Genomic DNA, 288,358 nt, shown 5'->3' with positions numbered 1-288,358 from the left:
TCGTCGTTGAAGTAACTCAGACAACGGTAACATGGACAGGTGGTGGCGTATCGCTTCTGCAGGACTGACCACAGTACAAATTAAAGAGAGGACAGATTCAAAGAAGGGGGAGCAGCTGGCTGCAGTAACAATGACTCCCTTAAGGTAGCCAAATGCCTCGTCATCCGGCGTGGTACATTTGCTAAATCGAGAGACTCGTGGTGGGAGTAACAGTGACGACGTTAACGTGGACATATAGTGGCACATCGGTTCCGTAGGACAGGCCATAGCAAGAATGAAAGAAACGCTTAGAAAAGTGGGAGCAGCAGGCAGGAGTACTATGACTCTCTTAAGGTAGCCGAATACCTCGTCACCATGTGAAATGTTTTTTGAAAACTCGAGGATATCTTCGTTAAGGTAGCTCAGACAACGTTAAGGTTTACATGTAATGGCATATTGCTCCGGCAGGACTGACCACAGTAATAATTAAAGAGTGGAAAGATGCAAAGTACGTCGAGCAGCTGGCACCAGTAACTACGACGCTCTTAAGGTAGCCAAATGCCTCGTGACTCGGCGAAATTTATTTGAAAACTCGAGGAAATCGTCGTTGAAGTAACTCAGACAACGGTAACATGGACAGGTGGTGGCGTATCGCTTCTGCAGGACTGACCACAGTACAAATTAAAGAGAGGACAGATTCAAAGAAGGGTTAGCAGCTGGCTGCAGTAAGTATGACTCCCTTAAGGTACCCAAATGCCTCGTCATCCGGCCAGGTATATTTGCTAACTCGAGAGACTCGTAGTGGGATTAACAGTGACGACGTTAACGTGGACATATAGTGGCACATCGGTTCCGTAGGACAGGCCATAGCAAGAATGATAGAAACGCTTAGAAAAGTGGGAGCAGCAGGCAGGGGTACTATGATTCTCTTAAGGTAGCCAAATGCCTCGTCACCATGTGAAATTTTTTTTGAGAACTCGAGGATATCTTCGTTAAGATACCTCAGACAACGTTAAGGGTTACATGTAATGGCATATTGCTCCTGCAGGACTGGCCACAGTAATAATTAAAGAGTGGAAAGATGCAAAAGTATGTCGCGCAGCTGGCAGCAGTAACTATGACTCTCTTAAGGTAGCCAAATGCCTCGTCACTCGGCGATATTAATTTGAAATCTCGAGGAATTCGTCATAGAAGTAACTCAGACAACGGTAACATGGACAGGTGGTGGCATATCGCTTCTGCAGGACTGACCACAGTACGAATTAAAGAGAGGAAAGATTCAAAGAAGGGGGAGCAGCTGGCTGCAGTAACAATGACTCCCTTAACGTAGTCAAATGCCTCGTCATCCGGCGAGGTACATTTGCTAACTCGAGAGACTCGTAGTGGGAGTAACAGTGACGACGTTAACGTGGACATATAGTGGCACATCGGTTCCGTAGGACAGGCCATAGCAAGAATGATAGAAACGCTTAGAAAAGTGGGAGCAGCAGGCAGGGGTACTATGACTCTCTTAAGGTAGCCAAATGCCTCGTCACCATGTGAAATGTTTTTTGAAAACTCGAGGATATCTTCGTTAAGGTAGCTCAGACAACGTTAAGCTTTACATGTAACGGCATATTGCTCCTGCAGGACTGACCACAGTAATAATTAAAGAGTGGAAAGATGCAAAGTACGTCGCGCAGCTGGCAGCAGTAACTATGACTCTCTTAAGGTAGCCAAATGCCTCGTCACTCGGCGATATTTATTTGAAATCTCGAGGAAATCGTCATTGAAGTAACTCAGACAACGGTAACATGGACAGGTGGTGGCATATCGCTTCTGCAGGACTGACCACAGTACGAATTAAAGAGAGGAAAGATTCAAAGAAGGGGGAGCAGCTGGCTGCAGTAACAATGACTCCCTTATGGTAGCCAAATGCCTCGTCATCCGGCGAGGTACATTTGCTAACTCGAGAGACTCGTAGTGGGAGTAACACAACGTTAAGGTTTACATGTAATGGCATATTGCTCCGGTAGGACTGACCACAGTAATAATTAAAGAGTGGAAAGATGCAAAGTAAGTCGAGCAGCTGTCAGCAGTAACTACGACTCTCTTAAGGTAGCCAAATGCCTCGTCACTCGGCGAAATTTATTTGAAAACTCGAGGAAATCGTCGTTGAAGTAACTCAGACAACGGTAACATGGACAGGTGGTGGCGTATGGCTTCTGCAGGACTGACCACAGTACAAATTAAAGAGAGGACAGATTCAAAGAAGGGGGAGCAGCTGGCTGCAGTAACAATGACTCCCTTAAGGTAGCCAAATGCCTCGTCATCCGGCGTGGTACATTTGCTAAATCGAGAGACTCGTAGTGGGAGTAACAGTGACGACGTTAACGTGGACATATAGTGGCACATCGGTTCCGTAGGACAGGCCATAGCAAGAATGATAGAAACGCTTAGAAAAGTGGGAGCAGCAGGCAGGAGTACTATGACTCTCTTAAGGTAGCCGAATACCTCGTCACCATGTGAAATGTTTTTTGAAAACTCGAGGATATCTTCGTTAAGGTAGCTCAGACAACGTTAAGGTTTACATGTAATGGCATATTGCTCCGGCAGGACTGACCACAGTAATAATTAAAGAGTGGAAAGATGCAAAGTACGTCGAGCAGCTGGCACCAGTAACTACGACGCTCTTAAGGTAGCCAAATGCCTCGTGACTCGGCGAAATTTATTTGAAAACTCGAGGAAATCGTCGTTGAAGTAACTCAGACAACGGTAACATGGACAGGTGGTGGCGTATCGCTTCTGCAGGACTGACCACAGTACGAATTAAAGAGAGGAAAGATTCAAAGAAGGGGGAGCAGCTGGCTGCAGTAACAATGACTCCCTTAACGTAGTCAAATGCCTCGTCATCCGGCGAGGTACATTTGCTAACTCGAGAGACTCGTAGTGGGAGTAACAGTGACGACGTTAACGTGGACATATAGTGGCACATCGGTTCCGTAGGACAGGCCATAGCAAGAATGATAGAAACGCTTAGAAAAGTGGGAGCAGCAGGCAGGGGTACTATGACTCTCTTAAGGTAGCCAAATGCCTCGTCACCATGTGAAATGTTTTTTGAAAACTCGAGGATATCTTCGTTAAGGTAGCTCAGACAACGTTAAGCTTTACATGTAATGGCATATTGCTCCTGCAGGACTGACCACAGTAATAATTAAAGAGTGGAAAGATGCAAAGTACGTCGCGCAGCTGGCAGCAGTAACTATGACTCTCTTAAGGTAGCCAAATGCCTCGTCACTCGGCGATATTTATTTGAAATCTCGAGGAAATCGTCATTGAAGTAACTCAGACAACGGTAACATGGACAGGTGGTGGCATATCGCTTCTGCAGGACTGACCACAGTACGAATTAAAGAGAGGAAAGATTCAAAGAAGGGGGAGCAGCTGGCTGCAGTAACAATGACTCCCTTATGGTAGCCAAATGCCTCGTCATCCGGCGAGGTACATTTGCTAACTCGAGAGACTCGTAGTGGGAGTAACACAACGTTAAGGTTTACATGTAATGGCATATTGCTCCGGTAGGACTGACCACAGTAATAATTAAAGAGTGGAAAGATGCAAAGTAAGTCGAGCAGCTGTCAGCAGTAACTACGACTCTCTTAAGGTAGCCAAATGCCTCGTCACTCGGCGAAATTTATTTGAAAACTCGAGGAAATCGTCGTTGAAGTAACTCAGACAACGGTAACATGGACAGGTGGTGGCGTATCGCTTCTGCAGGACTGACCACAGTACAAATTAAAGAGAGGACAGATTCAAAGAAGGGGGAGCAGCTGGCTGCAGTAACAATGACTCCCTTAAGGTAGCCAAATGCCTCGTCATCCGGCGTGGTACATTTGCTAAATCGAGAGACTCGTGGTGGGAGTAACAGTGACGACGTTAACGTGGACATATAGTGGCACATCGGTTCCGTAGGACAGGCCATAGCAAGAATGAAAGAAACGCTTAGAAAAGTGGGAGCAGCAGGCAGGAGTACTATGACTCTCTTAAGGTAGCCGAATACCTCGTCACCATGTGAAATGTTTTTTGAAAACTCGAGGATATCTTCGTTAAGGTAGCTCAGACAACGTTAAGGTTTACATGTAATGGCATATTGCTCCGGCAGGACTGACCACAGTAATAATTAAAGAGTGGAAAGATGCAAAGTACGTCGAGCAGCTGGCACCAGTAACTACGACGCTCTTAAGGTAGCCAAATGCCTCGTGACTCGGCGAAATTTATTTGAAAACTCGAGGAAATCGTCGTTGAAGTAACTCAGACAACGGTAACATGGACAGGTGGTGGCGTATCGCTTCTGCAGGACTGACCACAGTACAAATTAAAGAGAGGACAGATTCAAAGAAGGGTTAGCAGCTGGCTGCAGTAAGTATGACTCCCTTAAGGTACCCAAATGCCTCGTCATCCGGCCAGGTATATTTGCTAACTCGAGAGACTCGTAGTGGGAGTAACAGTGACGACGTTAACGTGGACATATAGTGGCACATCGGTTCCGTAGGACAGGCCATAGCAAGAATGATAGAAACGCTTAGAAAAGTGGGAGCAGCAGGCAGGGGTACTATGACTCTCTTAAGGTAGCCAAATGCCTCGTCACCATGTGAAATGTTTTTTGAAAACTCGAGGATATCTTCGTTAAGGTAGCTCAGACAACGTTAAGCTTTACATGTAACGGCATATTGCTCCTGCAGGACTGACCACAGTAATAATTAAAGAGTGGAAAGATGCAAAGTACGTCGCGCAGCTGGCAGCAGTAACTATGACTCTCTTAAGGTAGCCAAATGCCTCGTCACTCGGCGATATTTATTTGAAATCTCGAGGAAATCGTCATTGAAGTAACTCAGACAACGGTAACATGGACAGGTGGTGGCATATCGCTTCTGCAGGACTGACCACAGTACGAATTAAAGAGAGGAAAGATTCAAAGAAGGGGGAGCAGCTGGCTGCAGTAACAATGACTCCCTTATGGTAGCCAAATGCCTCGTCATCCGGCGAGGTACATTTGCTAACTCGAGAGACTCGTAGTGGGAGTAACACAACGTTAAGGTTTACATGTAATGGCATATTGCTCCGGTAGGACTGACCACAGTAATAATTAAAGAGTGGAAAGATGCAAAGTAAGTCGAGCAGCTGTCAGCAGTAACTACGACTCTCTTAAGGTAGCCAAATGCCTCGTCACTCGGCGAAATTTATTTGAAAACTCGAGGAAATCGTCGTTGAAGTAACTCAGACAACGGTAACATGGACAGGTGGTGGCGTATGGCTTCTGCAGGACTGACCACAGTACAAATTAAAGAGAGGACAGATTCAAAGAAGGGGGAGCAGCTGGCTGCAGTAACAATGACTCCCTTAAGGTAGCCAAATGCCTCGTCATCCGGCGTGGTACATTTGCTAAATCGAGAGACTCGTAGTGGGAGTAACAGTGACGACGTTAACGTGGACATATAGTGGCACATCGGTTCCGTAGGACAGGCCATAGCAAGAATGATAGAAACGCTTAGAAAAGTGGGAGCAGCAGGCAGGAGTACTATGACTCTCTTAAGGTAGCCGAATACCTCGTCACCATGTGAAATGTTTTTTGAAAACTCGAGGATATCTTCGTTAAGGTAGCTCAGACAACGTTAAGGTTTACATGTAATGGCATATTGCTCCGGCAGGACTGACCACAGTAATAATTAAAGAGTGGAAAGATGCAAAGTACGTCGAGCAGCTGGCACCAGTAACTACGACGCTCTTAAGGTAGCCAAATGCCTCGTGACTCGGCGAAATTTATTTGAAAACTCGAGGAAATCGTCGTTGAAGTAACTCAGACAACGGTAACATGGACAGGTGGTGGCGTATCGCTTCTGCAGGACTGACCACAGTACGAATTAAAGAGAGGAAAGATTCAAAGAAGGGGGAGCAGCTGGCTGCAGTAACAATGACTCCCTTAACGTAGTCAAATGCCTCGTCATCCGGCGAGGTACATTTGCTAACTCGAGAGACTCGTAGTGGGAGTAACAGTGACGACGTTAACGTGGACATATAGTGGCACATCGGTTCCGTAGGACAGGCCATAGCAAGAATGATAGAAACGCTTAGAAAAGTGGGAGCAGCAGGCAGGGGTACTATGACTCTCTTAAGGTAGCCAAATGCCTCGTCACCATGTGAAATGTTTTTTGAAAACTCGAGGATATCTTCGTTAAGGTAGCTCAGACAACGTTAAGCTTTACATGTAATGGCATATTGCTCCTGCAGGACTGACCACAGTAATAATTAAAGAGTGGAAAGATGCAAAGTACGTCGCGCAGCTGGCAGCAGTAACTATGACTCTCTTAAGGTAGCCAAATGCCTCGTCACTCGGCGATATTTATTTGAAATCTCGAGGAAATCGTCATTGAAGTAACTCAGACAACGGTAACATGGACAGGTGGTGGCATATCGCTTCTGCAGGACTGACCACAGTACGAATTAAAGAGAGGAAAGATTCAAAGAAGGGGGAGCAGCTGGCTGCAGTAACAATGACTCCCTTATGGTAGCCAAATGCCTCGTCATCCGGCGAGGTACATTTGCTAACTCGAGAGACTCGTAGTGGGAGTAACACAACGTTAAGGTTTACATGTAATGGCATATTGCTCCGGTAGGACTCACCACAGTAATAATTAAAGAGTGGAAAGATGCAAAGTAAGTCGAGCAGCTGTCAGCAGTAACTACGACTCTCTTAAGGTAGCCAAATGCCTCGTCACTCGGCGAAATTTATTTGAAAACTCGAGGAAATCGTCGTTGAAGTAACTCAGACAACGGTAACATGGACAGGTGGTGGCGTATCGCTTCTGCAGGACTGACCACAGTACAAATTAAAGAGAGGACAGATTCAAAGAAGGGTTAGCAGCTGGCTGCAGTAAGTATGACTCCCTTAAGGTACCCAAATGCCTCGTCATCCGGCCAGGTATATTTGCTAACTCGAGAGACTCGTAGTGGGAGTAACAGTGACGACGTTAACGTGGACATATAGTGGCACATCGGTTCCGTAGGACAGGCCATAGCAAGAATGATAGAAACGCTTAGAAAAGTGGGAGCAGCAGGCAGGGGTACTATGATTCTCTTAAGGTAGCCAAATGCCTCGTCACCATGTGAAATTTTTTTTGAGAACTCGAGGATATCTTCGTTAAGGTAGCTCAGACAACGTTAAGGTTTACATGTAATGGCATATTGCTCCGGCAGGACTGACCACAGTAATAATTAAAGAGTGGAAAGATGCAAAGTACGTCGAGCAGCTGGCACCAGTAACTACGACGCTCTTAAGGTAGCCAAATGCCTCGTGACTCGGCGAAATTTATTTGAAAACTCGAGGAAATCGTCGTTGAAGTAACTCAGACAACGGTAACATGGACAGGTGGTGGCGTATCGCTTCTGCAGGACTGACCACAGTACGAATTAAAGAGAGGAAAGATTCAAAGAAGGGGGAGCAGCTGGCTGCAGTAACAATGACTCCCTTAACGTAGTCAAATGCCTCGTCATCCGGCGAGGTACATTTGCTAACTCGAGAGACTCGTAGTGGGAGTAACAGTGACGACGTTAACGTGGACATATAGTGGCACATCGGTTCCGTAGGACAGGCCATAGCAAGAATGATAGAAACGCTTAGAAAAGTGGGAGCAGCAGGCAGGGGTACTATGACTCTCTTAAGGTAGCCAAATGCCTCGTCACCATGTGAAATGTTTTTTGAAAACTCGAGGATATCTTCGTTAAGGTAGCTCAGACAACGTTAAGCTTTACATGTAATATCATATTGCTCCTGCAGGACTGACCACAGTAATAATTAAAGAGTGGAAAGATGCAAAGTACGTCGCGCAGCTGGCAGCAGTAACTATGACTCTCTTAAGGTAGCCAAATGCCTCGTCACTCGGCGATATTTATTTGAAATCTCGAGGAAATCGTCATTGAAGTAACTCAGACAACGGTAACATGGACAGGTGGTGGCATATCGCTTCTGCAGGACTGACCACAGTACGAATTAAAGAGAGGAAAGATTCAAAGAAGGGGGAGCAGCTGGCTGCAGTAACAATGACTCCCTTATGGTAGCCAAATGCCTCGTCATCCGGCGAGGTACATTTGCTAACTCGAGAGACTCGTAGTGGGAGTAACACAACGTTAAGGTTTACATGTAATGGCATATTGCTCCGGTAGGACTCACCACAGTAATAATTAAAGAGTGGAAAGATGCAAAGTAAGTCGAGCAGCTGTCAGCAGTAACTACGACTCTCTTAAGGTAGCCAAATGCCTCGTCACTCGGCGAAATTTATTTGAAAACTCGAGGAAATCGTCGTTGAAGTAACTCAGACAACGGTAACATGGACAGGTGGTGGCGTATCGCTTCTGCAGGACTGACCACAGTACAAATTAAAGAGAGGACAGATTCAAAGAAGGGTTAGCAGCTGGCTGCAGTAAGTATGACTCCCTTAAGGTACCCAAATGCCTCGTCATCCGGCCAGGTATATTTGCTAACTCGAGAGACTCGTAGTGGGAGTAACAGTGACGACGTTAACGTGGACATATAGTGGCACATCGGTTCCGTAGGACAGGCCATAGCAAGAATGATAGAAACGCTTAGAAAAGTGGGAGCAGCAGGCAGGGGTACTATGATTCTCTTAAGGTAGCCAAATGCCTCGTCACCATGTGAAATTTTTTTTGAGAACTCGAGGATATCTTCGTTAAGGTAGCTCAGACAACGTTAAGCTTTACATGTAATGGCATATTGCTCCTGCAGGACTGACCACAGTAATAATTAAAGAGTGGAAAGATGCAAAGTACGTCGCGCAGCTGGCAGCAGTAACTATGACTCTCTTAAGGTAGCCAAATGCCTCGTCACTCGGCGATATTTATTTGAAATCTCGAGGAAATCGTCATTGAAGTAACTCAGACAACGGTAACATGGACAGGTGGTGGCATATCGCTTCTGCAGGACTGACCACAGTACGAATTAAAGAGAGGAAAGATTCAAAGAAGGGGGAGCAGCTGGCTGCAGTAACAATGACTCCCTTATGGTAGCCAAATGCCTCGTCATCCGGCGAGGTACATTTGCTAACTCGAGAGACTCGTAGTGGGAGTAACACAACGTTAAGGTTTACATGTAATGGCATATTGCTCCGGTAGGACTCACCACAGTAATAATTAAAGAGTGGGAAGATGCAAAGTAAGTCGAGCAGCTGTCAGCAGTAACTACGACTCTCTTAAGGTAGCCAAATGCCTCGTCACTCGGCGAAATTTATTTGAAAACTCGAGGAAATCGTCGTTGAAGTAACTCAGACAACGGTAACATGGACAGGTGGTGGCATATCGCTTCTGCAGGACTGACCACAGTACGAATTAAAGAGAGGAAAGATTCAAAGAAGGGGGAGCAGCTGGCTGCAGTAACAATGACTCCCTTAACGTAGTCAAATGCCTCGTCATCCGGCGAGGTACATTTGCTAACTCGAGAGACTCGTAGTGGGAGTAACAGTGACGACGTTAACGTGGACATATAGTGGCACATCGGTTCCGTAGGACAGGCCATAGCAAGAATGATAGAAACGCTTAGAAAAGTGGGAGCAGCAGGCAGGGGTACTATGACTCTCTTAAGGTAGCCAAATACCTCGTCACCATGTGAAATGTTTTTAGAAAACTCGAGGATATCTTCGTTAAGGTAGCTCAGACAACGTTAAGCTTTACATGTAATGGCATATTGCTCCTGCAGGACTGACCACAGTAATAATTAAAGAGTGGAAAGATGCAAAGTACGTCGCGCAGCTGGCAGCAGTAACTATGACTCTCTTAAGGTAGCCAAATGCCTCGTCACTCGGCGATATTTATTTGAAATCTCGAGGAAATCGTCATTGAAGTAACTCAGACAACGGTAACATGGACAGGTGGTGGCATATCGCTTCTGCAGGACTGACCACAGTACGAATTAAAGAGAGGAAAGATTCAAAGAAGGGGGAGCAGCTGGCTGCAGTAACAATGACTCCCTTATGGTGGCCAAATGCCTCGTCATCCGGCGAGGTACATTTGCTAACTCGAGAGACTCGTAGTGGGAGTAACACAACGTTAAGGTTTACATGTAATGGCATATTGCTCCGGTAGGACTGACCACAGTAATAATTAAAGAGTGGAAAGATGCAAAGTAAGTCGAGCAGCTGTCAGTAGTAACTACGACTCTTTTAAGGTAGCCAAATGCCTCGTCACTCGGCGAAATTTATTTGAAAACTCGAGGAAATCGTCGTTGAAGTAACTCAGACAACGGTAACATGGACAGGTGGTGGCGTATCGCTTCTGCAGGACTGACCACAGTACAAATTAAAGAGAGGACAGATTAAAAGAAGGGGGAGCAGCTGGCTGCAGTAACAATGACTCCCTTAAGGTAGCCAAATGCCTCGTCATCCGGCGTGGTACATTTGCTAACTCGAGAGACTCGTAGTGGGAGTAACAGTGACGACGTTAACGTGGACATATAGTGCCACATCGGTTCCGTAGGACAGGCCATAGCAAGAATGATAGAAACGCTTAGAAAAGTGGGAGCAGCAGGCAGGGGTACTATGACTCTCTTAAGGTAGCCAAATGCCTCGTCACCATGTGAAATGTTTTTTGAAAACTCGAGGATATCTTCGTTAAGGTAGCTCAGACAACGTTAAGCTTTACATGTAATGGCATATTGCTCCTGCAGGACTGACCACAGTAATAATTAAAGAGTGGAAAGATGCAAAGTACGTCGCGCAGCTGGCAGCAGTAACTATGACTCTCTTAAGGTAGCCAAATGCCTCGTGACTCGGCGAAATTTATTAGAAAACTCGTGGAAATCGTCGTTTAAGTAACTCAGACAACGGTAACATGGACAGGTGGTGGCGTATCGCTTCTGCAGGACTGACCACAGTACAAATTAAAGAGAGGACAGATTCAAAGAAGGGTTAGCAGCTGGCTGCAGTAAGTATGACTCCCTTAAGGTACCCAAATGCCTCGTCATCCGGCCAGGTATATTTGCTAACTCGAGAGACTCGTAGTGGGAGTAACAGTGACGACGTTAACGTGGACATATAGTGGCACATCGGTTCCGTAGGACAGGCCATAGCAAGAATGATAGAAACGCTTAGAAAAGTGGGAGCAGCAGGCAGGGGTACTATGATTCTCTTAAGGTAGCCAAATGCCTCGTCACCATGTGAAATTTTTTTTGAGAACTCGAGGATATCTTCGTTAAGATACCTCAGACAACGTTAAGGGTTACATGTAATGGCATATTGCTCCTGCAGGACTGACCACAGTAATAATTAAAGAGTGGAAAGATGCAAAAGTATGTCGCGCAGCTGGCAGCAGTAACTATGACTCTCTTAAGCTCACATGATGCGTCATATATGGATCCTCTCAATCCACTCCTCAGCATCCTAGCGATGTCGAGTGGATGATGGTTCGCTTAGCCTCTCAGTGGGAAATCCTAGCTCTGGCCTTCACGTGGCGGGAGTCGTGAGGGGGGCCGAGAGGGGGCACAGTGCTCTGTGTCTCCTCAGAGCTCTCCAACCGACAGAGCGGGGTGATCCTTCGGGGCTTGGGGGTTGCCTGCCCCCCTGCCCCTTGTTTCAGCTGGCCCCAACACAAGGAATATATCAGGTAGCGGTCCTCCCACTGGAGGCGCCGCGCCGGTTGTTGGGCCACCATCTGACGCCGCCAGTCCGGGTCGAGCAGCCTTGCCTGCGTTTCAGTGCCCTGAGTGCCAGCGGAGCTTCAGCACCAAGAGTGGTCTTGGTGTCCACCGCCGCAGGGCCCATCCTAGTGCAGCGAATGCAGAGGTCAACATCCAGAGGACGAAGGCCAGGTGGTCCAGTGAGGAACTGTTACGCCTGGCCCATGCAGAGGCAGTGCTGACACTCGAAGGCACCCGGTTCCTGAACCAAGAACTAGTGAAGTCCTTCCCGCACCGCTCGCTTGAATCCATCAAGTGCCAGCGACGTGCGGGAGCTTACAGGAACCAGGTTGCCGAGTTCGTCACTGCCCTCTCTACTTCTGCGGATCGTCCTCGCACCTCTGGTGCTGCTGCACCACCTGTTGTGACATCCCCAGTTTCCTTGACACCACCGTCGGTAGAGGACCCTGTCGACCAGGCTATCTGGTCGGTCTTAGCAGCCTTACCATCGTCGGGCTCAAGGTTTCGCTCAGTTGACGACATCTTGGCGCTGGGACACACTGCATCTCGGCATGTCATCATGGGCATGCTGCCACCTGCACTTGATGCTATTGGTAGCAAGGAGGCGCCCCAAAATCCCGTCGCCTCCAAGCAGATGTCCCAGCCACCTGAGCGAAAACGAGCTCGGCGTAGGTGGGAGTATTTTGTCTGCCAGCGTGCGTTCTCCAAAAACGCGGGGCGGTGCGTTAATGGCATTCTAGACGGTACACTGCTCCACCAACCACCTACTATTCCTGGTCTGGTGGAGTATTGGAAAGATCTCTTCACCCGGCGCCCATCAGGCCGGGTTGACCGTCTGGATTGTCAGTTGTTACCGTCCCGTGCTGAGGTGCCCTTTCAACAGCTGTGGGCGCCCATCACGTTGGAGGACATTGCTGCAGCTCTCCCACCCCGTCGCTCCGCCGCGGGACCAGACGGGCTCACACCTGCCCAGCTCCGTCGTCTTCCCCGTGAGGTCCTTCTGAAAGTGTTAAACATTTTCCTTTTGACCCGCCGTCTCCCATCCCGACTCCTCCAGGCCCGTACCTCCCTGCTGCCCAAGAAGGCCGCCCCAGCATCCCCCTCTGACTTCCGCCCGATCACAGTTTGCTCAGTCCTCGCCAGGGTCTTCCACAAGATCCTGGCGGGTCGGCTGATGCGGGCTTGTGTGTTGGACGGGCGTCAGCGGGCCTTCCTTCCTCAGGATGGGATGCTGCACAATTCATTCTTGTTGGACCTGGCGATGACTCAGGCCAGGGCGAACTGTAACTCCCTCTATGTTGCGTCCCTGGATGTGTCCAAGGCATTCGACTCTCTGGACCATGGTGCCCTGAGGCCTGCCCTGAGGGCTCATGGTCTGCCAGACGAGTTCATTGGATACATCCTGGGATGCTATGAGGATGGAGCGACGGTGATCTCTGGTTCGGGGAAGTCAATGGGTCCAGTGCGGCCTTCAAGGGGCGTTCGGCAGGGCGATCCTCTTTCCCCTATCCTGTTTAACCTTTCGCTGGACCTTATGCTTGCTCGCCTCCCAGATCATGTTGGTGCCAATGTAATGGGACGACGCCTGAATGCTGCCGCCTTCGCCGATGACCTCCTGCTGTTCGCTGAGACTAAGGGTGGTCTCCAGGACCTGATTGATACATCTATGTCAGTTCTTGGAGACCTGGGTCTCCAGGTCAATCCCGGGAAGTGCTTTACTCTCGCCCTCGCGGCCTCTGGTCGCGAGAAGAAAGTTAAGGTCGACAACACCACGACCTTCAAGGCTGGTTATACCACCCTTCCAGCCTTGGCAGTCGAGAGCACTTTCCGGTATCTTGGCCTGGAGTTCTCTACCAGCGGACGTAGCCTCTTCCATCCGAGGCGGGAGGTCGAGCGACAGCTAAGCGTCCTGTCCAAGGCACCACTGAAGCCCCAACAACGTCTTCACGCCCTGAGAACGGTGGTCCTGCCAGGGATCCACCATGGCCTGGCTCTGTCGAGGACCCGTCTTGGAGCTCTCTCCGCAGTGGACATCGCCATTCGCACAGCTTTGAGATCTTGGCTGTGCCTGCCAGCGGACACCCCTGTTGCGTACTTTCACGCCCCTGTCACATCTGGGGGCTTGGGAGTGCCATCAGCTCGCTGGCTTGGGCCTCTGCTGCGGCGGAATCGACTCGCCAACATCCGAGCTTTGGGAGTCCTATCAGACGGGTCGACAGATGACGTTCTCGGGCGTGAAATTGGGAGGTTGGAGCAGCAGCTACGGTGGCACGACGCGGACATACGGACAAGCAACCAGCTTGGCCGGATGTGGGCGGAGAGGCTGCACTCGTCGGTGGATGGCGCTGCCCTGAGGAAGTCTGCCCGAACACCAGGGCAACATAGCTGGGTGGATAACCCCCAGCACCCTATCAGTGGCCGCGACTTTATCTCCTGCCTGCGAACGCGTATAAATGCCCTTCCAACTCGGGCAAAGTTGCAGCGCGGTCGTTCAGGTGACACCAACTGTAGGGCAGGCTGCGTCGCACGAGAAACCGCCAACCACGTTATCCAGCACTGCTTTAGAAGCCATGACGCCCGCATTAAGCGACATAATGCCTTGGCAGCTTATGTTGCGCAAGGCCTTCGTCGCCGAGGCTTCGATATCCAACTGGAGCCTCACTTAAGAACAACTGAGGGCCTAAAGAAGCCGGACATCGTGGCGGTGCGGGGCGATGCAGCCCACGTCATCGATGCCCAAGTCGTTGGTGTCAATCTGGACGTCGATCTTTGCCACAAGGAGAAAGTCGCGGTCTACGACAGGGAAGCCGTTCATCAGGCCATAAAAAGACTTCACCCAGCAGTTCAGCGCATCACGACCACCTCGGCAACCATCTCGTGGAGGGGAGTGTGGTCACCGAATTCCGCACGAGATCTGCGAAGGCTGGGCTTTGTTAACCACCATTTTGCGGCTATGTCAACGCGGGTACTCGTCGGGACTGCGATGGCGGCAAGGCGTTTCGACTCTATGACTGCCACAAAAGGCACGATGCACCGGACTGGTGTTGGATGAGGGCCCAATCTGTGTCTCTCCGCGCTGCTGCCTGGCGCCTATCTCAGGCACAAACGCCATTTTATTCACGTGTAATTTTCCTGTCCTGTCTAGTGTTTGTTATGCCTCTGTGTCATTTGTAAACCCATTGTATGGGTAATTTGCTTTCTCTGTGTATTCACATGTGAATAAAGACGGCTATATATAGCCAAATGCCTCGTCACTCGGCGATATTAATTTGAAATCTCGAGGAATTCGTCATAGAAGTAACTCAGACAACGGTAACATGGACAGGTGGTGGCATATCGCTTCTGCAGGACTGACCACAGTACGAATTAAAGAGAGGAAAGATTCAAAGAAGGGGGAGCAGCTGGCTGCAGTAACAATGACTCCCTTATGGTGGCCAAATGCCTCGTCATCCGGCGAGGTACATTTGCTAACTCGAGAGACTCGTAGTGGGAGTAACACAACGTTAAGGTTTACATGTAATGGCATATTGCTCCGGTAGGACTGACCACAGTAATAATTAAAGAGTGGAAAGATGCAAAGTAAGTCGAGCAGCTGTCAGCAGTAACTACGACTCTCTTAAGGTAGCCAAATGCCTCGTCACTCGGCGAAATTTATTTGAAAACTCGAGGAAATCGTCGTTGAAGTAACTCAGACAACGGTAACATGGACAGGTGGTGGCGTATCGCTTCTGCAGGACTGACCACAGTACAAATTAAAGAGAGGACAGATTAAAAGAAGGGGGAGCAGCTGGCTGCAGTAACAATGACTCCCTTAAGGTAGCCAAATGCCTCGTCATCCGGCGTGGTACATTTGCTAACTCGAGAGACTCGTAGTGGGAGTAACAGTGACGACGTTAACGTGGACATATAGTGCCACATCGGTTCCGTAGGACAGGCCATAGCAAGAATGATAGAAACGCTTAGAAAAGTGGGAGCAGCAGGCAGGGGTACTATGACTCTCTTAAGGTAGCCAAATGCCTCGTCACCATGTGAAATGTTTTTTGAAAACTCGAGGATATCTTCGTTAAGGTAGCTCAGACAACGTTAAGCTTTACATGTAATGGCATATTGCTCCTGCAGGACTGACCACAGTAATAATTAAAGAGTGGAAAGATGCAAAGTACGTCGCGCAGCTGGCAGCAGTAACTATGACTCTCTTAAGGTAGCCAAATGCCTCGTCACTCGGCGATATTTATTTGAAATCTCGAGGAAATCGTCATTGAAGTAACTCAGACAACGGTAACATGGACAGGTGGTGGCATATCGCTTCTGCAGGACTGACCACAGTACGAATTAAAGAGAGGAAAGATTCAAAGAAGGGGGAGCAGCTGGCTGCAGTAACAATGACTCCCTTATGGTAGCCAAATGCCTCGTCATCCGGCGAGGTACATTTGCTAACTCGAGAGACTCGTAGTGGGAGTAACACAACGTTAAGGTTTACATGTAATGGCATATTGCTCCGGTAGGACTGACCACAGTAATAATTAAAGAGTGGAAAGATGCAAAGTAAGTCGAGCAGCTGTCAGCAGTAACTACGACTCTCTTAAGGTAGCCAAATGCCTCGTCACTCGGCGAAATTTATTTGAAAACTCGAGGAAATCGTCGTTGAAGTAACTCAGACAACGGTAACATGGACAGGTGGTGGCGTATGGCTTCTGCAGGACTGACCACAGTACAAATTAAAGAGAGGACAGATTCAAAGAAGGGGGAGCAGCTGGCTGCAGTAACAATGACTCCCTTAAGGTAGCCAAATGCCTCGTCATCCGGCGTGGTACATTTGCTAAATCGAGAGACTCGTAGTGGGAGTAACAGTGACGACGTTAACGTGGACATATAGTGGCACATCGGTTCCGTAGGACAGGCCATAGCAAGAATGATAGAAACGCTTAGAAAAGTGGGAGCAGCAGGCAGGAGTACTATGACTCTCTTAAGGTAGCCGAATACCTCGTCACCATGTGAAATGTTTTTTGAAAACTCGAGGATATCTTCGTTATGGTAGCTCAGACAACGTTAAGGTTTACATGTAATGGCATATTGCTCCGGCAGGACTGACCACAGTAATAATTAAAGAGTGGAAAGATGCAAAGTACGTCGAGCAGCTGGCACCAGTAACTACGACGCTCTTAAGGTAGCCAAATGCCTCGTGACTCGGCGAAATTTATTTGAAAACTCGAGGAAATCGTCGTTGAAGTAACTCAGACAACGGTAACATGGACAGGTGGTGGCGTATCGCTTCTGCAGGACTGACCACAGTACGAATTAAAGAGAGGAAAGATTCAAAGAAGGGGGAGCAGCTGGCTGCAGTAACAATGACTCCCTTAACGTAGTCAAATGCCTCGTCATCCGGCGAGGTACATTTGCTAACTCGAGAGACTCGTAGTGGGAGTAACAGTGACGACGTTAACGTGGACATATAGTGGCACATCGGTTCCGTAGGACAGGCCATAGCAAGAATGATAGAAACGCTTAGAAAAGTGGGAGCAGCAGGTAGGGGTACTATGACTCTCTTAAGGTAGCCAAATGCCTCGTCACCATGTGAAATGTTTTTTGAAAACTCGAGGATATCTTCGTTAAGGTAGCTCAGACAACGTTAAGCTTTACATGTAATGGCATATTGCTCCTGCAGGACTGACCACAGTAATAATTAAAGAGTGGAAAGATGCAAAGTACGTCGCGCAGCTGGCAGCAGTAACTATGACTCTCTTAAGGTAGCCAAATGCCTCGTCACTCGGCGATATTTATTTGAAATCTCGAGGAAATCGTCATTGAAGTAACTCAGACAACGGTAACATGGACAGGTGGTGGCATATCGCTTCTGCAGGACTGACCACAGTACGAATTAAAGAGAGGAAAGATTCAAAGAAGGGGGAGCAGCTGGCTGCAGTAACAATGACTCCCTTATGGTAGCCAAATGCCTCGTCATCCGGCGAGGTACATTTGCTAACTCGAGAGACTCGTAGTGGGAGTAACACAACGTTAAGGTTTACATGTAATGGCATATTGCTCCGGTAGGACTGACCACAGTAATAATTAAAGAGTGGAAAGATGCAAAGTAAGTCGAGCAGCTGTCAGCAGTAACTACGACTCTCTTAAGGTAGCCAAATGCCTCGTCACTCGGCGATATTTATTTGAAATCTCGAGGAAATCGTCATTGAAGTAACTCAGACAACGGTAACATGGACAGGTGGTGGCATATCGCTTCTGCAGGACTGACCACAGTACGAATTAAAGAGAGGAAAGATTCAAAGAAGGGGTAGCAGCTGGCTGCAGTAACAATGACTCCCTTATGGTAGCCAAATGCCTCGTCATCCGGCGAGGTACATTTGCTAACTCGAGAGACTCGTAGTGGGAGTAACAGTGACGACGTTAACGTGGACATATAGTGGCACATCGGTTCCGTAGGACAGGCCATAGCAAGAATGATAGAAACGCTTAGAAAAGTGGGAGCAGCAGGCAGGGGTACTATGACTCTCTTAAGGTAGCCAAATGCCTCGTCACCATGTGAAATGTTTTTTGAAAACTCGAGGATATCTTCGTTAAGGTAGCTCAGACAACGTTAAGCTTTACATGTAATGGCATATTGCTCCTGCAGGACTGACCACAGTAATAATTAAAGAGTGGAAAGATGCAAAGTACGTCGCGCAGCTGGCAGCAGTAACTATGACTCTCTTAAGGTAGCCAAATGCCTCGTCACTCGGCGATATTTATTTGAAATCTCGAGGAAATCGTCATTGAAGTAACTCGGACAACGGTAACATGGACAGGTGGTGGCATATCGCTTCTGCAGGACTGACCACAGTACGAATTAAAGAGAGGAAAGATTCAAAGAAGGGGGAGCATTTGGCTGCAGTAACAATGACTCCCTTATGGTAGCCAAATGCCTCGTCATCCGGCGAGGTACATTTGCTAACTCGAGAGACTCGTAGTGGGAGTAACACAACGTTAAGGTTTACATGTAATGGCATATTGCTCCGGTAGGACTGACCACAGTAATAATTAAAGAGTGGAAAGATGCAAAGTAAGTCGAGCAGCTGTCAGCAGTAACTACGACTCTCTTAAGGTAGCCAAATGCCTCGTCACTCGGCGAAATTTATTTGAAAACTCGAGGAAATCGTCGTTGAAGTAACTCAGACAACGGTAACATGGACAGGTGGTGGCGTATCGCTTCTGCAGGACTGACCACAGTACAAATTAAAGAGAGGACAGATTCAAAGAAGGGGGAGCAGCTGGCTGCAGTAACAATGACTCCCTTAAGGTAGCCAAATGCCTCGTCATCCGGCGTGGTACATTTGCTAAATCGAGAGACTCGTAGTGGGAGTAACAGTGACGACGTTAACGTGGACATATAGTGGCACATCGGTTCCGTAGGACAGGCCATAGCAAGAATGATAGAAACGCTTAGAAAAGTGGGAGCAGCAGGCAGGAGTACTATGACTCTCTTAAGGTAGCCGAATACCTCGTCACCATGTGAAATGTTTTTTGAAAACTCGAGGATATCTTCGTTAAGGTAGCTCAGACAACGTTAAGGTTTACATGTAATGGCATATTGCTCCGGCAGGACTGACCACAGTAATAATTAAAGAGTGGAAAGATGCAAAGTACGTCGAGCAGCTGGCACCAGTAACTACGACGCTCTTAAGGTAGCCAAATGCCTCGTGACTCGGCGAAATTTATTTGAAAACTCGAGGAAATCGTCGTTGAAGTAACTCAGACAACGGTAACATGGACAGGTGGTGGCGTATCGCTTCTGCAGGACTGACCACAGTACGAATTAAAGAGAGGAAAGATTCAAAGAAGGGGGAGCAGCTGGCTGCAGTAACAATGACTCCCTTAACGTAGTCAAATGCCTCGTCATCCGGCGAGGTACATTTGCTAACTCGAGAGACTCGTAGTGGGAGTAACAGTGACGACGTTAACGTGGACATATAGTGGCACATCGGTTCCGTAGGACAGGCCATAGCAAGAATGATAGAAACGCTTAGAAAAGTGGGAGCAGCAGGCAGGGGTACTATGACTCTCTTAAGGTAGCCAAATGCCTCGTCACCATGTGAAATGTTTTTTGAAAACTCGAGGATATCTTCGTTAAGGTAGCTCAGACAACGTTAAGCTTTACATGTAATGGCATATTGCTCCTGCAGGACTGACCACAGTAATAATTAAAGAGTGGAACGATGCAAAGTACGTCGCGCAGCTGGCAGCAGTAACTATGACTCTCTTAAGGTAGCCAAATGCCTCGTCACTCGGCGATATTTATTTGAAATCTCGAGGAAATCGTCATTGAAGTAACTCAGACAACGGTAACATGGACAGGTGGTGGCATATCGCTTCTGCAGGACTGACCACAGTACGAATTAAAGAGAGGAAAGATTCAAAGAAGGGGGAGCAGCTGGCTGCAGTAACAATGACTCCCTTATGGTAGCCAAATGCCTCGTCATCCGGCGAGGTACATTTGCTAACTCGAGAGACTCGTAGTGGGAGTAACACAACGTTAAGGTTTACATGTAATGGCATATTGCTCCGGTAGGACTGACCACAGTAATAATTAAAGAGTGGAAAGATGCAAAGTAAGTCGAGCAGCTGTCAGCAGTAACTACGACTCTCTTAAGGTAGCCAAATGCCTCGTCACTCGGCGAAATTTATTTGAAAACTCGAGGAAATCGTCGTTGAAGTAACTCAGACAACGGTAACATGGACAGGTGGTGGCGTATCGCTTCTGCAGGACTGACCACAGTACAAATTAAAGAGAGGACAGATTCAAAGAAGGGGGAGCAGCTGGCTGCAGTAACAATGACTCCCTTAAGGTAGCCAAATGCCTCGTCATCCGGCGTGGTACATTTGCTAAATCGAGAGACTCGTGGTGGGAGTAACAGTGACGACGTTAACGTGGACATATAGTGGCACATCGGTTCCGTAGGACAGGCCATAGCAAGAATGAAAGAAACGCTTAGAAAAGTGGGAGCAGCAGTCAGGAGTACTATGACTCTCTTAAGGTAGCCGAATACCTCGTCACCATGTGAAATGTTTTTTGAAAACTCGAGGATATCTTCGTTAAGGTAGCTCAGACAACGTTAAGGTTTACATGTAATGGCATATTGCTCCGGCAGGACTGACCACAGTAATAATTAAAGAGTGGAAAGATGCAAAGTACGTCGAGCAGCTGGCACCAGTAACTACGACGCTCTTAAGGTAGCCAAATGCCTCGTGACTCGGCGAAATTTATTTGAAAACTCGAGGAAATCGTCGTTGAAGTAACTCAGACAACGGTAACATGGACAGGTGGTGGCGTATCGCTTCTGCAGGACTGACCACAGTACAAATTAAAGAGAGGACAGATTCAAAGAAGGGTTAGCAGCTGGCTGCAGTAAGTATGACTCCCTTAAGGTACCCAAATGCCTCGTCATCCGGCCAGGTATATTTGCTAACTCGAGAGACTCGTAGTGGGATTAACAGTGACGACGTTAACGTGGACATATAGTGGCACATCGGTTCCGTAGGACAGGCCATAGCAAGAATGATAGAAACGCTTAGAAAAGTGGGAGCAGCAGGCAGGGGTACTATGATTCTCTTAAGGTAGCCAAATGCCTCGTCACCATGTGAAATTTTTTTTGAGAACTCGAGGATATCTTCGTTAAGATACCTCAGACAACGTTAAGGGTTACATGTAATGGCATATTGCTCCTGCAGGACTGACCACAGTAATAATTAAAGAGTGGAAAGATGCAAAAGTATGTCGCGCAGCTGGCAGCAGTAACTATGACTCTCTTAAGGTAGCCAAATGCCTCGTCACTCGGCGATATTAATTTGAAATCTCGAGGAATTCGTCATAGAAGTAACTCAGACAACGGTAACATGGACAGGTGGTGGCATATCGCTTCTGCAGGACTGACCACAGTACGAATTAAAGAGAGGAAAGATTCAAAGAAGGGGGAGCAGCTGGCTGCAGTAACAATGACTCCCTTAACGTAGTCAAATGCCTCGTCATCCGGCGAGGTACATTTGCTAACTCGAGAGACTCGTAGTGGGAGTAACAGTGACGACGTTAACGTGGACATATAGTGGCACATCGGTTCCGTAGGACAGGCCATAGCAAGAATGATAGAAACGCTTAGAAAAGTGGGAGCAGCAGGCAGGGGTACTATGACTCTCTTAAGGTAGCCAAATGCCTCGTCTCCATGTGAAATGTTTTTTGAAAACTCGAGGATATCTTCGTTAAGGTAGCTCAGACAACGTTAAGCTTTACATGTAACGGCATATTGCTCCTGCAGGACTGACCACAGTAATAATTAAAGAGTGGAAAGATGCAAAGTACGTCGCGCAGCTGGCAGCAGTAACTATGACTCTCTTAAGGTAGCCAAATGCCTCGTCACTCGGCGATATTTATTTGAAATCTCGAGGAAATCGTCATTGAAGTAACTCAGACAACGGTAACATGGACAGGTGGTGGCATATCGCTTCTGCAGGACTGACCACAGTACGAATTAAAGAGAGGAAAGATTCAAAGAAGGGGGAGCAGCTGGCTGCAGTAACAATGACTCCCTTATGGTAGCCAAATGCCTCGTCATCCGGCGAGGTACATTTGCTAACTCGAGAGACTCGTAGTGGGAGTAACACAACGTTAAAGTTTACATGTAATGGCATATTGCTCCGGTAGGACTGACCACAGTAATAATTAAAGAGTGGAAAGATGCAAAGTAAGTCGAGCAGCTGTCAGCAGTAACTACGACTCTCTTAAGGTAGCCAAATGCCTCGTCACTCGGCGAAATTTATTTGAAAACTCGAGGAAATCGTCGTTGAAGTAACTCAGACAACGGTAACATGGACAGGTGGTGGCGTATCGCTTCTGCAGGACTGACCACAGTACAAATTAAAGAGAGGACAGATTCAAAGAAGGGGGAGCAGCTGGCTGCAGTAACAATGACACCCTTAAGGTAGCCAAATGCCTCGTCATCCGGCGTGGTACATTTGCTAAATCGAGAGACTCGTAGTGGGAGTAACAGTGACGACGTTAACGTGGACATATAGTGGCACATCGGTTCCGTAGGACAGGCCATAGCAAGAATGATAGAAACGCTTAGAAAAGTGGGAGCAGCAGGCAGGAGTACTATGACTCTCTTAAGGTAGCCGAATACCTCGTCACCATGTGAAATGTTTTTTGAAAACTCGAGGATATCTTCGTTAAGGTAGCTCAGACAACGTTAAGGTTTACATGTAATGGCATATTGCTCCGGCAGGACTGACCACAGTAATAATTAAAGAGTGGAAAGATGCAAAGTACGTCGAGCAGCTGGCACCAGTAACTACGACGCTCTTAAGGTAGCCAAATGCCTCGTGACTCGGCGAAATTTATTTGAAAACTCGAGGAAATCGTCGTTGAAGTAACTCAGACAACGGTAACATGGACAGGTGGTGGCGTACCGCTTCTGCAGGACTGACCACAGTACGAATTAAAGAGAGGAAAGATTCAAAGAAGGGGGAGCAGCTGGCTGCAGTAACAATGACTCCCTTAACGTAGTCAAATGCCTCGTCATCCGGCGAGGTACATTTGCTAACTCGAGAGACTCGTAGTGGGAGTAACAGTGACGACGTTAACGTGGACATATAGTGGCACATCGGTTCCGTAGGACAGGCCATAGCAAGAATGATAGAAACGCTTAGAAAAGTGGGAGCAGCAGGCAGGGGTACTATGACTCTCTTAAGGTAGCCAAATGCCTCGTCACCATGTGAAATGTTTTTTGAAAACTCGAGGATATCTTCGTTAAGGTAGCTCAGACAACGTTAAGCTTTACATGTAACGGCATATTGCTCCTGCAGGACTGACCACAGTAATAATTAAAGAGTGGAAAGATGCAAAGTACGTCGCGCAGCTGGCAGCAGTAACTATGACTCTCTTAAGGTAGCCAAATGCCTCGTCACTCGGCGATATTTATTTGAAATCTCGTGGAAATCGTCATTGAAGTAACTCAGACAACGGTAACATGGACAGGTGGTGGCATATCGCTTCTGCAGGACTGACCACAGTACGAATTAAAGAGAGGAAAGATTCAAAGAAGGGGGAGCAGCTGGCTGCAGTAACAATGACTCCCTTATGGTAGCCAAATGCCTCGTCATCCGGCGAGGTACATTTGCTAACTCGAGAGACTCGTAGTGGGAGTAACACAACGTTAAAGTTTACATGTAATGGCATATTGCTCCGGTAGGACTGACCACAGTAATAATTAAAGAGTGGAAAGATGCAAAGTAAGTCGAGCAGCTGTCAGCAGTAACTACGACTCTCTTAAGGTAGCCAAATGCCTCGTCACTCGGCGAAATTTATTTGAAAACTCGAGGAAATCGTCGTTGAAGTAACTCAGACAACGGTAACATGGACAGGTGGTGGCGTATCGCTTCTGCAGGACTGACCACAGTACAAATTAAAGAGAGGACAGATTCAAAGAAGGGGGAGCAGCTGGCTGCAGTAACAATGACTCCCTTAAGGTAGCCAAATGCCTCGTCATCCGGCGTGGTACATTTGCTAAATCGAGAGACTCGTAGTGGGAGTAACAGTGACGACGTTAACGTGGACATATAGTGGCACATCGGTTCCGTAGGACAGGCCATAGCAAGAATGATAGAAACGCTTAGAAAAGTGGGAGCAGCAGGCAGGAGTACTATGACTCTCTTAAGGTAGCCGAATACCTCGTCACCATGTGAAATGTTTTTTGAAAACTCGAGGATATCTTCGTTAAGGTAGCTCAGACAACGTTAAGGTTTACATGTAATGGCATATTGCTCCGGCAGGACTGACCACAGTAATAATTAAAGAGTGGAAAGATGCAAAGTACGTCGAGCAGCTGGCACCAGTAACTACGACGCTCTTAAGGTAGCCAAATGCCTCGTGACTCGGCGAAATTTATTTGAAAACTCGAGGAAATCGTCGTTGAAGTAACTCAGACAACGGTAACATGGACAGGTGGTGGCGTACCGCTTCTGCAGGACTGACCACAGTACGAATTAAAGAGAGGAAAGATTCAAAGAAGGGGGAGCAGCTGGCTGCAGTAACAATGACTCCCTTAACGTAGTCAAATGCCTCGTCATCCGGCGAGGTACATTTGCTAACTCGAGAGACTCGTAGTGGGAGTAACAGTGACGACGTTAACGTGGACATATAGTGGCACATCGGTTCCGTAGGACAGGCCATAGCAAGAATGATAGAAACGCTTAGAAAAGTGGGAGCAGCAGGCAGGGGTACTATGACTCTCTTAAGGTAGCCAAATGCCTCGTCACCATGTGAAATGTTTTTTGAAAACTCGAGGATATCTTCGTTAAGGTAGCTCAGACAACGTTAAGCTTTACATGTAATGGCATATTGCTCCTGCAGGACTGACCACAGTAATAATTAAAGAGTGGAAGAATGCAAAGTACGTCGCGCAGCTGGCAGCAGTAACTATGACTCTCTTAAGGTAGCCAAATGCCTCGTCACTCGGCGATATTTATTTGAAATCTCGAGGAAATCGTCATTGAAGTAACTCAGACAACGGTAACATGGACAGGTGGTGGCATATCGCTTCTGCAGGACTGACCACAGTACGAATTAAAGAGAGGAAAGATTCAAAGAAGGGGGAGCAGCTGGCTGCAGTAACAATGACTCCCTTAAGGTAGCCAAATGCCTCGTCATCCGGCGTGGTACATTTGCTAAATCGAGAGACTCGTGGTGGGAGTAACAGTGACGACGTTAACGTGGACATATAGTGGCACATCGGTTCCGTAGGACAGGCCATAGCAAGAATGAAAGAAACGCTTAGAAAAGTGGGAGCAGCAGGCAGGAGTACTATGACTCTCTTAAGGTAGCCGAATACCTCGTCACCATGTGAAATGTTTTTTGAAAACTCGAGGATATCTTCGTTAAGGTAGCTCAGACAACGTTAAGGTTTACATGTAATGGCATATTGATCCGGCAGGACTGACCACAGTAATAATTAAAGAGTGGAAAGATGCAAAGTACGTCGAGCAGCTGGCACCAGTAACTACGACGCTCTTAAGGTAGCCAAATGCCTCGTGACTCGGCGAAATTTATTTGAAAACTCGAGGAAATCGTCGTTGAAGTAACTCAGACAACGGTAACATGGACAGGTGGTGGCGTATCGCTTCTGCAGGACTGACCACAGTACAAATTAAAGAGAGGACAGATTCAAAGAAGGGTTAGCAGCTGGCTGCAGTAAGTATGACTCCCTTAAGGTACCCAAATGCCTCGTCATCCGCCCAGGTATATTTGCTAACTCGAGAGACTCGTAGTGGGAGTAACAGTGACGACGTTAACGTGGACATATAGTGGCACATCGGTTCCGTAGGACAGGCCATAGCAAGAATGATAGAAACGCTTAGAAAAGTGGGAGCAGCAGGCAGGGGTACTATGATTCTCTTAAGGTAGCCAAATGCCTCGTCACCATGTGAAATTTTTTTTGAGAACTCGAGGATATCTTCGTTAAGATACCTCAGACAACGTTAAGGGTTACATGTAATGGCATATTGCTCCTGCAGGACTGACCACAGTAATAATTAAAGAGTGGAAAGATGCAAAAGTATGTCGCGCAGCTGGCAGCAGTAACTATGACTCTCTTAAGGTAGCCAAATGCCTCGTCACTCGGCGATATTAATTTGAAATCTCGAGGAATTCGTCATAGAAGTAACTCAGACAACGGTAACATGGACAGGTGGTGGCATATCGCTTCTGCAGGACTGACCACAGTACGAATTAAAGAGAGGAAAGATTCAAAGAAGGGGGAGCAGCTGGCTGCAGTAACAATGACTCCCTTAACGTAGTCAAATGCCTCGTCATCCGGCGAGGTACATTTGCTAACTCGAGAGACTCGTAGTGGGAGTAACAGTGACGACGTTAACGTGGACATATAGTGGCACATCGGTTCCGTAGGACAGGCCATAGCAAGAATGATAGAAACGCTTAGAAAAGTGGGAGCAGCAGGCAGGGGTACTATGACTCTCTTAAGGTAGCCAAATGCCTCGTCACCATGTGAAATGTTTTTTGAAAACTCGAGGATATCTTCGTTAAGGTAGCTCAGACAACGTTAAGCTTTACATGTAATGGCATATTGCTCCTGCAGGACTGACCACAGTAATAATTAAAGAGTGGAAAGATGCAAAGTACGTCGCGCAGCTGGCAGCAGTAACTATGACTCTCTTAAGGTAGCCAAATGCCTCGTCACTCGGCGATATTTATTTGAAATCTCGAGGAAATCGTCATTGAAGTAACTCAGACAACGGTAACATGGACAGGTGGTGGCATATCGCTTCTGCAGGACTGACCACAGTACGAATTAAAGAGAGGAAAGATTCAAAGAAGGGGGAGCAGCTGGCTGCAGTAACAATGACTCCCTTATGGTAGCCAAATGCCTCGTCATCCGGCGAGGTACATTTGCTAACTCGAGAGTCTCGTAGTGGGAGTAACACAACGTTAAGGTTTACATGTAATGGCATATTGCTCCGGTAGGACTGACCACAGTAATAATTAAAGAGTGGAAAGATGCAAAGTAAGTCGAGCAGCTGTCAGCAGTAACTACGACTCTCTTAAGGTAGCCAAATGCCTCGTCACTCGGCGAAATTTTTTTGAAAACTCGTGGAAATCGTCGTTGAAGTAACTCAGACAACGGTAACATGGACAGGTGGTGGCGTATCGCTTCTGCAGGACTGACCACAGTACAAATTAAAGAGAGGACAGATTCAAAGAAGGGGGAGCAGCTGGCTGCAGTAACAATGACTCCCTTAAGGTAGCCAAATGCCTCGTCATCCGGCGTGGTACATTTGCTAAATCGAGAGACTCGTAGTGGGAGTAACAGTGACGACGTTAACGTGGACATATAGTGGCACATCGGTTCCGTAGGACAGGCCATAGCAAGAATGATAGAAACGCTTAGAAAAGTGGGAGCAGCAGGCAGGAGTACTATGACTCTCTTAAGGTAGCCGAATACCTCGTCACCATGTGAAATGTTTTTTGAAAACTCGAGGATATCTTCGTTAAGGTAGCTCAGACAACGTTAAGGTTTACATGTAATGGCATATTGCTCCGGCAGGACTGACCACAGTAATAATTAAAGAGTGGAAAGATGCAAAGTACGTCGAGCAGCTGGCACCAGTAACTACGACGCTCTTAAGGTAGCCAAATGCCTCGTGAATCGGCGAAATTTATTTGAAAACTCGAGGAAATCGTCGTTGAAGTAACTCAGACAACGGTAACATGGACAGGTGGTGGCGTATCGCTTCTGCAGGACTGACCACAGTACGAATTAAAGAGAGGAAAGATTCAAAGAAGGGGGAGCAGCTGGCTGCAGTAACAATGACTCCCTTAACGTAGTCAAATGCCTCGTCATCCGGCGAGGTACATTTGCTAACTCGAGAGACTCGTAGTGGGAGTAACAGTGACGACGTTAACGTGGACATATAGTGGCACATCGGTTCCGTAGGACAGGCCATAGCAAGAATGATAGAAACGCTTAGAAAAGTGGGAGCAGCAGGCAGGGGTACTATGACTCTCTTAAGGTAGCCAAATGCCTCGTCACCATGTGAAATGTTTTTTGAAAACTCGAGGATATCTTCGTTAAGGTAGCTCAGACAACGTTGAGCTTTACATGTAATGGCATATTGCTCCTGCAGGACTGACCACAGTAATAATTAAAGAGTGGAAAGATGCAAAGTACGTCGCGCAGCTGGCAGCAGTAACTATGACTCTCTTAAGGTAGCCAAATGCCTCGTCACTCGGCGATATTTATTTGAAATCTCGAGGAAATCGTCATTGAAGTTACTCAGACAACGGTAACATGGACAGGTGGTGGCATATCGCTTCTGCAGGACTGACCACAGTACGAATCAAAGAGAGGAAAGATTCAAAGAAGGGGGAGCAGCTGGCTGCAGTAACAATGACTCCCTTATGGTAGCCAAATGCCTCGTCATCCGGCGAGGTACATTTGCTAACTCGAGAGACTCGTAGTGGGAGTAACACAACGTTAAGGTTTACATGTAATGGCATATTGCTCCGGTAGGACTGACCACAGTAATAATTAAAGAGTGGAAAGATGCAAAGTAAGTCGAGCAGCTGTCAGCAGTAACTACGACTCTCTTAAGGTAGCCAAATGCCTCGTCACTCGGCGAAATTTATTTGAAAACTCGAGGAAATCGTCGTTGAAGTAACTCAGACAACGGTAACATGGACAGGTGGTGGCGTATCGCTTCTGCAGGACTGACCACAGTACAAATTAAAGAGAGGACAGATTCAAAGAAGGGGGAGCAGCTGGCTGCAGTAACAATGACTCCCTTAAGGTAGCCAAATGCCTCGTCATCCGGCGTGGTACATTTGCTAAATCGAGAGACTCGTAGTGGGAGTAACAGTGACGACGTTAACGTGGACATATAGTGGCACATCGGTTCCGTAGGACAGGCCATAGCAAGAATGATAGAAACGCTTAGAAAAGTGGGAGCAGCAGGCAGGAGTACTATGACTCTCTTAAGGTAGCCGAATACCTCGTCACCATGTGAAATGTTTTTTGAAAACTCGAGGATATCTTCGTTAAGGTAGCTCAGACAACGTTAGGGTTTACATGTAATGGCATATTGCTCCGGCAGGACTGACCACAGTAATAATTAAAGAGTGGAAAGATGCAAAGTACGTCGAGCAGCTGGCACCAGTAACTACGACGCTCTTAAGGTAGCCAAATGCCTCGTGACTCGGCGAAATTTATTTGAAAACTCGAGGAAATCGTCGTTGAAGTAACTCAGACAACGGTAACATGGACAGGTGGTGGCGTATCGCTTCTGCAGGACTGACCACAGTACAAATTAAAGAGAGGACAGATTCAAAGAAGGGTTAGCAGCTGGCTGCAGTAAGTATGACTCCCTTAAGGTACCCAAATGCCTCGTCATCCGGCCAGGTATATTTGCTAACTCGAGAGACTCGTAGTGGGAGTAACAGTGACGACGTTAACGTGGACATATAGTGGCACATCGGTTCCGTAGGACAGGCCATAGCAAGAATGATAGAAACGCTTAGAAAAGTGGGAGCAGCAGGCAGGGGTACTATGATTCTCTTAAGGTAGCCAAATGCCTCGTCACCATGTGAAATTTTTTTTGAGAACTCGAGGATATCTTCGTTAAGATACCTCAGACAACGTTAAGGGTTACATGTAATGGCATATTGCTCCTGCAGGACTGACCACAGTAATAATTAAAGAGTGGAAAGATGCAAAAGTATGTCGCGCAGCTGGCAGCAGTAACTATGACTCTCTTAAGGTAGCCAAATGCCTCGTCACTCGGCGATATTAATTTGAAATCTCGAGGAATTCGTCATAGAAGTAACTCAGACAACGGTAACATGGACAGGTGGTGGCATATCGCTTCTGCAGGACTGACCACAGTACGAATTAAAGAGAGGAAAGATTCAAAGAAGGGGGAGCAGCTGGCTGCAGTAACAATGACTCCCTTAACGTAGTCAAATGCCTCGTCATCCGGCGAGGTACATTTGCTAACTCGAGAGACTCGTAGTGGGAGTAACAGTGACGACGTTAACGTGGACATATAGTGGCACATCGGTTCCGTAGGACAGGCCATAGCAAGAATGATAGAAACGCTTAGAAAAGTGGGAGCAGCAGGCAGGGGTACTATGACTCTCTTAAGGTAGCCAAATGCCTCGTCACCATGTGAAATGTTTTTTGAAAACTCGAGGATATCTTCGTTAAGGTAGCTCAGACAACGTTAAGCTTTACATGTAATGGCATATTGCTCCTGCAGGACTGACCACAGTAATAATTAAAGAGTGGAAAGATGCAAAGTACGTCGCGCAGCTGGCAGCAGTAACTATGACTCTCTTAAGGTAGCCAAATGCCTCGTCACTCGGCGATATTTATTTGAAATCTCGAGGAAATCGTCATTGAAGTAACTCAGACAACGGTAACATGGACAGGTGGTGGCATATCGCTTCTGCAGGACTGACCACAGTACGAATTAAAGAGAGGAAAGATTCAAAGAAGGGGGAGCAGCTGGCTGCAGTAACAATGACTCCCTTATGGTAGCCAAATGCCTCGTCATCCGGCGAGGTACATTTGCTAACTCGAGAGACTCGTGGTGGGAGTAACACAACGTTAAGGTTTACATGTAATGGCATATTGCTCCGGTAGGACTGACCACAGTAATAATTAAAGAGTGGAAAGATGCAAAGTAAGTCGAGCAGCTGTCAGCAGTAACTACGACTCTCTTAAGGTAGCCAAATGCCTCGTCACTCGGCGAAATTTATTTGAAAACTCGAGGAAATCGTCGTTGAAGTAACTCAGACAACGGTAACATGGACAGGTGGTGGCGTATCGCTTCTGCAGGACTGACCACAGTACAAATTAAAGAGAGGACAGATTCAAAGAAGGGGGAGCAGCTGGCTGCAGTAACAATGACTCCCTTAAGGTAGCCAAATGCCTCGTCATCCGGCGTGGTACATTTGCTAAATCGAGAGACTCGTAGTGGGAGTAACAGTGACGACGTTAACGTGGACATATAGTGGCACATCGGTTCCGTAGGACAGGCCATAGCAAGAATGATAGAAACGCTTAGAAAAGTGGGAGCAGCAGGCAGGAGTACTATGACTCTCTTAAGGTAGCCGAATACCTCGCCACCATGTGAAATGTTTTTTGAAAACTCGAGGATATCTTCGTTAAGGTAGCTCAGACAACGTTAAGGTTTACATGTAATGGCATATTGCTCCGGCAGGACTGACCACAGTAATAATTAAAGAGTGGAAAGATGCAAAGTACGTCGAGCAGCTGGCACCAGTAACTACGACGCTCTTAAGGTAGCCAAATGCCTCGTGACTCGGCGAAATTTATTTGAAAACTCGAGGAAATCGTCGTTGAAGTAACTCAGACAACGGTAACATGGACAGGTGGTGGCGTATCGCTTCTGCAGGACTGACCACAGTACAAATTAAAGAGAGGACAGATTCAAAGAAGGGTTAGCAGCTGGCTGCAGTAAGTATGACTCCCTTAAGGTACCCAAATGCCTCGTCATCCGGCCAGGTATATTTGCTAACTCGAGAGACTCGTAGTGGGAGTAACAGTGACGACGTTAACGTGGACATATAGTGGCACATCGGTTCCGTAGGACAGGCCATAGCAAGAATGATAGAAACGCTTAGAAAAGTGGGAGCAGCAGGCAGGGGTACTATGATTCTCTTAAGGTAGCCAAATGCCTCGTCACCATGTGAAATGTTTTTTGAGAACTCGAGGATATCTTCGTTAAGATACCTCAGACAACGTTAAGGGTTACATGTAATGGCATATTGATCCTGCAGGACTGACCACAGTAATAATTAAAGAGTGGAAAGATGCAAAAGTATGTCGCGCAGCTGGAAGCAGTAACTATGACTCTCTTAAGGTAGCCAAATGCCTCGTCACTCGGCGATATTAATTTGAAATCTCGAGGAATTCGTCATAGAAGTAACTCAGACAACGGTAACATGGACAGGTGGTGGCATATCGCTTCGGCAGGACTGACCACAGTACGAATTAAAGAGAGGAAAGATTCAAAGAAGGGGGAGCAGCTGGCTGCAGTAACAATGACTCCCTTAACGTAGGCAAATGCCTCGTCATCCGGCGAGGTACATTTGCTAACTCGAGAGACTCGTAGTGGGAGTAACAGTGACGACGTTAACGTGGACATATAGTGGCACATCGGTTCCGTAGGACAGGCCATAGCAAGAATGATAGAAACGCTTAGAAAAGTGGGAGCAGCAGGCAGGGGTACTATGACTCTCTTAAGGTAGCCAAATGCCTCGTCACCATGTGAAATGTTTTTTGAAAACTCGATGATATCTTCGTTAAGGTAGCTCAGACAACGTTAAGCTTTACATGTAATGGCATATTGCTCCGGCAGGACTGACCACAGTAATAATTAAAGAGTGGAAAGATGCAAAGTACGTCGAGCAGCTGGCAGCAGTAACTACGACTCTCTTAAGGTAGCCAAATGCCTCGTCACTCGGCGAAATTTATTTGAAAACTCGAGGAAATCGTCGTTGAAGTAACTCAGACAACGGTAACATGGACAGGTGGTGGCGTATCGCTTCTGCAGGACTGACCACAGTACAAATTAAAGAGAGGACAGATTCAAAGAAGGGGGAGCAGCTGGCTGCAGTAACAATGACTCCCTTATGGTAGCCAAATGCCTCGTCATCCGGCGAGGTACATTTGCTAACTCGAGAGACTCGTAGTGGGAGTAACACAACGTTAAGGTTTACATGTAATGGCATATTGCTCCGGTAGGACTGACCACAGTAATAATTAAAGAGTGGAAAGATGCAAAAGTATGTCGCGCAGCTGGCAGCAGTAACTATGACTCTCTTAAGGTAGCCAAATGCCTCGTCACTCGGCGATATTTATTTGAAATCTCGAGGAAATCGTCATTGAAGTAACTCAGACAACGGTAACATGGACAGGTGGTGGCATATCGCTTCTGCAGGACTGACCACAGTACGAATTAAAGAGAGGAAAGATTCAAAGAAGGGGGAGCAGCTGGCTGCAGTAACAATGACTCCCTTATGGTAGCCAAATGCCTCGTCATCCGGCGAGGTACATTTGCTAACTCGAGAGACTCGTAGTGGGAGTAACACAACGTTAAGGTTTACATGTAATGGCATATTGCTCCGGTAGGACTGACCACAGTAATAATTAAAGAGTGGAAAGATGCAAAGTAAGTCGAGCAGCTGTCAGCAGTAACTACGACTCTATTAAGGTAGCCAAATGCCTCGTCACTCGGCGAAATTTATTTGAAAACTCGAGGAAATCGTCGTTGAAGTAACTCAGACAACGGTAACATCGACAGGTGGTGGCGTATCGCTTCTGCAGGACTGACCACAGTACAAATTAAAGAGAGGACAGATTCAAAGAAGGGTTAGCAGCAGGCTGCAGTAAGTATGACTCCCTTAAGGTACCCAAATGCCTCGTCATCCGGCCAGGTATATTTGCTAACTCGAGAGACTCGTAGTGGGAGTAACAGTGACGACGTTAACGTGGACATATAGTGGCACATCGGTTCCGTAGGACAGGCCATAGCAAAAATGATAGAAACGCTTAGAAAAGTGGGAGCAGCAGGCAGGGGTACTATGATTCTCTTAAGGTAGCCAAATGCCTCGTCACCATGTGAAATTTTTTTTGAGAACTCGAGGATATCTTCGTTAAGGTACCTCAGACAACGTTAAGGGTTACATGTAATGGCATATTGCTCCTGCAGGACTGACCACAGTAATAATTAAAGAGTGGAAAGATGCAAAAGTATGTCGCGCAGCTGGCAGCAGTAACTATGACTCTCTTAAGGTAGCCAAATGCCTCGTCACTCGGCGATATTAATTTGAAATCTCGAGGAATTCGTCATAGAAGTAACTCAGACAACGGTAACATGGACAGGTGGTGGCATATCGCTTCTGCAGGACTGACCACAGTACGAATTAAAGAGAGGAAAGATTCAAAGAAGGGGGAGCAGCTGGCTGCAGTAACAATGACTCCCTTAACGTAGTCAAATGCCTCGTCATCCGGCGAGGTACATTTGCTAACTCGAGAGACTCGTAGTGGGAGTAACAGTGACGACGTTAACGTGGACATATAGTGGCACATCGGTTCCGTAGGACAGGCCATAGCAAGAATGATAGAAACGCTTAGAAAAGTGGGAGCAGCAGGCAGGGGTACTATGACTCTCTTAAGGTAGCCAAATGCCTCGTCACCATGTGAAATGTTTTTTGAATACTCGAGGATATCTCCGTTAAGGTAGCTCAGACAACGTTAAGCTTTACATGTAATGGCATATTGCTCCGGCAGGACTGACCACAGTAATAATTAAAGAGTGGAAAGATGCAAAGTACGTCGAGCAGCTGACAGCAGTAACTACGACTCTCTTAAGGTAGCCAAATGCCTCGTCACTCGGCGAAATTTATTTGAAAACTCGAGGAAATCGTCGTTGAAGTAACTCAGAAAACGGTAACATGGACAGGTGGTGGCGTATCGCTTCTGCAGGACTGACCACAGTACAAATTAAAGAGAGGACAGATTCAAAGGAGGGGGAGCAGCTGGCTGCAGTAACAATGACTCCCTTAAGGTAGCCAAATGCCTCGTCATCCGGCGTGGTACATTTGCTAAATCGAGAGACTCGTAGTGGGAGTAACAGTGACGACGTTAACGTGGACATATAGTGGCACATCGGTTCCGTAGGACAGGCCATAGCAAGAATGATAGAAACGCTTAGAAAAGTGGGAGCAGCAGGCAGGAGTACTATGACTCTCTTAAGGTAGCCGAATACCTCGTCACCATGTGAAATGTTTTTTGAAAACTCGAGGATATCTTCGTTAAGGTAGCTCAGACAACGTTAAGGTTTACATGTAATGGCATATTGCTCCGGCAGGACTGACCACAGTAATAATTAAAGAGTGGAAAGATGCAAAGTACGTCGAGCAGCTGGCACCAGTAACTACGACGCTCTTAAGGTAGCCAAATGCCTCGTGACTCGGCGAAATTTATTTGAAAACTCGAGGAAATCGTCGTTGAAGTAACTCAGACAACGGTAACATGGACAGGTGGTGTCGTATCGCTTCTGCAGGACTGACCACAGTACAAATGAAAGAGAGGACAGATTCAAAGAAGGGTTAGCAGCTGGCTGCAGTAAGTATGTCTCCCTTAAGGTACCCAAATGCCTCGTCATCCGGCCAGGTATATTTGCTAACTCGAGAGACTCGTAGTGGGAGTAACAGTGACGACGTTAACGTGGACATATAGTGGCACATCGGTTCCGTAGGACAGGCCATAGCAAGAATGATAGAAACGCTTAGAAAAGTGGGAGCAGCAGGCAGGGGTACTATGATTCTCTTAAGGTAGCCAAATGCCTCGTCACCATGTGAAATTTTTTTTGAGAACTCGAGGATATCTTCGTTAAGGTACCTCAGACAACGTTAAGGGTTACATGTAATGGCATATTGCTCCAGCAGGACTGACCACAGTAATAATTAAAGAGTGGAAAGATGCAAAAGTATGTCGCGCAGCTGGCAGCAGTAACTATGACTCTCTTAAGGTAGCCAAATGCCTCGTCACTCGGCGATATTAATTTGAAATCTCGAGGAATTCGTCATAGAAGTAACTCAGACAACGGTAACATGGACAGGTGGTGGCATATCGCTTCTGCAGGACTGACCACAGTACGAATTAAAGAGAGGAAAGATTCAAAGAAGGGGGAGCAGCTGGCTGCAGTAACAATGACTCCCTTAACATAGTCAAATGCCTCGTCATCCGGCGAGGTACATTTGCTAACTCGAGAGACTCGTAGTGGGAGTAACAGTGACGACGTTAACGTGGACATATAGTGGCACATCGGTTCCGTAGGACAGGCCATAGCAAGAATGATAGAAACGCTTAGAAAAGTGGGAGCAGCAGGCAGGGGTACTATGACTCTCTTAAGGTAGCCAAATGCCTCGTCACCATGTGAAATGTTTTTTGAAAACTCGAGGATATCTTCGTTAAGGTAGCTCAGACAACGTTAAGCTTTACATGTAATGGCATATTGCTCCGGCAGGACTGACCACAGTAATAATTAAAGAGTGGAAAGATGCAAAGTACGTCGAGCAGCTGGCAGCAGTAACTACGACTCTCTTAAGGTAGCCAAATGCCTCGTCACTCGGCGAAATTTATTTGAAAACTCGAGGAAATCGTCGTTGAAGTAACTCAGACAACGGTAACATGGACAGGTGGTGGCGTATCGCTTCTGCAGGACTGACCACAGTACAAATTAAAGAGAGGACAGATTCAAAGAAGGGGGAGCAGCTGGCTGCAGTAACTATGACTCCCTTAAGGTACCCAAATGCCTCGTCATCCGGCGAGGTACATTTGCTAACTCGAGAGACTCGTAGTGGGAGTAACAGTGACGACGTTAACGTGGACATATAGTGGCACATCGGTTCCGTAGGACAGGCCATAGCAAGAATGATAGAAACGCTTAGAAATGTGGGAGTAGCAGGCAGCGGTACTATGACTCTCTTAAGGTAGCCAAATGCCTCGTCACCATGTAAAATTTTTTTTGAGAACTCGAGGATATCTTCGTTAAGGTAGCTCAGACAACGTTAAGGGTTACATGTAATGGCATATTGCTCCTGCAGGACTGACCACAGTAATAATTAAAGAGTGGAAAGATGCAAAGTACGTCGCGCAGCTGGCAGCAGTAACTATGACTCTCTTAAGGTAGCCAAATGCCTCGTCACTCGGCGATATTAATTTGAAATCTCGAGGAATTCGTCATAGAAGTAACTCAGACAACGGTAACATGGACAGGTGGTGGCATATCGCTTCTGCAGGACTGACCACAGTACGAATTAAAGAGAGGAAAGATTCAAAGAAGGGGGAGCAGCTGGCTGCAGTAACAATGACTCCCTTAACGTAGTCAAATGCCTCGTCATCCGGCGAGGTACATTTGCTAACTCGAGAGACTCGTAGTGGGAGTAACAGTGACGACGTTAACGTGGACATATAGTGGCACATTGGTTCCGTAGGACAGGCCATAGCAAGAATGATAGAAACGCTTAGAAAAGTGGGAGCAGCAGGCAGGGGTACTATGATTCTCTTAAGGTAGCCAAATGCCTCGTCACCATGTGAAAATTTTTTTGAGAACTCGAGGATATCTTCGTTAAGGTACCTCAGACAACGTTAAGGGTTACATGTAATGGCATATTGCTCCTGCAGGACTGACCACAGTAATAATTAAAGAGTGGAAAGATGCAAAAGTATGTCGCGCAGCAGGCAGCAGTAACTATGACTCTCTTAAGGTAGCCAAGTGCCTCGTCACTCGGCGATATTAATTTGAAATCTCGAGGAATTCGTCATAGAAGTAACTCAGACAACGGTAACATGGACAGGTGGTGGCATATCGCTTCTGCAGGACTGACCACAGTACGAATTAAAGAGAGGAAAGATTCAAAGAAGGGGGAGCAGCTGGCTGCAGTAACAATGACTCCCTTAACGTAATCAAATGCCTCGTCATCCGGCGAGGTACATTTGCTAACTCGAGAGACTCGTAGTGGGAGTAACAGTGACGACGTTAACGTGGACATATAGTGGCACATCGGTTCCGTAGGACAGGCCATAGCAAGAATGATAGAAACGCTTAGAAAAATGGGAGCAGCAGGCAGGGGTACTATGACTCTCTTAAGGTAGCCAAATGCCTCGTCACCATGTGAAATGTTTTTTGAATACTCGAGGATATCTCCGTTAAGGTAGCTCAGACAACGTTAAGGGTTACATGTAATGGCATATTGCTCCTGCAGGACTGACCACAGTAATAATTAAAGAGTGGAAAGATGCAAAGTACGTCGCGCAGCTGGCAGCAGTAACTATGACTCTCTTAAGGTAGCCAAATGCCTCGTCACTCGGCGATATTAATTTGAAATCTCGAGGAATTCGTCATAGAAGTAACTCAGACAACGGTAACATGGACAGGTGGTGGCATATCGCTTCTGCAGGACTGACCACAGTACGAATTAAAGAGAGGAAAGATTCAAAGAAGGGGGAGCAGCTGGCTGCAGTAACAATGACTCCCTTAACGTAGTCAAATGCCTCGTCATCCGGCGAGGTACATTTGCTAACTCGAGAGACTCGTAGTGGGAGTAACAGTGACGACGTTAACGTGGACATATAGTGGCACATCGGTTCCGTAGGACAGGCCATAGCAAGAATGATAGAAACGCTTAGAAAAGTGGGAGCAGCAGGCAGGGGTACTATGATTCTCTTAAGGTAGCCAAATGCCTCGTCACCATGTGAAAATTTTTTTGAGAACTCGAGGATATCTTCGTTAAGGTACCTCTGACAACGTTAAGGGTTACATGTAATGGCATATTGCTCCTGCAGGACTGACCACAGTAATAATTAAAGAGTGGAAAGATGCAAAAGTATGTCGCGCAGCAGGCAGCAGTAACTATGACTCTCTTAAGGTAGCCAAGTGCCTCGTCACTCGGCGATATTAATTTGAAATCTCGAGGAATTCGTCATAGAAGTAACTCAGACAACGGTAACATGGACAGGTGGTGGCATATCGCTTCTGCAGGACTGACCACAGTACGAATTAAAGAGAGGAAAGATTCAAAGAAGGGGGAGCAGCTGGCTGCAGTAACAATGACTCCCTTAACGTAATCAAATGCCTCGTCATCCGGCGAGGTACATTTGCTAACTCGAGAGACTCGTAGTGGGAGTAACAGTGACGACGTTAACGTGGACATATAGTGGCACATCGGTTCCGTAGGACAGGCCATAGCAAGAATGATAGAAACGCTTAGAAAAATGGGAGCAGCAGGCAGGGGTACTATGACTCTCTTAAGGTAGCCAAATGCCTCGTCACCATGTGAAATGTTTTTTGAATACTCGAGGATATCTCCGTTAAGGTAGCTCAGACAACGTTAAGCTTTACATGTAATGGCATATTGCTCCGGCAGGACTGACCACAGTAATAATTAAAGAGTGGAAAGATGCAAAGTACGTCGAGCAGCTGTCAGCAGTAACTACGACTCTCTTAAGGTAGCCAAATGCCTCGTCACTCGGCGAAATTTATTTGAAAACTCGAGGAAATCGTCGTTGAAGTAACTCAGACAACGGTAACATGGACAGGTGGTGGCTTATCGCTTCTGCAGGACTGACCACAGTACAAATTAAAGAGAGGACAGATTCAAAGAAGGGGGAGCAGCTGGCTGCAGTAAGTATGACTCCCTTAAGGTACCCAAATGCCTCGTCATCCGGTGAGGTACATTTGCTAACTCGAGAGACTCGTAGTGGGAGTAACAGTGACGACGTTAACGTGGACATAGGGTGGCACATCGGTTCCGTAGGACAGGCCATAGCAAGAATGATAGAAACGCTTAGAAAAGTGGGAGTAGCAGGCAGGGGTACTATGACTCTCTTAAGGTAGCCAAATGCCTCGTCACCATGTAAAATTTTTTTTGAGAACTCGAGGATATCTTCGTTAAGGTAGCTCAGACAACGTTAAGGGTTACATGTAATGGCATATTGCTCCAGCAGGAATGACCACAGTAAAAATTAAAGACTGGAAAGATGCAAAGTACGTCGCGCAGGTGGCAGCAGTAACTATGACTCTCTTAAGGTAGCCAAATGCCTCGTCACTCGGCGAAATTAATTTGAAAACTCGAGGAAATCGTCGTTGAAGTAACTCAGACAACGGTAACATGGACAGGTGGTGGCGTATCGCTTCTGCAGGACTGACCACAGTACGAATTAAAGAGAGGAAAGATTCAAAGAAGGGGGAGCAGCTGGCTGCAGTAACAATGACTCCCTTATGGTAGTCAAATGCCTCGTCATCCGGCGAGGTACATTTGCTAACTCGAGAGACTCGTAGTGGGAGTAACAGTGACGACGTTAACGTGGACATATAGTGGCACATCGGTTCCGTAGGACAGGCCATAGCAAGAATGATAGAAACGCTTAGAAAAGTGGGAGCAGCAGGCAGGGGTACTATGATTCTCTTAAGGTAGCCAAATGCCTCGTCACCATGTGAAAATTTTTTTGAGAACTCGAGGATATCTTCGTTAAGGTACCTCAGACAACGTTAAGGGTTACATGTAATGGCATATTGCTCCTGCAGGACTGACCACAGTAATAATTAAAGAGTGGAAAGATGCAAAAGTATGTCGCGCAGCTGGCAGCAGTAACTATGACTCTGTTAAGGTAGCCAAATGCCTCGTCACTCGGCGATATTAATTTGAAATCTCGAGGAATTCGTCATAGAAGTAACTCAGACAACGGTAACATGGACAGGTGGTGGCATATCGCTTCTGCAGGACTGACCACAGTACGAATTAAAGAGAGGAAAGATTCAAAGAAGGGGGAGCAGCTGGCTGCAGTAACAATGACTCCCTTAATGTAGTCAAATGCCTCGTCATCCGGCGAGGTACATTTGCTAACTCGAGAGACTCGTAGTGGGAGTAACAGTGACGACGTTAACGTGGACATATAGTGGCACATCGGTTCCGTAGGACAGGCCATAGCAAGAATGATAGAAACGCTTAGAAAAATGGGAGCAGCAGGCAGGGGTACTATGACTCTCTTAAGGTAGCCAAATGCCTCGTCACCATGTGAAATGTTTTTTGAATACTCGAGGATATCTCCGTTAAGGTAGCTCAGACAACGTTAAGCTTTACATGTAATGGCATACTGCTCCGGCAGGACTGACCACAGTAATAATTAAAGAGTGGAAAGATGCAAAGTACGTCGAGCAGCTGTCAGCAGTAACTACGACTCTCTTAAGGTAGCCAAATGCCTCGTCACTCGGCGAAATTTATTTGAAAACTCGAGGAAATCGTCGTTGAAGTAACTCAGACAACGGTAACATGGACAGGTGGTGGCTTATCGCTTCTGCAGGACTGACCACAGTACAAATTAAAGAGAGGACAGATTCAAAGAAGGGGGAGCAGCTGGCTGCAGTAAGTATGACTCCCTTAAGGTACCCAAATGCCTCGTCATCCGGTGAGGTACATTTGCTAACTCGAGATACTCGTAGTGGGAGTAACAGTGACGACGTTAACGTGGACATAGGGTGGCACATCGGTTCCGTAGGACAGGCCACAGCAAGAATGATAGAAACGCTTAGAAAAGTGGGAGTAGCAGGCAGGGGTACTATGACTCTCTTAAGGTAGCCAAATGCCTCGTCACCATGTAAAATTTTTTTTGAGAACTCGAGGATATCTTCGTTAAGGTAGCTCAGACAACGTTAAGGGTTACATGTAATGGCATATTGCTCCAGCAGGAATGACCACAGTAAAAATTAAAGACTGGAAAGATGCAAAGTACGTCGCGCAGCTGGCAGCAGTAACTATGACTCTCTTAAGGTAGCCAAATGCCTCGTCACTCGGCGAAATTAATTCGAAAACTCGAGGAAATCGTCGTTGAAGTAACTCAGACAACGGTAACATGGACAGGTGGTGGCGTATCGCTTCTGCAGGACTGACCACAGTACAAATTAAAGAGAGGACAGATTCAAAGAAGGGGGAGCAGCTGGCTGCAGTAACTATGACTCCCTTAAGGTACCCAAAAGCCTCGTCATCCGGCGAGGCTCATTTGCTAACTCGAGAGACTCGTTGTGGTAGTAACAGTGACGACGTTAACGTGGACATATAGTGGCACATCAGTTCCGTAGGACAGGCCATAGCAAGAATGATAGAAACGCTTAGAGAAGTGGGAGCAGCAGGCAGGGGTACTATGACTCTCTTAAGGTAGCCAAATGCCTCGTCACCATGTGAAATGTTTTTTGAAAACTCGAGGATATCTTCGTTAAGGTAGCTCAGACAACGTTAAGCTTTACATGTAATGGCATATTGCTCCGGCAGGACTGACCTCAGTAATAATTAAAGAGTGGAAAGATGCAAAGTACGTCGAGCAGCTGGCAGCAGTAACTACGACTCTCTTAAGGTAGCCAAATGCCTCGTCACTCGGCGAAATTTATTTGAAAACTCGAGGAAATCGTCGTTGAAGTAACTCAGACAACGGTAACATGGACAGGTGGTGGCATATCGCTTCTGCAGAACTGACCACAGTACGAATTAAAGAGAGGAAAGATTCAAAGAAGGGGGAGCAGCTGGCTGCAGTAACAATGACTCCCTTAAGGTAGCCAAATGCCTCGTAAACGGGCGAGGTACATTTGCTAACTCGAGAGGCTCGTAGTGGGAGTAACAGTGACGACGTTAACGTGGACATATAGGGGCACATCGGTTCCGTAGGACAGGCCATAGCAAGAATGATAGAAACGCTTAGAAAAGTGGGAGCAGCAGGCAGGGGTACTATGACTCTCTTAAGGTAGCCAAATGCCTCGTCACCATGTGAAATGTTTTTTGAAAACTCGAGGATATCTTCGTTAAGGTAGCTCAGACAACGTTAACGTTTACATGTAATGGCATATTGCTCCGGCAGGTCTGACCACAGTAATAATTAAAGAGTGGAAAGATGCAAAGTACGTCGAGCAGCTGGCAGCAGTTACTACGACTCTCTTAAGGTACCCAAATGCCTCGTCATCCGGCGAGGTACATTTGCTAACTCGAGAGACTCGTAGTGGGAGTAACAGTGACGACGTTAACGTGGACATATAGTGGCACATCGGTTCCGTAGGACAGGCCATAGCAAGAATGATAGAAACGCTTAGAAAAGTGGGAGCAGCAGGCAGGGGTACTATGACTCTCTTAAGGTAGCCAAATGCCTCGTCACCATGTGAAATTTTTTTTGAGAACTCGAGGATATCTTCGTTAAGGTAGCTCAGACAACGTTAAGGGTTACATGTAATGGCATATTGCTCCTGCAGGACTGACCACAGTAATAATTAAAGAGTGGAAAGATGCAAAGTACGTCGCGCAGCTGGCAGCAGTAACTATGACTCTCTTAAGGTAGCCAAATGCCTCGTCACTCGGCGATATTTATTTGAAATCTCGAGGAAATCGTCATTGAAGTAACTCAGACAACGGTAACATGGACAGGTGGTGGCATATCGCTTCTGCAGGACTGACCACAGTACGAATTAAAGAGAGGAAAGATTCAGAGAAGGGGGAGCAGCTGGCTGCAGTAACAATGACTCCCTTAAGGTACCCAAATGCCTCGTCTTCCGGCGAGGTACATTTGCTAACTCGAGAGACTCGTAGTGGGAGTAACAGTGACGACGTTAACGTGGACATATAGTGGCACATCGGTTCCGTAGGACAGGGCATAGCAAGAATGATAGAAACGCTTAGAAAAGTGGGAGCAGCAGGCAGGGGTACTATGACTCTCTTAAGGTAGCCAAATGCCTCGTCACCATGTGAATTATTTTTTGAGAACTCGAGGATATCTTCGTTAAGGTAGCTCAGACAACGTTAAGGGTTACATGTAATGGCATATTGCTCCGGCAGGACTGACCACAGTAATAATTAAAGAGTGGAAAGATGCAAAGTACGTCGAGCAGCTGGCAGCAGTAACTACGACTCTCTTAAGGTAGCCAAATGCATCGTCACTCGGCGATATTAATTTGAAATCTCGAGGAATTCGTCATAGAAGTAACTCAGACAACGGTAACATGGACAGGTGGTGGCATATCGCTTCTGCAGGACTGACCACAGTACGAATTAAAGAGAGGAAAGATTCAAAGAAGGGGGAGCAGCTGGCTGCAGTAACAATGACTCCCTTAAGGTAGCCAAATGCCTCGTCATCCGGCGAGGTACATTAGCTAACTCGAGAGACTCGTAGTGGGAGTAACAGTGACGACGTTAACGTGGACATATAGTGGCACATCGGTTCCGTAGGACAGGCCATAGCAAGAATGATAGAAACGCTTAGAAAAGTGGGAGCAGCAGGCAGGGGTACTATGATTCTCTTAAGGTAGCCAAATGCCTCGTCACCATGTGAAATTTTTTTTGAGAACTCGAGGATATCTTCGTTAAGGTACCTCAGACAACGTTAAGGGTTACATGTAATGGCATATTGCTCCTGCAGGACTGACCACAGTAATAATTAAAGAGTGGAAAGATGCAAAAGTATGTCGCGCAGCTTGCAGCAGTAACTATGACATTCTTAAGGTAGCCAAATGCCTCGTCACTCGGCGATATTAATTTGAAATCTCGAGGAATTCGTCATAGAAGTAACTCAGACAACGGTAACATGGACAGGTGGTGGCATATCGCTTCTGCAGGACTGACCACAGTACGAATTAAAGAGAGGAAAGATTCAAAGAAGGGGGAGCAGCTGGCTGCAGTAGCAATGACTCCCTTAACGTAGTCAAATGCCTCGTCATCCGGCGAGGTACATTTGCTAACTCGAGAGACTCGTAGTGGGAGTAACAGTGACGACGTTAACGTGGACATATAGTGGCACATCGGTTCCGTAGGCCAGGCCATAGCAAGAATGATAGAAACGCTTAGAAAAATGGGAGCAGCAGGCAGGGGTACTATGACTCTCTTAAGGTAGCCAAATGCCTCGTCACCATGTGAAATGTTTTTTGAATACTCGAGGATATCTCCGTTAAGGTAGCTCAGACAACGTTAAGCTTTACATGTAATGGCATATTGCTCCGGCAGGACTGACCACAGTAATAATTAAAGAGTGGAAAGATGCAAAGTACGTCGAGCAGCTGGCAGCAGTAACTACGACTCTCTTAAGGTAGCCAAATGCCTCGTCACTCGGCGAAATTTATTTGAAAACTCGAGGAAATCGTCGTTGAAGTAACTCAGACAACGGTAACATGGACAGGTGGTGGCTTATCGCTTCTGCAGGACTGACCACAGTACAAATTAAAGAGAGGACAGCTTCAAAGAAGGGGGAGCAGCTGGCTGCAGTAAGTATGACTCCCTTAAGGTACCCAAATGCCTCGTCATCCGGTGAGGTACATTTGCTAACTCGAGAGACTCGTAGTGGGAGTAACAGTGACGACGTTAACGTGGACATAGGGTGGCACATCGGTTCCGTAGGACAGGCCATAGCAAGAATGATAGAAACGCTTAGAAAAGTGGGAGCAGCAGGCAGGGGTACTATGACTCTCTTAAGGTAGCCAAATGCCTCGTCACCATGTGAAATTTTTTTTGAGAACTCGAGGATATCTTCGTTAAGGTAGCTCAGACAACGTTAAGGGTTACATGTAATGGCATATTGCTCCAGCAGGAATGACCACAGTAAAAATTAAAGACTGGAAAGATGCAAAGTACGTCGCGCAGCTGGCAGCAGTAACTATGACTCTCTTAAGGTAGCCAAATGCCTCGTCACTCGGCGAAATTAATTTGAAAACTCGAGGAAATCGTCGTTGAAGTAACTCAGACAACGGTAACATGGACAGGTGGTGGCGTATCGCTTCTGCAGGACTGACCACAGTACAAATTAAAGAGAGGACAGATTCAAAGAAGGGGGAGCAGCTGGCTGCAGTAACTATGACTCCCTTAAGGTACCCAAAAGCCTCGTCATCCGGCGAGGTTCATTTGCTAACTCGAGAGACTCGTTGTGGTAGTAACAGTGACGACGTTAACGTGGACATATAGTGGCACATCAGTTCCGTAGGACAGGCCATAGCAAGAATGATAGAAACGCTTAGAAAAGTGGGAACAGCAGGCAGGGGTACTATGACTCTCTTAAGGTAGCCAAATGCCTCGTCACCATGTGAAATGTTTTTTGAAAACTCGAGGATATCTTCGTTAAGGTAGCTCAGACAACGTTAAGCTTTACATGTAATGGCTTATTGCTCTGGCAGGACTGACCTCAGTAATAATTAAAGAGTGGAAAGATGCAAAGTACGTCGAGCAGCTGGCAGCAGTAACTACGACTCTCTTAAGGTAGCCAAATGCCTCGTCACTCGGCGAAATTTATTTGAAAACTCGAGGAAATCGTCGTTGAAGTAACTCAGACAACGGTAACATGGACAGGTGGTGGCATATCGCTTCTGCAGAACTGACCACAGTACGAATTAAAGAGAGGAAAGATTCAAAGAAGGGGGAGCAGCTGGCTGCAGAAACAATGAATCCCTTAAGGTAGCCAAATGCCTCGTCAACGGGCGAGGTACATTTGCTAACTCGAGAGGCTCGTAGTGGGAGTAACAGTGACGACGTTAACGTGGACATATAGGGGCACATCGGTTCCGTAGGACAGGCCATAGCAAGAATGATAGAAACGCTTAGAAAAGTGGGAGCAGCAGGCAGGGGTACTATGACTCTCTTAAGGTAGCCAAATGCCTCGTCACCATGTGAAATGTTTTTTGAAAACTTGAGGATATCTTCGTTAAGGTAGCTCAGACAACGTTAACGTTTACATGTAATGGCATATTGCTCCGTCAGGACTGACCACAGTAATAATTAAAGAGTGGAAAGATGCAAAGTACGTCGAGCAGCTGGCAGCAGTTACTACGACTCTCTTAAGGTACCCAAATGCCTCGTCATCCGGCGAGGTACATTTGCTAACTCGAAAGACTCGTAGTGGGAGTAACAGTGACGACGTTAACGTGGACATATAGTGGCACATCGGTTCCGTAGGACAGGCCATAGCAAGAATGATAGAAACGCTTAGAAAAGTGGGAGCAGCAGGCAGAGGTACTATGACTCTCTTAAGGTAGCCAAATGCCTCGTCACCATGTGAAATTTTTTTTGAGAACTCGAGGATATCTTCGTTAAGGTAGCTCAGACAACGTTAAGGGTTACATGTAATGGCTTATTGATCCTGCAGGACTGACCACAGTAATAATTAAAGAGTGGAAAGATGCAAAGTACGTCGCGCAGCTGGCAGCAGTAACTATGACTCTCTTAAGGTAGCCAAATGCCTCGTCACTCGGCGATATTTATTTGAAATCTCGAGGAAATCGTCATTGAAGTAACTCAGACAACGGTAACATGGACAGGTGGTGGCATATCGCTTCTGCAGGACTGACCACAGTACGAATTAAAGAGAGGAAAGATTCAGAGAAGGGGGAGCAGCTGGCTGCAGTAACAATGACTCCCTTAAGGTACCCAAATGCCTCGTCATCCGGCGAGGTACATTTGCTAACTCGAGAGACTCGTAGTGGGAGTAACAGTGACGACGTTAACGTGGACATATAGTGGCACATCGGTTCCGTAGGACAGGCCATAGCAAGAATGATAGAAACGCTTAGAAAAGTGGGAGCAGCAGGCAGGGGTACTATGACTCTCTTAAGGTAGCCAAATGCCTCGTCACCATGTGAATTTTTTTTTGAGAACTCGAGGATATCTTCGTTAAGGTAGCTCAGACAACGTTAAGGGTTACATGTAATGGCATATTGCTCCTGCAGGACTGACCACAGTAATAATTAAAGAGTGGAAAGATGCAAAGTACGTCGCGCAGCTGGCAGCAGTAACTATGACTCTCTTAAGGTAGCCAAATGCCTCGTCACTCGGCGATATTTATTTGAAATCTCGAGGAAATCGTCATTGAAGTAACTCAGACAACGGTAACATGGACAGGTGGTGGCATATCGCTTCTGCAGGACTGACCACAGTACGAATTAAAGAGAGGACAGATTCAAAGAAGGGGGAGCAGCTGGCTGCAGTAACAACGACTCCCTTAAGGTAGCCAAATGCCTCGTCATCCGGCGAGGTACATTTGCTAACTCGAGAGACTCGTAGTGGGAGTAACAGTGACGACGTTAACGTGGACATATAGTGGCACATCGGTTCCGTAGGACAGGCCATAGCAAGAATGATAGAAACGCTTAGAAAAGTGGGAGCAGCAGGCAGGGGTACTATGACTCTCTTAAGGTAGCCAAATGCCTCGTCACCATGAGAAATGTTTTTTGAAAACTCGAGGATATCTTCGTTAAGCTAGCTCAGACAACGTTAAGGTTTACATGTAATGGCATATTGCTCCGGCGGGACTGACCACAGTAATAATTAAAGAGTGGAAAGATGCAAAGTACGTCGCGCAGCTGGCAGCAGTAACTATGACTCTCTTAAGGTAGCCAAATGCCTCGTCACTCGGCGATATTTATTTGAAATCTCGAGGAAATCGTCGTTGAAGTAACTCAGACAACGGTAACATGGACAGGTGGTGGCGTATCGCTTCTGCAGGACTGACCACAGTACAAATTAAAGAGAGGACAGATTCAAAGAAGGGGGAGCAGCTGGCTGCAGTAAGTATGACTCCCTTAAGGTACCCAAATGCCTCGTCATCCGGCATGGTACATTTGCTAACTCGAGAGACTCGTAGTGGGAGTAACAGTGACGACGTTAACGTGGACATATAGTGGCACATCGGTTCCGTAGGACAGGCCATAGCAAGAATGATAGAAACGCTTAGAAAAGTGGGAGCAGCAGGCAGGGGTACTATGACTCTCTTAAGGTAGCCAAATGCCTCGTCACCATGTAAAATTTTTTTTGAATACTCGAGGATATCTCCGTTAAGGTAGCTCAGACAACGTTAAGCTTTACATGTAATGGCATATTGCTCCGGCAGGACTGACCACAGTAATAATTAAAGAGTGGAAAGATGCAAAGTACGTCGAGCAGCTGGCAGCAGTAACTACGACTCTCTTAAGGTAGCCAAATGCCTCGTCACTCGTCGAAATTTATTTGAAAACTCGAGGAAATCGTCGTTGAAGTAACTCAGACAACGGTAACATGGACAGGTGGTGGCTTATCGCTTCTGCAGGACTGACCACAGTACAAATTAAAGAGAGGACAGATTCAAAGAAGGGGGAGCAGCTGGCTGCAGTAAGTATGACTCCCTTAAGGTACCCAAATGCCTCGTCATCCGGCGAGGTACATTTGCTAACTCGAGAGACTCGTAGTGGGAGTAACAGTGACGACGTTAACGTGGACATATAGTGGCACATCGGTTCCGTAGGACAGGCCATAGCAAGAATGATAGAAACGCTTAGAAAAGTGGGAGCAGCAGGCAGGGGTACTATGATTCTCTTAAGGTAGCCAAATGCCTCGTCACCATGTGAAATTTTTTTTGAGAACTCGAGGATATCTTCGTTAAGGTACCTCAGACAACGTTAAGGGTTACACGTAATGGCATATTGCTCCTGCAGGACTGACCACAGTAATAATTAAAGAGTGGAAAGATGCAAAAGTATGTCGCGCAGCTGGCAGCAGTAACTATGACTCTCTTAAGGTAGCCAAATGCCTCGTCACTCGGCGATATTAATTTGAAATCTCGTAGAATTCGTCATAGAAGTAACTCAGACAACGGTAACATGGACAGGTGGTGGCATATCGCTTCTGCAGGACTGACCACAGTACGAATTAAAGAGAGGAAAGATTCAAAGAAGGGGGAGCAGCTGGCTGCAGTAACAATGACTCCCTTAACGTAGTCAAATGCCTCGTCATCCGGCGAGGTACATTTGCTAACTCGAGAGACTCGTAGTGGGAGTAACAGTGACGACGTTAACGTGGACATATAGTGGCACATCGGTTCCGTAGGACAGGCCATAGCAAGAATGATAGAAACGCTTAGAAAAATGGGAGCAGCAGGCAGGGGTACTATGACTCTCTTAAGGTAGCCAAATGCCTCGTCACCATGTGAAATGTTTTTTGAATACTCGAGGATATCTCCGTTAAGGTAGCTCAGACAACGTTAAGCTTTACATGTAATGGCATATTGCTCCGGCAGGACTGACCACAGTAATAATTAAAGAGTGGAAAGATGCAAAGTACGTCGCGGAGCTGGCAGCAGTAACTATGACTCTCTTAAGGTAGCCAAATGCCTCGTCACTCGGCGATATTTATTTGAAATCTCGAGGAAATCGTCGTTGAAGTAACTCAGACAACGGTAACATGGACAGGTGGTGGCGTATCGCTTCTGCAGGACTGACCACAGTACAAATTAAAGAGAGGACAGATTCAAAGAAGGGGGAGCAGCTGGCTGCAGTAAGTATGACTCCCTTCAGGTACCCAAATGCCTCGTCATCCGGCAAGGTACATTTGCTAACTCGAGAGACTCGTAGTGGGAGTAACAGTGACGACGTTAACGTGGACATATAGTGGCACATCGGTTCGGTAGGACAGGCCATAGCAAGAATGATAGAAACGCTTAGAAAGGTGGGAGCAGCAGGCAGGGGTACTATGACTCTCTTAAGGTAGCCAAATGCCTCGTCACCATGTGAAATGTTTTTTGAAAACTCGAGGATATCTTCGTTAAGGTACCTCAGACAACGTTAAGGGTTACATGTAATGGCATATTGCTCCTGCAGGACTGACCACAGTAATAATTAAAGAGTGGAAAGGTGCAAAGTACGTCGCGCAGCTGGCAGCAGTAACTATGACTCTCTTAAGGTAGCCAAATGACTCGTCACTCGGCGATATTTATTTGAAATCTCGAGGAAATCGTCATTGAAGTACCTCAGACAACGGTAACATGGACAGGTGGTGGCATATCGCTTCTGCAGGACTGACCACAGTACGAATTAAAGAGAGGAAAGATTCAAAGAAAGGGGAGCAGCTGGCTGCAGTAACAATGACTCCCTCATGGTAGCCAAATGCCTCGTCATCCGGCGAGGTACATTTGCTAACTCGAGAGACTCGTAGTGGGAGTAACAGTGACGACGTTAACGTGGACATATAGTGGCACATCGGTTCCGTAGGACAGGCCATAGCAAGAATGATAGAAACGCTTAGAAAAGTGGGAGCAGCAGGCAGGGGTACTACGACTCTCTTAAGGTAGCCAAATGCCTCGTCACCATGTGAAATTTTTTTTGAGAACTCGAGGATATCTTCGTTAAGGTAGCTCAGACAACGTTAAGCTTTACATGTAATGGCATATTGCTCCGGCAGGACTGACCACAGTAATAATTAAAGAGTGGAAAGATGCAAAGTACGTCGAGCAGCTGGCAGCAGTAACTACGACTCTCTTAAGGTAGCGAAATGCATCGTCACTCGGCGATATTAATTTGAAATCTCGAGGAATTCGTCATAGAAGTAACTCAGACAACGGTAACATGGACAGGTGGTGGCATATCGCTTCTGCAGGACTGACCACAGTACGAATTAAAGAGAGGAAAGATTCAAAGAAGGGGGAGCAGCTGGCTGCAGTAACAATGACTCCCTTAACGTAGTCAAATGCCTCGTCATCCGGCGAGGTACATTTGCTAACTCGAGAGACTCGTAGTGGGAGTAACAGTGACGACGTTAACGTGGACATATAGTGGCACATCGGTTCCGTGGGACAGGCCATAGCAAGAATGATAGAAACGCTTAGAAAAATGGGAGCAGCAGGCAGGGGTACTATGACTCTCTTAAGGTAGCCAAATGCCTCGTCACCATGTGAAATGTTTTTTGAAAACTCGAGGATATCTTCGTTAAGGTAGCTCAGACAACGTTAAGCTTTACATGTAATGGCTTATTGCTCTGGCAGGACTGACCTCAGTAATAATTAAAGAGTGGAAAGATGCAAAGTACGTCGAGCAGCTGGCAGCAGTAACTACGACTCTCTTAAGGTAGCCAAATGCCTCGTCACTCGGCGAAATTTATTTGAAAACTCGAGGAAATCGTCGTTGAAGTAACTCAGACAACGGTAACATGGACAGGTGGTGGCATATCGCTTCTGCAGAACTGACCACAGTACGAATTAAAGAGAGGAAAGATTCAAAGAAGGGGGAGCAGCTGGCTGCAGTAACAATGACTCACTTAAGGTAGCCAAATGCCTCGTCAACGGGCGAGGTACATTTGCTAACTCGAGAGGCTCGTAGTGGGAGTAACAGTGACGACGTTAACGTGGACATATAGGGGCACATCGGTTCCGTAGGACAGGCCATAGCAAGAATGATAGAAACGCTTAGAAAAGTGGGAGCAGCAGGCAGGGGTACTATGACTCTCTTAAGGTAGCCAAATGCCTCGTCACCATGTGAAATGTTTTTTGAAAACTCGAGGATATCTTCGTTAAGGTAGCTCAGACAACGTTAACGTTTACATGTAATGGCATATTGCTCCGGCAGGACTGACCACAGTAATAATTAAAGAGTGGAAAGATGCAAAGTACGTCGAGCAGCTGGCAGCAGTTACTACGACTCTCTTAAGGTACCCAAATGCCTCGTCATCCGGCGAGGTACATTTGCTAACTCGAAAGACTCGTAGTGGGAGTAACAGTGACGACGTTAACGTGGACATATAGTGGCACATCGGTTCCGTAGGACAGGCCATAGCAAGAATGATAGAAACGCTTAGAAAAGTGGGAGCAGCAGGCAGGGGTACTATGACTCTCTTAAGGTAGCCAAATGCCTCGTCACCATGTGAAATTTTTTTTGAGAACTCGAGGATATCTTCGTTAAGGTAGCTCAGACAACGTTAAGGGTTACATGTAATGGCATATTGATCCTGCAGGACTGACCACAGTAATAATTAAAGAGTGGAAAGATGCAAAGTACGTCGCGCAGCTGGCAGCAGTAACTATTACTCTCTTAAGGTAGCCAAATGCCTCGTCACTCGGCGATATTTATTTGAAATCTCGAGGAAATCGTCATTGAAGTAACTCAGACAACGGTAACATGGACAGGTGGTGGCATATCGCTTCTGCAGGACTGACCACAGTACGAATTAAAGAGAGGAAAGATTCAGAGAAGGGGGAGCAGCTGGCTGCAGTAACAATGACTCCCTTAAGGTACCCAAATGCCTCGTCATCCGGCGAGGTACATTTGCTAACTCGAGAGACTCGTAGTGGGAGTAACAGTGACGACGTTAACGTGGACATATAGTGGCACATCGGTTCCGTAGGACAGGGCATAGCAAGAATGATAGAAACGCTTAGAAAAGTGGGAGCAGCAGGCAGGGGTACTATGACTCTCTTAAGGTAGCCAAATGCCTCGTCACCATGTGAATTTTTTTTTGAGAACTCGAGGATATCTTCGTTAAGGTAGCTCAGACAACGTTAAGGGTTACATGTAATGGCATATTGCTCCTGCAGGACTGACCACAGTAATAATTAAAGAGTGGAAAGATGCAAAGTACGTCGCGCAGCTGGCAGCAGTAACTATGACTCTCTTAAGGTAGCCAAATGCCTCGTCACTCGGCGATATTTATTTGAAATCTCGAGGAAATCGTCATTGAAGTAACTCAGACAACGGTAACATGGACAGGTGGTGGCATATCGCTTCTGCAGGACTGACCACAGTACGAATTAAAGAGAGGACAGATTCAAAGAAGGGGGAGCAGCTGGCTGCAGTAACAACGACTCCCTTAAGGTAGCCAAATGCCTCGTCATCCGGCGAGGTACATTTGCTAACTCGAGAGACTCGTAGTGGGAGTAACAGTGACGACGTTAACGTGGACATATAGTGGCACATCGGTTCCGTAGGACAGGCCATAGCAAGAATGATAGAAACGCTTAGAAAAGTGGGAGCAGCAGGCAGGGGTACTATGACTCTCTTAAGGTAGCCAAATGCCTCGTCACCATGAGAAATGTTTTTTGAAAACTCGAGGATATCTTCGTTAAGCTAGCTCAGACAACGTTAAGGTTTACATGTAATGGCATATTGCTCCGGCGGGACTGACCACAGTAATAATTAAAGAGTGGAAAGATGCAAAGTACGTCGCGCAGCTGGCAGCAGTAACTATGACTCTCTTAAGGTAGCCAAATGCCTCGTCACTCGGCGATATTTATTTGAAATCTCGAGGAAATCGTCGTTGAAGTAACTCAGACAACGGTAACATGGACAGGTGGTGGCGTATCGCTTCTGCAGGACTGACCACAGTACAAATTAAAGAGAGGACAGATTCAAAGAAGGGGGAGCAGCTGGCTGCAGTAAGTATGACTCCCTTAAGGTACCCAAATGCCTCGTCATCCGGCAAGGTACATTTGCTAACTCGAGAGACTCGTAGTGGGAGTAACAGTGACGACGTTAACGTGGACATATAGTGGCACATCGGTTCCGTAGGACAGGCCATAGCAAGAATGATAGAAACGCTTAGAAAGGTGGGAGCAGCAGGCAGGGGTACTATGACTCTCTTAAGGTAGCCAAATGCCTCGTCACCATGTGAAATGTTTTTTGAAAACTCGAGGATATCTTCGTTAAGGTACCTCAGACAACGTTAAGGGTTACATGTAATGGCATATTGCTCCTGCAGGACTGACCACAGTAATAACTAAAGAGTGGAAAGATGCAAAGTACGTCGAGCAGCTGGCAGCAGTAACTACGACTCTCTTAAGGTAGCCAAATGCCTCGTCACTCGTCGAAATTTATTTGAAAACTCGAGGAAATCGTCGTTGAAGTAACTCAGACAACGGTAACATGGACAGGTGGTGGCTTATCGCTTCTGCAGGACTGACCACAGTACAAATTAAAGAGAGGACAGATTCAAAGAAGGGGGAGCAGCTGGCTGCAGTAAGTATGACTCCCTTAAGGTACCCAAATGCCTCGTCATCCGGCAAGGTACATTTGCTAACTCGAGAGACTCGTAGTGGGAGTAACAGTGACGACGTTAACGTGGACATATAGTGGCACATCGGTTCCGTAGGACAGGCCATAGCAAGAATGATAGAAACGCTTAGAAAAGTGGGAGCAGCAGGCAGGGGTACTATGACTCTCTTAAGGTAGCCAAATGCCTCGTCACCATGTGAAATTTTTTTTGAGAACTCGAGGATATCTTCGTTAAGGTAGCTCAGACAACGTTAAGCTTTACATGTAATGGCATATTGCTCCGGCAGGACTGACCACAGTAATAATTAAAGAGTGGAAAGATGCAAAGTACGTCGAGCAGCTGGCAGCAGTAACTACGACTCTCTTAAGGTAGCGAAATGCATCGTCACTCGGCGATATTAATTTGAAATCTCGAGGAATTCGTCATAGAAGTAACTCAGACAACGGTAACATGGACAGGTGGTGGCATATCGCTTCTGCAGGACTGACCACAGTACGAATTAAAGAGAGGAAAGATTCAAAGAAGGGGGAGCAGCTGGCTGCAGTAACAATGACTCCCTTAACGTAGTCAAATGCCTCGTCATCCGGCGAGGTACATTTGCTAACTCGAGAGACTCGTAGTGGGAGTAACAGTGACGACGTTAACGTGGACATATAGTGGCACATCGGTTCCGTAGGACAGGCCATAGCAAGAATGATAGAAACGCTTAGAAAAATGGGAGCAGCAGGCAGGGGTACTATGACTCTCTTAAGGTAGCCAAATGCCTCGTCACCATGTGAAATGTTTTTTGAATACTCGAGGATATCTCCGTTAAGGTAGCTCAGACAACGTTAAGCTTTACATGTAATGGCATATTGCTCCGGCAGGACTGACCACAGTAATAATTAAAGAGTGGAAAGATGCAAAGTACGTCGCGCAGCTGGCAGCAGTAACTATGACTCTCTTAAGGTAGCCAAATGCCTCGTCACTCGGCGATATTTATTTGAAATCTCGAGGAAATCGTCGTTGAAGTAACTCAGACAACGGTAACATGGACAGGTGGTGGCTTATCGCTTCTGCAGGACTGACCACAGTACAAATTAAAGAGAGGACAGATTCAAAGAAGGGGGAGCAGCTGGCTGCAGTAAGTATGACTCCCTTCAGGTACCCAAATGCCTCGTCATCCGGCAAGGTACATTTGCTAACTCGAGAGACTCGTAGTGGGAGTAACAGTGACGACGTTAACGTGGACATATAGTGGCACATCGGTTCCGTAGGACAGGCCATAGCAAGAATGATAGAAATGCTTAGAAAAGTGGGAGCAGCAGGCAGGGGTACTATGACTCTCTTAAGGTAGCCAAATGCCTCGTCACCATGTGAAATTTTTTTTGAGAACTCGAGGATATCTTCGTTAAGGTACCTCAGACAACGTTAAGGGTTACATGTAATGGCATATTGCTCCTGCAGGACTGACCACAGTAATAATTAAAGAGTGGAAAGGTGCAAAGTACGTCGCGCAGCTGGCAGCAGTAACTATGACTCTCTTAAGGTAGCCAAATGACTCGTCACTCGGCGATATTTATTTGAAATCTCGAGGAAATCGTCATTGAAGTACCTCAGACAACGGTAACATGGACAGGTGGTGGCATATCGCTTCTGCAGGACTGACCACAGTACGAATTAAAGAGAGGAAAGATTCAAAGAAAGGGGAGCAGCTGGCTGCAGTAACAATGACTCCCTCATGGTAGCCAAATGCCTCGTCATCCGGCGAGGTACATTTGCTAACTCGAGAGACTCGTAGTGGGAGTAACAGTGACGACGTTAACGTGGACATATAGTGGCACATCGGTTCCGTAGGACAGGCCATAGCAAGAATGATAGAAACGCTTAGAAAAGTGGGAGCAGCAGGCAGGGGTACTACGACTCTCTTAAGGTAGCCAAATGCCTCGTCACCATGTGAAATTTTTTTTGAGAACTCGAGGATATCTTCGTTAAGGTAGCTCAGACAACGTTAAGCTTTACATGTAATGGCATATTGCTCCGGCAGGACTGACCACAGTAATAATTAAAGAGTGGAAAGATGCAAAGTACGTCGAGCAGCTGGCAGCAGTAACTACGACTCTCTTAAGGTAGCGAAATGCATCGTCACTCGGCGATATTAATTTGAAATCTCGAGGAATTCGTCATAGAAGTAACTCAGACAACGGTAACATGGACAGGTGGTGGCATATCGCTTCTGCAGGACTGACCACAGTACGAATTAAAGAGAGGAAAGATTCAAAGAAGGGGGAGCAGCTGGCTGCAGTAACAATGACTCCCTTAACGTAGTCAAATGCCTCGTCATCCGGCGAGGTACATTTGCTAACTCGAGAGACTCGTAGTGGGAGTAACAGTGACGACGTTAACGTGGACATATAGTGGCACATCGGTTCCGTAGGACAGGCCATAGCAAGAATGATAGAAACGCTTAGAAAAATGGGAGCAGCAGGCAGGGGTACTATGACTCTCTTAAGGTAGCCAAATGCCTCGTCACCATGTGAAATGTTTTTTGAAAACTCGAGGATATCTTCGTTAAGGTAGCTCAGACAACGTTAAGCTTTACATGTAATGGCTTATTGCTCTGGCAGGACTGACCTCAGTAATAATTAAAGAGTGGAAAGATGCAAAGTACGTCGAGCAGCTGGCAGCAGTAACTACGACTCTCTTAAGGTAGCCAAATGCCTCGTCACTCGGCGAAATTTATTTGAAAACTCGAGGAAATCGTCGTTGAAGTAACTCAGACAACGGTAACATGGACAGGTGGTGGCATATCGCTTCTGCAGAACTGACCACAGTACGAATTAAAGAGAGGAAAGATTCAAAGAAGGGGGAGCAGCTGGCTGCAGTAACAATGACTCCCTTAAGGTAGCCAAATGCCTCGTCAACGGGCGAGGTACATTTGCTAACTCGAGAGGCTCGTAGTGGGAGTAACAGTGACGACGTTAACGTGGACATATAGGGGCACATCGGTTCCGTAGGACAGGCCATAGCAAGAATGATAGAAACGCTTAGAAAAGTGGGAGCAGCAGGCAGGGGTACTATGACTCTCTTAAGGTAGCCAAATGCCTCGTCACCATGTGAAATGTTTTTTGAAAACTCGAGGATATCTTCGTTAAGGTAGCTCAGACAACGTTAACGTTTACATGTAATGGCATATTGCTCCGGCAGGACTGACCACAGTAATAATTAAAGAGTGGAAAGATGCAAAGTACGTCGAGCAGCTGGCAGCAGTTACTACGACTCTCTTAAGGTACCCAAATGCCTCGTCATCCGGCGAGGTACATTTGCTAACTCGAAAGACTCGTAGTGGGAGTAACAGTGACGACGTTAACGTGGACATATAGTGGCACATCGGTTCCGTAGGACAGGCCATAGCAAGAATGATAGAAACGCTTAGAAAAGTGGGAGCAGCAGGCAGGGGTACTATGACTCTCTTAAGGTAGCCAAATGCCTCGTCACCATGTGAAATTTTTTTTGAGAACTCGAGGATATCTTCGTTAAGGTAGCTCAGACAACGTTAAGGGTTACATGTAATGGCATATTGATCCTGCAGGACTGACCACAGTAATAATTAAAGAGTGGAAAGATGCAAAGTACGTCGCGCAGCTGGCAGCAGTAACTATTACTCTCTTAAGGTAGCCAAATGCCTCGTCACTCGGCGATATTTATTTGAAATCTCGAGGAAATCGTCATTGAAGTAACTCAGACAACGGTAACATGGACAGGTGGTGGCATATCGCTTCTGCAGGACTGACCACAGTACAAATTAAAGAGAGGACAGATTCAAAGAAGGGGGAGCAGCTGGCTGCAGTAAGTATGACTCCCTTAAGGTACCCAAATGCCTCGTCATCCGGCAAGGTACATTTGCTAACTCGAGAGACTCGTAGTGGGAGTAACAGTGACGACGTTAACGTGGACATATAGTGGCACATCGGTTCCGTAGGACAGGCCATAGCAAGAATGATAGAAACGCTTAGAAAAGTGGGAGCAGCAGGCAGGGGTACTATGACTCTCTTAAGGTAGCCAAATGCCTCGTCACCATGTGAAATTTTTTTTGAGAACTCGAGGATATCTTCGTTAAGGTACCTCAGACAACGTTAAGCTTTACATGTAATGGCATATTGCTCCGGCAGGACTGACCACAGTAATAATTAAAGAGTGGAAAGATGCAAAGTACGTCGAGCAGCTGGCAGCAGTAACTACGACTCTCTTAAGGTAGCGAAATGCATCGTCACTCGGCGATATTAATTTGAAATCTCGAGGAATTCGTCATAGAAGTAACTCAGACAACGGTAACATGGACAGGTGGTGGCATATCGCTTCTGCAGGACTGACCACAGTACGAATTAAAGAGAGGACAGATTCAAAGAAGGGGGAGCAGCTGGCTGCAGTAAGTATGACTCCCTTAAGGTACCCAAATGCCTCGTCATCCGGCAAGGTACATTTGCTAACTCGAGAGACTCGTAGTGGGAGTAACAGTGACGACGTTAACGTGGACATATAGTGGCACATCGGTTCCGTAGGACAGGCCATAGCAAGAATGATAGAAACGCTTAGAAAGGTGGGAGCAGCAGGCAGGGGTACTATGACTCTCTTAAGGTAGCCAAATGCCTCGTCACCATGTGAAATGTTTTTTGAAAACTCGAGGATATCTTCGTTAAGGTACCTCAGACAACGTTAAGGGTTACATGTAATGGCATATTGCTCCTGCAGGACTGACCACAGTGATAACTAAAGAGTGGAAAGATGCAAAGTACGTCGAGCAGCTGGCAGCAGTAACTACGACTCTCTTAAGGTAGCCAAATGCCTCGTCACTCGGCGATATTTATTTGAAATCTCGAGGAAATCGTCGTTGAAGTAACTCAGACAACGGTAACATGGACAGGTGGTGGCTTATCGCTTCTGCAGGACTGACCACAGTACAAATTAAAGAGAGGACAGATTCAAAGAAGGGGGAGCAGCTGGCTGCAGTAAGTATGACTCCCTTCAGGTACCCAAATGCCTCGTCATCCGGCAAGGTACATTTGCTAACTCGAGAGACTCGTAGTGGGAGTAACAGTGACGACGTTAACGTGGACATATAGTGGCACATCGGTTCCGTAGGACAGGCCATAGCAAGAATGATAGAAACGCTTAGAAAGGTGGGAGCAGCAGGCAGGGGTACTATGACTCTCTTAAGGTAGCCAAATGCCTCGTCACCATGTGAAATGTTTTTTGAAAACTCGAGGATATCTTCGTTAAGGTACCTCAGACAACGTTAAGGGTTACATGTAATGGCATATTGATCCTGCAGGACTGACCACAGTAATAATTAAAGAGTGGAAAGATGCAAAGTACGTCGCGCAGCTGGCAGCAGTAACTATTACTCTCTTAAGGTAGCCAAATGCCTCGTCACTCGGCGATATTTATTTGAAATCTCGAGGAATTCGTCATAGAAGTAACTCAGACAACGGTAACATGGACAGGTGGTGGCATATCGCTTCTGCAGGACTGACCACAGTACGAATTAAAGAGAGGACAGATTCAAAGAAGGGGGAGCAGCTGGCTGCAGTAAGTATGACTCCCTTAAGGTACCCAAATGCCTCGTCATCCGGCAAGGTACATTTGCTAACTCGAGAGACTCGTAGTGGGAGTAACAGTGACGACGTTAACGTGGACATATAGTGGCACATCGGTTCCGTAGGACAGGCCATAGCAAGAATGATAGAAACGCTTAGAAAGGTGGGAGCAGCAGGCAGGGGTACTATGACTCTCTTAAGGTAGCCAAATGCCTCGTCACCATGTGAAATGTTTTTTGAAAACTCGAGGATATCTTCGTTAAGGTACCTCAGACAACGTTAAGGGTTACATGTAATGGCATATTGCTCCGGCAGGACTGACCACAGTAATAATTAAAGAGTGGAAAGATGCAAAGTACGTCGCGCAGCTGGCAGCAGTAACTATGACTCTCTTAAGGTAGCCAAATGCCTCGTCACTCGGCGATATTTATTTGAAATCTCGAGGAAATCGTCGTTGAAGTAACTCAGACAACGGTAACATGGACAGGTGGTGGCTTATCGCTTCTGCAGGACTGACCACAGTACAAATTAAAGAGAGGACAGATTCAAAGAAGGGGGAGCAGCTGGCTGCAGTAAGTATGACTCCCTTCAGGTACCCAAATGCCTCGTCATCCGGCAAGGTACATTTGCTAACTCGAGAGACTCGTAGTGGGAGTAACAGTGACGACGTTAACGTGGACATATAGTGGCACATCGGTTCCGTAGGACAGGCCATAGCAAGAATGATAGAAATGCTTAGAAAAGTGGGAGCAGCAGGCAGGGGTACTATGATTCTCTTAAGGTAGCCAAATGCCTCGTCACCATGTGAAATTTTTTTTGAGAACTCGAGGATATCTTCGTTAAGGTACCTCAGACAACGTTAAGGGTTACATGTAATGGCATATTGCTCCTGCAGGACTGACCACAGTAATAATTAAAGAGTGGAAAGATGCAAAAGTATGTCGCGCAGCTGGCAGCAGTAACTATGACTCTCTTAAGGTAGCCAAATGCCTCGTCACTCGGCGATATTAATTTGAAATCTCGAGGAATTCGTCATAGAAGTAACTCAGACAACGGTAACATGGACAGGTGGTGGCGTATCGCTTCTGCAGGACTGACCACAGTACAAATTAAAGAGAGGACAGATTCAAAGAAGGGGGAGCAGCTGGCTGCAGTAAGTATGACTCCCTTCAGGTACCCAAATGCCTCGTCATCCGGCAAGGTACATTTGCTAACTCGAGAGACTCGTAGTGGGAGTAACAGTGACGACGTTAACGTGGACATATAGTGGCACATCGGTTCCGTAGGACAGGCCATAGCAAGAATGATAGAAACGCTTAGAAAGGTGGGAGCAGCAGGCAGGGGTACTATGACTCTCTTAAGGTAGCCAAATGCCTCGTCACCATGTGAAATGTTTTTTGAAAACTCGAGGATATCTTCGTTAAGGTACCTCAGACAACGTTAAGGGTTACATGTAATGGCATATTGCTCCTGCAGGACTTACCACAGTAATAATTAAAGAGTGGAAAGGTGCAAAGTACGTCGCGCAGCTGGCAGCAGTAACTATGACTCTCTTAAGGTAGCCAAATGACTCGTCACTCGGCGATATTTATTTGAAATCTCGAGGAAATCGTCATTGAAGTACCTCAGACAACGGTAACATGGACAGGTGGTGGCATATCGCTTCTGCAGGACTGACCACAGTACGAATTAAAGAGAGGAAAGATTCAAAGAAAGAGGAGCAGCTGGCTGCAGTAACAATGACTCCCTCATGGTAGCCAAATGCCTCGTCATCCGGCGAGGTACATTTGCTAACTCGAGAGACTCGTAGTGGGAGTAACAGTGACGACGTTAACGTGGACATATAGTGGCACATCGGTTCCGTAGGACAGGCCATAGCAAGAATGATAGAAACGCTTAGAAAAGTGGGAGCAGCAGGCAGGGGTACTATGACTCTCTTAAGGTAGCCAAATGCCTCGTCACCATGTGAAATTTTTTTTGAGAACTCGAGGATATCTTCGTTAAGGTAGCTCAGACAACGTTAAGCTTTACATGTAATGGCATATTGCTCCGGCAGGACTGACCACAGTAATAATTAAAGAGTGGAAAGATGCAAAGTACGTCGAGCAGCTGGCAGCAGTAACTACGACTCTCTTAAGGTAGCGAAATGCATCGTCACTCGGCGATATTAATTTGAAATCTCGAGGAATTCGTCATAGAAGTAACTCAGACAACGGTAACATGGACAGGTGGTGGCATATCGCTTCTGCAGGACTGACCACAGTACGAATTAAAGAGAGGAAAGATTCAAAGAAGGGGGAGCAGCTGGCTGCAGTAACAATGACTCCCTTAACGTAGTCAAATGCCTCGTCATCCGGCGAGGTACATTTGCTAACTCGAGAGACTCGTAGTGGGAGTAACAGTGACGACGTTAACGTGGACATATAGTGGCACATCGGTTCCGTAGGACAGGCCATAGCAAGAATGATAGAAACGCTTAGAAAAATGGGAGCAGCAGGCAGGGGTACTATGACTCTCTTAAGGTAGCCAAATGCCTCGTCACCATGTGAAATGTTTTTTGAATACTCGAGGATATCTCCGTTAAGGTAGCTCAGACAACGTTAAGCTTTACATGTAATGGCATATTGCTCCGGCAGGACTGACCACAGTAATAATTAAAGAGTGGAAAGATGCAAAGTACGTCGCGCAGCTGGCAGCAGTAACTATGACTCTCTTAAGGTAGCCAAATGCCTCGTCACTCGGCGATATTTATTTGAAATCTCGAGGAAATCGTCGTTGAAGTAACTCAGACAACGGTAACATGGACAGGTGGTGGCTTATCGCTTCTGCAGGACTGACCACAGTACAAATTAAAGAGAGGACAGATTCAAAGAAGGGGGAGCAGCTGGCTGCAGTAAGTATGACTCCCTTCAGGTACCCAAATGCCTCGTCATCCGGCAAGGTACATTTGCTAACTCGAGAGACTCGTAGTGGGAGTAACAGTGACGACGTTAACGTGGACATATAGTGGCACATCGGTTCCGTAGGACAGGCCATAGCAAGAATGATAGAAATGCTTAGAAAAGTGGGAGCAGCAGGCAGGGGTACTATGATTCTCTTAAGGTAGCCAAATGCCTCGTCACCATGTGAAATTTTTTTTGAGAACTCGAGTATATCTTCGTTAAGGTACCTCAGACAACGTTAAGGGTTACATGTAATGGCATATTGCTCCTGCAGGACTGACCACAGTAATAATTAAAGAGTGGAAAGATGCAAAAGTATGTCGCGCAGCTGGCAGCAGTAACTATGACTCTCTTAAGGTAGCCAAATGCCTCGTCACTCGGCGATATTAATTTGAAATCTCGAGGAATTCGTCATAGAAGTAACTCAGACAACGGTAACATGGACAGGTGGTGGCATATCGCTTCTGCAGGACTGACCACAGTACGAATTAAAGAGAGGAAAGATTCAAAGAAGGGGGAGCAGCTGGCTGCAGTAACAATGACTCCCTTAACGTAGTCAAATGCCTCGTCATCCGGCGAGGTACATTTGCTAACTCGAGAGACTCGTAGTGGGAGTAACAGTGACGACGTTAACGTGGACATATAGTGGCACATCGGTTCCGTAGGACAGGCCATAGCAAGAATGATAGAAACGCTTAGAAAAATGGGAGCAGCAGGCAGGGGTACTATGACTCTCTTAAGGTAGCCAAATGCCTCGTCACCATGTGAAATGTTTTTTGAATACTCGAGGATATCTCCGTTAAGGTAGCTCAGACAACGTTAAGCTTTACATGTAATGGCATATTGCTCCGGCAGGACTGACCACAGTAATAATTAAAGAGTGGAAAGATGCAAAGTACGTCGCGCAGCTGGCAGCAGTAACTATGACTCTCTTAAGGTAGCCAAATGCCTCGTCACTCGGCGATATTTATTTGAAATCTCGAGGAAATCGTCGTTGAAGTAACTCAGACAACGGTAACATGGACAGGTGGTGGCGTATCGCTTCTGCAGGACTGACCACAGTACAAATTAAAGAGAGGACAGATTCAAAGAAGGGGGAGCAGCTGGCTGCAGTAAGTATGACTCCCTTCAGGTACCCAAATGCCTCGTCATCCGGCAAGGTACATTTGCTAACTCGAGAGACTCGTAGTGGGAGTAACAGTGACGACGTTAACGTGGACATATAGTGGCACATCGGTTCCGTAGGACAGGCCATAGCAAGAATGATAGAAACGCTTAGAAAAGTGGGAGCAGCTGGCAGGGGTACTACGACTCTCTTAAGGTAGCTAAATGCCTCGTCACCATGTGAAATTTTTTTTGAGAACTCGAGGATATCTTCGTTAAGGTAGCTCAGACAACGTTAAGCTTTACATGTAATGGCATATTGCTCCGGCAGGACTGACCACAGTAATAATTAAAGAGTGGAAAGATGCAAAGTACGTCGAGCAGCTGGCAGCAGTAACTACGACTCTCTTAAGGTAGCGAAATGCATCGTCACTCGGCGATATTAATTTGAAATCTCGAGGAATTCGTCATAGAAGTAACTCAGACAACGGTAACATGGACAGGTGGTGGCATATCGCTTCTGCAGGACTGACCACAGTACGAATTAAAGAGAGGAAAGATTCAAAGAAGGGGGAGCAGCTGGCTGCAGTAACAATGACTCCCTTAAGGTAGCCAAATGCCTCGTCATCCAGCGAGGTACATTTGCTAACTCGAGAGACTCGTAGTGGGAGTAACAGTGACGACGTTAACGTGGACATATAGTGGCACATCGGTTCCGTAGGACAGGCCATAGCAAGAATGATAGAAACGCTTAGATAAGTGGGAGCAGCAGGCAGGGGTACTATGATTCTCTTAAGGTAGCCAAATGCCTCGTCACCATGTGAAATTTTTTTTGAGAACTCGAGGATATCTTCGTTAAGGTACCTCAGACAACGTTAAGGGTTACATGTAATGGCATATTGCTCCTGCAGGACTGACCACAGTAATAATTAAAGAGTGGAAAGATGCAAAAGTATGTCGCGCAGCTGGCAGCAGTAACTATGACTCTCTTAAGGTAGCCAAATGCCTCGTCACTCGGCGATATTAATTTGAAATCTCGAGGAATTCGTCATAGAAGTAACTCAGACAACGGTAACATGGACAGGTGGTGGCATATCGCTTCTGCAGGACTGACCACAGTACGAATTAAAGAGAGGAAAGATTCAAAGAGGGGGGAGCAGCTGGCTGCAGTAACAATGACTCCCTTAACGTAGTCAAATGCCTCGTCATCCGGCGAGGTACATTTGCTAACTCGAGAGACTCGTAGTGGGAGTAACAGTGACGACGTTAACGTGGACATATAGTGGCACATCGGTTCCGTAGGACAGGCCATAGCAAGAATGATAGAAACGCTTAGAAAAGTGGGAGCAGCAGGCAGGGGTACTATGACTCTCTTAAGGTAGCCAAATGCCTCGTCACCATGTGAAATTTTTTTTGAGAACTCGAGGATATCTTCGTTAATGTAGCTCAGACAACGTTAAGCTTTACATGTAATGGCATATTGCTCCGGCAGGACTGACCACAGTAATAATTAAAGAGTGGAAAGATGCAAAGTACGTCGAGCAGCTGGCAGCAGTAACTACGACTCTCTTAAGGTAGCCAAATGCATCGTCACTCGGCGATATTAATTTGAAATCTCGAGGAATTCGTCATAGAAGTAACTCAGACAACGGTAACATGGACAGGTGGTGGCATATCGCTTCTGCAGGACTGACCACAGTACGAATTAAAGAGAGGAAAGATTCAAAGAAGGGGGAGCAGCTGGCTGCAGTAACAATGACTCCCTTAAGGTAGCCAAATGCCTCGTCATCCGGCGAGGTACATTTGCTAACTCGAGAGACTCGTAGTGGGAGTAACAGTGACGACGTTAACGTGGACATATAGTGGCACATCGGTTCCGTAGGACAGGCCATAGCAAGAATGATAGAAACGCTTAGAAAAGTGGGAGCAGCAGGCAGGGGTACTATGATTCTCTTAAGGTAGCCAAATGCCTCGTCACCATGTGAAATTTTTTTTGAGAACTCGAGGATATCTTCGTTAAGGTACCTCAGACAACGTTAAGGGTTACATGTAATGGCATAATGCTCCTGCAGGACTGACCACAGTAATAATTAAAGAGTGGAAAGATGCAAAAGTATGTCGCGCAGCTGGCAGCAGTAACTATGACTCTCTTAAGGTAGCCAAATGCCTCGTCACTCGGCGATATTAATTTGAAATCTCGAGGAATTCGTCATAGAAGTAACTCAGACAACGGTAACATGGACAGGTGGTGGCATATCGCTTCTGCAGGACTGACCACAGTACGAATTAAAGAGAGGAAAGATTCAAAGAAGGGGGAGCAGCTGGCTGCAGTAACAATGACTCCCTTAACGTAGTCAAATGCCTCGTCATCCGGCGAGGTACATTTGCTAACTCGGGAGACTCGTAGTGGGAGTAACAGTGACGACGTTAACGTGGACATATAGTGGCACATCGGTTCCGTAGGACAGGCCATAGCAAGAATGATAGAAACGCTTAGAAAAATGGGAGCAGCAGGCAGGGGTACTATGACTCTCTTAAGGTAGCCAAGTGCCTCGTCACCATGTGAAATGTTTTTTGAATACTCGAGGATATCTCCGTTAAGGTAGCTCAGACAACGTTAAGCTTTACATGTAATGGCATATTGCTCCGGCAGGACTGACCACAGTAATAATTAAAGAGTGGAAAGATGCAAAGTACGTCGCGCAGCTGGCAGCAGTAACTATGACTCTCTTAAGGTAGCCAAATGCCTCGTCACTCGGCGATATTTATTTGAAATCTATAGGAAATCGTCGTTGAAGTAACTCAGACAACGGTAACATGGACAGGTGGTGGCGTATCGCTTCTGCAGGACTGACCACAGTACAAATTAAAGAGAGGACAGATTCAAAGAAGGGGGAGCAGCTGGCTGCAGTAAGTATGACTCCCTTAAGGTACCCAAATGCCTCGTCATCCGGCAAGGTACATTTGCTAACTCGAGAGACTCGTAGTGGGAGTAACAGTGACGACGTTAACGTGGACATATAGTGGCACATCGGTTCCGTAGGACAGGCCATAGCAAGATTGATAGAAACGCTTAGAAAGGTGGGAGCAGCAGGCAGGGGTACTATGACTCTCTTAAGGTAGCCAAATGCCTCGTCACCATGTGAAATGTTTTTTGAAAACTCGAGGATATCTTCGTTAAGGTACCTCAGACAACGTTAAGGGTTACATGTAATGGCATATTGCTCCTGCAATACTGACCACAGTAATAATTAAAGAGTGGAAAGGTGCAAAGTACGTCGCGCAGCTGGCAGCAGTAACTATGACTCTCTTAAGGTAGCCAAATGACTCGTCACTCGGCGATATTTATTTGAAATCTCGAGGAAATCGTCATTGAAGTACCTCAGACAACGGTAACATGGACAGGTGGCGGCATATCGCTTCTGCAGGACTGACCACAGTACGAATTAAAGAGAGGAAAGATTCAAAGAAAGGGGAGCAGCTGGCTGCAGTAACAATGACTCCCTCATGGTAGCCAAATGCCTCGTCATCCGGCGAGGTACATTTGCTAACTCGAGAGACTCGTAGTGGGAGTAACAGTGACGACGTTAACGTGGACATATAGTGGCACATCGGTTCCGTAGGACAGGCCATAGCAAGAATGATAGAAACGCTTAGAAAAGTGGGAGCAGCAGGCAGGGGTACTATGATTCTCTTAAGGTACCCAAATGCCTCGTCACCATGTGAAATTTTTTTTGAGAACTCGAGGATATCTTCGTTAAGGTACCTCAGACAACGTTAAGGGTTACATGTAATGGCATATTGCTCCTGCAGGACTGACCACAGTAATAATTAAAGAGTGGAAAGATGCAAAAGTATGTCGCGCAGCTGGCAGCAGTAACTATGACTCTCTTAAGGTAGCCAAATGCCTCGTCACTCGGCGATATTAATTTGAAATCTCGAGGAATTCGTCATAGAAGTAACTCAGACAACGGTAACATGGACAGGTGGTGGCATATCGCTTCTGCAGGACTGACCACAGTACGAATTAAAGAGAGGAAAGATTCAAAGAAGGGGGAGCAGCTGGCTGCAGTAACAATGACTCCCTTAACGTAGTCAAATGCCTAGTCATCCGGCGAGGTACATTTGCTAACTCGAGAGACTCGTAGTGGGAGTAACAGTGACGACGTTAACGTGGACATATAGTGGCACATCGGTTCCGTAGGACAGGCCATAGCAGAATGATAGAAACGCTTAGAAAAATTGGAGCAGCAGGCAGGGGTACTATGACTCTCTTAAGGTAGCCAAATGCCTCGTCACCATGTGAAATGTTTTTTGAATACTCGAGGATATCTCCGTTAAGGTAGCTCAGACAACGTTAAGCTTTACATGTAATGGCATATTGCTCCGGCAGGACTGACCACAGTAATAATTAAAGAGTGGAAAGATGCAAAGTACGTCGAGCAGCTGGCAGCAGTAACTACGACTCTCTTAAGGTAGCCAAATGCCTCGTCACTCGGCGAAATTTATTTGAAAACTCGAGGAAATCGTCGTTGAAGTAACTCAGACAACGGTAACATGGACAGGTGGTGGCTTATCGCTTCTGCAGGACTGACCACAGTACAAATTAAAGAGAGGACAGATTCAAAGAAGGGGGAGCAGCTGGCTGCAGTAAGTATGACTCCCTTAAGGTACCCAAATGCCTCGTCATCCGGTGAGGTACATTTGCTAACTCGAGAGACTCGTAGTGGGAGTAACAGTGACGACGTTAACGTGGACATATAGTGGCACATCGGTTCCGTAGGACAGGCCGTAGCAAGAATGATAGAAACGCTTAGAAAAGTGGGAGCAGCAGGCAGGGGTACTATGACTCTCTTAAGGTAGCCAAATGCCTCGTCACCATGTGAAATTTTTTTTGAGAACTCGAGGATATCTTCGTTAAGGTAGCTCAGACAACGTTAAGGGTTACATGTAATGGCATATTGCTCCAGCAGGAATGACCACAGTAAAAATTAAAGACTGGAAAGATGCAAAGTACGTCGCGCAGCTGGCAGCAGTAACTATGACTCTCTTAAGGTAGCCAAATGCCTCGTCACTCGGCGAAATTAATTTGAAAACTCGAGGAAATCGTCGTTGAAGTAACTCAGACAACGGTAACATGGACAGGTGGTGGCTTATCGCTTCTGCAGGACTGACCACAGTACAAATTAAAGAGAGGACAGATTCAAAGAAGGGGGAGCAGCTGGCTGCAGTAACTATGACTCCCTTAAGGTACCCAAATGCCTCGTCATCCGGCGAGGTTCATTTGCTAACTCGAGAGACTCGTTGTGATAGTAACAGTGACGACGTTAACGTGGACATATAGTGGCACATCGGTTCCGTAGGACAGGCCATAGCAAGAATGATAGAAACGCTTAGAAAAGTGGGAGCAGCAGGCAGGGGTACTATGACTCTCTTAAGGTAGCCAAATGCCTCGTCACCATGTGAAATGTTTTTTGAAAACTCGAGGATATCTTCGTTAAGGTAGCTCAGACAATGTTAAGCTTTACATGTAATGGCATATTGCTCCGGCAGGACTGACCTCAGTAATAATTAAAGAGTGGAAAGATGCAAAGTACGTCGAGCAGCTGGCAGCAGTAACTACGACTCTCTTAAGGTAGCCAAATGCCTCGTCACTCGGCGAAATTTATTTGAAAACTCGAGGAAATCGTCGTTGAAGTAACTCAGACAACGGTAACATGGACAGGTGGTGGCATATCGCTTCTGCAGAACTGACCACAGTACGAATTAAAGAGAGGAAAGATTCAAAGAAGGGGGAGCAGCTGGCTGCAGTAACAATGACTCCCTTAAGGTAGCCAAATGCCTCGTCAACGGGCGAGGTACATTTGCTAACTCGAGAGGCTCGTAGTGGGAGTAACAATGACGACGTTAACGTGGACATATAGGGGCACATCGGTTCCGTAGGACAGGCCATAGCAAGAATGATAGAAACGCCTAGAAAAGTGGGAGCAGCAGGCAGGGGTACTATCACTCTCTTAAGGTAGCCAAAGGCCTCGTCAACATGTGAAATGTTTTTTGGAAACTCGAGGATATCTTCGTTAAGGTAGCTCAGACAACGTTAAGCTTTACATGTAATGGCATATTGCTCCGGCAGGACTGACCTCAGTAATAATTAAAGAGTGGAAAGATGCAAAGTACGTCGAGCAGCTGGCAGCAGTAACTACGACTCTCTTAAGGTAGCCAAATGCCTCGTCACTCGGCGAAATTTATTTGAAAACTCGAGGAAATCGTCGTTGAAGTAACTCAGACAACGGTAACATGGACAGGTGGTGGCATATCGCTTCTGCAGGACTGACCACAGTACGAATTAAAGAGAGGAAAGATTCAAAGAAGGGGGAGCAGCTGGCTGCAGTAACAATGACTCCCTTAACGTAGTCAAATGCCTCGTCATCCGGCGAGGTACATTTGCTAACTCGAGAGACTCGTAGTGGGAGTAACAGTGACGACGTTAACGTGGACATATAGTGGCACATCGGTTCCGTAGGACAGGCCATAGCAGAATGATAGAAACGCTTAGAAAAATTGGAGCAGCAGGCAGGGGTACTATGACTCTCTTAAGGTAGCCAAATGCCTCGTCACCATGTGAAATGTTTTTTGAATACTCGAGGATATCTCCGTTAAGGTAGCTCAGACAACGTTAAGCTTTACATGTAATGGCGTATTGCTCCGGCAGGACTGACCACAGTAATAATTAAAGAGTGGAAAGATGCAAAGTACGTCGAGCAGCTGGCAGCAGTAACTACGACTCTCTTAAGGTAGCCAAATGCCTCGTCACTCGGCGAAATTTATTTGAAAACTCGAGGAAATCGTCGTTGAAGTAACTCAGACAACGGTAACATGGACAGGTGGTGGCTTATCGCTTCTGCAGGACTGACCACAGTACAAATTAAAGAGAGGACAGATTCAAAGAAGGGGGAGCAGCTGGCTGCAGTAAGTATGACTCCCTTAAGGTACCCAAATGCCTCGTCATCCGGTGAGGTACATTTGCTAACTCGAGAGACTCGTAGTGGGAGTAACAGTGACGACGTTAACGTGGACATATAGTGGCACATCGGTTCCGTAGGACAGGCCATAGCAAGAATGATAGAAACGCTTAGAAAAGTGGGAGCAGCAGGCAGGGGTACTATGACTCTCTTAAGGTAGCCAAATGCCTCGTCACCATGTGAAATTTTTTTTGAGAACTCGAGGATATCTTCGTTAAGGTAGCTCAGACAACGTTAAGGGTTACATGTAATGGCATATTGCTCCAGCAGGAATGACCACAGTAAAAATTAAAGACTGGAAAGATGCAAAGTACGTCGCGCAGCTGGCAGCAGTAACTATGACTCTCTTACGGTAGCCAAATGCCTCGTCACTCGGCGAAATTAATTTGAAAACTCGAGGAAATCGTCGTTGAAGTAACTCAGACAACGGTAACATGGACAGGTGGTGGCTTATCGCTTCTGCAGGACTGACCACAGTACAAATTAAAGAGAGGACAGATTCAAAGAGGGGGGAGCAGCTGGCTGCAGTAACTATGACTCCCTTAAGGTACCCAAATGCCTCGTCATCCGGAGAGGTTCATTTGCTAACTCGAGAGACTCGTTGTGATAGTAACAGTGACGACGTTAACGTGGACATATAGTGGCACATCGGTTCCGTAGGACAGGCCATAGCAAGAATGATAGAAACGCTTAGAAAAGTGGGAGCAGCAGGCAGGGGTACTATGACTCTCTTAAGGTAGCCAAATGCCTCGTCACCATGTGAAATGTTTTTTGAAAACTCGAGGATATCTTCGTTAAGGTAGCTCAGACAATGTTAAGCTTTACATGTAATGGCATATTGCTCCGGCAGGACTGACCTCAGTAATAATTAAAGAGTGGAAAGATGCAAAGTACGTCGAGCAGCTGGCAGCAGTAACTACGACTCTCTTAAGGTAGCCAAATGCCTCGTCACTCGGCGAAATTTATTTGAAAACTCGAGGAAATCGTCGTTGAAGTAACTCAGACAACGGTAACATGGACAGGTGGTGGCATATCGCTTCTGCAGAACTGACCACAGTACGAATTAAAGAGAGGAAAGATTCAAAGAAGGGGGAGCAGCTGGCTGCAGTAACAATGACTCCCTTAACGTAGTCAAATGCCTCGTCATCCGGCGAGGTACATTTGCTAACTCGAGAGACTCGTAGTGGGAGTAACAGTGACGACGTTAACGTGGACATATAGTGGCACATCGGTTCCGTAGGACAGGCCATAGCAGAATGATAGAAACGCTTAGAAAAATTGGAGCAGCAGGCAGGGGTACTATGACTCTCTTAAGGTAGCCAAATGCCTCGTCACCATGTGAAATGTTTTTTGAATACTCGAGGATATCTCCGTTAAGGTAGCTCAGACAACGTTAAGCTTTACATGTAATGGCGTATTGCTCCGGCAGGACTGACCACAGTAATAATTAAAGAGTGGAAAGATGCAAAGTACGTCGAGCAGCTGGCAGCAGTAACTACGACTCTCTTAAGGTAGCCAAATGCCTCGTCACTCGGCGAAATTTATTTGAAAACTCGAGGAAATCGTCGTTGAAGTAACTCAGACAACGGTAACATGGACAGGTGGTGGCTTATCGCTTCTGCAGGACTGACCACAGTACAAATTAAAGAGAGGACAGATTCAAAGAAGGGGGAGCAGCTGGCTGCAGTAAGTATGACTCCCTTAAGGTACCCAAATGCCTCGTCATCCGGTGAGGTACATTTGCTAACTCGAGAGACTCGTAGTGGGAGTAACAGTGACGACGTTAACGTGGACATATAGTGGCACATCGGTTCCGTAGGACAGGCCATAGCAAGAATGATAGAAACGCTTAGAAAAGTGGGAGCAGCAGGCAGGGGTACTATGACTCTCTTAAGGTAGCCAAATGCCTCGTCACCATGTGAAATTTTTTTTGAGAACTCGAGGATATCTTCGTTAAGGTAGCTCAGACAACGTTAAGGGTTACATGTAATGGCATATTGCTCCAGCAGGAATGACCACAGTAAAAATTAAAGACTGGAAAGATGCAAAGTACGTCGCGCAGCTGGCAGCAGTAACTATGACTCTCTTAAGGTAGCCAAATGCCTCGTCACTCGGCGAAATTAATTTGAAAACTCGAGGAAACCGTCGTTGAAGTAACTCAGACAACGGTAACATGGACAGGTGGTGGCGTATCGCTTCTGCAGGACTGACCACAGTACGAATTAAAGAGAGGACAGATTCAAAGAAGGGGAAGCAGCTGGCTGCAGTAACTATGACTCCCTTAAGGTACCCAAATGCCTCGTCATCCGGCGAGGTTCATTTGCTAACTCGAGAGACTCGTTGTGATAGTAACAGTGACGACGTTAACGTGGACATATAGTGGCACATCGGTTCCGTAGGACAGGCCATAGCAAGAATGATAGAAACGCTTAGAAAAGTGGGAGCAGCAGGCAGGGGTACTATGACTCTCTTAAGGTAGCCAAATGCCTCGTCACCATGTGAAATGTTTTTTGAAAACTCGAGGATATCTTCGTTAAGGTAGCTCAGACAATGTTAAGCTTTACATGTAATGGCATATTGCTCCGGCAGGACTGACCTCAGTAATAATTAAAGAGTGGAAAGATGCAAAGTACGTCGAGCAGCTGGCAGCAGTAACTACGACTCTCTTAAGGTAGCCAAATGCCTCGTCACTCGGCGAAATTTATTTGAAAACTCGAGGAAATCGTCGTTGAAGTAACTCAGACAACGGTAACATGGACAGGTGGTGGCATATCGCTTCTGCAGAACTGACCACAGTACGAATTAAAGAGAGGAAAGATTCAAAGAAGGGGGAGCAGCTGGCTGCAGTAACAATGACTCCCTTAAGGTAGCCAAATGCCTCGTCAACGGGCGAGGTACATTTGCTAACTCGAGAGGCTCGTAGTGGGAGTAACAGTGACGACGTTAACGTGGACATATAGGGGCACATCGGTTCCGTAGGACAGGCCATAGCAAGAATGCTAGAAACGCCTAGAAAAGTGGGAGCAACAGGCAGGGGTACTATCACTCTCTTAAGGTAGCCAAAGGCCTCGTCAACATGTGAAATGTTTTTTGGAAACTCGAGGATATCTTCGTTAAGGTAGCTCAGACAACGTTAAGCTTTACATGTAATGGCATATTGCTCCGGCAGGACTGACCTCAGTAATAATTAAAGAGTGGAAAGATGCAAAGTACGTCGAGCAGCTGGCAGCAGTAACTACGACTCTCTTAAGGTAGCCAAATGCCTCGTCACTCGGCGAAATTTATTTGAAAACTCGAGGAAATCGTCGTTGAAGTAACTCAGACAACGGTAACATGGACAGGTGGTGGCATATCGCTTCTGCAGAACTGACCACAGTACGAATTAAAGAGAGGAAAGATTCAAAGAAGGGGGAGCAGCTGGCTGCAGTAACAATGACTCCCTTAAGGTAGCCAAATGCCTCGTCAACGGGCGAGGTACATTTGCTAACTCGAGAGGCTCGTAGTGGGAGTAACAGTGACGACGTTAACGTGGACATATAGGGGCACATCGGTTCCGTAGGACAGGCCATAGCAAGAATGATAGAAACGCTTAGAAAAGTGGGAGCAGCAGGCAGGGGTACTATGACTCTCTTAAGGTAGCCAAATGCCTCGTCACCATGTGAAATGTTTTTTGAAAACTCGAGGATATCTTCGTTAAGGTAGCTCAGACAACGTTAACGTTTACATGTAATGGCATATTGCTCCGGCAGGACTGACCACAGTAATAATTAAAGAGTGGAAAGATGCAAAGTACGTCGAGCAGCTGGCAGCAGTTACTACGACTCTCTTAAGATACCCAAATGCCTCGTCATCCGGCGATATTTATTTGAAATCTCGAGGAAATCGTCATTGAAGTAACTCAGACAACGGTAACATGGACAGGTGGTGGCATATCGCTTCTGCAGGACTGACCACAGTACGAATTAAAGAGAGGAAAGATTCAAAGAAGGGGGAGCAGCTGGCTGCAGTAACAATGACTCCCTTAAGGTACCCAAATGCCTCGTCATCCGGCGAGGTACATTTGCTAACTCGAGAGACTCGTAGTGGGAGTAACAGTGACGACGTTAACGTGGACATATAGTGGCACATCGGTTCCGTAGGACAGGCCATAGCAGAATGATAGAAACGCTTAGAAAAATTGGAGCAGCAGGCAGGGGTACTATGACTCTCTTAAGGTAGCCAAATGCCTCGTCACCATGTGAAATGTTTTTTGAATACTCGAGGATATCTCCGTTAAGGTAGCTCAGACAACGTTAAGCTTTACATGTAATGGCGTATTGCTCCGGCAGGACTGACCACAGTAATAATTAAAGAGTGGAAAGATGCAAAGTACGTCGAGCAGCTGGCAGCAGTAACTACGACTCTCTTAAGGTAGCCAAATGCCTCGTCACTCGGCGAAATTTATTTGAAAACTCGAGGAAATCGTCGTTGAAGTAACTCAGACAACGGTAACATGGACAGGTGGTGGCTTATCGCTTCTGCAGGACTGACCACAGTACAAATTAAAGAGAGGACAGATTCAAAGAAGGGGGAGCAGCTGGCTGCAGTAAGTATGACTCCCTTAAGGTACCCAAATGCCTCGTCATCCGGTGAGGTACATTTGCTAACTCGAGAGACTCGTAGTGGGAGTAACAGTGACGACGTTAACGTGGACATATAGTGGCACATCGGTTCCGTAGGACAGGCCATAGCAAGAATGATAGAAACGCTTAGAAAAGTGGGAGCAGCAGGCAGGGGTACTATGACTCTCTTAAGGTAGCCAAATGCCTCGTCACCATGTGAAATTTTTTTTGAGAACTCGAGGATATCTTCGTTAAGGTAGCTCAGACAACGTTAAGGGTTACATGTAATGGCATATTGCTCCAGCAGGAATGACCACAGTAAAAATTAAAGACTGGAAAGATGCAAAGTACGTCGCGCAGCTGGCAGCAGTAACTATGACTCTCTTACGGTAGCCAAATGCCTCGTCACTCGGCGAAATTAATTTGAAAACTCGAGGAAATCGTCGTTGAAGTAACTCAGACAACGGTAACATGGACAGGTGGTGGCTTATCGCTTCTGCAGGACTGACCACAGTACAAATTAAAGAGAGGACAGATTCAAAGAAGGGGGAGCAGCTGGCTGCAGTAAGTATGACTCCCTTAAGGTACCCAAATGCCTCGTCATCCGGTGAGGTACATTTGCTAACTCGAGAGACTCGTAGTGGGAGTAACAGTGACGACGTTAACGTGGACATATAGTGGCACATCGGTTCCGTAGGACAGGCCATAGCAAGAATGATAGAAACGCTTAGAAAAGTGGGAGCAGCAGGCAGGGGTACTATGACTCTCTTAAGGTAGCCAAATGCCTCGTCACCATGTGAAATTTTTTTTGAGAACTCGAGGATATCTTCGTTAAGGTAGCTCAGACAACGTTAAGGGTTACATGTAATGGCATATTGCTCCAGCAGGAATGACCACAGTAAAAATTAAAGACTGGAAAGATGCAAAGTACGTCGCGCAGCTGGCAGCAGTAACTATGACTCTCTTAAGGTAGCCAAATGCCTCGTCACTCGGCGAAATTAATTTGAAAACTCGAGGAAACCGTCGTTGAAGTAACTCAGACAACGGTAACATGGACAGGTGGTGGCGTATCGCTTCTGCAGGACTGACCACAGTACGAATTAAAGAGAGGACAGATTCAAAGAAGGGGAAGCAGCTGGCTGCAGTAACTATGACTCCCTTAAGGTACCCAAATGCCTCGTCATCCGGCGAGGTTCATTTGCTAACTCGAGAGACTCGTTGTGATAGTAACAGTGACGACGTTAACGTGGACATATAGTGGCACATCGGTTCCGTAGGACAGGCCATAGCAAGAATGATAGAAACGCTTAGAAAAGTGGGAGCAGCAGGCAGGGGTACTATGACTCTCTTAAGGTAGCCAAATGCCTCGTCACCATGTGAAATGTTTTTTGAAAACTCGAGGATATCTTCGTTAAGGTAGCTCAGACAATGTTAAGCTTTACATGTAATGGCATATTGCTCCGGCAGGACTGACCTCAGTAATAATTAAAGAGTGGAAAGATGCAAAGTACGTCGAGCAGCTGGCAGCAGTAACTACGACTCTCTTAAGGTAGCCAAATGCCTCGTCACTCGGCGAAATTTATTTGAAAACTCGAGGAAATCGTCGTTGAAGTAACTCAGACAACGGTAACATGGACAGGTGGTGGCATATCGCTTCTGCAGAACTGACCACAGTACGAATTAAAGAGAGGAAAGATTCAAAGAAGGGGGAGCAGCTGGCTGCAGTAACAATGACTCCCTTAAGGTAGCCAAATGCCTCGTCAACGGGCGAGGTACATTTGCTAACTCGAGAGGCTCGTAGTGGGAGTAACAGTGACGACGTTAACGTGGACATATAGGGGCACATCGGTTCCGTAGGACAGGCCATAGCAAGAATGCTAGAAACGCCTAGAAAAGTGGGAGCAACAGGCAGGGGTACTATCACTCTCTTAAGGTAGCCAAAGGCCTCGTCAACATGTGAAATGTTTTTTGGAAACTCGAGGATATCTTCGTTAAGGTAGCTCAGACAACGTTAAGCTTTACATGTAATGGCATATTGCTCCGGCAGGACTGACCTCAGTAATAATTAAAGAGTGGAAAGATGCAAAGTACGTCGAGCAGCTGGCAGCAGTAACTACGACTCTCTTAAGGTAGCCAAATGCCTCGTCACTCGGCGAAATTTATTTGAAAACTCGAGGAAATCGTCGTTGAAGTAACTCAGACAACGGTAACATGGACAGGTGGTGGCATATCGCTTCTGCAGAACTGACCACAGTACGAATTAAAGAGAGGAAAGATTCAAAGAAGGGGGAGCAGCTGGCTGCAGTAACAATGACTCCCTTAAGGTAGCCAAATGCCTCGTCAACGGGCGAGGTACATTTGCTAACTCGAGAGGCTCGTAGTGGGAGTAACAGTGACGACGTTAACGTGGACATATAGGGGCACATCGGTTCCGTAGGACAGGCCATAGCAAGAATGATAGAAACGCTTAGAAAAGTGGGAGCAGCAGGCAGGGGTACTATGACTCTCTTAAGGTAGCCAAATGCCTCGTCACCATGTGAAATGTTTTTTGAAAACTCGAGGATATCTTCGTTAAGGTAGCTCAGACAACGTTAACGTTTACATGTAATGGCATATTGCTCCGGCAGGACTGACCACAGTAATAATTAAAGAGTGGAAAGATGCAAAGTACGTCGAGCAGCTGGCAGCAGTTACTACGACTCTCTTAAGATACCCAAATGCCTCGTCATCCGGCGATATTTATTTGAAATCTCGAGGAAATCGTCATTGAAGTAACTCAGACAACGGTAACATGGACAGGTGGTGGCATATCGCTTCTGCAGGACTGACCACAGTACGAATTAAAGAGAGGAAAGATTCAAAGAAGGGGGAGCAGCTGGCTGCAGTAACAATGACTCCCTTAAGGTACCCAAATGCCTCGTCATCCGGCGAGGTACATTTGCTAACTCGAGAGACTCGTAGTGGGAGTAACAGTGACGACGTTAACGTGGACATATAGTGGCACATCGGTTCCGTAGGACAGGCCATAGCAAGAATGATAGAAACGCTTAGAAAAGTTTGAGCAGCAGGCAGGGGTACTATGACTCTCTTAAGGTAGCCAAATGCCTCGTCACCATGTGAAATTTTTTTTGAGAACTCGAGGATATCTTCGTTAAGGTAGCTCAGACAACGTTAAGGGTTACATGTAATGGCATATTGCTCCTGCAGGACTGACCACAGTAATAATTAAAGAGTGGAAAGATGCAAAGTACGTTGCGCAGCTGGCAGCAGTAACTATGACTCTCTTAAGGTAGCCAAATGCCTCGTCACTCGGCGATATTTATTTGAAATCTCGAGGAAATCGTCATTGAAGTAACTCAGACAACGGTAACATGGACAGGTGGTGGCATATCGCTTCTGCAGGACTGACCACAGCACGAATTAAAGAGAGGAAAGATTCAGAGAAGGGGGAGCAGCTGGCTGCAGTAACAATGACTCCCTTAAGGTACCCAAATGCCTCGTCATCCGGCGAGGTACATTTGCTAACTCGAGAGACTCGTAGTGGGAGTAACAGTGACGACGTTAACGTGGACATATAGTGGCACATCGGTTCCGTAGGACAGGGCATAGCAAGAATGATAGAAACGCTTAGAAAAGTGGGAGCAGCAGGCAGGGGTACTATGACTCTCTTAAGGTAGCCAAATGCCTCGTCACCATGTGAATTTTTTTTTCAGAACTCGAGGATATCTTTGTTAAGGTAGCTCAGACAACGTTAAGGGTTACATGTGATGGCATATTGCTCCTGCAGGACTGACCACAGTAATAATTAAAGAGTGGAAAGATGCAAAGTACGTCGCGCAGCTGGCAGCAGTAACTATGACTCTCTTAAGGTAGCCAAATGCCTCGTCACTCGGCGATATTTATTTGAAATCTCGAGGAAATCGTCATTGAAGTAACTCAGACAACGGTAACATGGACAGGTGGTGGCATATCGCTTCTGCAGGACTGACCACAGTACAAATTAAAGAGAGGACAGATTCAGAGAAGGGGGAGCAGCTGGCTGCAGTAAGTATGACTCCCTTAAGGTACCCAAATGCCTCGTCATCCGGCGAGGTACATTTGCTAACTCGAGAGACTCGTAGTGGGAGTAACAGTGACGACGTTATCGTGGACATATAGTGGCACATCGGTTCCGTAGGACAGGCCATAGCAAGATTGATAGAAACGCTTAGAAAAGTGGGAGCAGCAGGCAAGGGGTACTATGACTCTCTTAAGGTAGCCAAATGCCTCGTCACCATGTGAAATTTTTTTTTGAGAACTCGAGGATATCTTCGTTAAGGTAGCTCAGACAACGTTAAGGGTTACATGTAATGGCATATTGCTCCTGCAGGACTGACCACAGTAATAATTAAAGAGTGAAGAGATGTAAAGTACGTCGCGCAGCTGGCAGCAGTAACTATGACTCTCTTAAGGTAGCCAAATGCCTCGTCACTCGGCGATATTTATTTGAAATCTCGAGGAAATCGTCATTGAAGTAACTCAGACAACGGTAACATGGACAGGTGGTGGCATATCGCTTCTGCAGGACTGACCACAGTACGAATTAAAGAGAGGAAAGATTCAAAGAAGGGGGAGCAGCTGGCTGCAGTAACAATGACTCCCTTAAGGTACCCAAATGCCTCGTCATCCGGCGAGGTACATTTGCTAACTCGAGAGACTCGTAGTGGGAGTAACAGTGACGACGTTAACGTGGACATATAGTGGCACATCGGTTCCGTAGGACAGGCCATAGCAAGAATGATAGAAACGCTTAGAAAAGTGGGAGCAGCAGGCAGGGGTACTATGACTCTCTTAAGGTAGCCAAATGCCTCGTCACCATGTGAAATTTTTTTTGAGAACTCGAGGATATTTTCGTTAAGGTAGCTCAGACAACGTTAAGGGTTACATGTAATGGCATATTGCTCCGGCAGGACTGACCACAGTAATAATTAAAGAGTGGAAAGATGCAAAGTACGTCGAGCAGCTGGCAGCAGTAACTACGACTCTCTTAAGGTAGCCAAATGCATCGTCACTCGGCGATATTAATTTGAAATCTCGAGGAATTCGTCATAGAAGTAACTCAGACAACGGTAACATGGACAGGTGGTGGCATATCGCTTCTGCAGGACTGACCACCGTACGAATTAAAGAGAGGAAAGATTCAAAGAAGGGGGAGCAGCTGGCTGCAGTAACAATGACTCCCTTAAGGTAGCCAAATGCCTCGTCATCCGGCGAGGTACATTTGCTAACTCGAGAGACTCGTAGTGGGAGTAACAGTGACGACGTTAACGTGGACATATAGTGGCACATCGGTTCCGTAGGACAGGGCATAGCAAGAATGATAGAAACGCTTAGAAAAGTGGGAGCAGCAGGCAGGGGTACTATGACTCTCTTAAGGTAGCCAAATGCCTCGTCACCATGTGAATTTTTTTTTCAGAACTCGAGGATATCTTTGTTAAGGTAGCTCAGACAACGTTAAGGGTTACATGTGATGGCATATTGCTCCTGCAGGACTGACCACAGTAATAATTAAAGAGTGGAAAGATGCAAAGTACGTCGCGCAGCTGGCAGCAGTAACTATGACTCTCTTAAGGTAGCCAAATGCCTCGTCACTCGGCGATATTTATTTGAAATCTCGAGGAAATCGTCATTGAAGTAACTCAGACAACGGTAACATGGACAGGTGGTGGCATATCGCTTCTGCAGGACTGACCACAGTACAAATTAAAGAGAGGACAGATTCAGAGAAGGGGGAGCAGCTGGCTGCAGTAAGTATGACTCCCTTAAGGTACCCAAATGCCTCGTCATCCGGCGAGGTACATTTGCTAACTCGAGAGACTCGTAGTGGGAGTAACAGTGACGACGTTATCGTGGACATATAGTGGCACATCGGTTCCGTAGGACAGGCCATAGCAAGATTGATAGAAACGCTTAGAAAAGTGGGAGCAGCAGGCAAGGGGTACTATGACTCTCTTAAGGTAGCCAAATGCCTCGTCACCATGTGAAATTTTTTTTTGAGAACTCGAGGATATCTTCGTTAAGGTAGCTCAGACAACGTTAAGGGTTACATGTAATGGCATATTGCTCCTGCAGGACTGACCACAGTAATAATTAAAGAGTGAAGAGATGTAAAGTACGTCGCGCAGCTGGCAGCAGTAACTATGACTCTCTTAAGGTAGCCAAATGCCTCGTCACTCGGCGATATTTATTTGAAATCTCGAGGAAATCGTCATTGAAGTAACTCAGACAACGGTAACATGGACAGGTGGTGGCATATCGCTTCTGCAGGACTGACCACAGTACGAATTAAAGAGAGGAAAGATTCAAAGAAGGGGGAGCAGCTGGCTGCAGTAACAATGACTCCCTTAAGGTACCCAAATGCCTCGTCATCCGGCGAGGTACATTTGCTAACTCGAGAGACTCGTAGTGGGAGTAACAGTGACGACGTTAACGTGGACATATAGTGGCACATCGGTTCCGTAGGACAGGCCATAGCAAGAATGATAGAAACGCTTAGAAAAGTGGGAGCAGCAGGCAGGGGTACTATGACTCTCTTAAGGTAGCCAAATACCTCGTCACCATGTGAAATTTTTTTTGAGAACTCGAGGATATTTTCGTTAAGGTAGCTCAGACAACGTTAAGGGTTACATGTAATGGCATATTGCTCCGGCAGGACTGACCACAGTAATAATTAAAGAGTGGAAAGATGCAAAGTACGTCGAGCAGCTGGCAGCAGTAACTACGACTCTCTTAAGGTAGCCAAATGCATCGTCACTCGGCGATATTAATTTGAAATCTCGAGGAATTCGTCATAGAAGTAACTCAGACAACGGTAACATGGACAGGTGGTGGCATATCGCTTCTGCAGGACTGACCACCGTACGAATTAAAGAGAGGAAAGATTCAAAGAAGGGGGAGCAGCTGGCTGCAGTAACAATGACTCCCTTAAGGTAGCCAAATGCCTCGTCATCCGGCGAGGTACATTTGCTAACTCGAGAGACTCGTAGTGGGAGTAACAGTGACGACGTTAACGTGGACATATAGTGGCACATCGGTTCCGTAGGACAGGCCATAGCAAGAATGATAGAAATGCTTAGAAAAGTGGGAGCAGCAGGCAGGGGTACTATGATTCTCTTAAGGTAGCCAAATGCCTCGTCACCATGTGAAATTTTTTTTGAGAACTCGAGGATATCTTCGTTAAGGTACCTCAGACAACGTTAAGGGTTACATGTAATGGCATATTGCTCCTGCAGGACTGACCACAGTAATAATTAAAGAGTGGAAAGATGCAAAAGTATGTCGCGCAGCTGGCAGCAGTAACTATGACTCTCTTAAGGTAGCCAAATGCCTCGTCACTCGGCGATATTAATTTGAAATCTCGAGGAATTCGTCATAGAAGTAACTCAGACAACGGTAACATGGACAGGTGGTGGCATATCGCTTCTGCAGGACTGACCACAGTACGAATTAAAGAGAGGAAAGATTCAAAGAAGGGGGAGCAGCTGGCTGCAGTAACAATGACCCCCTTAACGTAGTCAAATGCCTCGTCATCCGGCGAGGTACATTTGCTAACTCGAGAGACTCGTAGTGGGAGTAACAGTGACGACGTTAACGTGGACATATAGTGGCACATCGGTTCCGTAGGACAGGCCATAGCAGAATGATAGAAACGCTTAGAAAAATTGGAGCAGCAGGCAGGGGTACTATGACTCTCTTAAGGTAGCCAAATGCCTCGTCACCATGTGAAATGTTTTTTGAATACTCGAGGATATCTCCGTTAAGGTAGCTCAGACAACGTTAAGCTTTACATGTAATGGCATATTGCTCCGGCAGGACTGACCACAGTAATAATTAAAGAGTGGAAAGATGCAAAGTACGTCGAGCAGCTGGCAGCAGTAACTACGACTCTCTTAAGGTAGCCAAATGCCTCGTCACTCGGCGAAATTTATTTGAAAACTCGAGGAAATCGTCGTTGAAGTAACTCAGACAACGGTAACATGGACAGGTGGTGGCTTATCGCTTCTGCAGGACTGACCACAGTACAAATTAAAGAGAGGACAGATTCAAAGAAGGGGGAGCAGCTGGCTGCAGTAAGTATGACTCCCTTAAGGTACCCAAATGCCTCGTCATCCGGTGAGGTACATTTGCTAACTCGAGAGACTCGTAGTGGGAGTAACAGTGACGACGTTAACGTGGACATATAGTGGCACATCGGTTCCGTAGGACAGGCCATAGCAAGAATGACAGAAACGCTTAGAAAAGTGGGAGCAGCAGGCAGGGGTACTATGACTCTCTTAAGGTAGCCAAATGCCTCGTCACCATGTGAAATTTTTTTTGAGAACTCGAGGATATCTTCGTTAAGGTAGCTCAGACAACGTTAAGGGTTACATGTAATGGCATATTGCTCCAGCAGGAATGACCACAGTAAAAATTAAAGACTGGAAAGATGCAAAGTACGTCGCGCAGCTGGCAGCAGTAACTATGACTCTCTTAAGGTAGCCAAATGCCTCGTCACTCGGCGAAATTAATTTGAAAACTCGAGGAAATCGTCGTTGAAGTAACTCAGACAACGGTAACATGGACAGGTGGTGGCTTATCGCTTCTGCAGGACTGACCACAGTACAAATTAAAGAGAGGACAGATTCAAAGAAGGGGGAGCAGCTGGCTGCAGTAACTATGACTCCCTTAAGGTACCCAAATGCCTCGTCATCCGGCGAGGTTCATTTGCTAACTCGAGAGACTCGTTGTGATAGTAACAGTGACGACGTTAACGTGGACATATAGTGGCACATCGGTTCCGTAGGACAGGCCATAGCAAGAATGATAGAAACGCTTAGAAAAGTGGGAGCAGCAGGCAGGGGTACTATGACTCTCTTAAGGTAGCCAAATGCCTCGTCACCATGTGAAATGTTTTTTGAAAACTCGAGGATATCTTCGTTAAGGTAGCTCAGACAATGTTAAGCTTTACATGTAATGGCATATTGCTCCGGCAGGACTGACCTCAGTAATAATTAAAGAGTGGAAAGATGCAAAGTACGTCGAGCAGCTGGCAGCAGTAACTACGACTCTCTTAAGGTAGCCAAATGCCTCGTCACTCGGCGAAATTTATTTGAAAACTCGAGGAAATCGTCGTTGAAGTAACTCAGACAACGGTAACATGGACAGGTGGTGGCATATCGCTTCTGCAGAACTGACCACAGTACGAATTAAAGAGAGGAAAGATTCAAAGAAGGGGGAGCAGCTGGCTGCAGTAACAATGACTCCCTTAAGGTAGCCAAATGCCTCGTCAACGGGCGAGGTACATTTGCTAACTCGAGAGGCTCGTAGTGGGAGTAACAGTGACGACGTTAACGTGGACATATAGGGGCACATCGGTTCCGTAGGACAGGCCATAGCAAGAATGATAGAAACGCCTAGAAAAGTGGGAGCAGCAGGCAGGGGTACTATGACTCTCTTAAGGTAGCCAAATGCCTCGTCACCATGTGAAATTTTTTTTGAGAACTCGAGGATATCTTCGTTAAGGTAGCTCAGACAACGTTAAGGGTTACATGTAATGGCATATTGCTCCTGCAGGACTGACCACAGTAATAATTAAAGAGTGGAAAGATGCAAAGTACGTTGCGCAGCTGGCAGCAGTAACTATGACTCTCTTAAGGTAGCCAAATGCCTCGTCACTCGGCGATATTTATTTGAAATCTCGAGGAAATCGTCATTGAAGTAACTCAGACAACGGTAACATGGACAGGTGGTGGCATATCGCTTCTGCAGGACTGACCACAGTACGAATTAAAGAGAGGAAAGATTCAGAGAAGGGGGAGCAGCTGGCTGCAGTAACAATGACTCCCTTAAGGTACCCAAATGCCTCGTCATCCGGCGAGGTACATTTGCTAACTCGAGAGACTCGTAGTGGGAGTAACAGTGACGACGTTAACGTGGACATATAGTGGCACATCGGTTCCGTAGGACAGGGCATAGCAAGAATGATAGAAACGCTTAGAAAAGTGGGAGCAGCAGGCAGGGGTACTATGACTCTCTTAAGGTAGCCAAATGCCTCGTCACCATGTGAATTTTTTTTTGAGAACTCGAGGATATCTTTGTTAAGGTAGCTCAGACAACGTTAAGGGTTACATGTGATGGCATATTGCTCCTGCAGGACTGACCACAGTAATAATTAAAGAGTGGAAAGATGCAAAGTACGTCGCGCAGCTGGCAGCAGTAACTATGACTCTCTTAAGGTAGACAAATGCCTCGTCACTCGGCGATATTTATTTGAAATCTCGAGGAAATCGTCATTGAAGTAACTCAGACAACGGTAACATGGACAGGTGGTGGCATATCGCTTCTGCAGGACTGACCACAGTACGAATTAAAGAGAGGAAAGATTCAAAGAAGGGGGAGCAGCTGGCTGCAGTAACAATGACTCCCTTAAGGTACCCAATTGCCTCGTCATCCGGAGAGGTACATTTGCTAACTCGAGAGACTCGTAGTGGGAGTAACAGTGACGACGTTAACGTGGAAATATAGTGGCACATCGGTTCCGTAGGACAGGCCATAGCAAGAATGATAGAAACGCTTAGAAAAGTGGGAGCAGCAGGCAGGGGTACTATGACTCTCTTAAGGTAGCCAAATGCCTCGTCACCATGTGAAATTTTTTTTGAGAACTCGAGGATATCTTCGTTAAGGTAGCTCAGACAACGTTAAGGGTTACATGTAATGGCATATTGCTCCTGCAGGACTGACCACAGTAATAAGTAAAGAGTGGAAAGATGCAAAGTACGTCGCGCAGCTGGCAGCAGTAACTATGACTCTCTTAAGGTAGCCAAATGCCTCGTCACTCGGCGATATTTATTTGAAATCTCGAGGAAATCGTCATTGAAGTAACTCAGACAACGGTAACATGGACAGGTGGTGGCATATCGCTTCTGCAGGACTGACCACAGTACAAATTAAAGAGAGGACAGATTCAGAGAAGGGGGAGCAGCTGGCTGCAGTAAGTATGACTCCCTTAAGGTACCCAAATGCCTCGTCATCCGGCGAGGTACATTTGCTAACTCGAGAGACTCGTAGTGGGAGTAACAGTGACGACGTTATCGTGGACATATAGTGGCACATCGGTTCCGTAGGACAGGCCATAGCAAGATTGATTGAAACGCTTAGAAAAGTGGGAGCAGCAGGCAAGGGGTACTATGACTCTCTTAAGGTAGCCAAATGCCTCGTCACCATGTGAAATTTTTTTTTGAGAACTCGAGGATATCTTCGTTAAGGTAGCTCAGACAACGTTAAGGGTTACATGTAATGGCATATTGCTCCTGCAGGGCTGACCACAGTAATAATTAAAGAGTGAAGAGATGTAAAGTACGTCGCGCAGCTGGCAGCAGTAACTATGACTCTCTTAAGGTAGCCAAATGCCTCGTCACTCGGCGATATTTATTTGAAATCTCGAGGAAATCGTCATTGAAGTAACTCAGACAACGGTAACATGGACAGGTGGTGGCATATCGCTTCTGCAGGACTGACCACAGTACGAATTAAAGAGAGGAAAGATTCAAAGAAGGGGGAGCAGCTGGCTGCAGTAACAATGACTCCCTTAAGGTACCCAAATGCCTCGTCATCCGGCGAGGTACAATAGCTAACTCGAGAGACTCGTAGTGGGAGTAACAGTGACGACGTTAACGTGGACATATAGTGGCACATCGGTTCCGTAGGACAGGCCATAGCAAGAATGATAGAAACGCTTAGAAAAGTGGGAGCAGCAGGCAGGGGTACTATGACTCTCTTAAGGTAGCCAAATGCCTCGTCACCATGTGAAATGTTTTTTGAAAACTCGAGGATATCTTCGTTAAGGTAGCTCAGACAACGTTAACGTTTACATGTAATGGCATATTGCTCCGGCAGGACTGACCACAGTAATAATTAAAGAGTGGAAGGATGCAAAGTACGTCGAGCAGCTGGCAGCAGTTACTACGACTCTCTTAAGGTACCCAAATGCCTCGTCATCCGGCGAGGTACATTTGCTAACTCGAGAGACTCGTAGTGGGAGTAACAGTGACGACGTTAACGTGGACATATAGTGGCACATCGGTTCCGTAGGACAGGCCATAGCAAGAATGATAGAAACGCTTAGAAAAGTGGGAGCAGCAGGCAGGGGTACTATGACTCTCTTAAGGTAGCCAAATGCCTCGTCACCATGTGAAATTTTTTTTGAGAACTCGAGGATATCTTCGTTAAGGTAGCTCAGACAACGTTAAGGGTTACATGTAATGGCATATTGCTCCTGCAGGACTGACCACAGTAATAATTAAAGAGTGGAAAGATGCAAAGTACGTCGCGCAGCTGGCAGCAGTAACTATTACTCTCTTAAGGTAGCCAAATGCCTCGTCACTCGGCGATATTTATTTGAAATCTCGAGGAAAACGTCATTGAAGTAACTCAGACAACGGTAACATGGACAGGTGGTGGCATATCGCTTCTGCAGGACTGACCACAGTACGAATTAAAGAGAGGAAAGATTCAAAGAAGGGGGAGCAGCTGGCTGCAGTAACAATGACTCCCTTAAGGTACCCAAATGCCTCGTCATCCGGCGAGGTACATTTGCTAACTCGAGAGACTCGTAGTGGGAGTAACAGTGACGACGTTAACGTCGACATATAGGGGCACATCGGTTCCGTAGGACAGGCCATAGCAAGAATGATAGAAACGCTTAGAAAAGTGGGAGCAGCAGGCAGGGGTACTATCACTCTCTTAAGGTAGCCAAATGCCTCGTCAACATGTGAAATGTTTTTTGGAAACTCGAGGATATCTTCGTTAAGGTAGCTCAGACAACGTTAAGGTTTACATGTAATTTCATATTGCTCCGGCAGGACTGACCACAGTAATAATTAAAGAGTGGAAAGATGCAAAGTACGTCGCGCAGCTGGCAGCAGTAACTATGACTCTCTTAAGGTAGCCAAATGCCTCGTCACTCGGCGATATTTATTTGAAATCTCGAGGAAATCGTCATTGAAGTAACTCAGACAACGGTAACATGGACAGGTGGTGGCATATCGCTTCTGCAGAACTGACCACAGTACGAATTAAAGAGAGGAAAGATTCAAAGAAGGGGGAGCAGCTGGCTGCAGTAACAATGACTCCCTTAAGGTAGCCAAATGCCTCGTCAACGGGCGAGGTACATTTGCTAAATCGAGAGGCTCGTAGTGTTAGTAACAGTGACGACGTTAACGTGGACATATAGGGGCACATCGGTTCCGTAGGACAGGCCATAGCAAGAATGATAGAAACGCTTAGAAAAGTGGGAGCAGCAGGCAGGGGTACTATGACTCTCTTAAGGTAGCCAAATGCCTCGTCACCATGTGAAATGTTTTTTGAAAACTCGAGGATATCTTCGTTAAGGTAGCTCAGACAACGTTAACGTTTACATGTAATGGCATATTGCTCCGGCAGGACTGACTACAGTAATAATTAAAGAGTGGAAAGATGCAAAGTACGTCGAGCAGCTGGCAGCAGTTACTACGACTCTCTTAAGGTACCCAAATGCCTCGTCATCCGGCGAGGTACATTTGCTAACTCGAGAGACTCGTAGTGGGAGTAACAGTGACGACGTTAACGTGGACATATAGTGGCACATCGGTTCCGTAGGACAGGCCATAGCAAGAATGATAGAAACGCTTAGAAAAGTGGGAGCAGCAGGCAGGGGTACTATGACTCTCTTACGGTAGCCAAATGCCTCGTCACCATGTGAAATTTTTTTTGAGAACTCGAGGATATCTTCGTTAAGGTAGCTCAGACAACGTTAAGGGTTACATGTAATGGCATATTGCTCCTGCAGGACTGACCACAGTAATAATTAAAGAGTGAAGAGATGTAAAGTACGTCGCGCAGCTGGCAGCAGTAACTATGACTCTCTTAAGGTAGCCAAATGCCTCGTCACTCGGCGATATTTATTTGAAATCTCGAGGAAATCGTCATTGAAGTAACTCAGACAACGGTAACATGGACAGGTGGTGGCATATCGCTTCTGCAGGACTGACCACAGTACAAATTAAAGAGAGGACAGATTCAGAGAAGGGGGAGCAGCTGGCTGCAGTAAGTATGACTCCCTTAAGGTACCCAAATGCCTCGTCATCCGGCGAGGTACATTTGCTAACTCGAGAGACTCGTAGTGGGAGTAACAGTGACGACGTTATCGTGGACATATAGTGGCACATCGGTTCCGTAGGACAGGCCATAGCAAGATTGATTGAAACGCTTAGAAAAGTGGGAGCAGCAGGCAAGGGGTACTATGACTCTCTTAAGGTAGCCAAATGCCTCGTCACCATGTGAAATTTTTTTTTGAGAACTCGAGGATATCTTCGTTAAGGTAGCTCAGACAACGTTAAGGGTTACATGTAATGGCATATTGCTCCTGCAGGACTGACCACAGTAATAATTAAAGAGCGAAGAGATGTAAAGTACGTCGCGCAGCTGGCAGCAGTAACTATGACTCTCTTAAGGTAGCCAAATGCCTCGTCACTCGGCGATATTTATTTGAAATCTCGAGGAAATCGTCATTGAAGTAACTCAGACAACGGTAACATGGACAGGTGGTGGCATATCGCTTCTGCAGGACTGACCACAGTACGAATTAAAGAGAGGAAAGATTCAAAGAAGGGGGAGCAGCTGGCTGCAGTAACAATGACTCCCTTAAGGTACCCAAATGCCTCGTCATCCGGCGAGGTACAATTGCTAACTCGAGAGACTCGTAGTGGGAGTAACAGTGACGACGTTAACGTGGACATATAGTGGCACATCGGTTCCGTAGGACAGGCCATAGCAAGAATGATAGAAACGCTTAGAAAAGTGGGAGCAGCAGGCAGGGGTACTATGACTCTCTTAAGGTAGCCAAATGCCTCGTCACCATGTGAAATGTTTTTTGAAAACTCGAGGATATCTTCGTTAAGGTAGCTCAGACAACGTTAACGTTTACATGTAATGGCATATTGCTCCGGCAGGACTGACCACAGTAATAATTAAAGAGTGGAAAGATGCAAAGTACGTCGAGCAGCTGGCAGCAGTTACTACGACTCTCTTAAGGTACCCAAATGCCTCGTCATCCGGCGTGGTACATTTGCTAACTCGAGAGACTCGTAGTGGGAGTAACAGTGACGACGTTAACGTGGACATATAGTGGCACATCGGTTCCGTAGGACAGGCCATAGCAAGAATGATAGAAACGCTTAGAAAAGTGGGAGCAGCAGGCAGGGGTACTATGACTCTCTTAAGGTAGCCAAATGCCTCGTCACCATGTGAAATTTTTTTTGAGAACTCGAGGATATCTTCGTTAAGGTAGCTCAGACAACGTTAAGGGTTACATGTAATGGCATATTGCTCCTGCAGGACTGACCACAGTAATAATTAAAGAGTGGAAAGATGCAAAGTACGTCGCGCAGCTGGCAGCAGTAACTATTACTCTCTTAAGGTAGCCAAATGCCTCGTCACTCGGCGATATTTATTTGAAATCTCGAGGAAAACGTCATTGAAGTAACTCAGACAACGGTAACATGGACAGGTGGTGGCATATCGCTTCTGCAGGACTGACCACAGTACGAATTAAAGAGAGGAAAGATTCAAAGAAGGGGGAGCAGCTGGCTGCAGTAACAATGACTCCCTTAAGGTACCCAAATGCCTCGTCATCCGGCGAGGTACATTTGCTAACTCGAGAGACTCGTAGTGGGAGTAACAGTGACGACGTTAACGTCGACATATAGGGGCACATCGGTTCCGTAGGACAGGCCATAGCAAGAATGATAGAAACGCTTAGAAAAGTGGGAGCAGCAGGCAGGGGTACTATGACTCTCTTAAGGTAGCCAAATGCCTCGTCACCATGTGAAATGTTTTTTGAAAACTCGAGGATATCTTCGTTAAGGTAGCTCAGACAACGTTAACGTTTACATGTAATGGCATATTGCTCCGGCAGGACTGACCACAGTAATAATTAAAGAGTGGAAAGATGCAAAGTACGTCGAGCAGCTGGCAGCAGTTACTACGACTCTCTTAAGGTACCCAAATGCCTCGTCATCCGGCGAGGTACATTTGCTAACTCGAGAGACTCGTAGTGGGAGTAACAGTGACGACGTTAACGTGGACATATAGTGGCACATCGGTTCCGTAGGACAGGCCATAGCAAGAATGATAGAAACGCTTAGAAAAGTGGGAGCAGCAGGCAGGGGTACTATGACTCTCTTAAGGTAGCCAAATGCCTCGTCACCATGTGAAATTTTTTTTTGAGAACTCGAGGATATCTTCGTTAAGGTAGCTCAGACAACGTTAAGGGTTACATGTAATGGCATATTGCTCCTGCAGGGCTGACCACAGTAATAATTAAAGAGTGAAGAGATGTAAAGTACGTCGCGCAGCTGGCAGCAGTAACTATGACTCTCTTAAGGTAGCCAAATGCCTCGTCACTCGGCGATATTTATTTGAAATCTCGAGGAAATCGTCATTGAAGTAACTCAGACAACGGTAACATGGACAGGTGGTGGCATATCGCTTCTGCAGGACTGACCACAGTACGAATTAAAGAGAGGAAAGATTCAAAGAAGGGGGAGCAGCTGGCTGCAGTAACAATGACTCCCTTAAGGTACCCAAATGCCTCGTCATCCGGCGAGGTACAATAGCTAACTCGAGAGACTCGTAGTGGGAGTAACAGTGACGACGTTAACGTGGACATATAGTGGCACATCGGTTCCGTAGGACAGGCCATAGCAAGAATGATAGAAACGCTTAGAAAAGTGGGAGCAGCAGGCAGGGGTACTATGACTCTCTTAAGGTAGCCAAATGCCTCGTCACCATGTGAAATGTTTTTTGAAAACTCGAGGATATCTTCGTTAAGGTAGCTCAGACAACGTTAACGTTTACATGTAATGGCATATTGCTCCGGCAGGACTGACCACAGTAATAATTAAAGAGTGGAAGGATGCAAAGTACGTCGAGCAGCTGGCAGCAGTTACTACGACTCTCTTAAGGTACCCAAATGCCTCGTCATCCGGCGAGGTACATTTGCTAACTCGAGAGACTCGTAGTGGGAGTAACAGTGACGACGTTAACGTGGACATATAGTGGCACATCGGTTCCGTAGGACAGGCCATAGCAAGAATGATAGAAACGCTTAGAAAAGTGGGAGCAGCAGGCAGGGGTACTATGACTCTCTTAAGGTAGCCAAATGCCTCGTCACCATGTGAAATTTTTTTTGAGAACTCGAGGATATCTTCGTTAAGGTAGCTCAGACAACGTTAAGGGTTACATGTAATGGCATATTGCTCCTGCAGGACTGACCACAGTAATAATTAAAGAGTGGAAAGATGCAAAGTACGTCGCGCAGCTGGCAGCAGTAACTATTACTCTCTTAAGGTAGCCAAATGCCTCGTCACTCGGCGATATTTATTTGAAATCTCGAGGAAAACGTCATTGAAGTAACTCAGACAACGGTAACATGGACAGGTGGTGGCATATCGCTTCTGCAGGACTGACCACAGTACGAATTAAAGAGAGGAAAGATTCAAAGAAGGGGGAGCAGCTGGCTGCAGTAACAATGACTCCCTTAAGGTACCCAAATGCCTCGTCATCCGGCGAGGTACATTTGCTAACTCGAGAGACTCGTAGTGGGAGTAACAGTGACGACGTTAACGTCGACATATAGGGGCACATCGGTTCCGTAGGAGAGGCCATAGCAAGAATGATAGAAACGCTTAGAAAAGTGGGAGCAGCAGGCAGGGGTACTATCACTCTCTTAAGGTAGCCAAATGCCTCGTCAACATGTGAAATGTTTTTTGGAAACTCGAGGATATCTTCGTTAAGGTAGCTCAGACAACGTTAAGGTTTACATGTAATTTCATATTGCTCCGGCAGGACTGACCACAGTAATAATTAAAGAGTGGAAAGATGCAAAGTACGTCGCGCAGCTGGCAGCAGTAACTATGACTCTCTTAAGGTAGCCAAATGCCTCGTCACTCGGCGATATTTATTTGAAATCTCGAGGAAATCGTCATTGAAGTAACTCAGACAACGGTAACATGGACAGGTGGTGGCATATCGCTTCTGCAGAACTGACCACAGTACGAATTAAAGAGAGGAAAGATTCAAAGAAGGGGGAGCAGCTGGCTGCAGTAACAATGACTCCCTTAAGGTAGCCAAATGCCTCGTCAACGGGCGAGGTACATTTGCTAAATCGAGAGGCTCGTAGTGTTAGTAACAGTGACGACGTTAACGTGGACATATAGGGGCACATCGGTTCCGTAGGACAGGCCATAGCAAGAATGATAGAAACGCTTAGAAAAGTGGGAGCAGCAGGCAGGGGTACTATGACTCTCTTAAGGTAGCCAAATGCCTCGTCACCATGTGAAATGTTTTTTGAAAACTCGAGGATATCTTCGTTAAGGTAGCTCAGACAACGTTAACGTTTACATGTAATGGCATATTGCTCCGGCAGGACTGACTACAGTAATAATTAAAGAGTGGAAAGATGCAAAGTACGTCGAGCAGCTGGCAGCAGTTACTACGACTCTCTTAAGGTACCCAAATGCCTCGTCATCCGGCGAGGTACATTTGCTAACTCGAGAGACTCGTAGTGGGAGTAACAGTGACGACGTTAACGTGGACATATAGTGGCACATCGGTTCCGTAGGACAGGCCATAGCAAGAATGATAGAAACGCTTAGAAAAGTGGGAGCAGCAGGCAGGGGTACTATGACTCTCTTACGGTAGCCAAATGCCTCGTCACCATGTGAAATTTTTTTTGAGAACTCGAGGATATCTTCGTTAAGGTAGCTCAGACAACGTTAAGGGTTACATGTAATGGCATATTGCTCCTGCAGGACTGACCACAGTAATAATTAAAGAGTGAAGAGATGTAAAGTACGTCGCGCAGCTGGCAGCAGTAACTATGACTCTCTTAAGGTAGCCAAATGCCTCGTCACTCGGCGATATTTATTTGAAATCTCGAGGAAATCGTCATTGAAGTAACTCAGACAACGGTAACATGGACAGGTGGTGGCATATCGCTTCTGCAGGACTGACCACAGTACAAATTAAAGAGAGGACAGATTCAGAGAAGGGGGAGCAGCTGGCTGCAGTAAGTATGACTCCCTTAAGGTACCCAAATGCCTCGTCATCCGGCGAGGTACATTTGCTAACTCGAGAGACTCGTAGTGGGAGTAACAGTGACGACGTTATCGTGGACATATAGTGGCACATCGGTTCCGTAGGACAGGCCATAGCAAGATTGATTGAAACGCTTAGAAAAGTGGGAGCAGCAGGCAAGGGGTACTATGACTCTCTTAAGGTAGCCAAATGCCTCGTCACCATGTGAAATTTTTTTTTGAGAACTCGAGGATATCTTCGTTAAGGTAGCTCAGACAACGTTAAGGGTTACATGTAATGGCATATTGCTCCTGCAGGACTGACCACAGTAATAATTAAAGAGCGAAGAGATGTAAAGTACGTCGCGCAGCTGGCAGCAGTAACTATGACTCTCTTAAGGTAGCCAAATGCCTCGTCACTCGGCGATATTTATTTGAAATCTCGAGGAAATCGTCATTGAAGTAACTCAGACAACGGTAACATGGACAGGTGGTGGCATATCGCTTCTGCAGGACTGACCACAGTACGAATTAAAGAGAGGAAAGATTCAAAGAAGGGGGAGCAGCTGGCTGCAGTAACAATGACTCCCTTAAGGTACCCAAATGCCTCGTCATCCGGCGAGGTACAATTGCTAACTCGAGAGACTCGTAGTGGGAGTAACAGTGACGACGTTAACGTGGACATATAGTGGCACATCGGTTCCGTAGGACAGGCCATAGCAAGAATGATAGAAACGCTTAGAAAAGTGGGAGCAGCAGGCAGGGGTACTATGACTCTCTTAAGGTAGCCAAATGCCTCGTCACCATGTGAAATGTTTTTTGAAAACTCGAGGATATCTTCGTTAAGGTAGCTCAGACAACGTTAACGTTTACATGTAATGGCATATTGCTCCGGCAGGACTGACCACAGTAATAATTAAAGAGTGGAAAGATGCAAAGTACGTCGAGCAGCTGGCAGCAGTTACTACGACTCTCTTAAGGTACCCAAATGCCTCGTCATCCGGCGTGGTACATTTGCTAACTCGAGAGACTCGTAGTGGGAGTAACAGTGACGACGTTAACGTGGACATATAGTGGCACATCGGTTCCGTAGGACAGGCCATAGCAAGAATGATAGAAACGCTTAGAAAAGTGGGAGCAGCAGGCAGGGGTACTATGACTCTCTTAAGGTAGCCAAATGCCTCGTCACCATGTGAAATTTTTTTTGAGAACTCGAGGATATCTTCGTTAAGGTAGCTCAGACAACGTTAAGGGTTACATGTAATGGCATATTGCTCCTGCAGGACTGACCACAGTAATAATTAAAGAGTGGAAAGATGCAAAGTACGTCGCGCAGCTGGCAGCAGTAACTATTACTCTCTTAAGGTAGCCAAATGCCTCGTCACTCGGCGATATTTATTTGAAATCTCGAGGAAAACGTCATTGAAGTAACTCAGACAACGGTAACATGGACAGGTGGTGGCATATCGCTTCTGCAGGACTGACCACAGTACGAATTAAAGAGAGGAAAGATTCAAAGAAGGGGGAGCAGCTGGCTGCAGTAACAATGACTCCCTTAAGGTACCCAAATGCCTCGTCATCCGGCGAGGTACATTTGCTAACTCGAGAGACTCGTAGTGGGAGTAACAGTGACGACGTTAACGTCGACATATAGGGGCACATCGGTTCCGTAGGACAGGCCATAGCAAGAATGATAGAAACGCTTAGAAAAGTGGGAGCAGCAGGCAGGGGTACTATGACTCTCTTAAGGTAGCCAAATGCCTCGTCACCATGTGAAATGTTTTTTGAAAACTCGAGGATATCTTCGTTAAGGTAGCTCAGACAACGTTAACGTTTACATGTAATGGCATATTGCTCCGGCAGGACTGACCACAGTAATAATTAAAGAGTGGAAAGATGCAAAGTACGTCGAGCAGCTGGCAGCAGTTACTACGACTCTCTTAAGGTACCCAAATGCCTCGTCATCCGGCGAGGTACATTTGCTAACTCGAGAGACTCGTAGTGGGAGTAACAGTGACGACGTTAACGTGGACATATAGTGGCACATCGGTTCCGTAGGACAGGCCATAGCAAGAATGATAGAAACGCTTAGAAAAGTGGGAGCAGCAGGCAGGGGTACTATGACTCTCTTACGGTAGCCAAATGCCTCGTCACCATGCGAAATTTTTTTTGAGAACTCGAGGATATCTTCGTTAAGGTAGCTCAGACAACGTTAAGGGTTACATGTAATGGCATATTGCTCCTGCAGGACTGACCACAGTAATAATTAAAGAGTGGAAAGATGCAAAGTACGTCGCGCAGCTGGCAGCAGTAACTATGACTCTCTTAAGGTAGCCAAATGCCTCGTCACTCGGCGATATTTATTTGAAATCTCGAGGAAATCGTCATTGAAGTAACTCAGACAACGGTAACATGGACAGGTGGTGGCATATCGCTTCTGCAGGACTGACCACAGTACGAATTAAGGAGAGGAAAGATTCAAAGAAGGGGGAGCAGCTGGCTTCAGTAACAATGACTCCCTTAAGGTACCCAAATGCCTCGTCATCCGGCGAGGTACATTTGCTAACTCGAGAGACTCGTAGTGGGAGTAACAGTGACGACGTTAACGTGGACATATAGTGGCACATCGTTTCCGTAGGACAGGGCATAGCAAGAATGATAGAAACGCTCAGAAAAGTGGGAGCAGCAGGCAGGGGTACTATGACTCTCTTAAGGTAGCCAAATGCCTCGTCACCATGTGAATTTTTTTTTGAGAACTCGAGGATATCTTTGTTAAGGTAGCTCAGACAACGTTAAGGGTTACATGTGATGGCATATTGCTCCTGCAGGACTGACCACAGTAATAATTAAAAAGTGGAAAGATGCAAAGTACGTCGCGCAGCTGGCAGCAGTAACTATGACTCTCTTAAGGTAGCCAAATGCTTCGTCACTCGGCGATATTTATTTGAAATCTCGAGGAAATCGTCATTGAAGTAACTCAGACAACGGTAACATGGACAGGTGGTGGCATATCGCTTCTGCAGGACTGACCACAGTACGAATTAAAGAGAGGAAAGATTCAAAGAAAGGGGAGCAGCTGGCTGCAGTAACAACGACTCCCTTAAGGTAGCCAAATGCCTCGTCATCCGGCGAGGTACATTTGCTAACTCGAGAGACTCGTAGTGGGAGTAACAGTGACGACGTTAACGTGGACATATAGTGGCACATCGGTTCCGTAGGACAGGCCATAGCAAGAATGATGGAAACGCTTAGAAAAGTGGGAGCAGCAGGCAGGGGTACTATGACTCTCTTAAGGTAGCCAAATGCCTCGTCACCATGTGAAATGTTTTTTGAAAACTCGAGGATATCTTCGTTAAGGTAGCTCAGACAACGTTAACGTTTACATGTAATGGCATATTGCTCCGGCAGGACTGACCACAGTAATAATTAAAGAGTGGAAAGATGCAAAGTACGTCGAGCAGCTGGCAGCAGTTACTACGACTCTCTTAAGGTACCCAAATGCCTCGTCATCCGGCGAGGTACATTTGCTAACTCGAGAGACTCGTAGTGGGAGTAACAGTGACGACGTTAACGTGGACATATAGTGGCACATCGGTTCCGTAGGACAGGCCATAGCAAGAATGATAGAAACGCTTAGAAAAGTGGGAGCAGCAGGCAGGGGTACTATGACTCTCTTACGGTAGCCAAATGCCTCGTCACCATGTGAAATTTTTTTTGAGAACTCGAGGATATCTTCGTTAAGGTAGCTCAGAGAACGTTAAGGGTTACATGTAATGGCATATTGCTCCTGCAGGACTGACCACAGTAATAATTAAAGAGTGGAAAGATGCAAAGTACGTCGCGCAGCTGGCAGCAGTAACTATGACTCTCTTAAGGTAGCCAAATGCCTCGTCACTCGGCGATATTTATTTGAAATCTCGAGGAAATCGTCATTGAAGTAACTCAGACAACGGTAACATGGACAGGTGGTGGCATATCGCTTCTGCAGGACTGACCACAGTACGAATTAAGGAGAGGAAAGATTCAAAGAAGGGGGAGCAGCTGGCTGCAGTAACAATGACTCCCTTAAGGTACCCAAATGCCTCGTCATCCGGCGAGGTACATTTGCTAACTCGAGAGACTCGTAGTGGGAGTAACAGTGACGACGTTAACGTGGACATATAGTGGCACATCGTTTCCGTAGGACTGGCCATAGCAAGAATGATAGAAACGCTTAGAAAAGTGGGAGCAGCAGGCAGGGGTACTATGACTCTCTTACGGTAGCCAAATGCCTCGTCACCATGTGAAATTTTTTTTGAGAACTCGAGGATATCTTCGTTAAGGTAGCTCAGACAACGTTAAGGGTTACATGTAATGGCATATTGCTCCTGCAGGACTGACCACAGTAATAATTAAAGAGTGGTAAGATGCAAAGTACGTCGCGCAGCTGGCAGCAGTAACTATGACTCTCTTAAGGTAGCCAAATGCCTCGTCACTCGGCGATATTTATTTGAAATCTCGAGGAAATCGTCATTGAAGTAACTCAGACAACGGTAACATGGACAGGTGGTGGCATATCGCTTCTGCAGGACTGACCACAGTACGAATTAAGGAGAGGAAAGATTCAAAGAAGGGGGAGCAGCTGGCTGCAGTAACAATGACTCCCTTAAGGTACCCAAATGCCTCGTCATCCGGCGAGGTACATTTGCTAACTCGAGAGACTCGTAGTGAGAGTAACAGTGACGAAGTTAACGTGGACATATAGTGGCACATCGTTTCCGTAGGACAGGGCATAGCAAGAATGATAGAAACGCTTAGAAAAGTGGGAGCAGCAGCCAGGGGTACTATGACTCTCTTAAGGTAGCCAAATGCCTCGTCACCATGTGAATTTTTTTTTGAGAACTCGAGGATATCTTTGTTAAGGTAGCTCAGACAACGTTAAGGGTTACATGTGATGGCATATTGCTCCTGCAGGACTGACCACAGTAATAATTAAAGAGTGGAAAGATGCAAAGTACGTCGCGCAGCTGGCAGCAGTAACTATGACTCTCTTAAGGTAGCCAAATGCCTCGTCACTCGGCGATATTTATTTGAAATCTCGAGGAAATCGTCATTGAAGTAACTCAGACAACGGTAACATGGACAGGTGGTGGCATATCGCTTCTGCAGGACTGACCACAGTACGAATTAAAGAGAGGAAAGATTCAAAGAAAGGGGAGCAGCTGGCTGCAGTAACAACGACTCCGTTAAGGTAGCCAAATGCCTCGTCATCCGGCGAGGTACATTTGCTAACTCGAGAGACTCGTAGTGGGAGTAACAGTGACGACGTTAACGTGGACATATAGTGGCACATCGGTTCCGTAGGACAGGCCATAGCAAGAATGATAGAAACGCTTAGAAAAGTGGGAGCAGCAGGCAGGGGTACTATGACTCTCTTACGGTAGCCAAATGCCTCGTCACCATGTGAAATTTTTTTTGAGAACTCGAGGATATCTTCGTTAAGGTAGCTCAGACAACGTTAAGGGTTACATGTAATGGCATATTGCTCCTGCAGGACTGACCACAGTAATAATTAAAGAGTGGAAAGATGCAAAGTAAGTCGCGCAGCTGGCAGCAGTAACTATGTCTCTCTTAAGGTAGCCAAATGCCTCGTCACTCGGCGATATTTATTTGAAATCTCGAGGAAATCGTCATTGAAGTAACTCAGACAACGGTAACATGGACAGGTGGTGGCATATCGCTTCTGCAGGACTGACCACAGTACGAATTAAGGAGAGGAAAGATTCAAAGAAGGGGGAGCAGCTGGCTGCAGTAACAATGACTCCCTTAAGGTACCCAAATGCCTCGTCATCCGGCGAGGTACATTTGCTAACTCGAGAGACTCGTAGTGGGAGTAACAGTGACGACGTTAACGTGGACATATAGTGGCACATCGTTTCCGTAGGACAGGGCATAGCAAGAATGATAGAAACGCTTAGAAAAGTGGGAGCAGCAGGCAGGGGTACTATGACTCTCTTAAGGTAGCCAAATGCCTCGTCACCATGTGAATTTTTTTTTGAGAACTCGAGGATATCTTTGTTAAGGTAGCTCAGACAACGTTAAGGGTTACATGTGATGGCATATTGCTCCTGCAGGACTGACCACAGTAATAATTAAAGAGTGGAAAGATGCAAAGTACGTCGCGCAGCTGGCAGCAGTAACTATGACTCTCTTAAGGTAGCCAAATGCCTCGTCACTCGGCGATATTTATTTGAAATCTCGAGGAAATCGTCATTGAAGTAACTCAGACAACGGTAACATGGACAGGTGGTGGCATATCGCTTCTGCAGGACTGACCACAGTACGAATTAAAGAGAGGAAAGATTCAAAGAAGGGGGAGCAGCTGGCTGCAGTAACAATGACTCCCTTAAGGTACCCAAATGCCTCGTCATCCGGCGAGGTACATTTGCTAACTCGAGAGACTCGTAGTGGGAGTAACAGTGACGACGTTAACGTGGACATATAGTGGCACATCGGTTCCGTAGGACAGGCCATAGCAAGAATGATAGAAACGCTTAGAAAAGTGGGAGCAGCAGGCAGGGGTACTATGACTCTCTTAAGGTAGCCAAATGCCTCGTCACCATGTGAAATGTTTTTTGAAAACTCGAGGATATCTTCGTTAAGGTAGCTCAGACAACGTTAACGTTTACATGTAATGGCATATTGCTCCGGCAGGACTGACCACAGTAATAATTAAAGAGTGGAAAGATGCAAAGTACGTCGAGCAGCTGGCAGCAGTTACTACGACTCTCTTAAGGTACCCAAATGCCTCGTCATCCGGCGAGGTACATTTGCTAACTCGAGAGACTCGTAGTGGGAGTAACAGTGACGACGTTAACGTGGACATATAGTGGCACATCGGTTCCGTAGGACAGGCCATAGCAAGATTGATAGAAACGCTTAGAAAAGTGGGAGCAGCAGGCAAGGGGTACTATGACTCTCTTAAGGTAGCCAAATGCCTCGTCACCATGTGAAATTTTTTTTTGAGAACTCGAGGATATCTTCGTTAAGGTAGCTCAGACAACGTTAAGGGTTACATGTAATGGCATATTGCTCCGGCGGGACTGACCACAGTAATAATTAAAGAGTGGAAAGATGCAAAGTACGTCGAGCAGCTGGCAGCAGTAACTATTACTCTCTTATGGTAGCCAAATGCATATTCACTCGGCGATATTTATTTTAAAACTCGAGGAAATCGTCATTGAAATAACTCAGACAACGGTAACATAGACAGGTGGTGGCATATAGCTTCTGCAGGACTGACCACAGTACAAATTAAAGAGAGGACAGATTCAGAGAAGGGGGAGCAGCTGGCTGCAGTAAGTATGACTCCCTTAAGGTACCCAAATGCCTCGTCATCCGGCGAGGTACATTTGCAAACTCGAGAGACTCGTAGTGGGAGTAACAGTGACGACGTTATCGTGGACATATAGTGGCACATCGGTTCCGTAGGACAGGCCATAGCAAGATTGATAGAAACGCTTAGAAAAGTGGGAGCAGCAGGCAAGGGGTACTATGACTCTCTTAAGGTAGCCAAATGCCTCGTCACCATGTGAAATTTTTTTTTGAGAACTCGAGGATATCTTCGTTAAGGTAGCTCAGACAACGTTAAGGGTTACATGTAATGGCATATTGCTCCTGCAGGACTGACCACAGTAATAATTAAAGAGTGGAAAGATGCAAAGTACGTCGCGCAGCTGGCAGCAGTAACTATGACTCTCTTAAGGTAGCCAAATGCCTCGTCACTCGGCGATATTTATTTGAAATCTCGAGGAAATCGTCATTGAAGTAACTCAGACAACGGTAACATGGACAGGTGGTGGCATCGCTTCTGCAGGACTGACCACAGTACAAATTAAAGAGAGGAAAGATTCAGAGAAGGGGGAGCAGCTGGCTGCAGTAACAATGACTCCCTTAAGGTACCCAAATGCCTCGTCATCCGGCGAGGTACATTTGCTAACTCGAGAGACTCGTAGTGGGAGTAACAGTGACGACGTTAACGTGGACATATAGTGGCACATCGGTTCCGTAGGACAGGGCATAGCAAGAATGATAGAAACGCTTAGAAAAGTGGGAGCAGCAGGCAGGGGTACTATGACTCTCTTAAGGTAGCCAAATGCCTCGTCACCATGTGAATTTTTTTTTGAGAACTCGAGGATATCTTCGTTAAGGTAGCTCAGACAACGTTAAGGGTTACATGTAATGGCATATTGCTCCTGCAGGACTGACCACAGTAATAATTAAAGAGTGGAAAGATGCAAAGTACGTCGCGCAGCTGGCAGCAGTAACTATGACTCTCTTAAGGTAGCCAAATGCCTCGTCACTCGGCGATATTTATTTGAAATCTCGAGGAAATCGTCATTGAAGTAACTCAGACAACGGTAACATGGACAGGTGGTGGCATATCGCTTCTGCAGGACTGACCACAGTACGAATTAAAGAGAGGAAAGATTCAAAGAAGGGGGAGCAGCTGGCTGCAGTAACAATGACTCCCTTAAGGTACCCAAATGCCTAGTCATCCGGCGAGGTACATTTGCAAACTCGAGAGACTCGTAGTGGGAGTAACAGTGACGACGTTATCGTGGACATATAGTGGCACATCGGTTCCGTAGGACAGGCCATAGCAAGATTGATAGAAACGCTTAGAAAAGTGGGAGCAGCAGGCAAGGGGTACTATGACTCTCTTAAGGTAGCCAAATGCCTCGTCACCATGTGAAATTTTTTTTTGAGAACTCGAGGATATCTTCGTTAAGGTAGCTCAGACAACGTTAAGGGTTACATGTAATGGCATATTGCTCCTGCAGGACTGACCACAGTAATAATTAAAGAGTGGAAAGATGCAAAGTACGTCGCGCAGCTGGCAGCAGTAACTATGACTCTCTTAAGGTAGCCAAATGCCTCGTCACTCGGCGATATTTATTTGAAATCTCGAGGAAATCGTCATTGAAGTAACTCAGACAACGGTAACATGGACAGGTGGTGACATATCGCTTCTGCAGGACTGACCACAGTACGAATTAAAGAGAGGAAAGATTCAAAGAAGGGGGAGCAGCTGGCTGCAGTAACAATGACTCCCTTAAGGTACCCAAATGCCTCGTCATCCGGCGAGGTACATTTGCTAACTCGAGAGACTCGTAGTGGGAGTAACAGTGACGACGTTAACGTGGACATATAGTGGCACATCGGTTCCGTAGGACAGGCCATAGCAAGAATGATAGAAACGCTTAGAAAAGTGGGAGCAGCAGGCAGGGGTACTATGACTCTCTTAAGGTAGCCAAATGCCTCGTCACCATGTGAAATGTTTTTTGAAAACTCGAGGATATCTTCGTTAAGGTAGCTCAGACAACGTTAACGTTTACATGTAATGGCATATTGCTCCGGCAGGACTGACCACAGTAATAATTAAAGAGTGGAAAGATGCAAAGTACGTCGAGCAGCTGGCAGCAGTTACTACGACTCTCTTAAGGTACCCAAATGCCTCGTCATCCGGCGAGGTACATTTGCTAACTCGAGAGACTCGTAGTGGGAGTAACAGTGACGACGTTAACGTGGACATATAGTGGCACATCGGTTCCGTAGGACAGGCCATAGCAAGAATGATAGAAACGCTTAGAAAAGTGGGAGCAGCAGGCAGGGGTACTATGACTCTCTTACGGTAGCCAAATGCCTCGTCACCATGTGAAATTTTTTTTGAGAACTCGAGGATATCTTCGTTAAGGTAGCTCAGACAACGTTAAGGGTTACATGTAATGGCATATTGCTCCTGCAGGACTGACCACAGTAATAATTAAAGAGTGGAAAGATGCAAAGTACGTCGCGCAGCTGGCAGCAGTAACTATGACTCTCTTAAGGTAGCCAAATGCCTCGTCACTCGGCGATATTTATTTGAAATCTCGAGGAAATCGTCATTGAAGTAACTCAGACAACGGTAACATGGACAGGTGGTGGCATATCGCTTCTGCAGGACTGACCACAGTACGAATTAAAGAGAGGAAAGATTCAAAGAAAGGGGAGCAGCTGGCTGCAGTAACAACGACTACCTTAAGGTAGCCAAATACCTCGTCATCCGGCGAGGTACATTTGCTAACTCGTGAGACTCGTAGTGGGAGTAACAGTGACGACGTTAACGTGGACATATAGTGGCACATCGGTTCCGTAGGACAGGCCATAGCAAGAATGATAGAAACGCTTAGAAAAGTGGGAGCAGCAGGCAGGAGTACTATGACTCTCTTAAGGTAGCCAAATGCCTCGTCACCATGAGAAATGTTTTTTGAAAACTCGAGGATATCTTCGTTAAGCTAGCTCAGACAACGTTAAGGTTTACATGTAATGGCATATTGCTCCGGCGGGACTGACCACAGTAATAATTAAAGAGTGGAAAGATGCAAAGTACGTCGAGCAGCTGGCAGCAGTAACTATTACTCTCTTATGGTAGCCAAATGCATATTCACTCGGCGATATTTATTTTAAAACTCGAGGAAATCGTCATTGAAGTAACTCAGACAACGGTAACATAGACAGGTGGTGGCATATAGCTTCTGCAGGACTGACCACAGTACAAATTAAAGAGAGGACAGATTCAGAGAAGGGGGAGCAGCTGGCTGCAGTAAGTATGACTCCCTTAAGGTACCCAAATGCCTCGTCATCCGGCGAGGTACATTTGCAAACTCGAGAGACTCGTAGTGGGAGTAACAGTGACGACGTTATCGTGGACATATAGTGGCACATCGGTTCCGTAGGACAGGCCATAGCAAGATTGATAGAAACGCTTAGAAAAGTGGGAGCAGCAGGCAAGGGGTACTATGACTCTCTTAAGGTAGCCAAATGCCTCGTCACCATGTGAAATTTTTTTTTGAGAACTCGAGGATATCTTCGTTAAGGTAGCTCAGACAACGTTAAGGGTTACATGTAATGGCATATTGCTCCTGCAGGACTGACCACAGTAATAATTAAAGAGTGGAAAGATGCAAAGTACGTCGCGCAGCTGGCAGCAGTAACTATGACTCTCTTAAGGTAGCCAAATGCCTCGTCACTCGGCGATATTTATTTGAAATCTCGAGGAAATCGTCATTGAAGTAACTCAGACAACGGTAACATGGACAGGTGGTGGCACATCGCTTCTGCAGGACTGACCACAGTACAAATTAAAGAGAGGAAAGATTCAGAGAAGGGGGAGCAGCTGGCTGCAGTAACAATGACTCCCTTAAGGTACCAAAATGCCTCGTCATCCGGCGAGGTACATTTGCTAACTCGAAAGACTCGTAGTGGGAGTAACAGTGACGACGTTAACGTGGACATATAGTGGCACATCGGTTCCGTAGGACAGGGCATAGCAAGAATGATAGAAACGCTTAGAAAAGTGGGAGCAGCAGGCAGGGGTACTATGACTCTCTTAAGGTAGCCAAATGCCTCGTCACCATGTGAATTTTTTTTTGAGAACTCGAGGATATCTTCGTTAAGGTAGCTCAGACAACGTTAAGGGTTACATGTAATGGCATATTGCTCCTGCAGGACTGACCACAGTAATAATTAAAGAGTGGAAAGATGCAAAGTACGTCGCGCAGCTGGCAGCAGTAACTATGACTCTCTTAAGGTAGCCAAATGCCTCGTCACTCGGCGATATTTATTTGAAATCTCGAGGAAATCGTCATTGAAGTAACTCAGACAACGGTAACATGGACAGGTGGTGGCATATCGCTTCTGCAGGACTGACCACAGTACGAATTAAAGAGAGGAAAGATTCAAAGAAGGGGGAGCAGCTGGCTGCAGTAACAATGACTCCCTTAAGGTACCCAAATGCCTAGTCATCCGGCGAGGTACATTTGCAAACTCGAGAGACTCGTAGTGGGAGTAACAGTGACGACGTTATCGTGGACATATAGTGGCACATCGGTTCCGTAGGACAGGCCATAGCAAGATTGATAGAAACGCTTAGAAAAGTGGGAGCAGCAGGCAAGGGGTACTATGACTCTCTTAAGGTAGCCAAATGCCTCGTCACCATGTGAAATTTTTTTTTGAGAACTCGAGGATATCTTCGTTAAGGTAGCTCAGACAACGTTAAGGGTTACATGTAATGGCATATTGCTCCTGCAGGACTGACCACAGTAATAATTAAAGAGTGGAAAGATGCAAAGTACGTCGCGCAGCTGGCAGCAGTAACTATGACTCTCTTAAGGTAGCCAAATGCCTCGTCACTCGGCGATATTTATTTGAAATCTCGAGGAAATCGTCATTGAAGTAACTCAGACAACGGTAACATGGACAGGTGGTGACATATCGCTTCTGCAGGACTGACCACAGTACGAATTAAAGAGAGGAAAGATTCAAAGAAGGGGGAGCAGCTGGCTGCAGTAACAATGACTCCCTTAAGGTACCCAAATGCCTCGTCATCCGGCGAGGTACATTTGCTAACTCGAGAGACTCGTAGTGGGAGTAACAGTGACGACGTTAACGTGGACATATAGTGGCACATCGGTTCCGTAGGACAGGCCATAGCAAGAATGATAGAAACGCTTAGAAAAGTGGGAGCAGCAGGCAGGGGTACTATGACTCTCTTAAGGTAGCCAAATGCCTCGTCACCATGTGAAATGTTTTTTGAAAACTCGAGGATATCTTCGTTAAGGTAGCTCAGACAACGTTAACGTTTACATGTAATGGCATATTGCTCCTTCAGGACTGACCACAGTAATAATTAAAGAGTGGAAAGATGCAAAGTACGTCGAGCAGCTGGCAGCAGTTACTACGACCCTCTTAAGGTACCCAAATGCCTCGTCATCCGGCGAGGTACATTTGCTAACTCGAGAGACTCGTAGTGGGAGTAACAGTGACGACGTTAACGTGGACATATAGTGGCACATCGGTTCCGTAGGACAGGCCATAGCAAGAATGATAGAAACGCTTAGAAAAGTGGGAGCAGCAGGCAGGGGTACTATGACTCTCTTACGGTAGCCAAATGCCTCGTCACCATGTGAAATTTTTTTTGAGAACTCGAGGATATCTTCGTTAAGGTAGCTCAGACAACGTTAAGGGTTACATGTAATGGCATATTGCTCCTGCAGGACTGACCACAGTAATAATTAAAGAGTGGAAAGATGCAAAGTACGTCGCGCAGCTGGCAGCAGTAACTATGACTCTCTTAAGGTAGCCAAATGCCTCGTCACTCGGCGATATTTATTTGAAATCTCGAGGAAATCGTCATTGAAGTAACTCAGACAACGGTAACATGGACAGGTGGTGGCATATCGCTTCTGCAGGACTGACCACAGTACGAATTAAAGAGAGGAAAGATTCAAAGAAAGGGGAGCATCTGGCTGCGGTAACAACGACTACCTTAAGGTAGCCAAATACCTCGTCATCCGGCGAGGTACATTTGCTAACTCGTGAGACTCGTAGTGGGAGCAACAGTGACGACGTTAACGTGGACATATAGTGGCACATCGGTTCCGTAGGACAGGCCATAGCAAGAATGATAGAAACGCTTAGAAAAGTGGGAGCAGCAGGCAGGAGTACTATGACTCTCTTAAGGTAGCCAAATGCCTCGTCACCATGAGAAATGTTTTTTGAAAACTCGAGGATATCTTCGTTAAGCTAGCTCAGACAACGTTAAGGTTTACATGTAATGGCATATTGCTCCGGCGGGACTGACCACAGTAATAATTAAAGAGTGGAAAGATGCAAAGTACGTCGAGCAGCTGGCAGCAGTAACTATTACTCTCTTATGGTAGCCAAATGCATATTCACTCGGCGATATTTATTTTGAAACTCGAGGAAATCGTCATTGAAGTAACTCAGACAACGGTAACATAGACAGGTGGTGGCATATAGCTTCTGCAGGACTGACCACAGTACAAATTAAAGAGAGGACAGATTCAGAGAAGGGGGAGCAGCTGGCTGCAGTAAGTATGACTCCCTTAAGGTACCCAAATGCCTCGTCATCCGGCGAGGTACATTTGCAAACTCGAGAGACTCGTAGTGGGAGTAACAGTGACGACGTTATCGTGGACATATAGTGGCACATCGGTTCCGTAGGACAGGCCATAGCAAGATTGATAGAAACGCTTAGAAAAGTGGGAGCAGCAGGCAAGGGGTACTATGACTCTCTTAAGGTAGCCAAATGCCTCGTCACCATGTGAAATTTTTTTTTGAGAACTCGAGGATATCTTCGTTAAGGTAGCTCAGACAACGTTAAGGGTTACATGTAATGGCATATTGCTCCTGCAGGACTGACCACAGTAATAATTAAAGAGTGGAAAGATGCAAAGTACGTCGCGCAGCTGGCAGCAGTAACTATGACTCTCTTAAGGCAGCCAAATGCCTCGTCACTCGGCGATATTTATTTGAAATCTCGAGGAAATCGTCATTGAAGTAACTCAGACAACGGTAACATGGACAGGTGGTGGCATATCGCTTCTGCAGGACTGACCACAGTACAAATTAAAGAGAGGAAAGATTCAGAGAAGGGGGAGCAGCTGGCTGCAGTAACAATGACTCCCTTAAGGTACCCAAATGCCTCGTCATCCGGCGAGGTACATTTGCTAACTCGAAAGACTCGTAGTGGGAGTAACAGTGACGACGTTAACGTGGACATATAGTGGCACATCGGTTCCGTAGGACAGGGCATAGCAAGAATGATAGAAACGCTTAGAAAAGTGGGAGCAGCAGGCAGGGGTACTATGACTCTCTTAAGGTAGCTAAATGCCTCGTCACCATGTGAATTTTTTTTTGAGAACTCGAGGATATCTTCGTTAAGGGAGCTCAGACAACGTTAAGGGTTACATGTAATGGCATATTGCTCCTGCAGGACTGACCACAGTAATAATTAAAGTGTGGAAAGATGCAAAGTACGTCGCGCAGCTGGCAGCAGTAACTATGACTCTCTTAAGGTAGCCAAATGCCTCGTCACTCGGCGATATTTATTTGAAATCTCGAGGAAATCGTCATTGAAGTAACTCAGACAACGGTAACATGGACAGGTGGTGGCATATCGCTTCTGCAGGACTGTCCACAGTACGAATTAAAGAGAGGAAAGATTCAAAGAAGGGGGAGCAGCTGGCTGCAGTAACAATGACTCCCTTAAGGTACCCAAATGCCTCGTCATCCGGCGAGGTACATTTGCTAACTCGAGAGACTCGTAGTGGGAGTAACAGTGACGACGTTAACGTGGACATATAGTGGCACATCGGTTCCGTAGGACAGGCCATAGCAAGAATGATAGAAACGCTTAGAAAAGTGGGAGCAGCAGGCAGGGGTACTATGACTCTCTTAAGGTAGCCAAATGCCTCGTCACCATGTGAAATGTTTTTTGAAAACTCGAGGATATCTTCGTTAAGGTAGCTCAGACAACGTTAACGTTTACATGTAATGGCATATTGCTCCGGCAGGACTGACCACAGTAATAATTAAAGAGTGGAAAGATGCATAGTACGTCGAGCAGCTGGCAGCAGTTACTACGACTCTCTTAAGGTACCCAAATGCCTCGTCATCCGGCGAGGTACATTTGCTAACTCGAGAGACTCGTAGTGGGAGTAACAGTGACGACGTTAACGTGGACATATAGTGGCACATCGGTTCCGTAGGACAGGCCATAGCAAGAATGATAGAAACGCTTAGAAAAGTGGGAGCAGCAGGCAGGGGTACTATGACTCTCTTACGGTAGCCAAATGCCTCGTCACCATGTGAAATTTTTTTTGAGAACTCGAGGATATCTTCGTTAAGGTAGCTCAGACAACGTTAAGGGTTACATGTAATGGCATATTGCTCCTGCAGGACTGACCACAGTAATAATTAAAGAGTGGAAAGATGCAAAGTACGTCGCGCAGCTGGCAGCAGTAACTATGACTCTCTTAAGGTAGCCAAATGCCTCGTCACTCGGCGATATTTATTTGAAATCTCGAGGAAATCGTCATTGAAGTAACTCAGACAACGGTAACATGGACAGGTGGTGACATATCGCTTCTGCAGGACTGACCACAGTACGAATTAAAGAGAGGAAAGATTCAAAGAAGGGGGAGCAGCTGGCTGCAGTAACAATGACTCCCTTAAGGTACCCAAATGCCTCGTCATCCGGCGAGGTACATTTGCTAACTCGAGAGACTCGTAGTGGGAGTAACAGTGACGACGTTAACGTGGACATATAGTGGCACATCGGTTCCGTAGGACAGGCCATAGCAAGAATGATAGAAACGCTTAGAAAAGTGGGAGCAGCAGGCAGGGGTACTATGACTCTCTTAAGGAAGCCAAATGCCTCGTCACCATGTGAAATGTTTTTTGAAAACTCGAGGATATCTTCGTTAAGGTAGCTCAGACAACGTTAACGTTTACATGTAATGGCATATTGCTCCGGCAGGACTGACCACAGTAATAATTAAAGAGTGGAAAGATGCAAAGTACGTCGAGCAGCTGGCAGCAGTTACTACGTCTCTCTTAAGGTACCCAAATGCCTCGTCATCCGGCGAGGTACATTTGCTAACTCGAGAGACTCGTAGTGGGAGTAACAGTGACGACGTTAACGTGGACATATAGTGGCACATCGGTTCCGTAGGACAGGCCATAGCAAGAATGATAGAAACGCTTAGAAAAGTGGGAGCAGCAGGCAGGGGTACTATGACTCTCTTACGGTAGCCAAATGCCTCGTCACCATGTGAAATTTTTTTTGAGAACTCGAGGATATCTTCGTTAAGGTAGCTCAGACAACGTTAAGGGTTACATGTAATGGCATATTGCTCCTGCAGGACTGACCACAGTAATAATTAAAGAGTGGAAAGATGCAAAGTACGTCGCGCAGCTGGCAGCAGTAACTATGACTCTCTTAAGGTAGCCAAATTCCTCGTCACTCGGCGATATTTATTTGAAATCTCGAGGAAATCGTCATTGAAGTAACTCAGACAACGGTAACATGGACAGGTGGTGGCATATCGCTTCTGCAGGACTGACCACAGTACGAATTAAAGAGAGGAAAGATTCAAAGAAAGGGGAGCAGCTGGCTGCAGTAACAACGACTCCCTTAATTTAGCCAAATGCCTCGTCATCCGGCGAGGTACATTTGCTAACTCGTGAGACTCGTAGTGGGAGTAACAGTGACGACGTTAACGTGGACATATAGTGGCACATCGGTTCCGTAGGACAGGCCATAGCAAGAATGATAGAAACGCTTAGAAAAGTGGGAGCAGCAGGCAGGAGTACTATGACTCTCTTAAGGTAGCCAAATGCCTCGTCACCATGAGAAATGTTTTTTGAAAACTCGAGGATATCTTCGTTAAGCTAGCTCAGACAACGTTAAGGTTTACATGTAATGGCATATTGCTCCGGCGGGACTGACCACAGTAATAATTAAAGAGTGGAAAGATGCAAAGTACGTCGAGCAGCTGGCAGCAGTAACTATTACTCTCTTATGGTAGCCAAATGCATATTCACTCGGCGATATTTATTTTAAAACTCGAGGAAATCGTCATTGAAGTAACTCAGACAACGGTAACATAGACAGGTGGTGGCATATAGCTTCTGCAGGACTGACCACAGTACAAATTAAAGAGAGGACAGATTCAGAGAAGGGGGAGCAGCTGGCTGCAGTAAGTATGACTCCCTTAAGGTACCCAAATGCCTCGTCATCCGGCGAGGTACATTTGCAAACTCGAGAGACTCGTAGTGGGAGTAACAGTGACGACGTTATCGTGGACATATAGTGGCACATCGGTTCCGTAGGACAGGCCATAGCAAGATTGATAGAAACGCTTAGAAAAGTGGGAGCAGCAGGCAAGGGGTACTATGACTCTCTTAAGGTAGCCAAATGCCTCGTCACCATGTGAAATTTTTTTTTGAGAACTCGAGGATATCTTCGTTAAGGTAGCTCAGACAACGTTAAGGGTTACATGTAATGGCATATTGCTCCTGCAGGACTGACCACAGTAATAATTAAAGAGTGGAAAGATGCAAAGTACGTCGCGCAGCTGGCAGCAGTAACTATGACTCTCTTAAGGTAGCCAAATGCCTCGTCACTCGGCGATATTTATTTGAAATCTCGAGGAAATCGTCATTGAAGTAACTCAGACAACGGTAACATGGACAGGTGGTGGCATATCGCTTCTGCAGGACTGACCACAGTACAAATTAAAGAGAGGAAAGATTCAGAGAAGGGGGAGCAGCTGGCTGCAGTAACAATGACTCCCTTAAGGTACCCAAATGCCTCGTCATCCGGCGAGGTACATTTGCTAACTCGAAAGACTCGTAGTGGGAGTAACAGTGACGACGTTAACGTGGACATATAGTGGCACATCGGTTCCGTAGGACAGGGCATAGCAAGAATGATAGAAACGCTTAGAAAAGTGGGAGCAGCAGGCAGGGGTACTATGACTCTCTTAAGGTAGCTAAATGCCTCGTCACCATGTGAATTTTTTTTTGAGAACTCGAGGATATCTTCGTTAAGGGAGCTCAGACAACGTTAAGGGTTACATGTAATGGCATATTGCTCCTGCAGGACTGACTACAGTAATAATTAAAGAGTGGAAAGATGCAAAGTACGTCGCGCAGCTGGCAGCAGTAACTATGACTCTCTTAAGGTAGCCAAATGTCTCGTCACTCGGCGATATTTATTTGAAATCTCGAGGAAATCGTCATTGAAGTAACTCAGACAACGGTAACATGGACAGGTGGTGGCATATCGCTTCTGCAGGACTGACCACAGTACGAATTAAAGAGAGGAAAGATTCAAAGAAGGGGGAGCAGCTGGCTGCAGTAACAATGACTCCCTTAAGGTACCCAAATGCCTCGTCATCCGGCGAGGTACATTTGCTAACTCGAGAGACTCGTAGTGGGAGTAACAGTGACGACGTTAACGTGGACATATAGTGGCACATCGGTTCCGTAGGACAGGCCATAGCAAGAATGATAGAAACGCTTAGAAAAGTGGGAGCAGCAGGCAGGGGTACTATGACTCTCTTAAGGTAGCCAAATGCCTCGTCACCATGTGAAATGTTTTTTGAAAACTCGAGGATATCTTCGTTAAGGTAGCTCAGACAACGTTAACGTTTACATGTAATGGCATATTGCTCCGGCAGGACTGACCACAGTAATAATTAAAGAGTGGAAAGATGCATAGTACGTCGAGCAGCTGGCAGCAGTTACTACGACTCTCTTAAGGTACCCAAATGCCTCGTCATCCGGCGAGGTACATTTGCTAACTCGAGAGACTCGTAGTGGGAGTAACAGTGACGACGTTAACGTGGACATATAGTGGCACATCGGTTCCGTAGGACAGGCCATAGCAAGAATGATAGAAACGCTTAGAAAAGTGGGAGCAGCAGGCAGGGGTACTATGACTCTCTTACGGTAGCCAAATGCCTCGTCACCATGTGAAATTTTTTTTGAGAACTCGAGGATATCTTCGTTAAGGTAGCTCAGACAACGTTAAGGGTTACATGTAATGGCATATTGCTCCTGCAGGACTGACCACAGTAATAATTAAAGAGTGGAAAGATGCAAAGTACGTCGCGCAGCTGGCAGCAGTAACTATGACTCTCTTAAGGTAGCCAAATGCCTCGTCACTCGGCGATATTTATTTGAAATCTCGAGGAAATCGTCATTGAAGTAACTCAGACAACGGTAACATGGACAGGTGGTGGCATATCGCTTCTGCAGGACTGACCACAGTACGAATTAAGGAGAGGAAAGATTCAAAGAAGGGGGAGCAGCTGGCTGCAGTAACAATGACTCCCTTAAGGTACCCAAATGCCTCGTCATCCGGCGAGGTACATTTGCTAACTCGAGAGACTCGTAGTGGGAGTAACAGTGACGACGTTAACGTGGACATATAGTGGCACATCGTTTCCGTAGGACAGGGCATAGCAAGAATGATAGAAACGCTTAGAAAAGTGGGAGCAGCAGGCAGGGGTACTATGACTCTCTTAAGGTAGCCAAATGCCTCGTCACCATGTGAATTTTTTTTTGAGAACTCGAGGATATCTTTGTTAAGGTAGCTCAGACAACGTTAAGGGTTACATGTGATGGCATATTGCTCCTGCAGGACTGACCACAGTAATAATTAAAGAGTGGAAAGATGCAAAGTACGTCGCGCAGCTGGCAGCAGTAACTATGACTCTCTTAAGGTAGCCAAATGCCTCGTCACTCGGCGATATTTATTTGAAATCTCGAGGAAATCGTCATTGAAGTAACTCAGTCAACGGTAACATGGACAGGTGGTGGCATATCGCTTCTGCAGGACTGACCACAGTACAAATTAAAGAGAGGAAAGATTCAAAGAAAGGGGAGCAGCTGGCTGCAGTAACAACGACTCCCTTAAGGTAGTCAAATGCCTCGTCATCCGGCGAGGTACATTTGCTAACTCGAGAGACTCGTAGTGGGAGTAACAGTGACGACGTTAACGTGGACATATAGTGGCACATCGGTTCCGTAGGACAGGCCATAGCAAGAATGATAGAAACGCTTAGAAAAGTGGGAGCAGCAGGCAGGGGTACTATGACTCTCTTAAGGTAGCCAAATGACTCGTCACCATGAGAAATGTTTTTTGAAAACTCGAGGATATCTTCGTTAAGCTAGCTCAGACAACGTTAAGGTTTACATGTAATGGCATATTGCTCCGGCGGGACTGACCACAGTAATAATTAAAGAGTGGAAAGATGCAAAGTACGTCGAGCAGCTGGCAGCAGTAACTATTACTCTCTTATGGTAGCCAAATGCATATTCACTCGGCGATATTTATTTTAAAACTCGAGGAAATCGTCATTGAAGTAACTCAGACAACGGTAACATAGACAGGTGGTGGCATATAGCTTCTGCAGGACTGACCACAGTACAAATTAAAGAGAGGACAGATTCAGAGAAAGGGGAGCAGCTGGCTGCAGTAAGTATGACTCCCTTAAGGTACCCAAATGCCTCGTCATCCGGCGAGGTACATTTGCAAACTCAAGAGACTCGTAGTGGGAGTAACAGTGACGACGTTATCGTGGACATATAGTGGCACATCGGTTCCGTAGGACAGGCCATAGCAAGATTGATAGAAACGCTTAGAAAAGTGGGAGCAGCAGGCAAGGGGTACTATGACTCTCTTAAGGTAGCCAAATGCCTCGTCACCATGTGAAATTTTTTTTTGAGAACTCGAGGATATCTTCGTTAAGGTAGCTCAGACAACGTTAAGGGTTACATGTAATGGCATATTGCTCCTGCAGGACTGACCACAGTAATAATTAAAGAGTGGAAAGATGCAAAGTACGTCGCGCAGCTGGCAGCAGTAACTATGACTCTCTTAAGGTAGCCAAATGCCTCGTCACTCGGCGATATTTATTTGAAATCTCGAGGAAATCGTCATTGAAGTAACTCAGACAACGGTAACATGGACAGGTGGTGGCATATCGCTTCTGCAGGACTGACCACAGTACAAATTAAAGAGAGGAAAGATTCAGAGAAGGGGGAGCAGCTGGCTGCAGTAACAATGACTCCCTTAAGGTACCCAAATGCCTCGTCATCCGGCGAGGTACATTTGCTAACTCGAGAGACTCGTAGTGGGAGTAACAGTGACGACGTTAACGTGGACATATAGTGGCACATCGGTTCCGTAGGACAGGGCATAGCAAGAATGATAGAAACGCTTAGAATAGTGGGAGCAGCAGGCAGGGGTACTATGACTCTCTTAAGGTAGCCAAATGCCTCGTCACCATGTGAATTTTTTTTTGAGAACTCGAGGATATCTTCGTTAAGGGAGCTCAGACAACGTTAAGGGTTACATGTAATGGCATATTGCTCCTGCAGGACTGACCACAGTAATAATTAAAGAGTGGAAAGATGCAAAGTACGTCGCGCAGCTGGCAGCAGTAACTATGACTCTCTTAAGGTAGCCAAATGCCTCGTCACTCGGCGATATTTATTTGAAATCTCGAGGAAATCGTCATTGAAGTAACTCAGACAACGGTAACATGGACAGGTGGTGGCATATCGCTTCTGCAGGACTGACCACAGAACGAATTAAAGAGAGGAAAGATTCAAAGAAGGGGGAGCAGCTGGCTGCAGTAACAATGACTCCCTTAAGGTACCCAAATGCCTCGTCATCCGGCGAGGTACATTTGCTAACTCGAGAGACTCGTAGTGGGAGTAACAGTGACGACGTTAACGTGGACATATAGTGGCACATCGTTTCCGTAGGACAGGGCATAGCAAGAATGATAGAAACGCTTAGAAAAGTGGGAGCAGCAGGCAGGGGTACTATGACTCTCTTAAGGTAGCCAAATGCCTCGTCACCATGTGAATTTTTTTTTGAGAACTCGAGGATATCTTTGTTAAGGTAGCTCAGACAACGTTAAGGGTTACATGTGATGGCATATTGCTCCTGCAGGACTGACCACAGTAATAATTAAAGAGTGGAAAGATGCAAAGTACGTCGCGCAGCTGGCAGCAGTAACTATGACTCTCTTAAGGTAGCCAAATGCCTCGTCACTCGGCGATATTTATTTGAAATCTCGAGGAAATCGTCATTGAAGTAACTCAGACAACGGTAACATGGACAGGTGGTGGCATATCGCTTCTGCAGGACTGACCACAGTACGAATTAAAGAGAGGAAAGATTCAAAGAAAGGGGAGCAGCTGGCTGCAGTAACAACGACTCCCTTAAGGTAGCCAAATGCCTCGTCATCCGGCGAGGTACATTTGCTAACTCGAGAGACTCGTAGTGGGAGTAACAGTGACGACGTTAACGTGGACATATTGTGGCACATCGGTTCCGTAGGACAGGCCATAGCAAGAATGATAGAAACGCTTAGAAAAGTGGGAGCAGCAGGCAGGGGTACTATGACTCTCTTAAGGTAGCCAAATGCCTCGTCACCATGAGAAATGTTTTTTGAAAACTCGAGGATATCTTCGTTAAGCTAGCTCAGACAACGTTAAGGTTTACATGTAATGGCATATTGCTCCGGCGGGACTGACCACAGTAATAATTAAAGAGTGGAAAGATGCAAAGTACGTCGAGCAGCTGGCAGCAGTAACTATTACTCTCTTATGGTAGCCAAATGCATATTCACTCGGCGATATTTATTTTAAAACTCGAGGAAATCGTCATTGAAGTAACTCAGACAACGGTAACATAGACAGGTGGTGGCATATAGCTTCTGCAGGACTGACCACAGTACAAATTAAAGAGAGGACAGATTCAGAGAAGGGGGAGCAGCTGGCTGCAGTAAGTATGACTCCCTTAAGGTACCCAAATGCCTCGTCATCCGGCGAGGTACATTTGCAAACTCGAGAGACTCGTAGTGGGAGTAACAGTGACGACGTTATCGTGGACATATAGTGGCACATCGGTTCCGTAGGACAGGCCATAGCAAGATTGATAAAAACGCTTAGAAAAGTGGAAGCAGCAGGCAAGGGGTACTATGACTCTCTTAAGGTAGCCAAATGCCTCGTCACCATGTGAAATTTTTTTTTGAGAACTCGAGGATATCTTCGTTAAGGTAGCTCAGACAACGTTAAGGGTTACATGTAATGGCATATTGCTCCTGCAGGACTCACCACAGTAATAATTAAAGAGTGGAAAGATGCAAAGTACGTCGCGCAGCTGGCAGCAGTAACTATGACTCTCTTAAGGTAGCCAAATGCCTCGTCACTCGGCGATATTTATTTGAAATCTCGAGGAAATCGTCATTGAAGTAACTCAGACAACGGTAACATGGACAGGTGGTGGCATATCGCTTCTGCAGGACTGACCACAGTACGAATTAAAGAGAGGAAAGATTCAAAGAAAGGGGAGCAGCTGGCTGCAGTAACAACGACTCCCTTAAGGTAGCCAAATGCCTCGTCATCCGGCGAGGTACATTTGCTAACTCGTGAGACTCGTAGTGGGAGTAACAGTGACGACGTTAACGTGGACATATAGTGGCACATCGGTTCCGTAGGACAGGCCATAGCAAGAATGATAGAAACGCTTAGAAAAGTGGGAGCAGCAGGCAGGGGTACTATGACTCTCTTAAGGTAGCCAAATGCCTCGTCACCATGAGAAATGTTTTTTGAAAACTCGAGGATATCTTCGTTAAGCTAGCTCAGACAACGTTAAGGTTTACATGTAATGGCATATTGCTCCGGCGGGACTGACCACAGTAATAATTAAAGAGTGGAAAGATGCAAAGTACGTCGAGCAGCTGGCAGCAGTAACTAATACTCTCTTATGGTAGCCAAATGCATATTCACTCGGCGATATTTATTTTAAAACTCGAGCAAATCGTCATTGAAGTAACTCAGACAACGGTAACATAGACAGGTGGTGGCATATAGCTTCTGCAGGACTGACCACAGTACAAATTAAAGAGAGGACAGATTCAGAGAAGGGGGAGCAGCTGGCTGCAGTAAGTATGACTCCCTTAAGGTACCCAAATGCCTCGTCATCCGGCGAGGTACATTTGCAAACTCGAGAGACTCGTAGTGGGAGTAACAGTGACGACGTTATCGTGGACATATAGTGGCACATCGGTTCCGTAGGACAGGCCATAGCAAGATTGATAAAAACGCTTAGAAAAGTGGAAGCAGCAGGCAAGGGGTACTATGACTCTCTTAAGGTAGCCAAATGCCTCGTCACCATGTGAAATTTTTTTTTGAGAACTCGAGGATATCTTCGTTAAGGTAGCTCAGACAACGTTAAGGGTTACATGTAATGGCATATTGCTCCTGCAGGACTCACCACAGTAATAATTAAAGAGTGGAAAGATGCAAAGTACGTCGCGCAGCTGGCAGCAGTAACTATGACTCTCTTAAGGTAGCCAAATGCCTCGTCACTCGGCGATATTTATTTGAAATCTCGAGGAAATCGTCATTGAAGTAACTCAGACAACGGTAACATGGACAGGTGGTGGCATATCGCTTCTGCAGGACTGACCACAGTACGAATTAAAGAGAGGAAAGATTCAAAGAAAGGGGAGCAGCTGGCTGCAGTAACAACGACTCCCTTAAGGTAGCCAAATGCCTCGTCATCCGGCGAGGTACATTTGCTAACTCGTGAGACTCGTAGTGGGAGTAACAGTGACGACGTTAACGTGGACATATAGTGGCACATCGGTTCCGTAGGACAGGCCATAGCAAGAATGATAGAAACGCTTAGAAAAGTGGGAGCAGCAGGCAGGGGTACTATGACTCTCTTAAGGTAGCCAAATGCCTCGTCACCATGAGAAATGTTTTTTGAAAACTCGAGGATATCTTCGTTAAGCTAGCTCAGACAACGTTAAGGTTTACATGTAATGGCATATTGCTCCGGCGGGACTGACCACAGTAATAATTAAAGAGTGGAAAGATGCAAAGTACGTCGAGCAGCTGGCAGCAGTAACTAATACTCTCTTATGGTAGCCAAATGCATATTCACTCGGCGATATTTATTTTAAAACTCGAGCAAATCGTCATTGAAGTAACTCAGACAACGGTAACATAGACAGGTGGTGGCATATAGCTTCTGCAGGACTGACCACAGTACAAATTAAAGAGAGGACAGATTCAGAGAAGGGGGAGCAGCTGGCTGCAGTAAGTATGACTCCCTTAAGGTACCCAAATGCCTCGTCATCCGGCGAGGTACATTTGCAAACTCGAGAGACTCGTAGTGGGAGTAACAGTGACGACGTTATCGTGGACATATAGTGGCACATCGGTTCCGTAGGACAGGCCATAGCAAGATTGATAGAAACGCTTAGAAAAGTGGGAGCAGCAGGCAAGGGGTACTATGACTCTCTTAAGGTAGCCAAATGCCTCGTCACCATGTGAAATTTTTTTTTGAGAACTCGAGGATATCTTCGTTAAGGTAGCTCAGACAACGTTAAGGGTTACATGTAATGGCATATTGCTCCTGCAGGACTGACCACAGTAATAATTAAAGAGTGGAAAGATGCAAAGTACGTCGCGCAGCTGGCAGCAGTAACTATGACTCTCTTAAGGTAGCCAAATGCCTCGTCACTCGGCGATATTTATTTGAAATCTCGAGGAAATCGTCATTGAAGTAACTCAGACAACGGTAACATGGACAGGTGGTGGCATATCGCTTCTGCAGGACTGACCACAGTACAAATTAAAGAGAGGAAAGATTCAGAGAAGGGGGAGCAGCTGGCTGCAGTAACAATGACTCCCTTAAGGTACCCAAATGCCTCGTCATCCGGCGAGGTACATTTGCTAACTCGAGAGACTCGTAGTGGGAGTAACAGTGACGACGTTAACATGGACATATAGTGGCACATCGGTTCCGTAGGACAGGGCATAGCAAGAATGATAGAAACGCTTAGAAAAGTGGGAGCAGCAGGCAGGGGTACTATGACTCTCTTAAGGTAGCCAAATGCCTCGTCACCATGTGAATTTTTTTTTGAGAACTCGAGGATATCTTCGTTAAGGGAGCTCAGACAACGTTAAGGGTTACATGTAATGGCATATTGCTCCTGCAGGACTGACCACAGTAATAATTAAAGAGTGGAAAGATGCAAAGTACGTCGCGCAGCTGGCAGCAGTAACTATGACTCTCTTAAGGTAGCCAAATGCCTCGTCACTCGGCGATATTTATTTGAAATCTCGAGGAAATCGTCATTGAAGTAACTCAGACAACGGTAACATGGACAGGTGGTGGCATATCGCTTCTGCAGGACTGACCACAGTACGAATTAAAGAGAGGAAAGATTCAAAGAAAGGGGAGCAGCTGGCTGCAGTAACAACGACTCCCTTAAGGTAGCCAAATGCCTCGTCATCCGGCGAGGTACATTTGCTAACTCGTGAGACTCGTAGTGGGAGTAACAGTGACGACGTTAACGTGGACATATAGTGGCACATCGGTTCCGTAGGACAGGCCATAGCAAGAATGATAGAAACGCTTAGAAAAGTGGGAGCAGCAGGCAGGGGTACTATGACTCTCTTAAGGTAGCCAAATGCCTCGTCACCATGAGAAATGTTTTTTGAAAACTCGAGGATATCTTCGTTAAGCTAGCTCAGACAACGTTAAGGTTTACATGTAATGGCATATTGCTCCGGCGGGACTGACCACAGTAATAATTAAAGAGTGGAAAGATGCAAAGTACGTCGAGCAGCTGGCAGCAGTAACTAATACTCTCTTATGGTAGCCAAATGCATATTCACTCGGCGATATTTATTTTAAAACTCGAGCAAATCGTCATTGAAGTAACTCAGACAACGGTAACATAGACAGGTGGTGGCATATAGCTTCTGCAGGACTGACCACAGTACAAATTAAAGAGAGGACAGATTCAGAGAAGGGGGAGCAGCTGGCTGCAGTAAGTATGACTCCCTTAAGGTACCCAAATGCCTCGTCATCCGGCGAGGTACATTTGCAAACTCGAGAGACTCGTAGTGGGAGTAACAGTGACGACGTTATCGTGGACATATAGTGGCACATCGGTTCCGTAGGACAGGCCATAGCAAGATTGATAAAAACGCTTAGAAAAGTGGAAGCAGCAGGCAAGGGGTACTATGACTCTCTTAAGGTAGCCAAATGCCTCGTCACCATGTGAAATTTTTTTTTGAGAACTCGAGGATATCTTCGTTAAGGTAGCTCAGACAACGTTAAGGGTTACATGTAATGGCATATTGCTCCTGCAGGACTCACCACAGTAATAATTAAAGAGTGGAAAGATGCAAAGTACGTCGCGCAGCTGGCAGCAGTAACTATGACTCTCTTAAGGTAGCCAAATGCCTCGTCACTCGGCGATATTTATTTGAAATCTCGAGGAAATCGTCATTGAAGTAACTCAGACAACGGTAACATGGACAGGTGGTGGCATATCGCTTCTGCAGGACTGACCACAGTACGAATTAAAGAGAGGAAAGATTCAAAGAAAGGGGAGCAGCTGGCTGCAGTAACAACGACTCCCTTAAGGTAGCCAAATGCCTCGTCATCCGGCGAGGTACATTTGCTAACTCGTGAGACTCGTAGTGGGAGTAACAGTGACGACGTTAACGTGGACATATAGTGGCACATCGGTTCCGTAGGACAGGCCATAGCAAGAATGATAGAAACGCTTAGAAAAGTGGGAGCAGCAGGCAGGGGTACTATGACTCTCTTAAGGTAGCCAAATGCCTCGTCACCATGAGAAATGTTTTTTGAAAACTCGAGGATATCTTCGTTAAGCTAGCTCAGACAACGTTAAGGTTTACATGTAATGGCATATTGCTCCGGCGGGACTGACCACAGTAATAATTAAAGAGTGGAAAGATGCAAAGTACGTCGAGCAGCTGGCAGCAGTAACTAATACTCTCTTATGGTAGCCAAATGCATATTCACTCGGCGATATTTATTTTAAAACTCGAGCAAATCGTCATTGAAGTAACTCAGACAACGGTAACATAGACAGGTGGTGGCATATAGCTTCTGCAGGACTGACCACAGTACAAATTAAAGAGAGGACAGATTCAGAGAAGGGGGAGCAGCTGGCTGCAGTAAGTATGACTCCCTTAAGGTACCCAAATGCCTCGTCATCCGGCGAGGTACATTTGCAAACTCGAGAGACTCGTAGTGGGAGTAACAGTGACGACGTTATCGTGGACATATAGTGGCACATCGGTTCCGTAGGACAGGCCATAGCAAGATTGATAGAAACGCTTAGAAAAGTGTTAGCAGCAGGCAAGGGGTACTATGACTCTCTTAAGGTAGCCAAATGCCTCGTCACCATGTGAAATTTTTTTTTGAGAACTCGAGGATATCTTCGTTAAGGTAGCTCAGACAACGTTAAGGGTTACATGTAATGGCATATTGCTCCTGCAGGACTGACCACAGTAATAATTAAAGAGTGGAAAGATGCAAAGTACGTCGCGCAGCTGGCAGCAGTAACTATGACTCTCTTAAGGTAGCCAAATGCCTCGTCACTCGGCGATATTTATTTGAAATCTCGAGGAAATCGTCATTGAAGTAACTCAGACAACGGTAACATGGACAGGTGGTGGCATATCGCTTCTGCAGGACTGACGACAGTACAAATTAAAGAGAGGAAAGATTCAGAGAAGGGGGAGCAGCTGGCTGCAGTAACAATGACTCCCTTAAGGTACCCAAATGCCTCGTCATCCGGCGAGGTACATTTGCTAACTCGAGAGACTCGTAGTGGGAGTAACAGTGACGACGTTAACATGGACATATAGTGGCACATCGGTTCCGTAGGACAGGGCATAGCAAGAATGATAGAAACGCTTAGAAAAGTGGGAGCAGCAGGCAGGGGTACTATGACTCTCTTAAGGTAGCCAAATGCCTCGTCACCATGTGAATTTTTTTTTGAGAACTCGAGGATATCTTCGTTAAGGGAGCTCAGACAACGTTAAGGGTTACATGTAATGGCATATTGCTCCTGCAGGACTGACCACAGTAATAATTAAAGAGTGGAAAGATGCAAAGTACGTCGCGCAGCTGGCAGCAGTAACTATGACTCTCTTAAGGTAGCCAAATGCCTCGTCACTCGGCGATATTTATTTGAAATCTCGAGGAAATCGTCATTGAAGTAACTCAGACAACGGTAACATGGACAGGTGGTGGCATATCGCTTCTGCAGGACTGACCACAGTACGAATTAAAGAGAGGAAAGATTCAAAGAAGGGGGAGCAGCTGGCTGCAGTAACAATGACTCCCTTAAGGTACCCAAATGCCTCGTCATCCGGCGAGGTACATTTGCTAACTCGAGAGACTCGTAGTGGGAGTAACAGTGACGACGTTAACGTGGACATATAGTGGCACATCGGTTCCGTAGGACAGGCCATAGCAAGAATGATAGAAACGCTTAGAAAAGTGGGAGCAGCAGGCAGGGGTACTATGACTCTCTTAAGGTAGCCAAATGCCTCGTCACCATGTGAAATGTTTTTTGAAAACTCGAGGATATCTTCGTTAAGGTAGCTCAGACAACGTTAACGTTTACATGTAATAGCATATTGCTCCGGCAGGACTGACCACAGTAATAATTAAAGAGTGGAAAGATGCAAAGTACGTCGAGCAGCTGGCAGCAGTAACTATTACTCTCTTATGGTAGCCAAATGCATATTCACTCGGCGATATTTATTTTAAAACTCGAGGAAATCGTCATTGAAGTAACTCAGACAACGGTAACATAGACAGGTGGTGGCATATAGCTTCTGCAGGACTGACCACAGTACAAATTAAAGAGAGGACAGATTCAGAGAAGGGGGAGCAGCTGGCTGCAGTAAGTATGACTCCCTTAAGGTACCCAAATGCCTCGTCATCCGGCGAGGTACATTTGCAAACTCGAGAGACTCGTAGTGGGAGTAACAGTGACGACGTTATCGTGGACATATAGTGGCACATCGGTTCCGTAGGACAGGCCATAGCAAGATTGATAAAAACGCTTAGAAAAGTGGAAGCAGCAGGCAAGGGGTACTATGACTCTCTTAAGGTAGCCAAATGCCTCGTCACCATGTGAAATTTTTTTTTGAGAACTCGAGGATATCTTCGTTAAGGTAGCTCAGACAACGTTAAGGGTTACATGTAATGGCATATTGCTCCTGCAGGACTCACCACAGTAATAATTAAAGAGTGGAAAGATGCAAAGTACGTCGCGCAGCTGGCAGCAGTAACTATGACTCTCTTAAGGTAGCCAAATGCCTCGTCACTCGGCGATATTTATTTGAAATCTCGAGGAAATCGTCATTGAAGTAACTGAGACAACGGTAACATGGACAGGTGGTGGCATATCGCTTCTGCAGGACTGACCACAGTACGAATTAAAGAGAGGAAAGATTCAAAGAAAGGGGAGCAGCTGGCTGCAGTAACAACGACTCCCTTAAGGTAGCCAAATGCCTCGTCATCCGGCGAGGTACATTTGCTAACTCGTGAGACTCGTAGTGGGAGTAACAGTGACGACGTTAACGTGGACATATAGTGGCACATCGGTTCCGTAGGACAGGCCATAGCAAGAATGATAGAAACGCTTAGAAAAGTGGGAGCAGCAGGCAGGGGTACTATGACTCTCTTAAGGTAGCCAAATGCCTCGTCACCATGAGAAATGTTTTTTGAAAACTCGAGGATATCTTCGTTAAGCTAGCTCAGACAACGTTAAGGTTTACATGTAATGGCATATTGCTCCGGCGGGACTGACCACAGTAATAATTAAAGAGTGGAAAGATGCAAAGTACGTCGAGCAGCTGGCAGCAGTAACTAATACTCTCTTATGGTAGCCAAATGCATATTCACTCGGCGATATTTATTTTAAAACTCGAGCAAATCGTCATTGAAGTAACTCAGACAACGGTAACATAGACAGGTGGTGGCATATAGCTTCTGCAGGACTGACCACAGTACAAATTAAAGAGAGGACAGATTCAGAGAAGGGGGAGCAGCTGGCTGCAGTAAGTATGACTCCCTTAAGGTACCCAAATGCCTCGTCATCCGGCGAGGTACATTTGCAAACTCGAGAGACTCGTAGTGGGAGTAACAGTGACGACGTTAACGTGGACATATAGTGGCACATCGTTTCCGTAGGACAGGGCATAGCAAGAATGATAGAAACGCTTAGAAAAGTGGGAGCAGCAGGCAGGGGTACTATGACTCTCTTAAGGTAGCCAAATGCCTCGTCACCATGTGAATTTTTTTTTGAGAACTCGAGGATATCTTTGTTAAGGTAGCTCAGACAACGTTAAGGGTTACATGTGATGGCATATTGCTCCTGCAGGACTGACCACAATAATAATTAAAGAGTGGAAAGATGCAAAGTACGTCGCGCAGCTGGCAGCAGTAACTATGACTCTCTTAAGGTAGCCAAATGCCTCGTCACTCGGCGATATTTATTTGAAATCTCGAGGAAATCGTCATTGAAGTAACTCAGACAACGGTAACATGGACAGGTGGTGGCATATCGCTTCTGCAGGACTGACCACAGTACGAATTAAAGAGAGGAAAGATTCAAAGAAAGGGGAGCAGCTGGCTGCAGTAACAACGACTCCCTTAAGGTAGCCAAATGCCTCGTCATCCGGCGAGGTACATTTGCTAACTTTAGAGACTCGTAGTGGGAGTAACAGTGACGACGTTAACGTGGACATATAGTGGCACATCGGTTCCGTAGGACAGGCCATAGCAAGAATGATAGAAACGCTTAGAAAAGTGGGAGCAGCAGGCAGGGGTACTATGACTCTCTTAAGGTAGCCAAATGCCTCGTCACCATGAGAAATGTTTTTTGAAAACTCGAGGATATCTTCGTTAAGCTAGCTCAGACAACGTTAAGGTTTACATGTAATGGCATATTGCTCCGGCGGGACTGACCACAGTAATAATTAAAGAGTGGAAAGATGCAAAGTACGTCGAGCAGCTGGCAGCAGTAACTATTACTCTCTTATGGTAGCCAAATGCATATTCACTCGGCGATATTTATTTTAAAACTCGAGGAAATCGTCATTGAAGTAACTCAGACAACGGTAACATAGACAGGTGGTGGCATATAGCTTCTGCAGGACTGACCACAGTACAAATTAAAGAGAGGACAGATTCAGAGAAGGGGGAGCAGCTGGCTGCAGTAAGTATGACTCCCTTAAGGTACCCAAATGCCTCGTCATCCAACGAGGTACATTTGCAAACTCGAGAGACTCGTAGTGGGAGTAACAGTGACGACGTTATCGTGGACATATAGTGGCACATCGGTTCCGTAGGACAGGCCATAGCAAGATTGATAAAAACGCTTAGAAAAGTGGAAGCAGCAGGCAAGGGGTACTATGACTCTCTTAAGGTAGCCAAATGCCTCGTCACCATGTGAAATTTTTTTTTGAGAACTCGAGGATATCTTCGTTAAGGTAGCTCAGACAACGTTAAGGGTTACATGTAATGGCATATTGCTCCTGCAGGACTCACCACAGTAATAATTAAAGAGTGGAAAGATGCAAAGTACGTCGCGCAGCTGGCAGCAGTAACTATGACTCTCTTAAGGTAGCCAAATGCCTCGTCACTCGGCGATATTTATTTGAAATCTCGAGGAAATCGTCATTGAAGTAACTCAGACAACGGTAACATGGACAGGTGGTGGCATATCGCTTCTGCAGGACTGACCACAGTACGAATTAAAGAGAGGAAAGATTCAAAGAAAGGGGAGCAGCTGGCTGCAGTAACAACGACTCCCTTAAGGTAGCCAAATGCCTCGTCATCCGGCGAGGTACATTTGCTAACTCGTGAGACTCGTAGTGGGAGTAACAGTGACGACGTTAACGTGGACATATAGTGGCACATCGGTTCCGTAGGACAGGCCATAGCAAGAATGATAGAAACGCTTAGAAAAGTGGGAGCAGCAGGCAGGGGTACTATGACTCTCTTAAGGTAGCCAAATGCCTCGTCACCATGAGAAATGTTTTTTGAAAACTCGAGGATATCTTCGTTAAGCTAGCTCAGACAACGTTAAGGTTTACATGTAATGGCATATTGCTCCGGCGGGACTGACCACAGTAATAATTAAAGAGTGGAAAGATGCAAAGTACGTCGAGCAGCTGGCAGCAGTAACTAATACTCTCTTATGGTAGCCAAATGCATATTCACTCGGCGATATTTATTTTAAAACTCGAGCAAATCGTCATTGAAGTAACTCAGACAACGGTAACATAGACAGGTGGTGGCATATAGCTTCTGCAGGACTGACCACAGTACAAATTAAAGAGAGGACAGATTCAGAGAAGGGGGAGCAGCTGGCTGCAGTAAGTATGACTCCCTTAAGGTACCCAAATGCCTCGTCATCCGGCGAGGTACATTTGCAAACTCGAGAGACTCGTAGTGGGAGTAACAGTGACGACGTTATCGTGGACATATAGTGGCACATCGGTTCCGTAGGACAGGCCATAGCAAGATTGATAGAAACGCTTAGAAAAGTGGGAGCAGCAGGCAAGGGGTACTATGACTCTCTTAAGGTAGCCAAATGCCTCGTCACCATGTGAAATTTTTTTTTGAGAACTCGAGGATATCTTCGTTAAGGTAGCTCAGACAACGTTAAGGGTTACATGTAATGGCATATTGCTCCTGCAGGACTGACCACAGTAATAATTAAAGAGTGGAAAGATGCAAAGTACGTCGCGCAGCTGGCAGCAGTAACTATGACTCTCTTAAGGTAGCCAAATGCCTCGTCACTCGGCGATATTTATTTGAAATCTCGAGGAAATCGTCATTGAAGTAACTCAGACAACGGTAACATGGACAGGTGGTGGCATATCGCTTCTGCAGGACTGACCACAGTACAAATTAAAGAGAGGAAAGATTCAGAGAAGGGGGAGCAGCTGGCTGCAGTAACAATGACTCCCTTAAGGTACCCAAATGCCTCGTCATCCGGCGAGGTACATTTGCTAACTCGAGAGACTCGTAGTGGGAGTAACAGTGACGACGTTAACATGGACATATAGTGGCACATCGGTTCCGTAGGACAGGGCATAGCAAGAATGATAGAAACGCTTAGAAAAGTGGGAGCAGCAGGCAGGGGTACTATGACTCTCTTAAGGTAGCCAAATGCCTCGTCACCATGTGAATTTTTTTTTGAGAACTCGAGGATATCTTCGTTAAGGGAGCTCAGACAACGTTAAGGGTTACATGTAATGGCATATTGCTCCTGCAGGACTGACCACAGTAATAATTAAAGAGTGGAAAGATGCAAAGTACGTCGCGCAGCTGGCAGCAGTAACTATGACTCTCTTAAGGTAGCCAAATGCCTCGTCACTCGGCGATATTTATTTGAAATCTCGAGGAAATCGTCATTGAAGTAACTCAGACAACGGTAACATGGACAGGTGGTGGCATATCGCTTCTGCAGGACTGACCACAGTACGAATTAAAGAGAGGAAAGATTCAAAGAAGGGGGAGCAGCTGGCTGCAGTAACAATGACTCCCTTAAGGTACCCAAATGCCTCGTCATCCGGCGAGGTACATTTGCTAACTCGAGAGACTCGTAGTGGGAGTAACAGTGACGACGTTAACGTGGACATATAGTGGCACATCGGTTCCGTAGGACAGGCCATAGCAAGAATGATAGAAACGCTTAGAAAAGTGGGAGCAGCAGGCAGGGGTACTATGACTCTCTTAAGGTAGCCAAATGCCTCGTCACCATGTGAAATGTTTTTTGAAAACTCGAGGATATCTTCGTTAAGGTAGCTCAGACAACGTTAACGTTTACATGTAATGGCATATTGCTCCGGCAGGACTGACCACAGTAATAATTAAAGAGTGGAAAGATGCAAAGTACGTCGAGCAGCTGGCAGCAGTAACTATTACTCTCTTATGGTAGCCAAATGCATATTCACTCGGCGATATTTATTTTAAAACTCGAGGAAATCGTCATTGAAGTAACTCAGACAACGGTAACATAGACAGGTGGTGGCATATAGCTTCTGCAGGACTGACCACAGTACAAATTAAAGAGAGGACAGATTCAGAGAAGGGGGAGCAGCTGGCTGCAGTAAGTATGACTCCCTTAAGGTACCCAAATGCCTCGTCATCCGGCGAGGTACATTTGCAAACTCGAGAGACTCGTAGTGGGAGTAACAGTGACGACGTTATCGTGGACATATAGTGGCACATCGGTTCCGTAGGACAGGCCATAGCAAGATTGATAGAAACGCTTAGAAAAGTGGGAGCAGCAGGCAAGGGGTACTATGACTCTCTTAAGGTAGCCAAATGCCTCGTCACCATGTGAAATTTTTTTTTGAGAACTCGAGGATATCTTCGTTAAGGTAGCTCAGACAACGTTAAGGGTTACATGTAATGGCATATTGCTCCTGCAGGACTGACCACAGTAATAATTAAAGAGTGGAAAGATGCAAAGTACGTCGCGCAGCTGGCAGCAGTAACTATGACTCTCTTAAGGTAGCCAAATGCCTCGTCACTCGGCGATATTTATTTGAAATCTCGAGGAAATCGTCATTGAAGTAACTCAGACAACGGTAACATGGACAGGTGGTGGCATATCGCTTCTGCAGGACTGACCACAGTACAAATTAAAGAGAGGAAAGATTCAGAGAAGGGGGAGCAGCTGGCTGCAGTAACAATGACTCCCTTAAGGTACCCAAATGCCTCGTCATCCGGCGAGGTACATTTGCTAACTCGAGAGACTCGTAGTGGGAGTAACAGTGACGACGTTAACATGGACATATAGTGGCACATCGGTTCCGTAGGACAGGGCATAGCAAGAATGATAGAAACGCTTAGAAAAGTGGGAGCAGCAGGCAGGGGTACTATGACTCTCTTAAGGTAGCCAAATGCCTCGTCACCATGTGAATTTTTTTTTGAGAACTCGAGGATATCTTCGTTAAGGGAGCTCAGACAACGTTAAGGGTTACATGTAATGGCATATTGCTCCTGCAGGACTGACCACAGTAATAATTAAAGAGTGGAAAGATGCAAAGTACGTCGCGCAGCTGGCAGCAGTAACTATGACTCTCTTAAGGTAGCCAAATGCCTCGTCACTCGGCGATATTTATTTGAAATCTCGAGGAAATCGTCATTGAAGTAACTCAGACAACGGTAACATGGACAGGTGGTGGCATATCGCTTCTGCAGGACTGACCACAGTACGAATTAAAGAGAGGAAAGATTCAAAGAAGGGGGAGCAGCTGGCTGCAGTAACAATGACTCCCTTAAGGTACCCAAATGCCTCGTCATCCGGCGAGGTACATTTGCTAACTCGAGAGACTCGTAGTGGGAGTAACAGTGACGACGTTAACGTGGACATATAGTGGCACATCGGTTCCGTAGGACAGGCCATAGCAAGAATGATAGAAACGCTTAGAAAAGTGGGAGCAGCAGGCAGGGGTACTATGACTCTCTTAAGGTAGCCAAATGCCTCGTCACCATGTGAAATGTTTTTTGAAAACTCGAGGATATCTTCGTTAAGGTAGCTCAGACAACGTTAACGTTTACATGTAATGGCATATTGCTCCGGCAGGACTGACCACAGTAATAATTAAAGAGTGGAAAGATGCAAAGTACGTCGAGCAGCTGGCAGCAGTAACTATTACTCTCTTATGGTAGCCAAATGCATATTCACTCGGCGATATTTATTTTAAAACTCGAGGAAATCGTCATTGAAGTAACTCAGACAACGGTAACATAGACAGGTGGTGGTATATAGCTTCTGCAGGACTGACCACAGTACAAATTAAAGAGAGGACAGATTCAGAGAAGGGGGAGCAGCTGGCTGCAGTAAGTATGACTCCCTTAAGGTACCCAAATGCCTCGTCATCCGGCGAGGTACATTTGCAAACTCGAGAGACTCGTAGTGGGAGTAACAGTGACGACGTTATCGTGGACATATAGTGGCACATCGGTTCCGTAGGACAGGCCATAGCAAGATTGATAAAAACGCTTAGAAAAGTGGAAGCAGCAGGCAAGGGGTACTATGACTCTCTTAAGGTAGCCAAATGCCTCGTCACCATGTGAAATTTTTTTTTGAGAACTCGAGGATATCTTCGTTAAGGTAGCTCAGACAACGTTAAGGGTTACATGTAATGGCATATTGCTCCTGCAGGACTCACCACAGTAATAATTAAAGAGTGGAAAGATGCAAAGTACGTCGCGCAGCTGGCAGCAGTAACTATGACTCTCTTAAGGTAGCCAAATGCCTCGTCACTCGGCGATATTTATTTGAAATCTCGAGGAAATCGTCATTGAAGTAACTCAGACAACGGTAACATGGACAGGTGGTGGCATATCGCTTCTGCAGGACTGACCACAGTACGAATTAAAGAGAGGAAAGATTCAAAGAAAGGGGAGCAGCTGGCTGCAGTAACAACGACTCCCTTAAGGTAGCCAAATGCCTCGTCATCCGGCGAGGTACATTTGCTAACTCGTGAGACTCGTAGTTAGAGTAACAGTGACGACGTTAACGTGGACATATAGTGGCACATCGGTTCCGTAGGACAGGCCATAGCAAGAATGATAGAAACGCTTAGAAAAGTGGGAGCAGCAGGCAGGGGTACTATGACTCTCTTAAGGTAGCCAAATGCCTCGTCACCATGAGAAATGTTTTTTGAAAACTCGAGGATATCTTCGTTAAGCTAGCTCAGACAACGTTAAGGTTTACATGTAATGGCATATTGCTCCGGCGGGACTGACCACAGTAATAATTAAAGAGTGGAAAGATGCAAAGTACGTCGAGCAGCTGGCAGCAGTAACTATTACTCTCTTATGGTAGCCAAATGCATATTCACTCGGCGATATTTATTTTAAAACTCGAGCAAATCGTCATTGAAGTAACTCAGACAACGGTAACATAGACAGGTGGTGGCATATAGCTTCTGCAGGACTGACCACAGTACAAATTAAAGAGAGGACAGATTCAGAGAAGGGGGAGCAGCTGGCTGCAGTAAGTATGACTCCCTTAAGGTACCCAAATGCCTCGTCATCCGGCGAGGTACATTTGCAAACTCGAGAGACTCGTAGTGGGAGTAACAGTGACGACGTTATCGTGGACATATAGTGGCACATCGGTTCCGTAGGACAGGCCATAGCAAGATTGATAGAAACGCTTAGAAAAGTGGGAGCAGCAGGCAAGGGGTATTATGACTCTCTTAAGGTAGCCAAATGCCTCGTCACCATGTGAAATTTTTTTTTGAGAACTCGAGGATATCTTCGTTAAGGTAGCTCAGACAACGTTAAGGGTTACATGTAATGGCATATTGCTCCTGCAGGACTGACCACAGTAATAATTAAAGAGTGGAAAGATGCAAAGTACGTCGCGCAGCTGGCAGCAGTAACTATGACTCTCTTAAGGTAGCCAAATGCCTCGTCACTCGGCGATATTTATTTGAAATCTCGAGGAAATCGTCATTGAAGTAACTCAGACAACGGTAACATGGACAGGTGGTGGCATATCGCTTCTGCAGGACTGACCACAGTACGAATTAAGGAGAGGAAAGATTCAAAGAAGGGGTAGCAGCTGGCTGCAGTAACAATGACTCCCTTAAGGTACCCAAATGCCTCGTCATCCGGCGAGGTACATTTGCTAACTCGAGAGACTCGTAGTGGGAGTAACAGTGACGACGTTAACGTGGACATATAGTGGCACATCGTTTCCGTAGGACAGGGCATAGCAAGAATGATAGAAACGCTTAGAAAAGTGGGAGCAGCAGGCAGGGGTACTATGACTCTCTTAAGGTAGCCAAATGCCTCGTCACCATGTGAATTTTTTTTTGAGAACTCGAGGATATCTTTGTTAAGGTAGCTCAGACAACGTTAAGGGTTACATGTGATGGCATATTGCTCCTGCAGGACTGACCACAGTAATAATTAAAGAGTGGAAAGATGCAAAGTACGTCGCGCAGCTGGCAGCAGTAACTATGACTCTCTTAAGGTAGCCAAATGCCTCGTCACTCGGCGATATTTATTTGAAATCTCGAGGAAATCGTCATTGAAGTAACTCAGACAACGGTAACATGGACAGGTGGTGGCATATCGCTTCTGCAGGACTGACCACGGTACAAATTAAAGAGAGGAAAGATTCAGAGAAGGGGGAGCAGCTGGCTGCAGTAACAATGACTCCCTTAAGGTACCCAAATGCCTCGTCATCCGGCGAGGTACATTTGCTAACTCGAGAGACTCGTAGTGGGAGTAACAGTGACGACGTTAACATGGACATATAGTGGCACATCGGTTCCGTAGGACAGGGCATAGCAAGAATGATAGAAACGCTTAGAAAAGTGGGAGCAGCAGGCAGGGGTACTATGACTCTCTTAAGGTAGTCAAATGCCTCGTCACCATGTGAATTTTTTTTTGAGAACTCGAGGATATCTTCGTTAAGGGAGCTCAGACAACGTTAAGGGTTACATGTAATGGCATATTGCTCCTGCAGGACTGACCACAGTAATAATTAAAGAGTGGAAAGATGCAAAGTACGTCGCGCAGCTGGCAGCAGTAACTATGACTCTCTTAAGGTAGCCAAATGCCTCGTCACTCGGCGATATTTATTTGAAATCTCGAGGAAATCGTCATTGAAGTAACTCAGACAACGGTAACATGGACAGGTGGTGGCATATCGCTTCTGCAGGACTGACCACAGTACGAATTAAAGAGAGGAAAGATTCAAAGAAGGGGGAGCAGCTGGCTGCAGTAACAATGACTCCCTTAAGGTACCCAAATGCCTCGTCATCCGGCGAGGTACATTTGCTAACTCGAGAGACTCGTAGTGGGAGTAACAGTGACGACGTTAACGTGGACATATAGTGGCACATCGGTTCCGTAGGACAGGCCATAGCAAGAATGATAGAAACGCTTAGAAAAGTGGGAGCAGCAGGCAGGGGTACTATGACTCTCTTAAGGTAGCCAAATGCCTCGTCACCATGTGAAATGTTTTTTGAAAACTCGAGGATATCTTCGTTAAGGTAGCTCAGACAACGTTAACGTTTACATGTAATGGCATATTGCTCCGGCAGGACTGACCACAGTAATAATTAAAGAGTGGAAAGATGCAAAGTACGTCGAGCAGCTGGCAGCAGTAACTATTACTCTCTTATGGTAGCCAAATGCATATTCACTCGGCGATATTTATTTTAAAACTCGAGGAAATCGTCATTGAAGTAACTCAGACAACGGTAACATAGACAGGTGGTGGCATATAGCTTCTGCAGGACTGACCACAGTACAAATTAAAGAGAGGACAGATTCAGAGAAGGGGGAGCAGCTGGCTGCAGTAAGTATGACTCCCTTAAGGTACCCAAATGCCTCGTCATCCGGCGAGGTACATTTGCAAACTCGAGAGACTCGTAGTGGGAGTAACAGTGACGACGTTATCGTGGACATATAGTGGCACATCGGTTCCGTAGGACAGGCCATAGCAAGATTGATAAAAACGCTTAGAAAAGTGGAAGCAGCAGGCAAGGGGTACTATGACTCTCTTAAGGTAGCCAAATGCCTCGTCACCATGTGAAATTTTTTTTTGAGAACTCGAGGATATCTTCGTTAAGGTAGCTCAGACAACGTTAAGGGTTACATGTAATGGCATATTGCTCCTGCAGGACTCACCACAGTAATAATTAAAGAGTGGAAAGATGCAAAGTACGTCGCGCAGCTGGCAGCAGTAACTATGACTCTCTTAAGGTAGCCAAATGCCTCGTCACTCGGCGATATTTATTTGAAATCTCGAGGAAATCGTCATTGAAGTAACTCAGACAACGGTAACATGGACAGGTGGTGGCATATCGCTTCTGCAGGACTGACCACAGTACGAATTAAAGAGAGGAAAGATTCAAAGAAAGGGGAGCAGCTGGCTGCAGTAACAACGACTCCCTTAAGGTAGCCAAATGCCTCGTCATCCGGCGAGGTACATTTGCTAACTCGTGAGACTCGTAGTGGGAGTAACAGTGACGACGTTAACGTGGACATATAGTGGCACATCGGTTCCGTAGGACAGGCCATAGCAAGAATGATAGAAACGCTTAGAAAAGTGGGAGCAGCAGGCAGGGGTACTATGACTCTCTTAAGGTAGCCAAATGCCTCGTCACCATGAGAAATGTTTTTTGAAAACTCGAGGATATCTTCGTTAAGCTAGCTCAGACAACGTTAAGGTTTACATGTAATGGCATATTGCTCCGGCGGGACTGACCACAGTAATAATTAAAGAGTGGAAAGATGCAAAGTACGTCGAGCAGCTGGCAGCAGTAACTATTACTCTCTTATGGTAGCCAAATGCATATTCACTCGGCGATATTTATTTTAAAACTCGAGCAAATCGTCATTGAAGTAACTCAGACAACGGTAACATAGACAGGTGGTGGCATATAGCTTCTGCAGGACTGACCACAGTACAAATTAAAGAGAGGACAGATTCAGAGAAGGGGGAGCAGCTGGCTGCAGTAAGTATGACTCCCTTAAGGTACCCAAATGCCTCGTCATCCGGCGAGGTACATTTGCAAACTCGAGAGACTCGTAGTGGGAGTAACAGTGACGACGTTATCGTGGACATATAGTGGCACATCGGTTCCGTAGGACAGGCCATAGCAAGATTGATAGAAACGCTTAGAAAAGTGGGAGCAGCAGGCAAGGGGTACTATGACTCTCTTAAGGTAGCCAAATGCCTCGTCACCATGTGAAATTTTTTTTTGAGAACTCGAGGATATCTTCGTTAAGGTAGCTCAGACAACGTTAAGGGTTACATGTAATGGCATATTGCTCCTGCAGGACTGACCACAGTAATAATTAAAGAGTGGAAAGATGCAAAGTACGTCGCGCAGCTGGCAGCAGTAACTATGACTCTCTTAAGGTAGCCAAATGCCTCGTCACTCGGCGATATTTATTTGAAATCTCGAGGAAATCGTCATTGAAGTAACTCAGACAACGGTAACATGGACAGGTGGTGGCATATCGCTTCTGCAGGACTGACCACAGTACAAATTAAAGAGAGGAAAGATTCAGAGAAGGGGGAGCAGCTGGCTGCAGTAACAATGACTCCCTTAAGGTACCCAAATGCCTCGTCATCCGGCGAGGTACATTTGCTAACTCGAGAGACTCGTAGTGGGAGTAACAGTGACGACGTTAACATGGACATATAGTGGCACATCGGTTCCGTAGGACAGGGCATAGCAAGAATGATAGAAACGCTTAGAAAAGTGGGAGCAGCAGGCAGGGGTACTATGACTCTCTTAAGGTAGCCAAATGCCTCGTCACCATGTGAATTTTTTTTTGAGAACTCGAGGATATCTTCGTTAAGGGAGCTCAGACAACGTTAAGGGTTACATGTAATGGCATATTGCTCCTGCAGGACTGACCACAGTAATAATTAAAGAGTGGAAAGATGCAAAGTACGTCGCGCAGCTGGCAGCAGTAACTATGACTCTCTTAAGGTAGCCAAATGCCTCGTCACTCGGCGATATTTATTTGAAATCTCGAGGAAATCGTCATTGAAGTAACTCAGACAACGGTAACATGGACAGGTGGTGGCATATCGCTTCTGCAGGACTGACCACAGTACGAATTAAAGAGAGGAAAGATTCAAAGAAGGGGGAGCAGCTGGCTGCAGTAACAATGACTCCCTTAAGGTACCCAAATGCCTCGTCATCCGGCGAGGTACATTTGCTAACTCGAGAGACTCGTAGTGGGAGTAACAGTGACGACGTTAACGTGGACATATAGTGGCACATCGGTTCCGTAGGACAGGCCATAGCAAGAATGATAGAAACGCTTAGAAAAGTGGGAGCAGCAGGCAGGGGTACTATGACTCTCTTAAGGTAGCCAAATGCCTCGTCACCATGTGAAATGTTTTTTGAAAACTCGAGGATATCTTCGTTAAGGTAGCTCAGACAACGTTAACGTTTACATGTAATGGCATATTGCTCCGGCAGGACTGACCACAGTAATAATTAAAGAGTGGAAAGATGCAAAGTACGTCGAGCAGCTGGCAGCAGTTACTACGACTCTCTTAAGGTACCCAAATGCCTCGTCATCCGGCGAGGTACATTTGCTAACTCGAGAGACTCGTAGTGGGAGTAACAGTGACGACGTTAACGTGGACATATAGTGGCACGTCGGTTCCGTAGGACAGGCCATAGCAAGAATGATAGAAACGCTTAGAAAAGTGGGAGCAGCAGGCAGGGGTACTATGACTCTCTTACGGTAGCCAAATGCCTCGTCACCATGTGAAATTTTTTTTGAGAACTCGAGGATATCTTCGTTAAGGTAGCTCGGACAACGTTAAGGGTTACATGTAATGGCATATTGCTCCTGCAGGACTGACCACAGTAATAATTAAAGAGTGGAAAGATGCAAAGTACGTCGCGCAGCTGGCAGCAGTAACTATGACTCTCTTAAGGTAGCCAAATGCCTCGTCACTCGGCGATATTTATTTGAAATCTCGAGGAAATCGTCATTGAAGTAACTCAGACAACGGTAACATGGACAGGTGGTGGCATATCGCTTCTGCAGGACTGACCACAGTACGAATTAAGGAGAGGAAAGATTCAAAGAAGGGGGAGCAGCTGGCTGCAGTAACAATGACTCCCTTAAGGTACCCAAATGCGTCGTCATCCGGCGAGGTACATTTGCTAACTCGAGAGACTCGTAGTGGGAGTAACAGTGACGACGTTAACGTGGACATATAGTGGCACATCGTTTCCGTAGGACAGGGCATAGCAAGAATGATAGAAACGCTTAGAAAAGTGGGAGCAGCAGGCAGGGGTACTATGACTCTCTTAAGGTAGCCAAATGCCTCGTCACCATGTGAATTTTTTTTTGAGAACTCGAGGATATCTTTGTTTAGGTAGCTCAGACAACGTTAAGGGTTACATGTGATGGCATATTGCTCCTGCAGGACTGACCACAGTAATAATTAAAGAGTGGAAAGATGCAAAGTACGTAGCGCAGCTGGCAGCAGTAACTATGACTCTCTTAAGGTAGCCAAATGCCTCGTCACTCGGCGATATTTATTTGAAATCTCGAGGAAATCGTCATTGAAGTAACTCAGACAACGGTAACATGGACAGGTGGTGGCATATCGCTTCTGCAGGACTGACCACAGTACGAATTAAAGAGAGGAAAGATTCAAAGAAAGGGGAGCAGCTGGCTGCAGTAACAACGACTCCCTTAAGGTAGCCAAATGCCTCGTCATCCGGCGAGGTACATTTGCTAACTCGAGAGACTCGTAGTGGGAGTAACAGTGACGACGTTAACGTGGACATATAGTGGCACATCGGTTCCGTAGGACAGGCCATAGCAAGAATGATAGAAACGCTTAGAAAAGTGGGAGCAGCAGGCAGGGGTACTATGACTCTCTTAAGGTAGCCAAATGCCTCGTCACCATGAGAAATGTTTTTTGAAAACTCGAGGATATCTTCGTTAAGCTAGCTCAGACAACGTTAAGGTTTACATGTAATGGCATATTGCTCCGGCGGGACTGACCACAGTAATAATTAAAGAGTGGAAAGATGCAAAGTACGTCGAGCAGCTGGCAGCAGTAACTATTACTCTCTTATGGTAGCCAAATGCATATTCACTCGGCGATATTTATTTTAAAACTCGAGGAAATCGTCATTGAAGTAACTCAGACAACGGTAACATAGACAGGTGGTGGCATATAGCTTCTGCAGGACTGACCACAGTACAAATTAAAGAGAGTACAGATTCAGAGAAGGGGGAGCAGCTGGCTGCAGTAAGTATGACTCCCTTAAGGTACCCAAATGCCTCGTCATCCGGCGAGGTACATTTGCAAACTCGAGAGACTCGTAGTGGGAGTAACAGTGACGACGTTATCGTGGACATATAGTGGCACATCGGTTCCGTAGGACAGGCCATAGCAAGATTGATAGAAACGCTTAGAAAAGTGGGAGCAGCAGGCAAGAGGTACTATGACTCTCTTAAGGTAGCCAAATGCCTCGTCACCATGTGAAATTTTTTTTTGAGAACTCGAGGATATCTTCGTTAAGGTAGCTCAGACAACGTTAAGGGTTACATGTAATGGCATATTGCTCCTGCAGGACTCACCACAGTAATAATTAAAGAGTGGAAAGATGCAAAGTACGTCGCGCAGCTGGCAGCAGTAACTATGACTCTCTTAAGGTAGCCAAATGCCTCGTCACTCGGCGATATTTATTTGAAATCTCGAGGAAATCGTCATTGAAGTAACTCAGACAACGGTAACATGGACAGGTGGTGGCATATCGCTTCTGCAGGACTGACCACAGTACGAATTAAAGAGAGGAAAGATTCAAAGAAGGGGGAGCAGCTGGCTGCAGTAACAATGACTCCCTTAAGGCACCCAAATGCCTCGTCATCCGGCGAGGTACATTTGCTAACTCGAGAGACTCGTAGTGGGAGTAACAGTGACGACGTTAACGTGGACATATAGTGGCACATCGGTTCCGTAGGACAGGCCATAGCAAGAATGATAGAAACGCTTAGAAAAGTGGGAGCAGCAGGCAGGGGTACTATGACTCTCTTAAGGTAGCCAAATGCCTCGTCACCATGTGAAATGTTTTTTGAAAACTCGAGGATATCTTCGTTAAGGTAGCTCAGACAACGTTAACGTTTACATGTAATGGCATATTGCTCCGGCAGGACTGACCACAGTAATAATTAAAGAGTGGAAAGATGCAAAGTACGTCGAGCAGCTGGCAGCAGTTACTACGACTCTCTTAAGGTACCCAAATGCCTCGTCATCCGGCGAGGTACCTTTGCTAACTCGAGAGACTCGTAGTGGGAGTAACAGTGACGACGTTAACGTGGACATATAGTGGCACATCGGTTCCGTAGGACAGGCCATAGAAAGAATGATAGAAACGCTTAGAAACGTGGGAGCAGCAGGCAGGGGTACTATGACTCTCTTACGGTAGCCAAATGCCTCGTCACCATGTGAAATTTTTTTTGAGAACTCGAGGATATCTTCGTTAAGGTAGCTCAGACAACGTTAAGGGTTACATGTAATGGCATATTGCTCCTGCAGGACTGACCACAGTAATAATTAAAGAGTGGAAAGATGCAAAGTACGTCGCGCAGCTGGCAGCAGTAACTATGACTCTCTTAAGGTAGCCAAATGCCTCGTCACTCGGCGATATTTATTTGAAATCTCGAGGAAATCGTCATTGAAGTAACTCAGACAACGGTAACATGGACAGGTGGTGGCATATCGCTTCTGCAGGACTGACCACAGTACGAATTAAGGAGAGGAAAGATTCAAAGAAGGGGGAGCAGCTGGCTGCAGTAACAATGACTCCCTTAAGGTACCCAAATGCCTCGTCATCCGGCGAGGTACATTTGCTAACTCGAGAGACTCGTAGTGGGAGTAACAGTGACGACGTTAACGTGGACATATAGTGGCACATCGTTTCCGTAGGACAGGGCATAGCAAGAATGATAGAAACGCTTAGAAAAGTGGGAGCAGCAGGCAGGGGTACTATGACTCTCTTAAGGTAGCCAAATGCCTCGTCACAATGTGAATTTTTTTTTGAGAACTCGAGGATATCTTTGTTAAGGTAGCTCAGACAACGTTAAGGGTTACATGTGATGGCATATTGCTCCTGCAGGACTGACCACAGTAATAATTAAAGAGTGGAAAGATGCAAAGTACGTCGCGCAGCTGGCAGCAGTAACTATGACTCTCTTAAGGTAGCCAAATGCCTCGTCACTCGGCGATATTTATTTGAAATCTCGAGGAAATCGTCATTGAAGTAACTCAGACAACGGTAACATGGACAGGTGGTGGCATATCGCTTCTGCAGGACTGACCACAGTACGAATTAAAGAGAGGAAAGATTCAAAGAAAGGGGAGCAGCTGGCTGCAGTAACAACGACTCCCTTAAGGTAGCCAAATGCCTCGTCATCCGGCGAGGTACATTTGCTAACTCGAGAGACTCGTAGTGGGAGTAACAGTGACGACGTTAACGTGGACATATAGTGGCACATCGGTTCCGTAGGACAGGCCATAGTAAGAATGACAGAAACGCTTAGAAAAGTGGGAGCAGCAGGCAGGGGTACTATGACTCTCTTAAGGTAGCCAAATGCCTCGTCACCATGAGAAATGTTTTTTGAAAACTCGAGGATATCTTCGTTAAGCTAGCTCAGACAACGTTAAGGTTTACATGTAATGGCATATTGCTCCGGCGGGACTGACCACAGTAATAATTAAAGAGTGGAAAGATGCAAAGTACGTCGAGCAGCTGGCAGCAGTAACTATTACTCTCTTATGGTAGCCAAATGCATATTCACTCGGCGATATTTATTTTAAAACTCGAGGAAATCGTCATTGAAGTAACTCAGACAACGGTAACATAGACAGGTGGTGGCATATAGCTTCTGCAGGACTGACCACAGTACAAATTAAAGAGAGGACAGATTCAGAGAAGGGGGAGCAGCTGGCTGCAGTAAGTATGACTCCCTTAAGGTACCCAAATGCCTCGTCATCCGGCGAGGTACATTTGCAAACTCGAGAGACTCGTAGTGGGAGTAACAGTGACGACGTTATCGTGGACATATAGTGGCACATCGGTTCCGTAGGACAGGCCATAGCAAGATTGATAAAAACGCTTAGAAAAGTGGAAGCAGCAGGCAAGGGGTACTATGACTCTCTTAAGGTAGCCAAATGCCTCGTCACCATGTGAAATTTTTTTTTGAGAACTCGAGGATATCTTCGTTAAGGTAGCTCAGACAACGTTAAGGGTTACATGTAATGGCATATTGCTCCTGCAGGACTCACCACAGTAATAATTAAAGAGTGGAAAGATGCAAAGTACGTCGCGCAGCTGGCAGCAGTAACTATGACTCTCTTAAGGTAGCCAAATGCCTCGTCACTCGGCGATATTTATTTGAAATCTCGAGGAAATCGTCATTGAAGTAACTCAGACAACGGTAACATGGACAGGTGGTGGCATATCGCTTCTGCAGGACTGACCACAGTACGAATTAAAGAGAGGAAAGATTCAAAGAAAGGGGAGCAGCTGGCTGCAGTAACAACGACTCCCTTAAGGTAGCCAAATGCCTCGTCATCCGGCGAGGTACATTTGCTAACTCGTGAGACTCGTAGTGGGAGTAACAGTGACGACGTTAACGTGGACATATAGTGGCACATCGGTTCCGTAGGACAGGCCATAGCAAGAATGATAGAAACGCTTAGAAAAGTGGGAGCAGCAGGCAGGGGTACTATGACTCTCTTAAGGTAGCCAAATGCCTCGTCACCATGAGAAATGTTTTTTGAAAACTCGAGGATATCTTCGTTAAGCTAGCTCAGACAACGTTAAGGTTTACATGTAATGGCATATTGCTCCGGCGGGACTGACCACAGTAATAATTAAAGAGTGGAAAGATGCAAAGTACGTCGAGCAGCTGGCAGCAGTAACTATTACTCTCTTATGGTAGCCAAATGCATATTCACTCGGCGATATTTATTTTAAAACTCGAGCAAATCGTCATTGAAGTAACTCAGACAACGGTAACATAGACAGGTGGTGGCATATAGCTTCTGCAGGACTGACCACAGTACAAATTAAAGAGAGGACAGATTCAGAGAAGGGGGAGCAGCTGGCTGCAGTAAGTATGACTCCCTTAAGGTACCCAAATGCCTCGTCATCCGGCGAGGTACATTTGCAAACTCGAGAGACTCGTAGTGGGAGTAACAGTGACGACGTTATCGTGGACATATAGTGGCACATCGGTTCCGTAGGACAGGCCATAGCAAGATTGATAGAAACGCTTAGAAAAGTGGGAGCAGCAGGCAAGGGGTACTATGACTCTCTTAAGGTAGCCAAATGCCTCGTTACCATGTGAAATTTTTTTTTGAGAACTCGAGGATATCTTCGTTAAGGTAGCTCAGACAACGTTAAGGGTTACATGTAATGGCATATTGCTCCTGCAGGACTGACCACAGTAATAATTAAAGAGTGGAAAGATGCAAAGTACGTCGCGCAGCTGGCAGCAGTAACTATGACTCTCTTAAGGTAGCCAAATGCCTCGTCACTCGGCGATATTTATTTGAAATCTCGAGGAAATCGTCATTGAAGTAACTCAGACAACGGTAACATGGACAGGTGGTGGCATATCGCTTCTGCAGGACTGACCACAGTACAAATTAAAGAGAGGAAAGATTCAGAGAAGGGGGAGCAGCTGGCTGCAGTAACAATGACTCCCTTAAGGTACCCAAATGCCTCGTCATCCGGCGAGGTACATTTGCTAACTCGAGAGACTCGTAGTGGGAGTAACAGTGACGACGTTAACATGGACATATAGTGGCACATCGGTTCCGTAGGACAGGGCATAGCAAGAATGATAGAAACGCTTAGAAAAGTGGGAGCAGCAGGCAGGGGTACTATGACTCTCTTAAGGTAGCCAAATGCCTCGTCACCATGTGAATTTTTTTTTGAGAACTCGAGGATATCTTCGTTAAGGGAGCTCAGACAACGTTAAGGGTTACATGTAATGGCATATTGCTCCTGCAGGACTGATCACAGTAATAATTAAAGAGTGGAAAGATGCAAAGTACGTCGCGCAGCTGGCAGCAGTAACTATGACTCTCTTAAGGTAGCCAAATGCCTCGTCACTCGGCGATATTTATTTGAAATCTCGAGGAAATCGTCATTGAAGTAACTCAGACAACGGTAACATGGACAGGTGGTGGCATATCGCTTCTGCAGGACTGACCACAGTACGAATTAAAGAGAGGAAAGATTCAAAGAAGGGGGAGCAGCTGGCTGCAGTAACAATGACTCCCTTAAGGTACCCAAATGCCTCGTCATCCGGCGAGGTACATTTGCTAACTCGAGAGACTCGTAGTGGGAGTAACAGTGACGACGTTAACGTGGACATATAGTGGCACATCGGTTCCGTAGGACAGGCCATAGCAAGAATGATAGAAACGCTTAGAAAAGTGGGAGCAGCAGGCAGGGGTACTATGACTCTCTTAAGGTAGCCAAATGCCTCGTCACCATGTGAAATGTTTTTTGAAAACTCGAGGATATCTTCGTTAAGGTAGCTCAGACAACGTTAACGTTTACATGTAATGGCATATTGCTCCGGCAGGACTGACCACAGTAATAATTAAAGAGTGGAAAGATGCAAAGTACGTCGAGCAGCTGGCAGCAGTTACTACGACTCTCTTAAGGTACCCAAATGCCTCGTCATCCGGCGAGGTACATTTGCTAACTCGAGAGACTCGTAGTGGGAGTAACAGTGACGACGTTAACGTGGACATATAGTGGCACGTCGGTTCCGTAGGACAGGCCATAGCAAGAATGATAGAAACGCTTAGAAAAGTGGGAGCAGCAGGCAGGGGTACTATGACTCTCTTACGGTAGCCAAATGCCTCGTCACCATGTGAAATTTTTTTTGAGAACTCGAGGATATCTTCGTTAAGGTAGCTCAGACAACGTTAAGGGTTACATGTAATGGCATATTGCTCCTGCAGGACTGACCACAGTAATAATTAAAGAGTGGAAAGATGCAAAGTACGTCGCGCAGCTGGCAGCAGTAACTATGACTCTCTTAAGGTAGCCAAATGCCTCGTCACTCGGCGATATTTATTTGAAATCTCGAGGAAATCGTCATTGAAGTAACTCAGACAACGGTAACATGGACAGGTGGTGGCATATCGCTTCTGCAGGACTGACCACAGTACGAATTAAGGAGAGGAAAGATTCAAAGAAGGGGGAGCAGCTGGCTGCAGTAACAATGACTCCCTTAAGGTACCCAAATGCGTCGTCATCCGGCGAGGTACATTTGCTAACTCGAGAGACTCGTAGTGGGAGTAACAGTGACGACGTTAACGTGGACATATAGTGGCACATCGTTTCCGTAGGACAGGGCATAGCAAGAATGATAGAAACGCTTAGAAAAGTGGGAGCAGCAGGCAGGGGTACTATGACTCTCTTAAGGTAGCCAAATGCCTCGTCACCATGTGAATTTTTTTTTGAGAACTCGAGGATATCTTTGTTTAGGTAGCTCAGACAACGTTAAGGGTTACATGTGATGGCATATTGCTCCTGCAGGACTGACCACAGTAATAATTAAAGAGTGGAAAGATGCAAAGTACGTAGCGCAGCTGGCAGCAGTAACTATGACTCTCTTAAGGTAGCCAAATGCCTCGTCACTCGGCGATATTTATTTGAAATCTCGAGGAAATCGTCATTGAAGTAACTCAGACAACGGTAACATGGACAGGTGGTGGCATATCGCTTCTGCAGGACTGACCACAGTACGAATTAAAGAGAGGAAAGATTCAAAGAAAGGGGAGCAGCTGGCTGCAGTAACAACGACTCCCTTAAGGTAGCCAAATGCCTCGTCATCCGGCGAGGTACATTTGCTAACTCGAGAGACTCGTAGTGGGAGTAACAGTGACGACGTTAACGTGGACATATAGTGGCACATCGGTTCCGTAGGACAGGCCATAGCAAGAATGATAGAAACGCTTAGAAAAGTGGGAGCAGCAGGCAGGGGTACTATGACTCTCTTAAGGTAGCCAAATGCCTCGTCACCATGAGAAATGTTTTTTGAAAACTCGAGGATATCTTCGTTAAGCTAGCTCAGACAACGTTAAGGTTTACATGTAATGGCATATTGCTCCGGCGGGACTGACCACAGTAATAATTAAAGAGTGGAAAGATGCAAAGTACGTCGAGCAGCTGGCAGCAGTAACTATTACTCTCTTATGGTAGCCAAATGCATATTCACTCGGCGATATTTATTTTAAAACTCGAGGAAATCGTCATTGAAGTAACTCAGACAACGGTAACATAGACAGGTGGTGGCATATAGCTTCTGCAGGACTGACCACAGTACAAATTAAAGAGAGTACAGATTCAGAGAAGGGGGAGCAGCTGGCTGCAGTAAGTATGACTCCCTTAAGGTACCCAAATGCCTCGTCATCCGGCGAGGTACATTTGCAAACTCGAGAGACTCGTAGTGGGAGTAACAGTGACGACGTTATCGTGGACATGTAGTGGCACATCGGTTCCGTAGGACAGGCCATAGCAAGATTGATAGAAACGCTTAGAAAAGTGGGAGCAGCAGGCAAGAGGTACTATGACTCTCTTAAGGTAGCCAAATGCCTCGTCACCATGTGAAATTTTTTTTTGAGAACTCGAGGATATCTTCGTTAAGGTAGCTCAGACAACGTTAAGGGTTACATGTAATGGCATATTGCTCCTGCAGGACTCACCACAGTAATAATTAAAGAGTGGAAAGATGCAAAGTACGTCGCGCAGCTGGCAGCAGTAACTATGACTCTCTTAAGGTAGCCAAATGCCTCGTCACTCGGCGATATTTATTTGAAATCTCGAGGAAATCGTCATTGAAGTAACTCAGACAACGGTAACATGGACAGGTGGTGGCATATCGCTTCTGCAGGACTGACCACAGTACGAATTAAAGAGAGGAAAGATTCAAAGAAGGGGGAGCAGCTGGCTGCAGTAACAATGACTCCCTTAAGGCACCCAAATGCCTCGTCATCCGGCGAGGTACATTTGCTAACTCGAGAGACTCGTAGTGGGAGTAACAGTGACGACGTTAACGTGGACATATAGTGGCACATCGGTTCCGTAGGACAGGCCATAGCAAGAATGATAGAAACGCTTAGAAAAGTGGGAGCAGCAGGCAGGGGTACTATGACTCTCTTAAGGTAGCCAAATGCCTCGTCACCATGTGAAATGTTTTTTGAAAACTCGAGGATATCTTCGTTAAGGTAGCTCAGACAACGTTAACGTTTACATGTAATGGCATATTGCTCCGGCAGGACTGACCACAGTAATAATTAAAGAGTGGAAAGATGCAAAGTACGTCGAGCAGCTGGCAGCAGTTACTACGACTCTCTTAAGGTACCCAAATGCCTCGTCATCCGGCGAGGTACCTTTGCTAACTCGAGAGACTCGTAGTGGGAGTAACAGTGACGACGTTAACGTGGACATATAGTGGCACATCGGTTCCGTAGGACAGGCCATAGCAAGAATGATAGAAACGCTTAGAAACGTGGGAGCAGCAGGCAGGGGTACTATGACTCTCTTACGGTAGCCAAATGCCTCGTCACCATGTGAAATTTTTTTTGAGAACTCGAGGATATCTTCGTTAAGGTAGCTCAGACAACGTTAAGGGTTACATGTAATGGCATATTGCTCCTGCAGGACTGACCACAGTAATAATTAAAGAGTGGAAAGATGCAAAGTACGTCGCGCAGCTGGCAGCAGTAACTATGACTCTCTTAAGGTAGCCAAATGCCTCGTCACTCGGCGATATTTATTTGAAATCTCGAGGAAATCGTCATTGAAGTAACTCAGACAACGGTAACATGGACAGGTGGTGGCATATCGCTTCTGCAGGACTGACCACAGTACGAATTAAGGAGAGGAAAGATTCAAAGAAGGGGGAGCAGCTGGCTGCAGTAACAATGACTCCCTTAAGGTACCCAAATGCCTCGTCATCCGGCGAGGTACATTTGCTAACTCGAGAGACTCGTAGTGGGAGTAACAGTGACGACGTTAACGTGGACATATAGTGGCACATCGTTTCCGTAGGACAGGGCATAGCAAGAATGATAGAAACGCTTAGAAAAGTGGGAGCAGCAGGCAGGGGTACTATGACTCTCTTAAGGTAGCCAAATGCCTCGTCACAATGTGAATTTTTTTTTGAGAACTCGAGGATATCTTTGTTAAGGTAGCTCAGACAACGTTAAGGGTTACATGTGATGGCATATTGCTCCTGCAGGACTGACCACAGTAATAATTAAAGAGTGGAAAGATGCAAAGTACGTCGCGCAGCTGGCAGCAGTAACTATGACTCTCTTAAGGTAGCCAAATGCCTCGTCACTCGGCGATATTTATTTGAAATCTCGAGGAAATCGTCATTGAAGTAACTCAGACAACGGTAACATGGACAGGTGGTGGCATATCGCTTCTGCAGGACTGACCACAGTACGAATTAAAGAGAGGAAAGATTCAAAGAAAGGGGAGCAGCTGGCTGCAGTAACAACGACTCCCTTAAGGTAGCCAAATGCCTCGTCATCCGGCGAGGTACATTTGCTAACTCGAGAGACTCGTAGTGGGAGTAACAGTGACGACGTTAACGTGGACATATAGTGGCACATCGGTTCCGTAGGACAGGCCATAGTAAGAATGATAGAAACGCTTAGAAAAGTGGGAGCAGCAGGCAGGGGTACTATGACTCTCTTAAGGTAGCCAAATGCCTCGTCACCATGAGAAATGTTTTTTGAAAACTCGAGGATATCTTCGTTAAGCTAGCTCAGACAACGTTAAGGTTTACATGTAATGGCATATTGCTCCGGCGGGACTGACCACAGTAATAATTAAAGAGTGGAAAGATGCAAAGTACGTCGAGCAGCTGGCAGCAGTAACTATTACTCTCTTATGGTAGCCAAATGCATATTCACTCGGCGATATTTATTTTAAAACTCGAGGAAATCGTCATTGAAGTAACTCAGACAACGGTAACATAGACAGGTGGTGGCATATAGCTTCTGCAGGACTGACCACAGTACAAATTAAAGAGAGGACAGATTCAGAGAAGGGGGAGCAGCTGGCTGCAGTAAGTATGACTCCCTTAAGGTACCCAAATGCCTCGTCATCCGGCGAGGTACATTTGCAAACTCGAGAGACTCGTAGTGGGAGTAACAGTGACGACGTTATCGTGGACATATAGTGGCACATCGGTTCCGTAGGACAGGCCATAGCAAGATTGATAGAAACGCTTAGAAAAGTGGGAGCAGCAGGCAGGGGTACTATGACTCTCTTAAGGTAGCCAAATGCCTCGTCACCATGTGAAATTTTTTTTTGAGAACTCGAGGATATCTTCGTTAAGGTAGCTCAGACAACGTTAAGGGTTACATGTAATGGCATATTGCTCCTGCAGGACTGACCACAGTAATAATTAAAGAGTGGAAAGATGCAAAGTACGTCGCGCAGCTGGCAGCAGTAACTATGACTCTCTTAAGGTAGCCAAATGCCTCGTCACTCGGCGATATTTATTTGAAATCTCGAGGAAATCGTCATTGAAGTAACTCAGACAACGGCAACATGGACAGGTGGTGGCATATCGCTTCTGCAGGACTGACCACAGTACAAATTAAAGAGAGGAAAGATTCAGAGAAGGGGGAGCAGCTGGCTGCAGTAACAATGACTCCCTTAAGGTACCCAAATGCCTCGTCATCCGGCGAGGTACATTTGCTAACTCGAGAGACTCGTAGTGGGAGTAACAGTGACGACGTTAACGTGGACATATAGTGGCACATCGGTTCCGTAGGACAGGGCATAGCAAGAATGATAGAAACGCTTAGAAAAGTGGGAGCAGCAGGCAGGGGTACTATGACTCTCTTAAGGTAGCCAAATGCCTCGTCACCATGTGAATTTTTTTTGAGAACTCGAGGATATCTTCGTTAAGGTAGCTCAGACAACGTTAAGGGTTACATGTAATGGCATATTGCTCCTGCAGGACTGACCACAGTAATAATTAAAGAGTGGAAAGATGCAAAGTACGTCGCGCAGCTGGCAGCAGTAACTATGACTCTCTTACGGTAGCCAAATGCCTCGTCACTCGGCGATATTTATTTGAAATCTCGAGGAAATCGTCATTGAAGTAACTCAGACAACGGTAACATGGACAGGTGGTGGCATATCGCTTCTGCAGGACTGACCACAGTACGAATTAAAGAGAGGAAAGATTCAAAGAAGGGGGAGCAGCTGGCTGCAGTAACAATGACTCCCTTAAGGTACCCAAATGCCTCGTCATCCGGCGAGGTACATTTGCAAACTCGAGAGACTCGTAGTGGGAGTAACAGTGACGACGTTATCGTGGACATATAGTGGCACATCGGTTCCGTAGGACAGGCCATAGCAAGATTGATAGAAACGCTTAGAAAAGTGGGAGCAGCAGGCAAGGGGTACTATGACTCTCTTAAGGTAGCCAAATGCCTCGTCACCATGAGAAATGTTTTTTGAAAACTCGAGGATATCTTCGTTAAGCTAGCTCAGACAACGTTAAGGTTTACATGTAATGGCATATTGCTCCGGCGGGACTGACCACAGTAATAATTAAAGAGTGGAAAGATGCAAAGTACGTCGAGCAGCTGGCAGCAGTAACTATTACTCTCTTATGGTAGCCAAATGCATATTCACTCGGCGATATTTATTTTAAAACTCGAGGAAATCGTCATTGAAGTAACTCAGACAACGGTAACATAGACAGGTGGTGGCATATAGCTTCTGCAGGACTGACCACAGTACAAATTAAAGAGAGGACAGATTCAGAGAAGGGGGAGCAGCTGGCTGCAGTAAGTATGACTCCCTTAAGGTACCCAAATGCCTCGTCATCCGGCGAGGTACATTTGCTAACTCGAGAGACTCGTAGTGGGAGTAACAGTGACGACGTTAACGTGGACATATAGTGGCACATCGGTTCCGTAGGACAGGCCATAGCAAGAATGATAGAAACGCTTAGAAAAGTGGGAGCAGCAGGCAGGGGTACTATGACTCTCTTAAGGTAGCCAAATGCCTCGTCACCATGTGAAATGTTTTTTGAAAACTCGAGGATATCTTCGTTAAGGTAGCTCAGACAACGTTAACGTTTACATGTAATGGCATATTGCTCCGGCAGGACTGACCACAGTAATAATTAAAGAATGGAAAGATGCAAAGTACGTCGCGCAGCTGGCAGCAGTAACTATGACTCTCTTAAGGTAGCCAAATGCCTCGTCACTCGGCGATATTTATTTGAAATCTCGAGGAAATCGTCATTGAAGTAACTCAGACAACGGTAACATGGACAGGTGGTGGCATATCGCTTCTGCAGGACTGACCACAGTACGAATTAAGGAGAGGAAAGATTCAAAGAAGGGGGAGCAGCTGGCTGCAGTAACAATGACTCCCTTAAGGTACCCAAATGCCTCGTCATCCGGCGAGGTACATTTGCTAACTCGAGAGACTCGTAGTGGGAGTAACAGTGACGACGTTAACGTGGACATATAGTGGCACATCGTTTCCGTAGGACAGGGCATAGCAAGAATGATAGAAACGCTTAGAAAAGTGGGAGCAGCAGGCAGGGGTACTATGACTCTCTTAAGGTAGCCAAATGCCTCGTCACCATGTGAATTTTTTTTTGAGAACTCGAGGATATCTTTGTTAAGGTAGCTCAGACAACGTTAAGGGTTACATGTGATGGCATATTGCTCCTGCAGGACTGACCACAGTAATAATTAAAGAGTGGAAAGATGCAAAGTACGTCGCGCAGCTGGCAGCAGTTACTATGACTCTCTTAAGGTAGCCAAATGCCTCGTCACTCGGCGATATTTATTTGAAATCTCGAGGAAATCGTCATTGAAGTAACTCAGACAACGGTAACATGGACAGGTGGTGGCATATCGCTTCTGCAGGACTGACCACAGTACGAATTAAAGAGAGGAAAGATTCAAAGAAAGGGGAGCAGCTGGCTGCAGTAACAACGACTCCCTTAAGGTAGCCAAATGCCTCGTCATCCGGCGAGGTACATTTGCTAACTCGAGAGACTCGTAGTGGGAGTAACAGTGACGACGTTAACGTGGACATATAGTGGCACATCGGTTCCGTAGGACAGGCCATAGCAAGAATGATAGAAACGCTTAGAAAAGTGGGAGCAGCAGGCAGGGGTACTATGACTCTCTTAAGGTAGCCAAATGCCTCGTCACCATGAGAAATGTTTTTTGAAAACTCGAGGATATCTTCGTTAAGCTAGCTCAGACAACGTTAAGGTTTACATGTAATGGCATATTGCTCCGGCGGGACTGACCACAGTAATAATTAAAGAGTGGAAAGATGCAAAGTACGTCGAGCAGCTGGCAGCAGTAACTATTACCCTCTTATGGTAGCCAAATGCATATTCACTCGGCGATATTTATTTTAAAACTCGAGGAAATCGTCATTGAAGTAACTCAGACAACGGTAACATAGACAGGTGGTGGCATATAGCTTCTGCAGGACTGACCACAGTACAAATTAAAGAGAGGACAGATTCAGAGAAGGGGGAGCAGCTGGCTGCAGTAAGTATGACTCCCTTAAGGTACCCAAATGCCTCGTCATCCGGCGAGGTACATTTGCAAACTCGAGAGACTCGTAGTGGGAGTAACAGTGACGACGTTATCGTGGACATATAGTGGCACATCGGTTCCGTAGGACAGGCCATAGCAAGATTGATAGAAACGCTTAGAAAAGTGGGAGCAGCAGGCAAGGGGTACTATGACTCTCTTAAGGTAGCCAAATGCCTCGTCACCATGTGAAATTTTTTTTTGAGAACTCGAGTATATCTTCGTTAAGGTAGCTCAGACAACGTTAAGGGTTACATGTAATGGCATATTGCTCCTGCAGGACTGACCACAGTAATAATTAAAGAGTGGAAAGATGCAAAGTACGTCGCGCAGCTGGCAGCAGTAACTATGACTCTCTTAAGGTAGCCAAATGCCTCGTCACTCGGCGGTATTTATTTGAAATCTCGAGGAAATCGTCATTGAAGTAACTCAGACAACGGTAACATGGACAGGTGGTGGCATATCGCTTCTGCAGGACTGACCACAGTACGAATTAAAGAGAGGAAAGATTCAAAGAAGGGGGAGCAGCTGGCTGCAGTAACAATGACTCCCTTAAGGTACCCAAATGCCTCGTCATCCGGCGAGGTACATTTGCTAACTCGAGAGACTCGTAGTGGGAGTAACAGTGACGACGTTAACGTGGACATATAGTGGCACATCGGTTCCGTAGGACAGGCCATAGCAAGAATGATAGAAACGCTTAGAAAAGTGGGAGCAGCAGGCAGGGGTACTATGACTCTCTTAAGGTAGCCCAATGCCTCGTCACCATGTGAAATGTTTTTTGAAAACTCGAGGATATCTTCGTTAAGGTAGCTCAGACAACGTTAACGTTTACATGTAATGGCATATTGCTCCGGCAGGACTGACCACAGTAATAATTAAAGAGTGGAAAGATGCAAAGTACGTCGAGCAGCTGGCAGCAGTTACTACGACTCTCTTAAGGTACCCAAATGCCTCGTCATCCGGCGAGGTACCTTTGCTAACTCGAGAGACTCGTAGTGGGAGTAACAGTGACGACGTTAACGTGGACATATAGTGGCACATCGGTTCCGTAGGACAGGCCATAGCAAGAATGATAGAAACGCTTAGAAACGTGGGAGCAGCAGGCAGGGGTACTATGACTCTCTTACGGTAGCCAAATGCCTCGCCACCATGTGAAATTTTTTTTGAGAACTCGAGGATATCTTCGTTAAGGTAGCTCAGACAACGTTAAGGGTTACATGTGATGGCATATTGCTCGTGCAGGACTGACCACAGTAATAATTAAAGAGTGGAAAGATGCAAAGTACGTCGCGCAGCTGGCAGCAGTAACTATGACTCTCTTAAGGTAGCCAAATGCCTCGTCACTCGGCGATATTTATTTGAAATCTCGAGGAAATCGTCATTGAAGTAACTCAGACAACGGTAACATGGACAGGTGGTGGCATATCGCTTCTGCAGGACTGACCACAGTACGAATTAAAGAGAGGAAAGATTCAAAGAAGGGGGAGCAGCTGGCTGCAGTAACAATGACTCCCTTAAGGTACCCAAATGCCTCGTCATCCGGCGAGGTACATTTGCTAACTCGAGAGACTCGTAGTGGGAGTAACAGTGACGACGTTAACGTGGACATATAGTGGCACATCGGTTCCGTAGGACAGGCCATAGCAAGAATGATAGAAACGCTTAGAAAAGTGGGAGCAGCAGGCAGGGGTACTATGACTCTCTTAAGGTAGCCCAATGCCTCGTCACCATGTGAAATGTTTTTTGAAAACTCGAGGATATCTTCGTTAAGGTAGCTCAGACAACGTTAACGTTTACATGTAATGGCATATTGCTCCGGCAGGACTGACCACAGTAATAATTAAAGAGTGGAAAGATGCAAAGTACGTCGAGCAGCTGGCAGCAGTTACTACGACTCTCTTAAGGTACCCAAATGCCTCGTCATCCGGCGAGGTACCTTTGCTAACTCGAGAGACTCGTAGTGGGAGTAACAGTGACGACGTTAACGTGGACATATAGTGGCACATCGGTTCCGTAGGACAGGCCATAGCAAGAATGATAGAAACGCTTAGAAACGTGGGAGCAGCAGGCAGGGGTACTATGACTCTCTTACGGTAGCCAAATGCCTCGTCACCATGTGAAATTTTTTTTGAGAACTCGAGGATATCTTCGTTAAGGTAGCTCAGACAACGTTAAGGGTTACATGTGATGGCATATTGCTCGTGCAGGACTGACCACAGTAATAATTAAAGAGTGGAAAGATGCAAAGTACGTCGCGCAGCTGGCAGCAGTAACTATGACTCTCTTAAGGTAGCCAAATGCCTCGTCACTCGGCGATATTTATTTGAAATCTCGAGGAAATCGTCATTGAAGTAACTCAGACAACGGTAACATGGACAGGTGGTGGCATATCGCTTCTGCAGGACTGACCACAGTACGAATTAAAGAGAGGAAAGATTCAAAGAAAGGGGAGCAGCTGGCTGCTGTAACAACGACTCCCTTAAGGTAGCCAAATGCCTCGTCATCCGGCGAGGTACATTTGCTAACTCTAGAGACTCGTAGTGGGAGTAACAGTGACGACGTTAACGTGGACATATAGTGGCACATCGGTTCCGTAGGACAGGCCATAGCAAGAATGATAGAAACGCTTAGAAAAGTGGGAGCAGCAGGCAGGGGTACTATGACTCTCTTAAGGTAGCCAAATGCCTCGTCACCATGAGAAATGTTTTTTGAAAACTCGAGGATATCTTCGTTAAGCTAGCTCAGACAACGTTAAGGTTTACATGTAATGGCATATTGCTCCGGCGGGACTGACCACAGTAATAATTAAAGAGTGGAAAGATGCAAAGTACGTCGAGCAGCTGGCAGCAGTAACTATTACTCTCTTATGGTAGCCAAATGCATATTCACTCGGCGATATTTATTTTAAAACTCGAGGAAATCGTCATTGAAGTAACTCAGACAACGGTAACATAGACAGGTGGTGGCATATAGCTTCTGCAGGACTGACCACAGTACAAATTAAAGAGAGGACAGATTCAGAGAAGGGGGAGCAGCTGGCTGCAGTAAGCATGACTCCCTTAAGGTACCCAAATGCCTCGTCATCCGGCGAGGTACATTTGCTAACTCGAGAGACTCGTAGTGGGAGTAACAGTGACGACGTTATCGTGGACATATAGTGGCACATCGGTTCCGTAGGACAGGCCATAGCAAGATTGATAAAAACGCTTAGAAAAGTGGAAGCAGCAGGCAAGGGGTACTATGACTCTCTTAAGGTAGCCAAATGCCTCGTCACCATGTGAAATTTTTTTTTGAGAACTCGAGGATATCTTCGTTAAGGTAGCTCAGACAACGTTAAGGGTTACATGTAATGGCATATTGGTCCTGCAGGACTCACCACAGTAATAATTAAAGAGTGGAAAGATGCAAAGTACGTCGCGCAGCTGGCAGCAGTAACTATGACTCTCTTAAGGTAGCCAAATGCCTCGTCACTCGGCGATATTTATTTGAAATCTCGAGGAAATCGTCATTGAAGTAACTCAGACAACGGTAACATGGACAGGTGGTGGCATATCGCTTCTGCAGGACTGACCACAGTACGAATTAAAGAGAGGAAAGATTCAAAGAAGGGGGAGCAGCTGGCTGCAGTAACAATGACTCCCTTAAGGCACCCAAATGCCTCGTCATCCGGCGAGGTACATTTGCTAACTCGAGAGACTCGTAGTGGGAGTAACAGTGACGACGTTAACGTGGACATATAGTGGCACATCGGTTCCGTAGGACAGGCCATAGCAAGAATGATAGAAACGCTTAGAAAAGTGGGAGCAGCAGGCAGGGGTACTATGACTCTCTTAAGGTAGCCAAATGCCTCGTCACCATGTGAAATGTTTTTTGAAAACTCGAGGATATCTTCGTTAAGGTAGCTCAGACAACGTTAACGTTTACATGTAATGGCATATTGCTCCGGCAGGACTGACCACAGTAATAATTAAAGAGTGGAAAGATGCAAAGTACGTCGAGCAGCTGGCAGGAGATACTACGACTCTCTTAAGGTACCCAAATGCCTCGTCATCCGGCGAGGTACCTTTGCTAACTCGAGAGACTCGTAGTGGGAGTAACAGTGACGACGTTAACGTGGACATATAGTGGCACATCGGTTCCGTAGGACAGGCCATAGCAAGAATGATAGAAACGCTTAGAAACGTGGGAGCAGCAGGCAGGGGTACTATGACTCTCTTAAGGTAGCCAAATGCCTCGTCACCATGTGAAATGTTTTTTGAAAACTCGAGGATATCTTCGTTAAGGTAGCTCAGACAACGTTAACGTTTACATGTAATGGCATATTGCTCCGGCAGGACTGACCACAGTAATAAATAAAGAGTGGAAAGATGCAAAGTACGTCGAGCAGCTGGCAGCAGTTACTACGACTCTCTTAAGGTACCCAAATGCCTCGTCATCCGGCGAGGTACCTTTGCTAACTCGAGAGACTCGTAGTGGGAGTAACAGTGACGACGTTAACGTGGACATATAGTGGCACATCGGTTCCGTAGGACAGGCCATAGCAAGAATGATAGAAACGCTTAGGAACGTGGGAGCAGCAGGCAGGGGTACTATGACTCTCTTACGGTAGCCAAATGCCTCGTCACCATGTGAAATTTTTTTTGAGAACTCGAGGATATCTTCGTTAAGGTAGCTCAGACAACGTTAAGGGTTACATGTGATGGCATATTGCTCCTGCAGGACTGACCACAGTAATAATTAAAGAGTGGAAAGATGCAAAGTACGTCGCGCAGCTGGCAGCAGTAACTATGACTCTCTTAAGGTAGCCAAATGCCTCGTCACTCGGCGATATTTATTTGAAATCTCGAGGAAATCGTCATTGAAGTAACTCAGACAGCGGTAACATGGACAGGTGGTGGCATATCGCTTCTGCAGGACTGACCACAGTACGAATTAAAGAGAGGAAAGATTCAAAGAAAGGGGAGCAGCTGGCTGCTGTAACAACGACTCCCTTAAGGTAGCCAAATGCCTCGTCATCCGGCTAGGTACATTTGCTAACTCTAGAGACTCGTAGTGGGAGTAACAGTGACGACGTTAACGTGGACATATAGTGGCACATCGGTTCCGTAGGACAGGCCATAGCAAGAATGATAGAAACGCTTAGAAAAGTGGGAGCAGCAGGCAGGGGTACTATGACTCTCTTAAGGTAGCCAAATGCCTCGTCACAATGAGAAATGTTTTTTGAAAACTCGAGGATATCTTCGTTAAGCTAGCTCAGACAACGTTAAGGTTTACATGTAATGGCATATTGCTCCGGCGGGACTGACCACAGTAATAATTAAAGAGTGGAAAGATGCAAAGTACGTCGCGCAGCTGGCAGCAGTAACTATTACTCTCTTATGGTAGCCAAATGCATATTCACTCGGCGATATTTATTTTAAAACTCGAGGAAATCGTCATTGAAGTAACTCAGACAACGGTAACATAGACAGGTGGTGGCATATAGCTTCTGCAGGACTGACCACAGTACAAATTAAAGAGAGGACAGATTCAGAGAAGGGGGAGCAGCTGGCTGCAGTAAGTATGACTCCCTTAAGGTACCCAAATGCCTCGTCATCCGGCGAGGTACATTTGCAAACTCGAGAGACGCGTAGTGGGAGTAACAGTGACGACGTTATCGTGGACATATAGTGGCACATCGGTTCCGTAGGACAGGCCATAGCAAGATTGATAGAAACGCTTAGAAAAGTGGGAGCAGCAGGCAAGGGGTACTATGACTCTCTTAAGGTAGCCAAATGCCTCTTCACCATGTGAAATTTTCTTTTGAGAACTCGAGGATATCTTCGTTAAGGTAGCTCAGACAACGTTAAGGGTTACATGTAATGGCATATTCCTCCTGCAGGACTCACCACAGTAATAATTAAAGAGTGGAAAGATGCAAAGTACGTCGCGCAGCTGGCAGCAGTAACTATGACTCTCTTAAGGTAGCCAAATGCCTCGTCACTCAGCGATATTTATTTGAAATCTCGAGGAAATCGTCATTGAAGTAACTCAGACAACGGTAACATGGACAGGTGGTGGCATATCGCTTCTGCAGGACTGACCACAGTACGAATTAAAGAGAGGAAAGATTCAAAGAAGGGGGAGCAGCTGGCTGCAGTAACAATGACTCCCTTAAGGCACCCAAATGCCTCGTCATCCGGCGAGGTACATTTGCTAACTCGAGAGACTCGTAGTGGGAGTAACAGTAACGACGTTAACGTGGACATATAGTGGCACATCGGTTCCGTAGGACAGGCCATAGCAAGAATGATAGAAACGCTTAGAAAAGTGGGAGCAGCAGGCAGGGGTACTATGACTCTCTTAAGGTCGCCAAATGCCTCGTCACTATGTGAAATGTTTTTTGAAAACTCGAGGATATCTTCGTTAAGGTAGCTCAGACAACGTTAACGTTTACATGTAATGGCATATTGCTCCGGCAGGACTGACCACAGTAATAATTAAAGAGTGGAAAGATGCAAAGTACGTCGAGCAGCTGGCAGCAGTTACTACGACTCTCTTAAGGTACCCAAATGCCTCGTCATCCGGCGAGGTACCTTTGCTAACTCGAGAGACTCGTAGTGGGAGTAACAGTGACGACGTTAACGTGGACATATAGTGGCACATCGGTTCCGTAGGACAGGCCATAGCAAGAATGATAGAAACGCTTAGAAACGTGGGAGCAGCAGGCAGGGGTACTATGACTCTCTTACGGTAGCCAAATGCCTCGTCACCATGGGAAATTTTTTTTGAGAACTCGAGGATATCTTCGTTAAGGTAGCTCAGACAACGTTAAGGGTTACATGTAATGGCATATTGCTCCTGCAGGACTGACCACAGTAATAATTAAAGAGTGGAAAGATGCAAAGTACGTCGCGCAGCTGGCAGCAGTAACTATGACTCTCTTAAGGTAGCCAAATGCCTCGTCACTCGGCGATATTTATTTGAAATCTCGAGGAAATCGTCATTGAAGTAACTCAGACAACGGTAACATAGACAGGTGGTGGCATATAGCTTCTGCAGGACTGACCACAGTACAAATTAAAGAGAGGACAGACTCAGAGAAGGGGGAGCAGCTGGCTGCAGTAAGTATGACTCCCTTAAGGTACCCAAATGCCTCGTCATCCGGCGAGGTACATTTGCTAACTCGAGAGACTCGTAGTGGGAGTAACAGTGACGACGTTAACGTGGACACATAGTGGCACATCGGTTCCGTAGGACAGGCCATAGCAAGAATGATAGAAACGCTTAGAAAAGTGGGAGCAGCAGGCAGGGGTACTATGACTCTCTTAAGGTAGCCAAATGCCTCGTCACCATGTGAAATGTTTTTTGAAAACTCGAGGATATCTTCGTTAAGGTAGCTCAGACAACGTTAACGTTTACATGTAATGGCATATTGCTCCGGCAGGACTGACCACAGTAATAATTAAAGAGTGGAAAGATGCAAAGTACGTCGAGCAGCTGGCAGCAGTTACTACGACTCTCTTAAGGTACCCAAATGCCTCGTCATCCGGCGAGGTACATTTGCTAACTCGAGAGACTCGTAGTGGGAGTAACAGTGACGACGTTAACGTGGACATATAGTGGCACATCGGTTCCGTAGGACAGGCCATAGCAAGAATGATAGAAACGCTTAGAAAAGTGGGAGCAGCAGGCAGGGGTACTATGACTCTCTTACGGTAGTTAAATGCCTCGTCACCATGTGAAATTTTTTTTGAGAACTCGAGGATATCTTCGTTAAGGTAGCTCAGACAACGTTAAGGGTTACATGTAATGGCATATTGCTCCTGCAGGACTCACCACAGTAATAATTAAAGAGTGGAAAGATGCAAAGTACGTCGCGCAGCTGGCAGCAGTAACTATGACTCTCTTAAGGTAGCCAAATGCCTCGTCACTCGGCGATATTTATTTGAAATCTCGAGGAAATCGTCATTGAAGTAACTCAGACAACGGTAACATGGACAGGTGGTGGCATATCGCTTCTGCAGGACTGACCACAGTACGAATTAAGGAGAGGAAAGATTCAAAGAAGGGGGAGCAGCTGGCTGCAGTAACAATGACTCCCTTAAGGTAGCCAAATGCCTCACCATCTGGCGAGGTACATTTGCTAACTCGAGAGACTCGTAGTGGGAGTAACAGTGACGACGTTAACGTGGACATATAGTGGCACATCGGTTCCGTAGGACAGGCCATAGCAAGAATGATAGAAACGCTTAGAAAAGTGGGAGCAGCAGGCAGGGGTACTATGACTCTCTTAAGGTAGCCAAATGCCTCGTCACCATGAGAAATGTTTTTTGAAAACTCGAGGATATCTTCGTTAAGCTAGCTCAGACAACGTTAAGGTTTACATGTAATGGCATATTGCTCCGGCGGGACTGACCACAGTAATAATTAAAGAGTGGAAAGATGCAAAGTACGTCGAGCAGCTGGCAGCAGTAACTATTACTCTCTTATGGTAGCCAAATGCATATTCACTCGGCGATATTTATTTTAAAACTCGAGGAAATCGTCATTGAAGTAACTCAGACAACGGTAACATAGACAGGTGGTGGCATATAGCTTCTGCAGGACTGACCACAGTACAAATTAAAGAGAGGACAGACTCAGAGAAGGGGGAGCAGCTGGCTGCAGTAAGTATGACTCCCTTAAGGTACCCAAATGCCTCGTCATCCGGCGAGGTACATTTGCTAACTCGAGAGACTCGTAGTGGGAGTAACAGTGACGACGTTAACGTGGACATATAGTGGCACATCGGTTCCGTAGGACAGGCCATAGCAAGAATGATAGAAACGCTTAGAAAAGTGGGAGCAGCAGGCAGGGGTACTATGACTCTCTTAAGGTAGCCAAATGCCTCGTCACCATGTGAAATGTTTTTTGAAAACTCGAGGATATCTTCGTTAAGGTAGCTCAGACAACGTTAACGTTTACATGTAATGGCATATTGCTCCGGCAGGACTGACCACAGTAATAATTAAAGAGTGGAAAGATGCAAAGTACGTCGAGCAGCTGGCAGCAGTTACTACGACTCTCTTAAGGTACCCAAATGCCTCGTCATCCGGCGAGGTACATTTGCTAACTCGAGAGACTCGTAGTGGGAGTAACAGTGACGACGTTAACGTGGACATATAGTGGCACATCGGTTCCGTAGGACAGGCCATAGCAAGAATGATAGAAACGCTTAGAAAAGTGGGAGCAGCAGGCAGGGGTACTATGACTCTCTTACGGTAGTTAAATGCCTCGTCACCATGTGAAATTTTTTTTGAGAACTCGAGGATATCTTCGTTAAGGTAGCTCAGACAACGTTAAGGGTTACATGTAATGGCATATTGCTCCTGCAGGACTCACCACAGTAATAATTAAAGAGTGGAAAGATGCAAAGTACGTCGCGCAGCTGGCAGCAGTAACTATGACTCTCTTAAGGTAGCCAAATGCCTCGTCACTCGGCGATATTTATTTGAAATCTCGAGGAAATCGTCATTGAAGTAACTCAGACAACGGTAACATGGACAGGTGGTGGCATATCGCTTCTGCAGGACTGACCACAGTACAAATTAAAGAGAGGACAGATTCAGAGAAGGGGGAGCAGCTGGCTGCAGTAAGTATGACTCCCTTAAGGTACCCAAATGCCTCGTCATCCGGCGAGGTTCATTTGCAAACTCGAGAGACTCGTAGTGGGAGTAACAGTGACGACGTTATCGTGGACATATAGTGGCACATCGGTTCCGTAGGACAGGCCATAGCAAGATTGATAGAAACGCTTAGAAAAGTGGGAGCAGCAGGCAAGGGGTACTATGACTCTCTTAAGGTAGCCAAATGCCTCGTCACCATGTGAAATTTTTTTTTGAGAACTCGAGGATATCTTCGTTAAGGTAGCTCAGACAACGTTAAGGGTTACATGTAATGGCATATTGCTCCTGCAGGACTGACCACAGTAATAATTAAAGAGTGGAAAGATGCAAAGTACGTCGCGCAGCTGGCAGCAGTAACTATGACTCTCTTAAGGTAGCCAAATGCCTCGTCACTCGGCGATATTTATTTGAAATCTCGAGGAAATCGTCATTGAAGTAACTCAGACAACGGTAACATGGACAGGTGGTGGCATATCGCTTCTGCAGGACTGACCACAGTACGAATTAAAGAGAGGAAAGATTCAAAGAAGGGGGAGCAGCTGGCTGCAGTAACAATGACTCCCTTAAGGTACCCAAATGCCTCGTCATCCGGCGAGGTACATTTGCTAACTCGAGAGACTCGTAGTGGGAGTAACAGTGACGACGTTAACGTGGACATATAGTGGCACATCGGTTCCGTAGGACAGGCCATAGCAAGAATGATAGAAACGCTTAGAAAAGTGGGAGCAGCAGGCAGGGGTACTATGACTCTCTTAAGGTAGCCAAATGCCTCGTCACCATGTGAAATGTTTTTTGAAAACTCGAGGATATCTTCGTTAAGGTAGCTCAGACAACGTTAACGTTTACATGTAATGGCATATTGCTCCGGTAGGACTGACCACAGTAATAATTAAAGAGTGGAAAGATGCAAAGTACGTCGAGCAGCTGGCAGCAGTTACTACGACTCTCTTAAGGTACCCAAATGCCTCGTCATCCGGCGAGGTACCTTTGCTAACTCGAGAGACTCGTAGTGGGAGTAACAGTGACGACGTTAACGTGGACATATAGTGGCACATCGGTTCCGTAGGACAGGCCATAGCAAGAATGATAGAAACGCTTAGAAACGTGGGAGCAGCAGGCAGGGGTACTATGACTCTCTTACGGTAGCCAAATGCCTCGTCACCATGTGAAATTTTTTTTGAGAACTCGAGGATATCTTCGTTAAGGTAGCTCAGACAACGTTAAGGGTTACATGTGATGGCATATTGCTCCTGCAGGACTGACCACAGTAATAATTAAAGAGTGGAAAGATGCAAAGTACGTCGCGCAGCTGGTAGCAGTAACTATGACTCTCTTAAGGTAGCCAAATGCCTCGTCACTCGGCGATATTTATTTGAAATCTCGAGGAAATCGTCATTGAAGTAACTCAGACAACGGTAACATGGACAGGTGGTGGCATATCGCTTCTGCAGGACTGACCACAGTACGAATTAAAGAGAGGAAAGATTCAAAGAAAGGGGAGCAGCTGGCTGCAGTAACAACGACTCCCTTAAGGTAGCCAAATGCCTCGTCATCCGGCGAGGTACATTTGCTAACTCGAGAGACTCGTAGTGGGAGTAACAGTGACGACGTTAACGTGGACATATAGTGGCACATCGGTTCCGTAGGTCAGGCCATAGCAAGAATGATAGAAACGCTTAGAAAAGTGGGAGCAGCAGGCAGGGGTACTATGACTCTCTTAAGGTAGCCAAATGCCTCGTCACCATGAGAAATGTTTTTTGAAAACTCGAGGATATCTTCGTTAAGCTAGCTCAGACAACGTTAAGGTTTACATGTAATGGCATATTGCTCCGGCGGGACTGACCACAGTAATAATTAAAGAGTGGAAAGATGCAAAGTACGTCGAGCAGCTGGCAGCAGTAACTATTACTCTCTTATGGTAGCCAAATGCATATTCACTCGGCGATATTTATTTTAAAACTCGAGGAAATCGTCATTGAAGTAACTCAGACAACGGTAACATAGACAGGGTGTGGCATATAGCTTCTGCAGGACTGACCACAGTACAAATTAAAGAGAGGACAGATTCAGAGAAGGGGGAGCAGCTGGCTGCAGTAAGTATGACTCCCTTAAGGTACCCAAATGCCTCGTCATCCGGCGAGGTACATTTGCAAACTCGAGAGACTCGTAGTGGGAGTAACAGTGACGACGTTATCGTGGACATATAGTGGCACATCGGTTCCGTAGGACAGGCCATAGCAAGATTGATAGAAACGCTTAGAAAAGTGGGAGCAGCAGGCAAGGGGTACTATGACTCTCTTAAGGTAGCCAAATGCCTCGTCACCATGTGAAATTTTTTTTTGAGAACTCGAGGATATCTTCGTTAAGGTAGCTCAGACAACGTTAAGGGTTATATGTAATGGCATATTGCTCCTGCAGGACTGACCACAGTAATAATTAAAGAGTGGAAAGATGCAAAGTACGTCGCGCAGCTGGCAGCAGTAACTATGACTCTCTTAAGGTAGACAAAGGCCTCGTCACTGCGCGATATTTATTTGAAATCTCGAGGAAATCGTCATTGAAGTAACTCAGACAACGGTAACATGGACAGGTGGTGGCATATCGCTTCTGCAGGACTGACCACAGTACGAATTAAAGAGAGGAAAGATTCAAAGAAGGGGGAGCAGCTGGCTGCAGTAACAATGACTCCCTTAAGGTACCCAAATGCCTCGTCATCCGGCGAGGTACATTTGCTAACTCGAGAGACTCGTAGTGGGAGTAACAGTGACGATGTTAACGTGGACATATAGTGGCACATCGTTTCCGTAGGACAGGGCATAGCAAGAATGATAGAAACGCTTAGAAAAGTGGGAGCAGCAGGCAGGGGTACTATGACTCTCTTAAGGTAGCCAAATGCCTCGTCACCATGTGAATTTTTTTTTGAGAACTCGAGGATATCTTTGTTAAGGTAGCTCAGACAACGTTAAGGGTTACATGTGATGGCATGTTGCTCCTGCAGGACTGACCACAGTAATAATTAAAGAGTGGAAAGATGCAAAGTACGTCGCGCAGCTGGCAGCAGTAACTATGACTCTCTTAAGGTAGCCAAATGCCTCGTCACTCGGCGATATTTATTTGAAATCTCGAGGAAATCGTCATTGAAGTAACTCAGACAACGGTAACATGGACAGGTGGTGGCATATCGCTTCTGCAGGACTGACCACAGTACGAATTAAAGAGAGGAAAGATTCAAAGAAAGGGGAGCAGCTGGCTGCAGTAACAACGACTCCCTTAAGGTACCAAATGCCTCGTCATCCGGCGAGGTACATTTGCAAACTCGAGAGACTCGTAGTGGGAGTAACAGTGACGACGTTATCGTGGACATATAGTGGCACATCGGTTCCGTAGGACAGGCCATAGCAAGATTGATAGAAACGCTTAGAAAAGTGGGAGCAGCAGGCAAGGGGTACTATGACTCTCTTAAGGTAGCCAAATGCCTCGTCACCATGTGAAATTTTTTTTTGAGAACTCGAGGATATCTTCGTTAAGGTAGCTCAGACAACGTTAAGGGTTACATGTAATGGCATATTGCTCCTGCAGGACTCACCACAGTAATAATTAAAGAGTGGAAAGATGCAAAGTACGTCGCGCAGCTGGCAGCAGTAACTATGACTCTCTTAAGGTAGCCAAATGCCTCGTCACTCGGCGATATTTATTTGAAATCTCGAGGAAATCGTCATTGAAGTAACTCAGACAACGGTAACATGGACAGGTGGTGGCATATCGCTTCTGCAGGACTGACCACAGTACGAATTAAAGAGAGGAAAGATTCAAAGAAGGGGGAGCAGCTGGCTGCAGTAACAATGACTCCCTTAAGGTACCCAAATGCCTCGTCATCCGGCGAGGTACATTTGCTAACTCGAGAGACTCGTAGTGGGAGTAACAGTGACGACGTTAACGTGGACATATAGTGGCACATCGGTTCCGTAGGACAGGCCATAGCAAGAATGATAGAAACGCTTAGAAAAGTGGGAGCAGCAGGCAGGGGTACTATGACTCTCTTAAGGTAGCCAAATGCCTCGTCACCATGTGAAATGTTTTTTGAAAACTCGAGGATATCTTCGTTAAGGTAGCTCAGACAACGTTAACGTTTACATGTAATGGCATATTGCTCCGGCAGGACTGACCACAGTAATAATTAAAGAGTGGAAAGATGCAAAGTACGTCGAGCAGCTGGCAGCAGTTACTACGACTCTCTTAAGGTACCCAAATGCCTCGTCATCCGGCGAGGTACCTTTGCTAACTCGAGAGACTCGTAGTGGGAGTAACAGTGACGACGTTAACGTGGACATATAGTGGCACATCGGTTCCGTAGGACAGGCCATAGCAAGAAGATAGAAACGCTTAGAAACGTGGGAGCAGCAGGCAGGGGTACTATGACTCTCTTACGGTAGCCAAATGCCTCGTCACCATGTGAAATTTTTTTTGAGAACTCGAGGATATCTTCGTTAAGGTAGCTCAGACAACGTTAAGGGTTACATGTGATGGCATATTGCTCCTGCAGGACTGACCACAGTAATAATTAAAGAGTGGAAAGATGCAAAGTACGTCGCGCAGCTGGTAGCAGTAACTATGACTCTCTTAAGGTAGCCAAATGCCTCGTCACTCGGCGATATTTATTTGAAATCTCGAGGAAATCGTCATTGAAGTAACTCAGACAACGGTAACATGGACAGGTGGTGGCATATCGCTTCTGCAGGACTGACCACAGTACGAATTAAAGAGAGGAAAGATTCAAAGAAAGGGGAGCAGCTGGCTGCAGTAACAACGACTCCCTTAAGGTAGCCAAATGCCTCGTCATCCGGCGAGGTACATTTGCTAACTCGAGAGACTCGTAGTGGGAGTAACAGTGACGACGTTAACGTGGACATATAGTGGCACATCGGTTCCGTAGGACAGGCCATAGCAAGAATGATAGAAACGCTTAGAAAAGTGGGAGCAGCAGGCAGGGGTACTATGACTCTCTTAAGGTAGCCAAATGCCTCGTCACCATGAGAAATGTTTTTTGAAAACTCGAGGATATCTTCGTTAAGCTAGCTCAGACAACGTTAAGGTTTACATGTAATGGCATATTGCTCCGGCGGGACTGACCACAGTAATAATTAAAGAGTGGAAAGATGCAAAGTACGTCGAGCAGCTGGCAGCAGTAACTATTACTCTCTTATGGTAGCCAAATGCATATTCACTCGGCGATATTTATTTTAAAACTCGAGGAAATCGTCATTGAAGTAACTCAGACAACGGTAACATAGACAGGTGGTGGCATATAGCTTCTGCAGGACTGACCACAGTACAAATTAAAGAGAGGACAGATTCAGAGAAGGGGGAGCAGCTGGCTGCAGTAAGTATGACTCCCTTAAGGTACCCAAATGCCTCGTCATCCGGCGAGGTACATTTGCAAACTCGAGAGACTCGTAGTGGGAGTAACAGTGACGACGTTATCGTGGACATATAGTGGCACATCGGTTCCGTAGGACAGGCCATAGCAAGATTGATAGAAACGCTTAGAAAAGTGGGAGCAGCAGGCAAGGGGTACTATGACTCTCTTAAGGTAGCCAAATGCCTCGTCACCATGTGAAATTTTTTTTTGAGAACTCGAGGATATCTTCGTTAAGGTAGCTCAGACAACGTTAAGGGTTACATGTAATGGCATATTGCTCCTGCAGGACTGACCACAGTAATAATTAAAGAGTGGAAAGATGCAAAGTACGTCGCGCAGCTGGCAGCAGTAACTATGACTCTCTTAAGGTAGCCAAATGCCTCGTCACTCGGCGATATTTATTTGAAATCTCGAGGAAATCGTCATTGAAGTAACTCAGACAACGGTAACATGGACAGGTGGTGGCATATCGCTTCTGCAGGACTGACCACAGTACGAATTAAAGAGAGGAAAGATTCAAAGAAGGGGGAGCAGCTGGCTGCAGTAACAATGACTCCCTTAAGGTACCCAAATGCCTCGTCATCCGGCGAGGTACATTTGCAAACTCGAGAGACTCGTAGTGGGAGTAACAGTGACGACGTTATCGTGGACATATAGTGGCACATCGGTTCCGTAGGACAGGCCATAGCAAGATTGATAGAAACGCTTAGAAAAGTGGGAGCAGCAGGCAAGGGGTACTATGACTCTCTTAAGGTAGCCAAATGCCTCGTCACCATGAGAAATGTTTTTTGAAAACTCGAGGATATCTTCGTTAAGCTAGCTCAGACAACGTTAAGGTTTACATGTAATGGCATATTGCTCCGGCGGGACTGACCACAGTAATAATTAAAGAGTGGAAAGATGCAAAGTACGTCGAGCAGCTGGCAGCAGTAACTATTACTCTCTTATGGTAGCCAAATGCATATTCACTCGGCGATATTTATTTTAAAACTCGAGGAAATCGTCATTGAAGTAACTCAGACAACGGTAACATAGACAGGTGGTGGCATATAGCTTCTGCAGGACTGACCACAGTACAAATTAAAGAGAGGACAGATTCAGAGAATGGGGAGCAGCTGGCTGCAGTAAGTATGACTCCCTTAAGGTACCCAAATGCCTCGTCATCCGGCGAGGTACATTTGCTAACTCGAGAGACTCGTAGTGGGAGTAACAGTGACGACGTTAACGTGGACATATAGTGGCACATCGGTTCCGTAGGACAGGCCATAGCAAGAATGATAGAAACGCTTAGAAAAGTGGGAGCAGCAGGCAGGGGTACTATGACTCTCTTAAGGTAGCCAAATGCCTCGTCACCATGTGAATTTTTTTTTGAGAACTCGAGGATATCTTTGTTAAGGTAGCTCAGACAACGTTAAGGGTTACATGTGATGGCATATTGCTCCGGCGGGACTGACCACAGTAATAATTAAAGAGTGGAAAGATGCAAAGTACGTCGAGCAGCTGGCAGCAGTAACTATTACTCTCTTATGGTAGCCAAATGCATATTCACTCGGCGATATTTATTTTAAAACTCGAGGAAATCGTCATTGAAGTAACTCAGACAACGGTAACATAGACAGGTGGTGGCATATAGCTTCTGCAGGACTGACCACAGTACAAATTAAAGAGAGGACAGATTCAGAGAAGGGGGAGCAGCTGGCTGCAGTAAGTATGACTCCCTTAAGGTACCCAAATGCCTCGTCATCCGGCGAGGTACATTTGCAAACTCGAGAGACTCGTAGTGGGAGTAACAGTGACGACGTTATCGTGGACATTCAGTGGCACATCGGGTCCGTAGGACAGGCCATAGCAAGATTGATAGAAACGCTTAGAGAAGTGGGAGCAGCAGGCAAGGGGTACTATGACTCTCTTAAGGTAGCCAAATGCCTCGTCACCATGTGAAATTTTTTTTTGAGAACTCGAGGATATCTTCGTTAAGGTAGCTCAGACAACGTTAAGGGTTACATGTAATGGCATATTGCTCCTGCAGGACTGACCACAGTAATAATTAAAGAGTGGAAAGATGCAAAGTACGTCGCGCAGCTGGCAGCAGTAACTATGACTCTCTTAAGGTAGCCAAATGCCTCGTCACTCAGCGATATTTATTTGAAATCTCGAGGAAATCGTCATTGAAGTAACTCAGACAACAGTAACATGGACAGGTGGTGGCATATCGCTTCTGCAGGACTGACCACAGTACGAATTAAGGAGAGGAAAGATTCAAAGAAGGGGGAGCAGCTGGCTGCAGTAACAATGACTCCCTTAAGGTACCCAAATGCCTCGTCATCCGGCGAGGTACATTTGCTAACTCGAGAGACTCGTAGTGGGAGTAACAGTGACGACGTTAACGTGGACATATAGTGGCACATCGGTTCCGTAGGACAGGCCATAGCAAGAATGATAGAAACGCTTAGAAACGTGGGAGCAGCAGGCAGGGGTACTATGACTCTCTTAAGGTAGCCAAATGCCTCGTCACCATGTGAAATTTTTTTTGAGAACTCGAGGATATCTTCGTTAAGGTAGCTCAGACAACGTTAAGGGTTACATGTGATGGCATATTGCTCCTGCAGGACTGACCACAGTAATAATTAAAGAGTGGAAAGATGCAAAGTACGTCGCGCAGCTGGCAGCAGTAACTATGACTCTCTTAAGGTAGCCAAATGCCTCGTCACTCGGCGATATTTATTTGAAATCTCGAGGAAATCGTCATTGAAGTAACTCAGACAACGGTAACATGGACAGGTGGTGGCATATCGCTTCTGCAGGACTGACCACAGTACGAATTAAAGAGAGGAAAGATTCAAAGAAAGGGGAGCAGCTGGCTGCAGTAACAACGACTCCCTTAAGGTAGCCAAATGCCTCGTCATCCGGCGAGGTACATTTGCTAACTCGAGAGACTCGTAGTGGGAGTAACAGTGACGACGTTAACGTGGACATATAGTGGCACATCGGTTCCGTAGGACAGGCCATAGCAAGAATGATAGAAATGCTTAGAAAAGTGGGAGCAGCAGGCAGGGGTACTATGACTCTCTTGAGGTAGCCAAATGCCTCGTCACCATGAGAAATGTTTTTTGAAAACTCGAGGATATCTTCGTTAAGCTAGCTCAGACAACGTTAAGGTTTACATGTAATGGCATATTGCTCCGGCGGGACTGACCACAGTAATAATTAAAGAGTGGAAAGATGCAAAGTACGTCGAGCAGCTGGCAGCAGTAACTATTACTCTCTTATGGTAGCCAAATGCATATTCACTCGGCGATATTTATTTTAAAACTCGAGGAAATCGTCATTGAAGTAACTCAGACAACGGTAACATAGACAGGTGGTGGCATATAGCTTCTGCAGGACTGACCACAGTACAAATTAAAGAGAGGACAGATTCAGAGAAGGGGGAGCAGCTGGCTGCAGTAAGTATGACTCCCTTAAGGTACCCAAATGCCTCGTCATCCGGCGAGGTACATTTGCAAACTCGAGAGACTCGTAGTGGGAGTACCAGTGACGATGTTATCGTGGACATATAGTGGCACATCGGTTCCGTAGGACAGGCCGTAGCAAGATTGATAGAAACGCTTAGAAAAGTGGGAGCAGCAGGCAAGGGGTACTATGACTCTCTTAAGGTAGCCAAATGCCTCGTCACCATGTGAAATTTTTTTTTGAGAACTCGAGGATATCTTCGTTAAGGTAGCTCAGACAACGTTAAGGGTTACATGTAATGGCATATTGCTCCTGCAGGACTGACCACAGTAATAATTAAAGAGTGGAAAGATGCAAAGTACGTCGCGCAGCTGGCAGCAGTAACTATGACTCTCTTAAGGTAGCCAAATGCCTCGTCACTCGGCGATATTTATTTGAAACATCGAGGAAATCGTCATTGAAGTAACTCAGACAACGGTAACATGGGCAGGTGGTGGCATATCGCTTCTGCAGACTGACCACAGTACGAATTAAAGAGAGGAAAGATTCAAAGAAGGGGGAGCAGCTGGCTGCAGTAACAATGACTCCCTTAAGGTACCCAAATGCCTCGTCATCCGGCGAGGTACATTTGCTAACTCGAGAGACTCGTAGTGGGAGTAACAGTGACGACGTTAACGTGGACATATAGTGGCACATCGGTTCCGTAGGACAGGCCATAGCAAGAATGATAGAAACGCTTAGAAAAGTGGGAGCAGCAGGCAGGGGTACTATGACTCTCTTAAGGTAGCCAAATGCCTCGTCACCATGTGAAATGTTTTTTGAAAACTCGAGGATATCTTCGTTAAGGTAGCTCAGACAACGTTAACGTTTACATGTAATGGCATATTGCTCCGGCAGGACTGACCACAGTAATAATTAAAGAGTGGAAAGATGCAAAGTACGTCGAGCAGCTGGCAGCAGTTACTACGACTCTCTTAAGGTACCCAAATGCCTCGTCATCCGGCGAGGTACCTTTGCTAACTCGAGAGACTCGTAGTGGGAGTAACAGTGACGACGTTAACGTGGACATATAGTGGCACATCGGTTCCGTAGGACAGGCCATAGCAAGAATGATAGAAACGCTTAGAAACGTGGGAGCAGCAGGCAGGGGTACTATGACTCTCTTACGGTAGCCAAATGCCTCGTCACCATGTGAAATTTTTTTTGAGAACTCGAGGATATCTTCGTTAAGGTAGCTCAGACAACGTTAAGGGTTACATGTGATGGCATATTGCTCCTGCAGGACTGACCACAGTAATAATTAAAGAGTGGAAAGATGCAAAGTACGTCGCGCAGCTGGCAGCAGTAACTATGACTCTCTTAAGGTAGCCAAATGCCTCGTCACTCGGCGATATTTATTTGAAATCTCGAGGAAATCGTCATTGAAGTAACTCAGACAACGGTAACATGGACAGGTGGTGGCATATCGCTTCTGCAGGACTGACCACAGTACGAATTAAAGAGAGGAAAGATTCAAAGAAAGGGGAGCAGCTGGCTGCAGTAACAACGACTCCCTTAAGGTACCCAAATGCCTCGTCATCCGGCGAGGTACATTTGCTAACTCGAGAGACTCGTAGTGGGAGTAACAGTGACGACGTTAACGTGGACATATAGTGGCACATCGGTTCCGTAGGACAGGCCATAGCAAGAATGATAGAAATGCTTAGAAAAGTGGGAGCAGCAGGCAGGGGTACTATGACTCTCTTAAGGTAGCCAAATGCCTCGTCACCATGAGAAATGTTTTTTGAAAACTCGAGGATATCTTCGTTAAGCTAGCTCAGACAACGTTAAGGTTTACATGTAATGGCATATTGCTCCGGCGGGACTGACCACAGTAATAATTAAAGAGTGGAAAGATGCAAAGTACGTCGAGCAGCTGGCAGCAGTAACTATTACTCTCTTATGGTAGCCAAATGCATATTCACTCGGCGATATTTATTTTAAAACTCGAGGAAATCGTCATTGAAGTAACTCAGACAACGGTAACATAGACAGGTGGTGGCATATAGCTTCTGCAGGACTGACCACAGTACGAATTAAAGAGAGGAAAGATTCAAAGAAGGGGGAGCAGCTGGCTGCAGTAACAATGACTCCCTTAAGGTACCCAAATGCCTCGTCATCCGGCGAGGTACATTTGCTAACTCGAGAGACTCGTAGTGGGAGTAACAGTGACGACGTTAACGTGGACATATAGTGGCACATCGGTTTCGTAGGACAGGCCATAGCAAGAATGATAGAAACGCTTAGAAAAGTGGGAGCAGCAGGCAGGGGTACTATGACTCTCTTAAGGTAGCCAAATGCCTCGTCACCATGTGAAATGTTTTTTGAAAACTCGAGGATATCTTCGTTAAGGTAGCTCAGACAACGTTAACGTTTACATGTAATGGCATATTGCTCCGGCAGGACTGACCACAGTAATAATTAAAGAGTGGAAAGATGCAAAGTACGTCGAGCAGCTGGCAGCAGTTACTACGACTCTCTTAAGGTACCCAAATGCCTCGTCATCCGGTGAGGTACCTTTGCTAACTCGAGAGACTCGTAGTGGGAGTAACAGTGACGACGTTAACGTGGACATATAGTGGCACATCGGTTCCGTAGGACAGGCCATAGCAAGAATGATAGAAACGCTTAGAAACGTGGGAGCAGCAGGCAGGGGTACTATGACTCTCTTACGGTAGCCAAATGCCTCGTCACCATGTGAAATTTTTTTTGAGAACTCGAGGATATCTTCGTTAAGGTAGCTCAGACAACGTTAAGGGTTACATGTAATGGCATATTGCTCCTGCAGGACTGACCACAGTAATAATTAAAGAGTGGAAAGATGCAAAGTACGTCGCGCAGCTGGCAGCAGTAACTATGACTCTCTTAAGGTAGCCAAATGCCTCGTCACTCGGCGATATTTATTTGAAATCTCGAGGAAATCGTCATTGAAGTAACTCAGACAACGGTAACATGGACAGGTGGTGGCATATCGCTTCTGCAGGACTGACCACAGTACGAATTAAAGAGAGGAAAGATTCAAAGAAAGGGGAGCAGCTGGCTGCAGTAACAACGACTCCCTTAAGGTAGCCAAATGCCTCGTCATCCGGCGAGGTACATTTGCTAACTCGAGAGACTCGTAGTGGGAGTAACAGTGACGACGTTAACGTGGACATATAGTGGCACATCGGTTCCGTAGGACAGGCCATAGCAAGAATGATAGAAATGCTTAGAAAAGTGGGAGCAGCAGGCAGGGGTACTATGACTCTCTTAAGGTAGCCAAATGCCTCGTCACCATGAGAAATGTTTTTTGAAAACTCGAGGATATCTTCGTTAAGCTAGCTCAGACAACGTTAAGGTTTACATGTAATGGCATATTGCTCCGGCGGGACTGACCACAGTAATAATTAAAGAGTGGAAAGATGCAAAGTACGTCGAGCAGCTGGCAGCAGTAACTATTACTCTCTTATGGTAGCCAAATGCATATTCACTCGGCGATATTTATTTTAAAACTCGAGGAAATCGTCATTGAAGTAACTCAGACAACGGTAACATAGACAGGTTGTGGCATATAGCTTCTGCAGGACTGACCACAGTACAAATTAAAGAGAGGACAGATTCAGAGAAGGGGGAGCAGCTGGCTGCAGTAAGTATGACTCCCTTAAGGTACCCAAATGCCTCGTCATCCGGCGAGGTACATTTGCAAACTCGAGAGACTCGTAGTGGGAGTACCAGTGACGACGTTATCGTGGACATATAGTGGCACATCGGTTCCGTAGGACAGGCCGTAGCAAGATTGATAGAAACGCTTAGAAAAGTGGGAGCAGCAGGCAAGGGGTACTATGACTCTCTTAAGGTAGCCAAATGCCTCGTCACCATGTGAAATTTTTTTTTGAGAACTCGAGGATATCTTCGTTAAGGTAGCTCAGACAACGTTAAGGGTTACATGTAATGGCATATTGCTCCTGCAGGACTGACCACAGTAATAATTAAAGAGTGGAAAGATGCAAAGTACGTCGCGCAGCTGGCAGCAGTAACTATGACTCTCTTAAGGTAGCCAAATGCCTCGTCACTCGGCGATATTTATTTGAAACATCGAGGAAATCGTCATTGAAGTAACTCAGACAACGGTAACATGGGCAGGTGGTGGCATATCGCTTCTGCAGACTGACCACAGTACGAATTAAAGAGAGGAAAGATTCAAAGAAGGGGGAGCAGCTGGCTGCAGTAACAATGACTCCCTTAAGGTACCCAAATGCCTCGTCATCCGGCGAGGTACATTTGCTAACTCGAGAGACTCGTAGTGGGAGTAACAGTGACGACGTTAACGTGGACATATAGTGGCACATCGGTTCCGTAGGACAGGCCATAGCAAGAATGATAGAAACGCTTAGAAAAGTGGGAGCAGCAGGCAGGGGTACTATGACTCTCTTAAGGTAGCCAAATGCCTCGTCACCATGTGAAATGTTTTTTGAAAACTCGAGGATATCTTCGTTAAGGTAGCTCAGACAACGTTAACGTTTACATGTAATGGCATATTGCTCCGGCAGGACTGACCACAGTAATAATTAAAGAGTGGAAAGATGCAAAGTACGTCGAGCAGCTGGCAGCAGTTACTACGACTCTCTTAAGGTACCCAAATGCCTCGTCATCCGGCGAGGTACCTTTGCTAACTCGAGAGACTCGTAGTGGGAGTAACAGTGACGACGTTAACGTGGACATATAGTGGCACATCGGTTCCGTAGGACAGGCCATAGCAAGAATGATAGAAACGCTTAGAAACGTGGGAGCAGCAGGCAGGGGTACTATGACTCTCTTACGGTAGCCAAATGCCTCGTCACCATGTGAAATTTTTTTTGAGAACTCGAGGATATCTTCGTTAAGGTAGCTCAGACAACGTTAAGGGTTACATGTGATGGCATATTGCTCCTGCAGGACTGACCACAGTAATAATTAAAGAGTGGAAAGATGCAAAGTACGTCGCGCAGCTGGCAGCAGTAACTATGACTCTCTTAAGGTAGCCAAATGCCTCGTCACTCGGCGATATTTATTTGAAATCTCGAGGAAATCGTCATTGAAGTAACTCAGACAACGGTAACATGGACAGGTGGTGGCATATCGCTTCTGCAGGACTGACCACAGTACGAATTAAAGAGAGGAAAGATTCAAAGAAAGGGGAGCAGCTGGCTGCAGTAACAACGACTCCCTTAAGGTACCCAAATGCCTCGTCATCCGGCGAGGTACATTTGCTAACTCGAGAGACTCGTAGTGGGAGTAACAGTGACGACGTTAACGTGGACATATAGTGGCACATCGGTTCCGTAGGACAGGCCATAGCAAGAATGATAGAAATGCTTAGAAAAGTGGGAGCAGCAGGCAGGGGTACTATGACTCTCTTAAGGTAGCCAAATGCCTCGTCACCATGAGAAATGTTTTTTGAAAACTCGAGGATATCTTCGTTAAGCTAGCTCAGACAACGTTAAGGTTTACATGTAATGGCATATTGCTCCGGCGGGACTGACCACAGTAATAATTAAAGAGTGGAAAGATGCAAAGTACGTCGAGCAGCTGGCAGCAGTAACTATTACTCTCTTATGGTAGCCAAATGCATATTCACTCGGCGATATTTATTTTAAAACTCGAGGAAATCGTCATTGAAGTAACTCAGACAACGGTAACATAGACAGGTGGTGGCATATAGCTTCTGCAGGACTGACCACAGTACGAATTAAAGAGAGGAAAGATTCAAAGAAGGGGGAGCAGCTGGCTGCAGTAACAATGACTCCCTTAAGGTACCCAAATGCCTCGTCATCCGGCGAGGTACATTTGCTAACTCGAGAGACTCGTAGTGGGAGTAACAGTGACGACGTTAACGTGGACATATAGTGGCACATCGGTTCCGTAGGACAGGCCATAGCAAGAATGATAGAAACGCTTAGAAAAGTGGGAGCAGCAGGCAGGGGTACTATGACTCTCTTAAGGTAGCCAAATGCCTCGTCACCATGTGAAATGTTTTTTGAAAACTCGAGGATATCTTCGTTAAGGTAGCTCAGACAACGTTAACGTTTACATGTAATGGCATATTGCTCCGGCAGGACTGACCACAGTAATAATTAAAGAGTGGAAAGATGCAAAGTACGTCGAGCAGCTGGCAGCAGTTACTACGACTCTCTTAAGGTACCCAAATGCCTCGTCATCCGGTGAGGTACCTTTGCTAACTCGAGAGACTCGTAGTGGGAGTAACAGTGACGACGTTAACGTGGACATATAGTGGCACATCGGTTCCGTAGGACAGGCCATAGCAAGAATGATAGAAACGCTTAGAAACGTGGGAGCAGCAGGCAGGGGTACTATGACTCTCTTACGGTAGCCAAATGCCTCGTCACCATGTGAAATTTTTTTTGAGAACTCGAGGATATCTTCGTTAAGGTAGCTCAGACAACGTTAAGGGTTACATGTAATGGCATATTGCTCCTGCAGGACTGACCACAGTAATAATTAAAGAGTGGAAAGATGCAAAGTACGTCGCGCAGCTGGCAGCAGTAACTATGACTCTCTTAAGGTAGCCAAATGCCTCGTCACTCGGCGATATTTATTTGAAATCTCGAGGAAATCGTCATTGAAGTAACTCAGACAACGGTAACATGGACAGGTGGTGGCATATCGCTTCTGCAGGACTGACCACAGTACGAATTAAGGAGAGGAAAGTTTCAAAGAAGGGGGAGCAGCTGGCTGCAGTAACAATGACTCCCTTAAGGTACCCAAATGCCTCGTCATCCGGCGAGGTACATTTGCTAACTCGAGAGACTCGTAGTGGGAGTAACAGTGACGACGTTAACGTGGACATATAGTGGCACATCGGTTCCGTAGGACAGGCCATAGCAAGAATGATAGAAATGCTTAGAAAAGTGGGAGCAGCAGGCAGGGGTACTATGACTCTCTTAAGGTAGCCAAATGCCTCGTCACCATGAGAAATGTTTTTTGAAAACTCGAGGATATCTTCGTTAAGCTAGCTCAGACAACGTTAAGGTTTACATGTAATGGCATATTGCTCCGGCGGGACTGACCACAGTAATAATTAAAGAGTGGAAAGATGCAAAGTACGTCGAGCAGCTGGCAGCAGTAACTATTACTCTCTTATGGTAGCCAAATGCATATTCACTCGGCGATATTTATTTTAAAACTCGAGGAAATCGTCATTGAAGTAACTCAGACAACGGTAACATAGACAGGTGGTGGCATATAGCTTCTGCAGGACTGACCACAGTACAAATTAAAGAGAGGACAGATTCAGAGAAGGGGGAGCAGCTGGCTGCAGTAAGTATGACTCCCTTAAGGTACCCAAATGCCTCGTCATCCGGCGAGGTACATTTGCAAACTCGAGAGACTCGTAGTGGGAGCACCAGTGACGACGTTATCGTGGACATATAGTGGCACATCGGTTCCGTAGGACAGGCCGTAGCAAGATTGATAGAAACGCTTAGAAAAGTGGGAGCAGCAGGCAAGGGGTACTATGACTCTCTTAAGGTAGCCAAATGCCTCGTCACCATGTGAAATTTTTTTTTGAGAACTCGAGGATATCTTCGTTAAGGTAGCTCAGACAACGTTAAGGGTTACATGTAATGGCATATTGCTCCTGCAGGACTGACCACAGTAATAATTAAAGAGTGGAAAGATGCAAAGTACGTCGCGCAGCTGGCAGCAGTAACTATGACTCTCTTAAGGTAGCCAAATGCCTCGTCACTCGGCGATATTTATTTGAAACATCGAGGAAATCGTCATTGAAGTAACTCAGACAACGGTAACATGGGCAGGTGGTGGCATATCGCTTCTGCAGACTGACCACAGTACGAATTAAAGAGAGGAAAGATTCAAAGAAGGGGGAGCAGCTGGCTGCAGTAACAATGACTCCCTTAAGGTACCCAAATGCCTCGTCATCCGGCGAGGTACATTTGCTAACTCGAGAGACTCGTAGTGGGAGTAACAGTGACGACGTTAACGTGGACATATAGTGGCACATCGGTTCCGTAGGACAGGCCATAGCAAGAATGATAGAAACGCTTAGAAAAGTGGGAGCAGCAGGCAGGGGTACTATGACTCTCTTAAGGTAGCCAAATGCCTCGTCACCATGTGAAATGTTTTTTGAAAACTCGAGGATATCTTCGTTAAGGTAGCTCAGACAACGTTAACGTTTACATGTAATGGCATATTGCTCCGGCAGGACTGACCACAGTAATAATTAAAGAGTGGAAAGATGCAAAGTACGTCGAGCAGCTGGCAGCAGTTACTACGACTCTCTTAAGGTACCCAAATGCCTCGTCATCCGGCGAGGTACCTTTGCTAACTCGAGAGACTCGTAGTGGGAGTAACAGTGACGACGTTAACGTGGACATATAGTGGCACATCGGTTCCGTAGGACAGGCCATAGCAAGAATGATAGAAACGCTTAGAAACGTGGGAGCAGCAGGCAGGGGTACTATGACTCTCTTACGGTAGCCAAATGCCTCGTCACCATGTGAAATTTTTTTTGAGAACTCGAGGATATCTTCGTTAAGGTAGCTCAGACAACGTTAAGGGTTACATGTGATGGCATATTGCTCCTGCAGGACTGACCACAGTAATAATTAAAGAGTGGAAAGATGCAAAGTACGTCGCGCAGCTGGCAGCAGTAACTATGACTCTCTTAAGGTAGCCAAATGCCTCGTCACTCGGCGATATTTATTTGAAATCTCGAGGAAATCGTCATTGAAGTAACTCAGACAACGGTAACATGGACAGGTGGTGGCATATCGCTTCTGCAGGACTGACCACAGTACGAATTAAGGAGAGGAAAGTTTCAAAGAAGGGGGAGCAGCTGGCTGCAGTAACAATGACTCCCTTAAGGTACCCAAATGCCTCGTCATCCGGCGAGGTACATTTGCTAACTCGAGAGACTCGTAGTGGGAGTAACAGTGACGACGTTAACGTGGACATATAGTGACACATCGTTTCCGTAGGACAGGGCATAGCAAGAATGATAGAAACGCTTAGAAAAGTGGGAGCAGCAGGCAGGGGTACTATGACTCTCTTAAGGTAGCCAAATGCCTCGTCACCATGTGAATTTTTTTTTGAGAACTCGAGGATATCTTTGTTAAGGTAGCTCAGACAACGTTAAGGGTTACATGTGATGGCATATTGCTCCTGCAGGACTGACCACAGTAATAATTAAAGAGTGGAAAGATGCAAAGTACGTCGCGCAGCTGGCAGCAGTAACTATGACTCTCTTAAGGTAGCCAAATGCCTCGTCACTCGGCGATATTTATTTGAAATCTCGAGGAAATCGTCATTGAAGTAACTCAGACAACGGTAACATGGACAGGTGGTGGCATATCGCTTCTGCAGGACTGACCACAGTACGAATTAAAGAGAGGAAAGATTCAAAGAAAGGGGAGCAGCTGGCTGCAGTAACAACGACTCCCTTAAGGTAGCCAAATGCCTCGTCATCCGGCGAGGTACATTTGCTAACTCGAGAGACTCGTAGTGGGAGTAACAGTGACGACGTTAACGTGGACATATAGTGGCACATCGGTTCCGTAGGACAGGCCATAGCAAGAATGATAGAAACGCTTAGAAAAGTGGGAGCAGCACGCAGGGGTACTATGACTCTCTTAAGGTAGCCAAATGCCTCGTCACCATGAGAAATGTTTTTTGAAAACTCGAGGATATATTCGTTAAGCTAGCTCAGACAACGTTAAGGTTTACATGTAATGGCATATTGCTCCGGCGGGACTGATCACAGTAATAATTAAAGAGTGGAAAGATGCAAAGTACGTCGAGCAGCTGGCAGCAGTAACTATTACTCTCTTATGGTAGCCAAATGCATATTCACTCGGCGATATTTATTTTAAAACTCGAGGAAATCGTCATTGAAGTAACTCAGACAACGGTAACATAGACAGGTGGTGGCATATAGCTTCTGCAGGACTGACCACAGTACAAATTAAAGAGAGGACAGATTCAGAGAAGGGGGAGCAGCTGGCTGCAGTAAGTATGACTCCCTTAAGGTACCCAAATGCCTCGTCATCCGGCGAGGTACATTTGCAAACTCGAGAGACTCGTAGTGGGAGTAACAGTGACGACGTTATCGTGGACATATAGTGGCACATCGGTTCCGTAGGACAGGCCATAGCAAGATTGATAGAAACGCTTAGAAAAGTGGGAGCAGCAGGCAAGGGGTACTATGACTCTCTTAAGGTAGCCAAATGCCTCGTCACCATGTGAAATTTTTTTTTGAGAACTCGAGGATATCTTCGTTAAGGTAGCTCAGACAACGTTAAGGGTTACATGTAATGGCATATTGCTCCTGCAGGACTGACCACAGTAATAATTAAAGAGTGGAAAGATGCAAAGTACGTCGCGCAGCTGGCAGCAGTAACTATGACTCTCTTAAGGTAGCCAAATGCCTCGTCACTCGGCGATATTTATTTGAAATCTCGAGGAAATCGTCATTGAAGTAACTCAGACAACGGTAACATGGACAGGTGGTGGCATATCGCTTCTGCAGGACTGACCACAGTACGAATTAAAGAGAGGAAAGATTCAAAGAAGGGGGAGCAGCTGGCTGCAGTAACAATGACTCCCTTAAGGTACCCAAATGCCTCGTCATCCGGCGAGGTACATTTGCTAACTCGAGAGACTCGTAGTGGAAGTAACAGTGACGACGTTAACGTGGACATATAGTGGCACATCGGTTCCGTAGGACAGGCCATAGCAAGAATGATAGAAACGCTTAGAAAAGTGGGAGCAGCAGGCAGGGGTACTATGACTCTCTTAAGGTAGCCAAATGCCTCGTCACCATGTGAAATGTTTTTTGAAAACTCGAGGATATCTTCGTTAAGGTAGCTCAGACAACGTTAACGTTTACATGTAATGGCATATTGCTCCGGCAGGACTGACCACAGTAATAATTAAAGAGTGGAAAGATGCAAAGTACGTCGAGCAGCTGGCAGCAGTTACTACGACTCTCTTAAGGTACCCAAATGCCTCGTCATCCGGCGAGGTACATTTGCTAACTCGAGAGACTCGTAGTGGGAGTAACAGTGACGACGTTAACGTGGACATATAGTGGCACATCGGTTCCGTAGGACAGGCCATAGCAAGAATGATAGAAACGCTTAGAAACGTGGGAGCAGCAGGCAGGGGTACTATGACTCTCTTACGGTAGCCAAATGCCTCGTCACCATGTGAAATTTTTTTTGAGAACTCGAGGATATCTTCGTTAAGGTAGCTCAGACAACGTTAAGGGTTACATGTAATGGCATATTGCTCCTGCAGGACTGACCACAGTAATAATTAAAGAGTGGAAAGATGCAAAGTACGTCGCGCAGCTGGCAGCGGTAACTATAACTCTCTTAAGGTAGCCAAATGCCTCGTCACTCGGCGATATTTATTTGAAATCTCGAGGAAATCGTCATTGAAGTAACTCAGACAACGGTAACATGGACAGGTGGTGGCATATCGCTTCTGCAGGACTGACCACAGTACGAATTAAGGAGAGGAAAGATTCAAAGAAGGGGGAGCAGCTGGCTGCAGTAACAATGACTCCCTTAAGGTACCCAAATGCCTCGTCATCCGGCGAGGTACATTTGCTAACTCGAGAGACTCGTAGTGGGAGTAACAGTGACGACGTTAACGTGGACATATAGTGGCACATCGTTTCCGTAGGACAGGGCATAGCAAGAATGATAGAAACGCTTAGAAAAGTGGGAGCAGCAGGCAGGGGTACTATGACTCTCTTAAGGTAGCCAAATGCCTCGTCATCATGTGAATTTTTTTTTGAGAACTCGAGGATATCTTTGTTAAGGTAGCTCAGACAACGTTAAGGGTTACATGTGATGGCATATTGCTCCTGCAGGACTGACCACAGTAATAATTAAAGAGTGGAAAGATGCAAAGTACGTCGCGCAGCTGGCAGCAGTAACTATGACTCTCTTAAGGTAGCCAAATGCCTCGTCACTCGGCGATATTTATTTGAAATCTCGAGGAAATCGTCATTGAAGTAACTCAGACAACGGTAACATGGACAGGTGGTGGCATTTCGCTTCTGCAGGACTGACCACAGTACGAATTAAGGAGAGGAAAGATACAAAGAAGGGGGAGCAGCTGGCTGCAGTAACAATGACTCCCTTAAGGTACCCAAATGCCTCGTCATCCGGCGAGGTACATTTGCTAACTCGAGAGACTCGTAGTGGGAGTAACAGTGACGACGTTAACGTGGACATATAGTGGCACATCGGTTCCGTAGGACAGGCCATAGCAAGAATGATAGAAACGCTTAGAAAAGTGGGAGCAGCAGGCAGGGGTACTATGACTCTCTTAAGGTAGCCAAATGCCTCGTCACCATGAGAAATGTTTTTTGAAAACTCGAGGATATATTCGTTAAGCTAGCTCAGACAACGTTAAGGTTTACATGTAATGGCATATTGCTCCGGCGGGACTGACCACAGTAATAATTAAAGAGTGGAAAGATGCAAAGTACGTCGAGCAGCTGGCAGCAGTAACTATTACTCTCTTATGGTAGCCAAATGCATATTCACTCGGCGATATTTATTTTAAAACTCGAGGAAATCGTCATTGAAGTAACTCAGACAACGGTAACATAGACAGGTGGTGGCATATAGCTTCTGCAGGACTGACCACAGTACAAATTAAAGAGAGGACAGATTCAGAGAAGGGGGAGCAGCTGGCTGCAGTAAGTATGACTCCCTTAAGGTACCCAAATGCCTCGTCATCCGGCGAGGTACATTTGCAAACTCGAGAGACTCGTAGTGGGAGTACCAGTGACGACGTTATCGTGGACATATAGTGGCACATCGGTTCCGTAGGACAGGCCATAGCAAGATTGATAGAAACGCTTAGAAAAGTGGGAGCAGCAGGCAAGGGGTACTATGACTCTCTTAAGGTAGCCAAATGCCTCGTCACCATGTGAAATTTTTTTTTGAGAACTCGAGGATATCTTCGTTAAGGTAGCTCAGACAACGTTAAGGGTTACATGTAATGGCATATTGCTCCTGCAGGACTGACCACAGTAATAATTAAAGAGTGGAAAGATGCAAAGTACGTCGCGCAGCTGGCAGCAGTAACTATGACTCTCTTAAGGTAGCCAAATGCCTCGTCACTCGGCGATATTTATTTGAAACATCGAGGAAATCGTCATTGAAGTAACTCAGACAACGGTAACATGGGCAGGTGGTGGCATATCGCTTCTGCAGACTGACCACAGTACGAATTAAAGAGAGGAAAGATTCAAAGAAGGGGGAGCAGCTGGCTGCAGTAACAATGACTCCCTTAAGGTACCCAAATGCCTCGTCATCCGGCGAGGTACATTTGCTAACTCGAGAGACTCGTAGTGGGAGTAACAGTGACGACGTTAACGTGGACATATAGTGGCACATCGGTTCCGTAGGACAGGCCATAGCAAGAATGATAGAAACGCTTAGAAAAGTGGGAGCAGCAGGCAGGGGTACTATGACTCTCTTAAGGTAGCCAAATGCCTCGTCACCATGTGAAATGTTTTTTGAAAACTCGAGGATATCTTCGTTAAGGTAGCTCAGACAACGTTAACGTTTACATGTAATGGCATATTGCTCCGGCAGGACTGACCACAGTAATAATTAAAGAGTGGAAAGATGCAAAGTACGTCGAGCAGCTGGCAGCAGTTACTACGACTCTCTTAAGGTACCCAAATGCCTCGTCATCCGGCGAGGTACCTTTGCTAACTCGAGAGACTCGTAGTGGGAGTAACAGTGACGACGTTAACGTGGACATATAGTGGCACATCGGTTCCGTAGGACAGGCCATAGCAAGAATGATAGAAACGCTTAGAAACGTGGGAGCAGCAGGCAGGGGTACTATGACTCTCTTACGGTAGCCAAATGCCTCGTCACCATGTGAAATTTTTTTTGAGAACTCGAGGATATCTTCGTTAAGGTAGCTCAGACAACGTTAAGGGTTACATGTGATGGCATATTGCTCCTGCAGGACTGACCACAGTAATAATTAAAGAGTGGAAAGATGCAAAGTACGTCGCGCAGCTGGCAGCAGTAACTATGACTCTCTTAAGGTAGCCAAATGCCTCGTCACTCGGCGATATTTATTTGAAATCTCGAGGAAATCGTCATTGAAGTAACTCAGACAACGGTAACATGGACAGGTGGTGGCATATCGCTTCTGCAGGACTGACCACAGTACGAATTAAAGAGAGGAAAGATTCAAAGAAAGGGGAGCAGCTGGCTGCAGTAACAACGACTCCCTTAAGGTAGCCAAATGCCTCGTCATCCGGCGAGGTACATTTGCTAACTCGAGAGACTCGTGGTGGGAGTAACAGTGACGACGTTAACGTGGACATATAGTGGCACATCGGTTCCGTAGGACAGGCCATAGCAAGAATGATAGAAATGCTTAGAAAAGTGGGAGCAGCAGGCAGGGGTATTATGACTCTCTTAAGGTAGCCAAATGCCTCGTCACCATGAGAAATGTTTTTTGAAAACTCGAGGATATCTTCGTTAAGCTAGCTCAGACAACGTTAAGGTTTACATGTAATGGCATATTGCTCCGGCGGGACTGACCACAGTAATAATTAAAGAGTGGAAAGATGCAAAGTACGTCGAGCAGCTGGCAGCAGTAACTATTACTCTCTTATGGTAGCCAAATGCATATTCACTCGGCGATATTTATTTTAAAACTCGAGGAAATCGTCATTGAAGTAACTCAGACAACGGTAACATAGACAGGTGGTGGCATATAGCTTCTGCAGGACTGACCACAGTACGAATTAAAGAGAGGAAAGATTCAAAGAAGGGGGAGCAGCTGGCTGCAGTAACAATGACTCCCTTAAGGTACCCAAATGCCTCGTCATCCGGCGAGGTACATTTGCTAACTCGAGAGACTCGTAGTGGGAGTAACAGTGACGACGTTAACGTGGACATATAGTGGCACATCGGTTCCGTAGGACAGGCCATAGCAAGAATGATAGAAACGCTTAGAAAAGTGGGAGCAGCAGGCAGGGGTACTATGACTCTCTTAAGGTAGCCAAATGCCTCGTCACCATGTGAAATGTTTTTTGAAAACTCGAGGATATCTTCGTTAAGGTAGCTCAGACAACGTTAACGTTTACATGTAATGGCATATTGCTCCGGCAGGACTGACCACAGTAATAATTAAAGAGTGGAAAGATGCAAAGTACGTCGAGCAGCTGGCAGCAGTTACTACGACTCTCTTAAGGTACCCAAATGCCTCGTCATCCGGTGAGGTACCTTTGCTAACTCGAGAGACTCGTAGTGGGAGTAACAGTGACGACGTTAACGTGGACATATAGTGGCACATCGGTTCCGTAGGACAGGCCATAGCAAGAATGATAGAAACGCTTAGAAACGTGGGAGCAGCAGGCAGGGGTACTATGACTCTCTTACGGTAGCCAAATGCCTCGTCACCATGTGAAATTTTTTTTGAGAACTCGAGGATATCTTCGTTAAGGTAGCTCAGACAACGTTAAGGGTTACATGTAATGGCATATTGCTCCTGCAGGACTGACCACAGTAATAATTAAAGAGTGGAAAGATGCAAAGTACGTCGCGCAGCTGGCAGCAGTAACTATGACTCTCTTAAGGTAGCCAAATGCCTCGTCACTCGGCGATATTTATTTGAAATCTCGAGGAAATCGTCATTGAAGTAACTCAGACAACGGTAACATGGACAGGTGGTGGCATATCGCTTCTGCAGGACTGACCACAGTACGAATTAAGGAGAGGAAAGTTTCAAAGAAGGGGGAGCAGCTGGCTGCAGTAACAATGACTCCCTTAAGGTACCCAAATGCCTCGTCATCCGGCGAGGTACATTTGCTAACTCGAGAGACTCGTAGTGGGAGTAACAGTGACGACGTTAACGTGGACATATAGTGGCACATCGTTTCCGTAGGACAGGGCATAGCAAGAATGATAGAAACGCTTAGGAAAGTGGGAGCAGCAGGCAGGGGTACTATGACTCTCTTAAGGTAGCCAAATGCCTCGTCACCATGTGAATTTTTTTTTGAGAACTTGAGGATATCTTTGTTAAGGTAGCTCAGACAACGTTAAGGGTTACATGTGATGGCATATTGCTCCTGCAGGACTGACCACAGTAATAATTAAAGAGTGGAAAGATGCAAAGTACGTCGCGCAGCTGGCAGCAGTAACTATGACTCTCTTAAGGTAGCCAAATGCCTCGTCACTCGGCGATATTTATTTGAAATCTCGAGGAAATCGTCATTGAAGTAACTCAGACAACGGTAACATGGACAGGTGGTGGCATATCGCTTCTGCAGGACTGACCACAGTACGAATTAAAGAGAGGAAAGATTCAAAGAAAGGGGAGCAGCTGGCTGCAGTAACAACGACTCCCTTAAGGTAGCCAAATGCCTCGTCATCCGGCGAGGTACATTTGCTAACTCGAGAGACTCGTAGTGGGAGTAACAGTGACGACGTTAACGTGGACATATAGTGGCACATCGGTTCCGTAGGACAGGCCATAGCAAGAATGATAGAAACGCTTAGAAAAGTGGGAGCAGCACGCAGGGGTACTATGACTCTCTTAAGGTAGCCAAATGCCTCGTCACCATGAGAAATGTTTTTTGAAAACTCGAGGATATATTCGTTAAGCTAGCTCAGACAACGTTAAGGTTTACATGTAATGGCATATTGCTCCGGCGGGACTGACCACAGTAATAATTAAAGAGTGGAAAGATGCAAAGTACGTCGAGCAGCTGGCAGCAGTATCTATTACTCTCTTATGGTAGCCAAATGCATATTCACTCGGCGATATTTATTTTAAAACTCGAGGAAATCGTCATTGAAGTAACTCAGACAACGGTAACATAGACAGGTGGTGGCATATAGCTTCTGCAGTACTGACCACAGTACAAATTAAAGAGAGGACAGATTCAGAGAAGGGGGAGCAGCTGGCTGCAGTAAGTATGACTCCCTTAAGGTACCCAAATGCCTCGTCATCCGGCGAGGTACATTTGCAAACTCGAGAGACTCGTAGTGGGAGTAACAGTGACGACGTTATCGTGGACATATAGTGGCACATCGGTTCCGTAGGACAGGCCATAGCAAGATTGATAGAAACGCTTAGAAAAGTGTTAGCAGCAGGCAAGGGGTACTATGACTCTCTTAAGGTAGCCAAATGCCTCGTCACCATGTGAAATTTTTTTTTGAGAACTCGAGGATATCTTCGTTAAGGTAGCTCAGACAACGTTAAGGGTTACATGTAATGGCATATTGCTCCTGCAGGACTGACCACAGTAATAATTAAAGAGTGGAAAGATGCAAAGTACGTCGCGCAGCTGGCAGCAGTAACTATGACTCTCTTAAGGTAGCCAAATGCCTCGTCACTCGGCGATATTTATTTGAAATCTCGAGGAAATCGTCATTGAAGTAACTCAGACAACGGTAACATGGACAGGTGGTGGCATATCGCTTCTGCAGGACTGACCACAGTACGAATTAAAGAGAGGAAAGATTCAAAGAAGGGGGAGCAGCTGGCTGCAGTAACAATGACTCCCTTAAGGTACCCAAATGCCTCGTCATCCGGCGAGGTACATTTGCTAACTCGAGAGACTCGTAGTGGGAGTAACAGTGACGACGTTAACGTGGACATATAGTGGCACATCGGTTCCGTAGGACAGGCCATAGCAAGAATGATAGAAACGCTTAGAAAAGTGGGAGCAGCAGGCAGGGGTACTATGACTCTCTTAAGGTAGCCAAATGCCTCGTCACCATGTGAAATGTTTTTTGAAAACTCGAGGATATCTTCGTTAAGGTAGCTCAGACAACGTTAACGTTTACATGTAATGGCATATTGCTCCGGCAGGACTGACCACAGTAATAATTAAAGAGTGGAAAGATGCAAAGTACGTCGAGCAGCTGGCAGCAGTTACTACGACTCTCTTAAGGTACCCAAATGCCTCGTCATCCGGCGAGGTACATTTGCTAACTCGAGAGACTCGTAGTGGGAGTAACAGTGACGACGTTAACGTGGACATATAGTGGCACATCGGTTCCGTAGGACAGGCCATAGCAAGAATGATAGAAACGCTTAGAAACGTGGGAGCAGCAGGCAGGGGTACTATGACTCTCTTACGGTAGCCAAATGCCTCGTCACCATGTGAAATTTTTTTTGAGAACTCGAGGATATCTTCGTTAAGGTAGCTCAGACAACGTTAAGGGTTACATGTAATGGCATATTGCTCCTGCAGGACTGACCACAGTAATAATTAAAGAGTGGAAAGATGCAAAGTACGTCGCGCAGCTGGCAGCGGTAACTATGACTCTCTTAAGGTAGCCAAATGCCTCGTCACTCGGCGATATTTATTTGAAATCTCGAGGAAATCGTCATTGAAGTAACTCAGACAACGGTAACATGGACAGGTGGTGGCATATCGCTTCTGCAGGACTGACCACAGTACGAATTAAGGAGAGGAAAGATTCAAAGAAGGGGGAGCAGCTGGCTGCAGTAACAATGACTCCCTTAAGGTACCCAAATGCCTCGTCATCCGGCGAGGTACATTTGCTAACTCGAGAGACTCGTAGTGAGAGTAACAGTGACGACGTTAACGTGGACATATAGTGGCACATCGTTTCCGTAGGACAGGGCATAGCAAGAATGATAGAAACGCTTAGAAAAGTGGGAGCAGCAGGCAGGGGTACTATGACTCTCTTAAGGTAGCCAAATGCCTCGTCATCATGTGAATTTTTTTTTGAGAACTCGAGGATATCTTTGTTAAGGTAGCTCAGACAACGTTAAGGGTTACATGTGATGGCATATTGCTCCTGCAGGACTGACCACAGTAATAATTAAAGAGTGGAAAGATGCAAAGTACGTCGCGCAGCTGGCAGCAGTAACTATGACTCTCTTAAGGTAGCCAAATGCCTCGTCACTCGGCGATATTTATTTGAAATCTCGAGGAAATCGTCATTGAAGTAACTCAGACAACGGTAACATGGACAGGTGGTGGCATTTCGCTTCTGCAGGACTGACCACAGTACGAATTAAGGAGAGGAAAGATTCAAAGAAGGGGGAGCAGCTGGCTGCAGTAACAATGACTCCCTTAAGGTACCCAAATGCCTCGTCATCCGGCGAGGTACATTTGCTAACTCGAGAGACTCGTAGTGGGAGTAACAGTGACGACGTTAAAGTGGACATATAGTGGCACATCGGTTCCGTAGGACAGGCCATAGCAAGAATGATAGAAACGCTTAGAAAAGTGGGAGCAGCACGCAGGGGTACTATGACTCTCTTAAGGTAGCCAAATGCCTCGTCACCATGAGAAATGTTTTTTGAAAACTCGAGGATATATTCGTTAAGCTAGCTCAGACAACGTTAAGGTTTACATGTAATGGCATATTGCTCCGGCGGGACTGACCACAGTAATAATTAAAGAGTGGAAAGATGCAAAGTACGTCGAGCAGCTGGCAGCAGTAACTATTACTCTCTTATGGTAGCCAAATGCATATTCACTCGGCGATATTTATTTTAAAACTCGAGGAAATCGTCATTGAAGTAACTCAGACAACGGTAACATAGACAGGTGGTGGCATATAGCTTCTGCAGGACTGACCACAGTACAAATTAAAGAGAGGACAGATTCAGAGAAGGGGGAGCAGCTGGCTGCAGTAAGTATGACTCCCTTAAGGTACCCAAATGCCTCGTCATCCGGCGAGGTACATTTGCAAACTCGAGAGACTCGTAGTGGGAGTAACAGTGACGACATTATCGTGGACATATAGTGGCACATCGGTTCCGTAGGACAGGCCATAGCAAGATTGATAGAAACGCTTAGAAAAGTGGGAGCAGCAGGCAAGGGGTACTGTGACTCTCTTAAGGTAGCCAAATGCCTCGTCACCATGTGAAATTTTTTTTTGAGAACTCGAGGATATCTTCGTTAAGGTAGCTCAGACAACGTTAAGGGTTACATGTAATGGCATATTGCTCCTGCAGGACTGACCACAGTAATAATTAAAGAGTGGAAAGATGCAAAGTACGTCGCGCAGCTGGCAGCAGTAACTATGACTCTCTTAAGGTAGCCAAATGCCTCGTCACTCGGCGATATTTATTTGAAATCTCGAGGAAATCGTCATTGAAGTAACTCAGACAACGGTAACATGGACAGGTGGTGGCATATCGCTTCTGCAGGACTGACCACAGTACGAATTAAAGAGAGGAAAGATTCAAAGAAGGGGGAGCAGCTGGCTGCAGTAACAATGACTCCCTTAAGGTACCCAAATGCCTCGTCATCCGGCGAGGTACATTTGCTAACTCGAGAGACTCGTAGTGGGAGTAACAGTGACGACGTTAACGTGGACATATAGTGGCACATCGGTTCCGTAGGACAGGCCATAGCAAGAATGATAGAAACGCTTAGAAAAGTGGGAGCAGCAGGCAGGGGTACTATGACTCTCTTAAGGTAGCCAAATGCCTCGTCACCATGTGAAATGTTTTTTGAAAACTCGAGGATATCTTCGTTAAGGTAGCTCAGACAACGTTAACGTTTACATGTAATGGCATATTGCTCCGGCAGGACTGACCACAGTAATAATTAAAGAGTGAAAAGATGCAAAGTACGTCGAGCAGCTGGCAGCAGTTACTACGACTCTCTTAAGGTACCCAAATGCCTCGTCATCCGGCGAGGTACATTTGCTAACTCGAGAGACTCGTAGTGGGAGTAACAGTGACGACGTTAACGTGGACATATAGTGGCACATCGTTTCCGTAGGACAGGGCATAGCAAGAATGATAGAAACGCTTAGAAAAGTGGGAGCAGCAGGCAGGGGTACTATGACTCTCTTACGGTAGCCAAATGCGTCGTCACCATGTGAAATTTTTTTTGAGAACTCGAGGATATCTTTGTTAAGGTAGCTCAGACAACGTTAAGGGTTACATGTGATGGCATATTGCTCCTGCAGGACTGACCACAGTAATAATTAAAGAGTGGAAAGATGCAAAGTACGTCGCGCAGCTGGCAGCAGTAACTATGACTCTCTTAAGGTAGCCAAATGCCTCGTCACTCGGCGATATTTATTTGAAATCTCGAGGAAATCGTCATTGAAGTAACTCAGACAACGGTAACATGGACAGGTGGTGGCATATCGCTTCTGCAGGACTGACCACAGTACAAATTAAAGAGAGGACAGATTCAGAGAAGGGGGAGCAGCTGGCTGCAGTAAGTATGACTCCCTTAAGGTACCCAAATGCCTCGTCATCCGGCGAGGTACATTTGCTAACTCGAGAGACTCGTAGTGGGAGTAACAGTGACGACGTTAACGTGGACATATAGTGGCACATCGGTTCCGTAGGACAGGCCATAGCAAGAATGATAGAAACGCTTAGAAAAGTGGGAGCAGCACGCAGGGGTACTATGACTCTCTTAAGGTAGCCAAATGCCTCGTCACCATGAGAAATGTTTTTTGAAAACTCGAGGATATATTCGTTAAGCTAGCTCAGACAACGTTAAGGTTTACATGTAATGGCATATTGCTCCGGCGGGACTGACCACAGTAATAATTAAAGAGTGGAAAGATGCAAAGTACGTCGAGCAGCTGGCAGCAGTAACTATTACTCTCTTATGGTAGCCAAATGCATATTCACTCGGCGATATTTATTTTAAAACTCGAGGAAATCGTCATTGAAGTAACTCAGACAACGGTAACATAGACAGGTGGTGGCATATAGCTTCTGCAGGACTGACCACAGTACAAATTAAAGAGAGGACAGATTCAGAGAAGGGGGAGCAGCTGGCTGCAGTAAGTATGACTCCCTTAAGGTACCCAAATGCCTCGTCATCCGGCGAGGTACATTTGCAAACTCGAGAGACTCGTAGTGGGAGTAACAGTGACGACATTATCGTGGACATATAGTGGCACATCGGTTCCGTAGGACAGGCCATAGCAAGATTGATAGAAACGCTTAGAAAAGTGGGAGCAGCAGGCAAGGGGTACTGTGACTCTCTTAAGGTAGCCAAATGCCTCGTCACCATGTGAAATTTTTTTTTGAGAACTCGAGGATATCTTCGTTAAGGTAGCTCAGACAACGTTAAGGGTTACATGTAATGGCATATTGCTCCTGCAGGACTGACCACAGTAATAATTAAAGAGTGGAAAGATGCAAAGTACGTCGCGCAGCTGGCAGCAGTAACTATGACTCTCTTAAGGTAGCCAAATGCCTCGTCACTCGGCGATATTTATTTGAAATCTCGAGGAAATCGTCATTGAAGTAACTCAGACAACGGTAACATGGACAGGTGGTGGCATATCGCTTCTGCAGGACTGACCACAGTACGAATTAAAGAGAGGAAAGATTCAAAGAAGGGGGAGCAGCTGGCTGCAGTAACAATGACTCCCTTAAGGTACCCAAATGCCTCGTCATCCGGCGAGGTACATTTGCTAACTCGAGAGACTCGTAGTGGGAGTAACAGTGACGACGTTAACGTGGACATATAGTGGCACATCGGTTCCGTAGGACAGGCCATAGCAAGAATGATAGAAACGCTTAGAAAAGTGGGAGCAGCAGGCAGGGGTAGTATGACTCTCTTAAGGTAGCCAAATGCCTCGTCACCATGTGAAATGTTTTTTGAAAACTCGAGGATATCTTCGTTAAGGTAGCTCAGACAACGTTAACGTTTACATGTAATGGCATATTGCTCCGGCAGGACTGACCACAGTAATAATTAAAGAGTGAAAAGATGCAAAGTACGTCGAGCAGCTGGCAGCAGTTACTACGACTCTCTTAAGGTACCCAAATGCCTCGTCATCCGGCGAGGTACATTTGCTAACTCGAGAGACTCGTAGTGGGAGTAACAGTGACGACGTTAACGTGGACATATAGTGGCACATCGGTTCCGTAGGACAGGGCATAGCAAGAATGATAGAAACGCTTAGAAAAGTGGGAGCAGCAGGCAGGGGTACTATGACTCTCTTAAGGTAGCCAAATGCCTCGTCACCATGTGAATTTTTTTTTGAGAACTCGAGGATATCTTCGTTAAGGTAGCTCAGACAACGTTAAGGGTTACATGTAATGGCATATTGCTCCTGCAGGACTGACCACAGTAATAATTAAAGAGTGGAAAGATGCAAAGTACGTCGCGCAGCTGGCAGCAGTAACTATGACTCTCTTAAGGTAGCCAAATGCCTCGTCACTCGGCGATATTTATTTGAAATCTCGAGGAAATCGTCATTGAAGTAACTCAGACAACGGTAACATGGACAGGTGGTGGCATATCGCTTCTGCAGGACTGACCACAGTACAAATTAAAGAGAGGACAGATTCAGAGAAGGGGGAGCAGCTGGCAGCAGTAAGTATGACTCCCTTAAGGTACCCAAATGCCTCGTCATCAGGCGAGGTACATTTGCTAACTCGAGAGACTCGTAGTGGGAGTAAGAGTGACGACGTTATCGTGGACATATAGTGGCACATCGGTTCCGTAGGACAGGCCATAGCAAGATTGATAGAAACGCTTAGAAAAGTGGGAACAGCAGGCAAGGGGTACTATGACTCTCTTAAGGTAGCCAAATGCCTCGTCACCATGTGAAATTTTTTTTTGAGAACTCGAGGATATCTTCGTTAAGGTAGCTCAGACAACGTTAACTGTTACATGTAATGGCATATTGCTCCTGCAGGACTGACCACAGTAATAATTAAAGAGTGGAAAGATGTAAAGTACGTCGCGCAGCTGGCAGCAGTAACTATGACTCTCTTAAGGTAGCCAAATGCCTCGTCACTCGGCGATATTTATTTGAAATCTCGAGGAAATCGTCATTGAAGTAACTCAGACAACGGTAACATGGACAGGTGGTGGCATATCGCTTCTGCAGAACTGACCACAGTACGAATTAAAGAGAGGAAAGATTCAAAGAAGGGGGAGCAGCTGGCTGCAGTAACAATGACTCCCTTAAGGTAGCCAAATGCCTCGTCAACGGGCGAGGTACATTTGCTAAATCGAGAGGCTCGTAGTGTTAGTAACAGTGACGACGTTAACGTGGACATATAGGGGCACATCGGTTCCGTAGGACAGGCCATAGCAAGAATGATAGAAACGCTTAGAAAAGTGGGAGCAGCAGGCAGGGGTACTATGACTCTCTTAAGGTAGCCAAATGCCTCGTCACCATGTGAAATGTTTTTTGAAAACTCGAGGATATCTTCGTTAAGGTAGCTCAGACAACGTTAACGTTTACATGTAATGGCATATTGCTCCGGCAGGACTGACCACAGTAATAATTAAAGAGTGGAAAGATGCAAAGTACGTCGAGCAGCTGGCAGCAGTTACTACGACTCTCTTAAGGTACCCAAATGCCTCGTCATCCGGCGAGGTACATTTGCTAACTCGAGAGACTCGTAGTGGGAGTAACAGTGACGACGTTAACGTGGACATATAGTGGCACATCGGTTCCGTAGGACAGGCCATAGCAAGAATGATAGAAACGCTTAGAAAAGTGGGAGCAGCAGGCAGGGGTACTATGACTCTCTTACGGTAGCCAAATGCCTCGTCACCATGTGAAATTTTTTTTGAGAACTCGAGGATATCTTCGTTAAGGTAGCTCAGACAACGTTAAGGGTTACATGTAATGGCATATTGCTCCTGCAGGACTGACCACAGTAATAATTAAAGAGTGGAAAGATGCAAAGTACGTCACGCAGCTGGCAGCAGTAACTATGACTCTCTTAAGGTAGCCAAATGCCTCGTCACTCGGCGATATTTATTTGAAATCTCGAGGAAATCGTCATTGAAGTAACTCAGACAACGGTAACATGGACAGGTGGTGGCATATCGCTTCTGCAGGACTGACCACAGTACGAATTAAGGAGAGGAAAGATTCAAAGAAGGGGGAGCAGCTGGCTGCAGTAACAATGACTCCCTTAAGGTACCCAAATGCCTCGTCATCCGGCGAGGTACATTTGCTAACTCGAGAGACTCGTAGTGGGAGTAACAGTGACGACGTTAACGTGGACATATAGTGGCACATCGTTTCCGTAGGACAGGGCATAGCAAGAATGATAGAAACGCTTAGAAAAGTGGGAGCAGCAGGCAGGGGTACTATGACTCTCTTAAGGTAGCCTAATGCCTCGTCACCATGTGAATTTTTTTTTGAGAACTCGAGGATATCTTTGTTAAGGTAGCTCAGACAACGTTAAGGGTTACATGTGATGGCATATTGCTCCTGCAGGACTGACCACAGTAATAATTAAAGAGTGGAAAGATGCAAAGTACGTCGCGCAGCTGGCAGCAGTAACTATGACTCTCTTAAGGTAGCCAAATGCCTCGTCACTCGGCGATATTTATTTGAAATCTCGAGGAAATCGTCATTGAAGTAACTCAGACAACGGTAACATGGACAGGTGGTGGCATATCGCTTCTGCAGGACTGACCACAGTACGAATTAAGGAGAGGAAAGATTCAAAGAAGGGGGAGCAGCTGGCTGCAGTAACAATGACTCCCTTAAGGTACCCAAATGCCTCGTCATCCGGCGAGGTACATTTGCTAACTCGAGAGACTCGTAGTGGGAGTAACAGTGACGACGTTAACGTGGACATATAGTGGCACATCGTTTCCGTAGGACAGGGCATAGCAAGAATGATAGAAACGCTTAGAAAAGTGGGAGCAGCAGGCAGGGGTACTATGACTCTCTTAAGGTAGCCTAATGCCTCGTCACCATGTGAATTTTTTTTTGAGAACTCGAGGATATCTTTGTTAAGGTAGCTCAGACAACGTTAAGGGTTACATGTGATGGCATATTGCTCCTGCAGGACTGACCACAGTAATAATTAAAGAGTGGAAAGATGCAAAGTACGTCGCGCAGCTGGCAGCAGTAACTATGACTCTCTTAAGGTAGCCAAATGCCTCGTCACTCGGCGATATTTATTTGAAATCTCGAGGAAATCGTCATTGAAGTAACTCAGACAACGGTAACATGGACAGGTGGTGGCATATCGCTTCTGCAGGACTGACCACAGTACGAATTAAAGAGAGGAAAGATTCAAAGAAAGGGGAGCAGCTGGCTGCAGTAACGACGACTCCCTTAAGGTAGCCAAATGCCTCGTCATCCGGCGAGGTACATTTGCTAACTCGAGAGACTCGTAGTGGGAGTAACAGTGACGACGTTAACGTGGACATATAGTGGCACATCGGTTCCGTAGGACAGGCCATAGCAAGAATGATAGAAACGCTTAGAAAAGTGGGAGCAGCAGGCAGGGGTACTATGACTCTCTTACGGTAGCCAAATGCCTCGTCACCATGTGAAATTTTTTTTGAGAACTCGAGGATATCTTCGTTAAGGTAGCTCAGACAACGTTAAGGGTTACATGTAATGGCATATTGCTCCTGCAGGACTGACCACAGTAATAATTAAAGAGTGGAAAGATGCAAAGTACGTCGCGCAGCTGGCAGCAGTAATTATGACTCTCTTAAGGTAGCCAAATGCCTCGTCACTCGGCGATATTTATTTGAAATCTCGAGGAAATCGTCATTGAAGTAACTCAGACAACGGTAACATGGACAGGTGGTGGCATATCGCTTCTGCAGGACTGACCACAGTACGAATTAAGGAGAGGAAGGATTCAAAGAAGGGGGAGCAGCTGGCTGCAGTAACAATGACTCCCTTAAGGTACCCAAATGCCTCGTCATCCGGCGAGGTACATTTGCTAACTCGAGAGACTCGTAGTGGGAGTAACAGTGACGACGTTAACGTGGACATATAGTGGCACATCGGTTCCGTAGGACAGGCCATAGCAAGAATGATAGAAACGCTTAGAAAAGTGGGAGCAGCAGGCAGGGGTACTATGACTCTCTTAAGGTAGCCAAATGCCTCGTCACCATGTGAATTTTTTTTTGAGAACTCGAGGATATCTTTGTTAAGGTAGCTCAGACAACGTTAAGGGTTACATGTGATGGCATATTTCTCCTGCAGGACTGACCACAGTAATAATTAAAGAGTGGAAAGATGCAAAGTACGTCGCGCAGCTGGCAGCAGTAACTATGACTCTCTTAAGGTAGCCAAATGCCTCGTCACTCGGCGATATTTATTTGAAATCTCGAGGAAATCGTCATTGAAGTAACTCAGACAACGGTAACATGGACAGGTGGTGGCATATCGCTTCTGCAGGACTGACCACAGTACGAATTAAGGAGAGGAAAGATTCAAAGAAGGGGGAGCAGCTGGCTGCAGTAACAATGACTCCCTTAAGGTACCCAAATGCCTCGTCATCCGGCGAGGTACATTTGCTAACTCGAGAGACTCGTAGTGGGAGTAACAGTGACGACGTTAACGTGGACATATAGTGGCACATCGTTTCCGTAGGACAGGGCATAGCAAGAATGATAGAAACGCTTAGAAAAGTGGGAGCAGCAGGCAGGGGTACTATGACTCTCTTAAGGTAGCCATATGCCTCGTCACCATGTGAATTTTTTTTTGAGAACTCGAGGATATCTTTGTTAAGGTAGCTCAGACAACGTTAAGGGTTACATGTGATGGCATATTGCTCCTGCAGGACTGACCACAGTAATAATTAAAGAGTGGAAAGATGCAAAGTACGTCGCGCAGCTGGCAGCAGTAACTATGACTCTCTTAAGGTAGCCAAATGCCTCGTCACTCGGCGATATTTATTTGAAATCTCGAGGAAATCGTCATTGAAGTAACTCAGACAACGGTAACATGGACAGGTGGTGGCATATCGCTTCTGCAGGACTGACCACAGTACGAATTAAAGAGAGGAAAGATTCAAAGAAGGGGGAGCAGCTGGCTGCAGTAACAATGACTCCCTTAAGGTACCCAAATGCCTCGTCATCCGGCGAGGTACATTTGCTAACTCGAGAGACTCGTAGTGGGAGTAACAGTAACGACGTTAACGTGGACATATAGTGGCACATCGGTTCCGTAGGACAGGCCATAGCAAGAATGATAGGAACGCTTAGAAAAGTGGGAGCAGCAGGCAGGGGTACTATGACTCTCTTAAGGTAGCCAAATGCCTCGTCACCATGTGAAATGTTTTTTGAAAACTCGAGGATATCTTCGTTAAGGTAGCTCAGACAACGTTAACGTTTACATGTAATGGCATATTGCTCCGGCAGGAGTGACCACAGTAATAATTAAAGAGTGGAAAGATGCAAAGTACGTCGAGCAGCTGGCAGCAGTTACTACGACTCTCTTAAGGTACCCAAATGCCTCGTCATCCGGCGAGGTACATTTGCTAACTCGAGAGACTCGTAGTGGGAGTAACAGTGACGACGTTAACGTGGACATATAGTGGCACATCGGTTCCGTAGGACAGGCCATAGCAAGAATGATAGAAACGCTTAGAAAAGTGGGAGCAGCAGGCAGGGGTACTATGACTCTCTTACGGTAGCCAAATGCCTCGTCACCATGTGAATTTTTTTTTGAGAACTCGAGGATATCTTCGTTAAGGTAGCTCAGACAACGTTAAGGGTTACATGTAATGGCATATTGCTCCTGCAGGACTGACCACAGTAATAATTAAAGAGTGGAAAGATGCAAAGTACGTCGCGCAGCTGGCAGCAGTAACTATGACTCTCTTAAGGTAGCCAAATGCCTCGTCACTCGGCGATATTTATTTGAAATCTCGAGGAAATTGTCATTGAAGTAACTCAGACAACGGTAACATGGACAGGTGGTGGCATATCGCTTCTGCAGGACTGACCACAGTACGAATTAAGGAGAGGAAAGATTCAAAGAAGGGGGAGCAGCTGGCTGCAGTAACAATGACTCCCTTAAGGTACCCAAATGCCTCGTCATCCGGCGAGGTACATTTGCTAACTCGAGAGACTCGTAGTGGGAGTAACAGTGACGACGTTAACGTGGACATATAGTGGCACATCGTTTCCGTAGGACAGGGCATAGCAAGAATGATAGAAACGCTTAGAAAAGTGGGAGCAGCAGGCAGGGGTACTATGACTCTCTTAAGGTAGCCAAATGCCTCGTCACCATGTGAATTTTTTTTTGAGAACTCGAGGATATCTTTGTTAAGGTAGCTCAGACAACGTTAAGGGTTACATGTGATGGCATATTGCTCCTGCAGGACTGACCACAGTAATAATTAAAGAGTGGAAAGATGCAAAGTACGTCGCGCAGCTGGCAGCAGTAACTATGACTCTCTTAAGGTAGCCAAATGCCTCGTCACTCGGCGATATTTATTTGAAATCTCGAGGAAATCGTCATTGAAGTAACTCAGACAACGGTAACATGGACAGGTGGTGGCATATCGCTTCTGCAGGACTGACCACAGTACGAAATAAAGAGAGGAAAGATTCAAAGAAGGGGGAGCAGCTGGCTGCAGTAACAATGACTCCCTTAAGGTACCCAAATGCCTCGTCATCCGGCCACGTACATTTGCTAACTCGAGAGACTCGTAGTGGGAGTAACAGTGACGACGTTAACGTGGACATATAGTGGCACATCGTTTCCGTAGGACAGGGCATAGCAAGAATGATAGAAACGCTTAGAAAAGTGGGAGCAGCATGCAGGGGTACTATGACTCTCTTAAGGTAGCCAAATGCCTCGTCACCATGTGAATTTTTTTTTGAGAACTCGAGGATATCTTTGAAAAGGTAGCTCAGACAACGTTAAGGGTTACATGTGATGGCATATTGCTCCTGCAGGACTGACCACAGTAATAATTAAAGAGTGGAAAGATGCAAAGTACGTCGCGCAGCTGGCAGCAGTAACTATGACTCTCTTAAGGTAGCCAAATGCCTCGTCACTCGGCGATATTTATTTGAAATCTCGAGGAAATCGTCATTGAAGTAACTCAGACAACGGTAACATGGACAGGTGGTGGCATATCGCTTCTGCAGGACTGACCACAGTACGAATTAAAGAGAGGAAAGATTCAAAGAAGGGGGAGCAGCTGGCTGCAGTAACAATGACTCCCTTAAGGTACCCAAATGCCTCGTCATCCGGCGAGGTACATTTGCTAACTCGAGAGACTCGTAGTGGGAGTAACAGTGACGACGTTAACGTGGACATATAGTGGCACATCGGTTCCGTAGGACAGGCCATAGCAAGAATGATAGAAACGCTTAGAAAAGTGGGAGCAGCAGGCAGGGGTACTATGACTCTCTTAAGGTAGCCAAATGCCTCGTCACCATGTGAAATGTTTTTTGAAAACTCGAGGATATCTTCGTTAAGGTAGCTCAGACAACGTTAACGTTTACATGTGATGGCATATTGCTCCGGCAGGACTGACCACAGTAATAATTAAAGAGTGGAAAGATGCAAAGTACGTCGAGCAGCTGGCAGCAGTTACTACGACTCTCTTAAGGTACCCAAATGCCTCGTCATCCGGCGAGGTACATTTGCTAACTCGAGAGACTCGTAGTGGGAGTAACAGTGACGACGTTAACGTGGACATATAGTGGCACATCGGTTCCGTAGGACAGGCCATAGCAAGAATGATAGAAACGCTTAGAAAAGTGGGAGCAGCAGGCAGGGGTACTATGACTCTCTTATGGTAGCCAAATGCCTCGTCACCATGTGAAATTTTTTTTGAGAACTCGAGGATATCTTCGTTAAGGTAGCTCAGACAACGTTAAGGGTTACATGTAATGGCATATTGCTCCTGCAGGACTGACCACAGTAATAATTAAAGAGTGGAAAGATGCAAAGTACGTCGCGCAGCTGGCAGCAGTAACTATGACTCTCTTAAGGTAGCCAAATGCCTCGTCACTCGGCGATATTTATTTGAAATCTCGAGGAAATCGTCATTGAAGTAACTCAGACAACGGTAACATGGACAGGTGGTGGCATATCGCTTCTGCAGGACTGAAAACAGTACGAATTAAGGAGAGGAAAGATTCAAAGAAGGGGGAGCAGCTGGCTGCAGTAACAATGACTCCCTTAAGGTACCCAAATGCCTCGTCATCCGGCGAGGTACATTTGCTAACTCGAGAGACTCGTAGTGGGAGTAACAGTGACGACGTTAACGTGGACATATAGTGGCACATCGTTTCCGTAGGACAGGGCATAGCAAGAATGATAGAAACGCTTAGAAAAGTGGGAGCAGCAGGCAGGGGTACTATGACTCTCTTAAGGTAGCCAAATGCCTCGTCACCATGTGAATTTTTTTTTGAGAGCTCGAGGATATCTTTGTTAAGGTAGCTCAGACAACGTTAAGGGTTACATGTGATGGCATATTGCTTCTGCAGGACTGACCACAGTAATAATTAAAGAGTGGAAAGATGCAAAGTACGTCGCGCAGCTGGCAGCAGTAACTATGACTCTCTTAAGGTAGCCAAATGCCTCGTCACTCGGCGATATTTATTTGAAATCTCGAGGAAATCGTCATTGAAGTAACTCAGACAACGGTAACATGGACAGGTGGTGGCATATCGCTTCTGCAGGACTGACCACAGTACGAATTAAAGAGAGGAAAGATTCAAAGAAAGGGGAGCAGCTGGCTGCTGTAACAACGACTCCCTTAAGGTAGCCAAATGCCTCGTCATCCGGCGAGGTACATTTGCTAACTCGAGAGACTCGTAGTGGGAGTAACAGTGACGACGTTAACGTGGACATATAGTGGCACATCGGTTCCGTAGGACAGGCCATAGCAAGAATGATAGAAACGCTTAGAAAAGTGGGAGCAGCAGGCAGGAGTACTATGACTCTCTTAAGGTAGCCAAATGCCTCGTCACCATGAGAAATGTTTTTTGAAAACTCGAGGATATCTTCGTTAAGCTAGCTCAGACAACGTTAAGGTTTACATGTAATGGCATATTGCTCCGGCGGGACTGATCACAGTAATAATTAAAGAGTGGAAAGATGCAAAGTACGTCGAGCAGCTGGCAGCAGTAACTATTACTCTCTTATGGTAGCCAAATGCATATTCACTCGGCGATATTTATTTTAAAACTCGAGGAAATCGTCATTGAAGTAACTCAGACAACGGTAACATAGACAGGTGGTGGCATATAGCTTCTGCAGGACTGACCACAGTACAAATTAAAGAGAGGACAGATTCAGAGAAGGGGGAGCAGCTGGCTGCAGTAAGTATGACTCCCTTAAGGTACCCAAATGCCTCGTCATCCGGCGAGGTACATTTGCAAACTCGAGAGACTCGTAGTGGGAGTAACAGTGACGACGTTATCGTGGACATATAGTGGCACATCGGTTCCGTAGGACAGGCCATAGCAAGATTGATAGAAACGCTTAGAAAAGTGGGAGCAGCAGGCAAGGGGTACTATGACTCTCTTAAGGTAGCCAAATGCCTCGTCACCATGTGAAATTTTTTTTTGAGAACTCGAGGATATCTTCGTTAAGGTAGCTCAGACAACGTTAAGGGTTATATGTAATGGCATATTGCTCCTGCAGGACTGACCACAGTAATAATTAAAGTGTGGAAAGATGCAAAGTACGTCGCGCAGCTGGCAGCAGTAACTATGACTCTCTTAAGGTAGCCAAATGCCTCGTCACTCGGCGATATTTATTTGAAATCTCGAGGAAATCGTCATTGAAGTAACTCAGACAACGGTAACATGGACAGGTGGTGGCATATCGCTTCTGCAGGACTGACCACAGTACGAATTAAAGAGAGGAAAGATTCAAAGAAGGGGGAGCAGCTGGCTGCAGTAACAATGACTCCCTTAAGGTACCCAAATGCCTCGTCATCCGGCGAGGTACATTTGCTAACTCGAGAGACTCGTAGTGGGAGTAACAGTGACGACGTTAACGTGGACATATAGTGGCACATCGGTTCCGTAGGACAGGCCATAGCAAGAATGATAGAAACGCTTAGAAAAGTGGGAGCAGCAGGCAGGGGTACTATAACTCTCTTAAGGTAGCCAAATGCCTCGTCACCATGTGAAATGTTTTTTGAAAACTCGAGGATATCTTCGTTAAGGTAGCTCAGACAACGTTAACGTTTACATGTGATGGCATATTGATCCGGCAGGACTGACCACAGTAATAATTAAAGAGTGGAAAGATGCAAAGTACGTCGAGCAGCTGGCAGCAGTTACTACGACTCTCTTAAGGTACCCAAATGCCTCGTCATCCGGCGAGGTACATTTGCTAACTCGAGAGACTCGTAGTGGGAGTAACAGTGACGACGTTAACGTGGACATATAGTGGCACATCGGTTCCGTAGGACAGGCCATAGCAAGAATGATAGAAACGCTTAGAAAAGTGGGAGCAGCAGGCAGGGGTACTATGACTCTCTTACGGTAGCCAAATGCCTCGTCACCATGTGAAATTTTTTTTGAGAACTCGAGGATATCTTCGTTAAGGTAGCTCAGACAACGTTAAGGGTTACATGTAATGGCATATTGCTCCTGCAGGACTGACCACAGTAATAATTAAAGAGTGGAAAGATGCAAAGTACGTCGTGCAGCTGGCAGCAGTAACTATGACTCTCTTAAGGTAGCCAAATGCTTCGTCACTCGGCGATATTTATTTGAAATCTCGAGGAAATCGTCATTGAAGTAACTCAGACAACGGTAACATGGACAGGTGGTGGCATATCGCTTCTGCAGGACTGACCACAGTACGAATTAAGGAGAGGAAAGATTCAAAGAAGGGGGAGCAGCTGGCTGCAGTAACAATGACTCCCTTAAGGTACCCAAATGCCTCGTCATCCGGCGAGGTACATTTGCTAACTCGAGAGACTCGTAGTGGGAGTAACAGTGACGACGTTAACGTGGACATATAGTGGCACATCGTTTCCGTAGGACAGGGCATAGCAAGAATGATAGAAACGCTTAGAAAAGTGGGAGCAGCAGGCAGGGGTACTATGACTCTCTTAAGGTAGCCAAATGCCTCGTCACCATGTGAATTTTTTTTTGAGAACTCGAGGATATCTTTGTTAAGGTAGCTCAGACAACGTTAAGGGTTACATGTGATGGCATATTGCTCCTGCAGGACTGACCACAGTAATAATTAAAGAGTGGAAAGATGCAAAGTACGTCGCGCAGCTGGCAGCAGTAACTATGACTCTCTTAAGGTAGCCAAATGCCTCGTCACTCGGCGATATTTATTTGAAATCTCGAGGAAATCGTCATTGAAGTAACTCAGACAACGGTAACATGTACAGGTGGTGGCATATCGCTTCTGCAGGACTGACCACAGTACGAATTAAAGAGAGGAAAGATTCAAAGAAGGGGGAGCAGCTGGCTGCAGTAACAATGACTCCCTTAAGGTACCCAAATGCCTCGTCATCCGGCGAGGTACATTTGCTAACTCGAGAGACTCGTAGTGGGAGTAACAGTGACGACGTTAACGTGGACATATAGTGGCACATCGGTTCCGTAGGACAGGCCATAGCAAGAATGATAGAAACGCTTAGAAAAGTGGGAGCAGCAGGCAGGGGTACTATGACTCTCTTACGGTAGCCAAATGCCTCGTCACCATGTGAAATTTTTTTTGAGAACTCGAGGATATCTCCGTTAAGGTAGCTCAGACAACGTTAAGGTTTACATGTAATGGCATATTGCTCCGGCGGGACTGATCACAGTAGTAATTAAAGAGTGGAAAGATGCAAAGTACGTCGAGCAGCTGGCAGCAGTAACTATTACTCTCTTATGGTAGCCAAATGCATATTCACTCGGCGATATTTATTTTAAAACTCGAGGAAATCGTCATTGAAGTAACTCAGACAACGGTAACATAGACAGGTGGTGGCATATAGCTTCTGCAGGACTGACCACAGTACAAATTAAAGAGAGGACAGATTCAGAGAAGGGGGAGCAGCTGGCTGCAGTAAGTATGACTCCCTTAAGGTACCCAAATGCCTCGTCATCCGGCGAGGTACATTTGCAAACTCGAGAGACTCGTAGTGGGAGTAACAGTGACGACGTTATCGTGGACATATAGTGGCACATCGGTTCCGTAGGACAGGCCATAGCAAGATTGATAGAAACGCTTAGAAAAGTGGGAGCAGCAGGCAAGGGGTACTATGACTCTCTTAAGGTAGCCAAATGCCTCGTCACCATGTGAAATTTTTTTTTGAGAACTCGAGGATATCTTCGTTAAGGTAGCTCAGACAACGTTAAGGGTTACATGTAATGGCATATTGCTCCTGCAGGACTGACCACAGTAATAATTAAAGAGTGGAAAGATGCAAAGTACGTCGCGCAGCTGGCAGCAGTAACTATGACTCTCTTAAGGTAGCCAAATGCCTCGTCACTCGGCGATATTTATTTGAAATCTCGAGGAAATCGTCATTGAAGTAACTCAGACAACGGTAACATGGACAGGTGGTGGCATATCGCTTCTGCAGGACTGACCACAGTACGAATTAAAGAGAAGAAAGATTCAAAGAAGGGGGAGCAGCTGGCTGCAGTAACAATGACTCCCTTAAGGTACCCAAATGCCTCGTCATCCGGCGAGGTACATTTGCTAACTCGAGAGACTCGTAGTGGGAGTAACAGTGACGACGTTAACGTGGACATATAGTGGCACATCGGTTCCGTAGGACAGGCCATAGCAAGAATGATAGAAACGCTTAGAAAAGTGGGAGCAGCAGGCAGGGGTACTATGACTCTCTTAAGGTAGCCAAATGCCTCGTCACCATGTGAAATGTTTTTTGAAAACTCGAGGATATCTTCGTTAAGGTAGCTCAGACAACGTTAAGGGTTACATGTGATGGCATATTGCTCCTGCAGGACTGACCACAGTAATAATTAAAGAGTGGAAAGATGCAAAGTACGACGCGCAGCTGGCAGCAGTAACTATGACTCTCTTAAGGTAGCCAAATGCCTCGTCACTCGGCGATATTTATTTGAAATCTCGAGGAAATCGTCATTGAAGTAACTCAGACAACGGTAACATGGACAGGTGGTGGCATATCGCTTCTGCAGGACTGACCACAGTACGAATTAAAGAGAGGAAAGATTCAAAGAAGGGGGAGCAGCTGGCTGCAGTAACAATGACTCCCTTAAGGTACCCAAATGCCTCGTCATCCGGCGAGGTACATTTGCTAACTCGAGAGACTCGTAGTGGGAGTAACAGTGACGACGTTAACGTGGACATATAGTGGCACATCGGTTCCGTAGGACAGGCCATAGCAAGAATGATAGAAACGCTTAGAAAAGTGGGAGCAGCAGGCAGGGGTACTATGACTCTCTTAAGGTAGCCAAATGCCTCGTCACCATGTGAAATGTTTTTTGAAAACTCGAGGATATCTTCGTTAAGGTAGCTCAGACAACGTTAACGTTTACATGTGATGGCATATTGCTCCGGCAGGACTGACCACAGTAATAATTAAAGAGTGGAAAGATGCAAAGTACGTCGAGCAGCTGGCAGCAGTTACTACGACTCTCTTAAGGTACCCAAATGCCTCGTCATCCGGCGAGGTACATTTGCTAACTCGAGAGACTCGTAGTGGGAGTAACAGTGACGACGTTAACGTGGACATATAGTGGCACATCGGTTCCGTAGGACAGGCCATAGCAAGAATGATAGAAACGCTTAGAAAAGTGGGAGCAGCAGGCAGGGGTACTATGACTCTCTTACGGTAGCCAAATGCCTCGTCACCATGTGAAATTTTTTTTGAGAACTCGAGGATATCTCCGTTAAGGTAGCTCAGACAACGTTAAGGTTTACATGTAATGGCATATTGCTCCGGCGGGACTGATCACAGTAGTAATTAAAGAGTGGAAAGATGCAAAGTACGTCGAGCAGCTGGCAGCAGTAACTATTACTCTCTTATGGTAGCCAAATGCATATTCACTCGGCGATATTTATTTTAAAACTCGAGGAAATCGTCATTGAAGTAACTCAGACAACGGTAACATAGACAGGTGGTGGCATATAGCTTCTGCAGGACTGACCACAGTACAAATTAAAGAGAGGACAGATTCAGAGAAGGGGGAGCAGCTGGCTGCAGTAAGTATGACTCCCTTAAGGTACCCAAATGCCTCGTCATCCGGCGAGGTACATTTGCAAACTCGAGAGACTCGTAGTGGGAGTAACAGTGACGACGTTATCGTGGACATATAGTGGCACATCGGTTCCGTAGGACAGGCCATAGCAAGATTGATAGAAACGCTTAGAAAAGTGGGAGCAGCAGGCAAGGGGTACTATGACTCTCTTAAGGTAGCCAAATGCCTCGTCACCATGTGAAATTTTTTTTTGAGAACTCGAGGATATCTTCGTTAAGGTAGCTCAGACAACGTTAAGGGTTACATGTAATGGCATATTGCTCCTGCAGGACTGACCACAGTAATAATTAAAGAGTGGAAAGATGCAAAGTACGTCGCGCAGCTGGCAGCAGTAACTATGACTCTCTTAAGGTAGCCAAATGCCTCGTCACTCGGCGATATTTATTTGAAATCTCGAGGAAATCGTCATTGAAGTAACTCAGACAACGGTAACATGGACAGGTGGTGGCATATCGCTTCTGCAGGACTGACCACAGTACGAATTAAAGAGAGGAAAGATTCAAAGAAGGGGGAGCAGCTGGCTGCAGTAACAATGACTCCCTTAAGGTACCCAAATGCCTCGTCATCCGGCGAGGTACATTTGCTAACTCGAGAGACTCGTAGTGGGAGTAACAGTGACGACGTTAACGTGGACATATAGTGGCACATCGGTTCCGTAGGACAGGCCATAGCAAGAATGATAGAAACGCTTAGAAAAGTGGGAGCAGCAGGCAGGGGTACTATGACTCTCTTAAGGTAGCCAAATGCCTCGTCACCATGTGAAATGTTTTTTGAAAACTCGAGGATATCTTCGTTAAGGTAGCTCAGACAACGTTAAGGGTTACATGTGATGGCATATTGCTCCTGCAGGACTGACCACAGTAATAATTAAAGAGTGGAAAGATGCAAAGTACGTCGCGCAGCTGGCAGCAGTAACTATGACTCTCTTAAGGTAGCCAAATGCCTCGTCACTCGGCGATATTTATTAGAAATCTCGAGGAAATCGTCATTGAAGTAACTCAGACAACGGTAACATGGACAGGTGGTGGCATATCGCTTCTGCAGGACTGACCACAGTACGAATTAAATAGAGGAAAGATTCAAAGAAGGGGGAGCAGCTGGCTGCAGTAACAATGACTAACTTAAGGTACCCAAATGCCTCGTCATCCGGCGAGGTACATTTGCTAACTCGAGAGACTCGTAGTGGGAGTAACAGTGACGACGTTAACGTGGACATATAGTGGCACATCGGTTCCGTAGGACAGGCCATAGCAAGAATGATAGAAACGCTTAGAAAAGTGTGAGCAGCAGGCAGGGGTACAATGACTCTCTTAAGGTAGCCAAATGCCTCGTCACCATGTGAAATGTGTTTTGAAAACTCGAGGATATCTTCGTTAAGGTAGCTCAGACAACGTTAACGTTTACATGTAATGGCATATTGCTCCGGCAGGACTGACCACAGTAATAATTAAAGAGTGGAAAGATGCAAAGTACGTCGAGCAGCTGGCAGCAGTTACTACGACTCTCTTATTGTACCCAAATGCCTCGTCATCCGGCGAGGTACATTTGCTAACTCGAGAGACTCGTAGTGGGAGTAACAGTGACGACGTTAACGTGGACATATAGTGGCACATCGGTTCCGTAGGACAGGCCATAGCAAGAATGATAGAAACGCTTAGAAAAGTGGGAGCAGCAGGCAGGGGTACTATGACTCTCTTACGGTAGCCAAATGCCTCGTCACCATGTGAAATTTTTTTTGAGAACTCGAGGATATCTTCGTTAAGGTAGCTCAGACAACGTTAAGGGTTACATGTAATGGCATATTGCTCCTGCAGGACTGACCACAGTAATAATTAAAGAGTGGAAAGATGCAAAGTACGTCGCGCAGCTGGCAGCAGTAACTATGACTCTCTTAAGGTAGCCAAATGCCTCGTCACTCGGCGATATTTATTTGAAATCTCGAGGAAATCGTCATTGAAGTAACTCAGACAACGGTAACATGGACAGGTGGTGGCATATCGCTTCTGCAGGACTGACCACAGTACGAATTAAGGAGAGGAAAGATTCAAAGAAGGGGGAGCAGCTGGCTGCAGTAACAATGACTCCCTTAAGGTACCCAAATGCCTCGTCATCCGGCGAGGTACATTTGCTAACTCGAGAGACTCGTAGTGGGAGTAACAGTGACGACGTTAACGTGGACATATAGTGGCACATCGTTTCCGTAGGACAGGGCATAGCAAGAATGATAGAAACGCTTAGAAAAGTGGGAGCAGCAGGCAGGGGTACTATGACTCTCTTAAGGTAGCCAAATGCCTCGTCACCATGTGAATTTTTTTTTGAGAACTCGAGGATATCTTTGTTAAGGTAGCTCAGACAACGTTAAGGGTTACATGTGATGGCATATTGCTCCTGCAGGACTGACCACAGTAATAATTAAAGAGTGGAAAGATGCAAAGTACGTCGCGCAGCTGGCAGCAGTAACTATGACTCTCTTAAGGTAGCCAAATGCCTCGTCACTCGGCGATATTTATTTGAAATCTCGAGGAAATCGTCATTGAAGTAACTCAGACAACGGTAACATGGACAGGTGGTGGCATATCGCTTCTGCAGGACTGACCACAGTACGAATTAAAGAGAGGAATGATTCAAAGAAGGGGGAGCAGCTGGCTGCAGTAACAATGACTCCCTTAAGGTACCCAAATGCCTCGTCATCCGGCGAGGTACATTTGCTAACTCGAGAGACTCGTAGTGGGAGTAACAGTGACGACGTTAACGTGGACATATAGTGGCACATCGGTTCCGTAGGGCAGGCCATAGCAAAAATGATAGAAACGCTTAGAAAAGTGGGAGCAGCAGGCAGGGGTACTATGACTCTCTTAAGGTAGCCAAATGCCTCGTCACCATGTGAAATGTTTTTTGAAAACTCGAGGATATCTTCGTTAAGGTAGCTCAGACAACGTTAACGTTTACATGTGATGGCATATTGCTCCGGCAGGACTGACCACAGTAATAATTAAAGAGTGGAAAGATGCAAAGTACGTCGAGCAGCTGGCAGCAGTTACTACGACTCTCTTAAGGTACCCAAATGCCTCGTCATCCGGCGAGGTACATTTGCTAACTCGAGAGACTCGTAGTGGGAGTAACAGTGACGACGTTAACGTGGACATATAGTGGCACATCGGTTCCGTAGGACAGGCCATAGCAAGAATGATAGAAACGCTTAGAAAAGTGGGAGCAGCAGGCAGGGGTACTATGACTCTCTTACGGTAGCCAAATGTATCGTCACCATGTGAAATTTTTTTTGAGAACTCGAGGATATCTTCGTTAAGGTAGCTCAGACAACGTTAAGGGTTACATGTAATGGCATATTGCTCCTGCAGGACTGACCACAGTAATAATTAAAGAGTGGAAAGATGCAAAGTACGTCGCGCAGCTGGCAGCAGTAACTATGACTCTCTTAAGGTAGCCAAATGCCTCGTCACTCGGCGATATTTATTTGAAATCTCGAGGAAATCGTCATTGAAGTAACTCAGACAACGGTAACATGGACAGGTGGTGGCATATCGCTTCTGCAGGACTGACCACAGTACGAATTAAGGAGAGGAAAGATTCAAAGAAGGGGGAGCAGCTGGCTGCAGTAACTATGACTCCCTTAAGGTACCCAAATTCCTCGTCATCCGGCGAGGTACATTTGCTAACTCGAGAGACTCGTAGTGGGAGTAACAGTGACGACGTTAACGTGGACATATAGTGGCACATCGTTTCCGTAGGACAGGGCATAGCAAGAATGATAGAAACGCTTAGAAAAGTGGGAGCAGCAGGCAGGGGTACTATGACTCTCTTAAGGTAGCCAAATGCCTCGTCACCATGTGAATTTTTTTTTGAGAACTCGAGGATATCTTTGTTAAGGTAGCTCAGACAACGTTAAGGGTTACATGTGATGGCATATTGCTCCTGCAGGACTGACCACAGTAATAATTAAAGAGTGGAAAGATGCAAAGTACGTCGCGCAGCTGGCAGCAGTAACTATGACTCTCTTAAGGTAGCCAAATGCCTCGTCACTCGGCGATATTTATTTGAAATCTCGAGGAAATCGTCATTGAAGTAACTCAGACAACGGTAACATGGACAGGTGGTGGCATATCGCTTCTGCAGGACTGACCACAGTACGAATTAAAGAGAGGAAAGATTCAAAGAAAGGGGAGCAGCTGGCTGCTGTAACAACGACTCCCTTAAGGTTGCCAAATGCCTCGTCATCCGGCGAGGTACATTTGCTAACTCGAGAGACTCGTAGTGGGAGTAACAGTGACGACGTTAACGTGGACATATAGTGGCACATCGGTTCCGTAGGACAGGCCATAGCAAGAATGATAGAAACGCTTAGAAAAGTGGGAGCAGCAGGCAGGGGTACTATGACTCTCTTAAGGTAGCCAAATGCCTCGTCACCATGAGAAATGTTTTTTGAAAACTCGAGGATATCTTCGTTAAGCTAGCTCAGACAACGTTAAGGTTTACATGTAATGGCATATTGCTCCGGCGGGACTGATCACAGTAATAATTAAAGAGTGGAAAGATGCAAAGTACGTCGAGCAGCTGGCAGCAGTAACTATTACTCTCTTATGGTAGCCAAATGCATATTCACTCGGCGACATTTATTTTAAAACTCGAGGAAATCGTCATTGAAGTAACTCAGACAACGGTAACATAGACAGGTGGTGGCATATAGCTTCTGCAGGACTGACCACAGTACAAATTAAAGAGAGGACAGATTCAGAGAAGGGGGAGCAGCTGGCTGCAGTAAGTATGACTCCCTTAAGGTACCCAAATGCCTCGTCTTCCGGCGAGGTACATTTGCTAACTCGAGAGACTCGTAGTGGGAGTAACAGTGACGACGTTAACGTGGACATATAGTGGCACATCGGTTCCGTAGGACAGGCCATAGCAAGAATGATAGAAACGCTTAGAAAAGTGGGAGCAGCAGGCAGGGGTACTATGACTCTCTTAAGGTAGCCAAATGCCTCGTCACCATGTGAAATGTTTTTTGAAAACTCGAGGATATCTTCGTTAAGGTAGCTCAGACAACGTTAACGTTTACATGTGATGGCATATTGCTCCGGCAGGACTGACCACAGTAATAATTAAAGAGTGGAAAGATGCAAAGTACGTCGAGCAGCTGGCAGCAGTTACTACGACTCTCTTAAGGTACCCAAATGCCTCGTCATCCGGCGAGGTACATTTGCTAACTCGAGAGACTCGTAGTGGGAGTAACAGTGACGACGTTAACGTGGATTTATAGTGGCACATCGGTTCCGTAGGACAGGCCATAGCAAGAATGATAGAAACGCTCAGAAAAGTGGGAGCAGCAGGCAGGGGTACTATGACTCTCTTACGGTAGCCAAATGCCTCGTCACCATGTGAAATTTTTTTTGAGAACTCGAGGATATCTTCGTTAAGGTAGCTCAGACAACGTTAAGGGTTACATGTAATGGCATATTGCTCCTGCAGGACTGACCACAGTAATAATTAAAGAGTGGAAAGATGCAAAGTACGTCGCGCAGCTGGCAGCAGTAACTATGACTCTCTTAAGGTAGCCAAATGCCTCGTCACTCGGCGATATTTATTTGAAATCTCGAGGAAATCGTCATTGAAGTAACTCAGACAACGGTAACATGGACAGGTGGTGGCATATCGCTTCTGCAGGACTGACCATGTACGAATTAAGGAGAGGAAAGATTCAAAGAAGGGGGAGCAGCTGGCTGCAGTAACAATGACTCCCTTAAGGTACCCAAATGCCTCGTCATCCGGCGAGGTACATTTGCTAACTCGAGAGACTCGTAGTGGGAGTAACAGTGACGACGTTAACGTGGACATATAGTGGCACATCGTTTCCGTAGGACAGGGCATAGCAAGAATGATAGAAACGCTTAGAAAAGTGGGAGCAGCAGGCAGGGGTACTATGACTCTCTTAAGGTAGCCAAATGCCTCGTCACCATGTGAATTTTTTTTTGAGAGCTCGAGGATATCTTTGTTAAGGTAGCTCAGACAACGTTAAGGGTTACATGTGATGGCATATTGCTCCTGCAGGACTGACCACAGTAATAATTAAAGAGTGGAAAGATGCAAAGTACGTCGCGCAGCTGGCAGCAGTAACTATGACTCTCTTAAGGTAGCCAAATGCCTCGTCACTCGGCGATATTTATTTGAAATCTCGAGGAAATCGTCATTGAAGTAACTCAGACAACGGTAACATGGACAGGTGGTGGCATATCGCTTCTGCAGGACTGACCACAGTACGAATTAAAGAGAGGAAAGATTCAAAGAAGGGGGAGCAGCTGGCTGCAGTAACAATGACTCCCTTAAGGTACCCAAATGCCTCGTCATCCGGCGAGGTACATTTGCTAACTCGAGAGACTCGTAGTGGGAGTAACAGTGACGACGTTAACGTGGACATATAGTGGCACATCGGTTCCGTAGGACAGGCCATAGCAAGAATGATAGAAACGCTTAGAAAAGTGGGAGCAGCAGGCAGGGGTACTATGACTCTCTTAAGGTAGCCAAATGCCTCGTCACCATGTGAAATGTGTTATGAAAACTCGAGGATATCTTCGTTAAGGTAGCTCAGACAACGTTAACGTTTACATGTAATGGCATATTGCTCCGGCAGCACTGACCACAGTAATAATTAAAGAGTGGAAAGATGCAAAGTACGTCGAGCAGCTGGCAGCAGTTACTACGACTCTCTTAAGGTACCCAAATGCCTCGTCATCCGGCGAGGTACATTTGCTAACTCGAGAGACTCGTAGTGGGAGTAACAGTGACGACGTTAACGTGGACATATAGTGGCACATCGTTTCCGTAGGACAGGGCATAGCAAGAATGATAGAAACGCTTAGAAAAGTGGGAGCAGCAGGCAGGGGTACTATGACTCTCTTAAGGTAGCCAAATGCCTCGTCACCATGTGAATTTTTTTTTGAGAACTCGAGGATATCTTTGTTAAGGTAGCTCAGACAACGTTAAGGGTTATATGTGATGGCATATTGCTCCGGCAGGACTGACCACAGTAATAATTAAAGAGTGGAAAGATGCAAAGTACGTCGAGCAGCTGGCAGCAGTTACTACGACTCTCTTAAGGTACCCAAATGCCTCGTCATCCGGCGAGGTACATTTGCTAACTCGAGAGACTCGTAGTGGGAGTAACAGTGACGACGTTAACGTGGATTTATAGTGGCACATCGGTTCCGTAGGACAGGCCATAGCAAGAATGATAGAAACGCTTAGAAAAGTGGGAGCAGCAGGCAGGGGTACTATGACTCTCTTACGGTAGCCAAATGCCTCGTCACCATGTGAAATTTTTTTTGAGAACTCGAGGATATCTTCGTTAAGGTAGCTCAGACAACGTTAAGGGTTACATGTAATGGCATATTGCTCCTGCAGGACTGACCACAGTAATAATTAAAGAGTGGAAAGATGCAAAGTACGTCGCGCAGCTGGCAGCAGTAACTATGACTCTCTTAAGGTAGCCAAATGCCTCGTCACTCGGCGATATTTATTTGAAATCTCGAGGAAATCGTCATTGAAGTAACTCAGACAACGGTAACATGGACAGGTGGTGGCATATCGCTTCTGCAGGACTGACCATGTACGAATTAAGGAGAGGAAAGATTCGAAGAAGGGGGAGCAGCTGGCTGCAGTAACAATGACTCCCTTAAGGTACCCAAATGCCTCGTCATCCGGCGAGGTACATTTGCTAACTCGAGAGACTCGTAGTGGGAGTAACAGTGACGACGTTAACGTGGACATATAGTGGCACATCGTTTCCGTAGGACAGGGCATAGCAAGAATGATAGAAACGCTTAGAAAAGTGGGAGCAGCAGGCAGGGGTACTATGACTCTCTTAAGGTAGCCAAATGCCTCGTCACCATGTGAATTTTTTTTTGAGAGCTCGAGGATATCTTTGTTAAGGTAGCTCAGACAACGTTAAGGGTTACATGTGATGGCATATTGCTCCTGCAGGACTGACCACAGTAATAATTAAAGAGTGGAAAGATGCAAAGTACGTCGCGCAGCTGGCAGCAGTAACTATGACTCTCTTAAGGTAGCCAAATGCCTCGTCACTCGGCGATATTTATTTGAAATCTCGAGGAAATCGTCATTGAAGTAACTCAGACAACGGTAACATGGACAGGTGGTGGCATATCGCTTCTGCAGGACTGACCACAGTACGAATTAAAGAGAGGAAAGATTCAAAGAAGGGGGAGCAGCTGGCTGCAGTAACAATGACTCCCTTAAGGTACCCAAATGCCTCGTCATCCGGCGAGGTACATTTGCTAACTCGAGAGACTCGTAGTGGGAGTAACAGTGACGACGTTAACGTGGACATATAGTGGCACATCGGTTCCGTAGGACAGGGCATAGCAAGAATGATAGAAACGCTTAGAAAAGTGGGAGCAGCAGGCAGGGGTACTATGACTCTCTTAAGGTAGCCAAATGCCTCGTCACCATGAGAAATGTTTTTTAAAAACTCGAGGATATCTTCGTTAAGCTAGCTCAGACAACGTTAAGGTTTACATGTAATGGCATATTGCTCCGGCGGGACTGATCACAGTAATAATTAAAGAGTGGAAAGATGCAAAGTACGTCGAGCAGCTGGCAGCAGTAACTATTACTCTCTTATGGTAGCCAAATGCATATTCACTCGGCGACATTTATTTTAAAACTCGAGGAAATCGTCATTGAAGTAACTCAGACAACGGTAACATAGACAGGTGGTGGCATATAGCTTCTGCAGGACTGACCACAGTACAAATTAAAGAGAGGACAGATTCAGAGAAGGGGGAGCAGCTGGCTGCAGTAAGTATGACTCCCTTAAGGTACCCAAATGCCTCGTCTTCCGGCGAGGTACATTTGCTAACTCGAGAGACTCGTAGTGGGAGTAACAGTGACGACGTTAACGTGGACATATAGTGGCACATCGGTTCCGTAGGACAGGCCATAGCAAGAATGATAGAAACGCTTAGAAAAGTGGGAGCAGCAGGCAGGGGTACTATGACTCTCTTAAGGTAGCCAAATGCCTCGTCACCATGTGAAATGTTTTTTGAAAACTCGAGGATATCTTCGTTAAGGTAGCTCAGACAACGTTAACGTTTACATGTGATGGCATATTGCTCCGGCAGGACTGACCACAGTAATAATTAAAGAGTGGAAAGATGCAAAGTACGTCGAGCAGCTGGCAGCAGTTACTACGACTCTCTTAAGGTACCCAAATGCCTCGTCATCCGGCGAGGTACATTTGCTAACTCGAGAGACTCGTAGTGGGAGTAACAGTGACGACGTTAACGTGGATTTATAGTGGCACATCGGTTCCGTAGGACAGGCCATAGCTAGAATGATAGAAACGCTCAGAAAAGTGGGAGCAGCAGGCAGGGGTACTATGACTCTCTTACGGTAGCCAAATGCCTCGTCACCATGTGAAATTTTTTTTGAGAACTCGAGGATATCTTCGTTAAGGTAGCTCAGACAACGTTAAGGGTTACATGTAATGGCATATTGCTCCTGCAGGACTGACCACAGTAATAATTAAAGAGTGGAAAGATGCAAAGTACGTCGCGCAGCTGGCAGCAGTAACTATGACTCTCTTAAGGTAGCCAAATGCCTCGTCACTCGGCGATATTTATTTGAAATCTCGAGGAAATCGTCATTGAAGTAACTCAGACAACGGTAACATGGACAGGTGGTGGCATATCGCTTCTGCAGGACTGACCATGTACGAATTAAGGAGAGGAAAGATTCAAAGAAGGGGGAGCAGCTGGCTGCAGTAACAATGACTCCCTTAAGGTACCCAAATGCCTCGTCATCCGGCGAGGTACATTTGCTAACTCGAGAGACTCGTAGTGGGAGTAACAGTGACGACGTTAACGTGGACATATAGTGGCACATCGTTTCCGTAGGACAGGGCATAGCAAGAATGATAGAAACGCTTAGAAAAGTGGGAGCAGCAGGCAGGGGTACTATGACTCTCTTAAGGTAGCCAAATGCCTCGTCACCATGTGAAATGTGTTATGAAAACTCGAGGATATCTTCGTTAAGGTAGCTCAGACAACGTTAACGTTTACATGTAATGGCATATTGCTCCGGCAGCACTGACCACAGTAATAATTAAAGAGTGGAAAGATGCAAAGTACGTCGAGCAGCTGGCAGCAGTTACTACGACTCTCTTAAGGTACCCAAATGCCTCGTCATCCGGCGAGGTACATTTGCTAACTCGAGAGACTCGTAGTGGGAGTAACAGTGACGACGTTAACGTGGACATATAGTGGCACATCGTTTCCGTAGGACAGGGCATAGCAAGAATGATAGAAACGCTTAGAAAAGTGGGAGCAGCAGGCAGGGGTACTATGACTCTCTTAAGGTAGCCAAATGCCTCGTCACCATGTGAATTTTTTTTTGAGAACTCGAGGATATCTTTGTTAAGGTAGCTCAGACAACGTTAAGGGTTATATGTGATGGCATATTGCTCCGGCAGGACTGACCACAGTAATAATTAAAGAGTGGAAAGATGCAAAGTACGTCGAGCAGCTGGCAGCAGTTACTACGACTCTCTTAAGGTACCCAAATGCCTCGTCATCCGGCGAGGTACATTTGCTAACTCGAGAGACTCGTAGTGGGAGTAACAGTGACGACGTTAACGTGGATTTATAGTGGCACATCGGTTCCGTAGGACAGGCCATAGCAAGAATGATAGAAACGCTTAGAAAAGTGGGAGCAGCAGGCAGGGGTACTATGACTCTCTTACGGTAGCCAAATGCCTCGTCACCATGTGAAATTTTTTTTGAGAACTCGAGGATATCTTCGTTAAGGTAGCTCAGACAACGTTAAGGGTTACATGTAATGGCATATTGCTCCTGCAGGACTGACCACAGTAATAATTAAAGAGTGGAAAGATGCAAAGTACGTCGCGCAGCTGGCAGCAGTAACTATGACTCTCTTAAGGTAGCCAAATGCCTCGTCACTCGGCGATATTTATTTGAAATCTCGAGGAAATCGTCATTGAAGTAACTCAGACAACGGTAACATGGACAGGTGGTGGCATATCGCTTCTGCAGGACTGACCATGTACGAATTAAGGAGAGGAAAGATTCGAAGAAGGGGGAGCAGCTGGCTGCAGTAACAATGACTCCCTTAAGGTACCCAAATGCCTCGTCATCCGGCGAGGTACATTTGCTAACTCGAGAGACTCGTAGTGGGAGTAACAGTGACGACGTTAACGTGGACATATAGTGGCACATCGTTTCCGTAGGACAGGGCATAGCAAGAATGATAGAAACGCTTAGAAAAGTGGGAGCAGCAGGCAGGGGTACTATGACTCTCTTAAGGTAGCCAAATGCCTCGTCACCATGTGAATTTTTTTTTGAGAGCTCGAGGATATCTTTGTTAAGGTAGCTCAGACAACGTTAAGGGTTACATGTGATGGCATATTGCTCCTGCAGGACTGACCACAGTAATAATTAAAGAGTGGAAAGATGCAAAGTACGTCGCGCAGCTGGCAGCAGTAACTATGACTCTCTTAAGGTAGCCAAATGCCTCGTCACTCGGCGATATTTATTTGAAATCTCGAGGAAATCGTCATTGAAGTAACTCAGACAACGGTAACATGGACAGGTGGTGGCATATCGCTTCTGCAGGACTGACCACAGTACGAATTAAAGAGAGGAAAGATTCAAAGAAGGGGGAGCAGCTGGCTGCAGTAACAATGACTCCCTTAAGGTACCCAAATGCCTCGTCATCCGGCGAGGTACATTTGCTAACTCGAGAGACTCGTAGTGGGAGTAACAGTGACGACGTTAACGTGGACATATAGTGGCACATCGGTTCCGTAGGACAGGGCATAGCAAGAATGATAGAAACGCTTAGAAAAGTGGGAGCAGCAGGCAGGGGTACTATGACTCTCTTAAGGTAGCCAAATGCCTCGTCACCATGAGAAATGTTTTTTAAAAACTCGAGGATATCTTCGTTAAGCTAGCTCAGACAACGTTAAGGTTTACATGTAATGGCATATTGCTCCGGCGGGACTGATCACAGTAATAATTAAAGAGTGGAAAGATGCAAAGTACGTCGAGCAGCTGGCAGCAGTAACTATTACTCTCTTATGGTAGCCAAATGCATATTCACTCGGCGACATTTATTTTAAAACTCGAGGAAATCGTCATTGAAGTAACTCAGACAACGGTAACATAGACAGGTGGTGGCATATAGCTTCTGCAGGACTGACCACAGTACAAATTAAAGAGAGGACAGATTCAGAGAAGGGGGAGCAGCTGGCTGCAGTAAGTATGACTCCCTTAAGGTACCCAAATGCCTCGTCTTCCGGCGAGGTACATTTGCTAACTCGAGAGACTCGTAGTGGGAGTAACAGTGACGACGTTAACGTGGACATATAGTGGCACATCGGTTCCGTAGGACAGGCCATAGCAAGAATGATAGAAACGCTTAGAAAAGTGGGAGCAGCAGGCAGGGGTACTATGACTCTCTTAAGGTAGCCAAATGCCTCGTCACCATGTGAAATGTTTTTTGAAAACTCGAGGATATCTTCGTTAAGGTAGCTCAGACAACGTTAACGTTTACATGTGATGGCATATTGCTCCGGCAGGACTGACCACAGTAATAATTAAAGAGTGGAAAGATGCAAAGTACGTCGAGCAGCTGGCAGCAGTTACTACGACTCTCTTAAGGTACCCAAATGCCTCGTCATCCGGCGAGGTACATTTGCTAACTCGAGAGACTCGTAGTGGGAGTAACAGTGACGACGTTAACGTGGATTTATAGTGGCACATCGGTTCCGTAGGACAGGCCATAGCTAGAATGATAGAAACGCTCAGAAAAGTGGGAGCAGCAGGCAGGGGTACTATGACTCTCTTACGGTAGCCAAATGCCTCGTCACCATGTGAAATTTTTTTTGAGAACTCGAGGATATCTTCGTTAAGGTAGCTCAGACAACGTTAAGGGTTACATGTAATGGCATATTGCTCCTGCAGGACTGACCACAGTAATAATTAAAGAGTGGAAAGATGCAAAGTACGTCGCGCAGCTGGCAGCAGTAACTATGACTCTCTTAAGGTAGCCAAATGCCTCGTCACTCGGCGATATTTATTTGAAATCTCGAGGAAATCGTCATTGAAGTAACTCAGACAACGGTAACATGGACAGGTGGTGGCATATCGCTTCTGCAGGACTGACCATGTACGAATTAAGGAGAGGAAAGATTCAAAGAAGGGGGAGCAGCTGGCTGCAGTAACAATGACTCCCTTAAGGTACCCAAATGCCTCGTCATCCGGCGAGGTACATTTGCTAACTCGAGAGACTCGTAGTGGGAGTAACAGTGACGACGTTAACGTGGACATATAGTGGCACATCGTTTCCGTAGGACAGGGCATAGCAAGAATGATAGAAACGCTTAGAAAAGTGGGAGCAGCAGGCAGGGGTACTATGACTCTCTTAAGGTAGCCAAATGCCTCGTCACCATGTGAATTTTTTTTTGAGAGCTCGAGGATATCTTTGTTAAGGTAGCTCAGACAACGTTAAGGGTTACATGTGATGGCATATTGCTCCTGCAGGACTGACCACAGTAATAATTAAAGAGTGGAAAGATGCAAAGTACGTCGCGCAGCTGGCAGCAGTAACTATGACTCTCTTAAGGTAGCCAAATGCCTCGTCACTCGGCGATATTTATTTGAAATCTCGAGGAAATCGTCATTGAAGTAACTCAGACAACGGTAACATGGACAGGTGGTGGCATATCGCTTCTGCAGGACTGACCACAGTACGAATTAAAGAGAGGAAAGATTCAAAGAAGGGGGAGCAGCTGGCTGCAGTAACAATGACTCCCTTAAGGTACCCAAATGCCTCGTCATCCGGCGAGGTACATTTGCTAACTCGAGAGACTCGTAGTGGGAGTAACAGTGACGACGTTAACGTGGACATATAGTGGCACATCGGTTCCGTAGGACAGGCCATAGCAAGAATGATAGAAACGCTTAGAAAAGTGGGAGCAGCAGGCAGGGGTACTATGACTCTCTTAAGGTAGCCAAATGCCTCGTCACCATGTGAAATGTGTTATGAAAACTCGAGGATATCTTCGTTAAGGTAGCTCAGACAACGTTAACGTTTACATGTAATGGCATATTGCTCCGGCAGGACTGACCACAGTAATAATTAAAGAGTGGAAAGATGCAAAGTACGTCGAGCAGCTGGCAGCAGTTACTACGACTCTCTTAAGGTACCCAAATGCCTCGTCATCCGGCGAGGTACATTTGCTAACTCGAGAGACTCGTAGTGGGAGTAACAGTGACGACGTTAACGTGGACATATAGTGGCACATCGTTTCCGTAGGACAGGGCATAGCAAGAATGATAGAAACGCTTAGAAAAGTGGGAGCAGCAGGCAGGGGTACTATGACTCTCTTAAGGTAGCCAAATGCCTCGTCACCATGTGAATTTTTTTTTGAGAACTCGAGGATATCTTTGTTAAGGTAGCTCAGACAACGTTAAGGGTTATATGTGATGGCATATTGCTCCGGCAGGACTGACCACAGTAATAATTAAAGAGTGGAAAGATGCAAAGTACGTCGAGCAGCTGGCAGCAGTTACTACGACTCTCTTAAGGTACCCAAATGCCTCGTCATCCGGCGAGGTACATTTGCTAACTCGAGAGACTCGTAGTGGGAGTAACAGTGACGACGTTAACGTGGATTTATAGTGGCACATCGGTTCCGTAGGACAGGCCATAGCAAGAATGATAGAAACGCTTAGAAAAGTGGGAGCAGCAGGCAGGGGTACTATGACTCTCTTACGGTAGCCAAATGCCTCGTCACCATGTGAAATTTTTTTTGAGAACTCGAGGATATCTTCGTTAAGGTAGCTCAGACAACGTTAAGGGTTACATGTAATGGCATATTGCTCCTGCAGGACTGACCACAGTAATAAATAAAGAGTGGAAAGATGCAAAGTACGTCGCGCAGCTGGCAGCAGTAACTATGACTCTCTTAAGGTAGCCAAATGCCTCGTCACTCGGCGATATTTATTTGAAATCTCGAGGAAATCGTCATTGAAGTAACTCAGACAACGGTAACATGGACAGGTGGTGGCATATCGCTTCTGCAGGACTGACCATGTACGAATTAAGGAGAGGAAAGATTCAAAGAAGGGGGAGCAGCTGGCTGCAGTAACAATGACTCCCTTAAGGTACCCAAATGCCTCGTCATCCGGCGAGGTACATTTGCTAACTCGAGAGACTCGTAGTGGGAGTAACAGTGACGACGTTAACGTGGACATATAGTGGCACATCGTTTCCGTAGGACAGGGCATAGCAAGAATGATAGAAACGCTTAGAAAAGTGGGAGCAGCAGGCAGGGGTACTATGACTCTCTTAAGGTAGCCAAATGCCTCGTCACCATGTGAATTTTTTTTTGAGAGCTCGAGGATATCTTTGTTAAGGTAGCTCAGACAACGTTAAGGGTTACATGTGATGGCATATTGCTCCTGCAGGACTGACCACAGTAATAATTAAAGAGTGGAAAGATGCAAAGTACGTCGCGCAGCTGGCAGCAGTAACTATGACTCTCTTAAGGTAGCCAAATGCCTCGTCACTCGGCGATATTTATTTGAAATCTCGAGGAAATCGTCATTGAAGTAACTCAGACAACGGTAACATGGACAGGTGGTGGCATATCGCTTCTGCAGGACTGACCACAGTACGAATTAAAGAGAGGAAAGATTCAAAGAAGGGGGAGCAGCTGGCTGCAGTAACAATGACTCCCTTAAGGTACCCAAATGCCTCGTCATCCGGCGAGGTACATTTGCTAACTCGAGAGACTCGTAGTGGGAGTAACAGTGACGACGTTAACGTGGACATATAGTGGCACATCGGTTCCGTAGGACAGGCCATAGCAAGAATGATAGAAACGCTTAGAAAAGTGGGAGCAGCAGGCAGGGGTACTATGACTCTCTTAAGGTAGCCAAATGCCTCGTCACCATGTGAAATGTGTTATGAAAACTCGAGGATATCTTCGTTAAGGTAGCTCAGACAACGTTAACGTTTACATGTAATGGCATATTGCTCCGGCAGGACTGACCACAGTAATAATTAAAGAGTGGAAAGATGCAAAGTACGTCGAGCAGCTGGCAGCAGTTACTACGACTCTCTTAAGGTACCCAAATGCCTCGTCATCCGGCGAGGTACATTTGCTAACTCGAGAGACTCGTAGTGGGAGTAACAGTGACGACGTTAACGTGGACATATAGTGGCACATCGTTTCCGTAGGACAGGGCATAGCAAGAATGATAGAAACGCTTAGAAAAGTGGGAGCAGCAGGCAGGGGTACTATGACTCTCTTAAGGTAGCCAAATGCCTCGTCACCATGTGAATTTTTTTTTTGAGAACTCGAGGATATCTTTGTTAAGGTAGCTCAGACAACGTTAAGGGTTATATGTGATGGCATATTGCTCCTGCAGGACTGACCACAGTAATAATTAAAGAGTGGAAAGATGCAAAGTACGTCGCGCAGCTGGCAGCAGTAACTATGACTCTCTTAAGGTAGCCAAATGCCTCGTCACTCGGCGATATTTATTTGAAATCTCGAGGAAATCGTCATTGAAGTAACTCAGACAACGGTAACATGGACAGGTGGTGGCATATCGCTTCTGCAGGACTGACCAAAGTACGAATTAAAGAGAGGAAAGATTCAAAGAAGGGGGAGCAGCTGGCTGCAGTAACAATGACTCCCTTAAGGTACCCAAATGCCTCGTCATCCGGCGAGGTACATTTGCTAACTCGAGAGACTCGTAGTGGGAGTAACAGTGACGACGTTAACGTGGACATATAGTGGCACATCGGTTCCGTAGGACAGGCCATAGCAAGAATGATAGAAACGCTTAGAAAAGTGGGAGCAGCAGGCAGGGGTACTATGACTCTCTTAAGGTAGCCAAATGCCTCGTCACCATGTGAAATGTTTTTTGAAAACTCGAGGATATCTTCGTTAAGGTAGCTCAGACAACGTTAACGTTTACATGTGATGGCATATTGCTCCGGCAGGACTGACCACAGTAATAATTAAAAAGTGGAAAGATGCAAAGTACGTCGAGCAGCTGGCAGCAGTTACTACGACTCTCTTAAGGTACCCAAATGCCTCGTCATCCGGCGAGGTACATTTGCTAACTCGAGAGACTCGTAGTGGGAGTAACAGTGACGACGTTAACGTGGACATATAGTGGCACATCGGTTCCGTAGGACAGGCCATAGCAAGAATGATAGAAACGCTTAGAAAAGTGGGAGCAGCAGGCAGGGGTACTATGACTCTCTTACGGTAGCCAAATGCCTCGTCACCATGTGAAATTTTTTTTGAGAACTCGAGGATATCTTCGTTAAGGTAGCTCAGACAACGTTAAGGGTTACATGTAATGGCATATTGCTCCTGCAGGACTGACCACAGTAATAATTAAAGAGTGGAAAGATGCAAAGTACGTCGCGCAGCTGGCAGCAGTAACTATGACTCTCTTAAGGTAGCCAAATGCCTCGTCACTCGGCGATATTTATTTGAAATCTCGAGGAAATCGTCATTGAAGTAACTCAGACAACGGTAACATGGACAGGTGGTGGCATATCGCTTCTGCAGGACTGACCACAGTAAGAATTAAGGAGAGGAAAGATTCAAAGAAGGGGGAGCAGCTGGCTGCAGTAACAATGACTCCCTTAAGGTACCCAAATGCCTCGTCATCCGGCGAGGTACATTTGCTAACTCGAGAGACTCGTAGTGGGAGTAACAGTGACGACGTTAACGTGGACATATAGTGGCACATCGTTTCCGTAGGACAGGGCCTAGCAAGAATGATAGAAACGCTTAGAAAAGTGGGAGCAGCAGGCAGGGGTACTATGACTCTCTTAAGGTAGCCAAATGCCTCGTCACCATGAGAAATGTTTTTTGAAAACTCGAGGATATCTTCGTTAAGGTAGCTCAGACAACGTTAACGTTTACATGTAATGGCATATTGCTCCGGCAGGACTGACCACAGTAATAATTAAATAGTGGAAAGATGCAAAGTACGTCGAGCAGCTGGCAGCAGTTACTACGACTCTCTTAAGGTACCCAAATGCCTCGTCATCCGGCGAGGTACATTTGCTAACTCGAGAGACTCGTAGTGGGAGTAACAGTGACGACGTTAACGTGGACATATAGTGGCACATCGGTTCCGTAGGACAGGCCATAGCAAGAATGATAGAAACGCTTAGAAAAGTGGGAGCAGCAGGCAGGGGTACTATGACTCTCTTACGGTAGCCAAATGCCTCGTCACCATGTGAAATTTTTTTTGAGAACTCGAGGATATCTTCGTTAAGGTAGCTCAGACAACGTTAAGGGTTACATGTAATGGCATATTGCTCCTGCAGGACTGACCACAGTAATAATTAAAGAGTGGAATAATGCAAAGTACGTCGCGCAGCTGGCAGCAGTAACTATGACTCTCTTAAGGTAGCCAAATGCCTCGTCACTCGGCGATATTTATTTGAAATCTCGAGGAAATCGTCATTGAAGTAACTCAGACAACGGTAACATGGACAGGTGGTGGCATATCGCTTCTGCAGGACTGATCACAGTACGAATTAAGGAGAGGAAAGATTCAAAGAAGGGGGAGCAGCTGGCTGCAGTAACAATGACTCCCTTAAGGTACCCAAATGCCTCGTCATCCGGCGAGGTACATTTGCTAACTCGAGAGACTCGTAGTGGGAGTAACAGTGACGACGTTAACGTGGACATATAGTGGCACATCGTTTCCGTAGGACAGGGCATAGCAAGAATGATAGAAACGCTTAGAAAAGTGGGAGCAGCAGGCAGGGGTACTATGACTCTCTTAAGGTAGCCAAATGCCTCGTCACCATGTGAATTTTTTTTTGAGAACTCGAGGATATCTTTGTTAAGGTAGCTCAGACAACGTTAAGGGTTACATGTGATGGCATATTGCTCCTGCAGGACTGACCACAGTAATAATTAAAGAGTGGAAAGATGCAAAGTACGTCGCGCAGCTGGCAGCAGTAACTATGACTCTCTTAAGGTAGCCAAATGCCTCGTCACTCGGCGATATTTATTTGAAATCTCGAGGAAATCGTCATTGAAGTAACTCAGACAACGGTAACATGGACAGGTGGTGGCATATCGCTTCTGCAGGACTGATCACAGTACGAATTAAGGAGAGGAAAGATTCAAAGAAGGGGGAGCAGCTGGCTGCAGTAACAATGACTCCCTTAAGGTACCCAAATGCCTCGTCATCCGGCGAGGTACATTTGCTAACTCGAGAGACTCGTAGTGGGAGTAACAGTGACGACGTTATCGTGGACATATAGTGGCACATCGGTTCCGTAGGACAGGCCATAGCAAGATTGATAGAAACGCTTAGAAAAGTGGGAGCAGCAGGCAAGGGGTACTATGACTCTCTTAAGGTAGCCAAATGCCTCGTCACCATGTGAAATTTTTTTTTGAGAACTCGAGGATATCTGTGTTAAGGTAGCTCAGACAACGTTAAGGGTTACATGTAATGGCATATTGCTCCTGCAGGACTGACCACAGTAATAATTAAAGAGTGGAAAGATGCAAAGTACGTCGCGCAGCTGGCAGCAGTAACTATGACTCTCTTAAGGTAGCCAAATGCCTCGTCACTCGGCGATATTTATTTGAAATCTCGAGGAAATCGTCATTGAAGTAACTCAGACAACGGTAACATGGACAGGTGGTGGCATATCGCTTCTGCAGGACTGACCACAGTACGAATTAAAGAGAGGAAAGATTCAAAGAAGGGGGAGCAGCTGGCTGCAGTAACAATGACTCCCTTAAGGTACCCAAATGCCTCGTCATCCGGCGAGGTACATTTGCTAACTCGAGAGACTCGTAGTGGGAGTAACAGTGACGACGTTAACGTGGACATATAGTGGCACATCGGTTCCGTAGGACAGGCCATAGCAAGAATGATAGAAACGCTTAGAAAAGTGGGAGCAGCAGGCAGGGGTACTATGACTCTCTTAAGGTAGCCAAATGCCTCGTCACCACGTGAAATGTTTTTTGAAAACTCGAGGATATCTTCGTTAAGGTAGCTCAGACAACGTTAACGTTTACATGTGATGGCATATTGCTCCGGCAGGACTGACCACAGTAATAATTAAAGAGTGGAAAGATGCAAAGTACGTCGAGCAGCTGGCAGCAGTTACTACGACTCTCTTAAGGTACCCAAATGCCTCGTCATCCGGCGAGGTACATTTGCTAACTCGAGAGACTCGTAGTGGGAGTAACAGTGACGACGTTAACGTGGACATATAGTGGCACATCGGTTCCGTAGGACAGGCCATAGCAAGAATGATAGAAACGCTTAGAAAAGTGGGAGCAGCAGGCAGGGGTACTATGACTCTCTTACGGTAGCCAAATGCCTCGTCACCATGTGAAATTTTTTTTGAGAACTCGAGGATATCTTCGTTAAGGTAGCTCAGACAACGTTAAGGGTTACATGTAATGGCATATTGCTCCTGCAGGACTGACCACAGTAATAATTAAAGAGTGGAAAGATGCAAAGTACGTCGCGCAGCTGGCAGCAGTAACTATGACTCTCTTAAGGTAGCCAAATGCCTCGTCACTCGGCGATATTTATTTGAAATCTCGAGGAAATCGTCATTGAAGTAACTCAGACAACGGTAACATGGACAGGTGGTGGCATATCGCTTCTGCAGGACTGACCACAGTACGAATTAAAGAGAGGAAAGATTCAAAGAAAGGGGAGCAGCTGGCTGCTGTAACAACGACTCCCTTAAGGTAGCCAAATGCCTCGTCATCCGGCGAGGTACATTTGCTAACTCTAGAGACTCGTAGTGGGAGTAACAGTGACGACGTTAACGTGGACATATAGTGGCACATCGGTTCCGTAGGACAGGCCATAGCAAGAATGATAGAAACGCTTAGAAAAGTGGGAGCAGCAGGCAGGGGTACTATGACTCTCTTAAGGTAGCCAAATGCCTCGTCACCATGAGAAATGTTTTTTGAAAACTCGAGGATATCTTCGTTAAGCTAGCTCAGACAACGTTAAGGTTTACATGTAATGGCATATTGCTCCGGCGGGACTGACCACAGTAATAATTAAAGAGTGGAAAGATGCAAAGTACGTCGAGCAGCTGGCAGCAGTAACTATTACTCTCTTATGGTAGCCAAATGCATATTCACTCGGCGATATTTATTTTAAAACTCGAGGAAATCGTCATTGAAGTAACTCAGACAACGGTAACATAGACAGGTGGTGGCATATAGCTTCTGCAGGACTGACCACAGTACAAATTAAAGAGAGGACAGATTCAGAGAAGGGGGTGCAGCTGGCTGCAGTAAGTATGACTCCCATAAGGTACCCAAATGCCTCGTCATCCGGCGAGGTACATTTGCAAACTCGAGAGACTCGTAGTGGGAGTAACAGTGACGACGTTATCGTGGACATATAGTGGCACATCGGTTCCGTAGGACAGGCCATAGCAAGATTGATAGAAACGCTTAGAAAAGTGGGAGCAGCAGGCAAGGGGTACTATGACTCTCTTAAGGTAGCCAAATGCCTCGTCACCATGTGAAATTTTTTTTGAGAACTCGAGGATATCTTCGTTAAGGTAGCTCAGACAACGTTAAGGGTTACATGTAATGGCATATTGCTCCTGCAGGACTGACCACAGTAATAATTAAAGAGTGGAATAATGCAAAGTACGTCGCGCAGCTGGCAGCAGTAACTATGACTCTCTTAAGGTAGCCAAATGCCTCGTCACTCGGCGATATTTATTTGAAATCTCGAGGAAATCGTCATTGAAGTAACTCAGACAACGGTAACATGGACAGGTGGTGGCATATCGCTTCTGCAGGACTGATCACAGTACGAATTCAGGAGAGGAAAGATTCAAAGAAGGGGGAGCAGCTGGCTGCAGTAACAATGACTCCCTTAAGGTACCCAAATGCCTCGTCATCCGGCGAGGTACATTTGCTAACTCGAGAGACTCGTAGTGGGAGTAACAGTGACGACGTTATCGTGGACATATAGTGTCACATCGGTTCCGTAGGACAGGCCATAGCAAGATTGATAGAAACGCTTAGAAAAGTGGGAGCAGCAGGCAAGGGGTACTATGACTCTCTTAAGGTAGCCAAATGCCTCGTCACCATGTGAAATTTTTTTTTGAGAACTCGAGGATATCTGTGTTAAGGTAGCTCAGACAACGTTAAGGGTTACATGTAATGGCATATTGCTCCTGCAGGACTGACCACAGTAATAATTAAAGAGTGGAAAGATGCAAAGTACGTCGCGCAGCTGGCAGCAGTAACTATGACTCTCTTAAGGTAGCCAAATGCCTCGTCACTCGGCGATATTTATTTGAAATCTCGAGGAAATCGTCATTGAAGTAACTCAGACAACGGTAACATGGACAGGTGGTGGCATATCGCTTCTGCAGGACTGACCACAGTACGAATTAAAGAGAGGAAAGATTCAAAGAAGGGGGAGCAGCTGGCTGCAGTAACAATGACTCCCTTAAGGTACCCAAATGCCTCGTCATCCGGCGAGGTACATTTGCTAACTCGAGAGACTCGTAGTGGGAGTAACAGTGACGACGTTAAATTGGACATATAGTGGCACATCGGTTCCGTAGGACAGGCCATAGCAAGAATGATAGAAACGCTTAGAAAAGTGGGAGCAGCAGGCAAGGGGTACTATGACTCTCTTAAGGTAGCCAAATGCCTCGTCACCACGTGAAATGTTTTTTGAAAACTCGAGGATATCTTCGTTAAGGTAGCTCAGACAACGTTAACGTTTACATGTGATGGCATATTGCTCCGGCAGGACTGACCACAGTAATAATTAAAGAGTGGAAAGATGCAAAGTACGTCGAGCAGCTGGCAGCAGTTACTACGACTCTCTTAAGGTACCCAAATGCCTCGTCATCCGGCGAGGTACATTTGCTAACTCGAGAGACTCGTAGTGGGAGTAACAGTGACGACGTTAACGTGGCCATATAGTGGCACATCGGTTCCGTAGGACAGGCCATAGCAAGAATGATAGAAACGCTTAGAAAAGTGGGAGCAGCAGGCAGGGGTACTATGACTCTCTTACGGTAGCCAAATGCCTCGTCACCATGTGAAATTTTTTTTGAGAACTCGAGGATATCTTCGTTAAGGTAGCTCAGACAACGTTAAGGGTTACATGTAATGGCATATTGCTCCTGCAGGACTGACCACAGTAATAATTAAAGAGTGGAAAGATGCAAAGTACGTCGCGCAGCTGGCAGCAGTAACTATGACTCTCTTAAGGTAGCCAAATGCCTCGTCACTCGGCGATATTTATTTGAAATCTCGAGGAAATCGTCATTGAAGTAACTCAGACAACGGTAACATGGACAGGTGGTGGCATATCGCTTCTGCAGGACTGATCACAGTACGAATTAAGGAGAGGAAAGATTCAAAGAAGGGGGAGCAGCTGGCTGCAGTAACAATGACTCCCTTAACGTACCCAAATGCCTCGTCATCCGGCGAGGTACATTTGCTAACTCGAGAGACTCGTAGTGGGAGTAACAGTGACGACGTTAACGTGGACATATAGTGGCACATCGTTTCCGTAGGACAGGGCATAGCAAGAATGATAGAAACGCTTAGAAAAGTGGGAGCAGCAGGCAGGGGTACTATGACTCTCTTAAGGTAGCCAAATGACTCGTCACCATGTGAATTTTTTTTTGAGAACTCGAGGATATCTTTGTTAAGGTAGCTCAGACAACGTTAAGGGTTACATGTGATGGCATATTGCTCCTGCAGGACTGACCACAGTAATAATTAAAGAGTGGAAAGATGCAAAGTACGTCGGGCAGCTGGCAGCAGTAACTATGACTCTCTTAAGGTAGCCAAATGCCTCGTCACTCGGCGATATTTATTTGAAATCTCGAGGAAATCGTCATTGAAGTAACTCAGACAACGGTAACATGGACAGGTGGTGGCATATCGCTTCTGCAGGACTGATCACAGTACGAATTAAGGAGAGGAAAGATTCAAAGAAGGGGGAGCAGCTGGCTGCAGTAACAATGACTCCCTTAAGGTACCCAAATGCCTCGTCATCCGGCGAGGTACATTTGCTAACTCGAGAGACTCGTAGTGGGAGTAACAGTGGCGACGTTAACGTGGACATATAGTGGCACATCGGTTCCGTATTACAGGCCATAGCAAGAATGATAGAAACGCTTAGAAAAGTGGGAGCAGCAGGCAGGGGTACTATGACTCTCTTAAGGTAGCCAAATGCCTCGTCACCATGAGAAATGTTTTTTGAAAACTCGAGGATATCTTCGTTAAGCTAGCTCAGACAACGTTAAGGTTTACATGTAATGGCATATTGCTCCGGCGGGACTGACCACAGTAATAATTAAAGAGTGGAAAGATGCAAAGTACGTCGAGCAGCTGGCAGCAGTAACTATTACTCTCTTATGGTAGCCAAATGCATATTCACTCGGCGATATTTATTTTAAAACTCGAGGAAATCGTCATTGAAGTAACTCAGACAACGGTAACATAGACAGGTGGTGGCATATAGCTTCTGCAGGACTGACCACAGTACAAATTAAAGAGAGGACAGATTCAGAGAAGGGGGAGCAGCTGGCTGTAGTAAGTATGACTCCCTTAAGGTACCCAAATGCCTCGTCATCCGGCGAGGTACATTTGCAAACTCGAGAGACTCGTAGTGGGAGTAACAGTGACGACGTTATCGTGGACATACAGTGGCACATCGGTTCCGTAGGACAGGCCATAGCAAGATTGATAGAAACGCTTAGAAAAGTGGGAGCAGCAGGCAAGGGGTACTATGACTCTCTTAAGGTAGCCAAATGCCTCGTCACCATGTGAAATTTTTTTTTGAGAACTCGAGGATATCTTCGTTAAGGTAGCTCAGACAACGTTAAGGGTTACATGTAATGGCATATTGCTCCTGCAGGACTGACCACAGTAATAATTAAAGAGTGGAAAGATGCAAAGTACGTCGCGCAGCTGGCAGCAGTAACTATGACTCTCTTAAGGTAGCCAAATGCCTCGTCACTCGGCGATATTTATTTGAAATCTCGAGGAAATCGTCATTGAAGTAACTCAGACAACGGTAACATGGACAGGTGGTGGCATATCGCTTCTGCAGGACTGACCACAGTACGAATTAAAGAGAGGAAAGATTCAAAGAAGGGGGAGCAGCTGGCTGCAGTAACAATGACTCCCTTAAGGTACCCAAATGCCTCGTCATCCGGCGAGGTACATTTGCTAACTCGAGAGACTCGTAGTGGGAGTAACAGTGACGACGTTAACGTGGACATATAGTGGCACATCGGTTCCGTAGGACAGGCCATAGCAAGAATGATAGAAACGCTTAGAAAAGTGGGAGCAGCAGGCAGGGGTACTATGACTCTCTTAAGGTAGCCAAATGCCTCGTCACCATGTGAAATGTTTTTTGAAAACTCGAGGATATCTTCGTTAAGGTAGCTCAGACAACGTTAACGTTTACATGTAATGGCATATTGCTCCGGCAGGACTGACCACAGTAATAATTAAAGAGTGGAAAGATGCAAAGTACGTCGAGCAGCTGGCAGCAGTTACTACGACTCTCTTAAGGTACCCAAATGCCTCGTCATCCGGCGAGGTACATTTGCTAACTCGAGAGACTCGTAGTGGGAGTAACAGTGACGACGTTAACGTGGACATATAGTGGCACATCGGTTCCGTAGGACAGGCCATAGCAAGAATGATAGAAACGCTTAGAAAAGTGGGAGCAGCAGGCAGGGGTACTATGACTCTCTTAAGGTAGCCAAATGCCTCGTCACCATGTGAAATTTTTTTTGAGAACTCGAGGATATCTTCGTTAAGGTAGCTCAGACAACGTTAAGGGTTACATGTAATGGCATATTGCTCCTGCAGGACTGACCACAGTAATAATTAAAGAGTGGAAAGATGCAAAGTACGTCGAGCAGCTGGCAGCAGTAACTATTACTCTCTTATGGTAGCCAAATGCATATTCACTCGGCGATATTTATTTTAAAACTCGAGGAAATCGTCATTGAAGTAACTCAGACAACGGTAACATAGACAGGTGATGGCATATAGCTTCTGCAGGACTGACCACAGTACAAATTAAAGAGAGGACAGATTCAGAGAAGGGGGAGCAGCTGGCTGCAGTAAGTATGACTCCCTTAAGGTACCCAAATGCCTCGTCATCCGGCGAGGTACATTTGCAAACTCGAGAGACTCGTAGTGGGAGTAACAGTGACGACGTTATCGTGGACATATAGTGGCACATCGGTTCCGTAGGACAGGCCATAGCAAGATTGATAGAAACGCTTAGAAAAGTGGGAGCAGCAGGCAAGGGGTACTATGACTCTCTTAAGGTAGCCAAATGCCTCGTCACCATGTGAAATTTTTTTTTGAGAACTCGAGGATATCTTCGTTAAGGTAGCTCAGACAACGTTAAGGGTTACATGTAATGGCATATTGCTCCTGCAGGACTGACCACAGTAATAATTAAAGAGTGGAAAGATGCAAAGTACGTCGCGCAGCTGGCAGCAGTAACTATGACTCTCTTAAGGTAGCCAAATGCCTCGTCACTCGGCGATATTTATTTGAAATCTCGAGGAAATCGTCATTGAAGTAACTCAGACAACGGTAACATGGACAGGTGGTGGCATATCGCTTCTGCAGGACTGACCACAGTACGAATTAAAGAGAGGAAAGATTCAAAGAAGGGGGAGCAGCTGGCTGCAGTAACAATGACTCCCTTAAGGTAGCCAAATGCCTCGTCATCCGGCGAGGTACATTTGCTAACTCGAGAGACTCGTAGTGGGAGTAACAGTGACGACGTTAACGTGGACATATAGTGGCACATCGGTTCCGTAGGACAGGCCATAGCAAGAATGATAGAAACGCTTAGAAAAGTGGGAGCAGCAGGCAGGGGTACTATGACTCTCTTAAGGTAGCCAAATGCCTCGTCACCATGTGAAATGTTTTTTGAAAACTCGAGGATATCTTCGTTAAGGTAGCTCAGACAACGTTAACGTTTACATGTAATGGCATATTGCTCCGGCAGGACTGACCACAGTAATAATTAAAGAGTGGAAAGATGCAAAGTACGTCGAGCAGCTGGCAGCAGTTACTACGACTCTCTTAAGGTACCCAAATGCCTCGTCATCCGGCGAGGTACATTTGCTAACTCGAGAGACTCGTAGTGGGAGTAACAGTGACGACGTTAACGTGGACATATAGTGGCACATCGGTTCCGTAGGACAGGCCATAGCAAGAATGATAAAAACGCTTAGAAAAGTGGGAGCAGCAGGCAGGGGTACTACGACTCTCTTAAGGTAGCCAAATGCCTCGTCACCATGTGAAATTTTTTTTGAGAACTCGAGGATATCTTCGTTAAGGTAGCTCAGACAACGTTAAGGGTTACATGTAATGGCATATTGCTCCTGCAGGACTGACCACAGTAATAATTAAAGAGTGGAAAGATGCAAAGTACGTCGCGCAGCTGGCAGCAGTAACTATGACTCTCTTAAGGTAGCCAAATGCCTCGTCACTCGGCGATATTTATTTGAAATCTCGAGGAAATCGTCATTGAAGTAACTCAGACAACGGTAACATGGACAGGTGGTGGCATATCGCTTCTGCAGGACTGACCACAGTACGAATTAAGGAGAGGAAAGATTCAAAGAAGGGGGAGCAGCTGGCTGCAGTAACAATGACTCCCTTAAGGTACCCAAATGCCTCGTCATCCGGCGAGGTACATTTGCTAACTCGAGAGACTCGTAGTGGGAGTAACAGTGACGACGTTAACGTGGACATATAGTGGCACATCGTTTCCGTAGGACAGGGCATAGCAAGAATGATAGAAACGCTTAGAAAAGTGGGAGCAGCAGGCAGGGGTACTATGACTCTCTTAAGGTAGCCAAATGCCTCGTCACCATGTGAATTTTTTTTTGAGAACTCGAGGATATCTTTGTTAAGGTAGCTCAGACAACGTTAAGGGTTACATGTGATGGCATATTGCTCCTGCAGGACTGACCACAGTAATAATTAAAGAGTGGAAAGATGCAAAGTACGTCGCGCAGCTGGCAGCAGTAACTATGACTCTCTTAAGGTAGCCAAATGCCTCGTCACTCGGCGATATTTATTTGAAATCTCGAGGAAATCGTCATTGAAGTAACTCAGACAACGGTAACATGGACAGGTGGTGGCATACCGCTTCTGCAGGACTGACCACAGTACGACTTAAAGAGAGGAAAGATTCAAAGAAAGGGGAGCAGCTGGCTGCAGTAACAACGACTCCCTTAAGGTAGCCAAATGCCTCGTCATCCGGCGAGGTACATTTGCTAACTCGTGAGACTCGTAGTGGGAGTAACAGTGACGACGTTAACGTGGACATATAGTGGCACATCGGTTCCGTAGGACAGGCCATAGCAAGAATGATAGAAACGCTTAGAAAAGTGGGAGCAGCAGGCAGGGGTACTATGACTCTCTTAAGGTAGCCAAATGCCTCGTCACCATGAGAAATGTTTTTTGAAAACTCGAGGATATCTTCGTTAAGCTAGCTCAGACAACGTTAAGGTTTACATGTAATGGCATATTGCTCCGGCGGGACTGACCACAGTAATAATTAAAGAGTGGAAAGATGCAAAGTACGTCGAGCAGCTGGCAGCAGTAACTATTACTCTCTTATGGTAGCCAAATGCATATTCACTCGGCGATATTTATTTTAAAACTCGAGAAATCGTCATTGAAGTAACTCAGACAACGGTAACATAGACAGGTGGTGGCATATAGCTTCTGCAGGACTGACCACAGTACAAATTAAAGAGAGGACAGATTCAGAGAAGGGGGAGCAGCTGGCTGCAGTAAGTATGACTCCCTTAAGGTACCCAAATGCCTCGTCATCCGGCGAGGTACATTTGCAAACTCGAGAGACTCGTAGTGGGAGTAACAGTGACGACGTTATCGTATACATATAGTGGCACATCGGTTCCGTAGGACAGGCCAGAGCAAGATTGATAGAAACGCTTAGAAAAGTGGGAGCAGCAGGCAAGGGGTACTATGACTCTCTTAAGGTAGCCAAATGCCTCGTCACCATGTGAAATTTTTTTTTGAGAACTCGAGGATATCTTCGTTAAGGTAGCTCAGACAACGTTAAGGGTTACATGTAATGGCATATTGCTCCTGCAGGACTGACCACAGTAATAATTAAAGAGTGGAAAGATGCAAAGTACGTCGCGCAGCTGGCAGCAGTAACTATGACTCTCTTAAGGTAGCCAAATGCCTCGTCACTCGGCGATATTTATTTGAAATCTCGAGGAAATCGTCATTGAAGTAACTCAGACAACGGTAACATGGACAGGTGGTGGCATATCGCTTCTGCAGGACTGACCACAGTACGAATTAAAGAGAGGAAAGATTCAAAGAAGGGGGAGCAGCTGGCTGCAGTAACAATGACTCCCTTAAGGTACCCAAATGCCTCGTCATCCGGCGAGGTACATTTGCTAACTCGAGAGACTCGTAGTGGGAGTAACAGTGACGACGTTAACGTGGACATATAGTGGCACATCGGTTCCGTAGGACAGGCCATAGCAAGAATGATAGAAACGCTTAGAAAAGTGGGAGCAGCAGGCAGGGGTACTATGACTCACTTAAGGTAGCCAAATGCCTCGTCACCATGTGAAATGTTTTTTGAAAACGAGGATATCTTCGTTAAGGTAGCTCAGACAACGTTAACGTTTACATGTAATGGCATATTGCTCCGGCAGGACTGACCACAGTAATAATTAAAGAGTGGAAAGATGCAAAGTACGTCGAGCAGCTGGCAGCAGTTACTACGACTCTCTTAAGGTACCCAAATGCCTCGTCATCCGGCGAGGTACATTTGCTAACTCGAGAGACTCGTAGTGGGAGTAACAGTGACGACGTTAACGTGGACATATAGTGGCACATCGGTTCCGTAGGACAGGCCATAGCAAGAATGATAAAAACGCTTAGAAAAGTGGGAGCAGCAGGCAGGGGTACTACGACTCTCTTAAGGTAGCCAAATGCCTCGTCACCATGTGAAATTTTTTTTGAGACCTCGAGGATATCTTCGTTAAGGTAGCTCAGACAACGTTAAGGGTTACATGTAATGGCATATTGCTCCTGCAGGACTGACCACAGTAATAATTAAAGAGTGGAAAGATGCAAAGTACGTCGCGCAGCTGGCAGCAGTAACTATGACTCTCTTAAGGTAGCCAAATGCCTCGTCACTCGGCGATATTTATTTGAAATCTCGAGGAAATCGTCATTGAAGTAACTCAGACAACGGTAACATGGACAGGTGGTGGCATATCGCTTCTGCAGGACTGACCACAGTACGAATTAAAGAGAGGAAAGATTCAAAGAAGGGGGAGCAGCTGGCTGCAGTAACAATGACTCCCTTAAGGTACCCAAATGCCTCGTCATCCGGCGAGGTGCATTTGCTAACTCGAGAGACTCGTAGTGGGAGTAACAGTGACGACGTTAACGTGGACATATAGTGGCACATCGGTTCCGTAGGACAGGCCATAGCAAGAATGATAGAAACGCTTAGAAACGTGGGAGCAGCAGGCAGGGGTACTATGACTCTCTTAAGGTAGCCAAATGCCTCGTCACCATGTGAAATGTTTTTTGAAAACTCGAGGATATCTTCGTTAAGGTAGCTCAGACAACGTTAACGTTTACATGTAATGGCATATTGCTCCGGCAGGACTGACCACAGTAATAATTAAAGAGTGGAAAGATGCAAAGTACGTCGAGCAGCTGGCAGCAGTTACTACGACTCTCTTAAGGTACCCAAATGCCTCGTCATCCGGCGAGGTACATTTGCTAACTCGAGAGACTCGTAGTGGGAGTAACAGTGACGACGTTAACGTGGACATATAGTGGCACATCGGTTCCGTAGGACAGGCCATAGCAAGAATGATAAAAACGCTTAGAAAAGTGGGAGCAGCAGGCAGGGGTACTACGACTCTCTTAAGGTAGCCAAATGCCTCGTCACCATGTGAAATTTTTTTTTGAGAACTCGAGGATATCTTTGTTAAGGTAGCTCAGACAACGTTAAGGGTTACATGTGATGGTATATTGCTCCTGCAGGACTGACCACAGTAATAATTAAAGGGTGGAAAGATGCAAAGTACGTCGCGCAGCTGGCAGCAGTAACTATGACTCTCTCAAGGTAGCCAAATGCCTCGTCACTCGGCGATATTTATTTGAAATCTCGAGGAAATCGTCATTGAAGTAACTCAGACAACGGTAACATGGACAGGTGGTGGCATATCGCTTCTGCAGGACTGACCACAGTACGAATTAAAGAGAGGAAAGATTCAAAGAAAGGGGAGCAGCTGGCTGCAGTAACAACGACTCCCTTAAGGTAGCCAAATGCCTCGTCATCCGGCGAGGTACATTTGCTAACTCGTGAGACTCGTAGTGGGAGTAACAGTGACGACGTTAACGTGGACATATAGTGGCACATCGGTTCCGTAGGACAGGCCATAGCAAGAATGATAGAAACGCTTAGAAAAGTGGGAGCAGCAGGCAGGGGTACTATGACTCTCTTAAGGTAGCCAAATGCCTCGTCACCATGAGAAATGTTTTTTGAAAACTCGAGGATATCTTCGTTAAGCTAGCTCAGACAACGTTAAGGTTTACATGTAATGGCATATTGCTCCGGCGGGACTGACCACAGTAATAATTAAAGAGTGGAAAGATGCAAAGTACGTCGAGCAGCTGGCAGCAGTTACTACGACTCTCTTAAGGTACCCAAATGCCTCGTCATCCGGCGAGGTACATTTGCTAACTCGAGAGACTCGTAGTGGGAGGAACAGTGACGACGTTAACGTGGACATATAGTGGCACATCGGTTCCGTAGGACAGGCCATAGCAAGAATGATAGAAACGCTTAGAAAAGTGGGAGCAGCAGGCAGGGGTACTATGACTCTCTTAAGGTAGCCAAATGCCTCGTCACCATGAGAAATGTTTTTTGAAAACTCGAGGATATCTTCGTTAAGCTAGCTCAGACAACGTTAAGGTTTACATGTAATGGCATATTGCTCCGGCGGGACTGACCACAGTAATAATTAAAGAGTGGAAAGATGCAAAGTACGTCGAGCAGCTGGCAGCAGTAACTATTACTCTCTTATGGTAGCCAAATGCATATTCACTCGGCGATATTTATTTTAAAACTCGAGGAAATCGTCATTGAAGTAACTCAGACAACGGTAACATAGACAGGTGGTGGCATATAGCTTCTGCAGGACTGACCACAGTACAAATTAAAGAGAGGACAGATTCAGAGAAGGGGGAGCAGCTGGCTGCAGTAAGTATGACTCCCTTAAGGTACCCAAATGCCTCGTCATCCGGCGAGGTACATTTGCAAACTCGAGAGACTCGTAGTGGGAGTAACAGTGACGACGTTATCGTGGACATATAGTGGCACATCGGTTCCGTAGGACAGGCCATAGCAAGATTGATAGAAACGCTTAGAAAAGTGGTAGCAGCAGGCAAGGGGTACTATGACTCTCTTAAGGTAGCCAAATGCCTCGTCACCATGTGAAATTTTTTTTTGAGAACTCGAGGATATCTTCGTTACGGTAGCTCAGACAACGTTAAGGGTTACATGTAATGGCATATTGCTCCTGCAGGACTGACCACAGTAATAATTAAAGAGTGGAAAGATGCAAAGTACGTCGCGCAGCTGGCAGCAGTAACTATGACTCTCTTAAGGTAGCCAAATGCCTCGTCACTCGGCGATATTTATTTGAAATCTCGAGGAAATCGTCATTGAAGTAACTCAGACAACGGTAACATGGACAGGTGGTGGCGTATCGCTTCTGCAGGACTGACCACAGTACGAATTAAAGAGAGGAAAGATTCAAAGAAGGGGGAGCAGCTGGCTGCAGTAACAATGACTCCCTTAAGGTACCCAAATGCCTCGTCATCCGGCGAGGTACATTTGCTAACTCGAGAGACTCGTAGTGGGAGTAACAGTGACGACCTTAACGTGGACATATAGTGGCACATCGGTTCCGTAGGACAGGCCATAGCAAGAATGATAGAAACGCTTAGAAAAGTGGGAGCAGCAGGCAGGGGTACTATGACTCTCTTAAGGTAGCCAAATGCCTCGTCACCATGTGAAATGTTTTTTGAAAACTCGAGGATATCTTCGTTAAGGTAGCTCAGACAACGTTAACGTTTACATGTAATGGCATATTGCTCCTGCAGGACTGACCACAGTAATAATTAAAGAGTGGAAAGATGCAAAGTACGTCGCGCAGCTGGCAGCAGTAACTATGACTCTCTTAAGGTAGCCAAATGCCTCGTCACTCGGCGATATTTATTTGAAATCTCGAGGAAATCGTCATTGAAGTAACTCAGACAACGGTAACATGGACAGGTGGTGGCATATCGCTTCTGCAGGACTGACCACAGTACGAATTAAGGAGAGGAAAGATTCAAAGAAGGGGGAGCAGCTGGCTGCAGTAACAATGACTCCCTTAAGGTACCCAAATGCCTCGTCATCCGGCGAGGTACATTTGCTAACTCGAGAGACTCGTAGTGGGAGTAACAGTGACGACGTTAACGTGGACATATAGTGGCACATCGTTTCCGTAGGACAGGGCATAGCAAGAATGATAGAAACGCTTAGAAAAGTGGGAGCAGCAGGCAGGGGTACTATGACTCTCTTAAGGTAGCCAAATGCCTCGTCACCATGTGAATTTTTTTTTGAGAACTCGAGGATATCTTTGTTAAGGTAGCTCAGACAACGTTAAGGGTTACATGTGATAGCATATTGCTCCTGCAGGACTGACCACAGTAATAATTAAAGAGTGGAAAGAAGCAAAGTACGTCGCGCAGCTGGCAGCAGTAACTATGACTCTCTTAAGGTAGCCAAATGCCTCGTCACTCGGCGATATTTATTTGAAATCTCGAGGAAATCGTCATTGAAGTAACTCAGACAACGGTAACATGGACAGGTCGTGGCATATCGCTTCTGCAGGACTGACCACAGTACGAATTAAAGAGAGGAAAGATTCAAAGAAAGGGGAGCAGCTGGCTGCAGTAGCAACGACTCCCTTAAGGTAGCCAAATGCCTCGTCATCCGGCGAGGTACATTTGCTAACTCGTGAGACTCGTAGTGGGAGTAACAGTGACGACGTTAACGTGGACATATAGTGGCACATCGGTTCCGTAGGACAGGCCATAGCAAGAATGATAGAAACGCTTAGAAAAGTGGGAGCAGCAGGCAGGGGTACTATGACTCTCTTAAGGTAGCCAAATGCCTCGTCACCATGTGAAATGTTTTTTGAAAACTCGAGGATATCTTCGTTAAGGTAGCTCAGACAACGTTAAGGTTTACATGTAATGGCATATTGCTCCGGCGGGACTGACCACAGTAATAATTAAAGAGTGGAAAGATGCAAAGTACGTCGAGCAGCTGGCAGCAGTAACTATTACTCTCTTATGGTAGCCAAATGCATATTCACTCGGCGATATTTATTTTAAAACTCGAGGAAAACGTCATTGAAGTAACTCAGACAACGGTAACATAGACAGGTGGTGGCATATCGCTTCTGCAGGACTGACCACAGTACAAATTAAAGAGAGGACAGATTCAGAGAAGGGGGAGCAGCTGGCTGCAGTAAGTATGACTCCCTTAAGGTACCCAAATGCCTCGTCATCCGGCGAGGTACATTTGCTGACTCGAGAGACTCGTAGTGGGAGTAACAGTGACGACGTTAACGTGGACATATAGTGGCACATCGGTTCCGTAGGACAGGCCATAGCAAGAATGATAGAAACGCTTAGAAAAGTGGGAGCAGCAGGCAGGGGTACTATGACTCTCTTAAGGTAGCCAAATGCCTCGTCACCATGTGAAATTTTTTTTGAGAACTCGAGGATATCTTCGTTAAGGTAGCTCAGACAACGTTAAGGGTTACATGTAATGGCATATTGCTCCAGCAGGAATGACCACAGTAAAAATTAAAGACTGGAAAGATGCAAAGTACGTCGCGCAGCTGGCAGCAGTAACTATGACTCTCTTAAGGCTCACATGATGCGTCATATACGGATCCTCTCTCTCCACTCCTCAGCATCCTATCGATGTCGAGTGGAGGATGGTTCGCTTAGCCTCTCGGTGGGAAATCCTAGCTCTGGCCTTCTCGTGGCAGGGGTCGTGAGAGGTTCTTAGGAAGATTATGCTCGCGTATAACTCTTCCGAAGTTCCTCGACAGACAGAGCGGGGTGAACTTTTCGGGGCTTGGGGGTTGCCGCCCCCCCTGCCCTTGTTTCAGCTGGCCCCAACAAAATGAAGAAACCAGGTAGCGGTACTCCCACAGGAGACGCCGCGCCAGCCGTTGGGTCAGCATCCGACGCCGCCAGTTCGGGTCGAGCCGCTGTGCCTGCCATCACATGTCCTGAGTGCCACCGGACCTTCACCACGAAGACGGGTCTTGGAGTACATCGTCGCCGTGCCCATCCTGCCGCAGCCAACGCAGAGGTGACCACCGAGAGGGTAAAGGCCAGGTGGTCTAGTGAAGAGCTGCTACGCCTGGCCCACTCTGAAGCAGCACTTACGCTTAAGGGCACCCGGTTCCTAAATCAAGAGCTTGCAAAGGCGTTCCCAAATCGTTCACTTGAGTCCATTAAGGGGCAGCGTCGTGGAACAGCCTATAGGAACCAGGTCGCCGAGTTTGTTGCTGCCCTCTCTGCTGTTGGGGCGGGGTCGCCTCCATCTGTTGCAGCTGTGGAGCCAGCCGGTTCCTGTGCAGCAACCCCCTCTCCGTCTGCAGCTGTGGATACTGTCGACCAAGCTGTCTGGTCGGCCCTGGCAGCCCTCCCGTCGTCTGGGTCTAGGTATAAAGCAGTCGATGACATCCTGGCGCTTGGGCCAACAACATCGGCCTCAGTCATAATGGGCATGCTGTCGGCTGCCCTTGACGTCATTGGCAGCAGGGAACCATCACCATCACCTAATCCTGTTGCCTCTCGCCGGATGTCAGAGCCACGAGCGACGAAGCGGGCCCTGCGGAGGAGGGAGTACGCCCTCTGTCAGCGGGCCTTCTCTAAGAGCGCTGCTCGCTGCATCAGCGGCCTTCTGGATGGAACGCTCCTTCACCCACCACCCCCTATTCCTGGGTTGGTGGAGTTTTGGAAGGACCTTTTCACCCGGCGACCATCTGGCCGGGTGGACCGTCTGGAGGGTCGGCTGTTGCCTTCCTCCATCGAGGTTCCCTTCGAACAGCTGTGGGCGCCTATTACGATGGAGGAAGTTGCTTCAGCGCTCCCCCCTCGTCGCTCTGCTCCAGGCCCAGACCGACTTACACCGGCCCAGATTCGCCGTATACCCCGTGAGGTCCTCCTTAAAATCCTTAACCTCTTCCTCTTGACCCGTCGCCTCCCATCCCGTCTTCTCCTAGCCCGTACATCCCTGTTGCCCAAGAAGGCCGCCCCAGCATCCCCCGCTGACTTCCGTCCGATCACGGTTTGCTCAGTCCTCGCTAGGGTCTTCCATAAGATCCTGGCGGGCCGTCTGATGCGGACCTGTGTGCTGGACGGGCGTCAGCGGGCTTTCCTTCCTCAGGATGGGATGCTGCACAATACGTTCTTGTTGGACTTGGCGATGACTCAGGCCAGGGCGAACTGTCGCTCCCTCTATGTTGCATCCCTGGACGTGTCCAAGGCTTTCGACTCGCTAGACCATGGTGCTCTGAGGCCTGCCCTGAGGGCACATGGTCTGCCTGACGAGTTCATTGGATACGTCCTGGGATGCTATGAGGATGGGGTGACGATGATCTCTGGTCCTGGGATGTCGCTGGGTCCAGTGCGGCCTTCAAGGGGTGTTAGGCAGGGTGATCCACTCTCTCCTATCCTTTTCAACCTGTCCTTAGACCTCATGCTTGCTCGCCTCCCAGATTACATTGGTGCCAATGTGATGGGACGACGTCTCAACGCTGCTGCCTTTGCTGACGACCTCCTGCTGTTCGCCGAGACTCCAGGAGGGCTCCAGGACCTTATTGATGCAGCAACATCTGCCCTTGGGGACCTTGGTCTCCAAGTCAATCCCGGAAAGTGCTTCACTCTCGCCCTGACGGCTTCTGGCCGTGAGAAGAAGATCAAGGTCGATGACACCGCGACCTTCAGGGCTGGGTATACCATCCTCCCAGCCCTGGGGATCGAGAGCACTTTCCGGTATCTTGGCCTGGAGTTCTCCACGAGCGGACGCAGCCTCTTTCATCCGAGGCGGGAGGTCGAGCGACAGCTGACCGTCCTGTCCAAGGCACCACTAAAGCCACAACAGCGTTTGCACGCCCTCAGAACCGTCGTCTTGCCAGGGATACACCATGGCCTGGCCCTTTCGAGGACCCGGCTAGGAGCCCTGTCAGCAATGGACACCACCATCCGCGCAGCAATTAGATCTTGGTTGTGCCTGCCAGCGGACGTCCCTGTTGGTTACTTCCATGCCCCTGTGTCATCTGGGGGGCTGGGAGTGCCATCAGCGCGCTGGCTAGGGCCTCTTCTGCGGCGGAACCGGCTCGCTAGGATGCGGGCATTGGGTGTCCTATCTGACGGGACAGCAGACGACGTTCTGGGGCGTGAGATTGGGAGGCTTGAGCAGCAACTACGGGGTAATAATACGGTCATAAGAACTTCCAACCAAATGGGCCGGATGTGGGCTGAACGGTTGCATCTGTCGGTGGACGGCGCTGCCCTTAAGAAGTCTGCCCGAACACCAGGGCAGCATCGCTGGGTCGACGATCCTCGACTAGCGATCACAGGCCGCGACTTTATCTCCTGCATCCGGACGAGGATCAATGCCCTTCCAACCCGGGCACGGTTGCAGCGAGGTCGTGCTGGTGATACTAACTGCCGGGCTGGCTGCATCGCGAAGGAAACTGCAAATCACGTTGTCCAGCACTGCTTCCGAAGTCACGACGCACGAGTGAAGCGACACAACGCCCTAGCGTCTTATGTCGCGCAGGGGCTTCGTCGCAGGGGCTTCGACGTCCACCTGGAGCCCCACCTTAGGACATCTGAGGGACTGAGGAAGCCGGACATCGTGGCAGTTCATGGCGATGCAGCCTATATCATTGATGCCCAGGTGGTTGGTGTCAATCTTGACATCGAAGAGTGTCACCAGCAGAAAGTCGCGGTTTACAATAGGGAAGCCGTCCACCAGGCAATTAGGAGTCAGACCCCAGCAGCTAAGACCATCACCACCTCTTCAGCTACCATCTCATGGAGGGGGGTGTGGTCACCCACATCTGCGCAGGATCTGCGGCGGCTTGGATTCAAGGACCACCACTTTGCGGCGATGTCAACAAGAGTACTCATCGGGACTGTGATGGCGGCACGGCAGTTCGACACTATGACTGCCATTACGCGCACGATGCCCCGGACTGGTGTTGGGTGATGGCCCAATTATATGTTGTCTACGCTGCTGCCTGGCGTCTGTCAACAGGCACAAACCCTTCTCTGTTCACGTCTCTTCCTGTCCGTCTAATGTTTGTTTTTGTATTTTGTCATTTGTAAACCCACTTTGTGGGTACTTATATCTTTTGTATGTTCACATAGACGTGAATAAAGACGGCTTAAATAGCCAAATGCCTCGTCACTCGGCGATATTTATTTGAAATCTCGAGGAAATCGTCATTGAAGTAACTCAGACAACGGTAACATGGACAGGTGGTGGCATATCGCTTCTGCAGAACTGACCACAGTACGAATTAAAGAGAGGAAAGATTCAAAGAAGGGGGAGCAGCTGGCTGCAGTAACAATGACTCCCTTAAGGTAGCCAAATGCCTCGTCAACGGGCGAGGTACATTTGCTAACTCGAGAGGCTCGTAGTGGGAGTAACAGTGACGACGTTAACGTGGACATATAGGGGCACATCGGTTCCGTAGGACAGGCCATAGCAAGAATGATAGAAACGCTTAGAAAAGTGGGAGCAGCAGGCAGGGGTACTATGACTCTCTTAAGGTAGCCAAATGCCTCGTCACCATGTGAAATGTTTTTTGAAAACTCGAGGATATCTTCGTTAAGGTAGCTCAGACAACGTTAACGTTTACATGTAATGGCATATTGCTCCGGCAGGACTGACCGCAGTAATAATTAAAGAGTGGAAGATGCAAAGCACGTCGAGCAGCTGGCAGCAGTTACTACGACTCTCTTAAGGTACCCAAATGCCTCGTCATCCGGCGAGGTACATTTGCTAACTCGAGAGACTCGTAGTGGGAGTAACAGTGACGACGTTAACGTGGACATATAGTGGCACATCGGTTCCGTAGGACAGGCCATAGCAGGAATGATAGAAACGCTTAGAAAAGTGGGAGCAGCAGGCAGGGGTACTATGACTCTCTTAAGGTAGCCAAATGCCTCGTCACCATGTGAAATTTTTTTTGAGAACTCGAGGATATCTTCGTTAAGGTAGCTCAGACAACGTTAAGGGTTACATGTAATGGCATATTGCTCCTGCAGGACTGACCACAGTAATAATTAAAGAGTGGAAAGATGCAAAGTACGTCGCGCAGCTGGCAGCAGTAACTATGACTCTCTTAAGGTAGCCAAATGCCTCGTCACTCGGCGATATTTATTTGAAATCTCGAGGAAATCGTCATTGAAGTAACTCAGACAACGGTAACATGGACAGGTGGTGGCATATCGCTTCTGCAGAACTGACCACAGTACGAATTAAAGAGAGGAAAGATTCAAAGAAGGGGGAGCAGCTGGCTGCAGTAACAACGACTCCCTTAAGGTAGCCAAATGCCTCGTCATCCGGCGAGGTACATTTGCTAACTCGAGAGACTCGTAGTGGGAGTAAGAGTGACGACGTTAACGTGGACATATAGTGGCACATCGGTTCCGTAGGACAGGCCATAGCAAGAATGATAGAAACGCTTAGAAAAGTGGGAGCAGCAGGCAGGGGTACTATGACTCTCTTAAGGTAGCCAAATGCCTCGTCACCATGTGAAATTTTTTTTGAGAACTCGAGGATATCTTCGTTAAGGTAGCTCAGACAACGTTAAGGGTTACATGTAATGGCATATTGCTCCAGCAGGAATGACCACAGTAAAAATTAAAGACTGGAAAGATGCAAAGTACGTCGCGCAGCTGGCAGCAGTAACTATGACTCTCTTAAGGTAGCCAAATGCCTCGTCACTCGGCGAAATTAATTTGAAAACTCGAGGAAATCGTCGTAGAAGTAACTCAGACAACGGTAACATGGACAGGTGGTGGCGTATCGCTTCTGCAGGACTGACCACAGTACAAATTAAAGAGAGGACAGATTCAAAGAAGGGGGAGCAGCTGGCTGCAGTAACTATGACTCCCTTAAGGTACCCAAATGCCTCGTCATCCGGCGAGGTTCATTTGCTAACTCGAGAGACTCGTTGTGGTAGTAACAGTGACGACGTTAACGTGGACATATAGTGGCACATCGGTTCCGTAGGACAGGCCATAGCAAGAATGATAGAAACGCTTAGAAAAGTGGGAGCAGCAGGCAGGGGTACTATGACTCTCTTAAGGTAGCCAAATGCCTCGTCACCATGTGAAATGTTTTTTGAAAACTCGAGGATATCTTCGTTAAGGTAGCTCAGACAACGTTAAGGTTTACATGTAATGGCATATTGCTCCGGCAGGACTGACCACAGTAATAATTAAAGAGTGGAAAGATGCAAAGTACGTCGCGCAGCTGGCAGCAGTAACTATGACTCTCTTAAGGTAGCCAAATGCCTCGTCACTCGGCGATATTTATTTGAAATCTCGAGGAAATCGTCATTGAAGTAACTCAGACAACGGTAACATGGACAGGTGGTGGCATATCGCTTCTGCAGAACTGACCACAGTACGAATTAAAGAGAGGAAAGATTCAAAGAAGGGGGAGCAGCTGGCTGCAGTAACAATGACTCCCTTAAGGTAGCCAAATGCCTCGTCAACGGGCGAGGTACATTTGCTAACTCGAGAGGCTCGTAGTGGGAGTAACAGTGACGACGTTAACGTGGACATATAGGGGCACATCGGTTCCGTAGGACAGGCCATAGCAAGAATGATAGAAACGCTTAGAAAAGTGGGAGCAGCAGGCAGGGGTACTATGACTCTCTTAAGGTAGCCAAATGCCTCGTCACCATGTGAAATGTTTTTTGAAAACTCGAGGATATCTTCGTTAAGGTAGCTCAGACAACGTTAACGTTTACATGTAATGGCATATTGCTCCGGCAGGACTGACCACAGTAATAATTAAAGAGTGGAAAGATGCAAAGTACGTCGAGCAGCTGGCAGCAGTTACTACGACTCTCTTAAGGTACCCAAATGCCTCGTCATCCGGCGAGGTACATTTGCTAACTCGAGAGACTCGTAGTGGGAGTAACAGTGACGACGTTAACGTGGACATATAGTGGCACATCGGTTCCGTAGGACAGGCCATAGCAGGAATGATAGAAACGCTTAGAAAAGTGGGAGCAGCAGGCAGGGGTACTATGACTCTCTTAAGGTAGCCAAATGCCTCGTCACCATGTGAAATGTTTTTTGAAAACTCGAGGATATCTTCGTTAAGGTAGCTCAGACAACGTTAAGGTTTACATGTAATGGCATATTGCTCCGGCAGGACTGACCACAGTAATAATTAAAGAGTGGAAAGATGCAAAGTACGTCGCGCAGCTGGCAGCAGTAACTATGACTCTCTTAAAGTAGCCAAATGCCTCGTCACTCGGCGATATTTATTTGAAATCTCGAGGAAATCGTCATTGAAGTAACTCAGACAACGGTAACATGGACAGGTGGTGGCATATCGCTTCTGCAGAACTGACCACAGTACGAATTAAAGAGAGGAAAGATTCAAAGAAGGGGGAGCAGCTGGCTGCAGTAACAATGACTCCCTTAAGGTAGCCAAATGCCTCGTCAACGGGCGAGGTACATTTGCTAACTCGAGAGGCTCGTAGTGGGAGTAACAGTGACGACGTTAACGTGGACATATAGGGGCACATCGGTTCCGTAGGACAGGCCATAGCAAGAATGATAGAAACGCTTAGAAAAGTGGGAGCAGCAGGCAGGGGTACTATGACTCTCTTAAGGTAGCCAAATGCCTCGTCACCATGTGAAATGTTTTTTGAAAACTCGAGGATATCTTCGTTAAGGTAGCTCAGACAACGTTAACGTTTACATGTAATGGCATATTGCTCCGGCAGGACTGACCACAGTAATAATTAAAGAGTGGAAAGATGCAAAGTACGTCGAGCAGCTGGCAGCAGTTACTACGACTCTCTTAAGGTAGCCAAATGCCTCGTCATCCGGCGAGGTACATTTGCTAACTCGAGAGACTCGTAGTGGGAGTAACAGTGACGACGTTAACGTGGACATATAGTGGCACATCGGTTCCGTAGGACAGGCCATAGCAGGAATGATAGAAACGCTTAGAAAAGTGGGAGCAGCAGGCAGGGGTACTATGACTCTCTTAAGGTAGCCAAATGCCTCGTCACCATGTGAAATTTTTTTTGAGAACTCGAGGATATCTTCGTTAAGGTAGCTCAGACAACGTTAAGGGTTACATGTAATGGCATATTGCTCCTGCAGGACTGACCACAGTAATAATTAAAGAGTGGAAAGATGCAAAGTACGTCGCGCAGCTGGCAGCAGTAACTATGACTCTCTTAAGGTAGCCAAATGCCTCGTCACTCGGCGATATTTATTTGAAATCTCGAGGAAATCGTCATTGAAGTAACTCAGACAACGGTAACATGGACAGGTGGTGGCATATCGCTTCTGCAGAACTGACCACAGTACGAATTAAAGAGAGGAAAGATTCAAAGAAGGGGGAGCAGCTGGCTGCAGTAACAACGACTCCCTTAAGGTAGCCAAATGCCTCGTCATCCGGCGAGGTACATTTGCTAACTCCAGAGACTCGTAGTGGGAGTAAGAGTGACGACGTTAACGTGGACATATAGTGGCACATCGGTTCCGTAGGACAGGCCATAGCAAGAATGATAGAAACGCTTAGAAAAGTGGGAGCAGCAGGCAGGGGTACTATGACTCTCTTAAGGTAGCCAAATGCCTCGTCACCATGAGAAATGTTTTTTGAAAACTCGAGGATATCTTCGTTAAGCTAGCTCAGACAACGTTAAGGTTTACATGTAATGGCATATTGCTCCGGCGGGACTGACCACAGTAATAATTAAAGAGTGGAAAGATGCAAAGTACGTCGAGCAGCTGGCAGCAGTAACTATTACACTCTTATGGTAGCCAAATGCATATTCACTCGGCGATATTTATTTTAAAACTCGAGGAAATCGTCATTGAAGTAACTCAGACAACGGTAACATAGACAGGTGGTGGCATATAGCATCTGCAGGACTGACCACAGTACAAATTAAAGAGAGGACAGATTCAGAGAAGGGGGAGCAGCTGGCTGCAGTAAGTATGACTCCCTTAAGGTACCCAAATGCCTCGTCATCCGGCGAGGTACATCTGCTAACTCGAGAGACTCGTAGTGGGAGTGACAGTGACGACGTTATCGTGGACATATAGTGGCACATCGGTTCCGTAGGACAGGCCATAGCAAGACTGATAGAAACGCTTAGAAAAGTGGGAGCAGCAGGCAAGGGGTACTATGACTCTCTTAAGGTAGCCAAATGAATCGTCACCATGTGAAATTTTTTTTTGAGAACTCGAGGATATCTTCGTTAAGGTAGCTCAGACAACGTTAAGGGTTACATGTAATGGCATATTGCTCCTGCAGGACTGACCACAGTAATAATTAAAGAGTGGAAAGATGCAAAGTACGTCGCGCAGCTGGCAGCAGTAACTATGACTCTCTTAAGGTAGCCAAATGCCTCGTCACTCGGCGATATTTATTTGAAATCTCGAGGAAATCGTCATTGAAGTAACTCAGACAACGGTAACATGGACAGGTGGTAGCATATCGCTTCTGCAGGACTGACCACAGTACGAATTAAAGAGAGGAAAGATTCAAAGAAGGGGGAGCAGCTGGCTGCAGTAACAATGACTCCCTTAAGGGAGCCAAATGCCTCGTCATCCGGCGAGGTACATTTGCTAACTCGAGAGACTCGTAGTGGGAGTAACAGTGACGACGTTAACGTGGACATATAGTGGCACATCGGTTCCGTAGGACAGGCCATAGCAAGAATGATAGAAACGCTTAGAAAAGTGGGAGCAGCAGGCAGGGGTACTATGACTCTCTTAAGGTAGCCAAATGCCTCGTCACCATGTGAAATGTTTTTTGAAAACTCGAGGATATCTTCGTTAAGGTAGCTCAGACAACGTTAAGGTTTACATGTAATGGCATATTGCTCCGGCAGGACTGACCACAGTAATAATTAAAGAGTGGAAAGATGCAAAGTACGTCGCGCAGCTGGCAGCAGTAACTATGACTCTCTTAAGGTAGCCAAATGCCTCGTCACTCGGCGATATTTATTTGAAATCTCGAGGAAATCGTCATTGAAGTAACTCAGACAACGGTAACATGGACAGGTGGTGGCATATCGCTTCTGCAGAACTGACCACAGTACGAATTAAAGAGAGGAAAGATTCAAAGAAGGGGGAGCAGCTGGCTGCAGTAACAATGACTCCCTTAAGGTAGCCAAATGCCTCGTCAACGGGCGAGGTACATTTGCTAACTCGAGAGGCTCGTAGTGGGAGTAACAGTGACGACGTTAACGTGGACATATAGGGGCACATCGGTTCCGTAGGACAGGCCATAGCAAGAATGATAGAAACGCTTAGAAAAGTGGGAGCAGCAGGCAGGGGTACTATGACTCTCTTAAGGTAGCCAAATGCCTCGTCACCATGTGAAATGTTTTTTGAAAACTCGAGGATATCTTCGTTAAGGTAGCTCAGACAACGTTAACGTTTACATGTAATGGCATATTGCTCCGGCAGGACTGACCACAGTAATAATTAAAGAGTGGAAAGATGCAAAGTACGTCGAGCAGCTGGCAGCAGTTACTACGACTCTCTTAAGGTACCCAAATGCCTCGTCATCCGGCGAGGTACATTTGCTAACTCGAGAGACTCGTAGTGGGAGTAACAGTGACGACGTTAACGTGGACATATAGTGGCACATCGGTTCCGTAGGACAGGCCATAGCAGGAATGATAGAAACGCTTAGAAAAGTGGGAGCAGCAGGCAGGGGTACTATGACTCTCTTAAGGTAGCCAAATGCCTCGTCACCATGTGAAATGTTTTTTGAAAACTCGAGGATATCTTCGTTAAGGTAGCTCAGACAACGTTAAGGTTTACATGTAATGGCATATTGCTCCGGCAGGACTGACCACAGTAATAATTAAAGAGTGGAAAGATGCAAAGTACGTCGCGCAGCTGGCAGCAGTAACTATGACTCTCTTAAAGTAGCCAAATGCCTCGTCACTCGGCGATATTTATTTGAAATCTCGAGGAAATCGTCATTGAAGTAACTCAGACAACGGTAACATGGACAGGTGGTGGCATATCGCTTCTGCAGAACTGACCACAGTACGAATTAAAGAGAGGAAAGATTCAAAGAAGGGGGAGCAGCTGGCTGCAGTAACAATGACTCCCTTAAGGTAGCCAAATGCCTCGTCAACGGGCGAGGTACATTTGCTAACTCGAGAGGCTCGTAGTGGGAGTAACAGTGACGACGTTAACGTGGACATATAGGGGCACATCGGTTCCGTAGGACAGGCCATAGCAAGAATGATAGAAACGCTTAGAAAAGTGGGAGCAGCAGGCAGGGGTACTATGACTCTCTTAAGGTAGCCAAATGCCTCGTCACCATGTGAAATGTTTTTTGAAAACTCGAGGATATCTTCGTTAAGGTAGCTCAGACAACGTTAACGTTTACATGTAATGGCATATTGCTCCGGCAGGACTGACCACAGTAATAATTAAAGAGTGGAAAGATGCAAAGTACGTCGAGCAGCTGGCAGCAGTTACTACGACTCTCTTAAGGTACCCAAATGCCTCGTCATCCGGCGAGGTACATTTGCTAACTCGAGAGACTCGTAGTGGGAGTAACAGTGACGACGTTAACGTGGACATATAGTGGCACATCGGTTCCGTAGGACAGGCCATAGCAGGAATGATAGAAACGCTTAGAAAAGTGGGAGCAGCAGGCAGGGGTACTATGACTCTCTTAAGGTAGCCAAATGCCTCGTCACCATGTGAAATTTTTTTTGAGAACTCGAGGATATCTTCGTTAAGGTAGCTCAGACAACGTTAAGGGTTACATGTAATGGCATATTGCTCCTGCAGGACTGACCACAGTAATAATTAAAGAGTGGAAAGATGCAAAGTACGTCGCGCAGCTGGCAGCAGTAACTATGACTCTCTTAAGGTAGCCAAATGCCTCGTCACTCGGCGATATTTATTTGAAATCTCGAGGAAATCGTCATTGAAGTAACTCAGACAACGGTAACATGGACAGGTGGTGGCATATCGCTTCTGCAGAACTGACCACAGTACGAATTAAAGAGAGGAAAGATTCAAAGAAGGGGGAGCAGCTGGCTGCAGTAACAACGACTCCCTTAAGGTAGCCAAATGCCTCGTCATCCGGCGAGGTACATTTGCTAACTCGAGAGACTCGTAGTGGGAGTAAGAGTGACGACGTTAACGTGGACATATAGTGGCACATCGGTTCCGTAGGACAGGCCATAGCAAGAATGATAGAAACGCTTAGAAAAGTGGGAGCAGCAGGCAGGGGTACTATGACTCTCTTAAGGTAGCCAAATGCCTCGTCACCATGAGAAATGTTTTTTGAAAACTCGAGGATATCTTCGTTAAGCTAGCTCAGACAACGTTAAGGTTTACATGTAATGGCATATTGCTCCGGCGGGACTGACCACAGTAATAATTAAAGAGTGGAAAGATGCAAAGTACGTCGAGCAGCTGGCAGCAGTAACTATTACACTCTTATGGTAGCCAAATGCATATTCACTCGGCGATATTTATTTTAAAACTCGAGGAAATCGTCATTGAAGTAACTCAGACAACGGTAACATAGACAGGTGGTGGCATATAGCATCTGCAGGACTGACCACAGTACAAATTAAAGAGAGGACAGATTCAGAGAAGGGGGAGCAGCTGGCTGCAGTAAGTATGACTCCCTTAAGGTACCCAAATGCCTCGTCATCCGGCGAGGTACATCTGCTAACTCGAGAGACTCGTAGTGGGAGTAACAGTGACGACGTTATCGTGGACATATAGTGGCACATCGGTTCCGTAGGACAGGCCATAGCAAGATTGATAGAAACGCTTAGAAAAGTGGGAGCAGCAGGCAAGGGGTACTATGACTCTCTTAAGGTAGCCAAATGCCTCGTCACCATGTGAAATTTTTTTTTGAGAACTCGAGGATATCTTCGTTAAGGTAGCTCAGACAACGTTAAGGGTTACATGTAATGGCATATTGCTCCTGCAGGACTGACCACAGTAATAATTAAAGAGTGGAAAGATGCAAAGTACGTCGCGCAGCTGGCAGCAGTAACTATGACTCTCTTAAGGTAGCCAAATGCCTCGTCACTCGGCGATATTTATTTGAAATCTCGAGGAAATCGTCATTGAAGTAACTCAGACAACGGTAACATGGACAGGTGGTAGCATATCGCTTCTGCAGGACTGACCACAGTACGAATTAAAGAGAGGAAAGATTCAAAGAAGGGGGAGCAGCTGGCTGCAGTAACAATGACTCCCTTAAGGGAGCCAAATGCCTCGTCATCCGGCGAGGTACATTTGCTAACTCGAGAGACTCGTAGTGGGAGTAACAGTGACGACGTTAACGTGGACATATAGTGGCACATCGGTTCCGTAGGACAGGCCATAGCAGGAATGATAGAAACGCTTAGAAAAGTGGGAGCAGCAGGCAGGGGTACTATGACTCTCTTAAGGTAGCCAAATGCCTCGTCACCATGTGAAATTTTTTTTGAGAACTCGAGGATATCTTCGTTAAGGTAGCTCAGACAACGTTAAGGGTTACATGTAATGGCATATTGCTCCTGCAGGACTGACCACAGTAATAATTAAAGAGTGGAAAGATGCAAAGTACGTCGCGCAGCTGGCAGCAGTAACTATGACTCTCTTAAGGTAGCCAAATGCCTCGTCACTCGGCGATATTTATTTGAAATCTCGAGGAAATCGTCATTGAAGTAACTCAGACAACGGTAACATGGACAGGTGGTGGCATATCGCTTCTGCAGAACTGACCACAGTACGAATTAAAGAGAGGAAAGATTCAAAGAAGGGGGAGCAGCTGGCTGCAGTAACAACGACTCCCTTAAGGTAGCCAAATGCCTCGTCATCCGGCGAGGTACATTTGCTAACTCGAGAGACTCGTAGTGGGAGTAAGAGTGACGACGTTAACGTGGACATATAGTGGCACATCGGTTCCGTAGGACAGGCCATAGCAAGAATGATAGAAACGCTTAGAAAAGTGGGAGCAGCAGGCAGGGGTACTATGACTCTCTTAAGGTAGCCAAATGCCTCGTCACCATGAGAAATGTTTTTTGAAAACTCGAGGATATCTTCGTTAAGCTAGCTCAGACAACGTTAAGGTTTACATGTAATGGCATATTGCTCCGGCGGGACTGACCACAGTAATAATTAAAGAGTGGAAAGATGCAAAGTACGTCGAGCAGCTGGCAGCAGTAACTATTACACTCTTATGGTAGCCAAATGCATATTCACTCGGCGATATTTATTTTAAAACTCGAGGAAATCGTCATTGAAGTAACTCAGACAACGGTAACATAGACAGGTGGTGGCATATAGCTTCTGCAGGACTGACCACAGTACAAATTAAAGAGAGGACAGATTCAGAGAAGGGGGAGCAGCTGGCTGCAGTAAGTATGACTCCCTTAAGGTACCCAAATGCCTCGTCATCCGGCGAGGTACATTTGCTAACTCGAGAGACTCGTAGTGGGAGTAACAGTGACGACGTTATCGTGGACATATAGTGGCACATCGGTTCCGTAGGACAGGCCATAGCAAGATTGATAGAAACGCTTAGAAAAGTGGGAGCAGCAGGCAAGGGGTACTATGACTCTCTTAAGGTAGCCAAATGCCTCGTCACCATGTGAAATTTTTTTTTGAGAACTCGAGGATATCTTCGTTAAGGTAGCTCAGACAACGTTAAGGGTTACATGTAATGGCATATTGCTCCTGCAGGACTGACCACAGTAATAATTAAAGAGTGGAAAGATGCAAAGTACGTCGCGCAGCTGGCAGCAGTAACTATGACTCTCTTAAGGTAGCCAAATGCCTCGTCACTCGGCGATATTTATTTGAAATCTCGAGGAAATCGTCATTGAAGTAACTCAGACAACGGTAACATGGACAGGTGGTAGCATATCGCTTCTGCAGGACTGACCACAGTACGAATTAAAGAGAGGAAAGATTCAAAGAAGGGGGAGCAGCTGGCTGCAGTAACAATGACTCCCTTAAGGTACCCAAATGCCTCGTCATCCGGCGAGGTACATTTGCTAACTCGAGAGACTCGTAGTGGGAGTAACAGTGACGACGTTAACGTGGACATATAGTGGCACATCGGTTTCGTAGGACAGGCCATAGCAAGAATGATAGAAACGCTTAGAAAAGTGGGAGCAGCAGGCAGGGGTACTATGACTCTCTTAAGGTAGCCAAATGCCTCGTCACCATGTGAAATTTTTTTTGAGAACTCGAGCATATCTTCGTTAAGGTAGCTCAGACAACGTTAAGGGTTACATGTAATGGCATATTGCTCCTGCAGGACTGACCACAGTAATAATTGAAGAGTGGAAAGATGCAAAGTACGTCGCGCAGCTGGCAGCAGTAACTATGACTCTCTTAAGGTAGCCAAATGCCTCGTCACTCGGCGATATTTATTTGAAATCTCGAGGAAATCGTCATTGAAGTAACTCAGACAACGGTAACATGGACAGGTGGTGGCATATCGCTTCTGCAGGACTGACCACAGTACGAATTAAAGAGAGGAAAGATTCAAAGAAGGGGGAGCAGCTGGCTGCAGTAACAACGACTCCCTTAAGGTAGCCAAATGCCTCGTCATCCGGCGAGGTACATTTGCTAACTCGAGAGACTCGTAGTGGGAGTAACAGTGACGACGTTAACGTGGACATATAGTGGCACATCGGTTCCGTAGGAGAGGCCATAGCAAGAATGATAGAAACGCTTAGAAAAGTGGGAGCAGCAGGCAGGGGTACTATGACTCTCTTAAGGTAGCCAAATGCCTCGTCACCATGTGAAATGTTTTTTGAAAACTCGAGGATATCTTCGTTAAGGTAGCTCAGACAACGTTAAGGTTTACATGTAATGGCATATTGCTCCGGCGGGACTGACCACAGTAATAATTAAAGAGTGGAAAGATGCAAAGTACGTCGAGCAGCTGGCAGCAGTAACTATTACTCTCTTATGGTAGCCAAATGCATATTCACTCGGCGATATTTATTTTAAAACTCGAAGTAATCGTCATTGAAGTAACTCAGACAACGGTAACATAGACAGGTGGTGGCATATCGCTTCTGCAGGACTGACCACAGTACAAATTAAAGAGAGGACAGATTCAGAGAAGGGGGAGCAGCTGGCTGCAGTAAGTATGACTCCCTTAAGGTACCCAAATACCTCGTCATCCGGCGAGGTACATTTGCTAACTCGAGAGACTCGTAGTGGGAGTAACAGTGACGACGTTAACGTGGACATATAGTGGCACATCGGTTCCGTAGGACAGGCCATAGCAAGAATGGTAGAAACGCTTAGAAAAGTGGGAGCAGCAGGCAGGGGTACTATGACTCTCTTAAGGTAGCCAAATGCCTCGTCACCATGTGAAATTTTTTTTGAGAACTCGAGGATATCTTCGTTAAGGTAGCTCAGACAACGTTAAGGGTTACATGTAATGGCATATTGCTCCAGCAGGAATGACCACAGTAAAAATTAAAGACTGGAAAGATGCAAAGTACGTCGCGCAGCTGGCAGCAGTAACTATGACTCTCTTAAGGTAGCCAAATGCCTCGTCACTCGGCGATATTTATTTGAAATCTCGAGGAAATCGTCATTGAAGTAACTCAGACAACGGTAACATGGACAGGTGGTGGCATATCGCTTCTGCAGAACTGACCACAGTACGAATTAAAGAGAGGAAAGATTCAAAGAAGGGGGAGCAGCTGGCTGCAGTAACAACGACTCCCTTAAGGTAGCCAAATGCCTCGTCATCCGGCGAGGTACATTTGCTAACTCGAGAGACTCGTAGTGGGAGTAAGAGTGACGACGTTAACGTGGACATATAGTGGCACATCGGTTCCGTAGGACAGGCCATAGCAAGAATGATAGAAACGCTTAGAAAAGTGGGAGCAGCAGGCAGGGGTACTATGACTCTCTTAAGGTAGCCAAATGCCTCGTCACCATGAGAAATGTTTTTTGAAAACTCGAGGATATCTTCGTTAAGCTAGCTCAGACAACGTTAAGGTTTACATGTAATGGCATATTGCTCCGGCGGGACTGACCACAGTAATAATTAAAGAGTGGAAAGATGCAAAGTACGTCGAGCAGCTGGCAGCAGTAACTATTACACTCTTATGGTAGCCAAATGCATATTCACTCGGCGATATTTATTTTAAAACTCGAGGAAATCGTCATTGAAGTAACTCAGACAACGGTAAGATAGACAGGTGGTGGCATATAGCTTCTGCAGGACTGACCACAGTACAAATTAAAGAGAGGACAGATTCAGAGAAGGGGGAGCAGCTGGCTGCAGTAAGTATGACTCCCTTAAGGTACCCAAATGCCTCGTCATCCGGCGAGGTACATTTGCTAACTCGAGAGACTCGTAGTGGGAGTAACAGTGACGACGTTATCGTGGACATATAGTGGCACATCGGTTCCGTAGGACAGGCCATAGCAAGATTGATAGAAACGCTTAGAAAAGTGGGAGCAGCAGGCAAGGGGTACTATGACTCTCTTAAGGTAGCCAAATGCGTCGTCACCATGTGAAATTTTTTTTTGAGAACTCGAGGATATCTTCGTTAAGGTAGCTCAGACAACGTTAAGGGTTACATGTAATGGCATATTGCTCCTGCAGGACTGACCACAGTAATAATTAAAGAGTGGAAAGATGCAAAGTACGTCGCGCAGCTGGCAGCAGTAACTATGACTCTCTTAAGGTAGCCAAATGCCTCGTCACTCGGCGATATTTATTTGAAATCTCGAGGAAATCATCGTTGAAGTAACTCAGACAACGGTAACATGGACAGGTGGTAGCATATCGCTTCTGCAGGACTGACCACAGTACGAATTAAAGAGAGGAAAGATTCAAAGAAGGGGGAGCAGCTGGCTGCAGTAACAATGACTCCCTTAAGGTACCCAAATGCCTCGTCATCCGGCGAGGTACATTTGCTAACTCGAGAGACTCGTAGTGGGAGTAACAGTGACGACGTTAACGTGGACATATAGTGGCACATTGGTTTCGTAGGACAGGCCATAGCAAGAATGATAGAAACGCTTAGAAAAGTGGGAGCAGCAGGCAGGGGTACTATGACTCTCTTAAGGTAGCCAAATGCCTCGTCACCATGTGAAATTTTTTTTGAGAACTCGAGGATATCATCGTTAAGGTAGCTCAGACAACGTTAAGGGTTACATGTAATGGCATATTGCTCCTGCAGGACTGACCACAGTAATAATTGAAGAGTGGAAAGATGCAAAGTACGTCGCGCAGCTGGCAGCAGTAACTATGACTCTCTTAAGGTAGCCAAATGCCTCGTCACTCGGCGATATTTATTTGAAATCTCGAGGAAATCGTCATTGAAGTAACTCAGACAACGGTAACATGGACAGGTGGTGGCATATCGCTTCTGCAGGACTGACCACAGTACGAATTAAAGAGAGGAAAGATTCAAAGAAGGGGGAGCAGCTGGCTGCAGTAACAACGACTCCCTTAAGGTAGCCAAATGCCTCGTCATCCGGCGAGGTACATTTGCTAACTCGAGAGACTCGTAGTGGGAGTAAGAGTGACGACGTTAACGTGGACATATAGTGGCACATCGGTTCCGTAGGACAGGCCATAGCAAGAATGATAGAAACGCTTAGAAAAGTGGGAGCAGCAGGCAGGGGTACTATGACTCTCTTAAGGTAGCCAAATGCCTCGTCACCATGAGAAATGTTTTTTGAAAACTCGAGGATATCTTCGTTAAGCTAGCTCAGACAACGTTAAGGTTTACATGTAATGGCATATTGCTCCGGCGGGACTGACCACAGTAATAATTAAAGAGTGGAAAGATGCAAAGTACGTCGAGCAGCTGGCAGCAGTAACTATTACACTCTTATGGTAGCCAAATGCATATTCACTCGGCGATATTTATTTTAAAACTCGAGGAAATCGTCATTGAAGTAACTCAGACAACGGTAAGATAGACAGGTGGTGGCATATAGCTTCTGCAGGACTGACCACAGTACAAATTAAAGAGAGGACAGATTCAGAGAAGGGGGAGCAGCTGGCTGCAGTAAGTATGACTCCCTTAAGGTACCCAAATGCCTCGTCATCCGGCGAGGTACATTTGCTAACTCGAGAGACTCGTAGTGGGAGTAACAGTGACGACGTTATCGTGGACATATAGTGGCACATCGGTTCCGTAGGACAGGCCATAGCAAGATTGATAGAAACGCTTAGAAAAGTGGGAGCAGCAGGCAAGGGGTACTATGACTCTCTTAAGGTAGCCAAATGCGTCGTCACCATGTGAAATTTTTTTTTGAGAACTCGAGGATATCTTCGTTAAGGTAGCTCAGACAACGTTAAGGGTTACATGTAATGGCATATTGCTCCTGCAGGACTGACCACAGTAATAATTAAAGAGTGGAAAGATGCAAAGTACGTCGCGCAGCTGGCAGCAGTAACTATGACTCTCTTAAGGTAGCCAAATGCCTCGTCACTCGGCGATATTTATTTGAAATCTCGAGGAAATCATCGTTGAAGTAACTCAGACAACGGTAACATGGACAGGTGGTAGCATATCGCTTCTGCAGGACTGACCACAGTACGAATTAAAGAGAGGAAAGATTCAAAGAAGGGGGAGCAGCTGGCTGCAGTAACAATGACTCCCTTAAGGTACCCAAATGCCTCGTCATCCGGCGAGGTACATTTGCTAACTCGAGAGACTCGTAGTGGGAGTAACAGTGACGACGTTAACGTGGACATATAGTGGCACATTGGTTTCGTAGGACAGGCCATAGCAAGAATGATAGAAACGCTTAGAAAAGTGGGAGCAGCAGGCAGGGGTACTATGACTCTCTTAAGGTAGCCAAATGCCTCGTCACCATGTGAAATTTTTTTTGAGAACTCGAGGATATCATCGTTAAGGTAGCTCAGACAACGTTAAGGGTTACATGTAATGGCATATTGCTCCTGCAGGACTGACCACAGTAATAATTGAAGAGTGGAAAGATGCAAAGTACGTCGCGCAGCTGGCAGCAGTAACTATGACTCTCTTAAGGTAGCCAAATGCCTCGTCACTCGGCGATATTTATTTGAAATCTCGAGGAAATCGTCATTGAAGTAACTCAGACAACGGTAACATGGACAGGTGGTGGCATATCGCTTCTGCAGGACTGACCACAGTACGAATTAAAGAGAGGAAAGATTCAAAGAAGGGGGAGCAGCTGGCTGCAGTAACAACGACTCCCTTAAGGTAGCCAAATGCCTCGTCATCCGGCGAGGTACATTTGCTAACTCGAGAGACTCGTAGTGGGAGTAACAGTGACGACGTTAACGTGGACATATAGTGGCACATCGGTTCCGTAGGACAGGCCATAGCAAGAATGATAGAAACGCTTAGAAAAGTGGGAGCAGCAGGCAGGGGTACTATGACTCTCTTAAGGTAGCCAAATGCCTCGTCACCATGTGAAATGTTTTTTGAAAACTCGAGGATATCTTCGTTAAGGTAGCTCAGACAACGTTAAGGTTTACATGTAATGGCATATTGCTCCGGCGGGACTGACCACAGTAATAATTAAAGAGTGGAAAGATGCAAAGTACGTCGAGCAGCTGGCAGCAGTAACTATTACTCTCTTATGGTAGCCAAATGCATATTCACTCGGCGATATTTACTTTAAAACTCGAGGTAATCGTCATTGAAGTAACTCAGACAACGGTAACATAGACAGGTGGTGGCATATCGCTTCTGCAGGACTGACCACAGTACAAATTAAAGAGAGGACAGATTCAGAGAAGGGGGAGCAGCTGGCTGCAGTAAGTATGACTCCCTTAAGGTACCCAAATACCTCGTCATCCGGCGAGGTACATTTGCTAACTCGAGAGACTCGTAGTGGGAGTAACAGTGACGACGTTAACGTGGACATATAGTGGCACATCGGTTCCGTAGGACAGGCCATAGCAAGAATGGTAGAAACGCTTAGAAAAGTGGGAGCAGCAGGCAGGGGTACTATGACTCTCTTAAGGTAGCCAAATGCCTCGTCACCATGTGAAATTTTTTTTGAGAACTCGAGGATATCTTCGTTAAGGTAGCTCAGACAACGTTAAGGGTTACATGTAATGGCATATTGCTCCAGCAGGAATGACCACAGTAAAAATTAAAGACTGGAAAGATGCAAAGTACGTCGCGCAGCTGGCAGCAGTAACTATGACTCTCTTAAGGTAGCCAAATGCCTCGTCACTCGGCGAAATTAATTTGAAATCTCGAGGAAATCGTCATTGAAGTAACTCAGACAACGGTAACATGGACAGGTGGTGGCATATCGCTTCTGCAGGACTGACCACAGTACGAATTAAAGAGAGGAAAGATTCAAAGAAGGGGGAGCAGCTGGCTGCAGTAACAACGACTCCCTTAAGGTAGCCAAATGCCTCGTCATCCGGCGAGGTACATTTGCTAACTCGAGAGACTCGTAGTGGGAGTAACAGTGACGACGTTAACGTGGACATATAGTGGCACATCGGTTCCGTAGGACAGGCCATAGCAAGAATGATAGAAACGCTTAGAAAAGTGGGAGCAGCAGGCAGGGGTACTATGACTCTCTTAAGGTAGCCAAATGCCTCGTCTCCATGTGAAATGTTTTTTGAAAACTCGAGGATATCTTCGTTAAGGTAGCTCAGACAACGTTAAGGTTTACATGTAATGGCATATTGCTCCGGCGGGACTGACCACAGTAATAATTAAAGAGTGGAAAGATGCAAAGTACGTCGAGCAGCTGGCAGCAGTAACTATTACTCTCTTATGGTAGCCAAATGCATATTCACTCGGCGATATTTATTTTAAAACTCGAGGTAATCGTCATTGAAGTAACTCAGACAACGGTAACATAGACAGGTGGTGGCATATCGCTTCTGCAGGACTGACCACAGTACAAATTAAAGAGAGGACAGATTCAGAGAAGGGGGAGCAGCTGGCTGCAGTAAGTATGACTCCCTTAAGGTACCCAAATACCTCGTCATCCGGCGAGGTACATTTGCTAACTCGAGAGACTCGTAGTGGGAGTAACAGTGACGACGTTAACGTGGACATATAGTGGCACATCGGTTCCGTAGGACAGGCCATAGCAAGAATGATAGAAACGCTTAGAAAAGTGGGAGCAGCAGGCAGGGGTACTATGACTCTCTTAAGGAAGCCAAATGCCTCGTCACCATGTGAAATTTTTTTTGAGAACTCGAGGATATCTTCGTTAAGGTAGCTCAGACAACGTTAAGGGTTACATGTAATGGCATATTGCTCCAGCAGGAATGACCACAGTAAAAATTAAAGACTGGAAAGATGCAAAGTACGTCGCGCAGCTGGCAGCAGTAACTATGATTCTCTTAAGGTAGCCAAATGCCTCGTCACTCGGCGAAATTAATTTGAAAACTCGAGGAAATCGTCGTTGAAGTAACTCAGACAACGGTAACATGGACAGGTGGTGGCGTATCGCTTCTGCAGGACTGACCACAGTACAAATTAAAGAGAGGACAGATTCAAAGAAGGGGGAGCAGCTGGCTGCAGTAACTATGACTCCCTTAAGGTACCCAAATGCATCGTCATCCGGCGAGGTTCATTTGCTAACTCGAGAGACTCGTTGTGGTAGTAACAGTGACGACGTTAACGTGGACATATAGTGGCACATCGGTTCCGTAGGACAGGCCATAGCAAGAATGATAGAAACGCTTAGAAAAGTGGGAGCAGCAGGCAGGGGTACTATGACTCTCTTAAGGTAGCCAAATGCCTCGTCACCATGTGAAATGTTTTTTGAAAACTCGAGGATATCTTCGTTAAGGTAGCTCAGACAACGTTAAGGTTTACATGTAATGGCATATTGCTCCGGCAGGACTGACCACAGTAATAATTAAAGAGTGGAAAGATGCAAAGTACGTCACGCAGCTGGCAGCAGTAACTATGACTCTCTTAAGGTAGCCAAATGCCTCGTCACTCGGCGATATTTATTTGAAATCTCGAGGAAATCGTCATTGAAGTAACACAGACAACGGTAACATGGACAGGTGGTGGCATATCGCTTCTGCAGAACTGAACACAGTACGAATTAAAGAGAGGAAAGATTCAAAGAAGGGGGAGCAGCTGGCTGCAGTAACAATGACTCCCTTAAGGTAGCCAAATGCCTCGTCAACGGGCGAGGTACATTTGCTAACTCGAGAGGCTCGTAGTGGGAGTAACAGTGACGACGTTAACGTGGACATATAGGGGCACATCGGTTCCGTAGGACAGGCCATAGCAAGAATGATAGAAACGCTTAGAAAAGTGGGAGCAGCAGGCAGGGGTACTATGACTCTCTTAAGGTAGCCAAATGCCTCGTCACCATGTGAAATGTTTTTTGAAAACTCGAGGATATCTTCGTTAAGGTAGCTCAGACAACGTTAACGTTTACATGTAATGGCATATTGCTCCGGCAGGACTGACCACAGTAATAATTAAAGAGTGGAAAGATGCAAAGTACGTCGAGCAGCTGGCAGCAGTTACTACGACTCTCTTAAGGTACCCAAATGCCTCGTCATCCGGCGAGGTACATTTGCTAACTCGAGAGACTCGTAGTGGGAGTAACAGTGACGACGTTAGCGTGGACATATAGTGGCACATCGGTTCCGTAGGACAGGCCATAGCAGGAATGATAGAAACGCTTAGAAAAGTGGGAGCAGCAGGCAGGGGTACTATGACTCTCTTAAGGTAGCCAAATGCCTCGTCACCATGTGAAATTTTTTTTGAGAACTCGAGGATATCTTCGTTAAGGTAGCTCAGACAACGTTAAGGGTTACATGTAATGGCATATTGCTCCTGCAGGACTGACCACAGTAATAATTAAAGAGTGGAAAGATGCAAAGTACGTCGCGCAGCTGGCAGCAGTAACTATGACTCTCTTAAGGTAGCCAAATGCCTCGTCACTCGGCGATATTTATTTGAAATCTCGAGGAAATCGTCATTGAAGTAACTCAGACAACGGTAACATGGACAGGTGGTGGCATATCGCTTCTGCAGAACTGACCACAGTACGAATTAAAGAGAGGAAAGATTCAAAGAAGGGGGAGCAGCTGGCTGCAGTAACAACGACTCCCTTAAGGTAGCCAAATGCCTCGTCATCCGGCGAGGTACATTTGCTAACTCGAGAGACTCGTAGTGGGAGTAAGAGTGACGACGTTAACGTGGACATATAGTGGCACATCGGTTCCGTAGGACAGGCCATAGCAAGAATGATAGAAACGCTTAGAAAAGTGGGAGCAGCAGGCAGGGGTACTATGACTCTCTTAAGGTAGCCAAATGCCTCGTCACCATGAGAAATGTTTTTTGAAAACTCGAGGATATCTTCGTTAAGCTAGCTCAGACAACGTTAAGGTTTACATGTAATGGCATATTGCTCCGGCGGGACTGACCACAGTAATAATTAAAGAGTGGAAAGATGCAAAGTACGTCGAGCAGCTGGCAGCAGTAACTATTACACTCTTATGGTAGCCAAATGCATATTCACTCGGCGATATTTATTTTAAAACTCGAGGAAATCGTCATTGAAGTAACTCAGACAACGGTAACATAGACAGGTGGTGGCATATAGCTTCTGCAGGACTGACCACAGTACAAATTAAAGAGAGGACAGATTCAGAGAAGGGGGAGCAGCTGGCTGCAGTAAGTATGACTCCCTTAAGGTACCCAAATGCCTCGTCATCCGGCGAGGTACATTTGCTAACTCGAGAGACTCGTAGTGGGAGTAACAGTGACGACGTTATCGTGGACATATAGTGGCACATCGGTTCCGTAGGACAGGCCATAGCAAGATTGATAGAAACGCTTAGAAAAGTGGGAGCAGCAGGCAAGGGGTACTATGACTCTCTTAAGGTAGCCAAATGCCTCGTCACCATGTGAAATTTTTTTTTGAGAACTCGAGGATATCTTCGTTAAGGTAGCTCAGACAACGTTAAGGGTTACATGTAATGGCATATTGCTCCTGCAGGACTGACCACAGTAATAATTAAAGAGTGGAAAGATGCAAAGTACGTCGCGCAGCTGGCAGCAGTAACTATGACTCTCTTAAGGTAGCCAAATGCATATTCACTCGGCGATATTTATTTTAAAACTCGAGGTAATCGTCATTGAAGTAACTCAGACAACGGTAACATAGACAGGTGGTGGCATATCGCTTCTGCAGGACTGACCACAGTACAAATTAAAGAGAGGACAGATTCAGAGAAGGGGGAGCAGCTGGCTGCAGTAAGTATGACTCCCTTAAGGTACCCAAATACCTCGTCATCCGGCGAGGTACATTTGCTAACTCGAGAGACTCGTAGTGGGAGTAACAGTGACGACGTTAACGTGGACATATAGTGGCACATCGGTTCCGTAGGACAGGCCATAGCAAGAATGGTAGAAACGCTTAGAAAAGTGGGAGCAGCAGGCAGGGGTACTATGACTCTCTTAAGGTAGCCAAATTCCTCGTCACCATGTGAAATTTTTTTTGAGAACTCGAGGATATCTTCGTTAAGGTAGCTCAGACAACGTTAAGGGTTACATGTAATGGCATATTGCTCCAGCAGGAATGACCACAGTAAAAATTAAAGACTGGAAAGATGCAAAGTACGTCGCGCAGCTGGCAGCAGTAACTATGACTCTCTTAAGGTAGCCAAATGCCTCGTCACTCGGCGAAATTAATTTGAAATCTCGAGGAAATCGTCATTGAAGTAACTCAGACAACGGTAACATGGACAGGTGGTGGCATATCGCTTCTGCAGGACTGACCACAGTACGAATTAAAGAGAGGAAAGATTCAAAGAAGGGGGAGCAGCTGGCTGCAGTAACAACGACTCCCTTAAGGTAGCCAAATGCCTCGTCATCCGGCGAGGTACATTTGCTAACTCGAGAGACTCGTAGTGGGAGTAACAGTGACGACGTTAACGTGGACATATAGTGGCACATCGGTTCCGTAGGACAGGCCATAGCAAGAATGATAGAAACGCTTAGAAAAGTGGGAGCAGCAGGCAGGGGTACTATGACTCTCTTAAGGTAGCCAAATGCCTCGTCACCATGTGAAATGTTTTTTGAAAACTCGAGGATATCTTCGTTAAGGTAGCTCAGACAACGTTAAGGGTTACATGTAATGGCATATTGCTCCAGCAGGAATGACCACAGTAAAAATTAAAGACTGGAAAGATGCAAAGTACGTCGCGCAGCTGGCAGCAGTAACTATGACTCTCTTAAGGTAGCCAAATGCCTCGTCACTCGGCGAAATTAATTTGAAAACTCGAGGAAATCGTCGTTGAAGTAACTCAGACAACGGTAACATGGACAGGTGGTGGCGTATCGCTTCTGCAGGACTGACCACAGTACAAATTAAAGAGAGGACAGATTCAAAGAAGGGGGAGCAGCTGGCTGCAGTAACTATGACTCCCTTAAGGTACCCAAATGCATCGTCATCCGGCGAGGTTCATTTGCTAACTCGAGAGACTCGTTGTGGTAGTAACAGTGACGACGTTAACGTGGACATATAGTGGCACATCGGTTCCGTAGGACAGGCCATAGCAAGAATGATAGAAACGCTTAGAAAAGTGGGAGCAGCAGGCAGGGGTACTATGACTCTCTTAAGGTAGCCAAATGCCTCGTCACCATGTGAAATGTTTTTTGAAAACTCGAGGATATCTTCGTTAAGGTAGCTCAGACAACGTTAAGGTTTACATGTAATGGCATATTGCTCCGGCAGGACTGACCACAGTAATAATTAAAGAGTGGAAAGATGCAAAGTACGTCACGCAGCTGGCAGCAGTAACTATGACTCTCTTAAGGTAGCCAAATGCCTCGTCACTCGGCGATATTTATTTGAAATCTCGAGGAAATCGTCATTGAAGTAACACAGACAACGGTAACATGGACAGGTGGTGGCATATCGCTTCTGCAGAACTGACCACAGTACGAATTAAAGAGAGGAAAGATTCAAAGAAGGGGGAGCAGCTGGCTGCAGTAACAATGACTCCCTTAAGGTAGCCAAATGCCTCGTCAACGGGCGAGGTACATTTGCTAACTCGAGAGGCTCGTAGTGGGAGTAACAGTGACGACGTTAACGTGGACATATAGGGGCACATCGGTTCCGTAGGACAGGCCATAGCAAGAATGATAGAAACGCTTAGAAAAGTGGGAGCAGCAGGCAGGGGTACTATGACTCTCTTAAGGTAGCCAAATGCCTCGTCACCATGTGAAATGTTTTTTGAAAACTCGAGGATATCTTCGTTAAGGTAGCTCAGACAACGTTAACGTTTACATGTAATGGCATATTGCTCCGGCAGGACTGACCACAGTAATAATTAAAGAGTGGAAAGATGCAAAGTACGTCGAGCAGCTGGCAGCAGTTACTACGACTCTCTTAAGGTACCCAAATGCCTCGTCATCCGGCGAGGTACATTTGCTAACTCGAGAGACTCGTAGTGGGAGTAACAGTGACGACGTTAACGTGGACATATAGTGGCACATCGGTTCCGTAGGACAGGCCATAGCAAGAATGATAGAAACGCTTAGAAAAGTGGGAGCAGCAGGCAGGGGTACTATGACTCTCTTAAGGTAGCCAAATGCCTCGTCACCATGTGAAATTTTTTTTGAGAACTCGGGGATATCTTCGTTAAGGTAGCTCAGACAACGTTAAGGGTTACATGTAATGGCATATTGCTCATGCAGGAGTGACCACAGTAATAATTAAAGAGTGGAAAGATGCAAAGTACGTCGCGCAGCTGGCAGCAGTAACTATGACTCTCTTAAGGTAGCCAAATGCCTCGTCACTCGGCGATATTTATTTGAAATCTCGAGGAAATCGTCATTGAAGTAACTCAGACAACGGTAACATGGACAGGTGGTGGCATATCGCTTCTGCAGAACTGACCACAGTACGAATTAAAGAGAGGAAAGATTCAAAGAAGGGGGAGCAGCTGGCTGCAGTAACAACGACTCCCTTAAGGTAGCCAAATGCCTCGTCATCCGGCGAGGTACATTTGCTAACTCGAGAGACTCGTAGTGGGAGTAAGAGTGACGACGTTAACGTGGACATATAGTGGCACATCGGTTCCGTAGGACAGGCCATAGCAAGAATGATAGAAACGCTTAGAAAAGTGGGAGCAGCAGGCAGGGGTACTATGACTCTCTTAAGGTAGCCAAATGCCTCGTCACCATGAGAAATGTTTTTTGAAAACTCGAGGATATCTTCGTTAAGCTAGCTCAGACAACGTTAAGGTTTACATGTAATGGCATATTGCTCCGGCGGGACTGACCACAGTAATAATTAAAGAGTGGAAAGATGCAAAGTACGTCGAGCAGCTGGCAGCAGTAACTATTACTCTCTTATGGTAGCCAAATGCATATTCACTCGGCGATATTTATTTTAAAACTCGAGGAAATCGTCATTGAAGTAACTCAGACAACGGTAACATAGACAGGTGGTGGCATATCGCTTCTGCAGGACTGACCACAGTACAAATTAAAGAGAGGACAGATTCAGAGAAGGGGGAGCAGCTGGCTGCAGTAAGTATGACTCCCTTAAGGTACCCAAATGCCTCGTCATCCGGCGAGGTACATTTGCTAACTCGAGAGACTCGTAGTGGGAGTAACAGTGACGACGTTATCGTGGACATATAGTGGCACATCGGTTCCGTAGGACAGGCCATAGCAAGATTGATAGAAACGCTTAGAAAAGTGGGAGCAGCAGGCAAGGGGTACTATGACTCTCTTAAGGTAGCCAAATGCCTCGTCACCACGTGAAATTTTTTTTTGAGAACTCGAGGATATCTTCGTTAAGGTAGCTCAGACAACGTTAAGGGTTACATGTAATGGCATATTGCTCCTGCAGGACTGACCACAGTAATAATTAAAGAGTGGAAAGATGCAAAGTACGTCGCGCAGCTGGCAGCAGTAACTATGACTCTCTTAAGGTAGCCAAATGCCTCGTCACTCGGCGATATTTATTTGAAATCTCGAGGAAATCGTCATTGAAGTAACTCAGACAATGGTAACATGGACAGGTGGTAGCATATCGCTTCTGCAGGACTGACCACAGTACGAATTAAAGAGAGGAAAGATTCAAAGAAGGGGGAGCAGCTGGCTGCAGTAACAATGACTCCCTTAATGTACCCAAATGCCTCGTCATCCGGCGAGGTACATTTGCTAACTCGAGAGACTCGTAGTGGGAGTAACAGTGACGACGTTAACGTGGACATATAGTGGCACATCGGTTCCGTAGGACAGGCCATAGCAAGAATGATAGAAACGCTTAGAAAAGTGGGAGCAGCAGGCAGGGGTACTATGACTCTCTTAAGGTAGCCAAATGCCTCGTCACCATGTGAAATTTTTTTTGAGAACTCGAGGATATCTTCGTTAAGGTAGCTCAGACAACGTTAAGGGTTACATGTAATGGCATATTGCTCCTGCAGGACTGACCACAGTAATAATTTAAGAGTGGAAAGATGCAAAGTACGTCGCGCAGCTGGCAGCAGTAACTATGACTCTCTTAAGGTAGCCAAATGCCTCGTCACTCGGCGATATTTATTTGAAATCTCGAGGAAATCGTCATTGAAGTAACTCAGACAACGGTAACATGGACAGGTGGTGGCATATCGCTTCTGCAGAACTGACCACAGTACGAATTAAAGAGAGGAAAGATTCAAAGAAGGGGGAGCAGCTGGCTGCAGTAACAATGACTCCCTTAAGGTAGCCAAATGCCTCGTCAACGGGCGAGGTACATTTGCTAACTCGAGAGGCTCGTAGTGGGAGTAACAGTGACGACGTTAACGTGGACATATTGGGGCACATCGGTTCCGTAGGACAGGCCATAGCAAGAATGATAGAAACGCTTAGAAAAGTGGGAGCAGCAGGCAGGGGTACTATGACTCTCTTAAGGTAGCTAAATGCCTCGTCACCATGTGAAATGTTTTTTGAAAACTCGAGGATATCTTCGTTAAGGTAGCTCAGACAACGTTAACGTTTACATGTAATGGCATATTGCTCCGGCAGGACTGACCACAGTAATAATTAAAGAGTGGAAAGATGCAAAGTACGTCGAGCAGCTGGCAGCAGTTACTACGACTCTCTTAAGGTACCCAAATGCCTCGTCATCCGGCGAGGTACATTTGCTAACTCGAGAGACTCGTAGTGGGAGTAACAGTGACGACGTTAACGTGGACATATAGTGGCACATCGGTTCCGTAGGACAGGCCATAGCAAGAATGATAGAAACGCTTAGAAAAGTGGGAGCAGCAGGCAGGGGTACTATGACTCTCTTAAGGTAGCCAAATGCCTCGTCACCATGTGAAATTTTTTTTGAGAACTCGAGGATATCTTCGTTAAGGTAGCTCAGACAACGTTAAGGGTTACATGTAATGGCATATTGCTCATGCAGGACTGACCACAGTAATAATTAAAGAGTGGAAAGATGCAAAGTACGTCGTGCAGCTGGCAGCAGTAACTATGACTCTATTAAGGTAGCCAAATGCCTCGTCACTCGGCGATATTTATTTGAAATCTCGAGGAAATCGTCATTGAAGTAACTCAGACAACGGTAACATGGACAGGTGGTGGCATATCGCTTCTGCAGAACTGACCACAGTACGAATTAATGAGAGGAAAGATTCAAAGAAGGGGGAGCAGCTGGCTGCAGTAACAACGACTCCCTTAAGGTAGCCAAATGCCTCGTCATCCGGCGAGGTACATTTGCTAACTCGAGAGACTCGTAGTGGGAGTAAGAGTGACGACGTTAACGTGGACATATAGTGGCACATCGGTTCCGTAGGACAGGCCATAGCAAGAATGATAGAAACGCTTAGAAAAGTGGGAGCAGCAGGCAGGGGTACTATGACTCTCTTAAGGTAGCCAAATGCCTCGTCACCATGAGAAATGTTTTTTGAAAACTCGAGGATATCTTCGTTAAGCTAGCTCAGACAACGTTAAGGTTTACATGTAATGGCATATTGCTCCGGCGGGACTGACCACAGTAATAATTAAAGAGTGGAAAGATGCAAAGTACGTCGAGCAGCTGGCAGCAGTAACTATTACTCTCTTATGGTAGCCAAATGCATATTCACTCGGCGATATTTATTTTAAAACTCGAGGAAATCGTCATTGAAGTAACTCAGACAACGGTAACATAGACAGGTGGTGGCATATAGCTTCTGCAGGACTGACCACAGTACAAATTAAAGAGAGGACAGATTCAGAGAAGGGGGAGCAGCTGGCTGCAGTAAGTATGACTCCCTTAAGGTACCCAAATGCCTCGTCATCCGGCGAGGTACATTTGCTAACTCGAGAGACTCGTAGTGGGAGTAACAGTGACGACGTTATCGTGGACATATAGTGGCACATCGGTTCCGTAGGACAGGCCATAGCAAGATTGATAGAAACGCTTAGAAAAGTGGGAGCAGCAGGCAAGGGGTACTATGACTCTCTTAAGGTAGCCAAATGCCTCGTCACCATGTGAAATTTTTTTTTGAGAACTCGAGGATATCTTCGTTAAGGTAGCTCAGACAACGTTAAGGGTTACATGTAATGGCATATTGCTCCTGCAGGACTGACCACAGTAATAATTAAAGAGTGGAAAGATGCAAAGTACGTCGCGCAGCTGGCAGCAGTAACTATGACTCTCTTAAGGTAGCCAAATGCCTCGTCACTCGGCGATATTTATTTGAAATCTCAAAGAAATCGTCATTGAAGTAACTCAGACAATGGTAACATGGACAGGTGGTAGCATATCGCTTCTGCAGGACTGACCACAGTACGAATTAAAGAGAGGAAAGATTCAAAGAAGGGGGAGCAGCTGGCTGCAGTAACAATGACTCCCTTAAGGTACCCAAATGCCTCGTCATCCGGCGAGGTACATTTGCTAACTCGAGAGACTCGTGGTGGGAGTAACAGTGACGACGTTAACGTGGACATATAGTGGCACATCGGTTCCGTAGGACAGGCCATAGCAAGAATGATAGAAACGCTTAGAAAATTGGGAGCAGCAGGCAGGGGTACTATGACTCTCTTAAGGTAGCCAAATGCTTCGTCACCATGTGAAATTTTTTTTGAGAACTCGAGGATATCTTCGTTAAGGTAGCTCAGACAACGTTAAGGGTTACATGTAATGGCATATTGCTCCTGCAGGACTGACCACAGTAATAATTGAAGAGTGGAAAGATGCAAAGTACGTCGCGCAGCTGGCAGCAGTAACTATGACTCTCTTAAGGTAGCCAAATGCCTCGTCACTCGGCGATATTTATTTGAAATCTCGAGGAAATCGTCATTGAAGTAACTCAGACAACGGTAACATGGACAGGTGGTGGCATATCGCTTCTGCAGGACTGACCACAGTACGAATTAAAGAGAGGAAAGATTCAAAGAAGGGGGAGCAGCTGGCTGCAGTAACAACGACTCCCTTAAGGTAGCCAAATGCCTCGTCATCCGGCGAGGTACATTTGCTAACTCGAGAGACTCGTAGTGGGAGTAACAGTGACGACGTTAACGTGGACATATAGTGGCACATCGGTTCCGTAGGACAGGCCATAGCAAGAATGATAGAAACGCTTAGAAAAGTGGGAGCAGCAGGCAGGGGTACTATGACTCTCTTAAGGTAGCCAAATGCCTCGTCACCATGTGAAATGTTTTTTGAAAACTCGAGGATATCTTCGTTAAGCTAGCTCAGACAACGTTAAGGTTTACATGTAATGGCATATTGCTCCGGCGGGACTGACCACAGTAATAATTAAAGAGTGGAAAGATGCAAAGTACGTCGAGCAGCTGGCAGCAGTAACTATTACTCTCTTATGGTAGCCAAATGCATATTCACTCGGCGATATTTATTTTAAAACTCGAGGTAATCGACATTGAAGTAACTCAGACAACGGTAACATAGACAGGTGGTGGCATTTCGCTTCTGCAGGACTGACCACAGTACAAATTAAAGAGAGGACAGATTCAGAGAAGGGGGAGCAGCTGGCTGCAGTAAGTATGACTCCCTTAAGGTACCCAAATACCTCGTCATCCGGCGAGGTACATTTGCCAACTCGAGAGACTCGTAGTGGGAGTAACAGTGACGACGTTAACGTGGACATATAGTGGCACATCGGTTCCGTAGGACAGGCCATAGCAAGAATGATAGAAACGCTTAGAAAAGTGGGAGCAGCAGGCAGGGGTACTATGACTCTCTTAAGGTAGCCAAATGCCTCGTCACCATGTGAAATTTTTTTTGAGAACTCGAGGATATCTTCGTTAAGGTAGCTCAGACAACGTTAAGGGTTACATGTAATGGCATATTGCTCCAGCAGGAATGACCACAGTAAAAATTAAAGACTGGAAAGATGCAAAGTACGTCGCGCAGCTGGCAGCAGTAACTATGACTCTCTTAAGGTAGCCAAATGCCTCGTCACTCGGCGAAATTAATTTGAAAACTCGAGGAAATCGTCGTTGAAGTAACTCAGACAACGGTATCATGGACAGGTGGTAGCATATCGCTTCTGCAGGACTGACCACAGTACGAATTAAAGAGAGGAAAGATTCAAAGAAGGGGGAGCAGCTGGCTGCAGTAACAATGACTCCCTTAAGGTACCCAAATGCCTCGTCATCCGGCGAGGTACATTTGCTAACTCGAGAGACTCGTAGTGGGAGTAACAGTGACGACGTTAACGTGGACATATAGTGGCACATCGGTTCCGTAGGACAGGCCATAGCAAGAATGATAGAAACGCTTAGAAAAGTGGGAGCAGCAGGCAGGGGTACTATGACTCTCTTAAGGAAGCCAAATGCCTCGTCACCATGTGAAATTTTTTTTGAGAACTCGAGGATATCTTCGTTAAGGTAGCTCAGACAACGTTAAGGGTTACATGTAATGGCATATTGCTCCAGCAGGAATGACCACAGTAAAAATTAAAGACTGGAAAGATGCAAAGTACGTCGCGCAGCTGGCAGCAGTAACTATGACTCTCTTAAGGTAGCCAAATGCCTCGTCACTCGGCGAAATTAATTTGAAAACTCGAGGAAATCGTCGTTGAAGTAACTCAGACAACGGTAACATGGACAGGTGGTGGCGTATCGCTTCTGCAGGACTGACCACAGTACAAATTAAAGAGAGGACAGATTCAAAGAAGGGGGAGCAGCTGGCTGCAGTAACTATGACTCCCTTAAGGTACCCAAATGCCTTGTCATCCGGCGAGGTTCATTTGCTAACTCGAGAGACTCGTTGTGGTAGTAACAGTGACGACGTTAACGTGGACATATAGTGGCACATCGGTTCCGTAGGACAGGCCATAGCAAGAATGATAGAAACGCTTAGAAAAGTGGGAGCAGCAGGCAGGGGTACTATGACTCTCTTAAGGTAGCCAAATGCCTCGTCACCATGTGAAATGTTTTTTGAAAACTCGAGGATATCTTCGTTAAGGTAGCTCAGACAACGTTAAGGTTTACATGTAATGGCATATTGCTCCGGCAGGACTGACCACAGTAATAATTAAAGAGTGGAAAGATGCAAAGTACGTCACGCAGCTGGCAGCAGTAACTATGACTCTCTTAAGGTAGCCAAATGCCTCGTCACTCGGCGATATTTATTTGAAATCTCGAGGAAATCGTCATTGAAGTAACTCAGACAACGGTAACATGGACAGGTGGTGGCATATCGCTTCTGCAGAACTGACCACAGTACGAATTAAAGAGAGGAAAGATTCAAAGAAGGGGGAGCAGCTGGCTGCAGTAACAATGACTCCCTTAAGGTAGCCAAATGCCTCGTCAACGGGCGAGGTACATTTGCTAACTCGAGAGGCTCGTAGTGGGAGTAACAGTGACGACGTTAACGTGGACATATAGGGGCACATCGGTTCAGTAGGACAGGCCATAGCAAGAATGATAGAAACGCTTAGAAAAGTGGGAGCAGCAGGCAGGGGTACTATGACTCTCTTAAGGTAGCCAAATGCCTCGTCACCATGTGAAATGTTTTTTGAAAACTCGAGGATATCTTCGTTAAGGTAGCTCAGACAACGTTAACGTTTACATGTAATGGCATATTGCTCCGGCAGGACTGACCACAGTAATAATTAAAGAGTGGAAAGATGCAAAGTACGTCGAGCAGCTGGCAGCAGTTACTACGACTCTCTTAAGGTACCCAAATGCCTCGTCATCCGGCGAGGTACATTTGCTAACTCGAGAGACTCGTAGTGGGAGTAACAGTGACGACGTTAACGTGGACATATAGTGGCACATCGGTTCCGTAGGACAGGCCATAGCAAGAATGATAGAAACGCTTAGAAAAGTGGGAGCAGCAGGCAGGGGTACTATGACTCTCTTAAGGTAGCCAAATGCCTCGTCACCATGTGAAATTTTTTTTGAGAACTCGAGGATATCTTCGTTAAGGTAGCTCAGACAACGTTAAGGGTTACATGTAATGGCATATTGCTCCTGCAGGACTGACCACAGTAATAATTAAAGAGTGGAAAGATGCAAAGTACGTCGCGCAGCTGGCAGCAGTAACTATGACTCTCTTAAGGTAGCCAAATGCCTCGTCACTCGGCGATATTTATTTGAAATCTCGAGGAAATCGTCATTGAAGTAACTCAGACAACGGTAACATGGACAGGTGGTGGCATATCGCTTCTGCAGAACTGACCACAGTACGAATTAAAGAGAGGAAAGATTCAAAGAAGGGGGAGCAGCTGGCTGCAGTAACAACGACTCCCTTAAGGTAGCCAAATGCCTCGTCATCCGGCGAGGTACATTTGCTAACTCGAGAGACTCGTAGTGGGAGTAAGAGTGACGACGTTAACGTGGACATATAGTGGCACATCGGTTCCGTAGGACAGGTCATAGCAAGAATGATAGAAACGCTTAGAAAAGTGGGAGCAGCAGGCAGGGGTACTATGACTCTCTTAAGGTAGCCAAATGCCTCGTCACCATGAGAAATGTTTTTTGAAAACTCGAGGATATCTTCGTTAAGCTAGCTCAGACAACGTTAAGGTTTACATGTAATGGCATATTGCTCCGGCGGGACTGACCACACTAATAATTAAAGAGTGGAAAGATGCAAAGTACGTCGAGCAGCTGGCAGCAGTAACTATTACTCTCTTATGGTAGCCAAATGCATATTCACTCGGCGATATTTATTTTAAAACTCGAGGAAATCGTCATTGAAGTAACTCAGACAACGGTAACATAGACAGGTGGTGGCATATAGCTTCTGCAGGACTGACCACAGTACAAATTAAAGAGAGGACAGATTCAGAGAAGGGGGAGCAGCTGGCTGCAGTAAGTATGACTCCCTTAAGGTACCCAAATGCCTCGTCATCCGGCGAGGTACATTTGCTAACTCGAGAGACTCGTAGTGGGAGTAACAGTGACGACGTTATCGTGGACATATAGTGGCACATCGGTTCCGTAGGACAGGCCATAGCAAGAATGATAGAAACGCTTAGAAAAGTGGGAGCAGCAGGCAGGGGTACTATGACTCTCTTAAGGTAGCCAAATGCCTCGTCACCATGTGAAATTTTTTTTGAGAACTCGAGGATATCTTCGTTAAGGTAGCTCAGACAACGTTAAGGGTTACATGTAATGGCATATTGCTCCTGCAGGACTGACCACAGTATTAATTGAAGAGTGGAAAGATGCAAAGTACGTCGCGCAGCTGGCAGCAGTAACTATGACTCTCTTAAGGTAGCCAAATGCCTCGTCACTCGGCGATATTTATTTGAAATCTCGAGGAAATCGTCATTGAAGTAACTCAGACAATGGTAACATGGACAGGTGGTAGCATATCGCTTCTGCAGGACTGACCACAGTACGAATTAAAGAGAGGAAAGATTCAAAGAAGGGGGAGCAGCTGGCTGCAGTAACAATGACTCCCTTAAGGTACCCAAATGCCTCGTCATCCGGCGAGGTACATTTGCTAACTCGAGAGACTCGTAGTGGGAGTAACAGTGACGACGTTAACGTGGACATATAGTGGCACATCTGTTCCGTAGGACAGGCCATAGCAAGAATGTTAGAAACGCTTAGAAAAGTGGGAGCAGCAGGCAGGGGTACTATGACTCTCTTAAGGTAGCCAAATGCCTCGTCACCATGTGAAATGTTTTTTGAAAACTCGAGGATATCTTCGTTAAGCTAGCTCAGACAACGTTAAGGGTTACATGTAATGGCATATTGCTCCTGCAGGACTGACCACAGTAATAATTAAAGAGTGGAAAGATGCAAAGTACGTCGCGCAGCTGGCAGCAGTAACTATGACTCTCTTAAGGTAGCCAAATGCCTCGTCACTCGGCGATATTTATTTGAAATCTCGAGGAAATCGTCATTGAAGTAACTCAGACAACGGTAACATGGACAGGTGGTGGCATATCGCTTCTGCAGGACTGACCACAGTACGAATTAAAGAGAGGAAAGATTCAAAGAAGGGGGAGCAGCTGGCTGCAGTAACAATGACTCCCTTAAGGTACCCAAATGCCTCGTCATCCGGCGAGGTACATTTGCTAACTCGAGAGACTCGTAGTGGGAGTAACAGTGACGACGTTAACGTGGACATATAGTGGCACATCGGTTCCGTAGGACAGGCCATAGCAAGAATGATAGAAACGCTTAGAAAAGTGGGAGCAGCAGGCAGGGGTACTATGACTCTCTTAAGGTAGCCAAATGCCTCGCCACCATGTGAAATTTTTCTTGAGAACTCGAGGATATCTTCGTTAAGGTAGCTCAGACAACGTTAAGGGTTACATGTAATGGCATATTGCTCCAGCAGGAATGACCACAGTAAAAATTAAAGACTGGAAAGATGCAAAGTACGTCGCGCAGCTGGCAGCAGTAACTATGACTCTCTTAAGGTAGCCAAATGCCTCGTCACTCGGCGAAATTAATTTGAAAACTCGAGGAAATCGTCGTTGAAGTAACTCAGACAACGGTAACATGGACAGGTGGTAGCATATCGCTTCTGCAGGACTGACCACAGTACGAATTAAAGAGAGGAAAGATTCAAAGAAGGGGGAGCAGCTGGCTGCAGTAACAATGACTCCCTTAAGGTACCCAAATGCCTCGTCATCCGGCGAGGTACATTTGCTAACTCGAGAGGCTCGTAGTGGGAGTAACAGTGACGACGTTAACGTGGACATATAGTGGCACATCGGTTCCGTAGGACAGGCCATAGCAAGAATGATAGAAACGCTTAGAAAAGTGGGAGCAGCAGGCAGGGGTACTATGACTCTCTTAAGGTAGCCAAATGCCTCGTCACCATGTGAAATTTTTTTTGAGAACTCGAGGATATCTTCGTTAAGGTAGCTCAGACAACGTTAAGGGTTACATGTAATGGCATATTGCTCCTGCAGGACTGACCACAGTAATAATTGAAGAGTGGAAAGATGCAAAGTACGTCGCGCAGCTGGCAGCAGTAACTATGACTCTCTTAAGGTAGCCAAATGCCTCGTCACTCGGCGATATTTATTTGAAATCTCGAGGAAATCGTCATTGAAGTAACTCAGACAACGGTAACATGGACAGGTGGTGGCATATCGCTTCTGCAGGACTGACCACAGTACGAATTAAAGAGAGGAAAGATTCAAAGAAGGGGGAGCAGCTGGCTGCAGTAACAACGACTCCCTTAAGGTAGCCAAATGCCTCGTCATCCGGCGAGGTACATTTGCTAACTCGAGAGACTCGTAGTGGGAGTAACAGTGACGACGTTAACGTGGACATATAGTGGCACATCGGTTCCGTAGGACAGGCCATAGCAAGAATGATAGAAACGCTTAGAAAAGTGGGAGCAGCAGGCAGGGGTACTATGACTCTCTTAAGGTAGCCAAATGCCTCGTCACCATGTGAAATGTTTTTTGAAAACTCGAGGATATCTTCGTTAAGCTAGCTCAGACAACGTTAAGGTTTACATGTAATGGCATATTGCTCCGGCGGGACTGACCACAGTAATAATTAAAGAGTGGAAACATGCAAAGTACGTCGAGCAGCTGGCAGCAGTAACTATTACTCTCTTATGGTAGCCAAATGCATATTCACTCGGCGATATTTATTTTAAAACTCGAGGTAATCGTCATTGAAGTAACTCAGACAACGGTAACATAGACAGGTGGTGGCATATCGCTTCTGCAGGACTGACCACAGTACAAATTAAAGAGAGGACAGATTCAGAGAAGGGGGAGCAGCTGGCTGCAGTAAGTATGACTCCCTTAAGGTACCCAAATACCTCGTCATCCGGCGAGGTACATTTGCTAACTCGAGAGACTCGTAGTGGGAGTAACAGTGACGACGTTAACGTGGACATATAGTGGCACATCGGTTCCGTAGGACAGGCCATAGCAAGAATGATAGAAACGCTTAGAAAAGTGGGAGCAGCAGGCAGGGGTACTATGACTCTCTTAAGGTAGCCAAATGCCTCGTCACCATGAGAAATGTTTTTTGAAAACTCGAGGATATCTTCGTTAAGGTAGCTCAGACAACGTTAACGTTTACATGTAATGGCATATTGCTCCGGCAGGACTGACCACAGTAATAATTAAAGAGTGGAAAGATGCAAAGTACGTCGAGCAGCTGGCAGCAGTTACTACGACTCTCTTAAGGTACCCAAATGCCTCGTCATCCGGCGAGGTACATTTGCTAACTCGAGAGACTCGTAGTGGGAGTAACAGTGACGACGTTAACGTGGACATATAGTGGCACATCGGTTCCGTAGGACAGGCCATAGCAAGAATGATAGAAACGCTTAGAAAAGTGGGAGCAGCAGGCAGGGGTACTATGACTCTCTTAAGGTAGCCAAATGCCTCGTCACCATGAGAAATGTTTTTTGAAAACTCGAGGATATCTTCGTTAAGCTAGCTCAGACAACGTTAAGGTTTACATGTAATGGCATATTGCTCCGGCGGGACTGACCACAGTAATAATTAAAGAGTGGAAAGATGCAAAGTACGTCGAGCAGCTGGCAGCAGTAACTATTACTCTCTTATGGTAGCCAAATGCATATTCACTCGGCGATATTTATTTTAAAACTCGAGGAAATCGTCATTGAAGTAACTCAGACAACGGTAACATAGACAGGTGGTGGCATATAGCTTCTGCAGGACTGACCACAGTACAAATTAAAGAGAGGACAGATTCAGAGAAGGGGGAGCAGCTGGCTGCAGTAAGTATGACTCCCTTAAGGTACCCAAATGCCTCGTCATCCGGCGAGGTACATTTGCTAACTCGAGAGACTCGTAGTGGGAGTAACAGTGACGACGTTATCGTGGACATATAGTGGCACATCGGTTCCGTAGGACAGGCCATAGCAAGATTGATAGAAACGCTTAGAAAAGTGGGAGCAGCAGGCAAGGGGTACTATGACTCTCTTAAGGTAGCCAAATGCCTCGTCACCATGTGAAATTTTTTTTTGAGAACTCGAGGATATCTTCGTTAAGGTAGCTCAGACAACGTTAAGGGTTACATGTAATGGCATATTGCTCCTGCAGGACTGACCACAGTAATAATTAAAGAGTGGAAAGATGCAAAGTACGTCGTGCAGCTGGCAGCAGTAACTATGACTCTCTTAAGGTAGCCAAATGCCTCGTCACTCGGCGATATTTATTTGAAATCTCGAGGAAATCGTCATTGAAGTAACTCAGACAACGGTAACATAGACAGGTGGTGGCATATAGCTTCTGCAGGACTGACCACAGTACAAATTAAAGAGAGGACAGATTCAGAGAAGGGGGAGCAGCTGGCTGCAGTAAGTATGACTCCCTTAAGGTACCCAAATGCCTCGTCATCCGGCGAGGTACATTTGCTAACTCGAGAGACTCGTAGTGGGAGTAACAGTGACGACGTTATCGTGGACATATAGTGGCACATCGGTTCCGTAGGACAGGCCATAGCAAGAATGATAGAAACGCTTAGAAAAGTGGGAGCAGCAGGCAGGGGTACTATGACTCTCTTAAGGTAGCCAAATGCCTCGTCACCATGTGAAATTTTTTTTGAGAACTCGAGGATATCTTCGTTAAGGTAGCTCAGACAACGTTAAGGGTTACATGTAATGGCATATTGCTCCTGCAGGACTGACCACAGTATTAATTGAAGAGTGGAAAGATGCAAAGTACGTCGCGCAGCTGGCAGCAGTAACTATGACTTTCTTAAGGTAGCCAAATGCCTCGTCACTCGGCGATATTTATTTGAAATCTCGAGGAAATCGTCATTGAAGTAACTCAGACAATGGTAACATGGACAGGTGGTAGCATATCGCTTCTGCAGGACTGACCACAGTACGAATTAAAGAGAGGAAAGATTCAAAGAAGGGGGAGCAGCTGGCTGCAGTAACAATGACTCCCTTAAGGTACCCAAATGCCTCGTCATCCGGCGAGGTACATTTGCTAACTCGAGAGACTCGTAGTGGGAGTAACAGTGACGACGTTAACGTGGACATATAGTGGCACATCGGTTCCGTAGGACAGGCCATAGCAAGAATGTTAGAAACGCTTAGAAAAGTGGGAGCAGCAGGCAGGGGTACTATGACTCTCTTAAGGTAGCCAAATGCCTCGTCACCATGTGAAATGTTTTTTGAAAACTCGAGGATATCTTCGTTAAGCTAGCTCAGACAACGTTAAGGGTTACATGTAATGGCATATTGCTCCTGCAGGACTGACCACAGTAATAATTAAAGAGTGGAAAGATGCAAAGTACGTCGCGCAGCTGGCAGCAGTAACTATGACTCTCTTAAGGTAGCCAAATGCCTCGTCACTCGGCGATATTTATTTGAAATCTCGAGGAAATCGTCATTGAAGTAACTCAGACAACGGTAACATGGACAGGTGGTGGCATATCGCTTCTGCAGGACTGACCACAGTACGAATTAAAGAGAGGAAAGATTCAAAGAAGGGGGAGCAGCTGGCTGCAGTAACAATGACTCCCTTAAGGTACCCAAATGCCTCGTCATCCGGCGAGGTACATTTGCTAACTCGAGAGACTCGTAGTGGGAGTAACAGTGACGACGTTAACGTGGACATATAGTGGCACATCGGTTCCGTAGGACAGGCCATAGCAAGAATGATAGAAACGCTTAGAAAAGTGGGAGCAGCAGGCAGGGGTACTATGACTCTCTTAAGGTAGCCAAATGCCTCGTCACCATGTGAAATTTTTCTTGAGAACTCGAGGATATCTTCGTTAAGGTAGCTCAGACAACGTTAAGGGTTACATGTAATGGCATATTGCTCCAGCAGGAATGACCACAGTAAAAATTAAAGACTGGAAAGATGCAAAGTACGTCGCGCAGCTGGCAGCAGTAACTATGACTCTCTTAAGGTAGCCAAATGCCTCGTCACTCGGCGAAATTAATTTGAAAACTCGAGGAAATCGTCGTTGAAGTAACTCAGACAACGGTAACATGGACAGGTGGTAGCATATCGCTTCTGCAGGACTGACCACAGTACGAATTAAAGAGAGGAAAGATTCAAAGAAGGGGGAGCAGCTGGCTGCAGTAACAATGACTCCCTTAAGGTACCCAAATGCCTCGTCATCCGGCGAGGTACATTTGCTAACTCGAGAGGCTCGTAGTGGGAGTAACAGTGACGACGTTAACGTGGACATATAGTGGCACATCGGTTCCGTAGGACAGGCCATAGCAAGAATGATAGAAACGCTTAGAAAAGTGGGAGCAGCAGGCAGGGGTACTATGACTCTCTTAAGGTAGCCAAATGCCTCGTCACCATGTGAAATTTTTCTTGAGAACTCGAGGATATCTTCGTTAAGGTAGCTCAGACAACGTTAAGGGTTACATGTAATGGCATATTGCTCCAGCAGGAATGACCACAGTAAAAATTAAAGACTGGAAAGATGCAAAGTACGTCGCGCAGCTGGCAGCAGTAACTATGACTCTCTTAAGGTAGCCAAATGCCTCGTCACTCGGCGAAATTAATTTGAAAACTCGAGGAAATCGTCGTTGAAGTAACTCAGACAACGGTAACATGGACAGGTGGTAGCATATCGCTTCTGCAGGACTGACCACAGTACGAATTAAAGAGAGGAAAGATTCAAAGAAGGGGGAGCAGCTGGCTGCAGTAACAATGACTCCCTTAAGGTACCCAAATGCCTCGTCATCCGGCGAGGTACATTTGCTAACTCGAGAGGCTCGTAGTGGGAGTAACAGTGACGACGTTAACGTGGACATATAGTGGCACATCGGTTCCGTAGGACAGGCCATAGCAAGAATGATAGAAACGCTTAGAAAAGTGGGAGCAGCAGGCAGGGGTACTATGACTCTCTTAAGGTAGCCAAATGCCTCGTCACCATGTGAAATTTTTTTTGAGAACTCGAGGATATCTTCGTTAAGGTAGCTCAGACAACGTTAAGGGTTACATGTAATGGCATATTGCTCCTGCAGGACTGACCACAGTAATAATTGAAGAGTGGAAAGATGCAAAGTACGTCGCGCAGCTGGCAGCAGTAACTATGACTCTCTTAAGGTAGCCAAATGCCTCGTCACTCGGCGATATTTATTTGAAATCTCGAGGAAATCGTCATTGAAGTAACTCAGACAACGGTAACATGGACAGGTGGTGGCATATCGCTTCTGCAGGACTGACCACAGTACGAAATAAAGAGAGGAAAGATTCAAAGAAGGGGGAGCAGCTGGCTGCAGTAACAACGACTCCCTTAAGGTAGCCAAATGCCTCGTCATCCGGCGAGGTACATTTGCTAACTCGAGAGACTCGTAGTGGGAGTAACAGTGACGACGTTAACGTGGACATATAGTGGCACATCGGTTCCGTAGGACAGGCCATAGCAAGAAAGATAGAAACGCTTAGAAAAGTGGGAGCAGCAGGCAGGGGTACTATGACTCTCTTAAGGTAGCCAAATGCCTCGTCACCATGAGAAATGTTTTTTGAAAACTCGAGGATATCTTCGTTAAGCTAGCTCAGACAACGTTAAGGTTTACATGTAATGGCATATTGCTCCGGCGGGACTGACCACAGTAATAATTAAAGAGTGGAAAGATGCAAAGTACGTCGAGCAGCTGGCAGCAGTAACTATTACTCTCTTATGGTAGCCAAATGCATATTCACTCGGCGATATTTATTTTAAAACTCGAGGAAATCGTCATTGAAGTAACTCAGACAACGGTAACATAGACAGGTGGTGGCATATAGCTTCTGCAGGACTGACCACAGTACAAATTAAAGAGAGGACAGATTCAGAGAAGGGGGAGCAGCTGGCTGCAGTAAGTATGACTCCCTTAAGGTACCCAAATGCCTCGTCATCCGGCGAGGTACATTTGCTAACTCGAGAGACTCGTAGTGGGAGTAACAGTGACGACGTTATCGTGGACATATAGTGGCACATCGGTTCCGTAGGACAGGCCATAGCAAGATTGATAGAAACGCTTAGAAAAGTGGGAGCAGCAGGCAAGGGGTACTATGACTCTCTTAAGGTAGCCAAATGCCTCGTCACCATGTGAAATTTTTTTTTGAGAACTCGAGGATATCTTCGTTAAGGTAGCTCAGACAACGTTAAGGGTTACATGTAATGGCATATTGCTCCTGCAGGACTGACCACAGTAATAATTAAAGAGTGGAAAGATGCAAAGTACGTCGTGCAGCTGGCAGCAGTAACTGTGACTCTCTTAAGGTAGCCAAATGCCTCGTCACTCGGCGATATTTATTTGAAATCTCGAGGAAATCGTCATTGAAGTAACTCAGACAACGGTAACATGGACAGGTGGTAGCATATCGCTTCTGCAGGACTGACCACAGTACGAATTAAAGAGAGGAAAGATTCAAAGAAGGGGGAGCAGCTGGCTGCAGTAACAATGACTCCCTTAAGGTACCCAAATGCCTCGTCATCCGGCGAGGTACATTTGCTAACTCGAGAGACTCGTAGTGGGAGTAACAGTGACGACGTTAACGTGGACATATAGTGGCACATCGGTTCCGTAGGACAGGCCATAGCAAGAATGATAGAAACGCTTAGAAAAGTGGGAGCAGCAGGCAGGGGTACTATGACTATCTTAAGGTAGCCAAATGCCTCGTCACCATGTGAAATT

This window comes from Schistocerca serialis, chromosome 5, assembly GCF_023864345.2.
Source record: "Schistocerca serialis cubense isolate TAMUIC-IGC-003099 chromosome 5, iqSchSeri2.2, whole genome shotgun sequence".
NCBI lineage: Eukaryota > Metazoa > Arthropoda > Insecta > Orthoptera > Acrididae > Schistocerca > Schistocerca serialis.
Note: the sequence above shows the minus strand (reverse complement) of the source record.